Here is a 272,590-nt window from a genome sequence, read left to right on the forward strand (position 1 = left end):
TGTATACTCTTTGTAGGTATAATATAGTACATTTAAAAAAAAAAACCCTAAGCCCTGGCTGGCATAGCTCAGTGGATTGAGTGCAGGCTGCGAACCAAAGTGTCACAGGTTCGATTCCCAGTCAGGCCACATGCCTGGGTTGCAGGCCACGGCCCCCAGCAACCGCACATTGATGTTTCTCTCTCTCTCTCTCTCCCCCTCACTTCCCTCTCTAAAAAAATAAATAAATAAAATCTTAAAAAAAAAAACCCTACTAAATGCAATGTAGTATCTTAGTTGGATCCTAGAACAGAGAAAGACATTAGTGGGAAAACCTTTGAAATCTGAATAAAATCTGAGGTTTAGTTAATATTAATGTACAGATGTTAATCTCTCAGTTTTAACAAATGTACCAAAGATGCTAAGTGAGGAGAAGTTGGGTGATGGATATCTAACTCTGTTTGCAACCTTTTGCTAAATCTAAAATTATTTAAAATACAGGCCTGGCAGGGTAGTTCAGTTGGTTATAGTGTCATCCAATATAGAAAAGTTGCAGGTTTGATCCCCAGTCAGATCACATATAAGCAACCAATGACTGCATAAGTAAGTGGAAAAACAAACTGATGTTCCTCTTTCCCTCATCGATAAATTAAAAAAATAAATACATAGCCCTGACTGGTGTGGCTCAACAGGTTGAGTATCAGCCTGTGAACTGAAGGTCACCAATTTGATTCCCATTCAGGGCACATACCTGTGTTGTGGGCCAGGTGCCCAGCTTGGGGGTGTAAGAGAGGCAACCAATCTATGTATTTCTCACACATCAGTGTTTCTCTCCCTGTCTTTCTCCCTTTCTGTCTCTCTAAAAATAAATAAATAAGCCCTGGTTGGTGTGCCTCAGTGGATTCAGTGCCAGTCTGCGAATCAAAGGGTCACCAGTTTGATTCCCAGTCAGGGCACATGCTTGCGTTGCGGGCCAGGTCTCCAGGGGGGCCACGAGAGAGTCAACCACATATTGATGTTTCTCTCCCTCTCTTTCTCCTTCCCTTCCCCTCTGTCTAAAAACAAATAAAATCTTTAAAAAAATAAAAATAACAAAGTAAAGATAAATAAAATATTTTAAAATAAATAAATACATAAATCAAGTTATTCAAAATTTAAATTTTATTTTAAAAACGTCTATAATTTCATCTCTTTCTCCTATCTATCTGCATTCACCATACTTTAGCTTAGTGGCTTTCAAACTTTTGACCACCACTCACATGAGAAATACATTTCCAACTTGGTACATGCATGCAAATATATAACTAAAATATTTAATATATGTGTGATGTAGTCTAATTTCACTCTCACTTGTATGTATTCTGGTAACTACCCACCTGTGGTTTCAGATCCACAAATGGAAAACTCGACACTGGCTGCACTGGCCTTCTACTGGTTTCTCAAATATGCTGTGCTTTTTCATACCTCAGGCCCTTTGCTTTTGCTGCTGTTTCTCATCCTTCACTCATTCCTAGCTCTATCCATGACTGGAAACCACATTTTTGCTTAACTAACACCTCCTCAGAAAAACTCTCATAGTATCGCCAGCATAGCAGTTTCTCCCCATTATTCCCTTTTACCACTCCAATTCTGTCAAAGCACTCATCACAACCTATAATATCCTTATTTGTTTACTCCTTATTTTCTGTCTTTCCACATGAGGGCAAGGTCCTTTTTGGTCCTGTTCTCCAGTGTCCAGAACAATATCAGGCTCCTGACAGGCACTCAAATAATTGCTGAAAGAAGAGCTATGGAAATCAAATGTAGTAATGGTCTGCTCCACAGTTCCCAACACATATTGAAATTTTCCCTGGGCTTCTCATAAAGTCACAGAGTGAATAGAGGAATGTGATTTTATTTCTTCAATCTGCAAATTAACAAACTTTTAAAAAGAAACAAATTTTTAGAATAATAGGTAGAATTATACAGACAGTTGTCACTCCACTAGGTCAAAAGAAAAGGACACAAGGACAGAAAGACACACTTTGTAAGATCTGTTCAGTCTACAATCAATATGAAGAGGTGTCCTTTGGAGCCACAGAAAAGATTAAATCTAGTTGATTACACTTGTTCCTGAAGGAATCAGTCTTGTTAGTAGCTGTACGCAACAACTCAAGTGTCCATGCATAGCACTGGGGTCCCTGAACAAAGGCCTTCTTTCAGTTCTGGCTCTCCCCACCAAGGATACGGACATGTCCAGCAGCGATAGTGTAACAGATGTCCCTCCTGTTTCAGGGTGAGACATACACTCACATCAGAGCAGAGAAAGACTCCTGAGAAATGGGAGTGTTCCCCACCAAAGAAACTGAGACTCCAGAAAGATAGTATTCCTGTGTTTCTGTCTTGGAGATGAGCTGATGCTGAAGTCAACTGGGTTATATCAATTCTGGTTTGAACATGAAACACCCACTGGTGTAACAAGGTGCTGGGCTGTGCATGGGTTGATGAGGCAGGAGCAGCCAGGCCAGCACATAGTCAGAAGCCCTCTCTTCTAGTGTTGGGTCCACTTGATGCTCTTAAGGTCAATGCCATCCTGCACCATCTCCCAGAGAGGGCTGCCAAAGAGAAGAGGTATTGGATGAGTGATGGCTTAAGAGAAGAAGTTGCCAACATTGGCTCCCAGGCCAAGAATCCTACATTAATGAGAGTTTTCCTATACTTAATCTGCAACTCACTAATTTTGTATTGATATTGCTACAATGACAACGATTAATACTATCAGTAACAATAATGAAAAACATCTAAATGTATGTACTTCTTTAGTTTATAAAAACATTTTTTCAGCCTTGGCTGGTGTGGCTCAGTGGACTGAGAGCTGGCCTGCAAACCACAGGGTTGCCGGTTTGATTCCTGGTCAGGGCACATGCCTGGGTTGTGCCCCGGTCCCTAGTAGTGGGTGTGCAAGAGGCAAACACACATTGATGTTTCTCTCCCTCCCCTCCCTGCTGTAAAAATAAACAAATCTTTAAAAAAAAAACACATTTTTTCATATTCTGAAAACTAGTAGCTGAGGAGATCCAGTTTCCTGCTTTGTGGAACTCAAGAGCATGAGGACAAAAGAGAAGCCAGCACTGCAATCTCTTGCAAAGGGTCCCTGGAGCAACAGTGCAGACCTCATCTCTCGAAGACGCTTCACGTGGTGAATGCACTTTTCAGCTGTGTAGTCCACTTCCTCCTCTGTAGTGAAACGGCCAATGCCAAACCTGAAAAAGGCGCAGGAGAAGAGCGCTGCATCAGAGCTCTGGCACGGAGGTAAATTCATTCAACAAATACTCAGTGAGGCTCTACTCCACAAAGAACATGGAGAGAACATGGCCCTTCCCCTCTAGATCAGAGATCCTCAGCGTTTCTATGGTTTGTGGACCAGCTACACCAGAATCACCTGAGACGTTTCCTACTCCTTCAGACCTAGTGAATCACAATCTCTGAGTGTGGGACTCCGAAATCTTCATCTTACACAAACTTCCCAGGTGATATTCAATGACATCTGAAAATCACTGCTCTAAAAACTTTCATGAAGAATTAAGAATAAGGAGCCCTCGATGGTGTAGCTCAGTGGACTGAGTGTGGGCCTGCAAACCAAAGGGTTGCCGGTTCGATTCCCAGTCAGAGCACATGCCTGGGTTGTGGGCCAGGCCCCCAGTAGGAGACACTCGAGAGGCAACCACACATGGATGTTTTTCTCCCTCTCCCCCTTCCTTTCCCTCTGTCTAAACTAAATAAATAAATTCTTAAAAGAAAGAATAAGGAAAACTAGATTGAGGAACACTATAACAGGAGGTGAAATACACAAAAGAAGATGAACCTCAACAAACTGACCTGATAGAAGAGTGAGCTAAATCCTCATCAGTGCCGATTGCTCGAAGGACGTACGAGGGCTCCAGGGATGCAGAGGTGCAGGCACTGAGGAGAAAGACACAGAGCCCTGCTCAGTTCATCATCAACATCTGCTTTTAGCCCCAAACCTCAGGCTTGCTCCTACCCCTCAGGTCCCTGAAGTTGTGCCATGGAGACAAAAGAGATATTCTCATTTGTTGGAGCTAAAGGGCCTGATGCTACCTGCACCTTCTGGGATATGAATCTAGCTTACCTGGCCCACAGGAAGGGTAAACGCCTTGAGCAAGGATACTGCCGAAGCATGACACTGCACAGGCTGGTCTGACAGCAAGAGGCAGCAGAACACGTGCTCACTCCCCTATGACTGCATATACCAGCCTAAAGGACAGCTAAACCCTTGGTGGCCTTTGAAGCATACTTCAATTCTAGAAGGCCTGTCACAGCACTGCTAATACAATATTAAAACAGGTACATGCAACTTCTGGGTCAACAAAAGGCACAAAATTCTACCCCAGGAAGCCCTCCTAGAGTGACAAATTTTAGCCTGTGCCCAGCAGGCTAAGAAAACCAGACGCTTACAAAATGACCTTTACTCTTAATCAACAGCTCCTGTGCCTGTCATCTCTACACTAGGAAGCTTAACAATTTGCTATGACACTTAGAAGCCAGGCTAATCAGTCCTGCCACAGTCACTGTCTATCTGGTCCAACCTACCTCCCCGAAGATAAGGCAACATCCTTGAGTGCCATCAGCAGACTCTCCCCTTCCACATAGGCGAAGGAGAGGTTGATACAGCCTGGAAGAAAGAACCATTAAGAGAGGAGTCTCAGGCTCTTCCAGAATGGGAATAGAAAGGGCTTGTTCAGACCTGGGTAATGGTGCTCAGGGTCTCCATTCATCACCACATCTGGAAGGCTCTTCATTATCTTCTGTGTCAGCCGCTCTGCTAGCTTGGAAATTCGCTTGTGGTCATACTGAGGAACACGCAAGGGAGAGCTAAGCATAGTGACCATCGACAGCACAGAAACACACAGGATGAGGAGCCCTTCTCCTGTGCCTGAAGTGACCCTGCATTAGACCCACCTCTTGTCCTGTGTTACTCATGGACAACACTGTAACCCCAGCAAAATAACTGGACACATGGTTCTAATGACCCCCCAAATAAATGAGCTGATAACTACTGAAAGGGCCTGGATTTTGGAGTCCATAATATCTCTCCAGAACAAGATGCCAGCAGCACCGGGACGAGGATGGTTTTCTTAACCCTCCTCTTCGGGTGGAGCTCTGACTCAGTCATGCCAAGGAGCCTCTAGCAGGAGACCCAGCACAGGGGAAGAAGCTGTGGGAGGGAAGTGCTCTCTCCATACCTCCATCTCTTGCTGCGCCACTTCACACGCAGCCCCCAGCCCCACCACCAAGGGTGTGGGCACCGTCCCAGACCGCATACCCCGCTCCTGCCCCCCTCCACTCTGCAGGGCCTCTACACGCACACGGGGCCGGCGGCGAATGTAGATGGCACCAACCCCTGAGAAACAAAGTTTGTTACAAAAAAGAGAGAAAGAAAAGTGCAGATGAAATAAAATATCACTTTCCAAAGGGGTCAAAATATTCTTTTAACTTTTATGTAGGCTTGAAATTTTTTATAGAGCCTTTATGAATTTTTATCCACTCCCATTTAAGCTCTTTTTTTAAGATTTTATTGATTTATTTTTAGAGAAAGGGGAAGGGAGGGAGAAAGAGAGAGAGAAACATTAATGTGTGGTTGCCTCTCATGTGGCCCACAATGGGGACCTGGCCCACAACCCAGGCATGTGTCCTGACTGGGAATTGAACTGGTGACCCTTTGGTTCGCAGCCCACACTCAATCCACTGAGCTACACCAGCCAGGGCTTGAAATTTTTTTTAATAAAAAAAGTTGGGGGAAAAAGAAAAAACAGCAGTAAAAGCATACACAATACTTATCAAAATTATTTAACATCAGGAAGGTAACTACCAGAAGGAGTAAAGGCTCATTTTAAATTTAAAGTAACTCCTTGCCCTGGCAGGGTAGCTCAGTTGGCTAGCATTGTCCCATACACCAAAAAGGTTGTGAGTTTGATCCCTGGTCAGGGCACATACAAGAAACAAGCAATGAATGCATAAATAAGTAGAACAACAAATCAATGTTTTTCTCTCTCTCCCCTCCTCCCTTTCTCTCTGTAAAATTAATAAATTTAAAAAATTTTAAAGATAAAAATAAAGTAGCTCCTGCCCTGGCCAGATGCCTCCGTTGGCTGGAGTGTCATCCCATACACCAAAAGGTTGTGGGTTTGATCCTCAGTCAGGGCACGACCTATATTGTGGGTTCGATCTCCAGTTGGGAGCACACACACACACACATATATACATCTTCAATTAAAGACAATAAAGGCAACACTTTAGTTAAAGGTAGAATGGCTGTCGGGCTCTTTAAAATAATAAGTCACAGAAATACTCTTTGCAACCTCTGGGAACCTTTAGAAGAAGTCATCTTACATGCTTCCAGGAGCTATCACACCCTTTTCCACAGGGTGTACACTCAGATGACACACCCTACAGACAGAGTGTGTACTGGCATTATGAACCCCCACAGGATCTCACCCCAGAGACAGAGGAGGAGCTATTTGTTTTTTATGGCTACCTCCATACAATGGCAGGCAATAGCATCTTCACAAACTAGGGGTGAAGAGGCAGAATTCTAATTAGAAAACATCCCTAATCCAAGAACACATGGAATAAACAAATATTCTTGAGAGACGTAACAGGAGCACACAGACCACTAAGTCCAGGAACAAACACCAAGATGCACAACCCACACAATCTTCGTCTAGGCTAAAGCAAGACACAAGGGAATGAAGGACTCAAAGAATATTGCTCTGCAGAGAGGGGAGACAGGTCTTAACAGGGACTTAACCCCTGTTCTTCAAATGGATGCCTACATGCTTTCTAAGGATTTTCTAAAGAGAACATGGAAGAATGGTTTGCTACACTGCAATTATGAAGATCCACAAATAAGCGAGTGTTCCTGGATATTGCTAAATGACACTTGCAGAGTGCTCTCCCTCTTGGCAGCACCCCTCCATGCCTTTCCCACCCCCTCTTCTTCTTGCCCCAGAGCCCGTTACCTTCACCTTTCCCTCTTCTAAGCCTTGTCCAAGGGCCCTTTCTTTTGCCTCTGTATCTTGTTTCTCGAGCCTATGTAGCCTGGCTGGCTCACTTCTACTACTTCTGTTACTTTCTAAGTAAACTTTCTCTTATCATTTTAAATAAATAAATAAATATATGACACTTGCATTCTGCAAGGCACTCTGAATTTACAACTTCTGAGAGCAATGGAAATCCCGAAGGAGTCCAAGGAACACCTGTGAAAGGGCTTACTGGGAAGTGCAGAGCAGAGAGACTGGAGGAGGGGCTGATACCTTTGGGACCATAGATTTTGTGGCCACTGATGCTCATGAGATCAATTTTCATGTCGTTGACATCAAGAGGGATTTTTCCAACAGCCTGGGCTGCATCAGTATGGAAATAGACCTTTCTGGAACTGCAAATCCGCCCTGAGGAAACGACAGGGGGGAAGAACCATAGTGTAATGTTGGGAAGTCACCTGGCAGTGGTCCCACAATGTACCCTGAGTTCTAGGGAAAAACTGCATCAGGCATTAGGCTCTAGCCATAGAAATCATCTTCTCTGTCTCTCTTCAACACTGCTCTTTTAATATATCAGATTAACTTCCATATTCTTTTTGATTTAAAAAGAGGCAGAGATTAGCAGATAGATTTGCTAACATGACTAAGAGGTTACAGGACGAGCCTCTGGCTCTAAGTGAGCATAATAAAGAGATAAAAGTGAAAAAGGTCAAAGAGGAAGAGAAAAAACAATAAAGGGCTATTTTGTTTGTTTTTTGTTTAATGTCCCTTTCCCCAGATTTTCTCACTGCACTCCATGAAGGATTACAGATGCCAGCCCACTCCCACTCCTCAAATGAATCCCAGTGGTGGGCCAGCATCAGGTGAGTATCCGGGATACTCACCTATTTCTACAATGGGCTGCTTCACTCCAATCTCATTGTTCACAGCCATGACTGAGACCAGGCTGGTGTCAGGCTGGATGGCAGCTTCTAGGTCCTAAGAATATCAGGAGTAAGGAGACTGTATACAGTATCGCCACCAAGTAGTCCTCCCCAACTTAGAATGCAGGCAAGCTTAGTCTTGGAAAGGAGCCTTTCGCTACACACCTGTCAGAAAGGTTTACATAAGAATAGTGACAATACAAAAATGCTGGCAAGGATGCAAAGAAACTTGATCACTCATACACTATTTGTGGGAACATAAAATGGTACAGCCACACAGAAAAACACTTTGGCAGTTTTAGTTCTTTATAAAATTTATGAACCAAAAGGGGTGCTGTGATAAATCAATGACCAAAAGTAAGTAACTTCACATGGTGACCTGGTCGAAAATTCCTAATTGGACCCTGGCCGGTAGCTCAGATGACCAGAGTATCATCCTGATATGCTAAGGTGGCGAATTCAATCTCCAGTCAGGGCACGTACAGGAGACAACCAATGAATACACAGATAAGTGGAACAACAAATTGATGTTTCTCTCTCTTCCCAGTTCTCTCTCTAAAAAATCAATTTAAAAATTGTTTTAAGTCAGGGATCTAGAGAAACAAAATGGATTACTGGGTACTTATTTGTAAAAAAAAAAAAAAAAAAAAAAATCCTAACTGCACTGGTGTGGTGGGTACTCATGCCCCAGGCCTATAACTTCTTTAGTAAAGGGTTTATCTTCGCCTTAAGCAAACCTTGTCCATTGTTCTTGGCCATCTAGGTTAATACACCTTTGAAAAGCCAGAGTAATATTCTTTCCCATACCCCTTAGAGGTGTAACCACCCTCAAAGGAGCACACAATCTTGTTAATTATTCTGTAAACCAATCCTAGAGATTTCCTCATCTTGTAGTCTTCTACCTTCATGTAATTGTCCTTATGTTTCCACCTTAATTCCAAATATACAGGACAGGGTCTTGTCTATAAACTACATCTTAGGATTTATCTAGGGATGCTAGTATCCAAAACCTGGTGGACTAGATGCTTGGACTCATTAGCCAAAATGGACACATAAGGACATGGGGCAAAAAGGGAAACACTCGTCTAAAAAACTACCCTTCCTCTTTAGAGTGATGAGAGACATCAGTGTAAGGGAGGAAGAGGCCAGAGCTTTGCCATGGTGTGAGCCCCTGGCACCTGGCACACATATCCAGTGGCTCCCACACCAACTAGGAAGCACCAATAAAGCTGAAAAATACATCCTGCCCTGGCTGGCGTAGCTCAGTGGATTGAGCACGGGCTGCGAACCAAAGCATCGCAGGTTCGATTCGCAGTCAGGTCACATGCCTGGGTTGCAGGCCACAGCCCCCAGCAACCACACATTGATGTTTCTCTATCTCTCTCTTTCTCCCTCCCTTCCCTCTCTAAAAATAAATAAAATCTTAAAAAAAAAAAGAAAAATACATCCTTGGGGAAAAAGGAGATGGTAGAATAGATGAAAGGGGAATATTGAAAGGACAGTCTGCATTATTTGCTATTGTGACGCCATTTGCTGAGCAGGCCGTGCCCTTGTTAAATCTGACTGCCATTTTACTCTCCTGAGCTTATGTCCTCAGGACTGGAAATTACTGGAAAGCAAGAACAGAACATGACTAATGGCCCATCACCCCACCCCCAGAGCCGTAGGCAAAAGATAAGGCTGGAGCAAACTGTAGCTTACTCAAAACCAGTGGAACCTTCCTTGTGTTTCAATGCCACCAAGAGCCCAGAGGCCACACAACAGCAACCCTGCCCACCCTGTGTAATCCAATAAAAACTCAAAGCCCCCACTCCTCAGTGCTGTTGTCTCTCTCTACGCCATGACCCTCTCCTCTCTTGGAGAGTGAGTAAAAACTTTACTCTCTGCCAGGGGAGTCCAACCTGTAGTCCTAGGGCCACACCCAGCCCAGGAGGGCTATGAATGCAGCCAACACAAAATCGTAAATTTACTTAAAACCTTTTTTTGCTCATCAGTTTTTGTATTTAATGTGTGGCCCAAGACAGCTCTTCTTCCAGTGTGGCCCAGAGACACCAAAAGGTTGGATTCCCCTGCCTATGCTCCCTTCTCTTTGTGAAGTCGCTCACAGCCCACGTCACTGACCATCCTACCAAATATACTCTCAGATTCTCTGCCAGGCCTACATCTCCAAGCCCCACCGGCATCATTAGCTCCAGTCCTTCCCTCGAGCTTGAGCTGAGGCAGAAGAGGGAGGTTTATAGGCTGAAGCCATGCTCCTCCAAATTTTCCCTCCAGCCAGGAGCCACTCCTACCTTCAGGTCAATGATCCCACTCTTCTTCACTGGGAGGTAGGTGACCTGAAAGCCCTCAGCTTCCAGTGAGCGGCAAGAGTCCAGGACGCATTTGTGTTCTGTCTGTGTGGTGATCAAGTGCTTTTTCCGTGACCTATAAAACCTGGCCACCCCCTATAAATTGGTGGTGGTGGAAGGAAGGAGAATATACTCAGAGAGACGGCAATGACTTTAATCCCATTTGTAAAGGGAGAGTGGGCAAGGGTGGTGAAAGGATACAGCCAGCCCTGTTTGCTATTGTGGCACCACTTGTCTCACAGACCTATGACCTTGTTAAACATGACTGCCATTTTATTCTTCTGAGTTTATGTCCCCAGGGCTAGAAATTAGTGGAAAGCAAAAACAGAACTAACCACTCCCTACAGCCATAGGAGGAAGAAAACATTGGAATAAACTGCAGCTTCCTGTTATAATGCCCCAACTGCCCAGGGACCACAGGACAGCAACCCCCCCCCCCCCAGCCTTTTTAAATCCAATTATAATCTAATAAAAGCTCAAAGCCCTAACCCCTTGGGGCAGGAGTATCTCTCCACACCATGTCCCTCTTCTTTCTTGCATAGTGAATAAGAACTTTACTCTCTATACTTTCTTCTCTTTGTAAATTCTTTCAGAGCCTGCATCACCGACCATCCTAACAGGTGGTATGCTCCAACATCAATTCCCTGACACTGACTGGGTGCCCTACAAATCAATTTAATCCTGATGCTAACACCCAGAGTTCATGCAAATCCCAAAGGTTAAGGGGCTCAGTCCCAGAAGACTGCTCCCACTTTAAATGCAAGCCACTAGTCCTGTGTGTCACAAGGCATACTTCTGCCCAGCTGGCTCCAAATTCAGGGCTTCCCACAGCCCTCTGAAGTTCAATAATTCACTAGAATGACTCACAGAACCCACTAAAAGTGCTATGCTTATAATTAGGGTTTTATTATAAAGAATACAACTCAGGAAAGCCAAATGGAAAGGTGCACAGGGTGAGGTCTGGAGTGGGGAGGGGCACAGTCTTCTGTGCTTTCTCCTTGTGGAATCTAGGCATGCCGCCTTCTCAGCACACCCATAAGTTCACCAACCTGGGAGCTTCTCCAAGCCTCAAAGTCCAGAGTTTTTTTTTTTAAGATTTTATTTATTTATTTTTTTTAGAGAGGGAAGGGGGAGGAGAGAGAGAGAGAGAGAGAGAGAGAGAGAGGGAGAGAAACATCAATGTGCGGTTGCTGGGGGTTATGGCCTGCAACCCAGGAATGTACCCTGGCTGGGAATTGAACCTGGGACACTTTGGTTCCCAGCCCGCGCTCAATCCACTGAGCTACGCCAGCCAGGGCTGAAGTCCAGAGTTTTTATGGGGGTTTCATCATGTGGGCATGATGATTAAATCTTTGGCCACAGGACTGAACTCAATCTCCAGCCCCACAATTCTCCTCAGAGGCTGAATGTTCCAATCCTCTAATCACATTCTTGATCGTTCTGGAGTGACCAGCCTGTCCCTTGAAACTAGGGCCCATTGCCCTGGCTGGGAGCTCAGTTGTTTAGAGAATTGTCCCCGATACCCCAAGGCTGTGGGTTCGATCCCTTCTCAGGCATATACAAGAATCAACCAATAAGTCCTGGCTGGTGTGGCTCAGTGGATTGAATACTAGACTGGGAAGCAAGGGGGTTGCTGGTTCTATTCTCAGTCAGGGTATATACTTGGGTTGCAGGTCCATCCCCAGTGGGCACATGGGAGGCAACCACACATTGATGTTTCTCTCCCTCTCTTTCTCCCTCCCTTCCCCTCTCTATAGAGATAAATAATATCCCTTCCCCTCTCTATAGAGATAAATAAATAAAATAAAATCTAAAAAATAAATAAAAGAATCAACCAATGAATGCATACATGAATGGAACAGCAAATTGATGTCTCTCCCTTTATATTCCCCCTAATCTCTCTCTTTCTAAAATCAATTTTAAAAAGTAAAAAATAAAAAGAAAGAAACTAAGGGCCCATCATGAATCACCTTATTACCATAAACCCAGATATGGCTCAAAGGGGCTTGTTTTGAATCAGAAATGACAATCTTATCATTCAGGAAACTCCAAAAGTTTTTGAAGCTCTGTACCAGGAACAGAGAAAAAGACCAAATATATTCATAGGTGGAAAATAGGGAACACACCTATCCTTTCTCCCCAAGCAAAAGCCTCTCTTTTTTATTTCTATTTAAATAGCAAAACATGCAAATATGGTGATAGTGATACCCAAAGCTGGCAGTATAGAAGTGAAACTCATACACTTACTGCTTATAGCAGTATTTATGCTATAACTCTTCAGAGAGTTATGTAGAAAGATGTCTTAAAAGCTGTATTCACATTTTTTTTTACTTTCTTTTTTTTAAAGATTTTATTTATTTATTTTTAGAGAGATAAGGGAGGGAGATAGAGAGAAAGAGAGAAATATCCATGTGTGGTTGCTGGGGGTTATGGCCTTCAACCCAGGAATGTACCCTGGCTGGGAATCGGACCTGCGACACTTCAGCCTGCGCTCAATCCACTGAGCTATGCCAGCCAGGGCTTGTATTCACATTCTTTAACTGTGATTCCTCTTTTGGGAGTTTACCTTAAGGAAATATTGCAAAAGATAGATGAAGCTAGAGACAAAATATGCCTGAGGATTTTACAATCCTCGAGAAACATGGAAAGGTTAAACACATCCAACAAGAGAAGTAATAATAAAATAAATACTAAGTTAGAAAAACACAACTCCATGAACAAGAATATAGTTATATTAAAAATAAAGGAGTTGGGAATGGAAGAACATAGGACATGTTATTAATAGCTACAGAAGAATAAATATGACATGCTACAATTTGTGAAAATATTAAAAGCAAATTTATATATATGTAGTTTTTTTCTGAAACAACACTAAACAGAACTAGTTTAGAATTAACATAATAAACTTCACAGACCAGCACTTGTGGTTAGAGAAGGACTTACACTTTATGTGAAACTTTTTTATGGAATTAAAAAATCTTATCACGCCCTGGCTGGCGTAGCTCAGTGGATTGAGCGCGGGCTGGGAACTAAAGTGTCCCAGGTTCGATTCCTAGCCAGGGTACATTCCTGGGTTGCAAGCCATAACCCCCAGCAACCGCACATTGATGTTTCTCTCTCTCTGTTTCTCTCTCTCTCTCCCTCTCTCTCCCTTCTCTCTCTAAAAATAAATAAAATCTTTAAAAAAATCTTATCACAAGTGCATGAATTATTTTCTAAAAATTAAAAAGAAAAAAAATATGAAACCCCATTCTTCCAGACCTTATAATAGAACACTACTTTAAAAGCAGAATATAAAACCAACTAGGCTAAATTTATTTATTATTATTTTTAAAGATTTTATTTCTTTTTAGACAGAAGGGAAGGGTGGGAGGAAGAGAGGGAGAGAAACATCAATGTGTGGTTGCCTCTTGTGCAACTGGGGATCTGGCCGGCAACCTAGGCATGTGCCCTGACTAGGAATTGAACCAGTGACCCTTTGATTCTCAGGCTGTCACTCAATCCACTGGGCCACACCAGCCAGGACCCAATTAGGCTAAATTTACAACATAAAAACTATATGTTTTTAAAGACAAGGAATATAAAAAGGAAAACACTGGAAAGTTCCCCTTCTCCTATCCCACTTACTCATAGTGTAGAATGCTCTAATAGCAGGTATGTATTTACTCTACCCGTCCAGGAGACTAAGGGGAATCCTGTCACAACTATTCTTAGCAATACTTAATCTACTTTTGGGATCTGTGGAATCCTTCAAAAGAAACATTTTCAAAGTTTGGAAACCATCCTCATTTCTTGGAAGGACCTGGCTCTGTGGTCTCTACAGTCCAAAGAAAGGATGATTTCCTGGAGCCTGTCCCAGGCCTCCTATGCTGAGGTCCAAAAAAAAAGAAGAAATACTGGAAGCAAAGTTGAAAGACAACACTAAGAAGGGGTGAAGCTGGAGTTGAACTAACAACAGCCCACAATTTATCAGAACCAGGGCACTTATACAAGTGATCCTAGTAACCAGGTTCAATCAAAGCTGGTTATGTTCTTAGAAATATATGACTACTGAGAGTGGAATTTTACTTTTGTAAGTACCAGATATCTGTATATCCCAGGGACAGAGTGATTTCTCCCAGAATGGGTGACCAAATGAATGCCACAGAAACCAATACCTGAAAATGGGGGCATCTAAAGAAACGGGAGGAGCCCTGGCTGGTGTGGCTCAGTGGATTGAGTGCTGGCCTGAGAACTGAGAAGTTGCCGGTTTCATTCCCAGTCAGGGCATGTGCCTGGGTTATGGGCCAGGTCCCCAGTTGGCGGGGGTGTGAGAGGCAACTGATCGATGTATCTTTCTCCCGCATCGATGATTATCTCCTCTTTCTGCCTCCCTTCTCCCTCTAAAAATAAAGCAATAAACTCTTTTTTAAAAATAAAGAAATGGGAGAAACTTGTTGCAAACAGATCTGATCAGAAAGAAAAGGGAAGGTGGAAAGGAGGGCAGCTCTGAAATCATATATATAGGGGTGAAGCTGAGAAACATGCTCAATTACAAATGCATTCTGGACTTCACTGTGACTAAATCACTTCATCTCTGAGGTAGCTGCTGTCCCCAAAAATCAAGTGGTTAATGGTCCAAAAACCACTTCCTTTCCTATCCAACTACCTTACTAAATTCAGTTCAATGGGAACAAAGGGTTAAAGGAAACAAAAAAATCAGAGTTTGTTTGTGTCCTTTCTTTACAATAGGGTGGGAGTAGCTAGCTGGGAAATACACGCATAAGCCCAGATGATAGAAGGACACCATCTCCCAAGTGAAGAAACCAAATATGCCCTTTGGTTCCCTTTTCTTACCTTAATTGCTATATTATTGGATTCAGTAGCACCACTAGTGAAAATGATCTCACGAGGATCTGCCCCAATGAGAGATGCTACTTGCTGCAAACCAAGAAACAGAGAGAAGTAACATCAGTTCCCCAGGAAAGTAGTTAGTTCTAGGATATGGCTAGGACAGAGCTTTGGATCAAGAAAAGCTCCACTGCATTCTACCAACTGCCCAAGAAGTTCTGCGCCCAGTAGGGTCAGGCAAGGATAAATTCAGTTACATCCTAGATCCCAGGCTCTTTTTCAGCCCAATACAAAATAATAATAATAAAAGTGGTGTTTTTAAGAAATCATTATTGATATATATATTTTTGGGGGGTAGGGTTAATAGACACATCATGGTCAGCATTGTCTCATTTAATTCACCCAATAACCCTAGGAAGTAGGAACTCTTAAAATCTTATCTGCAATGTAAGGAAACTTAGGCTTGGAGACATTAGATAAGAAAATGTGGGAACTAGTTAAATGCCTTCAGAGGGACTCCAAGGCACCTCTCTGAATCTCTTTCTGAAAGAGCCCCAAACCATTTCTACCTCCACCCACACTTACCAAGAAGGAAATGCCTCCCACAGGCCCCTGAATCTTGCCATCAGTTCCTCCTAGACTCATCTGTACTAACCTGGCGAGCACGCTCCATGGCTGCCTCACTCTCCCAGCCATAAGCATGTGTCCGGGAGTGTGGGTTCCCATAGTAGTTGACAAGGTAAGGGAGCATGGCATCAAGCACCCGAGGGTCCTGTGCACAACAGAATAGATCAGTCTTTTTGAGCCCATAGTTAACTCAGGTCCCACTCCATTTCCTCAGATCTCTCCCAGCACACTCCCAAACCTTCAGACACTGTTTAGATCAGGCTGCAAACATTCTTATAGCCCCTCAGATACTAAACAAACATCAACCTAATATGCTCCCACTCCCAATCCATCTTAAATCAGGCTATTCTACCTTCTCCCAGGGTAATCTACAGACGTTGTTTTGTCCTGACAGCCATTTCTGCAGGTGTTTCCATTCCTACCAGAAACTGTGATCTACAAGCAGCCAGGACATGACAGAGTCCCTATGTTGGTGAAACCTTGCGTTAATACTCAAGTGTTTATCATGTGCCCAGCTGCTAAAGGCTGATTCATGTCTTTTCATCCATTTTTTACTTGCCCAAATCCACACTTACTAAGTTGCAGTCCTGATAATTCCAAAGCCCATGCTTTTAACTAGTATTATAGTGCCTGCACTGAAGTAATTTGAACAAGATCAATAGCTTGGAAGTAGCTGAGCCATTTCTAGTGGACGATAACTTAAGCCTCCCAATTCCTGGCTCACTGCTTTTCCCAGCACACACTCATCAATGGCTCTTAATTCTACAAGGATCCAGCCATTTAGGTACATTGTCACGTCTACAATAGAATTCCTAAAAAAAGCATTGGGAAGAGCAGTCCCTCCATCCTTACCAGAGGAGTTGTAGCTTGCACATCCATATACAGAGGTCGCAGCACTGACTCCACCTCCGGAGCAGAGGCTGTATCTGAAGGAACAGCAGACTGGGGAGCATGGTCTAAAACTGACAAAAATATGGAACGGAGGGGCCAAGTGAGAAGGGATGCAACTACGGACACAGAGTATTCAAGACAGCAGAAGGCAAAAGCCGGATGGAGATAAGTTTAAGGAATGTTGGGGTTGAATCTTAATAAAAAAGAAAACAGAGGATTGGAGCAAACTGTGAAAGAAGGTAAGGGACAGAGACAGGGTTCTTAGAAGGGAATGCTGGCACAATATTCAAATTACATTGTTGGGAGTGGAGATGGGTCTGAAAGGACAAGGCCATTTAGAAGGAATGTGGAGACATAGTAGGTAAAATCTCTTTTAACGGTCACTGGCTAAACGACTAGCATCTCTAAAAGTTGGCCAGAAGTCTGAAGGCCAAGCCTAGGGCTCTGAGGGTCTGCGGGATAGGATCTGAGGGGATCGCGGCGAAGTCACTAAGAAGGTAAGACTAAGAAAGTTAGAGGGGTGCAGCCAAGGGGAAAGGTCAGAGCGTCTAAGTAGCCGGCAAAAGAGGGAAGCTACGGAATATTTCGGATGCGTCAAAACGCAAAGGAGCTAGGTCCACTTCTTCTGGGAGGGTGGCAGCAAGAGGGACATGGGGTCGTACCGCGCAGGCGCAGACCCCGAGTGGGCGCCTCGGGCCCCGGGCCCGGAACTGGGGGTACTGCCGCAGCCACCCGCCTCCAAGCTGTTCGCAGCAGCATCTTCCCGATGGCACAGCCCCTGGCCCCAAGCGGTTTGCAGTCCTTGCTGCAGACTCCCGGAAGTACTGTTCAGCGCCCCGGAAGCATTCCTCGGGCCACGAGTACGCCCCGCCTGTCGTTCCGTGTGAGACGTAGACTTGAGCTACCGAGGCTGCGAGCGAGGTGAGGTGTGGGATCGGGGATCCGAAGGCTAAAAGGGTGATAGAGTTGGATACCTCTCTGATTTTCCTTCCCGAACTTCCTCGAACCCTTAAGCACGCTCCCCACGCCCTTTCCTCCGGCCCCCGCCCGGCTCTCAGGATGGCGGCCAGGCCTGCATTTTTCTTATCTTCGAATCCCGCAGATGCCGGTGGCCGTGGGTCCCTATGGACAGTCCCAGCCAAGTTGCTTCGACCGCGTGAAGATGGGCTTTGTGATGGGTTGCGCCGTGGGCATGGCGGCCGGGGCGCTCTTCGGTACCTTTTCCTGTCTCAGGTGAGGGGCGCGGGTGGTGACCTCTGGGCGGGACTACCGGACCTTCCTGCCCCATTCCTACAGCCTGAATAGAGCCTTAACTCGTTCCAATCTCCTCACTGTCCTCTGAGCGAGACTGATTTCCTAGCCGCTTTAAGTGGTCTGGAAGGACCGGTTGGAACCCTCGGTGCCTGAGAGTATGAGCTCTGACTCAACCTCCTTGTGGCGCCTACTCGTTCTGTAACCTTAGGCAAGCTGAGCCTGCGTTTCCTCACGTACGAAATGAGGGCCGTAACTCCTGCCTCACAGAGCTGGAAGGACCAAGTCAGAGCACATATAGCACAGAATCTGGCACATATTAAGTGCTCAGTAAATGGTTTTTACTGCTGTTATTTCCAATTGCAAGTCGCGAAAGATACTTGTTGAGCAGTTTTACTGTACTGTGAACAGGATGGTAGAGATGAAGCAGATAAATCCTACGCCCTAAATGTCACTTGTACATGTAGTAGACTACTATTCCCAATTTTCCAGATTGTAAATTACCATTTACTGAAAATTAGTGTCACTCACTGTGTCACGTGCTGCAATGCTATCGCAACAATTGTGGTGTTTCACATTTTATACCTGACACAGCTTATAAAATGAATCCACAAGAACTTTAAAACATTAGGGAACACTAAGGATCATACATATATAGAGGTAAAACCACAAGAAAATGGTTTCCATGTACTTGACACTGCTTGCTGACTCCCAGAAACTAAAGGCAGTCTCAGATCCCAGGTGGGAGGGGATGTCCTGTCAGACTTCTGGAAAGCTCTGTTCATCACTAAAAAAACACTCTGGAAAAGGGCAGTTAACTCTGTACAGTATTCCATTGGCCCCATCTTGGTTTCCTCCTCTCTCAGGATTGGAATGCGGGGTCGGGAGCTGATGGGCGGCATCGGGAAAACCATGATGCAGAGTGGCGGCACCTTTGGCACATTCATGGCTATCGGGATGGGCATCCGATGCTAATCAAGGCAATGGTTGCCCACTTCCACCCCGTCCCATCAGTCCCATGTACTATAATAAAAAGACTTTGAGTAGTCTTGGTGTGTTGGAGGCATTTTCTTCTCATTGTCAGCCTATTACATAGCTTGGTTTGAGATTTTGTGAGGCAGAGTAAGTGTCCTTTTCACTAGACCTGTATCTGATAAATCCAGTTAGAAAAATTCTCCATGCCTGGAATCTTCCAGATTCTAGTAAACCCCTATTTTCCATCCTTTCAACGTTGATAAGTGATCCTACTATCACTATTTTAAAGGTGGAAAAATGGAAGCTACAAGTATATTCTACTTCTTCAAGGTCACAATGCAGAAGTGGGTTGTTTTTTAATGACATGTTCATCCAAAAATTTGGCCCAACAGCTGATGGCTTGCTCAATTATCCACCATGGAATAAAACCAAGCCATCAGACACTTTCGTAGCTCAACTAAGTCAATCCCAGATTTTTTAAGGATTTTCTTAAAAATGAGAAAGGGAAATTATCAGTTGCCTTTTGCATGTGCCCCAACCTGAAATAAAAAACTGCTACCTTATGCTTTGCATGAGGTGCTTGAATCCACACCCATCAAGGTGATCCCAGATGATTCTGTATAAACTGATTCCCATCCCCCCACAAAGTTCTAATTGACTTGATAGGTAGGGTCTTAATGAGTCAAATGCCCCTTGTCTACTCATGCCAGACCTTCACAGATTTTGTTACAAACTCCATTACCCACTGTTACAAATTCTAAGGAAATAAGAAACTTTAATGAAATGTTTGGGGGACACAGGACACTTCAGATGCAGCCAAAATCAGGAACACTTCCAGAATAGCAATAGCAGCTACAGATTTTTCGAAGTGGATACTATCTCATCCATTACCAGAAGGATTTCACTCAACTACTTTTGTTTCTCTCCCTTTCTCCCTTCTCTAAAAATAATACACAGAACTCAAATTTTATTGTGGTAGTGACCTACATTTTGTCACCTCATATAATACATACCGGTGGCATTCTAGCCAGGAAACAGCTGCAGTTAATTGGATCATTTCCCCAGTACACCAAAAGGTTGCCAGTTCTATCCCTGTGGGGGAGTGGAATGGGAGGCAACCAATTTATTTTTCTGTCTCCCTTAACTCTAAAAGCAGTGAACATACACATGGACACTTTTGCTGACCCTGGAAAGGATGGCAAAACTTGACAGAATAAAGACAAGAAAAAATTTAGCTATGCACAATTTGTTAAGGAAAAACTGATAGTGTCAAGTCACCCCAAGAAACACTGCTGTCCAGTGTTCAAAAATAGTTAAGTTTAATCGTGAACTTCAGGTTAAATAACTGAATCAATTAAAGCCAAGCAATTTTAGATTATCCAGCAAGAATTGATAGAAAACTGTGATGCCTCCATATTCAAACGGATTAAGTATCTTGATATCTGAGTAAGTGTATAAAACTTGTGCCTCAATGATAGATCAATTCCACAGAAAAAGAAATGAGATCGTCGTCATGAGCAACAATGCTCACTCCAAGGTTCGACTTAGACAAAGCTTAATGCAGAGTCCAAGAGTAAATGGTGAAAGATCACTACCCAAGTTGAAGCTTGGTATGGTATTATGGTTATGAAGCTATTATGGTATTATTATATCATAATAAAGTAACAAATGCAATCAAATCAATTTGGGAAATCACTTTGAACTTATACCATTTTTTGTTGTCTTTACTTTTAAATAATAAAGCATATTTTCAAAGATGCCCCCCAAAACCACAGAACACTTAAGGCCATTAAGACACATAATGACTTTGTTTGGTTTCCTTTTTTTGTAAATCCCTGTTTTGATACATCACCCTAAATAAATAAGCAAAGTGCCAAGATAGAGTAACAAACAGGAATGTACAGAGACATGTGAGGGTACGACTTGATCCAGACTCTAAGAATTTTCCCGAAGAGGCAAATACCAAATAACTACAGAAAGTCAAAAACAACTATTTTCATGTTTCTATGACTTTAAAACATTTCAAAAATAAAGATTTCTTGTGGCCTTTTAAAGAGAATTTTATTTGAGTGGTTCTTACAAAGATTGTTGCAATATGAAAGTCATTTGTTTGATAGAAATATCAAGCTGTCTTGTCAAACACACTGAAGTAACCCAAAAATATATTTCAGAGCTCACAGAGCTTAAAAAGAGCAAAGATTATATGCAACCAGACAAAACCTATTTCTGCATTTCCTATTTCTTGCTCAGACTGCTTTGCCTTACCAGACTGTCACTAAACATCTTGAGGAAATGCAGGGATCATTTTGTTTGGAACCTTAGACACAACGGAACACATATTTACAAAGAAACTTTTACAGATACATTAATTGAAAAGATACCATTCAAAAATGGAATTTTGAAACCTTTTCTTGCCAATTGATCAGAATGTGAGATGTTAATCAAACAGCCCTTAAGCTGTCTTGAGTTTCCATACACTAAATAGGTATTTCAGAAACCTCTGCTAAACCATTAGCTAAAAGTAACATTAGCAAAAATGTGAAATGTAACTGCTGTGTAAAAAGTTAGGCTTCTGAAATGAAACATTAAAAACATCATATCCCTGTCTGCCTTTTTACATTAAGCACATTTGTTCCCCTAGAGCTATTCCTATAGATCTTTAATGTAATTTTCTACATGTACATTTAAAAGGCAGAACAAGAGAACAACAGCTTTGTATACAGTGGGATTTGCTAGTTAGGGAGAATGAGCACACTGAATTCCTGTTAACATTTTTATTTTTTCAAGGTAACAGGAATTGTATACAAATGACAGTAGACCCTCGCCTCTTTATTTTTATCTAAATAAAAGATAACTCAAGATGAACTCTCAAGAAAGAAAAAGAGCTATGTACATAAGGGACTATATCTTCCTTCATCGTCTACTTGGAACCAGTAGTTGTGTTGCTGTCATGGAATCAGGAAATAGGTTGTGATAAGTTGGAAGAGGTACATATGCTGCTGTTATCATTTTACCTGTTGGGGAAAAAAAACAGATATAGGTAGTTTAACATCTTCACTTTGATTAATTAAAGCCTTAATTATAGTGACTTAGAAGAAAAAAATCAAACTCACCAGCAAACCACCTGCCATGCAATGCATTGACAGCAGCAATGGCTGCAGCAATTGATGGGCACTTCACATACACATTGCCCTAAAATATACATACACAAAAAAGGTTAAGGGCACTGCCATAAACAGCATGAATTTTAATAAGTTTATGCACATTCCCTGTAGAAAACTCAGTGCTCTATAGTAATTGTATAGCTAATACATAGTACACCTAGAACTTCATTGAAAAATGTTTGTTCTCCCACAAATCTGCTTCTGTACTTTTTTTTTATGATTTGAAAGCTGCCAAAGAAGGAAGATGCCAGGATTTCATGGCAAGATCTCAACACTAAGCAGCAACACTAGTTGTCTAATTCTCTATTATTTTTAAAGTGTCTTTATCTTGGAGGGTGTATATTTAGTCAGTATGTTGAAGTTTCCTTTAAGAAAAAAACTCTATGGAAAAACAATGATAATATGATCCAAGTATCTGTGAAGCTAAAGGCAAAAGAGCAACAACATATTTTAACTTATTAAAAAAGATCAAAATACCTGAGCTGAATTTTTGTCAACATAAATATGAATAACTCCTCCATGTTTATTACATTCTTCAATCACATCATCTTTAATCTCTGTATCCCATCCAACTTCTTCTTCCCTGTAAAAAAGTATTCAGCTTTTTTTAGACACTGTTCAAACTCATAAAGTTACATATATTTTCATTTGTATAAAAACTTGATGTTAGTAGTGCCCAGACTGCTGTGGCTTGGCTGGATGAGCACCACTCTGCAAAGCAAAAGGTTGCCAGTTCAATTCGGAGTCAGGGCACATGTGCCTGGGTTGGGGGTTCAGTCCGAGTCAGGGAGCCTGTAAGAAGCAACCATCTGACACTTCTCTCCCTTTATCCCTCCCTTCTCCTCTCTGTAACAACAATATCTTTTATAAAAATCAAAATAAACATTGTTTCTAACCAAGCTTACACATTTTTAACACCATCATTTAGTTTGACATTTTTCCAATGATACTTACAACTACAGTTTATCTCCATATCACAGACAAACCTAATAGCTTCCAAGGCTTTTTCTATGGTAAACTATGAACGAATATAAATGCAAACAGCATGTTGTAACTCTAGTTATTGTATGAAGTATGTTTCTTGAAATATAACAGTTGACAATATAATTCACTGAGGGGAGGGGGTGAGGGAACCCTTACATTTTTATTAGATTACTAACATGACTTAGAAAAACAAGATGTGCACTGATTAATAAAACGCATTCTAATCACTGGGTAGGAAGTAGAAAAATTTCCTAAATTGACAGATGGCACTAATAAAAACAAGAAAATTGGAAGATACTTGTCTGCTATTAGACTGAAACAAGTTTAAAATTTCAAAGCCCAGAAACAAAAGAGTAAACTGGTGATCAAAATAAATGCTGATACAAAGTTTACAGAAAATGCCCTGGCTGGCATAGCTCAGTGGATTGAGCGCAGGCTGTGAACCAAAGTGTGGCAGGTTCGATTCCCAATCAGGGTACATGCCTGGGTTGCAGGCCATGACCCCCGGCAACAACCGCACATTGATGACTCTGTCTCTGTCTCCCCCTGCACTCCTTTCCCTCTCTAAATAAATAAATAAATAAATAAATAAATAAATAAATAAATATCTTAACAAACAACAAAAAAAAAACAACAACAAAAAACCCCCACACTTTACAGAAAACTACTGAGATATATCAATGGAAAATGTAACATTTACATAGCTTTCAACTGAATTCCAATCTTACAAACATATCCAAAGAAATTAATCAGCAATGGCCCTGGCTGGTGTGGCTCAGTGGATTGAGCACTGGCCTGCAAACTAAAAAGGTCACTGGTTGATTCCCAGTCAGGGCACATGCCTGGGTAGCGGGCAAGGCACCCAGTGTGAGGGTGTGCAAGAGGCAACTGATCAATGGATCTCACACACATCTATGTTTCTTTCCCTACTCTCCCCCAGGATAAAATCTTTTAAAATTTTTTAAAAACAGAACAGTCAGCAATATGCATAAAAATTGTGCGACAAGAATCAAAACTGTTACATTATTTGAACTATAAAATACCCCAAAACATTTTAAGTGTTAATTCAGAAAAGTTAAATATTAAAGGTTTTACAGCATACCCTTTTGAACCTGACCAAAGTATTTTACTTACGTTTGAGGGTTAAACATGTTAGAGAGTTGAAAACACTGTGTTGCAAGAGGTTGAACAGAGGCAGCCGCAGCTAAAGCTGAAGCTATAAAAAAACAAAAAAAGGGAAATTAGTTTCATAGAAAATGTATCAGAATCAAATTAAACCAAAAAACCCCACCAAACCCTGAGTATAAAACTAGGATACTGTCAAGACAGCCACTTCACTAATTTATTTAATAATGATCTCAAAGTATATGAGTCCCCCATTTTAGTTGCTGGAAAACTGAGGCAACACTGAAGTGGCTGATCTTAAGAAAATAAAAATTCAATTATACAAGTATCAGTACAAATCAATCCAGAAAGGCGAAGAATAAAACTGAACACTGATTTTGTAGGACTACTAGAGTTTATACCCTGAGAAGCAGGGAATAATAAAAATGCAGTCTGAAAATGCCAGTAAGGCCATGGCCAGGTAGTTCAGTTGGTTAGAGTGTTGTCTTGGTAAGCTAAGGGTGCTGATTCAACCTCCAGTCAGGGGCACATACAAGAAGCAACCAATCAATGCATAAATAAGTGAAACAATAAATCAATGTTTTCTTTCTTTTTGTTAAAGATGATTTTATTTATTTTTAGAGATAAGGGGAGTGGCAGACAAATAGGGAGAGAATCATGTGCTAGAGAAACATCAATTAGTTGCCTCATGCACATCACCAACTGGGGACCTGGCCCCACAACCCATGGATGAGCCCTGACCAGGAATCTAACTAGAGACAGAAACCTTTTGTTTGCCCAGCGCACTGAGTCACACTAAGTTAGGGCAAAAGTTTTCTTTCTCTCTCTAAAAATCAACCCATTAGAGTAAAGTGCCACAAAGATCTATACACTTTAATTCTTAGATTTCTACCCATGAATATAGTTATATTTAAAAAAAGATGTAAATGGGAAATGGGGGACATTTATAATAGGGTCAACAATAACAAATTTAAAAACAAAGTGGGAATAAATTTAAAAATATGTAAATATAAAAACATTGTTTTAAAAAGACACAAAACCACTCAAGCATTTAAGATTTAATACCCTAATATTATAAATCTTACTAGAAAATCAAATCCGTATTTTAGAAATTATGTCTGTTTTAGCACAAGAAACACTAAAAATAATATAGTAATACTCACTATATTAAAAACTTTAAAGAAACTACTGGACACTAATATTTAGGCTCAACATTTAAAATCTATATTGGTTTAACTTTGAAGTTAAGAGCATTCACCAATATAGCTGCACCCCTGCTTTCATGTGATTGATAAAACATTACCAGTAGCTGTTATACAACTCACCGTAATCATAACATTTGACCAAATTTCATTCCAATACATAACAAACAAAGCTAAGGATAAAATAGTGCATTAGAAATTATAATAATTAAACGTCCACCAGAGGAAGTATCAGAAATAGTCCGCTGAATAAAAATTATACCTGTGCATGAAATACATTTTAAAAAATGTTTTTGATAAAATTACACAATTTTTGCTTATTTTTTTACTTAAAAATAAGCAATTTAAAAAATAAAGTTTTACATTAGAATACAAATGCAACAGAAGTCACATTCTATTAGGTCAAGTTAAGGATGCAACCGTGCTTATTACAAGAAATAAAGCCCGCTGTGTACCTTATCACAAACAAATGGTAATATGCTTGGGAAAAAACCAGAAGGTCATTTACGAGATTAACTGAGGATTTAATTTTTCCACTTTCCCAAACTAGCTGTATTACAAATACTAAAAAATATTTAGAATAAAGTATGATAGAAGTATTACAGCTCAACCTACATGAATGCAGAACACAATAAATTCAGCATAGAAATACTAATAGGAAAACACACTATTTCAACTTTTAAAATCTGTTAGAAAAAAAAGGATTGAGTAAAACTCTCCCATTTGCTGGTTATACACTTAATTTCTGACTATCAAGGAACATGGTAGACCTTTCTCATTGAGAATCATTTCCCTAAATAACTAAATATACCCTATGAAAGTATACTTTATTTTGCTCAATAGCAAAGCGCTCTATCAAACAGCAGATATTTACGTGGTAATTAACAATGAAAAATAGCCTACTTTATAAATCATAACAATCTCCGAAAATCTGCATGTAATTTTGTTCTGGGTCATTTTTTCATTGCTTAGTACTGCATATACAATCACTGGAGTTAGAGCCAGTTTTTCCTGACTTCTATGTAAAGTTACTAACAATTTCTACACAAAAATAAGCACAAAAGAGTGAAAATAATGCTAAGCAAGCTAAAGCCCCCAAAAGAACATTTTCATTTTTCATCCATGCAATTGTAGTAATTTGATTAGGTCTTCTGAAACATACATAACATTAGCAGTAAAGCTTACTGTGTCTATATACAACCATGTCATTATGACAAAATTGGGTCTAAAATACAGAGTATGGTAATAAATACAATATAATATATACAAACAGCTATGTCTTGCTACACATTCACATTTACTTAAAAGACAAATAAAAAGCTCAACTCACCTTCAGTCTGTTGAGAAAGTCTTGTTTGCAAATCTATAACAAAAGAGAATTCTACAGCTCAGTGCAGGAACAATGAAGAGCCTCAACTAACAGGGTAAATGTCAGGAAAGCATTAATAAAAGAGGACTATTGTAGCAGGGTTTATTAAAATGAACTTACAGAAAACCTGGCAGCCAAACCTCCTTCCCCATTCCTCATTGGCAAGGCTTTGGGGCCTCCTTGTTTCCTCCTATCCTACAAAACTTACTTATGCCTCTCTATTCCTATTCCTAGCAAGTAATCTTCCACATCTCAAATGCATTCCACTACACTACTCTGCACACGGGAATAATGGGAAATGGGGAAAGGGAAGCACACCGGTCAGAAAATACATGAAAACCCTGGTCTTGAGAATTCAATTCCAAGTACTTGGGATATTAAACTATTGATTGTCCTGTTAGTGAAAATAAGCATTTTAAACTTTCAAAACGTTATTTTTAAAAAAATAGTAATCCCTGCAATAGTATACATCGAACTATAAATACTTTCACTGATCTACCAATTCAGTAGTAAGAATATCATCAGTGGGAAATACCATTCTAACTGTATCTATTACTTTTTAAAAGTGCTTTTTAAAGCTTAAGTAGTCTAACTCTGAAGGTGAATTTTATTTGGATCTGGTTTCATGACCTAGTCTAGAAATTTAATGACGCAAAAATTAAATCTAATCGGGTTTACCATAATCTAAGAAACACAAGAAATTTTAAGCATCTAGTTAGTATTAAAAATAAAGAAAATGGGGATTTTTACCAATGTATTTCCCCATATAATCAATCATTAACACACTTCTACATGAAAAGGCAGGTTAACAGAAAACTGATAGGATGTGAACACAGAAGCAAGTCTGAATAGTAAAGAAAATGGCCAGTGTTGAAAAGCTATCTTGAAGCTTGAAAGTTACTGAAATAGCCTTGGCTGGTGTGGTTTAGTGGATTTCTGTGAACCAAGGAGTTGCCGGTTCCATTTTCAGTCTATCGTGCAAACCTGGATTGCAGGCCAGGTCCCCAGTAGGGGATGTGCCAAAAGTGGCCACATACTTATCTTTATCTCCCTCTCCTTCCTTCCTCTCTCTAAAAATAAATAAAGAAATAAATAAGATCTTTAAAAAGTTTTTGAAATACACAATACAAAAATTGTTTATATTCAGTACCCAATTTTTGTTAAGGTAATTCAATTGCAATACTTTATTACCATTGGATTTCTTGTTGAGTACATGAAAATAATCACAAAACATGGGCAAAACTGAAAAGGAATCTGCAGCCCAAGTTATATTGGGAAATAAATATACCTGGGTCCTAGGTGCTCAAAATTGGCATCTCAAGGAGTTGAAGAAATATAACTGGTGTATACTGAAGGAACTTGAAGATATGATCATAGGAACATTGTCAATAAACTTTAAATTATAACACAATTTGTCTTTTTTTTTCCTAAAATGGGAAAAAATGTATAGATATCAGAAATCCATGCTATTTCAAGTATATAAATTCCTATCAAAACTGCAAAAATAAAGGTGACTTTTTATATGCCCTTCTGATCCCAAGATTATGGCCAGAGAGATACCAATGTCACCAAGAATAATTTGTAGGATGCCAAAAATTTGTTTTGAAGTGTTTTTAAAGTCTGACCAAGAATTCTGACCCAGAAACAAATAAGATGTGAACACTTAAAATGTTTTATTTTCAGAAAAAATTTTCCAGTGATTTCTCAGGTTATTTGTGACAAGTTGGAAAATAAAGCGCGGGTTTCACGAAGGTAAAGGATCCTGTATTAGAAAGGATCTGTTAAAACTTCCAGAAGAAAAGCATATATATGGATATAGCCCTGGCCAAGTAACTCAAGTTGGATTAAGGCATTGTCCCAATATACCTGGGGGTCTGATCCCTGGTCAGGGCACATACGAGAATCAACCAATGAAATACATTAAATAAGTGGAACAGCAAATCGATGGCTCTATCTCTCCTCCTTCCTCTCTCTAAAATCAATTAAAAAAAAAAAGTATGCAGGTATAATGATGACCCACCCTTGGTTTCAAACAGTTTTAAAGGGTTCACAGGTTAAAAGGTCTCTAAGCACTCAGCAATTTATTTAATTTCAACAAGGAATGTGTAAGTTTTAGTGACTATCTGGAGGAAAACCAGATGTATTATTTACCTATAAATTGAGTTGACTAAGTAGCAATACAATTTATCAAGTGTAAGAAAAACAGAATCAAATTTTAAATCATATCAACAAACACTTAAAAGGAGGAACATAACAAATATATAAGTAACTCAATGGCTATTTCCAGCAACTCACATGGACATTTAGAATTTTATTGTTGATCATAATCAGCCAGCCTTAATATAAGCTTCATAGGAGTGTGGCAATGGAGGTATAATCATATATAATGCATGACAGAAGAATTAACAAAGGGTATTTAATAACAGAGTCTAACATAAAAAAAAATCTTCAACAAGATGAAGATATTGTTTATGAGGAAAAAGACCAAACTAACATTTGACACACACCATCCAGGATACAACCGGAGATTGTTTAGAAATCAATCATATGTCACTGCATTAAATCCCTGAAGGCAGGGGACCAATCTTGTTCACTAGCCTTTAGTGAATTACCTAGAATATGGTAAATAATCAAGCATATTTTCTGAATTATTGAAAGAATGACCTGAACAATGGGAATAAAGAAAGTTTTCAGATTAAATAATTTTCAAACCATAGATAAGGGATTATTACTGAAGTGATGGGTTTCCTTTAGCATCTTCAATTATAGCAAATGATGTCTATGACTACTTGTTCACTGTAAAGAAACCAAACACCTAACATTTATTTTGAAAGTAAAAATAAAATCAATATAGTAATGGTTGTGATTTTTCTTCTCAAACATGTGGCATGGTTTTGTCAGAAATTTCAGAGAATAACTACCTATTAGATTGTAAAATAAATCATCAATTTGACAGAGAGCACAGAAAACCTAAAAGCAGGTTTTTTCTGCAAGTACTCTTATAAACGTTTGGATAGCCATTAAAAAAACAAAAACAAAACAGTGAAAAGCCCCCTCCAAATAACGAAGAACAATATAAAAGTAGAAATGATCCTCTCCATTTCAATTTAAAAGAAAATCATGAAGTAATCACATGAACCTTTTTGTATAGATTCAGTACCATCCTATTTCTTATTTCTTTTTCAAATTTTTCAATTACAGTTGAAATTCAACATTATACTAATGTCTGGTGTAGATGTTTCATATTTTTACATATTGTCAGCCTTACTTTGTAGATAAAATCGAAGGACCAATATATAATAGAAATTGCCACTTTCTTGGGTTAAGTACTTCCTGTCATACAGGTTTACAATATAAATGGTTATTTTATGTACTTTTAAAAAGACTTCAATATTTCAAAATTAAATTAAGCAGTGTTTCATAAACCAAACCCCTTGTTACATAATTGTAACAAAGTGCCGATGATCTCCTCCCTTCCTGATTATCTTCCTGATTAGCTCCACTCAAGAGCTCAAAATATATACTATTTAGAAAAGCACTTTCTTGGGCATTTTTGATATTGCAACCACTTTAAATAAAGCTTGATTGAAAGGCCTTTGGTAGTTTTCTGAACTTTAATATTGCAATATAAACCTATGGTCTTTAATAAATATACTTTAAAAGGTATGGCTTACAACAATTTCAACTGAAACTGGTGTGCAGGGTTTAGTAGCAATACCCTGACAGCTTATTATGATTAGTGGATAATTCTGTCCTATGTCTCCACTTTCTTATGTGATCATTTGAAATTTATAGACTCTAAGTACTTGATGAATTGAATTCTCAGTAAGTCCTTTTGAATGCAAAAATTTGGCAAATTTTCGAATTAGGTGAAAAAAACAATGATTTCAAATTAGAAAAGATTCAATTCCTACCTGCCACAGCACCAAATGCCAAAGAGCCACTCATTTGCAGAGCTTGCTGTGCTGCTGGTGGGATCTGCAAACCTGTACCTGTAAAAGAATAGCCCTTCAAGTCCTTCATATGTTAACACCAGAAAAATCCAGTGTTTTGAGTGCTTACTACTAGGTACCTGTCTAGAAAAAGTTACAAGCAGCATATAGTATAGGAGCTACAACTAAGTTTATTTTGAATAAACTTTAAAATAAATTTTAAAATGAGGATAACATTTTTATACAAAGCAAAAGGAATCATGTAACATTTGCTATGGTACTAAAAAATGCACTACCATAGAGTAGATACCATTAGAACATTAATGCAAGAGGTTTGTCTATGAAATTACATGCACGTGCTGCCCAAGGATAACATCAATCGCAAAATAAATCACTTTCCATTTAGTAGTGTGCATGGTCCCTTTTCTCATTATCATACTCATAGTAAATCATTCACAACACTAAGAAACACTTACCCTCTGCAAGTCTTGCCATTAATTGGAGACGACCAGTTGTTCCCAAGTCAATTCCAGTCCTTTCCAGTTCGTCACTGTCCAAAAATGAGCTAGCGCTGGAAGCATCAGTACGTTCAGTAACATGACCAACTTTCATTGGTCTTCCAGCTAGCTCAAATCCATTAAGTTGTTCCAACGCCTTCTTGGCACATTCTGAATCAGAAAACTGTAATTGAGAAAGGTAAAAAAGTCCAGTACATCAGCTTACATATATAACCAAGGCAAAAAAAAAAAAGGAAAAAAAAAAAAAAGCTTACAAATTAAGTCCAGTTTTTTCAACAGTAACTGGGTAAATGATAAAGTACAGCTCGGGGTGGTGTGCCTCAGTGGACTGAGTGCCGGCTTGTGAACCAAAGGGCTGCTGGTTCAATTCTCAGTCAGGGTACATGTCTGAGCTGTGGGCCAGATCCCCAGTTAGGGGTGTAGAGACAACCACTGATGTTTCTTTCCCTCTCTTCCCCTCTAAAAGTAAATAATAAATAAAATCTAAAAAGATAAAGTAGAAACTTGAAGCTATTATATATAACCAACATGATCAAACCATATTATTGACCTGAAGATTTAAAATGACAAGGCACTCTCCTCTAGGAAGCATGCCTGTGCCTCCTGTCCGAGGCTTATTACCTTTATGCTTTTCTCCTATGCTTCAAGGGCCCCTTCTTTCACCTCTGCAACTTGTTTCCTGAACACATTTCTGCTACAACTTGCTTCTACCTAGGTGAATTTCTAAATAAACTTTCTTATAGTTTGGAAAAAAATAGAATTCAAAATAATAAAAAAATGATAACCAAGCAATGACAACTATTTTAGGAAAGAAAGAATCATGGTAACAAAATGTGAAAATTTTTAACTCAAAGCCCTTCTTGTCCTGACTGGTATGGCTCAATCAGTTGGGTATCATTTCATAGACCCAAAGGTCACAGGTTTGCTTCCTGACCAGGGTACATGCCTGGGTTGCTAGCCAGGTCCCTGACTGGAGGATTAAGAATGGCAACCAGTCGATCTTTCTCTTGTACATCTTTGTTTTTCTCCCTTTCTTCCTCCCTGTCCACCTCTAAAAATAAAATCTTAAATACATGCATACAAAAAGGTTTTTTTAAAAAAGACTTTACTTACTTATTTTTAAAGAGAGGGGCATGGATGGAGAAAGAGATGAAGAGATACATCAATCGGTTACCTCTCCCATGCCTCCAACTGGGGACCTGGCCCACAACCCATGCATGTTCCCTGACTGGGAATAGAACCAATGACCTTTCAGTTTGCAGGCCAGCACTTAGTCCACTAAACCACACCAGCTAGGGCCATACATAAAATCTTTTAAAAAAATCCCTTCTTAATGTGCTGGGACAAGCTGAAATGGTGTTTTTACCCTCATAAAAGTGAACTACTCAAAAAAATTAAAGTTCATTCAGATGTTCTTTTTAATACAAAATTCTGGATCATAATTTCTTGATAATGAAATCATGACAGTTCTTAATTCCAGGATGCTAACAAAGCAAAACTCTAATCCACTCCTTCTAGTTTAAATTAAATGGGAGAAAGGAACCTATTCCCATAAATTCCATAGTTTAACCTTTATCACATTTATCATTTAAAATAATTTTTTTGTTATGGAGATGGAAGTTTACACACACAGCACCATGTAAATTTATGTAATCTAGATTTGTATACAGATCACTGAATCACAGTAAATAGTTAATAGAAGTTACATTTAAAATCCTTTCAAAAAACTCCACATCACTTTCTATTGGGGGAAAAAAAATACCGGTAACCACACTAATGTTATTACGAACAAAATAAAATGTTGGTGAGTTGGCAGTTTCATTAAGTTTTCTCCTTTCCCCAGCACATATTAAATAAAATCCCTGTAACCAATGAAATAGACTCTGTACTATGACTAAATTTTATTTTCATTTGGACATATAACAATTTAATTTGTTGATTAAAACTGGTTCCCATTTGTATTTTAATGTAAAAATGTTTCCATCATCTTTCCAAGGTGACAAGATCATATATTTGAAAAAAATTCCTACCATGTTAACTGGATTACATCATGAACTGTAAGAGATTAAAAAAGCACCTCCACTTACCATTAATTAGTCCAACTGTCACCTCCTATCATAATCAGAGACTGAGTAGCAATAGCCAGCCAGAAATATAAGGTATCTCATTATTGTGGGATGGTGCATATACATAAAAAGGATTTTAAGTAAAATGAAATTTCAAGAGACCTTCATTCACCAGACAATACTGTGTCAAAGATAAGTAAAAAATTAAAGTAGTCATATAAGGGAAATCAGAGACTTCAATCATATGCAGAGTTGCCTGGCTCGTGTGCCTCAGGTGGACTAAGTATCGGCCTGCAAACCAAAGGGTTGTAGGTTCGACTCCCAGTCAGGGCACGTGCCTAGGTTGATGGCCCCAGTTGGGGATGTGTGAAAGGCAACCAACACATTGATGTTTCTCTCCCTCTATTTCTGTCTCCCTTCCCTTCTCTCTAAAAATAAATAAAATCTCAAAACAAAATTTACATAAAGAGTTGGCTAAATAAATTGACCATATACAGGATAATATTAAACTGGCTAAATAAATGTTCACATCTGCTAAAAAGAAATGGCTATTAAATGGCAAACTTATCTAAAACACTTAAAAATATTAACCGTGCCTCCTTCCCCACAGTCAAAAACTAATGAAATTTTACTATGCTTCTTAAATCAAAATCATTGAAGTCATAATGTTAACGGTTTACCGTAATAAATCCATATCCTTTGGATCGACCTGTTTCACTGTCCATCATAAGCTGGATACTTTCAATCTAAAAATAAAAACGTAATTATTACATAAATAGTGAGGGAACAAACTTTTTTCCTTGAAACACGACGGACATTATTTCCCTCTCTCCCCTAAAAAATAATTGGAAGTATACCGCAACCCGTGTATCACCGCCCCCCAATCTTCTGAAGGCCTAGAAATTTCCTAAACAAGAGGTCATACATTGAGGAGTCAACTGCCCCCCCCACACATACACCTTAGTCTTCTGCCTCAAAAACAAATGACAAAAACTTGCCCTGGCTGGCATGGCTCGGTGGACTGAGTGCCAGCCTGATTCCCAGTCAGGGCACATACCTGGGTTATGGGCCAGGTACCCAGTAGGGGGCATGTGAGAGGCAACCACACATTGTTTCTCTCCCTGTCTTTCACCCTCCCCTCCTGTCTAAAAATAAAATCTTAGGTTTCTTTGAAAATGACAAAAACCTGAAGTCCTTTATAAAATATAATCAAAAGTCAGAAATGAAACCACCACTTAGTTTGTATTCCGTTATGCTAATAACACCAAAAATAATTCTCTATCCATACACAGAAAGCATGAAAAATCAAGATACGACACCCACAGCATGTATCTTCATGTTCTGGTGGTTGCCAGAATATACTCATTTTGTAATAATCTGGTCTACCCATACAATTATGATTTACACAGATTATGTGTGAGTTTCCAATAAATAAAGCACAATCTCAAGACCCTAACTTTTACCATTGTTGACTTAAAAGAGTTTAACAAAAGGCTTCAGTGGGCTAGGAAAAGCAATAAAAATATATCCAAGAACAATGAACATTAGTAGTGGGTTAAGATTCAGCAGGAACCACCATTTTTATTCATGGCCACAAAAATGGATCTTTTAAACCAGAGCACAGCCTACTATTAACTTTTATTCTAAAAATGTCCAGTCTAAGCAGTGATTGGTGTGACTTGGTGGAATGAACGAACATCATCTTACAAACCAAAAGGTGGCCAGCACATGCCTGCACTGCAGGCCAAATCCCTGCTTGAGGTTATGCAGGAGGCAGCTGATCAATGCTTCTCTTGCACATGTACGTTTCTCTCCTCCTCTTTCCTTTCTAAATAAATATAGATAAAATGTCTACTCTAATATGAGAACCAACTGGACATAAAAAGTCCAATTATTCTTTAATTTAGTAGAGAAACTTCTTTATATACTCTTAAATTTTCAGTAAGAAATCATCAAAAAAAAAATCTCTTGCTCCATATGCATTTTTATTATTCATGTTGATTTTTAAAAAGTAATTGATTCTAATACTATGCATTTCACGGTAGCTTAAGAAGAAGATATTATGAATCTTTAACTTCAAATTATATGTACTTTCAGGGACTCTTTTTTTAATTGAAGCTGTCATAGAAACCTTACAGAATCACCTTCCCTCATCTTAATGGTAATTTTATAGAGTCATGACAACAAAACAGATATCTAAGAATTATCATACAGTTATGCTCGGACCAAGAGCTCACTAAAGAAACTGATGCGTTCAAGAAATCAGGACTTACCCTTCCAAAAGGCTCAAAGATCCCCCGAAGCATATCTTCAGTTATGTTAAAGTGTAATGAGCCCACATAAAGCCTCATAGGTCCAGCACTTCCTTTTTGTAGATTGTTTGCCATTGCTGCAGCTCTGTTTTTTTCTGCCTACAAATTAGATAAGTCAAAATGCACATTACACAACACTAATACAAATTAGTAAAATAGTAAACCCCACCCACAGATTAGGTTTGCTTAATGACTGATGTCAAAGGTTAGTAAAAAAAATTGCCTTGGCTGGGTAGCTCAATTGATTTGATCATCATCCTGATAGGCCAAGGTCACAGGTTTCATTCCTAGTCAGGGCTCATACCAGAAAGGAACAATCAACAAAGGCATAAGTGGAACAACAAATCGATGGTTTTTTTCCCCTCACTCTAAAAAAAAAAAAAGTAAATTTAAAAAACAAGATAAAATAATGCTAAGTGTTATAGTCATACACGAAAAGGACAAATGTTCTATTATTCCCTTTACATGTCACTGTTTAATGGCACTGAGTCATACACTTAAACAGTTAAAATGCCATTTTTTTTTTTTTTTTGCCCCAGCTGGTGTAGCTCAAAGGATTGAGTGCCGGCCTGCAAACTGTAAGGTCACTGGTATGATTCCTTCCAGGTCAGGGCACACACCTAGGTTGCAGGCCAGGTCCCTAGCTGGGGGCTTGTGAGAGGCATCCAATGAATGTTTATCTCCTTGTTTCTCAAAATAAATAAAATCTTTTAAGAAAAGCTGAAGTTTTAAGTACTGATGCACCCTCTTATCAGACATGTTAAAATGGAAAATCAAGCCCTGGCTGGCGTAGCTCAGTGGATTGAGCGTGGGCTGCGAACCAAAGTGTCGCAGGTTCGATTCCCAGTCAGGGTACATGACTGGGTTGCAGGCTGGGTACCCAGTAGGGAGCACGCAAAAGGCAACCAAATATTGATGTTTCTCTCCCTCCTTTCCCCTCTCTCTAAAAATAAATAAAATCTTAAAACCAAAGGAAAAAAGAAAAAAGAAAAGCAACCAATGTGGACTATTCAGGTACTGATGATGGAACCCTAGTATGTATTTTCGTATTACATAGTAGATACATCTAAATTTTTCCACATCTAAATGAACTAAAATGTTGATGCCAATTCTGTAGAGAATCAGCAAAGAGGAATTATATCAAAATTTGCTTTACCTTAGAATATGTCCTCCAGTTAGTTTATAAAACATCCACTTTTCAAGAAATATTAGAACTGATAGCTGTTCAAATTACTGTTTTTTAAAACTGATTTTTAGAGGGAGGGAGGGAGAGGGGAAAGAGGAGTTAGAGACAGAATTATCAACTTGTCGTTCCACTTATTTATGTATTCAGTGGTTGATTCTTGTATGTGCCCTGACAGGGGATGGAACTTGCAACCTTGGTGTATTGGGACAACACTCTAACCAACTGAGCTATTTGGCCAGGGCCAAACTAGTCTTTGTTGGCTTTATATAAATATAAAATTTTCTGAAAGTAGAAAATTTTTCTGAAGTAGAAAATCAGCGCATTTTTTCTTCCGGGTGCCTTTCTTTTCGTTTTTCTCTTTCCCCACAGACATGCATCTCCTGAACTCTAAGGGACCCCACAAAACTTGAAACCAGGGAAGCAAAAGGCAGCAGCTCCTCACTCCAGGCTACCCCCTGGACCCGTTTCCAAGGCCCCCTTTTCTGACTACTCTGTAAGCCAAAGCATACCCAAGGAGGGTCATTTCTTTCCTATAACATTTCTAGAGAGCCAAAGCAGTCTCTCCTAGGCTGGCTCTTGTTGCTTCTTCAATCCTAAGCCCTTTTTTGTTTCCTGTCTCCAGCTTTAACCAAGGTACTCTCTCCCCGCCAAAAAAGATCAAAATCACTCAACTTGAAAGACTGGAAGGGGAAAGCATGTTCTTGGATGCTTTATCTCCAACAGATTATCACAAATCAATAAAATTCTAGACAAAGTCTGAAATCTTGTTCAAGAAATAGGTAATTACAAAAAAACACTATGCTAAAACTGTCCTAAGAACCTATGGCCTAAAGTAGCATAGTAAGTGGTGATTACATAAGGCACAGAGAACTACAGCACAACACTGAGAAAAGCAGGTTTCCATTAGTATCAATGATGAAATTCTTAAGCAAGAAAAATCACCTGTGATGCCTGTACTATGATTGGCACTCCTAAAACCCGTTGGCCAGTTAATCCTATTGCTAGAGGCACTGAGCTAACATCAACAAATTCCACATAAGCAATTCCTTTGGAACGTCTTGAATTTCTATCGGAAATCATCCTCACATCTCGAACCTGAAAAAAAAAAAAAACACACACACACAAACACAGTTAACAAAAGGTTGTTTGTACAACTATCCCATGCAAACCATTATAGGTAATTTAAAAAACAAAGAGGAAGAATACTGATGCAGAAAAGGTATAGCCATCGTAAAAAATTTTAAGTCTGTCAATTTGTAGGCCTACTGCTATCTTTTGAAGGGCAACATGGTTATATTAATCAACCAACACTTATTAACTTCCAAGTAAGGCAAAATAGGAACATTACCAAAAATAAATTCTGTAAATAAATTCTACTAAATCACAAGATTTGGTGTTCAGATGTGTTATTTTATCTGCCATACCAACAATTATTAAATTGTTTGCAATTGCCACTTAGTTGACTTCCCTAAACAGGCGAAGATTACCTTTCCTACTGTTGAGAAAAACTCTTCCAAATCCCTTGGCCGAATTCTTGCTGCCAACTGCATGCAGAAAACAGTCCTTGCATCTCTTTCCTCAGGAGTTAAATTATCGATAGGTTCCCTAAGAGGATTAAGAAATACAGAATTTTGTAAGTTCCTCTCTTTAATGTACGCTTTCAGTACACAGAATAAACTTTACTGAAACTAGTCTGTCACTATGCCCAAGCCATATATAAAATGTCAATAGAGTAATTCAATGAGACTCAATTCATTCAACAGAATGAGTTTACTAAATGTTTCTTCTAACATGGTATTAGGGCAGCAATTTTTCAACTAGTGTGTGCCACAAGAATTTTTATTTTTTAATCCACACCAAAAGACATTTTTTTTTTATTGCTTTGAGAGAGAAACACTAACTGATTTTCCCATTTGTGCCCCAACTGAGTACTGAACACATAACCTGGATTATGTGTCCTGAGAATCGAATCCAAGACCTTTTGGTTGCAGGACAACAGTCCAACCAACTGAGCCACACTAGTCAGGGCAAGCATTTTTAAAATATGCAACACCTGACTTTATAGTCAGGGAAACCGACCTCTTTTCCCTTAGATTGTTGAATTAAAAAATGACATTTAACACAATAGCCACCTGGTGTGAATAAAATTTATTGTCAGATTGGCAAAAAATGTATTTTTTGGTGGGCACAAATTTTCATCATGTGCCACAAGATAAAAAAGGCTGAAAATCGCTACATTATGACAAAAAAAGTCCACTGACCTCTCAAACTTACAAATGCTGTTTTCTCTTGGATAATGAACAGCCAATTGAAAGTCTGAAAGTATACTAACAACAACAGGATATACCCCCAACTAGCCACAAATCAGACTGGTCCTAAGATAGTAGGATGAGTTCCCACAACAAACCATAAAATCGTAAAGTGAAACCAAGTTTGATAATCACAAAAGGTTATCGTTGAAAGTAAAATCCCAAATGATAAAAACAATTTGATGCTACAAAATTTATTTTATCTAACAAATTGAAATAGATTGTTGTTTATTAGTCTAGAACCATTTTACTAAGACTCTGCAAATCAGTATCCAAAGAAATGTTTCTTGATGGATATACAATACACACAGAGTAACAATTAAGAAAATAAAAAGCAGGAAACTATCTAGACAAGTATCAAATAGCCTTATACTTCTATATTTACAGAAGGAACTAAAGTGCCCAAATAAGGAAGGAAAGTACTACAGTACAATAGTAGAAATCTAATTTTATAAATTTCAAGGAACATAAAAGTATCTATTAACATTACCATTATAAAACACCACTATATGGTTAAGATTCTCAGTGAATACTTTATGACACAACATGCTCTTATCCCCATTTTGAATATTCTCAGGAATACTTCTGAAATACTCCATATAAAATTCTGGTAAATCCTCCATTGAGAAACCACCAACTGATTTTAAACACATTATCATAAAACTCAGGTAAAAAGCTGAACTAGATAGATCTAGACAAAGAGAACTGAAAGCGAATTTTCGGACATATTCAAGAACAAAACCTCAGTATCTGTCACAGAGAGTTTTCAAAATCATTCAAGTTTTTACCTAATCTTGGGATCATTAGAGTATACCAAATAACAGGATAAACTCAAAGTTAAAAGGTGCCCTTAAGGGAAGTCAGAACATCAGTAAAGAACAATGCTACCGTTTAATAAAATGTTGGTTGACCAACATGGTAAATTGGACAGATAAGCCTTGTTTATTAAAGGAAAATAATTCATAGAAACATTAAAAAATGAAATACTACTTAAGAACCAGTCAATTTGGTTAAGACTTTGTAAATAAAATACTTTTTCTCAGGAAAGAACTGATAAAAATTACGATTAACTACTTTCACGGAGGCCATTTCAGTAACTCAAATGTATTAATTCCAAAGATCAGTGAGTGAAGTCATTTCAAGGTTTCTATAGCTATCATTAAAAAAATTTAGTCAATATAGTCCTGGCTGGTGTACCTCAGGGGATTAAGTGCCTGCCTGGGAACCAAAGGGTTGCCAGTTTGACTCCCAGTCAGGGCACATGCTTTGGTTGGGGGCCGGGACCCTGGTGGGGTGTTGGGTGGGAGGAGAGCGTGCAAGAGGTACCCACACACTGATGTTTATCTCCCTCCTTTCCCCCTCTCTAAAAATCAATTTTAAAAATCTTTAATTTTTTTGTTAATTTAGTCAATACAAAAAAGGGAAATAACATTACATCTGCACATTAAAACAGTAATTACTGCTTAATTTAGTTATATGAAGTTAAAATGAAAGTAATGCATTAATAGTAATAGTATTACAAAAGGAAGTAAATTTAATATGGCTGAAGCTTTAAAGAAAGAAAAGAGTGACAACAGCTACCTCACAGGGCTCTTGTCTTTTCTGAATGGACTTTTGCTCCGGGAGCGTCGTCTGCTGCAAAGTTAAAAAGTATCAGAAGTTACCCAAACAAGTACACCACATTAGTTCCTTGAAAAACAATTTAAACAATTCAGAAGTATGTTTAAAAACCTTAATTTGATGCTATGAGGCAACCCAATCTTTCCTCGGATGGCACTGTTAAATTTTGGTCCGGAGCTAAAAAGGAAACACAAAATTACACTAGTTACAGGTTTAGGGTCTTGCTAAGATCACGTTCATGTGCTCTCCAGCAAGTTTAACATTGTTTAGGCTGCTTCTTTTCCACCTCCATTATGAAGAGGAAACAAGACTTTTTCTTTTAACTCTATCCCAGGCAAACTGCTCTTACAGTTATCCATCCTGGACCACTGAGAGGTGCCAAAACCAAAGGTTACAGCCTCAAAATTTCTTAAATTCTGAAAATGCTCTCTTATTTTCAGTCTATTGTTTTTTAAAAATTACACATGAATATATTCCTGAGGTTATAAAAAAGCACACACAAAAGTGAAAGTAAATCACCCTGAACTTCTCTCACACCAGGAATAATTACAGTTACCAGTTTGGTGTGCATCTTTGCACATCCTCTCAGGAACATACATGTATTTAACACTTAAGTACATATAACAATATTCATGTTTTCTTGAGGGACTTCTTTTAAAAAATAAGGAGACTATTTACATTATCACAGAAACTCCAAATTTCCATTTAATAGCAAGTCTCAGGGACTACATAAAAAAGCACATTTAGCACATCACACTTCACTTCTTTGTGGCAAATTATTCCATTGTAAAGATGAAGTTCACTGATTCTTCAAAATCCTTTTTTGAGGACAACATATTGATGTTTTTTAAAAAAGATTAAAAAGGCAACTATTCTAAGAAAAAATAACACAATAAAAAATTGTAATAGCAACTATTTTAAAATATAGTTTTATCCTGTATTCTAAATAACTCTAAAAAGGCTCAGCGGTATTTGAGCCTTTTATTTCGAATGACCAAACTAGAGAGACAGTCAGATGTCCCTTAGTGCTCATCCTGTTGTTCTTTCCCAGAAGGGTAATAAAAATGAAGTAACTAGTGGTCTGTGACCCACCCATTTGGATTCATTTTCATGAAATCTACACATACTCAACATTCAAGCAGTTTCAAGTAAATTAATTTATATTAAATGAGTCCTTTGTAATTCAAATGGATACTTAAGAATATACATTTCCTGGGCAAATTTAAGCCCTAATAAGAATGTATTAAAATATTCTACCCCCATTAATTATTAAAGTCCCAGTTTTTGCCTCCATAGTTAGAAATTACCTGAAACCAAATGTGAAAACTAAATCCATTTTTAAGTCAGACCAGAATCACAGGCTGACTTCAAGTATTCATCACTAAACAGAGAAAACAGTATTCAGAATTTATTAAAGTAATCCTCTTCTCTATTTAGTTCATTCTGATTAAAAAAATGCAGTAAACTTTGATAAATTGGACAAAAAGCAAAGTTATTTTCTAATATAGAGCATTCGGAATCAAAAAACATTATGGTCCCTTTAAGCTCTTGAAAGGTTAACGAATAAGCACCTAGGAAGAACTTAGAAAACAAATAGTTCAATTCTTTCCATTTTCAAGATTTAAGAACAAGAATCAGAACTCAAAGGTGAATAGCTTCAAATACCAAAACATTTCATGAATAGCATTATAGTGAGTGCTTTCTTTATATTCTCTTCTCAATGCTCATTAAGTTTTTCTGATAATTGTTACCTTTCTTAAAAACTAAGAAAACAAAAACTCAGAGGTAACTTGCCCAAGTGTCAGAGACAAGACTCTGATTTAGTTATCTGTGAATTCCACTTTCATCCATTCAATTTTTAAAGTTAGAAGTGTTCATTTAAAGTAAGAAGTGTTCATTAATCCCATAATTTACAACAGTGCGTTGAAGAGAAAAGCTCTAAGGACTGCCATATTCAATCCTTGCTTAAAAGCTGCAGGTAGGCGCTTTCCAGGTATTAATACAATTGAGAGTTTTTAAAATGATTATAATGAAACTTTATAATATACTTAACCACATCCAACTTTCCACAGTAATTTAAGCTTTCAGGCACCGTTAGTGCTTTATTTTAAAACTTTAAATACAATGCATAATGGAGCCCCCCAAATCATTATTATCCAGGAGCATAGACCAAATTCACAAAGGGTCTGTCATTTCAGCTGAAAACAGCCACACAGACAACATTATTAACTAATTGCATATTTGACTTTTAAATAAACTTATGTTCAGTAAATGTTCACAAACCTCCAAGTTTTCAAGTATTCGGTACTACATTTATCAAATCTTAGCACTCTAGTGCTGTAGTCCAGTTTGGACTGGCATACAGTTATATTACTTTTATATGGAATAAAAAATAATCTGTATGCCTAGAATAAAACAAAAGTTACATGTTTGTCCAGTTTTTCACTTTACTAGTCTTTCAATGCAAATATCCTTATTTAATACTTTTTAAAATAACCATATTGAAAAGTAAAATTTCACAGTTCAAATCACTCAGATTAAATTGCTATCTGGACACCTGGCAAATGACTTCAACTATAATCATAATCATAGTTACATACTAAGGACTTCTGTAGCGGCCTCTAAATCTGCGATCTCGACTTCTTGAGCGGCTCCGTCTCCTTTCTTTGCTTCTACTTCGCTTCCTTTCACGGCTTTTGCTCTTTTTCCTTTCTCTATCTCTGCTTCGCTTCCGTTCCTTACTTTTGCTTCTTTTTCGTTCATGACTACGACTTCTGCTCTTGCTTTTTTTCCTCCTAAGGAAAAAAAAACCCCATTATTATCTTACTGGTATAATGATCTGTGAAAATATATTCCTTTTATGGCCAGAATTTATAAAATCTTTTTGTAAATTTACTTTGCCATTTTTATGATCATATAATGATACACAATCTTATTTACGAATAAAGTAACTCCTAGGTAAAGTAAACAATACCCAACCTTTGCCTTCTACTACTGAACATCAGCAGTCAGTTGACAAAAAATATTTGAGAGAGGAGGGACTATAATGATAGCCTGAGTCAGCTACAGGTCTAAAAAGGAAAGGGCTTTAAATAAAGTTTGACCATCTTATAACTGGCCAACAAGTACTACTACAATCCACAGGACACAGTAATAAACCAATTATTATAACAGAATGTTAACATAGAAGTATTAGTGCTAAACCATATGTAAGAATTGTCATTAAACACATTCATTTCCCAAAAGTCAATTTCGATCCAATTTATTCATGTATTCTTTTGTCCTTTCACCGGGCCATATAAACATCAAAATTTTGGTTTCCATGATCAAAAAATTACAAGTAACAAAAGACAGTAAAATTTCAGTAAAATGCATTCTGACACTCATATAGATGCTACTGTAACCATTTCAGGTATTTTCTTTTGAAACTTATGAGTACATGGGAAAATGGAGTATGCCACTGTTATGTCAGTTTATAGCATGTGGGGTGCAATTAAAAACAGCATCATCTATATAAATCTTTGCAAAATTTCAAACTCTGAAAGGTAAAAAAGCCAGTCAATCATATCTTTCTGTTCATTTCTATATTCTTCACAACATATCACTCATTTCATAGTTAAATCTTACAGTCTATACCTGTGCTATCACCCAAGTTTTAGAGGTGCCTTCAGATATTTCAATATAAATTGAAAGCCATTTCAAAATAAACTTATTCCACTAAAATGTCAACTTATAGTAGCTAAAAGATGAAACATTTTGACAACTCTACCATCATTTGGAGATTTCATTTAACTGTTTAGTTTTTATCAAAGTAAAGTTAGCACAAGAGCAACCGGAGTCTGCCTCAGAAAACCTGTAAGTAGGCCATCTTAGAGTGCATTGAAAATAGAAAATGAAGACACCCACCTTCTGGAATCTTGAAACCCACACTCCAATCACAAGGAGATGTAGAGCTTTCCAAGGAGGCAGAAACTTTGTCTAAAATTTCAAGATAATCCACCTGACTGTCAGAAATGTATATGCTAGGTAGCACATGACAGAAAATTAGGCTACACTCATTATTTATATGTCATAAAAGCATGCCCAAAGGGCAACAGATAACATTCCAACTTTGTTACCTGAAAAACCTGACACTCTTAAGGAACTCTGTGCAACAGCTATAATCAAAAGTCCTGAACATAATCAATTAGGGGACAAAGTAAAAAGTAACTCCACAAGTTTTGCTCTGCTTATAGATGGCCCATAGAAGAGAGGCAGCCAACCTCCCTGTTTACCTTTTTTTAGGCCCAAGACTTATTTTAACAAAGGACTTGAAAATTGAAGAGCTAATTTCACTTTAAGGTCTTCCTAGGATTTTTTTAATGAGTCCCCACCCACATCTGAAGGCAACCCCAGACAGGTAAAAAGATAGCAACATACTAAGACATTGAAAATGTACAATCCTCTGCATAAAAGCCCAGACAAAAATTTAAGGGTGTAAGAAATCAGTCTATAGCTTCAAAGAACATTTATTAAGTTATCTAAAAAGAAGTTATATAAATCCATAATAGTCAAATCCTGTTACAACTTAAAAGGGACTTTCCAAAGTCTTTAGTGGCAGTGGAATTTTGTACTGAACATCATTGAAGTAAAAGGTCCACTGGGCTGGGCCTTTGGACTTTTTGGTTATATGGCCTCTGCTGTAAAGGTGTTTTGCTATAACTGGATTTGACCTCTTCCATGTAAGAAGATCTAAATTTTAAATGCAAAGTACTCTGGAAAATAAGAAAAAAATAGAAAAGTCATTTATTCCAAAATTTATAGATAATCCACACCACAGTAGCCAATATATTTCAACTGTGTCATTTTATTATTACTCTTTTTTGAGTAATTCCTAAAAGAATTTAACTGAATAAATGCTGATTTAGATTTTGTTAAACTGGTTACACTAACAAGTAATATTCCCATGAAGGCAAGCTCCAGGACTTTAAAAAGCGCATTTTGATGTCTTGCCAAACTCAGGTGTATAGTTCTTTAATTGATAATCAATTTGTATTATACTAAACTTAGTTCCTTTTGCTATCGGAATACAACTGAGTACATGTATTGAGAATCAAAACTATTTCTTAAAAGAAAACATTTACTGGTCCCTCTCAATTCTCATAATGTATATTTTCTTACCACCTTAAAACTACATCCAACACTCAATGGCTTTTAAGACAATGAAGTTTTAAGATGAAAATTGCAATGTGGCACCTTTCTTTGGTTGACTTAACTTACGCCAAAAACTAAAGCACTGAACATTTTGCTTTACATTCGATCTATCCCTAAATACAACATTTCTCTCCTAGATAACTTTAAAATTAAATTGGAAGATTAATTCCCTTCAGAAAAATGGGAAAAAGTTCCTGATTGAACAAGGGAGCCATTTATTTAATCAGCTATACATAATTGGTGAGATGTCTGAAGAGAAATAATTTGTACATTTAAAAAGACCCTAGATGGTAGTTGGAATGTTTTGGAAAGTTCCTCCCTTAGTCAATGATCCCTATGATCAATTAAAGAAAACTGTCCATTGTATTTAGTCCCATAAGACTATTTACATGATAAAGGCCGCTATGCATCTATCATCGTGACCTTGTAAAAACTTGGTAGCTTTAATGGGCTAAGATGCAGGAAGTATTGTAAAACTGAAAATAACATTAGCAAGAAGGAATGACATCTAACAATTGTACAAGGGCCCTGGCTGGTGTGGCTCAGTGGGTTGAGTGCAGGCCTGCGAACTAAAGCGTCACTGGTTAAATTCCCAGTCAGGCACATGCCTGGGTTGTGGGCTAGCCACACCCCACCCAGTAGGGGGCACACAAGAGGCAACCACACATTGATATAATATCAATATATCAAGTTTCTCTCCCTCCCTTCACCTAAAAATAAAATCTTAAAAAATTAAAAAAAAATAAAAATTGTAAAAGAGTCTGTACCCCACACTGCATGTTCTCATCTTTTCCACACTTACAATGAGAGCTTTACCTCACCCGCTAGTCTGGACTAGATTAGCTTATTTCATGATATATGAATACCCCTTCCTACATCATCTTTGGATTACAGAACTGCCAATTAGAACCATTAACTAGGAAACAGTTACTTTGGTAAAGGTCTAAAACCAGATACATTAAACCATACAATGGTTGATTGTCTCATATGTAACAATTCAAGACTAAACCAAACCTAATACCTATAACCTGTTGTGATTAGTGAGTAACTATAACAAACTTCCACCAGAAAAAAAAAAAAAAGAAAGAAAGAAAAAAAAAAGGTAGGATGTTTTATATCATTTTTAATCCATTACTCCATTATTTTAGGGAAATTATAATGAAAAAAATGTAGCAAAGCCTAAATAATTCCATTCAACAATTTTTCATATTTTTATGAAATTATATCAACCCACCTAACAAAGTAGTTATGAGAATGTTGAGGTAGTGTATTATTATAAAGCACTCTGAGCTCTTAAGAGGAAAAGAGCCACCCAAAACACAAAGAAACAAACAAAATCCAAGCAATGGCTATTTATCTTTGTGCATTAAGTCATGAACATGACAAAATGTTTTAATGACATCACAAATATAGGCTAATAAAACAATTGCTGTGTATATCACCATTTGTTATTAAGAATCACTAATTTTAGAGCTGAAAGGAAACTCCAATAGCATCCAACCTTATAAAATAGATCTAATTTAATCTATACTATTACTTAGAACTTTGTATACTGTATTCTGTTCTAGTCTAAAGCACTGAGTTATTACTGTTTTGGATTACTCATTTAACTCTATTAACTTGTGTCACTCAATTTTTCAAAAACTCCATTCTCACTATTAAGTTTACTAGAGTTTTAAAAGCTTCAAACAAAAGATATGTAAGAGGAACATAAGAAGTACTTAAGTATGCTACATACCATTATGACAAAAATAGTCTTTAAGCAGCATGAAGCTTGGCTAATTCATAGCTGACTCCTTCAATAATTTAGAAGACTTTCCTTGGCCTGATTATCTTGTTACCTTTCCCTCTTCCTAACCCATCTTCAGTGAATGTTAGTTTAATTGATAACATTACTAAACATTAAACCAAAGTTAATAAACTGAAGATAAAGACAAGCTGTAATATAACATTCATACAAATTGTCCTGGATGGACTTGGAGAGGAAGGTGTCCAAAAGGTCCCTAAAACCATATTCTGAAATCTAGGGAAGGAGTCCCCAGTTTTATATCCTCAAATAATTTCTAGTCCCCAAAAAGAACCAGTTTTCTAAAAGAGGCAAACAAAAGCTTCCACAGACAACCTTAGTTTGATGCTTTGGCCACAGAAACACAAAACTAAGTCCTGCCCCCCGCCCCAGCTCCCTTCTTAAAACTTACTTTTTGCTACGTTCTTCATGGCCATTAGCACTGCTCAACTTGTTCTCATCCTAAGCAAGGTTGATAGAAGAACATCATGAGGACGAAGTGGTAACATTTCAAGTTGTCAAAGGGTAAAGGGAACAGGAATAAGAAAATACAAAACAATTTTAAAACTAATTACTTATCCATAGTTTAACATGGAAGGCTATAAAAAAATTTAGATGGGTACGTGTTTAACCACTTTGTTGCTTACAATTAAGTCATCAAGATACAAAAATAAAAAGGCATATTAACATGTTAAATTTTACTTTCTTACATAAATATTAAGTTATCCAGATTTATACAGTGTTGAAGTGGTTAAATAGAGTTTCTTTAAAACATGAATAAAGTCCTGTTTTGAGTTTTATTCCATGTGCTATGGTCCCTTTGGTCAGTACCATGGCTCTATTTCTGCCTAAGCCCCAAGTGGCCATGCTAGCAGCCAGCCACTATGGATTTCCTGTGACCGATGCCATTCCTGAGATCTTCGCCCATTTCCGTTGGAGGGTTGGGACTGTAAGAGCTTGATGCCACCTCTGTCACACATCTCGCCCTGAAGCAAACAGGGATTCACACTGCTTTAGTAATGTTGACTCTCAAGAACCCAAGAAAGTCAATTAATAATCCACCAGTCCAGCCTAAACATTTCCTACTTCCATACCTGTTTACACGGAATTACCTCCATGTTTAACTAAGACACAAGAATCTTAACATTAAAATAGAAAGCTCTTCAAAAGACTTAAGCATTATTAAACTAGGTACACTATTTAAAGCTATAAAGAATTCATCCAAATTGGTACCACATGGTCGTGCTATACACTCCAAAACAAATGTATTATTTTAAAAAGGTTTAGCGCAATGTTTATGTTAAAGCTTGATCACACCAGTTATAGAAGTTTAACTGCTAACTTACAAAGCTTATAGTTTGTGACACCAGTGATAATGCATGCATACTGCTATTTTCACCACCAACTGGTGAAAGAATGAAAAGACACTTTAGTTTCACTGTGATACTGAAATGGGTCAAAGACTATTATTACTACTCAAATTCCTTTGTAGTTTTTTAGTGTGAAATATGGCAGGGACTAGTTAAAAATAAAACAATATGGAGAACAGTGAAACAGTCACCAAGTGACTGTAAGTTGTGATACTGCCTTTTGCTTTTTTTTTTTTCTATTCAGGGATCCAAGAATTTTAGTGTTTTTTAAGCAGATCACCACCTGCCTGTTTTAATATTTTACTATCACCAGTCTTTCACATATATAGAAAAATATTTTAAATCTCACCCATTTCTTCTTGTAAGACATTAAAGATTTGCTTGCCACAGACTGGTTTTACTTTGTTATTCTTGGACCCCTGCTATTTTCCCAAACCACTACATTCACCTTTTTGCTATACCAAACTGGAGCTGGTAATTCTTAGTTGAGTCATTTTACCTAGGGGACCACGGTACAGCGATAAGTCACTCAATTACTACCTTATGATTGACAGTTCACACTGGAATCAAAGGTGAATTCATGGGAGTAGAGGTGAGATATCGTTAGGCAAGTCTACAAAGAGAGATAGATGGGCATTTATTCATCACGCTGAAGTGAAACTACTGCACAATATTATTACATCAATAGCATATATTTACTTTTGCAAGTTATACGTAATGCATCTCTGATAAGATAAATCAAGAGGGCTCCGGGGAGGTTAGTTTACATTTCAGCAGTAGTTTCGTGAATAATGCTAAATCAAGAAATATATAAACCTCACCAACACTTTTTTTCTCACCTTCTTGTAAGGAGCCTCAAGCATTGCTTCAATATCAATATCGTCTGCCATTTTCTCTAAACGCCTATGGAAACAATAAGGTAATTCTATAAGTAAATACTATTTCATTTATGCTCCATTTCTTACTCAAATACTCCGACACTTCACAAAAACATTTTCGAAAGCCCAGGCATGACTGATGTAGCACAACGCACTTTACCAGGCTTGGTAACTAAATGTGAAATTCCTTTAAGATTACATTAAAATAAACTAAACGTTCGACTTTTAAAACCCTGCAACGAACTCCAAAAACATAACCCGGGAGCCTCGAGCGAGCGCGCCTTTCCGCGCAAAACTCGCTCTGCCATTTTAGAAGCCGGGGAAACTCCCTCGGTAGGGACGGGTTGTGTGCCATGGCAGCAGCGTTCGGCTGGCGCCATGTTGCGAGGTCGCGGCCGGCCCAGGCCTCGAAGGAACAGGTCGCCATCTGCCCGAGACCTCCCTGGGGTTCGTAACACCCAAGAACCCTAAAAACTACTCAACCGGAAAAAAAGGGCGCGGTCGCCAAAATGGGGCCGATTTCTACAAAACCTGCCCTCCCCCACCGTCGCTAAAAAAACGCCTAGGGTGTGTTCCTCAACCCAAGAAAAAAAATCAACCTCAAGAAATCTCTTAAAATACTAGAGTTCACAACAACTACTTACCTGTGCGGGCTTCCGGGCCCCTGTGGTGCTCGTGTTCAGAAAGAAGAGAGCTGCTGCAGCTGCCGCCGCTGTAGCTACAGTTAAGCCTCTAGGCCCGGGCCGCGGTACCGCCCAGCCCGAATTTCAGGCTCCAAGGGCGGATAGGCCCGAGCGAATCTAAAAGAAACAATGGGATTAGAGAAGCCCGCTCGGGAGTGCAGCACGGCGGCTTCGGCAGCTCAGAATCCAAGCCTGCGACAACGTCCGCAGCCTCCCTGAAATGGCGGCCGCTGCTTCCCCGTATTCACATTCACTAACACACATATACACACACACAAACACACGGGGCCTCACAGAGCCCTTAGCACGGGCTCTCGCGAGAAACTGCCTGTAGTTTCAGACTGGAGAAGATGAAATATCGCGAGATCTAAGGATGAAGCCCCAGCAACCACGGCCCAATCTCGCGCAATGATTGCGCCACAGATATTCCCTTCCCCCTTTCAGAGAAGCACTTTGACTCCTCCTTCCGGATTGGCGTCCACATCTCGCGAGACCGCGCAAGTTGCTAGAGCAAAGGCAGTTGGTACATTTCATGTCAATCCTTTAGAAGACTCAACGCTGAGTGGAATTCGGTTGTCGCCACCTCCTCGTGGCGCCTCCCTATAGCTCTCTGAAGGTTTCATCCTCAAAGCTAACCGCCCCCGCCTTCCCCGGGGCCTCCCACCCGTATGTCTGTCAAGGTCGCCATAAGGCAATCTAGTCCATATGGCGATAGAATAAAACAAAAAACGGTCTTATGTAGATTATCCGCCACAGGTGAAGACGAAGTAAAAAGCACGTAAGAGAGAATGCAAGAAGAGACTGTACAGGGATAGAGGGTTAAGGGCTGTAGAAAAAAAATATGTCCCGGCCTTTTGGAGCCCTTGGGCTATGCTCTTCCTCTGCTATCCAGCTTCAGAACCCCCTCGGAAGTAGTGGAGAAAGACAAAGAGGAGGGGAAAAAACCCTGCTTCCTTGGGCAGTGGATCAGCTTTGCACCCCCAGAATTACGGTCTGGTCTTGTGTCTGTGTTGCTGTTGTTTCTTCAAAGATGTCCCCCCATTCTCCTGAGTCTTGGCTCCTTGCCCCTGAAGTCTCTCAGATGCCTGGCAGTTAAGAGTAAATTCACCACTTGTTCTTTGGTCAATAATGCGGAGGGAAAAAAGAGAGGCCCGGAGTACAAAGGTTTTTCCTCCAACAGGAAAAGGTTGAAAAACATTAGGTTACATACAAGCAAAAGTCTTATTAGAAGTCTATTTACTAAATGATTGAGGAAAAAGATTTGAAACGACATACTTAGGTTCCTGTAACTGCTCCAAACCTGTGCAACGTTGGAAAAGTAAATTAACCTCATCGAGTCCTATCCTCCATTTTCTCCTATGAAGAAGAAGGTAATATAATTACTGAGCTAAGCTTCTTGACACTGACCTAGGCAGGTAATGTACACTATTGTATTCTCAGCTTTCAGCCAGTGTGCCCAGCCATGTGAACACTTGATAAAGGAAGGAATGAATGAATGCCTAGTGAGAATTAAATGAGATAATGCCTGTAGCATTCCTGAAAAATATTTAATTCTCAAGAAAGTTAACTTCTGTTATTACTAAGCAAATTATTTAGAAGAAATGTAGGTGTAAGGTGGCTTTCTGTTTTGAGTTAACTTTTCAAACAGTGTTTTTCTTAGAGGGTTAATAGATTTTGCATATTAGTAATGTTCTCTTACTCCTTTCCTGAAAATTCAGATCCTCTATTGATTTTTTTTAAAGATTTTATTTATTTTTAGAGAGATGGTAAGGAAGGGAGAAAGAGAGGGAGAGAAACATCCATGTGTGAGAGATACATCAAGAGGTTGCCTCTTGCACACCCCCCAACTGGGGACCTGGCCCACAATTCAGGCATGTGCCCTGACTGGAAGTCAAACCGGGGACCTTTGGATTCACAGGCTCAATCCACTGAGCCACAACAGCCAGGGCCTCTATTGACTTTTAAGTGTTGAAAATCATCAAAGAAAACTAAATTGAAGTATAATATGTCAGAAAAGGCAAGCTAACCTTTGCCTTCTCTTTTTCCCCTTTAATTCCAGTATTGTGACTTGTTGTTGTTGTTCTTTTTTTTTTCTTTTTAATCCTCACTAAGGACTCCTTGTGAGAAACATCAATCTATTGCCTCTTGTACATGCCCTGACTGGGACCAAACCTGCAACCTATGTATATACCCTGACCCTAGGTATGTGCCTGACAGGGAATCTACTACTCAACCTTTCAGTTTATGGGGCAACCTCCAAGCAACTAAGCCACACTAGCCAGGCGTGTGACTTGTAATTGTGCAAATATCACAGCATAAAGATGGTCCTTTCTTAATATTTTGTTTGGGGCATGACAGCACAGAACTTGATCTTAACCTCTAGACTGCCTTTAGCTGGTGTACCTGCCAACTCCATTATGGTGACTCGTAGCCCCAGTGTCATGACTGGTCATGATGAACCAGATTATGACTTAGATTTTTTTCTGTATACCTAAGCATTATGCTAAGGTTTTAGGAAAGGTGTTTATTCCTCAAGGACTAATTATGGTCAGGACTGAATGGCTTGCTTGAGATGTGATGAAGGAGATGGGAGGCCATCACATTTGTAACCCTCTGTGTGCTCAAGGGGGGGCTATAAATTCTTTGCTCGTCTGCTGGATTACATCAAAGCTTGGAACAGAAATAGTGATAGATCCATTCCTATGGCAAAATCTATGAGTGTAGATTTTATCAGACTAAAGAGCTACTGTAATGACCAATAGATAGGGGACATAAAAGTAATTGGTGGAGGCCCTGGCTGGCGTAGCGCAGTGGATTGAGCACAGGCTGTGAACCAAAGGGTCACAGGTTTGATTCCCAGTCAGGGTACATGCCTGGGTTGCAGGCCAGGTCCCCAGTGGGGGCCATATGAGAGGCAACCACATATTGATGTATCTCTCTCTCCCTCCCTCCCTTCCCCTCTCTAAAAATAAATAAATAAAATCTTTTAAAAAAAAAGTAATTGGTGGAGATGATCTCCCAACTTTAACTGGAAAGGATGTCTTGATTGTTGAAGATATAATGGACACTGGCAGGACAATGCAAACCGTGCTTTCCTTGGTCAAGCGGTATAAGTCAAAGGTGGTGAAGGCCACAAGTTTGCTGGTAAAAAGGACCCCTTGAAGTGTTGGATACAGACCAGACTTTGTTGGATTTGAAATTCCAGACAAGTTTGTTGTAGGATATGCCCTTGACTACAATGAATACTTCTGGGGTTTGCATCATGTTTGTGTTTTTAGTGAAACTGAAAGAGCAAAATACAAAGCCTAAAATGAGAGTTCAAGTGGAGTTTGGAAACATCTGGAATCCTACTGAAATCACCAGTAAAGTTATTGAATGTTCTAGGTCTGTGGCTAGCTGCTTAGTGGAGTTTATTGCATGTATCTTCTAAGAATTTTATCTGTTTTGTATTTTAGAAATGTCCGTTGCTACATTCTTGAGCTCTTTATTTGTACTATGAACCTAAAGACTATCAGTTCCCTTTGGGTGGATTGTTATTTGACATGTGAATGAAAAATCTCTTAAGCTACACCACTGTTGAATGAGAACATTGAAATTGTATCTGTAAGAAACATTTAAAAAGAAGATATATTAGTTTTTAATCGGTATTTTAATTTTCATATATTCAGGAAAGTACAGAAGTGATTGAATATTGTTCATTATATCACTGTGTGTTGAGAGCAGTAAAAAGCAGTCAGGTTTTGTATCAATGACAGCATCTAAGAGGTACTGTTACAGCAGATAAACCATATGTCCTGGAATTATTTTAATAGTGTTTCAGTATTATTAACTGTATTTTCCTGCTTGTTCAGTTTATTTTCAGTGATTCTTTGTTAATAGTTCCCTTCAAATACAAATCAATAAATTAAGAAAAAACTTTAGCCCTGGCTGGCGTAGCTCAGTGGATTGAGCTCGGGCTGCGAACCAAAGTGTCGCAACTTCAATTCCCAGTCAGGGTACATGCCTGGGTTGCAGGCCATGATCCCCAGCAACTGCACATTGATGTTTCTCTCTCTCTCTCTCTCTCTTTCTCCCTCCCTTCCCTCTATAAAAATAAATAAATAAAAAATCTTAAAAAAAAAAAAAGAAAAAACAAAAAAACCCCCTTGATCTTAACCTTTAGATTGCTTGTTTGAGAAAAGGAAGGTTTTGTGTTCAGGGACCATCAGGGTGAACAGGACAATTTTTCACACAATCAAGAAACACCAGCTGGAAAACTCAGAGTTTAAAACAAAAATATGTTTTTATATTTCAAAAGGTTAAAACATAATATGCTTTTCATTCACTTTGCAAAACCTCTCTTGGTCTGACTAGCTCATGGACTTTCTGTGTGAATTAATTCCTCTTTCATCATTTTGTTCTCAAGTCATTTGCAGCAAAATGTCATTGAGTTAATTCATCACCACCACCAAGAATATTATTCTAAGGGGGGTTGAGGCAGAGTGGAGGTGGGCGAAGAGAAAAAATGGGGACAATTGTAATAGCGTAAACAATAAAAAAAATAAAGAAAAAGAGAAGAACATTGTTCTATCTTATAGTTTGTAGAGAAGAGGCCACACCAAAAACAAGAGCCTGTAAAAGAGAAAGTAATAGATATTATACTTAGAGAATTTGGCTGAAAATTATATATATTGCCAGTGTAAGATTTTTATGTTTAAGTATGGCTTTTATTAGAAGAAAATGCTCTTTTATTTTATCCTCACCTGAGGACATGCTTATTGATTTTAGAGAGAGTGAAAGGGAAGGGGAGAGAGAGGGAGAGAAACACTGATGTTAGAGAGAAACATTGATAGGTTGCCTCTCTCAGCAGATCTGACGGGGCACTGTATCTGCAACCCAGGCATTTGCCCTGACCAGGAATCGAATCTATGACCTCCTGGTTTACTGGCCAATACCCCAACCAACCGAGCCACCACTGGCCAGAGCAAGAAAATGCTATTTTTGATACTTCCATTTTAATTTAATGTTCTACTTTAAAAGTATGTATTTTAATTGTTTTTCTAAAGACTTTAAGACTGACTTACATTTTTTGTATTATTCACAGATCTAACAAAATTTTAATTGCCTTCAATTTTTCCATTAATACTGAGTTAAATTTAAGTTGAACAAACTAAACTCATTTAAAAAAAGTCAGTCCCACTAATCTTAGAGAAATTTCCTCAAATTTAGTATACTTTTATCAGTTTAACATGTTGTATAATTTTTGAGCACTTTAAAACTTTCCCAAGTATGTAAACAATTCTTCTAAATCCAAGAAATTAAAATCACAAATATAGTGACTTAAAATTTCTTAAAGTATTCTAATGTAGTGTCTTACACCTTTTCAAATAAAATAACAAATCCCAAGCCCTGACTGGTGTGGTTCAGTTGGTTGGGCATCATTCTGCAAAGAAAAATGTTGCTGGTTCAATTCCAGGTGAGGGCACATGCTTGGGTTGCTGGCCCAGTCCCTGGTGGGGGCATGTGCAGGAGGCAAATGATTGGTATTTCTCACTCACATCAATGTTTCTCTCCCTCTTTCTCCCTCCCTTCCCCAATCTCTAAAAATAAATAAATAAAATCTTTTAAAAATACTTAACAAATCTGAAGTATTTAATTAATCACACATTTTTTATTGAGGTATAATTGACATACAACATTATACTAGCTTCAAGGGTACAACACAATGATTTGATCTTTGTATATATGGTGACATGATTACCACAATGAATCTAGTTAACATTCATCACCATACATATGGTATTTTTCTTGTGATGAGAACTTTTGATTTATTCTCTCAGCAACTTTCAAATATGCAACACAGTATTTTTAACTACAGTTACCACACTGTATTTCACATCCTCATGACTTATTTATTTTATAACTTGAAGTTTGTACCTTTGAATCCTTTTACCTATTTTGCCCAATCCAACCCCCGCCTCTGTCAACCACCATCTCTTCTTGGTATCTATAAGCTTAGTTTTTTGGCTTGTTTTAAATATAGTTTTTTAAAAATTGTGTTTATTGATTTGAGAGAGAGAGAAAGAAGAAAACATTGATTTGTTGTTCTACTTATTTGTGCATTCATCTGTTGATTCTTGTGTGTGCCCTGACCTGAGCGTGAACCCACAACCTTTGGATATCAGGCCAACACTCTAACCAACTGAGCTACTCAGCCAGGTGAGCAAGATGCAGTTTTGTTGTTTGTTTGTTTGTTTGTTTTAAGAGAGAGGGGAAGGGAGGAGAGACACATCTATGTGTGGTTGCCTCTTCCATGCCTCTAATTGGGGACCTGGCCCAAAACCAAGGCATGTGCCCTGACTGGGAATCAAACCAGTGACCTCTTGGTCCCCAGGCCAGCACTCAATCCACTGAGCCACACCAGCGAGGGAACAAGATACAATTTCTTAAGAGCCTATGTGAATTAAATGAGAAAGCAACAATTGATTTTTTTTACCGGAGTTTAATTTTTTTTAAGATTTTATTTATTTATTTTTAGAGGGGTAGGTAGGGAGAAAGAGAGGGAGAGAAACATCAATGTGTGGTTGCCTCTCCTACGCCCCCCACTGGGGACCTAGCCTGAAACCCGGGCCTGTGTCCGACTGTGAATTGAACCGGTGACCCTTTGGTTCACAGGCTGGCACTCAATCCACTGAACCACACCAGCCAGGGCCAGAGTTTAATCTTTGGTTGAAAAAAGTAGAATGTTTTGAATTTCTCATAGTTAAGATAATTAAGAAAATTAAGGGGTGCTCATGAATAAAGCGATAATACAGAGCCCACTTGTCCATCCCATGGACAACAATATTGCCCCAAAACACTTTTAGAATGAAAATAAAATGCAAAATTCAATGATTATAACAAAATATAATTTAGAACAGTCTTTTAGGTTTTTATCAGTTGAATGTGCCATTTACTGATTCATTCAATAAGTGTTTATTTAGTACCTTTAGAATTATTAGCTCTCTGCAGGACAAGTTGTTAGTACAAAATAAGTAAAAAGCACAGTCCCTTCCCTCAAGAGTTTTCAGTTTAGCCTGGTGTGGCTCAGTGGATTGAGTGTCAGCCTGAGAACTGGGAGGTTGTGGATTCCATTCCTGGTTGGGGAACAAACCTGGGTTTTGGGCTGGTCCAGGTTGGGGGTGTGTGAGGGGCAACTGATTGATGTTTCTTTTGCACATCGATGTTTTTTCTGCCTTCTTTCCCTTCTCTCTAAAATAAATAAATAAATTAATTAATTAAAAGTCTTTAAAGCCCTGGCTGGAGTAGCTCAGTGGATTGAGCATGGGCTGCGAACCAAAGTGTCTCAGGTTTGATTCCCAGTCAGGGCACATGCCTGGGTTGCAGGCCATGGCCCCCAGCAACCGCACATTGATGTTTCTCTTTCTCCCTCCATTCCCTCTCTAAAAATAAAAAATAAATAAAATCTTTTAAAAAGTCTTTGAAAGAATTTCCAGTGTAATCAGAGAATATCTGAAGGAACAAAAACCATGTTCAAGATAGTGTTTTGTATTGTGTTAGGATTTTGCATGAACTCCTTACCTTGAAAGCATAGTGTTAATAATAGTATATAGCACTTCACAGTTTACAAAACATTTTCTATACATTATCCCTTTTATTCCTCTAAATCTATATTCATTTACTTGAATTGAATGGAATAAATTGATGTGATCAAACTATGAAAGAAGTGATCATAGAATATTCTTTTGAAAGTAGCTGATTGATATAGGTCATCAGAGTAACTGAGTATTTATCCAACATTTTATTATTAAAATTATCAAACAGAAAGTGGAAAGAAAAAGACATATGCCTACCACCTATTACACATTTAACAATTTTGCAATATTTGCCTTATCACATATCTATCCATCTGCCTATCCATTAAGTTCAATCTTTAATGTTTTTCAAAGTAAAATATCAACACCAATATACTTTATCTCCAAACACTTCACTGAATATTCTTTTTTAAAAAAGATCTTATTTATTTATTTTTAAGAGAGACGGGAAGAGAGGAAGAAAGAGATGGAGAGAAACATCAATGTGTGGTTATCTCTCACGAGCCCACTACTGGGGATCTGGCCCGCAACCCAGGCATGTGCCCCTACTGGGAACCAAGACACTTTGGTTCACAGGCCGGAACTCAATCCACTGAGCCACACCAGCCACCGCCTCATTGCATATTCTGAACTAGAGTTTAAACTTTTTAAAAAAATTTTCTTTATTGATTTGAGAGAGAGAGAAAAGGATGGAAGAAGGAGAGAGAAAGAAAGAGAGAGAACATCAATTTTGTTGTTCCATTTATCTACGCACTCACTGGTTGGGTTCTCCCATATTTGTCTTGATGGGAGATTGAACCTGCAACCTTGGTGTATTGGCACAATGCTCTAACCAGCTGAGCTACCTGGCCAGGCCTGAACTGGAGTTTAAATTCCTTTTTTTATAAGTTAGATTTTATGTACAGTGAAATGCACAAATTTTAATTGTACCAATAGATGAGTTTTAACAAATGCATATCAATTGAATAATATTAATTTTATTTAAAATGAAGGAATGACAGAAGCAGGCAGAGAGATATAGAGAAAGCAACATATTTTATCACAAAATACCCTGATTTGATGATAAAACAGCACAAACTAGAAGGCAGGGTATTGTTTAAAAACATCTGCTAACAGAAGCAAAAAGAAATGCAATCAAACATAACATTGTACAAGACTCGGGATTCAAGCAAATTTAGCTATAGAGGGGGAGATCCTGCTGATAAGACATCACAAGATGGAAATATGTGTTGAAAATGATGGATGGAGAACAAAAGAAGCATCAACCCGCAGTGATTTTGAATGAAAAGCTTGTGATTCCATGATATGAGTGAGTGGCCCTATAAAATGAATATCCCAGAAAGACAGTATTTCTGAAAGAATGTAGTTAATAGACTCAGTCTTTCTTGGAGCTGGAGAAAAAAAAATCCTTAATAATCATTTTCTGGAGGAGACCCAAAGATATATGACTTGTCTAGACATCTGTGAATAACCAAGTCCTACACCAATATACAAATGAAGCATCAGAGTTGGAATATGTGCAGCATGAACATGACTTGTATGCAGTGGTTGTAAGAGAAATGAGATGATGGTGAGAATGGGGAGGAAGTGGAAGCCTCAGACATTGCCATTGAATGCAAAAGGGTGCAACTGCTTTGGCAAACAATTTGGTGGGTCCTCAAAAAGTTAAATATAGAATTACCATATGGCTCAGCAATTCCATTTCTAGGTATAGACAAAAGAATTGAAAATATGTTTCAAATAAATACTCGTATATGAATATTCATAGCAGCACTCTTCAAAATGGCCAAAAAATGAACACAAGCTAAATATCCATTAATTTCTGAATGAGTAAACCAAACGTGGTATATTCATAATAAATGTGGTATATCCATAATAAAAAAAGAAGCAATCATGGAATATTCTTTTTTTTTAGATTTTAGTTATTTTTAAAAAGATTTTATTTATTTTTTAGAGAGGGTAGGGAGGGAGAAAGAGAGAGAGAGAAACATCAATGTGCGGTTGCTGGGGGCATGGCCTGCAACCCAAGCATGTGCCCTGACTGGGAATCAAACCTGCGACACTTTGATTCGCAGCCAGATTTTATTTACTTTTTTTAATTAAATTTACTTTTTTAGAGAGAGGGGAAGAGAGGGAAAGAGGGAGAGAAACATCAATGTGCAAGAGAAACATTGATTTGTTGCCTCTTGTACACCCTCAACTAGGGACCTGGCCTACAACTTAGGCATGTGTCCTGACTAGGAATTCAACTGATGACCTTTTGGTCGGCAGTCTGGTGCTCAGCCCACTGAGCCACACCAGCCAAGGCTCCAGGTAATTCTTAATGTCTTTCTGAAGGCCTATAGGTTTTTGTTTTCATAATCATGTGAAATCACACCCATATGCCCACATCACAATGAAATACCTTCACTCCCCTTTGATACTTTATTTCTCTCAATAGCACTTGTCATCTTTTGAAATACCATGCATTGCCCTGGCTGGTGTGGCTCAGTGGACTGAGTGCTGGCCTGTGAACCAAAAGGTCACTGCTTCAATTCCCAATCAGGGCACATTTCTGGGATGCAGGCCAAGCCCCCCAGTAGGGGACACTTGAGAAGCAACCACACATTTCCATTTTTCTCCCTCTCTTTCTTCTTTCCTTCCCCTTTCTCTAAAAATAAATAAAATCTAAAAAAATACCATATATTTTATTTATTTGTTCATTTCATTGTTCATCTTCCACCATTATTATATCAAGACCCGGAATATCTAAGAATACCAATGACATCCTGATAAAATTGCTCTAATAAAAAAGTTTGATATGCAGTGTTTGCCAATATCTACAGTGTAAACATTCCCACACTCCCACTATGTCGTTTTAAGCTACCCACTGGTTGTTTAATAATCAGCTCTTGCAAGCCAGTATAAGCTGGTTCCAGTACCCCACTGTATATCTGTAGCACTGAGTGAATTATTTAACCTCTTAAGTCTCAGTTTTTCCATCTGTGAAATATCTATATGGGATAATAATAGTCCTATCATAAACTGACATAATTTATGAAATTGTAGCAAAAGCTAAATGAGTTAATACAAGTAGAGCACATAAATAGGTGGCTGAAAATCAGTATCAATGTTATTTTTATTATATGGTATTTATATATTTATTATGTGTACTTTTCTTCACATCTCACCAATATTGATTTGTCATTTCTAATGATTTTTGCTACATTTTCTGATGTTTGTACTGATCGAATCAGGCCTATCAAGTTCTGTGGCATTCTTTGAACTATCAAAAAAATGCCTAGTTTATTGGCAATAATTTACTGACAACAAACAGATATAAAATTTTGGCAAACATTTCTCAAGATGTGGACTGAGTGCCCTGGCTGGGTGGCTCAGTTGATTAGAGCATCGTCCAGATACACCAGGGTTGTGGGTTCGACAAATGTGTGCATAAATAAGGGGAAAAACAAATTGATGTCCCCACCCAAAAAAAATCAATAAATAGCCCTGGCTGCAGTAGCTCAGTTGGTTGGAGTGTCGTCATGTAGCTTAAAGTTTGCAGGGTTGATTCCCAGAGGGTGGGGTGGGGTCACATATCTAGTTTCAGGTTCGATCCCCAGTCTGTGTGTGTACAGGAGGTAATTGATGGGTGTTTTTTTCTTACATTGATGTTTCTCTCTCTTCCTTCCTCTCTCTCGAAAGCAATGAAAAAATGTCCTTGATGAGGATAACAAACAAAGATATGTTTGTTATCCTGTGTTGTGATCTACTCATTGATTTTTCACAACTTGCCCATTGGAGATTTTGCTATAATGGAATGCAATAGAGTTTTCTAATGATGGTTTGGGGGGTCAAGGAAGCCTTATTGTTCTTCTTACACCATATTCTTAATCTGTTTCAGAAGTTTCAGGCTTCCTGTTGTGTTCTTGCCTGGAACATGTCTGTCCTTAAAGATATTTCTGTTTTACTACTTCTAGGGAGTAGGCCTTAATCCTACCCACCTTTATTAGTCTCAACCAACCCCTTATTATTGCTCTTGTTCTATTGTACTTCAACTTCATTTCTCAGACATTTGCCTTCACTACCATCAGGTCGTGAGCTACTCTGAGAACATCTGTTGCTTCTTCTTTATCTCTATCCACCAGTTCCTAGCATGCTGCTTGGAATGTGCTGGTTGTTTAACAACTATCTGTTGAATTGGTCGGGGTTGCTTTGGAGATAGATCAGTGCAGAGGCAGACCAAAGAGAGATGAAAGAACTTCTCAGAAACAGAGCACATCGCCCAGTGACCATTGAATATAAACAAGCAGGGGATGTTCTCACACAGACAGGAATTCGATATGGTTTGAAAGAGGACTGTGTGGGTGAGCTGGAGAGTTAGAGGAGATTCCATTGGAAAGATAGGGCTAATTTGTGAAAAGTTTTCTATACTGTGCTAAGAATAGTAGCAGTTGTGTGCTGGAAGTGGGCTCGTATCAGCTCATGAACTGATTATTAAACATCCAGGGACTGTGGGAGCCTGTTGATCTCCTGTTGGTAGTTTGAAATCAGCCACAGAGTGAGTATTAACATCACAGATAATCTGCAAATGCTACTAATCAACCTTTTTTTTTTTTCTCAGAGAGCCAGTTGTTCATAGGTCATTGAAAAGTTTCGGACATCACATTAAAAGAGTTGTTATCCCTGGCTGGTGTGGTTCAGTGGATCGAGCACCAACCTGTGAACCAAAAAGTCACTGGTTGGATTCCCAGTCAGGGCACATGCCTGGGTTGTGAGCCAGGTCCCCTGTCGGGGGTGCACGAGAGGCAACCACACATTGATGTTTCTCTCCCTCCCTTCCCCTCTCTAAAAATAAATAAATAAAATCTTTTTTTTTTAAAGCATAAAGACCTGAAAAATACTTATAAAGTAGAAAGAAAAAAAAAAAAAGAAACAATGATATAGGCAAGGAAGCCAGGAAAAGTAGAATTATATGTGAGAGTACCTGTAACTACCTGTTTCTTCATAACTGTCATTCAATGAATTCCTTTGGTGGTGCTGTTCAGGGCCTGGAATTTGGAATCTAGATTGGACTTCAGATATTGTTTTAGGCCGAAGGGAACTGTGGACTGGGTTGGGAAGGGTGAAGGCAAGGAGGTAAGCTTTCAAAACTACAAGCGTGGGGCAACAGAGAAGAGGGAGGGAGCTTTGGGGTTTTAGTGAGTCAAGAGTCAGTCAAGAAGGAATGCAGTGAGACTGCAGAATATCAATTACCAACGTTCTTCACCATCAGCACCCCCACGTTTTTTATAAAACCTCAAATGCACGTAATTACACTCATACACTCAATCATACATTTGTTTTTTGGTCCACAATTTCATTAAGCCAGACATAGCCCTACTTCTTTTTCCTTTTCCATTTTTTTTTAGTGTACAAGGCTGCTTATTGAAGTGTCGTTTATAACAATTGAATGTGAATGACTATCAGTAAGGGAATGAATCATTGCAACGATGTTTATAAACATTAGGAAGAAGCTCTGTTTGGCATAGCTCAGTGGATTGAGCACGGGCTGTGAACCAGGCATCGCAGGTTTGATTCCCAGATGGGGCACATGCCTAGGTTGCAGGCCATGGCCCCCAGCAACCTCACATTGATGTTTCTCTCCCTCTCTCTCTCTCTCTCTCTCTCTTTCTCTCTCTCCCCCCTCCCTTCCCTCTCTAACAAAAAAATTAGGAAGAAAGTGAATGGCCCCTTTTTGCTTGAATTAACTATTCTTAGCCTCCATTCCCTGTCTCATTTCCCTACATCCCTGAGACCATCATGTATATATGTATATTGGGTGGATAGAATATAATTTTTATGCTGTTGAATTTATAACATTTTCCTTAAATGTTTTGCCCCATCCATGTCTTAAAGATATTTTTCCCTACTGGAAAAATGGCACAACTGTAATTAAAAAAACAATAAAAAAATTTTAAAAAAGGATATTCTCCCCTACAACAAGATGCTCAAGATAATTTCAGATATATCTCTTTTAAAGACACATGGTGATGACATTGACACGTGTGACATACATGATGGTGCAGTGGGTTATACAAATGTCTCACTGGAAAAATGGAACATTACTCATTTCTCTTCCTATCAGAAATACAAGTAAGTGAGAAAGATTTGCATTCTCACTTGTATTGGGAATAATCTTGAAACCACTTCACTTCTTAAACTATAAGTGGCTGGATTTTAATTGTTATCAGTAACAGATGACTTGTGACACATTTTGCAACTATGGAGTTATATCTTTGGGGGATCTATACTTGTTTATCAAAATTGTAAGTGTGTGTATCCCTGTGGCTCAGATCTCCCATTTTTGAGAATTTAAGCTACAGTTCTGTCTGTACATGTGTGCTGTACTGTTTGTGTGTGGAACATTGTATTTAAAATGCAAAAGATTGGAAACAACCCCAATGTCTTTCAGTAGGAAGCTGATTAAGCAAATTACAGTAAATCCGCACAGGGAATACTATGCAGCAGTAAACGAAAACAAATAATGAGGGTTATTTTTATACCATTGTACAAAATGTGTTGTAGGGTGTCCAAAATGTATTGTTTAGTGAGAAACATAAGGTGGTGAACTATGTATATAAATGCTTCCTTTTGTGTAAAGGGATGGAAATATATTTGAACTTGTATTCAAATTTGCTTGTATATGCATACAGATATTCTGAGAGGATTCATAAGCAAGTAGGAGTAGTGGCTGTCAATGGAAACAGGACCAACAAGAGGCAAGAATTTGAGGGAAACTTTGTATTGTATAGCTTTCATATAGTTTCTGATATTTGAACTGTGTAACAGCATTAACTATTTAAAATTAAATTATAAGAAGTGGAGTACCAGCAGCTTTAAAGACTGTTTATTTAATCAGCTTCTTGATAATCTCCATTCCCTTAGTCCTTCAGGCTAAACTCCTCCCCCTTTCTCTTTATCTCTGCGCTGGCAGGAGTTTAGTCCCCTAGAAACATGTATTAAGTATGCTTAAACTATAAGGAACAGTGCTGGGTACTGGGGCTCCCAAGGGGCAAGGGAGAACAGGGCATAGTCTATGCTCTTGAAGTCATCTAGGTGGATTTTATCACTCTTTTTAGTGGTAAGACAAGAATTAAAAAATGTTCTCTTCTCCCCTTATCCCTCCCTCCCTCCCTCTAATCACTCACAATCCTGGGAATATATTAGAGTTCCTATTTAATTCTCCTCCCCCTCACTTGGAGAGTACTAAGACTTGGGGAGCTCAGGAACTTTCAGTCAGGCCCAGACTGGCAGGCCTCAGACCTGGGCCAAGACTTAACCTGCTTCCCTTGGGCCCCTGCTGCCTTGTGGAGGTTCTTGAACCTCTCAGATGCTGCTGTGGCTGTGGTTTCCGGTTTCCTGAGTTCTCATACTCAGCTTGGTGTTTCAGATACCATACCCCAGTTCCTGCTTTGGAGACTGACATGCTCAAGCTTGGTGATACTCTGAGTACACAGGGTCTGTGGGTCACAGCTGAGGGACTGCTTTGCTGTTTTCCTCCTTTCCCTTACCTGGTAAGGGAAATACCTTGGGTTACATAAGGACAGAGTATAAAGGTTTGCTGTGTAGAGGCTGAGAAAGATCACTCTTTGAATTGAATATCCCATCTCACATTAGGTCTTTAGTTCTGCTTCTCTTTACTAGGGACGTTTTGACAACAGATCTAGTAAGAACTATTAGAAAATAATTTATGCAGAACGAAATAGTTTACACACATTTTCTCATGTTATTTAAATTAAATGTGACAATTCTATAGATATCCCATTTTAGAGTTGGAGAAAAGTGATTCCTAGGGAGAGAAAGGACTCTTTTCCTTGCAGATCATGAATATCTCTTGTACTATTGTATAACTTGTGTGCATGCAGGGTTTCACTGTGGGTTGGGACCACAGTTCTGAAATTGTTAGATTCTTAGAAACAGATTCTATTCTCTGGAATTGAGGCTGCTATACAGTCAATCTTTCACTCATTCCTTCAATCACAACTATTAATGCCTGTCCTGTGTAAAGAAAGGTTCTACCTAAGAAGGAATTGGGAGATTGAGACCAACTACTAGTGAGATGCTGGGGAGGATCTTAAGGCAAAAAGGTGGGTACTACTAAGGAGACAGTGGTAAGATCTGGGCTTCAGACTAGAACTTTGCAGACTAGAGTTCTGTGGCTAGCAAGCTGTCAGTGGATGTCCAGTTTAGAAGTTAGCAAGGCAGGTTTCTGAAGTTTTTTTTAATCAAAAAGAGTTTAACTCACAAAGTACTTCATTCATATCTGTATCATTATTTTTATCTGGCCAGCATCATTTTTTCCCCTGTGTTTCCATTTGGGGGGATACTCTTAGGGGTAGATTGTTTCTTTCTTCTTTCCTTGCCATCCTAGACTTTACCATGTGACCTGAGATCGACCAATTAACCACAGCTCCTGACCAAGACTTGGCTAGACTGTTGATGTTCTGGGCCCCAACAATATCTTTCTTTATATTTCTCTTTTGCTTGTACTTGCAACAGTGTCTGTGCTGCTGCTTACAATAGGCAAAAAGGATTTTGACTTACAAGTTGTGACAGTTTCTTTACCAGGCTATAAGCTCCTTGAAAGCAAGGCCTAAATTTTATCCTGCTCTTTGTCTTTGGTGCCCAGCTTAACCCCAGTCTCAGTACATACAGGTCAAATAAATGAAGAAACATGTTATATTTATATGGAGCTTTAGACTTTCAGATTATCTGCATTACTGTGGTTGCGGGGCAAAAAATCAATACCTACTACCACGGTCACTAACAGTTGAGCAACATTATGTTAATGGAAACTAGAGATTACTGGGAAGGTCCTTTCTTCTTGTATTTGAGTACTTGGCAAAGTTCATGTTGGTGGTTCTGGTCCTCAAATTCCCGAAGTTTTTAATTTTTGATTTAAATATGGAATATCGTTAATTTGCATGTTATCCTTGGGCAGGGGCCACACTAATCTTCTCTATAATTTTTGTATATGTGCTGAGGAAGTGAGTACGGCTGAAACTTTTGTCCCTGGTTTCCCAGAACCTATTTCTAAGCACTACCCTCTGCCTTACTTCAGCTGAAGTAGGTCCCTCTTCAGTCTCCAGTCCTGATGTGAAAGGCATCTCTCCTGTGGACTCAGGTCATGGAGACTCTACCAACTTTTCCTGATATTATTCTCTTTCATCCCTTCCACAGATACACATACAACATCTATTATTTGTCAGGTCCCGGCAGTTCAGTAGGTACAAGACAGTCCCTAACTCAAGTTCAGGATATAGACAAATACAACCAAGAGAACACACAAATGAAATAATAACAAACTGTGTTGTGCTCCATTGGAAATTGAAGTGATAAGGTGGGCAGTAATTGCCATGGTGAGACGTGTGATAGAGGGGAGAACTTCTAGATACTGTAGTCAAAGAGGATTTCAGAGATGAACTGAGACCTACATGATGAAGAGTCAAGTTTGCAAAAAGCAACAGCTTATTCAATGGCCCAGCAGCTGGAGAGAGCTTGGAAAGAGTCATGGAAACTGACAGAAAGTCAGTGTGGCTAGATGAGGATGAGCAGGGGTGGAGGATGCAGATGGAGAGATTGACTGGTTATTTTAATCAGGACAGTGCCATGATTAGATTTACATTTTAAGAAGTGAAATCTGGCTGTTCTGTCATCTTTAATGTTAAATAAAGTTACTATTGCCCTCTTAAATTACAAATGTTTAGCATTTCTTCTTGGGACTTTCCAAGTCCCACTGGAAAAACATCCCTGAACCTTCTGGGGTAGGTGCAACTCCACTCTTGGTCCCCAGAAGCAAAAATGCAGCTCCTCCTAACACCAGCAATTGGAACCATATTCCTAGGAGTTAATGAGGCAAAGTGGAGGACGAATTAGTACAAAGGCCCTGACGTGGGAAGGAACCTAGTTTGTTTGAGGATTTGAAAGCAGCTGAGAAGTGGGGAAGCTGGATGTGTGATAATGTGAGAAACGGGTTAGGTACAGGCTTCCAAGAGCCTGATAGATAGGCTTTCAGTGAAGATCCCACTGATCTTAATCTGAAGAACAGTGGGAAACAGGTTTTGGGCAGGGATGCCTGTGATTATATTTGCGTTTTGAAAGCCTCCACTGTCTGTGTGTGAAAATTGGATTGAAAGGGGCAAGGGGCTGAAGGCGACTATCATCTACGAGACGTGATGGTGGTCCACACTGTGCTGTTGTAATGGTACAGAGAGAAGAGGAAGGCTTCAAGATGCATTCAGGAGGCAAAATTAACAGGTGATGGAGTGCCCAATCTCGGGCTTAGTGGTTATGGATGAGTGGGGACTTCGAGCCCTAGATCAAGGGCGTCGGCCCGGTTCCCGCGCCTCAGGGCAGTGGGCGTGGCCCGCCCGAGCCGTCGCCACGGTGATCGGGTTGGGCGGGGCCGAGGGCGGGGCAGCTGGGGCGCTGCGTCACTTGGTGGTGGCCCGGGTGCGTGTGTGTGGGGGGCGGGGGATACGCTAGGCGCGTCCCGAGGGTCACGTGGTGCGCAGCACGCAGAGTCCTTCTGTCGGTTGGTCCTGAAGCGGCGCAGCCGGAGCGGGGCTGTGAGGTGAGCTCGCGGTGAGGCGCGGAGAGGTGAAGCCGGCTGCTGGAAGCCGGGTCCGGACAGGCCCGCGCCGGCGCGTGTCGTGCGGGCGGGGACGGTGACGGACGCCGCCGCGGCTCCGGTCCCTTGCCCGGCCCTGCTCCCCGCCTGGCCCGTCTCGCCCAGCCCGGAGGGAGGCCCGGGGACCGCTGCTGAGAGCGTGGCGGGCGTGCGAGCAGCGCCCAATCCCCAGGGCTCCCGACGGGAGTGACGGCCGTGTAGGCCAATCAGCGCCGACCGAGGGGGCTGGGCCGCGGGGTGCGGGCCCGGGGCGCGGAGCGGGCCGTGTTGGGGGTGGGGGGCGGTAAGCGCCACAGCTAGAGCCAGAGCTTTGTGGCCCGCGAGATCGCCACCACCATCCCTTCCTGTTGCCTTGTTATTTAAGATCGCGTGTTTTTTAAATTACTCTTTTATCCTATTCTGGGGAGCACACCCCTTTTCTCAAGCCCCCGACTATGGGAGTGTCCCTTTTCTCTAGTTTTGAAAATGTGGGTAGGGCACCCTTTTTCTTAAGCTCCAGCCCTGGGGTTTTATCTCCGCTTACAAAGCCCCTTCAAACTGAGGATGTATCCCCTTTCCCAGGCCCCCCAAACTGGGAGGACACTTCCTTTTTCGAGGCTTCAATCTGAGTAAGCACTCCTTAAATTTGAACCTTCGGCCTGTTAACGAATCTGTCAAGTCTGGGTTCCAATAACCAAAGTTTTGGGGCACTTGTTTCCACAAATCCAGGGAAAACTCTTCCAGGCCCCAAATCAGGCAACCTGCTTTCCAGAATTTCTTAAATTTAGGGGCCACTTCCTTTCCCTAACCCTTCAAATCCGAGGTGCACCTCATTTCCAGAGACTACCGACAATGAGATCCAAATCCTGAAGTTTAAGGTTACGTATTTCCAATTACACAAATAAGGGAATTCGCTTATTCCAGTCACTGTTCTTGGGTTTGCACCCTTTTTCATGAGTTCCCCAAATAGAACTATCTTACTTCCTGGGGGAGACTCATTTCCATACCTGAGTGCATTTGTTTCTTGTGTTCCCCAAATATACAGGATGCACCCCTTTTGGTTACACAGTTTTCAGGGTGCAGCCCCTTCCTGATACTTTTTAAATCTGGAAGGGTACATCTTTTTTCCGAGTCCTCTCATTCCCAGGCGATGGTCTATGGTTTTTGAGCTTTTCTGCCATCGAAGACATTTTCCTTCCTCAGTTTCCTTCCGTTTTTGGAACCCCAATTCCCTCTTGGTGCTCTCCCTTTCTGATCAGTGCACCCATTTCCTCTTCCTTGATGAATGAGTGTTTTTAGCATAGCTCTTTCTCTGCTTCTGTGGCCTTTTTTTTTTTTCTTTCTAAGCACGCTCTCTATAGTCCCCACCTTCTGAAATCCCCTTCCCCAAGGGGAGGATTCCCCCTCCAAAAGGGGTGCTGCATGTTTTCTTTCCTGTGTCTACTTTATCTTGCTGTTTTTTGCTAACTGGAACTCTTTCTCTTGGCTTGCCCTGTCGCCAGGGATTTTTCTGGTTTCTGACTCTTTGGATACTGCTCTGCTTAGTGGTGGCTGTACAGATTTTCCCTTTCTTCCCCTAGTGCTGGAGATGGCTTCAAGTCAAGGGCTGCCTGATGCCCCAAGTGCTGGATTTAAACTGGAAAGGAATCTCCTCCCATATCTTTGGTTATTCACAGGACTGTTAATCCTCCTGGTGGTTTGCTTTCTATAACATTCTGGTTAGATGAATATTGTTTTCTACTTTGCTTTATTTTCCTGTATTGGAAAGAGGGAACCCTCAGGAAATTCTTCTAGTCTTGCTTTCAGCGCAAAAGCTTCCTCCCTACATAGACTTTCTTCTTTCCTTTTATCGAGAAAAAGAGGTCATTGGAGGAATCTCCTAGTCATTCTTCTTGTTCTTGTCCTTGGGGGGCAGTTGGGGGGTGGATCCTTATCTCTCCCCATCACCCTCTCATCCGCCAAGCCTTGCTCCCAACCCCCACCTTAAAATCTACAAATATTTGGGATTTCTTACCTCCTAATAATCTCTCAGTAGGTTCGTTCTTTTGTATTTCTCTCTGTCTTTCTAGATTTTACTCAGGGCTTCTCAGCCTAAACCCCTTAACCAGATTAATTTCTCCACAGCTGGAATTCCAAGTGCTTATGGGATAATGACACCTCTGACCTTTCTCCCTTTTGAGAAGTACTTGAGTGTGCAGCTGTATGAGGCCTGAGTGGGGGAGAGAGTTTGGGCCTGAGAAGCTACCCTGGCAGGACAAGGCAGGAAAAGACTGCATTTTTAGGAACATGTCCTTCTGAATCTCATTTAGAGATTGGATGTTTGCCAAGCACCTGCTTCTTAAGGATGCTGGGGGGATTTACTGATTGATGCTCCCAGGAACCTGTAGGAATTAATGGGGCTTGTGGAGAAGTGTTTGAGCTGTGTTGGAACTTGAATAAAATTAATCATTATTGTATTTTTGGAACAACTAAGCTGTTTTATATTATATTTCATGTTCGTGAAAGCCCTAGAGCTAAGATGTGCTATTTTAAGGATGTGAAATAGATCGTATTTGATCATTTGGTCATTAATAAATACCAGATTCATTAAAAAACATTGGAGGTCTGTCTGAGTGAGCAGTGCCTAATAAAATATGGTATATGGAAAGTGAACAGGTACTTTGCCTCTTTATTTGCCTGTTTGGTACTTTATCTGTGTACTGCTAAGTACAGTGCACCCAAAGTATTCTACACCACTGCTTCTCAAACTTGAATGTACTAATAAATCACTTGGGGTTGTGTGGGAGGGTGGGTCTTGCTAAAATGCTGATTCTGATCCAGTAGGTTTAGGGTGTGGGCTGAGTATCTACATTTCTAATTCCCAGCTGATGGTAATGTAATTGAATTACATTTTGAATGGTGAGGTTCTATACACAAAGCCAAAGATATCGCTGTGAAAATAGGAAGGTGGTGGTTAGCCTTATGCTGGGGTATTATGTTCCATTTTCTCTTTATCCAGACACATGTCCCTTAAAGTCTGTACAAGGCATGGCCCCCTTCTGAGGACTATTATACTGAAATACAGTTACTCTAGCTTTTAGCTTTTAAAACCATAGCTAAAACTTCTCCAGCAATTTGATTTTTATGTATTTTGTCATATTTATTTATTATTATTATTATTTTTGCCTACCTTTTCCCAAATCCTGAGCATTCCCCTTCAAGTTCCACGATAGCTCACTTAATGGCTGTAGGCATCGTACTCCCTTTTGTGCATGAATTAATCTTATTCATTCTTCGATTCTGAGATGTCAAGGTAGTTTCTAGTTTTTTACTACTATAAACAATGCTTTCTGCACAGACACGTTTTGCCCAGCCACGATTATCTTCCTAAGATAAATTCGTAGATGTAACTAAGTCAAATCACATGCTTATTTTTAAGGCTTTTTAATGAATACTGCCAAAGTGACCCACACAAAACATGCACTGGTTTATATTCCCACTAACAATGTATGAGGGTGCGCTTTTTAAAACCAAGGTACGAAACGCTGCTGAATTTTGTTTTCTATTTCCCCTGAAAATTTATTGTTTGTTAAATTTAAATTTTTTTATTTTTTAAACATTTTTAAAGATTTTATTTATTTATTTTTAGAGAGGGAAGGGAGGAAGAAAGAGAGAGAGAGAAACATCAAAATGTGGTTGCTGGGGGCCGTGGCCTGCAACCCAGGCATGTGCCCTGACTGGGAATCGAACCTGCGACACTTTGGTTCGCAGCCTGTACTCAATCCACTGAGCTACGCCAGCCAGGAAATTTTAATTTTTTTTGAAGTTATTGGGGTGACATTGGTAACAATATTACGCAGGTTTCAGATGTACAGTTCTGTGATACATCATCTGTGTATTGTGTGTTCACTACCCCAAGTCAAGTCTGTTTCCATCACTATATTTTGTCAAATTTAAATGTTGAAATACAGATTTTTTTGCTTAAATGTGAACATAGTTCTTGACATAGAATCATTATATCATACTTTATACTTGTTATAATAATCAGTCAGCCTGTCTGTCTGGTTCCTCACCTGTCATCCTGCCACGGTGGGGAGTCTGAGATACCCCAAGTAAACAAGGTCACAGGTATTGGAATGTTTAAGGAGTCCTTAGTTTTCTAGGTTCTGGAAATGGGTCTGGGAAAGGCAGTGCCTGGACCTTGAATGGAAGCTGCTGGCTTGTCACTGTTTGGGAGCTTCACAATGGTGAATGCTGGTGGGAAGATGACCTCCTTTGATGGGGATTATGCCTTATGATGTTCTATCTCCTTTTGTACTCACATCTCTAGTCTATTTCTAAGACTTAGTGGGTTTTTCCTTTCTAAATGTCTTAGGTCATCTGTACCTATTTCCCTGGCTGTCACCTGTCATGGCTTTTTCCCAATATGATCCTATTCTGGGCTTTAATCAGGACAAACCTGAATGACTAGACTATTTTGTGTCCTGGTTCTTCCCCCCACCCCCAACACCTCTCACATGAATGTCAGATCCTATTCAGTCACGGGTTTGATCTGGATTTGGCTCTAGTCCCAGCTGTTCACTCACTGTGAGACCCCAGGCAAGTTACTTAATGCTGCTGGGCCTCATTGTCCCCATTTGTAAAGTGAGGGGCTGATTATCTCCAAGGTCTATGGTGCTCTGTGCCTTCCTCAGTACCTCGCTTAGAAACCCCGTGTCTGGGAGCTTGTTATAGCAGATCCGATTTCTTCACGTGCTCTGTTGGGCAGGCTGCCAGTCATTCTCTTGTCCGAGTCACTTCTGCCACCGCCTCTTTTCTAGCCAAGGCAGCCAGCTTGTCCTAACACCCAACTTGAGCATACTTCTGCCTCCATGCCCTCTTCCAGTTCCTGCTTTATTTCATTCAAAACTGCCTAAACTTCTCAAAGAAGTCTTCCTTGAATTCTCTATTCAATGCTTGCTACTTCCCTGAACCACTGAGAGGGAGTCTGTAGTTTACATACAACATGTACATGTTTATTTCTAAGTTCTCTCATCTGATGTATATTTTATTTTTTATTTATTGATTTTATTTTATTGTTTATATTTTATTTAATTTTTTAGAGAGAAGAAGGGAGAGAGAAAGAGAGGGAGAGAACATTGATGTGTGAGAGATACATCCATCAGTTGCCTCTCATACACCCCCAACTGGGGACCTGGCCCACAACCCAGGCATGTGCCCTGACTGGGAATCCAACCAGCAACCTTTTGTTTCACAGGCCGGCACTCAGTCGACTGAGCCGCACCAGCCAGGGCTTTATTGTTGATTTTAGATAGACAGACAGATATTGACTTGTTCTACTTATTTATCAGTTCATTGGTTGCTTCTTGTATGTTCCCTGACCGAGGATCACACCTGCAACCATGGTGCATTGGGATGAGACTCTAACCAACTGAACTACCCTGCCAGGGCCTGATGTATATTTAAAAAACGTTCTCCTCTGCTCCCCACCTCAGTTTTCTTTTTTGCTTTGAATTAACAGTGTAGGTAGAATGAAATTTAAAAGTGAAGCAGGTAGTTTGCCTTTGGTCAGAGTTTGGGGGAAATTACATGTACTGCTTTCAGCCCTCTTCTCCCAAAGTTTCCCTTATTTGTGGGGAATTAGCCACCTGGTATTTCTTCCTGGATTTTATAGGTACTTAGCCCCAGCCAGTGTAGCTCATTTAGTGGGCACATTGTCCTGTAAACTGAAAGGTTGTGGGTTCAATCCATGGTCAGGGCACATGCCTAGCTTGCTGGTTTGGTTCAGGTCAGGGTGCATGTGAGAGGCAACTGATTGATATTTCTCTCTCACATCGTGTTTCTTTCCCTTTCTTCCTCCCTTCCCCTCTCTCTAAAATCAATAAGGCTGCTCTCAGGTGGGGATTTTAAAAAAAGTATTGAAGGAGCTTAAATTCCCTATCTGAAATCTGAAAGTGTACCCTGAGTGCTGACACCTTTTAAAAATTACTTCCAAGTGCACTTCATCCTAGAACACTCAGCCACAAAACTCCAGAAAAGAAATTACTAAGGACAATGATAAGAAATCTAGATTTCAAATAACTTTATCAAGGAGTAAAACTAACAAGTATTTGAGAACACCTCAAAGGCAGTTGCCTACATTGTGTCCGGAAATCAGGGCTCAAAGCTATCTCCGTATAACCTCCTAACCTTCCTTCCTCATCTTTCTAGGAAGTAACTGGGTGTGTGTGGGGGGGAGGGACTACATTTTTCTTAATAAGCATTTTTTTAAAATCCAAACCAAAATGTATCTTTAGAGTCTCCTTGATTAGGTTAGATGGTAAACTTGGGAAGAAAAAGGGAGGATGTTGTTTGTCCCTGTTCATCTCTCTCAGCAACTGCCCTTTCAGATTGTTGACTGACTAACCTTGAGGTAATCTATTGGAAATTGAAACCCTGATTTGTAATGATGCTGTGACAGCTTTGCTAGATCTTGGGCTAGGTATTGAGCTGTCCTTTGCTTTCTTTGGCCAAATAATGAAGCAATGAGTTTGCAGAAATCCCGTAAAATTTTAGGAGCCTGGTATGAGTCACCAAGCATAAACAGTGCAGTTGTATGAAAGGGAGGTGGTGCTTGCCTGAATCAGTGGACTTTGGGGAAGGAGGGAGAGGAGGGGCTGGGGGAAGGACTTAAAATGATGGTTTTATTTGATGAAAGCTTATCCCATGTCAGGAACTTAATCCTAGAATTTAAAAGGCTAACTCCCATGTATCTTAGATGAATATTGGGGTTCTCTGTCCTAGTAGAAACCTGATTTTCAAGAGGTCTCTTTCTTGCATGGAAAAGGTACATGGTTAGGTGGATTGGCATGCCTTCCTTGCTTTTATAGGTGCACAGACAGGTGTTGGGATTTCTAGGTTTTGGAAACCTGATTTGGAAATGTGGGCATTTTGTAATAATAATAACTATAGCAAACATTTTTTGGAGCACTCTGTTGGATTTAACTGAACCTTTACAACTTATCTATTATCCTCATCTAATAGATGAGGAAAATGAGAATAAGTAAGTTGCCCAAGGTTATTTGGCTAGTTAAAGACCAGATTTCTTGGCCTGTAATCCTGGTTCTCTTACATCTTCCTCTCAACAGCTGCATTACTCCCCTGCCACTCCCCACTCCAGGTTTGAATAAGTAACTTTAATCACAGTAGCAAACAAGCAGCATCTTGGAACCCAGGACTGAGGCACTGCTGAGAGAAGGGGTAGCCTTGCCCCCCGCCCCCCACCCCCCCAGACTCCATTCCTGACCATGCAAACATCCCTTACTTATAGAAGCTCAGCTCTCTTAGCTCAGGTTGCCTTTCTCTCTTGAGGCTCCTGGGCACGGAGGGTTTGGGCTGCTTAATTGCCCCATGGAGTGGGACTGCTCTCCAATGTGCTTTCATGAGTAGGAAATTGGTCCTGCTGTGACCTATTTGAGAATTATACGTCTGCAATTCAGAAAGGCGAGATAGGTAGAGGCCACCTTTTATGCCCAGGCTGCATGGTATTTGGTGGTAGGAACCAGGATTTGGAGACAGAATGCCTGAGTTTGAGATCCAGTATCTGTAACTTGCAACTTGGGCATGCAGCTTAAACCTTTTGGGCCTCTCACTGTGGCATGGGTTTCAGAGACAGATGTCTAGCATGGCAAGTTACTTAACCTATCTGGTCCTCTGTTTCCACACTCAAGTATCATCATAATTGCTTTCCATTGATCATTAGAAATGTCAGTAAATGTTACCTTTTTCCCACATTTCCAGATCTGTAAATGGGAATAAGAAAACCTAGTTCATAAAGTTAGCAAAACTTGGTGAACTGTGAAGAGCTGAGTATATGTTACCATTATTTTTGTTTTATTTCTCTCACAAAGTGTTCATAAAAATCCCCTCATGGACCCTGTTTGTAGTTTCTATTTTTTTTTTTAGGATTTTATTTATTTATTTTTAGGGAGGGGAAGGAAGGGAGAAAGAGAGGGAGAGAAACATCAATGTGTGGTTGCCTCTCATGCACCCCCTAGTGGGGACCTGCCCCACAACTCAGGCATGTGCCCTAGACTGGGAATGGAACTGGTGGTGACTGACCCTTTAGTTGACAGGCTGGCACTCAATCTACTGAGCCACACCAGCCAGGGCTGTAGTTTCTACTTTATGCTTACTACATCAGTAGTATCTAGAAGAGAAAGATACTTAAATGTTTTCCCTTATATTCCCGCTTAAGAACATAGCAGTACTCCCTTAATAACATTAGTGTTTAGATATCCCAAGGGCCTTCTTTTTTAAAGCATTGTAAGTGTAGTGGGTTTGGAGGAGGTGCTGCTTTTCAAATTCCAGTTCTTCTAATGATCTGGTGACCAGGGAGAAGATACTTGCTCCGAGCCTCCTCTCCCTCTCTGTAAAGTGGGACAATACTGCCAACTTCTCTGCATTATTGGGAATGAGATGTTTGTCAAGGATTTAGCCTGTGGTGAAGACTCAGTAAATGTTAGCCATTTCCTGGTATTGATAATAAAGGCCAGGAATAAAAGTTAGTATCTAAGAATAAGATAATAAATTCATTGACTATTAAATAACTTATCTTTAAAACTCCATACATAGTAAAAGGGTTGTGATTCAGGAAAATGTCTTTGGAGGCCCCATGAAGTAATGACTCCAACTCCAAATTGTTTCCCTTTGTAATATAGTGATACCTCAAAGAATCCTGTAAGCTTAGTCAGGTTATATTGAAAAAAAAAATAAAAACAAAAAAATAAAACAAAACCAAAAAACACTCCCTTTCCTGAAAGGAACCCACACAAACCCACTCCAGAGCTACTGACATTTATAGACTGGGACCTCCTTGTGAAAGAATACAGCTTTTCTTCAGCCCCATGGGTACAGTTGTGATCTGTCTTTAGGTTGCTCATTTTTTGTGCTTTGCTTTCCTCTCCCTGCCCCCAATTAGTCATAACAGTTCCTACTTTTACCTGCGGATAGCACTTTTCAAAGAGTTTTTAAGTAATTATCTCTTTGAATCTCTACATTGCTATAGGGTGGTGATATTGGTCTGTTTTTATTCCCATTTTGCCAGTAGGGAAGCTGAGGTTTATCTTCAACAAGCATCTGACTACCATGTAAGGGTACTGCTTGTTAGATGCCAGGGGTGCCTATGAGGAGTTAAATGCCTAAGGAGAAGTTGTCTCAAAAGAGGCAATTTCAGTGTAGAGTGCTGAGTGCTCTGGCCCAGAGGATAGGCCAGACTGACATGGGAGAATATTGGAGTGAGCCCCTGGCCTAGTAAGCTCTTCAGGGCAGTGCTGTGGTTGAACCCAGTCCTGAAGGACAAGGCAGAGGAAGCAGCTTGTTTGAGTAAAGGTCTGGAGGTTGGAACTGCGAGGAGTCTAGGTGTGTGGGCCCCAAGAGCAGTAATAACCTTGAGAGCTTATTGTGTGCCAGCCCTGTGCTAAGTAATTTTTTATCTTCCCAATACTTGTATGACGGTGCTGGTACTATCCCCTTCTTTTACAGATGAGGCCAAGCAAGGCTCAGCGAGGAAATGGCCTTGTGCAAGGTTATCTGGAAATGGTGGAGCTGGGATCCATACTAGTCTCACTCCAGCGTTCTGGCTCATAAGCACTATGTGCCACTGCCCCTCTGTTAGGCTTGCCTGCTTCCCTCCTTTTAAGCTCCCATCGAGTTTGGTTTGGTCATAAGGGCTAGCGGCTCACTGACAGCCTTGATGCCACGCACAGAGTAACTTAAACTCAGTTCTGTGGGGAAACTGATGAACTGCTTTTATTTAAATTGAGATACTGTTGAGCCCTGGCTGGTGTAGCTCAGTGGATTGAGTGCGGGCCTGCAAACCAAAGGATCAGGGGTTGGTTCCCAGTCAGGGCACATGCCTGGGTTGCAGACCAGGTCCCCAGTTGGGCGCATATGAGGGGCAACCACACATTGATGTTTCTCTCCCTCTCTTTCTCTTTCCCTTCCCCTCTCTCTAAAAAATAAATAAAATCTTAAAAAAAATAGAGATACTGTTGACATGTAACCTGAACTGTTGTATTTATCTTTTTATTTTTAAATATATACATGGTATTTTACTAGACCATACACAATAAATTTTACTTGAAATTAACCAAAGAAGTAATCTGAACTATTTTTTAAATTATATTTTATTGATTATAGTATTAGAGGCATCCCAGTTTTCCCCTCTTTGCCTCCTTCTACTCAGCACCGCCTACCACCCCCCGCCCCCCCATCCCTCAGGCAATCCCTGCACCATTGTAATCTGAACTATTTTAAACAGAGGTGTCTTATGATCAGATTTGTGCTTTAGAAATATCTCTGTAGTAGCAGCGAGGAGGATTAGCAACAGTGCAGTAGTTGACTAGAGTCAGACTACCTGGTTTAACTCCTTGCCCCAATACTTGCTAGCTTTGTCATTGGAGCAGTTTATTTTCTGAACCTTAGCTTTCTTCATCTATAAAATAGGAATAATAATGACCCTCATTATGAACCTGTGAGGTAAGACTCTAAATAAGATGATATATTTATAAGTATTTAGAATAGTGTTTGTCATAAAATAGGCAGTCAAATGTCAGTTTACAAGAGTATTGATTTGGACCTGGGGAGGGTGTGTCTGAAGGCTTTGAGCTCCATCATAAACTTGCAGTAGTTGGATTAGAACTGATTGAGGGGGTGGGGTCCGAACTGGGCAACCACTCGGAAATGGGAGAGACCTAGAAGTAGGTGTTACAGAATGGTGTTTGAGAGTGGGAAGCAAGGGCTATGCCCATTTTTCTAGCTTGACACATTGGCCAATCTTGGGGCCTTAAACTGTGATGGGGAGAAAAGGAGAAGGAACTAGTGAGGGTAAGATGATTAGTTAAGTGAAATTGAGTAATGTGTCAAAGGTCATTCAGCAAATAAATTCTGGAGCCAAGCCTGGACACTAGGCCCTTTCCACTGCTTCTGGAATTTACACTGATTTAACCGACTCATTCTCAGTACTTTGAAATGGGTAAACTCAATGTGTGTTTGCTGTCTGTCTGATTTTTTTCTTTTTTTGGTCTGTCTGAATTTTAATTGTGGAAGGAAAAGCTAGATTCTTGGAGAAAACATTTCAAGGATCTGGGAAGCGGGTAAGGGAATTTTTTGGCCTATTTCTTCCCTCCCCTCCTCCTTCCCTGACTCTCCCTTCTTCTTGCTTCCTTCCATAGCCCCTCAAGTAAGATAAACCAACTCAGCTCATTTTTTTTTTTTTTAATTTTTAGAGGGAGGGGAAGGGAGGGAGAAAGAGAGGGAGAGAAACATTGGTCAGTTACCTCTCGCTTGCCCCTAAATGGGGGCCTGGCCCTTAACCAAAGGATATGCCCTGACCAGGAATTGACCTGTAGACCTTTCGGTTGGCCCTCAATCCACTGAGCCACAGCAGCCAGGGCTTTTTTTTTTTTTTTAATTGGTTTTAGAGAGAGAGAGAGAAGGGAAGAGAGAAGGAAACTTTTTTTGGTTGTTCCACTTATTTATGCATTCATTGGTTGACTCTTGTATGTGCACTTACTGGAGATTGAACCCACAATGTTGTCGTATCTGGAGGATGCTCTAACCAACTGAGCTACCCATCCAGGGCTAGAGCCCTTTCTAACAGCCTCATCAAAATGGTCCTCCCATGTTACCGACACTGATTTACATTAATTTGGTGGTTTTTTTTCCAACAGTAGTTATCCTGCCAGAGATTATTGTCTTTGTGTATGTATTTATTTTGTACTTTGCCTGACTTCCCCACTAGAGAATAGGGTTGAGGTTGTCTCATCTTTTCTGTCTTGGTCTCCAGCACCTAGCAGGCCTCAATAACTATTGAAGGAAGGAGGACTAAAGATCTAGGAAGGAGGCATGTCTTTAAAAAAAAAATTTTAAGTTATTGTTTGATTTTTAGAGAGCAAGGGAGGAAAGGGGAGAGAGAGACATTGATTTGTTGTTCCACTTACACATTCATTGGTTGCTTCTTGTATGTGCCCTGACCCAGGGATCAAACTTGCATTTGACATATTGGGGCGATGCTCTAACCAACTGAGCTACCTGGCCAGGGCTAAGCATGTCTTTTACTTGAAGTGCCCCTTAATTGAAAGGGGGTGGCATTAAGTAGAAAAGATACTATCACCCTTTAATGGAGGTGAATGCAAGCTTGGTAGTAAGCAGTATTAGGTTATCCCAAAGCCTGTTCTGTCGTTTCTGGTGATTGATAATCTTTCTTGAGTGTCTCAGAGTTTATTTTCCCCTAACCCTGTCTCAGAGCTGACTGGTTGAAATATATTGTTTCATACTTTTGTCACTTTAATTCTTTATTATTTTGAGTCCTCAGTCCCTTCTCCCCAGAGCACAGTGGGGTTGTTGAGGGCAGGAACCATGGCCACAGTACTCTTTTACTTCTCCCCAAATAAAACCTAGAGTCATTATCAGTTCATTATTAACTCTAAATGTATTATGAAATCTGAAGATTCTGATGCCAAATGGGGGCTTTACAGGTTTTTTTTCTCAACTACTCCTTATAATAGGAGCCATTAATCCTCATTTGATGAGTTAGGAGAGAGAACTCAAAGGTGTACCTGAGAAACAAATGTGGTAGTGGTTAAGAATCTGGAGCTACAGGACTTCAATTCAAATCCTGACTCAGCCCCTTGCTATTCAATATATGGGCGTCCTGGGGTGTCCCTAATTTTTCTCTCTCTGTTTATGAGGATTAATAATGATACTTACCTCTGTGGTTGTTTTAAGGATTACATGACTTACTGTATGAAGAGTTAGCTATTATTACCATTATAAATGTTTTTTATGTAGGTCTCATTAGTCTGCATAAGGGTATTTTATATCTGCTCTCCTTTTGTGAGGTCATTTCACATCCTCACCATGTTAGCAGCATTCTTTATTTCATTTATTGGACATCTGTTGAGCATCATTTTTTACCCTGATGTTAGGTTTTGCTGAACTATTTTCTTGTTCTTCAACATGTGAACTATATCTAGCTTCCCCAGAATCATATGTAAAGAGCTATTGCTTTATCCTCATTTTCTGGAATGATTTGTTTTTATCCCGGGCTGTATTCTACAGATTAAAAATTACTGAATCCAAGTGTATAAGCAGTTTAACAGCTCGTTCCTTGTTTCCAGATTGAGGTGTAAAGTGATGGCTATAGTCAGGGCCCCAGGCAGTGGTTCATGGGGTCTGGTTTCTCCATAGCTGGGCCCTCTTAGCCTTTTTAGGTTTTGTCCTTTCTAAAAAATTGAGTATTTCTGCTTGTTACATAATGATAATTGTAACACAACATTTGAGAAGCATTCAATTGCTAAATTTTCTTCAAATTATGTTTGTATCCAACGGCATGAATATAAGCATAGCAACAACTTCTTTGGTAGGGTAAAGAGGGAAGGGCCTTTGAGAAGTGGTTTGTCTACTTCTGGGGAAATCCTGTTAACTATGCTAAGAGAAATGTCTCCTTTCTTGGGGGACCTTGAAAGCTGCCAGCTGCTCTGTATCTCAGTTTCCTTTCTGTACACATCACATTTTGTTTTAATACCTCATTTGGTGGTTGTAAAGATCCAGTAAGATAGTATAGGAATGACAGGGTTTTGTATATTTAAAAATGCTTTTAAAAAATAAGAAGAAATAGCCCTTGCTGGTGTGGCTCAGTGGATTGAGTACAGGCCTGCAAACCAAAAGGTCACTGGTTCCATTCCCAGTCAGGGTACATGCCTGGGTCATGGGCCAGGTCCCCTTTTGGGGGCGTGTGAGGCCCAATCCCTTGAGCCACATCAGCCAGAGCCATGGAAGTACATTCTTAGGTTAGAAAATTATAACACTATATTACATTATTTCTTCCAAGAAATAATGTAATGTTTCTGCTATAATAGATCTTTCTGTATTTACATCTATTTGTTTACATTAAAGGGATAATACCATACACAGGCCTCTACACCATGCCTTTTTTACTTGACTATATTTTGCAGATGACTTCATATTATATCAGCATCTACAGATTGCCATTATTCCTTTTGATAGCTGTACAACATTATATTGATGAACCATAATTCATTTAACTAGGCCTCTTGATGCACATTCTATTTATTTATTTATTTAAAAGATTTTATTTATTTTTAGAGAGAGGGGAAGGGAAGGAGAAAGAGAAGGATAGAAACATCAATGTGTGGTTGCCTCTCATGTGTTCCCCACTGAGGACCTGGCCTGCAACCTAGGCATGTGCCCTAGACTGGGAATTGAACCAGTGACCCTCTGATTTGCAGGCCCGTGCTCAATCCACTGAGATATGCCAGCCAAGGCTTGACACACATTTTAGCTGCAGAGATTGGAAAGCTGTTTTGATCATCCTTACAGGTAATTTGGCAGAATCTGGGGAATGTATCTTTAGGATAAGTTACTGGCAGTGGGACAGCTGCTGGGTTGCAGGTATGTGCATTTTTGTAGACAGCACGAAGGTGCTTTTAAGAAAAGCTTTTCCAGTTTATGCTTCTACCAACAGTATATAAGCAGCCTCTTTTCTCCTCATCCCTGTAAACAGCGGACATCCTCCCTGAGTTTTGCTATCTGAGAAGTAAAAAATTGTTTTTTTGAGTTACATTTTCTTAATTTAGGGTGAGGTTTATGTGGTTATAATATTACATATTTATTAGACCTTTATACTGTTTCCCCCTTATAATTTGCTACTTCTTATCACCCCTATAGTCTGCCAGTTCTTACACTTTTCCCATTTTTAATTATTTTTTTAATCCTCACCTGAGGATATTTATTATTATCATTATTTATTTCAGAGAGAGAGGAAGGGAGAGAGAGAAGATGCGGGGGGCAGGGGGAAGACAGAGAAACATTGATTGGTCACTTCCCATACATGTCCCAACTGGGGATTGAACTTGCAACCTAGGTATGTGCCCTGACTGGGAATCGATCCTGCAGCTTTTTTGGTGTACTGGGTGATGTTCCAACCACTGGGCCACCGGCCAGGCACACTTTGCCCATTTTTCCCCCCTTGAGATTTATTTATTTATTTTTAGAGAGAGCAGAAGGGAGGGAGACAGAGAAGGAGAGAAACATTGATGTGTGCAAGAAACATTGATTGGTTGCCTCTTGCATGCCCTTAACTGGGGACCGAACCTACAACCCAGGCGTGTGCCCTGACTGGGGATCAAACTAGAGACCTTTTGGTTCATAGGCTGGCAGTCATTCTACAGAATCATACCAGCTAGGGCACACTTTGCCCATTTTTAAGTGAGTTTGACCTTTTTGTTCTTGGTTGTATGTACTCTTTGTTAATTAAAGTAAGTTAGCTCTTTGTCATATGTGTTGCAGCTATTCTAGTTTGTCATTTGTGAAAGTGCCCTTTAAACTGTATTTCATAGAATATATGTAAAATTTTCATTATTATTGATACAGGGGCATTATTGACTGTGAATACTGTATTTAAGGAAGTAAACTAGGCTCTGTCTTCTGTGTGGGAGCAGTGAGCTCCTATTCTAGGGAAATATGAATGTGAAGGAGTAATTTGAAATCTTGCCAAGGTCTTTAAAGTGGAATTTTATATAAATACGGATTGCATCATATTTTTTTCTCTTAGTTTTCCTCAGTGTCCTGTTGAACATATTTCCTCTTCCTATTCTGGAAGCTGGAGATTTCTGGAAGAAAAGCTAAGGCCCTGAAGAATGGATAAGTTAAAAGCTATAGAATGAGCCTTCTTATATCTTGAAATATTTGTTTAAAACTAAATTTGAGAAGTAAAAATGTACTTCTTGTGTAATTAAAAAAATTTTTTGTTTCTGTCTTGACCTCTTTCTCGGTAGCAGGTGTTGTCAAATTAAATTGAGACTTTGAGATAATTTTCCAGGTGTCCCATCCCTCGCCCTTTTATAAAGCTTGTCCATCTCTTCTCAATGTTTGTGTTTGTCTTCCTGGATGGACTGAAGTGAGGACTGAGTTGGATTTTTTAAAAAAATATTTATTTATTTTTGGAGAAGGGGTAGGGAGAAAAAGAGGGAGAGAAACATCAATGCGTGAGAGATAACTTTGATCGTTGCCTCTGGCTCTTCCCCAGCTGGGGATCTGGCCAGCAACCCAGGCATGTGCCCCGACTGGCAACTGAATAGGCAACCTTTTGGTCCACAGGCCAGCAGCACTCAGTCCACTGAACCACACCAGGCAGGGCTGAGTTGGATTTCTCATTTCTAATTTCAAGTACAGTGACATTCTAAGAGTACTCACTAATTGTTTGTTCAATGAATTAATATGAAATTTGAAAACAAATTCTGACACCCCCAGAGGAGCGGAGGGAAGATTGAGGATGGGACCTGAAAGCCAGATTAGTCTGTAGTCTTGTTCTCTAAACTGTTGGAGAGTAAAACTTCAAACAAACTGGTCAGTTAAAATCAAGGAGGTTTTAGTTCACTATAAGGAATACCTGACAGTTTAGGCTCCAGAGGAATTGTTTTCCTTGAGCCATTGGGAATAATTTACTTATCTTTGTTCATTCACTGCCTTGCTCCCACACTCTTATATTTTAATTGACAGTCTCCTGGGGTACTTGGGGCAGGGGAGTTGTGTGATAAAAGTATTAATTCAGAAATCAGGCAGACCTGGGCTTTTGTCCTGGGGCCTGACTCTTAGCACGTGAACCTTAGCCAAATAACTTTAAGCCTTATTTTGTGATAATAGAATTATTAATATCTACTAACTATAGAGGCCTTATTTTGTACTATCTCTGTGCTCCTTAAATGGATTATCTCATTAATCCTCTCACATGCACTGCCTGCAGATAGGTACTATTATCATCACCATCCCCATTTCACTAGCAGTTCAGTGCCATTTTTCCTTTTTTCTTGTTTGGCACCACATTTTCGTATAATCTGGGGGCCAAACTGTTCACTGAATATTACTTGGTATGCAAAAGGTCAGAGATGAAAACATAAATTGATGTATTTCAGGCAAGCCAAAATGAGGGCTTCTACTGATTGGTGTACTTATATCAGATTTGCTTTCTTGTTTTTCCAGAGTGTATTAGGTAAAGCCAGTCAGACCTCTGACTCCCTTTCCTAGGGTTCATATGAAACACTTCTGCTTAACAGCTTTTCAGTTCGGTGTTGGGTTTCCGCTTCTTTAATTACGACTGTCTACCATTCTGACTTAGTTTGATTTGCTTTGTGTGCTCCCCAATATCAGACCTGTGGAATGGGTTCGTTAACAGGTAGCTTATACTTTTTCATATTATAAAAGTTCATATTATACTTTTTGCTTCCTTAAAGAAAATTTCTGTTGTGAAAAACTTTATATATTTAAGAAACTGTTTGTGAGGAAAAGGACAGTCACCTACAGCCTGTTTTTTTTCTTCCAGTCTTTTTTTAATGCACATGAGTTTTAATGTGAGCTCAAATTCGTATAATTTTGCATTCTGCCTTTTCACGTAATATATTGCAAGCAAATTCTTTTAACATGTGATGGATGGTATTACACATCAGATATGAGGGCCCACTTCTGTGATTTTTCTGCATTCTTTCATTGCAGAGATTGTCCTCCTGGTATGAGACAGATTAGGCACTGCAGGCTATTGAGATCCAAAGTTTAGTGGGAAAGAATTTAGTTAGGGTAGCTTGCTGTATGGAGGTGGCCTGCTCAAATGCCCTGAGAGCTCAAGAGTGGCTCCATCTCCATCAAAACCATCAGTAGCCCCTAAAGATAGGTTTTAACTCACATAGAAAATAACCACCAATCCCAGTACCCAAAAGCTCGAAAAAGAATTTCTTAGGAAAATATATTGTGAGAATGGACTTAAGAAGAAGTGGAAAGTATAAATAGATCAAAGAAAGTGTAAATCTTTTCATTTTTTTTTCATAGTCAGGTCTTTATTTAGAAATCCGATCTGCTAACTTGGCGTTTTCCATCAACACAGGGAGCAGAAACCTTCACAGGCTTCACAGGCTTCTGCTCAGGTGCTGCCTTTGTGGGAGTCTTAGCAACAGCCACTTCTGTCTTTCTGTCTTTTTAGATACTTGCTTAGCCTTCTTTGCTTCCTTGACAGCCTTGATAGCTTGTTCTTTTGAGCTCTTCTAACTGCAGGTTTCTGATTCTTCTTGGCCATTATATCAGCAGGACATGCACCAGTGATGGCCCTCTGCAATTTGACTACACAGCAGGTTCTCTTCTTTTGAATTTCTTCCAACTGTCCCATTTTGTGCTTTCTTCTGTAGAGGGCAGTCCAGTTTGTCTGTCGAGGATTCCTCCTGGAAAGGGATGTCAACTTGCATTTTGCATTAAGAAACTGGAAAGCCATGCCTTGGCTGCTGTGGCTCAGTTGGTTGGGTGTTGTCCTGCAAAGTGAAAGGTCACTGGTTTGATTCCTGGTGTTTTGATTCCATGGCACATGCCATGGTTGTGGGCCAGGACCCTGGTTGGGGCATGGACAAGAGGCACCCTAGGATCACTGGTTCTTAACCTGGTGTTTCTCTCCCTCTCCTCCCTTCTTTCATAAATAAATAAATAAATAAATAAATGGGAAAACCTTCCTGTCAGTCCTGGTGTAGTGCCTCTGGTGTCCAGGGTAGATCTTGTGCCCACTGAAACTGCACAGCTTGACCTTCATGGCTGCAGCTGCTGGAAAGAAGGAAAGATAGTGAAGAGAAACTCAATAGATCTTTCTTGTCCAGCCTTCTGAAAGTAGGACCAGACATCACTGTCTCAGCTTTTGTTTGCCTCCTTTGTAGCCCTAAACATTCATAGCAGTTACAGCTTGCGGTTACTTCATTTATCTATTCACAGACTACATTTTTGTCCTTGCCCAGTGGAATGGAGGCTTCATGAGGGCAGGCGTTGTGTCTCTTTTGGTACCGTTTTTCCAAATAGTCTGCAGATATTTGGTGACTACTTCAACAAATGAATAAATTTAACCCTGAGAGGAATTACTTGTTTTCTTGGAGTTCTGAGGGGACCCCCTTTAGGTATGTCCTTTTTCTTCATAGTTCCAGAGACTAAGATGTTGCATAATAGAGAAGGAACCAGTGGAGAGAGGACACACCTGTGTTAGGATGAGGGCAGGAGTGAAAGAGGGCCCAGACAGGGTTTGTTTTTCCTTCTTAATTAAAAACATTTTATTACATTTATTAGGGTGACATTGGATAATAGGGTCAAGCAGACAGGGTTTCCTGAAGCTTTGTGTTTTGAATAATGCCTGTTTGTCTGTTATGTGTAGTGAATGATGCTACACTCTGGGCAGACTTTGCCTAAGTTTCATAAATATTTAATTGGCTTTTTCAGGAGAATAAAGGCAGCCCCGTTGATGACTGAAAATGACAAAGCATCCACCTAACAGACGAGGAATCAGCTTTGAAGTGGGAGCCCAGTTGGAAGCCCGGGACCGATTAAAAAACTGGTACTTTTACATTTTTCTGTTAATTAAATCCCTTCAGTAAAGGACTCTTGCCAGCACTAATAAAGAGGGGTAGTCTGGGCTTTTCTGAGGTGTTGTCCTCCCTGACTCTCAGAAGGTGGAAGGAGACTTAAGTCTAGAGCTGTGGTGCAGGGGCCCTTGTGTCAGGGGGACCATTCTGTGACCTCTTGTCTATATATGTTTCCCCTTCATGCCTCTGCATCTGAAGGAGTTAAGAGAAAAAGAAGCATAAGTGGCTACAGGGAAGGGAAGAGTTAATAGTGGCATCTCTTTTGCTTTTGGCTGCCTGTCTGGAAGAGGAGAGGAGAGGAGAGAAAGATCAGGGATGGAAGAATGAAGAAAAGGGGTTGGATCAGAACCCTATTGTGTTGTGAACAACCCCTCTGGTTTTTGGGTATGTTGTATGGTTGAAATTTAATTGTTGTACTGTAGGGGTGATTAGAGTCAGAAGCTGAGGGGTTGTAGTCTTTGTCATTGACTTGTGACCTCTGGCTGGTAATTAGCTGCTTCGAGCATCAGCTTCATCTATAAATGTGGGTAATTGCATTGACCTCGCAGGGTTTTTTCTGAGAATCAAATTATAGGATATGTGGGGAAAGGCCTTATAAACTATAAAACGATGATAGTTGTTGAGGACATTCTAGAATTTGGTTATTTGCTAATTCTCAAGGTGAAAGTGGGGGTTTTAAAACTCAAACCTTTCTGAGTTTTTATAAGGAAGAGTATAGCCTTTTGTGGGATTTATCTCAAAATAGACAGGCTGCCCAGTTTGGGGGGCAGCAGAAGAAAAGACAGGGAAAGAGAAGCAGGGAAATGGCTAGGGCAGAAAATGTCTCTGCTGCCTTTTAGGGTTGAGAGACTTGATAGAAGAATTAGAGACGCTATGAACACCTAGTTGTTTTTGGGCTGCTTGTTTTATCTATAATGATTTCCCCTTTTTGGTTTCTCTCAGTATCTTTTTAAGGCAACTTTAATAAAGGGAAGGAATTCTTTTTTTTTTTTTTTAAACTTTATTTTCTGTAAAGCCAATCAACAAGTGTTGGAGGGGGAAAGTGTAAAGTTATTCTTGCATATTCGGGAACAGTAAGCACTTAGTTCTAGAAAACAAGAACTTAAAATAGTTGAATCAAAGACAGTACCCTGCTACTTCTGTTTTAAAACAACTGTGATGTTCTTTCTTAGCAACATTTCTTCTCTAAAAGCTATGATATGATACAGAATGCAGTAGCATACTTGAAAGTGCTAGAATCAGAAGGTAAAGAATGCCATATGTCATCCCACTTAACATTTCCTACTATACAATGTTTTAATTAATTTATTTATTTTTGGTGCGTGATAAACCAAGCATTCATATCAGTATTACATTCAACAGAAACATTTCTTATACTTTGGGTTTAAGATCCTTGCCCCTCCAGTTCTGATGTTGTGACATCTGAGTCTTTATTATTATAAATATTTCAGTCATTTGCCATAACTGTGTGATGTTATCCTAAGACATTGAGCAAATGACCCATGGCTCATTTGGAGTTCCAGCAAAGTCTGATATCTTGGCTGTGTGTCCTCGATGAATAAACAGGAGTTCAGGAAGTCCCGTCTTCTGCATCTTCTGCTGATTGTTCTCCAGTTTTGCATTATGTATCCTCCTGAGGCTGTTCGTTAGGGGAAAGGCTTGAGGAACAGGCAGCAGTGGTCTCCAGAGATGAATTCAGGAGACCTCACTGTTGCCAGGAGGAACTGGCGTCCTGGGTTTGCAGTGGAGTAGCCCATTTAGATTGCTGTGGCCTTGGACCTTTGGCAGACCTCGGAGTGGGGCCCTGGGGCCCTGCCAGAAGCCAGCAGAGCTGACCCAGGGCCGCCTCCTGCCAGGTGAGAGACTAGCAGCCCTAGGAATTCTTTTTAGATTTAGGAAAAAACCCTAAAACATAGAAAAAGTAAAAAAGTACGGCTAACCATAAAATAATTTGTGTACTTATCACTCAGAATTAATAAATGTTATCATTTTTGTTTTATTTCTATTTTTTAAAAAAAGAAAAAACATTTCTGATAAAATGGAAGTACCTACATACCCTTTCCAATTCAGTTCCCCTCCCCACATTCCATACAGGCAACCAGCATCCTGAAGTTGGTTGTATCCTTTCTGTTCGTGTTTTTACATTTTTACCATATATATGTATCTGTAAATGGTAGAATCTTTTAAGGTGTTTCCAAAAATTTATGTAAGTGGTATCTTATTGTTTGTTTCTTTTCTGTATCTAATTTTTTTATGATTTACTCATATTGGTATATAAGATATCCATCCTAACTTCTGTATAGACTCCACTCTATGGATGTGCCATATTTTGTTTATTTAGTCTCCTGCTGATGGATATTTATTTACTTATTTTTTAAAAATGTACTTATTTATTTTTAGAGAGAGGGGAAGGGAGGGAGAGAGGGAAATATCAATGTGTGGTTGCCTCTCGTGTGCTCCCTACTGGGGACCTGGCCCACAACCCAGGTACATGCCCTGACTAGGAATAAACCTGGCAACCCTTTGGCTCTCAGGCTGGCACTCAATCCACTGAGCTACACTGTCCAGGGCCTATTGATGGATATTTAGATTTAAGTTTTTCACTTTACAAAACATAGTGCTACTCTGAACATCTCTGTAAATGTCTCTTTTGTGCACATGTGCCAAGAATATTTTTTGGATAATGGCTTTCAAATGTTTTTGAACATGACCTATATAGTAAGAAATATATTTTTAAGTCCAGTGTGATACCTGCCTATATATACATATAAATTTTTTTCTTTTCTTTTGTTTTTATATACATATAATTTTTTCCTTTTTAAGTTTTTCCTTTCTTTATATATACATATATATACACACACATATAAATTTAACTGAAGCAAAAATTTTATGAAAGCCTTTAACATTATTGCATACATTGCACTCTGATGTTTTTCTTCTGTGTTTGTGTATTTCCTTAACATACACACAAGTGGTGGTCAAGAAGCATTAATTTGATTTTATAATCTTCTAATGGGTCATGAATTGCAGTTTGATAAGCCTGCTTCCATGAATTTGTTAATATAATGTACATACTTTTGGTTTTCCTGGAAACTACCAGATTGATGTCCAAAGTGCTTTTATTAAACTATATTCCCACCAGTAGTACATAAAATTTCCTGTTTTTCCACATCCTTATCAACCCTTGCCTTTGACAGACTTTCTGGTTTGCTGTTCTTTATTGTTGGTTTTGAAACTTCCACAATTATTGTAGTAACGTATCAGACAGGGATTGTCAGTGGATGCTAAAATCATTATCTAAATGGTATAGGGTGATAACCTGCTTCTGGGTGGGGGGGTCTAAGAATGTCTTCCATTTTTATGATAGTTTTTACTCAAAACACTTTTGTGAGGGTTAATTTTATATTCTGGAGTGTTTCAAAGCATCCTGTTTTGATGCCACTTCTCACTCCTTTCTAGAGGCACCTCACATTTAGATTGTCCTATCTAATTATTTTATTTGTTTAAAATCTTTCTTCCCTCATGTATCCACAGCCACCTTTTCATGTTGTAGAGCTCAGTCAGATAGTTCCTGTATAGGGTCAGATGATGTCTTAGTCATTTTTGGCTGAAACAAAAGACTTGGGGTCTTTTAAACAGAAATTATTTCTCTTCATAGTTACACATTGTCCAGGTCTCCTTGTGCTGTCATGGGGCAGAAAGAGATCCAGATAGCTCTCTGGCCTCTTCTTATAAGGGCACTCTCGTTTGTCACATGCACTTATATTTTGCTTCTTTGGCACGTTCAGATGATAGTAGAATTGATAGGAGCCACAATCAGGGGGACACTCAGTGTTGAAAGTGCCTCATTGCTGCTCCTTCTCACCCTTTTAGAGAAGGCTTTTAGACCTTTTTCTCCTACTGAACAAGTTCTCTTATATCTTTGAAGAGAGAAGGCAGTTCTCTGTGCCTATTGAGCGAGTTCAATTCCAAACAGACACAGTTCAAAGCTATGGTGGCTTGATGCTGATTGTAGTTCCCAGGGGAGGAGCTTGGCAGTGCCACTCTTGCTACTCAGGGTGCCAGTGACTCACTGCAACACCCAAGAAAATATCCCAATCAGTGATTTTGCTGATTTGCAGACGTGGCATGGTCCAGCCAGAGAATGCAGCAAGGTGGAAGGTCTGCCTGACTTGGGTCCTCAAACAAATAGCTTTCCCAGCCTTGGAGCTGGTCTGCTTCTCTGCCCAGGCAAGGCTGCTGAGTGATCATCAGTTACTGGCCACTAGAAAAAGATGTAGTGGGTGTATTTTGAAGGCAGCCTTAGGTGGACTAGCTACAGGGTCCAGCACAAATAATGCCTCTTTGTTATTATAAAACCTTTTATTACAAAATCATAAGCATGTAATTCTGTAACATAACAATATCACACTCAGGCATACCATATGAAATTTTAGGTGATATGTTCAAATTAAAACTATAAATTACTACACCCATATTATTACCCTTCCAACCACATTCAAGCAGGCCTTACTTCTGCCGGACCCTGTATTTTGTTCTCTGATATATCTCCAGTACCTCAAAATTGCACATGGTATATAATAGTTGCTCAATAAAATATTTGTAGACCGAGTTCCAAATGATTGTAGGAAGACATTTTCCTAGGTTGTATTGATTGCTTGCTTACATCTTAAGCCTGAGAGAAATTTTTTCAAAAATTGCAGAATTAGATAACAATTATGTAAAGGACTGACTTTCTGTTCATATGCAGCTTCTCTGATAAATCTTCTCAACAAGCTATCAGGTTATTTATTGTTTCAATTTTATAGATGAGGGAAGAAACCAAGGTTCACAGCTGTGCAAGTCCTTTGTCCCAAATTTTGTAGCTGGTGAGTGGTAGAGCTGGGATTTATACCCCTGTTGATCTGATCCAAAGACCACCATGCCTGCCAAGTGGTTTTTTTCCCAGGTGATTTTTTTCTAGGTGCTTTTCCATATTTTCTTGATTTGCTGTTAGTTGCAAAACCAAAACCAAACAAAAAAACAAGTCATGAAAGGGTTAAAGTATTTTCAAAATCCATGTAACAGTAGAAGTATATGGAAAAACAAATGTGACTTGGAGTGGGTGAATGGGTTTCATGTTTATATCTCTGGTTTATTTTGTTTCTATTGCTTATACAGAAACTTAGTTTTTCTTTCACCTTTGTATACTGCAGTGACAGGATACAGAACAGCCAATATTATACTTTTGTTAAAGTAACAACAATAGCAGTGATAGCTAACATTTAATCAGCATGATGCTGATGGCTTTAATTGCTTCACTTGGGCTGTCTCTTTTTTTTTTTTTTTTTTTTTTTTAAAGATTTTATTTATTTATTTTTAGAGAGGGAAGGAAGGGAGAGAGAGAGAGAGAGAGAGAGAGAGAGAGATAGAGAGAGAGAGAGAGAGAGAGAGAGAGAGAAACGTCAATGTGCGGTTGCTGGGGGTTATGGCCTGCAACCCAGGCATGTACCCTGGCTGGGAATCGAACCTGGGACACTTTGGTTCCCAGCCCGAGCTCAATCCACTGAGCTACGCCAGCCAGGGCTGGGCTGTCTCTTTTAACATCCCCCCATTAGCAAAGCCATTTGGACCTGAAGTGCAGAGGTAAAATGACTTGCTCAAGGCACAAATTAATTACGAATGGATCTAAGACTTACTTAGCTTTCTATGATGCCAGTGTTTTTTGTATCTTACCAGAATTTATTTGTAAATCATCCAAACCAGCTTTTCTTCAATTATAGGATCCCTAAGAAATCATGAAATTAGGATTTTAATTTTTTTTTAAAGATTTTATTTATTTATTCTTAGAGAGGGAAGGGAGGGAGATAGAGAGAGACAGAGAGAGAGAGACATCAATGTGTGGTTGCTAGAGGTTCTGGCCTGCAACCCAGGCATGTACCCTGGCTGGGAATCGAACCTGGGACACTTTGGTTCCCAGCCCGCGCTCAATCCACTGAGCTACGCCAGCCAGGGCTTAGGATTTTAATTTTTTAAAAGATTTTATTTATTTATTTTTAGACAGAAGGGAAGAGAGGGAGAAAGAGATGGAGAGAAACATCATTGTGTGGTTGCCCCTTGTGCTCCCCCAGCTGGGGACCTGGCCCGCAACCCAGGCGTGTACCCTGACTGGGAATCGAACTGGCCACCCTTTGGTTTGCTGACCGGCGCTCAGTCCACTAAGCCACACCAGCCAGGGCAAATTTTAATTTTTTTTAAAGGGAGTTTCTATATAGATTTGGATTTTTTATGGAGATTGTTAGTTCTCAAAGCAGTTTATCTCACCTTATCTCACTAATCAGACTGGAAAAGTGATGAGAATCCATGTTCTAATTTGGGACCTACCACTTTGGGGCGAACTTTCCACATATCCTTTTCCTATTCTGTAAACAGGGTAATCCTGCTTGCCCTTTTACCTCCAGGGTTGTGTATGTGAACTAACATGTGAGAAGCTGCAGTTTCCTTAATGATGCTCGGTGGATAGAATGGAAGCTGCTTGTTCTGCCACCTTCGCCTTCTTCCTGTCATCTGTCAGGAGCATACCATCTGCCCTGAACAGTAGGCCTGGCCTGTCCTGTTCTTACTCAGAACACAGTGAAAAAAAGCTCCTTCTGTCTGTTGCTTTTCTGACTCTTTGGTACATTTCCACTACTTTGTTTTCATTTAAGTTGGTCATGGTATCCTTCTTGTTCTTTTACAAAGGGTTTTAAAATCTGAATTTCATAATGTTCTTAGCTCTCCTACTATTTCTTTTTCATTAGGATTATTTGCACTGATCGAGTCTGAATTCCTGGTTCATACCTCTTCACATCTGGTACCATCTGTTTTTTTCTAATAATCTTTCATTTCTGAGCTTTCCACATACATGAATGTTTCCTGTGAGTCAGGCATAATGCTAGGCACTGTGGAATGAAGAAAAATCACCTTGGTCCTTTAAGAAATATAGAGGCTAGAGGGGTATTTGGCTTTGGCTTTTAGCATTGCCAGCCAAGGACTGTTAATCATCTAGTCTCATGCTTATGTCTTTGCTAATAGCTCACATTTATTGAGTGATTTACTCTGTGCTAAGAACAAATCTAAAAGTTGTACATGTTAAGTCCCACTTAATCCTTACACTATGAAGTGGTACTTTTATGATTACCATTTTATATGTTAGGAATCAGAAACACAGAGCGGTTAAGTAAGTTGCCCAAAGTTGTATATCTAGTAAGTAGTGGGTTTGGGATTTGAATCCAGCTAGTCTGGCTTCTGAACATGACAGGGTATAGCTTTGATCCTCATGCTGTGTTTTATACCTACCTGTAAAGGATATCTAGGAGAATAAAGTCCCAGAAATTAATTACCAGTATATCATGAGGTGATATTTACAGGTGATGTCCATACCCCTGGGGGAGAACAATTAATTTCATGTGTGGGAATTTCAGAGGACTTCAAAAGATGAGTCGATGCCAGGTCATTCATTCAGTGCTAGATGCTGGAGGTAGAGTAGTGATTAAGACAGACATAGACCCCAATTTTTAGGAGCTGACATTCCAGTGGAGGTCGATAGACATAACATAAACAAACATACATAAACAGATCTATACCTGTAAAGTTAGGTGATAATAAATGCTAGGAAGAGGAGTAAGTACCGATATGTAGAAGAGTGCCTTTCTGTGTATGAGGGGTGCTTTTTATAGAGGGTGCTTAGGGAAGGTCTGTCTGGCAAGGATACATCTGAGTAGAGATCCAAAGTGAGGGAGTGATCCAGGTCGGTGTCCAGAGGAGGAGAAATCCAAGTAGAGGCAGCCAAGACACAGAATGCTGGGTATGTGCAAGCAATAGAAGGAGGGTAAAGAGTGAGGGGGGTCAGAGGTAGGAGAGGAGTCCACAAATGTCAGCAGAAGCCAGACTGGCCACAAAAGGAGGTTTGGACTTTATTCTAACTATAATAGGAAGTCACTGAAAGATTTTAAACAGGGAAGTGACATGATTTGATTTCAGTTATTAACAGTAGCATGTCATGCTTTTTTTTTAAAGCATGTCATTGTTGTTTTTTTTTTTAAGATTTTGTTTATTTATTTTTAGAGAGGGAAGGGGGAGAGAAAGAGAGAGAGAGAGAGAAACAGAGAAACATCAATGTGTGGTTGCTGGGGGTTATGGCCTGCAACCCAGGCATGTACCCTGGCTGGGAATCAAACCTGGGACACTTTGGTTCCCAGCCCGCGCTCAATCCACTGAGCTACGCCAGCCAGGGCTGATAGCTCATTTCTTTATTTTATTTTCTTTCTTTATTTTTAGAGAGAGGGGAAGGGAGGGAGAAAGGAGAGAGGCTTTGATTTGTAGATTATCAGCAGTGTCATATGGTTCACCCTAATAGTTGTAAGGCTTAATTGGTTCGTGTGTCTTGTTTTCCACAAGGGCAGGGGCCAGAACATGTATGTCTTATAATTCCCTCCAAGACCTGGAATTGACTGGCTGAACCAAAATCACTTAATAAAGTTCTGCTGACTGATGAAGTTGAACCGTTCTCAGGGCAGCTAGCGCTTGTGATCCACCGAGTCTTACTGGGTTGATCTCTAAGATCAGCTGTCTCTTTGTTCTCTGAAGTGCAGTTGGGTTTTTCCATCCTCTGTGAGTGACTTGCATCATTGCCATCTTTAGAGAAATAGGGAGAACCACCTTCTTAGGAAACCTTGCTGACTCTTTGGTTACTGTTGGTTCTCCTAGAGAGTTTTGTGTAGTCTGCAGATAGTGGGGTGCCTGTGTCCTGTGAAGGTTTTTGAGCAAGGAAAAATAGGCTAGCCAAGGGCCCAGAGGTCCTTCAGACTCTTAAGTGTGTGCAGCAGAAGTTGCTAGCCTAGAAATTTGGAGTTGATTCTGTGGATCCAGACTTCTAAAATTTATTTTTAGAGAGAAGGGAAGGGAGGGAGAAAGAAAGGGAGAGAAACATAGATGTGTCAGAGAAACATCGATTGGTTGCCTCTCACATGCTCCCAGCTGGCGATGTGGCCCTCAACCCAGGCATGTGCCCTGACCAGGAATTGAACTGGCAACCTTTCAGTTCTCAAGCCAGTGCTCAGCCTACTGAGATATACCAGCCAGGGCCAAACTTCCCAGACTTTTGAAAGACACTGACCAGTGCAAGAGAATTTGAGGTTTGTCCTGAAGTTACCAACTTTTTATTTTGCCTAATAAGAATATTAAAGTAAGTGTATAATTATATACTTTTTATAGATAATACATGCTCATGGTACAATATTCGAAACATACGAAAGGATATACATTGAATAAATTAACTCTCATACTTCCTCTCCAGTTTCTTAACTATCCAGTTCCCCTCCCAAGAGGCAAACTGGGTTGCTTGATCATCCTTCCAGAGATAGCCCACGCATTTAAAAACAGGTAGGAATGAATTAGCTCTCTCCTTTCCTCCAAAGAAATAGTAGTATAGGGCCTGGCTGGGTAGCTCAGTTAGTTAGAGAGTTGTCCCAATATGCCAGGGTTGTGGGTTCAATCCCCCTGGTTGGGGCACATGCAAGAACCAAGCAATGAATACATCAGTAAGTGGAATAACGAATCAATATCTCTCTCTCCTCTTTCTCTCTCTTCCCCTTCCTCTCTCTATAAGTCAATAAAAACAAAATAGTAGTGTGTTCCAATTGCATTTTGTATCTTGAGTTGATTTTTTCCCCACTTAAGAATCTTTTAAAATCAGTGCATAGAGGGCTGCCTCATTCTTTTTAATGGCTGCATAATATTAGTAAGGGTATTAAAAACAGTTACCACTGTTTTAATTAAAAATATATTTAAGCACCAAGAAGTTAGATAGAGTATGATTTTTGTATAAAGAAAAGTTCTGTAAATTCAATAAATTTTAATTTGTGAAAAATCAATTTTACGAATTGGTCCAAAGGCCTGTGTTTGAAAATTATTGCTAGAGATAGTAAACTATTACAAAAGGTCTTTTAATGGGAATATGTTAGGGCAGGTTGTATTATTTTAGGAAGGCTCAGTAGTCTCTGGTAGGCTGAATGACTGATAGGGCAAGAGGAATAAAATTGAGATATCCATGTCCTCCACATTTTACAGAGAGGAAACCTCTTTTGTCTCCCACATTGTACTACTCAGCTCATCAGATCTTACAATTAGCTGTTCTGCTGTCAAGACATCTTGTATTTATAGTAGCTTTATGCCAGTTGGATTGGAGTAGGGAGACTAGTTTCAGGGCTGTTTAATTTCTTCAGTTAATATTTTTTCAGCAATTAATGTCTGCATAGTACCATAAAGAATTTTGAAAAGCATACCCTATCAGTCCTCTGTGCGACAGACCCACATGAAGTGATGTGGGCCTAAACTTGGAGAGTGATGGAAATTTGAATGGGTAGCTGGAGTTTCAGAGCCTTAGGATTGGAGAATTGACAGGACATGTGACCTTTGGGGAAGAACAGTAAGAGTGGAATTCATATGGTGAACATTGTGCCCAGTATCTGTAGCCTACTGTAATAGATTAACACCAAGCAAATTGCCTTAAAGGATACTAGTGTAGGATTGAGGAAGACACATTATATAAACAGAAGCAGTGGGTCTGTTTATTTCGGGTAGCACAGTTTATTAGCACAGCGGGGTACTAGGTGCTGGATACAAGAAAAGAAAATGGTGCAGATCCAAGTTTCAAGGAGAAACTATTGGTAGAATCTAAACTTTCTTAATCTAGAATAGCAATCTGATTAAGGGAAGAGTTGCATGCAATAATTATTTTTCTTTGTTTTTAACCATTTATTTATTTTTGGAGTGAGCAATACACTTATATGGTTGAAAACTGAAAAGATTATTAAAAGATAACACTGCAAAAAGTGTCCCTCCCACTTTTGCCTCTTCCCATCCCTATACCCAGTTCCTCTCGTATCAGTCAGGTTTAAATGCTAGAAACAGAAACCACTCTGGGTACTTTAACCATGAAATGATTTAACACAAGAAAGTGGGTACTTATAAATTGTTGGAACGGTGGGACGAGTAAGGCTTGAGGGGTTGCCCTTAGAGAATCAGTTTGAAGGACTACCATTGAGGCTGTCATCTGGAGATCAGGAAGTCACTACTGCAAGTGCTACCACCACCATGAAGCTAGTGACTAGACATTAGCCCCTTGCTACTGCAAACTAGCACATCAGTATCACCTGGGAGCTGGTTTAAGTATCTTAGTCCCTAGCCCCATCTACTGAATCATAAACTGCTTTTTAACAAGCTCTCCTGACGATTTGCATTATTGTACATGAAAGTTTAAGAGGCTTTGCCCTGGAGCTTTGGGCCTGGCCACTGTAGTTGCCTTCATTGTCTGTTGTAAGGGGGGCAGGGAAATGGTAGTTGTTAGTTTTCTCAACTGTCAGTCTAGAAGGAGGGTGGAATTGAAAGAGCCCATTTACTGAACTGACCACATTTCTACAAGTAACCATTGTTAGTTTCTTGTGTATCTCTCCACATATTTTATGCATATTTAAGCATGTATGAATATATTCTTTTTAATTAAAAAAAAAACCCATAACTTATCACACACCGTGTTCTATGCCTTGCTCTTTTCATTTAATAGTTCACCTTGGAGAGCTTTTCATAGCATGACATAGAACCATCTTGTTCTTTTTAACAACCACATGGTATTCCACTCTGGACTGCAACATTCTTGAAATTGAGACTGCCTAATACAGTCTAGGTTGCATGGTCATTCTAATTTATTGGCACATGTTAAATATAATCTAGTTGTTAAATGTTTATTTCCTGTTTCTTTTGTGCTCAGGACTTGTGTGTGTGTCATCTTGTTTAACTTGCATTACAACCCAGTGTGTTGGGTATCCTTCCTCTACTTCACATGAGGGAATTTTGTAAGGTTAATTTAATAGTTCATAAACTAAGGAGTATCAAGGTTGGGATTTGAACCCCATGTCTGTTAGCCTCCATAATTTGTGGTTGGATACAGTTATACAGAGCCTTTAAGTGGTGGGTTTTATTTAGTACTTTGGTAATCTGCTCTTTTGGAAAGAGGTTCGGAAGGGTACTGTTGTAGATATTTTGGGTGGGTGTTTAAAGGCATTTCAATTTTTTTTCCTGACTCAGGTATCCAGCTCACATAGAAGATATTGACTACGAAGAAGGGAAAGTGCTCATCCATTTCAAGCGTTGGAACCATCGTTATGACGAGTGGTTCTGCTGGGACAGTCCTTATTTACGTCCGTTAGAGAAAATACAGCTGAGAAAAGAAGGCTTACATGAAGAGGAAGGATCTTCTGTGAGTAACGCATCTTGGAAGTTCAGTAATGAGCTGTATCAGCCATTGGGCACTTTATGTTCCAGCCTTTGATTTCCAGGTGAAAGTCAGTAGCAACTGGGGACCAATCTTTTAGTTAGGCCTGTAGTTGCACGCCTGAGATCCCAGGGCTCCCCAGGGCTCTTAAAGAATTCCAGTTGTAAAAAAAAGAAAGAAAGAAAGAATTCCAGTTGTCATCTACTTGAATGATATTACTGATGTGATAACTCATAAACTGACTTGGTTGAAACCTCACTGATGATTCCTGGGGACTTTATTATCTCTTTTTCACCACTGTATACCTTTAGGTCATTTATTAAGTTGATCTGCTTTTTTAGCATTTAGTAAGCAATCATTCCATGTGAAGTACTGTGCTAGCTTCATATCAAGGTCTTTTGTAAAAAAAAATTTATCGATTTTAGAGAGGAAGGGGAGGGGGAGAAAGAGAGAGAAAGGAAAAGGGAAACATTAATTTGTCATTCTACTTGTTTATGCATTTATTGGCTGATTCTTGTATGTGTCCTGACTGGGGATCTAACCCACAACCTTGGTGTATAACAGTGATGCTCTAACCAACTGAGCTGCCTGGGAAGGGCCTCAAGGTCTTTCTTTTATAAGCCCTCGAAAAATTTGGAATTGATTGTACTCTATTTCTGTTTTTAAATTTCATCACTGTGCTTGGAGCTTTCATTGACTTCAGAATTAAGGATGTGTAATTAGTTTTGAGGGGTTTTTTTTTTAAGATTTTATTTATTTTTAGAGAGAGGGAAAGGGAGGGAGAAAAAGAGGCAGAGAAACATCAGTGTGTGGTTGCCTCTCACATGGCCCCTACTGGGGACCTGACTTGCACCCCAGGCATGCTCCCTGACTAGGAATCGAACCAGCGACTCTTTGATTTGCAGTCTGTGGTCAGTCTACTGAGCTACACCGGCCAGGGCAGTTTTGAGTTTTTTTAAATGTACATTGAGACAACTGAAGAGATCTTGATGCCTTTGGATCTGTCAGCCCTGGGTTTTTTTCTGTTTTAACTCTGACCAGGGAACTTGAACTCTTGTTAGTCTTACCCCCCCATCCTCCCACCCCCTGCCCCTCATGCCAATTTAGGATTGTGTACTATTGTCCAATTTAATTGCTCAATATTTATTCTACAAAATGTGTCAATGCAAACTGTGTACTGGGAAAACAGTATGAAGTATTAAAAGTGAGTGGGTGTTCTTTGGCAAAAGACCGTTTTAAAGTGTGGCTAGGACTCACTTTGAAAGACAGGTAGGATTGTCATCAGTGCTGTGCTGCACTGCCCACACCTCCTAGGAGGGGAAGAGTCTTGGGTCCAGCCCTTTTGTTTTGACTTCTAGTGCTGAATAGCATCAATGACTTCCTCCATTCCAGTAGCTGTCTCATGTTCCTGCTCTTGTGAATTCTAGCATTTTATGAATTCTGGTACTGTGTGTGTCCTGTGAAATCGAATTGGTAACGGGATTTCTTTTTATGTCTTTTAGGAATTTCAAATAAACGAGCAGGTCCTTGCTTGCTGGTCTGATTGTCGTTTTTACCCAGCCAAAGTTACTGCTGTTAACAAGGATGGTAAGGCATTTGAGTTGTAATTATTTTTACTCATGACTTAGGGAGGGAGTTTGATATATTAGAGTTTGATAGTATATTTTCAGTATGTATGTATTGCCTAGGAATTCTCTCTCCAAGGTAATCACTAGGTCAGGAGTTAGGAAGAAATTACAAATGGAGAGAAAGCTGGGTTAAATAGGGGAGTTTGATTATTTGCTTTCCAAATTTTGGTCATTGTTTTCTAAAATAGCCATGGCTTGTCTGTCACTCTGCTGAGAAGTGTGTAGATTCTTGTTCTCTAGGAGTTCCTAATACAATTGATGAAATAAGTCCCTAATATTCCTTTTACTTACTTGTGAATAGCCTAGAAGTGAAGTGAACACCAACAAACATTTCTTAAAAATGTGCTTTGTGCATGTACGGTGATTGAGGGTGGTTTGTGACATCACAGTTGCTGGTTGATTGGGGTGCTGGGATTTAGAGCACAGGTTTGGGATGCCTTTGCCAGAGTTTAGAACATGTGAGGAATCAGGACAAGGACTGCAACCCATAGAGGCTCATTCTGCTATTACAAAGGCAAGAGGAGGGAGATAAGATGTATGGTCAGCATCCTGACACTCAGACAACAGACTCTGGGTTCAAGTGATACCTTTTAAAAATATTTTTAAAATAGCATTTTCTACCAGGATGTTTATGGTTCGTGCATGATTTCTCTAATGAATATTTAGGGTAATCAAGCCCATTAGTACTATTGTTAGGGGTGACTGCAAGGCCAGATTGACTATTCATTCCATGAAGTTATTTAAGTATTTATTCAGCACTCTGCTAAATGCTGGGCCTTGGGCTGACTGAGAAGTTTTGAGGGAGGATGGGTTGAAATGATCAAAAATGAACATTCATTTGCATGTAGCAGAAATTTTAGTTTCTCTCTTGCTACATTCACCCCCCTCCTCCCTTGCAGCTTGTTCGGCAAGTGTGGGTTTAGTAGATGGAGGTTCACTCCTGGGCCAGATGTAGGTGATCCTTCAAGCACAGTCCTTGTGCCTCAGGCCTCCAAAGCAAGGTTGTGTCTTCTAGTTGTCTAAGCAGTTACTGATCCTCCAGTTTATGGTTGATTAAATATTTTTAGATAGTTTCTTTTTTTAATAAAGATTTTATTTATTTATTTTTAGAGGGAAAGGGAGAGAAATATTGATGTGAGAGAGAAACATCAATCATTTGCTTTTCATATGGTCCCAGACTGGGAACTGAACCTGCAACCGAGACATGTGTCCTGACTGGTAATAGAACCTGCGGTCTTTCTGTTTGCAGGACGATGCCCAACCAGTGGAGCCACATCAGTCAGGGCCATTTTTGAATAGTTCTTTGTTTCCTTAAATTACTTTTGTAAGCTTGTGTTCAAAATAAAGTACTGTTACTACTTTTCATATATTGACATTAACCTAAAAACGTATCATAAAGGAAAGCTTATATGTTATTAAAGTGCCTCAAATCCTTTTCGTAAAAGACATACTTTTTCAGACTCATTTTCAAGATTAATAATTGTTCTGCTTTTACTGTATTTAAATCATGATGTGAAGTACAGATGTTCTTCATGTACATAGATATATATTTCTGGGTCTATTAGGTTGCTTTATGCTGATCAAGTCATATTTTCCTCCAGAATAATATAAATTAGCATTTTTTTCCTCTTGGGTAAGTGGCTGCCTCTTAGAGTAAATGAAAATTGTGGGTGATTACATGGGTGACTTTGTAGGTAAGGGAGGTAGCAGAAAGGAAGCGGCATTTTTTATTTTGTTCCTGTGGTGTCTCAGGGTCACATGGAGGACAGAAATGAGGTGGAGGAGATTGGGTGAGGGAGTGGCAAAGGAAGGGTGGTTTGAGGAAGAGGAGTTGGAGAGCCCTGGGTGCTGTCTAACAGAGGGGTGGGGATGGATGTCTTGGGGGAGGCACTAAAGACATCTGATATCTGAAGGGCTGAATGAGGTGTTGAGATAGAGCTGCCAGGAGGAGGCAGGGCAGGAGCAGATGGTGCAGATAAATCATAAGGGGAGTGAGCACGGACACCTGCCTACAGTTAACGGTTGTGTGTATGTGTGTCTGAAATCTTGAAATAATCACTTAAGGGATAAAAGTCACTGGCCACAGTGTTGCCCATAGTTAATTAAGTTTAAACAAATATTTTATGTATTTTTAGAGAGAGGAGAAGGGAGGGAGAGGGAGAGAAACATCAAGGTGTGGTTGCCTCCCACACACCCCCTACTGGGAACCTGGCCTGCAACCAGGCATGTGCCCTGGCCGGGAATCGAACCAGTGACCTTTTGGTTTGCAGGCCAGCACTCAGTCCACTGAAGCACACCAACCTGGGTGTTAATTAAGGTTTTCAAATGTATTTTAAACTGGAGCAGCCAGAGCTTTAGAAGGTTTTTTTAAAAAATCTTTTCAGTTTATTTCCTCCATGAACTAAAATTATAGGAGGAAGAGTCTGGAAGTAATGGTTGTTTGGAAAACAGTTATTTGCTGCCCTAATATATAGGTTCTATCAGCTTTGACTTCTGTCCAGTGAATTTTAATTAATTGAAGGACGTTGAAAATGAGTGAAGATTTTTGCCGTAACCTGTTTTCTCTAGTTCTTGACTCTGAAGTCCTGTATTATGCTGGTACCCTTACTGGTTCTTGAGAGTAATTGGAAGGGGGAGAAGAGGAAGAACATGGGGAAGGGGAAGTCCTGAAAGTTAGTGGAACTGGTTGGGTGGTATTATTACCAAACCGTGGATTGCGAGAGAAAGCTAGCCTTTCTGGGAGCTCAGATATTTTGAGAGGAAATAATGACCCTTAGGTGCTGCCTTTGGGTTAGATTTCATCTATGGGAGCTGGTATGCAGTTCGTAGTTCATCATGATTCATCCTAGCAATTGTAGGATTGGAAGGAACAATCCTGGGCTCTCATTCTTTCCCTATTATTTTCTGCCCTGCCTCAGTTTCATGTGTAGCAGGGGTCACCACAGCTTAATGGCGCTGTGAGTAGAAGCTCTGCTGGCAAGGTGCCCTTTTTTTTTCCTGTAAAAGTCGTTCTGTCTTGTTGGTGCTGCCAAGAGGACTCTGGTGATATGGCAGAGTCATACTCTGTAGATTCATCTTTGGAAGGCTTGGTCTGGTTTTCTTGTTACTCTTAACCTATGTTGTTTGTGCTCAGGCTGATTATTGACTGAGCAGGCTGGTGGGTGGGGGCTCTAGCCAGAGTGGAGAGCAAACAGCTGTTGGCTTTTGGAGTCTGGTATGATTGCATTACAACTAAATAACCAACTTGAGAGTTTTTTGAGGGAGTTAGTTAGCACTTGGAAACTGGGGAGGGCAGTGCCATGTTAGTTAGCTCTCTTCACCTGGAATGGTTCTCTGGTAATGATAACTAATCATCATTTAGTGTGAAGGTAGTCACACCTGGTAGCCTTGTAAACCCTGGGTCTGTGTTGTACTAAAACACGGGATTCTGGTTCCAGGGAATCTTTGTTCAGAAGCCATCTCTGGTGAGTTGATCTCAGCTCTTTGCTGGGGCTGCTCAGCTCCCCTTTTTGACTCCAGTGGTGGCAGAGGCACTTGTCTGTCAGTGCTTTGTGCTCCCAGTCGGGAGGAAACTGAAAGTAGGTTTGCGTTTACAACAAAATGAGGAATTGTTCCTTCCTGTTGATCTGTGGTTCTTTAACTTGAGTGAGCAGGCTAATCAGGCCCCTCTTCCTTAAAGTTAAATGCATATTTTTGGGTCACATTCCTGCCCTACACTTTCCTCTCAGTTCAGTCTTTTTGGTTCATTGACTGAAGTCTTTGTTTACAGCAGGAGATCTTATGGAAATGGCCTTATTTCTAGAGTCTCTTGTTGAAGCAGTTACTATTTTTGGTTTTCTTTATGCTGTAACTGATCCTACATTTAAAATGCAGGGATATTTTGCCTGTGTGAACAGCTTTGCGCAGAGATAAAAAGGAAGGTTTAGGCCCACATGTCTGAGTTCTAGCTTGGTTTTTATTAATATCTTCTGTGGGGGGAAGGGTTGGTGCTTTTCTGTTTTAAAGTGACTTGGATGATGATAATTAGAACCACTATTAATCCCTTGCTCTATGACAGTCCCTTTGCTAAGCAGTTTCCTTCTCTGATCACACATGGAAAAAAGGTTGTTGCCATCAACTTGATCCTCATTTAACATATGAGGAACTGAGCTCATAGGAGAGATTGCTTGCGGTTACAGAGCACATACATAAATGGTAGAGCTCAGGTCTGCATGGAGGTCTGTGGGATGGCAGAGTTCCTGAACTGCAGTTCCCACAGTACCAGGCTGTCTCTCTGGAGCAGGGTTTTCTGGAGCAGGAGTTGCCACTCGGGGCAGGAGTTGCCACTGGGGGCAGGTGTTCATGGGGGAATGTGTGTGTGCATGCATGTGTGGGCCTAATATGATGGTAGGATGGGTGTGGATGGTTTGTACTTTCTGGAGCCTGGAGGTGTCTTGATAGCAATGATTGGGAGAGAAGTCTCTGGTCCCAGTACCTGCTTGGTGATATAGACAATTCATTGCCCTTGCTCTAGAGCATTTGAGCAATTAAAAATTGAAGAAGAACTTGAAATAGATGAACACTTTGGAAATTGTTGGCCACAGGACCCAAGTCTATTATATAAAAATTGTGAAAAGGAAAAGACTGAGAGGGAAGGGAACGTGTGTCTGCAAACATGTATATTTCCCTCTGTCCACCCACTGAGGCACATCTGTGGAAACTTGAGGATTTTGAGAAACCATGTTTGAAAACTTTGAGTCTCCTATGCATGGCATTTTGGAATTTTTTTGACTCCTGGAGAACGAGTAGGATAGAGAAAAGACCCTGGAGCCACAGTTATGGTAGATTTCAAGAGCACCAGAAGTCTGTCCTATTCATAGTGTATCCCTGTTTCCTTGGTCCTAGAGAAGATGAGCTTGCTATGCATCTCCAGTTTTGTTCTTACATCCTTTCTGTTATTAACTGACTACCATAAGGTCGTCTGGCATGCTAAGTTCTTAACTCCCAGAGGGGTAAGGCCAGGAAGCTTTGTTTTACCTGGCAGTGTAAGGACAGGCTTCTTAAGGGAGTCTGAGCCAGGAGGTCTTTGTGATAAGGATGCACTTATTTTGTTGAATTCTGTCATTTACATGTTGTTAGATGTTGTTTGTGGCCATGGGAGAGCTTTATTGTCAGCCATCCATGGGAAGACTCCACGGGAAGACAGTCTTTCAGTTATACATGAAACCATTAAAATATTGTAGATTTGGGGCCTCTCTGTTATCCATGGGATGTGTTGTTTTGTTCCCACTGATTTTTTGAAGCCCAGGTTAGGCTGTGTGCATGATCAAAGGAGACAGTTTCAAGACAATCCATTGTAGTCCTTTGGAAGTAAAAAGGGCCAGGGTCGGGATATTGCTATTTAAGCACAGTGGCCTCTGAGCACCTTTGGCTACAGTTTGGGTCATTTCAGAGTGGCTAGTTGTGAACTTGAGGCTGAGAGACTTGTGGGGTGGTGGGAGAAGAATTGGTCAGAGGTCAGCAGCAGGCTTAGATTCTAATTGTAGCTCTGTTTTAGGCTTATGGACTTCAGGGCACAACCCTTTGTCTAAGCCATCCTTTTTGCGTCTGCCATAAGGAGTAGTAAGCTTCAAAACTGACCTCATGTAGTGGGAAATAAACTGTTGGATAGCATTACTTAATGTTATCCTTGTGGATGTTTGAAATGTCTGTAAAAATGGACAGTTTTCATTTTGCTGCAACTGACACTGAACTTTCTTTGTAGATAAAGTAGGTTAAAGTGCAGGCTTGGGTGGTTTGTTGGTATTCTTAATATTTGAGATTTCATGAGAACTGGGTGTGTAGAGCCCCAGTCCCCATCTCCCATGCTGACCAGAGCTCCCCTTAGTTGCCTGCAAAGGGTCTGTTGAGAGTTCTGTAGCATTGCTTGTCATTGCTCTGCTGCTTGCCAACACCCTCACAGCAGAAGCAGGAAGACAGGAACCCAGACCTTTGTTGTAAGTACTTATCAGTCATTGCCGAGCTGCCCTATGTAGAATTCTTTACCATAGCCTGTCATCTAAATTGCTTGTTTTAACCACCCAGACATAAATACATATATATCATTATATCTAGCTTGTATGCTAGCCCTTTTCTTTCTGTGTTGGTGATACTTGTGACAAATACCTTTATTTTGTAATTACCACGAGTAAAGATCAGTTGGTAATTGCTAATTGTCTAGCCAGTGGTTCTCAGACTTTAGTGTGCACTAGGACACTGAAGGATTTGTTAAAACATACATTTTTTAAAAAAGATTTTATTTATTTTTAGAGAGGAGGAGGGAGGAAGAGAGGGGGAGAAACATCAGTGTGTAGTTGCCTCTCGTGCACCCCCTGCTGGGGACCTGGCCCCCAACCCAGGCCTGTGTCCTGACTGAACTGAACCGTTGACTCTGGTTTATAGGCTGGCACTCAGTCCACTTAGCCATACCAGCCAGGGCTAAGACATACATTTCTGTGTGGCACTCCTACAATGTTTGATTCAGTATATTGCGGGTGGGGCTGGTAACTTGCATTTCTAACAAAGTCCAGGAGTTGCAGTTGCTGCTGATCTGGGGACTACGCTTTGAGGAGCAATAGTCTACAGTGAGCCAGGCTGTGTGTGAGAGAGAATCTGGTGTGAGATGTGATCTGTGGCCGTGGAGAGCCTGCTTTCATTTGGGATCTGCCTTCTGTATTAAAGTAGATCTACATATGTGTGAGGCAAGGTGCCAGATGAGTCTTCTGGAACCTCAGAACAGGAAGAAATCTCTATTAGCTAAGTCAGGAAGCTTTTACAGAACTCTTGTGGTCTTTTGAGCAGGTAGGCTTAAGGATCAATGAGTGACACGTTCCAGGCAGGAAAACATTAAAGATGTGGAGGCACTTTCAGTGGGTGGCATGTAGGTAGTCACTTTGGGTGGGTGTTGTATGCTGGTAATGAAAAATAAGGTTGGGTGACTAACTGGGCTCGGATTGCTGACGTTTCAGCACTAGAGAGGGAAGCTTTCAATAGTGGTGGCTAGCCACTGGCAGGACCCTTTTTAGGACTGGAGGAGAGGTGGTGTACCGTGGGGGGACAATGTTCAAGAAGGAGTTAACTAGCCAGGTCTTAAGTTCCTTGTAGCATTCTTTTGCTCCTAGCCCTTGGGATTTCTCTTTTCATTCCATGTTGGGTGGGAAGTTGGTCCTGAAAACTGACCATGTTTATCAGCGTTAAACTATTAATGATTACCATTGGTTCATTGGTAGTCTTGACAAGATTAACTCTGATTCTTTTTAAATCTCTGTGACAAAAAAACAGCGAGGGCATAGGTGGGTTCTAAGATGCAGAAGTTTGAAAGTGTTGGTTTGGGCACAATTAATGAGAGCTTGTTGAATTGGTTGCTTTATTTTGGAAGAAAGATTATTTGTGGATTTCCAGCTTCGTTTTAAAAAAAATTTTACTTTATTTTGATTTAACTTAGTTTTATTTGTAGCAGAGTATGATTTTCGTTGGACTTTTTTTTTTTCTAATGGAATAAAACTGACAATGTAGCTGGCACCATTTAGTGTTTTGGCTAGGTTTCTATTTTTACATATTATGACATGAAGGTAATTCAAATGGATTTTGAGATTAATGTGATTTCTGAAAACATGATACTTTTATCAGACAGTCTTTTAAAGTTTGAAAGCTATTAGTATCTTTAAATTCAGAAAATAAAGGTTAAATAATAAAAATTAATTCACCAATAAATAAATCTGCATTTTCCTCAGATTCTTAATTGTTTTACTGCTCTTTCTTAGTCTAAATTCAGTGCAAGTTTTTTTTTTTATTTTAATGAAGCATCATAAAAAGGAATTGTTTTCTGATGGATTTTGAGCTGTATATATAAAAAATAAAAAGAAAGGCATGCATACTATTAAGTAAGATGTGATTCTTAAAGAAGTTTTCATAAGTTTATTATTATCATTGGAGCTGCCTTGTGCTTCATGAAACTGCAAGTTAAAATCACGATGTCTTTTTGAATTCTAGGTACTTACACTGTGAAATTTTATGATGGAGTAGTTCAGACCGTCAAACATATTCATGTCAAAGCTTTTTCCAAAGACCAGGTGAGAAATGTAGTTTTGTGCTTTGTGGTATGAATAATGCTAACATTGTAGTTTTATTTCCTAAATAATTACATTTGTTTGTGATGGCAAAGTCTTTATTTCCTCCATCTGACACAAATTCACCAGAAAGCAGTATGCATATTTTCAGAAATTGTAAATATTTGTCTCTGTCTATCGTTTCCTTGTAACACAGATTCTTTTTAAATGTACCAGATACTTGGATACCATCACCTGTTATGTTTTCCTCATCTTTTCTTGAAAGTGTCTAGGTATTCTTTTTTCTTTCTCCATGTGCCCTGCCCCCAGAGCTATTACCCATCACAGGAAACTTGCTGAACTGCTTGTAAAGATCTAGAGTATGTTTTCTCCTCATCTACTTTGGTCTTCAAGCACAGGACCATGCCCTGGTGGTTACAGAGCTATAGTTTGGCATGGATTTGGCAGTCACTTGTGTTAGAAGTGCCTGGGTTGACAATTTTGTTTACTGTCCCAGGCGTGGATTTGGCTGAGCATGGGACCTGAGTTTTGATATTGGAAATACAGTGCTCATAGATACAGGTCATCTAAAAGTGTTTCCTATTTCATGATCCTCCCCTCCTTTCTAGTCTTTTTAATATTTATGTTTTCATGAAGTAGTTGAGGGAGAAGAGATCAGAATTTAGATATTGATGCTTTAAAAACTGATTTTTACGGTTACTCACCTCTTTGGTGTTTGCTGATGGGACAATATTTGGTGATACTGGGACCTGTTGTATTTTTTTCTTATGATGATCAAATGCTTCTCCTTATCACATATTTTTGTAAATTCTTCTGTATATATGTTTAGCAGTTTCAGTGGATCATAATATATGATAATGTTTAAAGGTAGCCCCCAGACATTTTGGCCTTTTACTGATTTTCTGCTTCAGAAAATTGTCAAAACTATAAAGCTTTAGCTCTGAAGATGTTTTCTCTTTGATCATTTGCCCCTCAGACATCTACAGAGCTATACAGTACTGTAATACACTATTTTGGTGTTTGATTTGATGATTTTTGTGTGCAGTTTCATGAAATGTGTTAATATAGATAGAGGACCATATTAAGAACTTGTCTGGAATTGTCAGATTGTATCCAGAACCTTCCCAAACGGAAAAGCTCAGGGCTCCAGAAAACAAATGTTCAACAATTCATTCTGCTGTACTCCATAAACTGATTGCTGGCACTCATGGTGCTTTGGCTTGGCGCTGGGCACCTTACCTAGGGTGGATTTGTGGGTGTTTCAGTTCTCAATTTCCTGATACCTCTGAGTGTCTTCACCTCATCCCAGACCTGGCAGGTGGTCAGGCACAGTCCCACGGCACCCGTTTGTTTCACCCCAACCCCCCACCCTAAGAGGACATAGTAGTTTGGGTAAGCGACTCCTCAGGTCTTTTTAACCCTAAAATCTAAGGCACTTACAAAGTAAAACTTCTTAAAAATATCTATCTGACAATTTTTAAAGCTTGTCTCATATAGTATTAGAATAGATTGGGGTTTCTTTTGTAGGACCACACTATCTTAAATGTTTTGATTAACTGTATTTTAAGAACATTTATCTTTTATTTTTTAAGTTAAAAAAACCCCATGCATTTGCTATAGAAAATTAAGAAAGTATAGAAAAGCACAGAGAAAGTAAAAACTATCATTCTGGCATCTAGATACAATTGCTGTTAACTGTTCACATTGTGATGTATATCCTTCTGTGTTTTTTGTTAAATGTGTATATATTTCTATTCAAAGTTGGAATCATGTAGTATATTACTGTACTATAACTTGCTCTTTTAACAAAATAACATTTCCCCAAGTTTCTTTTTTAATTTTTTTAAAAGAGATTTTACTTATTTATTTTTAGAGAGGTTGAAGGGAGGGAGAAAGAGATGGAGAGGGACATCCATGTGGGAGAGAAACATTGATCAGTTGCCTCTTGCACGTCCCCAACTGTGGGCCTGGCCTGCAACCCAGGCATGTGCCTTGACTGGGAATCAAACCTGTGAACTTTTCAGTTTGTGGGATGACACCCAACTCACTGAGCCACACCAGCCAGGGCTCCCCAAGTTTCTCAGTACTATGTGAATATGGCTTTTAATGGCTAGGTGGTGTTCTATAATATGTATGTAATCTTACTTTGTGTTACCAATTCCCTCATGGTCACTTAAGGGTATTTGTAAACCTGGGTGCCCAAGTCTAGTTTTTTTAAAGATTTTATTTATTTGTTTTTAGAGATAGTAGAAAGGAGAAAGAAAGAGGTAGAGAATCACCAATGTGATGAGTTGCCTCCCAGCCTGCAACCCTGGCTTGTACCCTGACCAGGAATCAAAGCGGCAACCTCCCGGTTCATAGGCTGGTAGTCAATTCACCTAGCCACACCAGCCAGGGCCAAGTCTGATTATCTTATAAGCAGGTTTTATTTCTAGGAATTTGTTCTAGTTCAAAAGTATAAATTTAAGTCTTTTGACCCAAATTGCTGTCCCCCCTTTGCGGCCCTACCCCACAAATAGTTGCAATTTATATTTCTGCCAGCAGTTACTGAGGAATGCTTGTTCTCAAGCATGGCTGTTTTCAGAAAATTTTGGGGAGTTGAAAAAAATATTTCTAGGCTCTAACCACAGGGATTCTCCTTTATTATTTTTCCTGTGGGACAGATTGAACTTTTACTCAGTGAGTGTTTAGACACTCCTTCCTGCATCTGGCAAGATCTGTGTGCCTAGCGCATGCTAGGTGCTGGGGATCTCATATGAACATGATATGCTGAAGATTGAGGTCTGGAAAGACAGGTATACATACAAATAAACTTAACTGTAGTTTTGGAAACTCCAGAGCTTTCCAAGTTAGCTTTATTATGAGACAGTCATACTAGGACACAAGATTTTTAGGATGAATTTTAAAGAAAGTAATTTAGGAGGAAAGTAACCAAGAAACAGTACTTCCTTTTGGTAGATAAAACTCAGTAAGTAACTGGAGGAGCATAGTAGGTAGCTTATTGGACTGAGCACAGCCTTAACCCAGTAGAGGGAGCAAAGACCCTGTTTTGGGTTGGAAAATCTTTGCAGTTTTCCTGTTCAGCCTCTAGTTATCATGTTGGGTTCTACTCTTCACGGGGAATCAGTATCCACTGGCACACTGAGTCACACAGGGCCACACAGGGCCTCTGAAAGACCCTGGGTCAGTGTGGTCATGTTTGGGATAAGAAGAATGGTACATGAAGACATTTTCTTAGAAAGATTGCTTTCCAAAAGAGGTCCCTGGGGTAGTTGTCTGTCCCTTTAATTATTTTTTAGTGACTTATTAATCATAAGGGAGATAGCTCTGTGTCAGAAGGAATTGCACATGATTGCTGTTTTCTTAGGATTATTTCTCAAGCTCTCAGGGTATGGGCAGATATTTTCAGTGGTGACCATTAAGTGACTTGCATATGTCCTTTTATTTCTTTGTTTTCATAAGTTTGTAAAAAACTATCTGATTTTATATTTGCAAGTAATCACAAGTGTGTTTCATCGCTATTTTGCTTATTTTAGAATATTGTGGGTAACGGTAGGCCTAAAGAAACAGATCACAAAAGTCTTTCATCATCTCCTGATAAACGAGAGAAGTTTAAAGAGCAGAGAAAAGTCACAGTCAACCTGAAGAAAGACAAAGAGGACAAAGCTTTAAAGACGGAAAAGCGACCCAAGCAGTCTGATAAAGAAGGGAAATTAATCTGTTCTGAAAAGGGGAAAGTGTCAGAGAAAAGCATTCCCAAGAACGAGAAGGAAGATAAGGAGAACATTTCAGAAAATGACAGAGAGTACTCTGGAGATGCTCAAGTGGATAAGAAACCTGAAAATGACATTGTGAAGAGTCCACAAGAAAACTTGAGGGAGCCAAAAAGAAAACGAGGCAGACCCCCTTCTATAGCTCCTACTGGTGAGTTTCCCAAGTGGGCTCTGCAGTGGGCAATGCCAGTGTTTTTCTGTGGCCCCTTGTGGTTCTGTGCATCAGTCCTTCATTTTTGTGGCGGATTTTGAATTGCTCTATGATATGAAAGTCATCTGAATTTTAAGGGAGGCATGTATCTAGATCAGCTATTTTCAATCTTTTTCATCTCATGGAACACAGACTAATTACTAAAATTCTGCAGCACCAAAAAGTATATTATTTGCTGATCTGACAAAAATAAAATAGGTATAGTTTTGATTCATTCACACTGGATGGCTATTGTTGTGTTGGCTCTTGTCACTTTTAATTTGACAATCTAAGGGGAAAGAGGTCAGTGTCCCTGACTAAATAGTCAGTTGTTGCCTGTTTTAAACATTCTTGTGGCACACTTGTTGAAAATTGCTGGTGTAGATGAACATAAGTTGGGAAACATGTCTGAAACTGAGCTTTTGGCGGGGGGCAGATAATTGTTCACTAGATACTTCAGCTTGTATGATAAAACCTAATAAGCTAAGGCTTTTTGCTTGTGCCTGTTTAAATGATCTCCGTTTAAGCAAGCTTAATAGAGCCTGGGTTCAGGAAATACAATTTTCATGGAGACATGAAAGAGGAAAAAAGTAAAATAGGTGTGGGTGTCTGAAGGAGGCTTACTGAAGGAGAATGGGCCCAGAGACCTAGAAAGGCATGGGTGCATTGGAAATTGTGCTCTCTAGAGAGTGATTATTGATTGAAAATTTTCACAATCTGAATAAAAAGCTGAGGTGGCTAATTGGTAAGAGTCAAGGTTAGAGTACAGACTTAGGGAAGAATGCACAATTGTGAAATAAGGTTGACATTTAGAATTTTTCTAGAATAACCTAGAATGAAACACACCCTGAACTTCTTCCTTTTTAAAAATAGATTGTTTTTGTTTATTTTTAGAGAGAGGGGAAGGGAGGGAGAAAGAGAGGGAGAGAAACATCAATGTGTGGCCGCCTCTTGCGTGCCCTACGCTGGAAACCTGGCCTGCAGCCCAGGCATGTGCCTTGAATGGGAATTGAACTGGCGATCCTTTGGTTCGCCAAAGGCCGGCACTCAGTCCACTGAGCCACGCCAACTGGGGACACACCTTGAATTTCTTCCTAAACCAAATACTTCTTCTCTATATTAGTTCAGTGGGATGAAGTGTTCTGAGGATCTCTAGATGGAATGCCTGTGATTATCCAGCAGTGTTCGTCAGACATTTCGACTTGTGTATTCTCTACATGAATATTGTAAAACTGTGAATCTTTTAGCACATTTTAAAGTGACATCTATTTTTTTCTCACAAGTTTAAATAGCTGGCAAAAGATATATTTAAAATATAAAATTTATTTTCATCAAAACTGTGGAATTACAGAATTGGTTCTTTCATTGTTTTCAAAGCTAGTCCTATCAATCCAGACAGTTTTACATCAGGCTTAATTTCTGTGGCATAAAGTCTACCTTAATATACTCCAAATACATGTATTAAAGTCATTCACAATAGACCAGCTTCTTGCATCTGAGTTCTAATTTTAAAACAGGAAATTGGATAGATTGATTTCTTACCAGATGAAATAAGGCACCTCCCCCTTTAGTGGTTGTGACTGGGTTTGCCCTCAAAAGCTTAGCATGCCGGAATTGTCCCTAGACAAATTAGGGCCTAGACCTGTGCTGTCCAATACAGTATCCACTAGACACCTGTGGCTACTGAGCTCTTGAAATGTGGCTAATCTGAATTGAGATGTGCTGTAACTTTCAGATACTTAATGTAAAACTCCCCCACGAGGATGTATAATATCTCAATAATTTTTATATTCATTGCATGGTGAAATATTTTTGGATGTATTGGGTTAAATAAAATACATTCTTAAAAATCAGTTTTACTTTTTTCTTTAACTTCTTAATGTGATGGCTAAAATTTTTAAGTTTACATATATGGCTTGCATTTGTGGCTCCTATTATATTTCTGTTGGACAGTACTGGCCTCATCACTGGCTTTCTCAACAGCGTTCTGGTAAAGGATTCAACTCTAATGCCCAAGGTATCCATGTAATGAATTGACTTATTTCCTGTGCATTCTGAATGATACTAGTTATAAACTACCCTTGGGAGAACTGAGAAAATAACCTGGGTGTTTTGTGTTCAAATGAGGAATCCTAGTTAAGAAAGTCTAGAAGTTTTAAACCTCTGGACAGTGTACCATGTTAAGATGTGAGATGAGTGAGAGGTGGCCTTTTTATGTAAGTGGGAGAGGTGGGAAAGGTGAACTGGCAGAAATCGAATGTGTCCTCTTCTCCGTTTAGGAAATTGTACATGTGGGAATTGAGTGTTGAGAAACTGATACTTCTTCAGCTATTCATGCTGTATCGTGTACCCTCTGGAAAGTGATGACTAGGGTAGTGGCACTTCAGCTTTCAGACTGCTCCTATGAAGCCATATGGCTTCATTCAGATAAAATGTCTTTCAGTTTAATGCTTTTATTTTGTAAGTGTAGGATTTCATTACCAGATAGGATCAATCTAAGAGAGAAATGGCGTTTTCCAAACTTACTGTTAACCCTTGTCTTTCCTTCCTGGTCAGAATCTCTGGAGCAGGGTCTGGAATATGAGTAAACAACCTTTCTAGATGATTCTTACTGTAAGAAGAGTTGGGGGAACACTGAAGCTCTATATAGTTAGCCCCAGTTTGTATATGGTATTGAAGTGAAGAAGATTTGCCAAATAGCTGATAAGATAGTTCACATTCCCTTTAAAAATTGCTTAGAATAAGTTCATTGACTCAGGGGAGCTTTGAGCCCCCTAGATTATATACAGACTTGATTGGAGAGGGATCTGAGCTGTTTAAGAAGGGTCGTTTGTGTTTAATTTGGAATGTTTGTGATCTCCAAGTTCCCACCACTTGGAACAAAATAGTGGTAGCACACTGGGAAAATCGAGTGCAGGATGAGCCGAGGAGTTCAGCTCTCTCTCATCAGGCACGCTTCCTCGGAACTGAGCCCTGTCTCATGTTTGGCCATTCCACGTGGCAGGTCTGAAGCTTTTGGTGTAAGATGGGTCTTCTCTCCTCTTCCTGTCCCTGCTTTTCCTTTCCCCTTTCCCTTCCCTTTGCGTTTTCTTCCCTTCCTCCTTTTTCTTCTACTGCTTGCCTTTGGGATTCTTATCTTTCCTGATTGTGGAAGAGCTTCTTAAGTGTTAGATTTAAAAATAAAGAGTACTGTCTGAGGGTTTAGTGTCTGCACGGCTAAGTTATTTCAGAGCAGGATTTGCTGCTGGTCAGCAGCCTTGCCTGGAACACTGACTGTTAAATGGAAGAGTCTCCTGAGGTTTTTCTGGAATTGTTTTTAGAGGTTGTAAATTTTGACATTCTTTTTGGTTCCTCAAAACTAGGATCAATGCCAAGCTGACTAATTTAGTAAGTAGAGATTGAAAACAGTCAAGCTGTAGTTCTAAGATTCATGTTTTAAGAATTAGCCTACATGGTAGATTTTTCTGAGTATTGCGTAAGTGAAGGTTTTGTTTTATTTTGTTTTTGTAAAAATAACATGAACTATTTAATTAAAAGTTATACAGGTTCAGAAAAAATGGTGGAATGTTGCCGTTAAATCCTGAAGTCCTTTTAAAACACCCAGAAACACACTCCTGCCTCCTTTTGTCAAACCAGGCCAGTCGGGAGTACCAAATCTCAGGAAAAGAAATAGAAGTCTGTAGCTCGGCCAGACTCCCGTTCTTAATCCAAAACCTCATCCCCATGGTGGGCCAGTGGGAGTCCTGCATTCTCTAGAACCACTAAGACAGCTCTCATGGCAGCTGCATCTTGCTTTCTTGCTTCCTAAGCTACGTGTTCAAGAAGGCCCCCTCTCAGCTCCCAAAACCATGTGGTTATGCTGGATAAGTCAAGTTTTGATGAAAAAGATTTGATGCTGATAAAAATGACTTTCCTATTATTCTTACACCTTCATATTTTAAAGCAGTCATGTTGGTGTGGAGTGTTTTAAAGAAAGGGTTTCAGGAGAGAAGCATATGACTAGAGCTGGGTCACAGATGTTAACATCTCCCGTAAGGAGGTCATTTCTCACCCATTTCACTTTTTTGTTTTCTTTCAGCTTAAGTAAGAATGCTCCTTGGTCTGTTTCTCCCACAAGAGTGTTTTTGTGTGTGTGTGTATTTATAGATAATGATGAGGATTGGACACTAAGAGATTCCATTCCATTTTTGTGTGGTTTTATTTTCATTGTAGCTGTGGATTCAAACTCTCAAACATTGCAGCCAATAACACTGGAATTGAGAAGACGAAAAATATCAAAAGGAAGTGAAATCCCATTAAAACGTCCTCGGCTTGACAAAAATTCATGTGAGTCTTCAGTTTGTGTATGTGTGCCTAGAACTGACTTCATTTGAGTGAGCTTGCCTGTATCCATGTTTTCCCCTATTTCCTGTAGGCTCTAAGACTTGTGCTTGCTCATAGGAGCTAATGTGGATGGGATGTGGTTAGATCAAAAAGAGTTTTGCTAGGAGAAAAATAAACCTTAGAGTATAAACCCCATTAATACTGGGTTCAGTGGTATCACCTTCATACCCATAACCTTTTGGTTTGATTTGATTTGAATTCCACTGGAAATTTAATGGCTTAGGAGGGCATGGATTTCATATGCTGAGTGAAACTTTGAAAATGCTATTTATTGACTTTTAAAAAGTATCTTGCCCCCAAAAGGGATTTTTGATGATTGTTCTAAGGCTCTATAAACCTTATTGACTTTGAAAGACAGTATGTAGATTTTTATGTTGGAAAGTTCCAACATAGAACTGAGTTGTCAAGATTGGGACATGACCTTGGCAAATATTTGCAGACCATAATCCTTAAGTAAGGAAAATTCTGTCCTGGCAGCGAGACTGTGCTTTTACTTAAAACTATAAACTAGGAAAAGATATTTCCTTTTATCATGGCTCTAGTATTCCATAAGTCTCTATAAAGTCCTTATAGAGGGCAGCCAGTCTAGAAATCTGTAGTAGCAGAGTTTTCTCTTCTGGTTTCTTGACTACAACTCTCTTAATGGTTTATAGCGCAGGGAAAGTCAAAAAACTACCCAGAAAACACAGACAAAGACTTATCGAGGAGACGGTCCTCCAGGCTGTCCACAAATGGGACTCACGAGATCTTAGATCCTGACTTGGTTGTATCAGATATGGTTGATACAGTTAATACTGATTCTTTGCAAAACGCATCATCCAGTACCAAGGAATCCGAAGAAGGTGAGTCAAAGTCTGTTCTGGAACTGTGTTGCCAACCTGATGCCTCTCTAGTGAAAACCAATCTAAATCTCTGTGTATTGACTTTCATGAGTTTTAGATAGTCTTGAAATTAAGTTATTGAATGGGCTGCAGTGTTTTTATAACATTATTCTTCATTGATAATTCAGTAGGCAAACTTTATGAGATTGGTTTTGCTTTTATACGTTTGAATATTGGGTTGTAGGGAGGTACAATGCTTGAAGAGTCCTGCCCTTCTCTCTGTCTTTCTGGTGCCATCTTATTCCAGTGCCTGTGCTTTTTTGTTAATGCTTCTGGCAAATCCTCCCTCACTGGCAGCCTCTTTCTTTGAGGTGCTCACAGCCGTGGCTATATGTGCTAGAACCTCTGAATATATTCTTTAAAAAAGGTATTTTTTAAAGATTTTATTTATTTTTAGAAGAGGTGGGGGAGAAAGAGATGGAGAGAAATATCTATGTGTGAGAGAGACATCAATTGGTTGCCTCTTGCACGATCTCCAACTGGGGACCTGGCCAGCAACCCAGGCATATGCCCTGACTGGGAATTGAACAGGCAACTTTTGGGTTCATAGACTGGCAGTCAGTCCACTGAGCCATACCAGCCAGGGCAATTTTTTAAAATTTATTTTTGATTTTAGAGGGAGAGAGAGAGAGGGGAGGGGTTGGGGAGGTAGAGAGAGAGAGAGAGAGAGAGCGAGCACGCGCGAGAGGGAGAGAGAACAAGAGAGAGAATCATTGATTTGTTGTTCCACTTACTGATACATTATTGGTTGATTCTTGTAGGTGCCCTGACCAGGGATCAAACTTGAAACGTTGCCGTATTAGAATGACACTCTAACAACTTAGCTACCTTGCCAGGGCTGTGAATATATTTTATGCTGTGAGATGAAGGGCTCTCTCTAAAAAGTTCCTGGCTTTCTTAGTCTGTTGAGGTACTTTTGGTTCTCAGACTATATACATGTATAATATATGTTTCCTGAGATTTCTTTTTTTCTTCTAGGTCAGTTGAAATCTCCTTTGGAAGCTGGCCAGATCCCATCTGCATTAACTTGCCATTCCTTGGGGGATGGATTGGGGGCTACAGGAGTGGAGTTGAACTGCAAGTCAATGGGAGAAAACGCTATGAAAACGGAACCTTCTTCTCCCCTTACTGAGTTACAAGAGATTTCTACTGTGGCAGGTTCATATTTAGAGTTAACATAATTCTCTCCTACTATACACTTTTGATTGTGAGCTATAAATAATGGATTCTTCAAATTATGTTTCTTTACCTTTTATTAATAATATTCCCTTATTTTAATGTTATACCCTTTTCATTTCTCATATTGCTAGTTTGTGTTTTTTTTTTCTTGATTAGTATGAGTAGGGATTTATCAATTTTGTTTCAAAGAACCAACCTATTATTTTTTTCTCTGTCTTTTTAAAATGTCATTGATTTCTGTTTTGGCCTTAATAGTGTTTTCTTCCTATAAAATTTTCTGGAAATGTAGGTCCTTTTAGATTTTCTTCTTTTTTCAGTATGAGCATTTAAAGTTGTGAATTTTCGCCTTGGTTGATGTAGCTCAGTGGGTTGAATGCTGAGTGGCAGGTTTGATTCCCTGTCAGGGCACATACTTGGGTTGCAGGCCAGGTCCCCAGCTAGGGGCCTATGAGAGGCAACAGATCGATGTTTCTCTTGCACATGATGTTTCTCTCCCTCTTGTTCCCTCCCCTCCCCCTCTCTAAAAATAAATAAACAAAACCTTAAAAAAATAAAGTTACAAATTTTCCACTAGCACTGCTTTAGCTACATCCTACAAATGTTGATGTTCCTTCTTCATTTTCATTCAATTTAAATATCTTGTGACTTATTTGTTGACCATGGGTTACTTAGGATGTGTGTTTCATACCTTGCTGTTATTGATGTTTAATGAAATTCCATTTTGGTCAGCGAATGTACTCAGTAGGATTTTAAGCTTTTAAAATTTGTTGAGACTTGTGGCCTGGCATATGATCCTGGCATATGATCTATGATCTTGGTGAATGTTTCATATGCACTTGAAAAAAATGTCTGTTCTGCCATTCTTGTTTATCTGTTCTATGTCTGTTAATTAGATCAAGGTGATTGATGGTATTTTTCCAATACAAATCTTCATTGATTTTGTTTTTTCGTTTAGTTCTATCAATTACCAAGAGAAGAATGTTAAAAATCTTTTAACTGTGATTGTGTATTGTCTGTTCCTCCTTTTAATACTGTTAGTTTTGCTTAGTGTATTTTGAAGTTCTGTTATTAGGTGCATACACATTTATGATTGTTATGTCCTCCTGGTGAATTATCCCCTTTGTAATATGAAATACCACTTTGTCTTTGATAATGGTATTTCACTCGAAGTCTACTTTATGTGTTACTAGTACAAGTACTCCAGCTTTCTTTTACTTACTGTATGCATGGCATATCAGACACTTTCTGTCAATATAAGTGTGTCTTTAAATTTTAAGTGTTGTCTTTTTTTAAAGATTTTATTATTTATTAGAGAGAGGGAAGGGAGGAGAAGGAGAGGAAGAGAAACATCGATGTGTGAGACAAACTTCAGTTGGTTGCCTCTTGTACACACCCTCTAAATAGTTTCGTTTTTACTGTGACCATATGTAAGACTTTTATACCATAATGTCTGCAGGTCTACAGAATTGCATACTTGTATTTGTATAATTTCAGTTCTGAGGAGGGGGTAGATCCTCTTCTGCTCCTCTTCCTCTTCTCCCCGTCTTCTCCTCCTTATACTTTCTTTACTGGATGCCATCTAGTTAACATAAATGCTGTAGCAGAACAGCTCTTTGAAAATAGCGAACCAAAAGTACTTAAGTATTTTACTCCTGGATTATCTGTTTCCATCAGGTTGGTCTTTGGTACCCCTGGGTCAGAGTGTTGTACCTCAGTCTTGTGGTGCAGGTGGTCTCCCTTTCCTGTTGAGCCTCCTCTCAGTGGCAGGGATCCTCTCCTTTCAGCCTGCTTTCTGTCACGTGGGGAAAATCATTAGAGTTGATGTACAAATAAGGTAGAGTTTCATTCTCAGAACTTAGTTGTCTGTTTTGGCAGGGAGAGCTCTAGATGACAGCTACATCCCGTGTAACTGAGCAGACTAAGCTCTAAATTATGTTGTCTTAAAGGTGGTATTATTTTAGGCATCACTTGAGGTTGGCAATGAATTATTCTTATACCACTAGAAAGTATGCTATGCAGATGAGATGAATGAGGAGACTAGGTTAGAGGCTAAATCCAGTCCCTGTTTCGAAGTTTACATATTTTGTGGAGGTCTTGGGCTGACCTCTTTCTAAACAACACACACAGTATCTGTCTTGTGTCTTGGTTTCTATAGAGGATGGAAAAAAGGTAAAATGAGGGTGGGACAAGTGAGTCTTGGGAAAGGAAGATGGTAAGCTTTTATGTATTTTGCTTTTTAAGGTTGCACAGAGGATTTTCTAGGGAATGATACTGAAACCACTACAACTAACTGAAGCACTGCCCATTTTCCAAGATAGTTTATAGTAATGGCACAGGTCAGATTTCCTTGGGCTTGTGCTGGGAGAAATAAATGCATCATGGAACCTATTACTGTACTCTGGAAGTAGGCTCTAAGCTATTTGCTTTGATGACTTTTAAAAGCCAGAGGAGAATACAGTTGAAATTGTTTTTCTTGCGTAGGCATTTGTTTATGCTGTAACACAGAAATTAAGAGTAGGTGCCATTAGAAGTTCAGAGATCTCAGATTATTCTTTAAATCTGGGCCCAGCCTACTGGCCATTCACAGAAAACCAGGATCATTTGAAAATAGGCTGTAGTCCATTCATTCATTTTAGTCAACAGATATTTAGCAAGTGCCTACTAAGTGCTATACGCTATTCTAAGCTGTCTCATTTGTGAGAATATTCTACATGAAACACAGAATAAACAAGAGAAGAGCTAACAGAAGTATGGTCTCAGTCAGCAATTTTTTTTAACTAATATTTGTTAGAACAGGACACTGCCATGTGGTCTAGATCAGTGATTTTCAACCTTTTTCATCTCATGTCACATATAAACTAATTACTAAAATTCTGTGACACACCAAGATATGTTATAATTTTGATTCATTCACACTGGATGGCTATTGTTGTGTTGGCTGTTGTCATTTTTTATTTGGCAGTCTAAGGGAAAAGAGATCAGTGCCCCTGACTAAAGTCAGGTATCGCATGTTTTAAAAATTCTTGTGCCCCCACACACCAGTTGAAAATTGCTAGTCTAGATCAATGATTCTAACATATGGAGTCTTAATGTGTTGTCAGTTATAAAACGAATAGGAAGTTGTCAGTAAAGTATCAAAAGCTTACAAATGATTTACTTTTAAATTATCCAGGTTAGTTTCAGAGTCATGTCTATAATAGTTTTTGCAAATGATTTATTTTGAAATTAACCAGGTCAGATTTAGTGTAATACAATAATGGTTTAGCTTTGATGCACTTGCGAAGGAGGGTCATAAGGTTACAGCCATTGTAGCTTGGGAAATTGTGGTGTCTGTGGTTTGCCATTGGGCATATGCTGTAATGGAAAATTGGTTGGGAATTCATTGTCCCAGGGGTTAGAGAGATGAATGAAACATCCGATCCATGCCCTTCTAGGTCTTTCTGTCCAGATGAATGAATAAAACTGCAGGTATCATAACACAAGACAGAAAGGCGATGTTATGCATAACACTTAGAATAAAACTATGGAAGAGAAGACTTGACAGCGATAATATTTGCTTGCCCCATGAAAGTTGAATTCAGGACTCACTTGTTGAACCCTTGGTGTCATGAGTAATACTTAAAACTATGGAAGAGAAGACTTGACAGCGATAGTATTTGCCTGCCACATGAAACTTGAACTCAGGACTCACTTGTTGAACCCTGCCTATATGCCCAGGAGCTCTGCTAACTGTTGAGCATACAAAGACAAGTGGGCATTCTTGGTCTTAGTGTCCATTAAATGTTATTTGGATGTGACTTTGGGAGAGGGGTGGTATTTAGGTTGATGGTTTGGAGGCAGGGTGGAAGAAGATGGCACTTGCACATGTTCTTGAAGGATAAGTAGGAGTTAGGCATTTGGAGGTGGACATAGACCAGTGTCAACAAACATAATCAGAGGGTCTTTTTTTGTAAGACTGTCATGTGTGCTTTCTGACTTAATTACCACGCTTCTTTCCTGAAGTGGGTCAAGACTGAGCTGGTAAGATGCTGCCAAACTGAGGTCAGTTGCTTTGAGGAATTTATGGAGCTACTGAAAATGCAGGAGGCGGGGATAGCCCTGAAACTTTCATTTGTCTGTCTGTGTTAGTAAGGTTGCTTTCCTCCTGTTTAGCTATTCTTTGGCCTTAAGGTATTTTAAAGTACTTTTTCTGAATTGTTGGAAAATAAGTTGCCGGCTTTTATGCTTAAATGCTTTAAACAAGGACATTCTCTTACATGACCACAATATAATTTACTGAAATCAGGGCATTACTTAAACTTGACCAGGGATTTTGTTGTTAACCTTTTACCTCATTTATGGAAGTGGTCTTGGGTTCATTCAGTTACTCTTTTGGTAACTTGCTTTTGTATATCCATAAATTTGAAAAGTAGTCCAGAAAAGTACAAGAATAATAAAATTAACATTCATGTCTCCCACCGCCCAGAACTGTTGGTATTTGGTCATGAAAGCCTCACTTAGGTTCTTATGCTGGCCTGCAGTGGGCCTGCTCTTTCTGGCTACCTGCTACCTCTCCAGCTTCTTCTTCCTCACTCTCTCTCCTTACTCATTTTGTTCTAGCCACATGGCCTCCTTGCTGTTCTTCAAGCACAGCAGTTACACTGTCACCTTTCACTCAGCACACTTCTACTGAATACCGCTTATTCCCAACCAGAGCAAATAGATCCATTGGAAAAGTTACTTCATTAGCTGAGTAGCTGGTAATATTTAATTCTTTGGCTTATTCATTCAACAATTACTTGAACAATGTTTCTTATATACCAAAACTTTGAGGGAGAGAGAGGAACCTGGAGGGGGTTAGGAAAACACACAAAAATGAATAACTTGTCACCTTGACCTCAGGGAGGCACTTACGAGAATGGATTGTCCTGGATACTTCCAGTTGGTAAAATTAATGGTAAATAGCATTAGTGATTGTTCATCACCTACCTTAAATATTTCTGATTTACCATAATGTTGACAACCCCTTTCTTCCCCAAAATTTGAAGTAACTCCTATTTTTTTGATGCAGTGATTTTTTTCTCCAAGATTCCTGCTTGGTATGGGGATTTTGAAAACTCAATATGTATGACAAGATAAAGAATGTTTTGAAAATTAATGTGAGAAGGTGTTTTAATACATTTTCTAAAGTATTAAAAGTTAAAATCACACAATTTGCTCATTGATTTTCTTCATTGAAAAACATAACATGGCAGGAATATAAGGTCATCCCAGACTTTGTGGGATGACTCAAAAATGATGTCGTAAGGAGACAAGGAAAGGTTTTGTTTAATGTTGATTTTTAAATGAAATTTATTTTTAATAAGTATTAGTTCTTTTGATGAATTGTCAGAACTACTTTCTGAATTAAGGCATCTGGGACCCCTATTTTAAAAAGAGTTTTATAAAGGAAAAAAATAGTCATTTTGCTGTTCGTTTTTTTCTGTAAATTTCAAAGCCAATATATGTTAGGAAAAATTAAAACAGCTAAAAGAAAGAGCAAGTCTTCCCTTTACAATTTTCTCATTCTAGAAAGACCTGTGGTACAATTTGGTGTGTGGCTTTCCATCCTGCTAGACATGGTTCTGTGCATATGTATATACAAACACACATATATACATATAGCTTTAAAAAACATAATAATAGCACCATATTCTTTTATTATTCAGTGGCTTGCTATTTTTATTTATGGTATCCTTCCATGTTCTTTATCTCCTTTCACAATTGTATATGATTTATTTTGTTGTATGAATATTCTATAATTGATTTAACTATCCCCTGCTGAAAGATATTTATTTCTAAATTTTCTTCCTGTTTTATAGGCAAAGAGGCCAATACTTGCCAAGGAATGACTTAGGTAGAGCTGTACACTTCCTAGATGGCTGGCGTGGTGACGCGTGGTCTGTGGCTCCCATCTTCCAAATGAGTGCCTAATGCCATCTGATGAGATGCTAGGTGCTATGTGACTCAATCCCTGCCTTAGGAAAGTTGTACCGTGTGTGATGCAAAACTCCCACTGCTCTTGAGGGGACTCCTTAAAGCAATGTGTACACTCTGAGTTAAGAGGCTTATTAGTAAGGTGGCAGGCTTGAAGAGCAGTGTATGGTACAAATGATGTCAGCTCCAGACACAGTGGTGCCTTTGGAATTCTTTAATTTGATCTGGAATGTGAGTGGTGTTCCTGGTGTTCCTTTTGGAACAGGGCTTAGTGGTGTGTACAGGACATCCAGGAAGATTGCTGGGAGACGGGGGTTGTTGTTGAGAACTCATTTACCAGGAATGTGTTATGTAAGCAAGCAGGAAGGAGGGCGGTATCATCAGAAACATCTAGGAAGGCCCCTTGAGGCCAGATGCTGCTGTGTTAGTCATTGTTTAGTGACTGCTGTCGCAAGCTGGTGCCAGTTGTGGAATTTCTAACATGGCCTGGAGTCATGATCTGATATGTGTGAAGGGGGCCCCTGGGCAGCAGCAGGAGAAGCTGGGGATGGCGACAACAAGTCTAGTCTGGAGCAGAAGAGAGGATTAGCTTCTTCTGTGGCAGCTGAGGCATTTGGGGCAACTCTGCCATCTTGTGGAACAAATGCTCAGTGATTTTTGTGAGTGCAGAGGTTGCAGTCCAGGCAATAGGCTTGGCAAGGTTGCTTTCCTCCTATTTAGAAACTCTGTGGCTTCAAAGTATTTTTTCCTGCATATATTTTAAAGAAATTTTTATTTTGAAATCATTTCAGACTTATAAAAAAGTTGCAAGCATGGTACAAAGAATTCCTATATAGGCATACCTCAGAGATAATGAGGTTTGGTTACAGGCTGCTGTGATAAAGGGAGTATAGCAATAAAGTGAGTCAGAATCTTTTTGCTTGTGGAGGGTGTTGCCTTCAGTTTATAAAACACAGAACATCTGCAAAGTGTGATAAAGTGAAACTCAGTAAAATGAGGTATGTGTGTATGTCATCAACCAGTTCCCCACTTGTTATCAATTTACCATGTGAGCCTTATTACTTTTTAAAAAAAAATTGTTTACAAGCGTTTCTTTGAGCCAAACTGGTGACATATGCCAGGGAAGCAAGATCTCAAATGTTCCTATTCTGTTTTGTTTGTTTGTTTGTTTGTTTGTTTTTAAAGTTTTCCTTATTTATTTTTAGAGGGGAAGGGAAGGAGAGAGAGGGAGAGAAACATCAGTGTGTGATTGCTTCTTGCATGCCCCCGACGGGGGACCTGGCCTGCAACCCAGGCATGTGCCTTGACTAGGAGTCGAACCAGTGACCCTTTGGTTTGCAGGCTGGCACTCAATCCACTGAAAACAGGGCTCTATTCTGTTTTTTAAAGTATTTTTTCTGAATTGTTTGCAAACAAGTTGCAGACCTTTGCCCTCGAATACCTCAGTACATATTTCTTAAAAACAAGGACATTTTCTTATGTTATCACAATATAATGATCAAAATCAGGACTTTTATCAGTTGTAGCAAAAGGGTGAAAAACTTTTTTGTTTTTTTCTGGTCAGGATCTAATCCTGGATGACATATGGATTTAATTGTCTTTTTTTTTTTTTAGTTTTTTTATCTGAAACAATTATTCAGTCTTTATTTTTCATGACTTTGATATTTCTGAAGAATATGGTGGTTCTCAATATGGAGTTTTCTGATGTAGCCTCATGATCAGATTTAAGTTATTCACTTTTAGCAGAAATACCATCTAAATAATGTCTTTTTCAATTGTATTGTATCAGGAGGCTCATGATATCTGTCCCGTTTACTGGTGCTGCTAACTTTGATCATTTGGTTAAGGTACTAACTACCAGGTTTCTTTACTGTAAAGCTATTATTTTTTCCCTTTATAATTAAAACATTTCTTGTGAGAGGATACTTTGAGATTATGTAAATACCTTCTTTATTAAATATTTGCCTACTATTTTAACATTTATTGATATTTCTTGCTTGAAACAACTTTAACAAATGGCTTCCTAATGGTGATTTCTAACTCTCATCATTCCTTCTACATTTATTAGTTTGTGTTTTATTTTAAGGAAGAGCTTTCCCTTTTTTATTTATTATTTTTATTTATAGACACATGGACTTACAGATTCTTACTTTGTTATATGGGTTATAATGTTTCTATTATTATTTATTTTAATACCTATTGTGGTCCCAAATTTGTTTGGCCAGTGGGAGCCCTTCAAACTTGTTACTGTATCTTCTCTTCTTTGAGCACTTTTTAACTTTCTGGCATAACAAGATGTCAGCCCATATTTACCCAACCCTGGATTCAGCTGTTTCTCCAAGAAATTCTGTTTCTTTTAAGTGGAGAAATTAGAAACCGAGATCTGGATGCTAAGTGTGCTCATTGTTCCTAGGTACACAGAGAAAATGTGGAAGTTTCTCTTTACCACTTGCCTTCCTAGCCCAAGCCCCTCTCTGGACGAATCCATTATCAACAGTTTACTTTCTGTCCGTCTGGTTTCCTTTCTGTGCATTTTTTTAATACCCCCCCCCCCCCCCCCATAACCATACATGGAATTGAATAGTAGGTACTGGGCAATTTCCTGCTTTCACTTAATAATATGTCTTGAGATTATCCATATCAGTAAGTACAGAGCTACTTCACTCTTTTAAGTGGCTGTTTAGAATTACATAATTCAGATTTCCTGTAATTTTTAAAACTGTTTCTCTGTGGACATTTTGGTTGTTTATTATTATTTTTTTTATTCTAAGCATTTGACTGAACTTGCTGTGAATGTTTAAATCTGTTCATGTTTTTCTTTTATTGATTTTTTTACTTCAAAGCTGAGAAAGTTATTCCCTCACAGACTAAAAAATGTTTTATTTATTATAGTATTTGAAGTACATGTCAAAAAAAGTATTTTAACTACTGGGTTCATGTGGTATCATTGCTGATTAGATTACCAACTGTATTAGAGGTTGGTGCTGAGGGAACATAAGACAGTGAGATGTGGCTCTTATCCTCTGGCTGGAAAAGTGACAACAGGATCCAAGAGCAGATCCAGAGTGCTAAAGACGGTCTGTAGCAGATGGTCACTTGTCCCAGGAGTTGATGGCATGTGGTCCCTGATTGCCAGGGCCATTTGGACGCCTTTCTGCGTGTGGAGTGAGCCGGGTCTGGATGGAAGTGAAGACTTGGCTGAGGCAGGGAAGGATGGCTGGGAGCATGAAGCCGTTGCTGGGGCCAGCAGTGGGCTGGGGCAGATGCTGAGGCCTCATCGTGGGTTAATGGGAGATGCGTTTCAAAAGCAGGATGCTACTTAGAATGCTAGACTGAATATAGCCAATCAGACTGAATATCACCATCACAGTCATCTAACTGTGAGGTTTTGAGGTACTAGTAATAAATATACAAAAGAAGGGGGTTAAATAGGACATTTATTTCTAATCCAAGTTTCAAGACACATAATATAAACACCCTTTTTAGTATAAAAGTAATGTGCTTATTGTAAAAGGGAATGTATTAAGTGTTACTAGAAAATGTCAGGGCTTCCAATCCTACCCTGTATTATCTATTTCTATGTTAACAATATTATTGCAAACATAATGACTCAAAACACACATGTACTATCTCACAGTTTGTGAGATCAGTCACAGCTTAACTGGGTCTTTTGCGTGGCTGCAATCAAGGGGTTGGCCAGGGCTGTGTTCTCCTCTGAAACCTGTACTGGGGAAGGATCTGCTTCCAGGCTCACATGGTTGTTGGCCACATTCAGTTCCTTGTAGGAAGTCAGACTGAGGGCCACAGTTTTTTGCTGGCACTCTCAGTTCTTTGCCACATGGACCTCTCCATAGACTAGCTCACAACATAGCAGCTTGTTTCATTCAGCACGGAAGTGTAAGATGGCTGTTACAATGTTACGTAACATAATCATGCAAGTGACATACTGTCACCGTTGCAGTATTGTGTTAGAGGCAAGTTACCGGTCCTTCCCACACACAGGGTCAGGGGATTTATATGCAGTTGTGACTACCAGAAGGCAGGGATTATTAGGAGACATTTTATAGTCTATTCCCCCCTCCCACCACCACCACCAAAAAAACACACACACACACACACAGTGAGGAAAACATTCCTTAGAGTTACTATTCTTACAAGGAAATTCAAATTCTGTGGACTGTTTTTCTCTGTATACTAGTGACATGGGAGAGGCTGGAAATCACATGAGGAAGAGCACAGCATTTACATGAGAATACCCGTAACTCTTTGCATATACTGATTTCCATCCATACTTCTTTATAAAACAGGAATAAATTGGTTTCTACCCCAAGGGTAACTTGATTACCCTTAGCTTTCGAACCAGGCTTCTGCGAGGATTTAATGTACATATTTCCTGCCTTCTGTGTCCTAGTAACTGCTCCCCCGAGTGGATGATGTCACTTAACAGGTACCACTGGTGACAGATGTTCCAAATGAACTGTCCTCCCCTCGGGAAATACACATCCATGTGTGAGACTTGGGATTTACATAGACAGTGGCCCATGGGCCCTTTGGGCAGCCAGTGGCTCTCTCATGTCTTGACGGTGCTTCAACACCGTGTTTCTTTTGTCACAGGAACAGCTTTTTGGAGAGGAGCATAATGTGAAAGTATAAAAGAATTTTGTTGCCTGTTCTGTGAAAATAATATGACTATTAGAAACATGTATGTTAGAAAACACAGAAAAGCAGAGCAAACTAATTTTGTTTACTTGAAAACTCATAATCAAAGATTGCCATTGTTTACTTTCTTACAATTCTAAAAAATAATATATACTATTACATTTTATATATTAGTCTTATACATGATTTTATGTTTTGCTCATTATGTTTCTTTTGTGGGTTTTCTTGAGCATAGTTATGCTGTTTTTTTTACATTAAACTATGTAAAACACTTGCTGGCTGCATCACTTTACTGTTCCTATTGTGCTTTTATTAATTATTAATACATCAGCCTTTGATTAATTAGATGTTAAAATTTTGCGGGTCATGCCACTGATATATGAACCCCTGGCTTGGACTATGCATAATACTGTTTTAAGAAAGTCACTGTGAGATCAGTGACAACTATGATGACACCTAATGTTCAAGTAACTCGTTACAGTTGATAGGAGTTTTCTCTTCTCTTACCTCATGGAGACTCGTGGGAGGCTGACTCTCTTGTTTGATGTAGTAGTACAGTAAGTACTGTAAGAGAAGAAAATGAACACACTCTGTATTTCACATTTTAGAATAAGGAGTGAACAGAACCAACTGTAATACAAATAGAAAGGGACAGATACATGATTTATTTTCCATGAAGTACTTACAGAGATGCAGAGAAGGCAGAACAAAATCTTTTCTGCTGAGAAGCCAAGGAGGAAGTATTGTGCAAAGAGGTGGCATTGGAAGGATGAGCAGGGCTTGGTTTGCATATGGGAGAAGCGTGCCAGACAGAGGGGACCACGTGGACTACACTGGCCGGACTGGCAGCTTTCATTGTGCCTACAGAGAGCTCCTTGTGGCTTTGGTAAGGGAAAAGTAGGATAAAATGATAAAGTCTGGGAAATTTTCTATGCCTCTAAAAATTTATGGAGTTCAAAATTAGTACAATTTGTAAGACCTTCATGAAAAAGGAACAAATACTCAAGTCTTGGGGTATATGTATTTTATGTATATACACACACACGTATGTATTTTTTTGCTGCTGTTTCATTTTGACACATAATTCTCATTAAAAAGCAAACATACACATTAATACTATGTAATATTTTTTATCACTTTTCAGTTTGGGGGTCTGAGATTATAGTTAATTATGTCATCTATCAGATTTTCCCACAGGCTATTATCCATAACTGGTTTATACCATATTTGCTGCTTGTCTCATCCTGATGCTTGTGTTGATTGTTCTTTCCCAATAGTGCAAGGTGTATTACTAATAGGCTTGTAATTAGAAGGACATGCATATCAATGAGTTATACTGTTATTAAATTGAATTTACAGGGGAATCTTCCTGAACTTCCATTGTTGAAGATTCATAATTCTCAAATCTTTCTTTTAATGTTTACTCCTTCAGACAACTACCAGCAACTCATTTTTTGTTTAATCAATGCTTATCTTGAAGGGGGCTCTTGGCTTGGCCAGGGGCTTCATGACAGTGACACCTGGCAGTGCCGTCTCTCCTAGGGAGTTTCTCTGTTCACCTGAGCCTCTGTGATCCTAGTATGGCCTCTCGGAGGCAGGTGGCCCACCTGCATGCCAGGCTTGCTCTCCTTTGGAGGTCCAGCTGTTCCTACCTTTTGCTAATTAAGGATTTTGCTTTTGGAGTTTTTATCCTGATAAACTAAAATTTATTTCCTTTTGAGAGGCTTACTAGGTTCAGGCTGCTATGACAGAATGCCATGGACTGGGTGGCTTATAAACAACAGGACTTTATTTCTCATAGTCAAGGAGGCTGAGAAGTTCAAGATCAAAGCTAGAGCAGATTCAGATTCTGGTTAGGGCTTACTTCCTAGTTCCTACAGTTCTCACTGTAACCTCACCTGGCAGAAGGGACAAGAGAGCTCTCTGGGGTCTCTTTGATAAGGACACTAGTCCCTTTATCACGTAATCACCTTTCAAAAGCCCCTCCTCTAAATACCACATTGGGGATTAGGTTTCAGCGTATGAATTTAGGGGATCCCTAGCACTATCATACCCAGTATATCTGTATTTCAGCAAATAATTTGACCACATCTCTCTTGAAATCTATCTGTGGACAAGGAGGAAATAGATATATGAGCGTATTGGTGATCTGCATGGACGAAATTGAATTGACTCGGGCAGTTCTATCCAGAGTGTAGATTAATTGGTTGGTGTAAGCCTAATCAATTCCATAGACCATCCTCAGCCGTGTCCTTCTGGATCTTTATCAACAGCTGGAAAAAGACCTAAGAATATATGGGACTACAGAATGGAGTTATAAAATTACTGGACTAAAATAATAAGATAGAGTTTACTAGGGCTAAATGTAACTTATTTTATATAGATTAACCAAATTATTTTGGTAAAACAGAAATGCACTTTAATTAATGTTTTAAAAAGACAACACAAAGTTCAGGGTTTTGGCGGACTAAGCTCGATCCTCTCTGGCATTGTATAATGTGACTGTTTAAAAAAAAGTCTTTGCATTTTGTACAAGTAAGATGTCCTAAAATGTGGGGATAACAGTCCAACTGAATAGCCATACTAGAAATCCTGTGGTTGGTTTTGGATTTCACATTTTTAGGATGTAGACAAAACAGTGCTGACAGAGTGAAGTGTCTCCCAGCTTGTCTTTTGAGGGCTGGTTGAAGGAATGTTTCACTTGGTTGATAATTATAATAGCTCTTTCTAGCTATGTTCCATAAGTGACAAGCCTGTTTTCTAAGATGTATTTTATGTTTGAAATGGCCTGCTTTGTGCCAAGTACATGGGTAACTATGGCGCTCTGTCCAGCTCTTTGAAATAGGTGTTATTACCCCCTTTTATAGATGAGAAACTGAGTAATCAGAATGTTTTAAAAATGTGCACAGCTTACCTGTACAATTAATGAAGGGTAGAGCTGGGGTTTAAAGTTGGCCATTTCCATTATAGCATACTGCCCCTGGCATGAGTGTGCAGTGAGGCTGGGAGCGGCAGTGACTTCTGCCCTTCTGCTTATGAGCAGGTTAATTCCTGAAAGGCTGTTCATAAGTCCCATTTGTTCATCATCCCAAAATGATACTGGGTAGTAATAAGACACTTAAATACCACACACTTTTCTGGACTTGTTGCCTGCAGTTTATTTAATTCTCACACCTCAGTGAAGAAGTTAAGGTTACTGTTATTATTTCCAGTTGCACATGAAGAAACTGAGGCAGGAGGAATAAGTAAAGGACCCAGGACTGGAACCAGGTCGTCTAGCTGCAGAGTACACTCCTTTGACCACTGTCCTGTCTTAGCCTTATGCAGATGACAGGTGTACAAGAGTACAAAGTTTTCGAATAGAGAGAATGGTAATTCTTTATAAAATTGGTTCAAAGTTCTCACTTTCAACTCTTTTCATATATAGGCTTTTAAATTTTTATTCACAAATTATTTTATATATAATTGGTATATAACGTTTCAGGTGGTGAATATAGTGATTTGACATTTTTATGCCTTACAATGTGATCGACGCCATTAATTCTAACAATCATCTGTCACTGTGCAAACCTATCATAATTTTATAAACTATATTCCCATTTTCCTTTTCTGCTCATCCCTATCCCCCTCCCCTCTAGCAACCATCCCTCTGCTCTCTGTTTGTATGGGTCTGTTTTTGGTTGTTTTTTCTTTTTTTTATATTCATATTAAGTGAAACAACAGTATTGATCTTTGACTTATTTCACTTAGCACAATACCCTCTAGATCCATCCCTGTTGGAAATTACAAGATTTTGTTGTTTATTGCTTCATATTGCATTATTTATATGTACCACATCTACTTTATCCATTCATTATAATGGTGGACACAGATTGCTTCCATATCGTGGCTGTTGTTACTAATGCTGCAATGAAAATAGGGGTGCATATGTCTTTTAGAAATAGTGTTTTGATTTTTCTTTAGGTAAATACCCAGAAGTGGAATTGCTGGATTGTATGGTAGGTCTATTTTAGCTTTTTAAGACATCGCCAAACTGTTTTTATAGTGGCTTCACCAATTTACAGTCCCACCAACACTACAAAAGGGTTCCCTTTCCTCCCTATCCTCTGACCAGTGTGAGGTGTTATCTCATTATGGTTTGATTTGCATTTCTCTGATGATTAGTGATGTGGAGCATCTTATGTCTGTTGGCCATCTCGGTGTCTTTGGAGAAATGTCGTTTCATGTCCTTGTCCCATTTTTGTATATTTTGGATATCAACCCTTTGTTGGATATATCATTTGCAAGTATATATTTTCATTTGTAGGTTGTCTTTTGTCTTTTGATGGTTTCCTTTCTGTGGAGAAGCTTTTTAGTTTGATGAAGTCCTGTCTATCTTTGCTTTTGTTTTCCTTGCTTAAGGGGACATACCCAAAAACATATTTAACTCAGACTGATATCAAATAGTTCACCACCTATGTTTTCCTCTAGGAGTTCTGTGGTTTCAGGCCTTATATTTAAGTCTAATTCATTTTGAGTTTATTTTTGTATATTGTGTAAGCGAGTGGTCCAGTTTCATTTTTTTCATGTGTCCAGTTTTCCCAGCACCACTTGCTGAAGATGAATTTCAATTCGTAAATTTTTTTAAAAATTCAAAGACATTTGCATTTCAGCATTCTTCTTTTGCATTGTAAATAATTTTATCACAGATCTGGGCTTCAAATACAATTCAAAGAATGGTTGAGTTTACTTGAACTTTAGTCCTCAGGTTGTGGCAGTCAGTAATGCTCCCTGATCTCATTCCTTAGATTGGTTGACACAGTGGTAAGTGGAGTTGTCTGGAATGAGTTTTGAAATGCTGTCCTGTGGAAAAGGAATTATTGTGAAATGGTCAATATTTAACCTTCTTAATCCTACAAAAATGACAAATTTATATGGTTTACCCTAATAGGCCCAAGAGGAGGAAGTTTGAGAGAAACTACTTGTTACTTGGCTTTAAGAAAGAATTTTAGAATGAATCAGAAGTTCGAGTTTTAAGTTTCTCTCCTGATATGCTTGTCCTATACCATTAGTCTGAGAAGCATGTATTCCATTTTACTTTATGTTACTACTTTTTCTTCTCTTAACTGCATCTAACTGATATGAGCCTTTTATATCTCGTCAGGGGTGGAAAGTGGTTTTAAGGAGTTCTGCTTGGAGGGGTGGTGTGTGTATGTACAAGTTTTGTACTTGTTTAAATTGCCGATATAGCAGTATCCATCAGTCGTCAAGCCTAGCAGTTCCGCAGTCATACCCTAGTGCTGCAGCAGAGTATGATTTAGGTTGAGTTTAAGAATTTTAAAATTTGTTTTGATTATGGAATGTTCTTCAAAAAGTAATCATAATATTTACTAAAGTTTCAGCACACGATCTGCTCCTAATGGAACTTGTATCATTGCATTTAGGAAAAATTTGATTCACTCAAGAAAGCATATTTTGGGGTGACCTGTTCTGTCACCCAAAAGGAGTAACTTGAATTGAAGGTGATTGCTCTCATTTGAAGGAGGGCTCTGTGAAGGAAGTCTTCAATAAACTGATTTTCTGACACACGAAAACCTTGTGACAGCTTTACTTTTTGCTGTTGATACATGAGACCAGTGCCTTCTGTTTGATTTGGGAGGGTGGTTTCAAACTTTGTCTCTTGAATTTAATCATTGAGCTGTCCAAGTTCTCCTCATGCCTTCCAGCTTCATTCACTTGGTGGTTTTTTATAGTCTTGAGTCCTTTTGATGAACAAAGTACATGGCAGTGAAATCTCAAAACCGTTCAATACCAAAAACCTTTATAACAGTTACTCTCTCCTTGTGAAAAACTGTTGTAAGATCCCTTCGGTGTATAAAGAGATTCCCCAAAATAATCTCTAGTTCTCTCCACGCAGAGAGCCACTGGAATGGTGGTGAGTCTGAACCTACTCCAGCATGCATCAGTAACAAGTGATGGATTGGGGTCATGATTGTTGTTCTTAGGATTTTCTCTTGTTCTTTCCTCAAAGTCTGAAACCCGGAGACCTTCTAGGGCAGCTTCAGAAAAAACAAACAAACATGTTGATCTCTTTTTTCAAAGGGTGAATCACAGTTGAGTCTCTGTTATTTACCCTAAGGTTGAATTCCTTCTCTCCAAACAGTAATCTTTGGGAGGTAAGAGTCCCAGTGATGTCTTCAACTACACATGCATGGTGCTCTTTCACTTTCTGTCGCCATGTGTTTAAAGTGTGTATTGTAATAACTAAGATAAACACAAGGGATCTTTGTGTGTGTATTTTTTTTCTTTCAGTAACAAATGCCTTTAAGAAAACAGATGATTTGGTGACATCTAAAGCACCAGCTGTCGACTTTGACCACAAATTTAGGTGCAAGGTTGTGGATTGTTTAAAATTTTTCCGCAAAGCCAAACTGTTGCACTATCACATGAAGTATTTCCATGGAATGGAGAAGTCCCCAGAGCCAGAGGAGAGCCCAGGAAAGAGGCATGTTCAAACGAGGGGCTCTTCAGCCTCAGACAAGGCCAGCCAGGAGAACCTGACCAGGAAGCGAGTCTCTGCCAGTTCCCCAAGTAAGTGTTTTCATTCTGTGTTGTGTCTGTTCCTTAGAGGGCTCTGCTGCTCAGGTCACAGTGCTTGCATTTCTGACACAGAAAGCAGGTGTTGGTCTGGTCCAGAAGGTTGTAAATGACAAGTGATCCTCGGGGTTTACATTCTGGAGCTGTGGCCCCCTAGAAGAAGCAGAAATACCTAACTCTCTTTCTTATCTCAGCCTTTTGCTATTCAAATTACCTTGATAAAGTCACTTAGCCTCTGAAGGCCTCTGCCCTCCCAGTGTGAGGTGGGGACAGTCAAGGAAAGGGAACTCCTTCCAGAGCCAGCGGGAGAACTTGTGCTCAGAACAGCATGGGTGTGGTCATTCTGCGAGGGGTAGGGGGCACCTTCCTGCCTGTAGGACAAAAGAACTAAAAGGTGCTACCTGACCCTGGCTGGGTAGCTCACTTGGTTAAAGGATAATCCAGATTGGTCAAGGTTGCAGGTTCGATCCCAAATCAGAGCACATACAAGAAACAACCAGTGAATGCATAAATAAGTGGAACAACAAAATCAATGTTTCTCTGTTTCTCTCCACCTGCCCCTACTTCTTTCTCTCTCAAATCAATAAATTAATGAAAAATGTAAAGGTGATATGTGATTTTCCTGTGTGTCCAAATTTGAGTCTGATTTCATCATAATTGCAACTGAAAATGTTTCCCTATAGCATTGTTTATTTTGCATAGAAACTACAATGGTGGTAGTGAGGGTTACTGTAAAATCTCATGTTCAAGTTATATTACAGAGAACCTTTTCGGAGAGTTCTTCTGAAACTTGCAAAAATTGAAAAATTACATGTTCCTGGGGAATTGCAGGAAAATTAACGAGTTTCCAGTAAATTCTGCAAGCTTCCCAGCTTCTTTTTACATAAAACTGTAACATTATGATATATTTTTTGCTTATAGTTTCTCTATTAAAATACCTACATATTAGATGGCAAGTGAAACTCCTGAGACAACTGACAGCATTTCTAAAATCGGGTGTCAGGACAGTAGGGCAGGGCCAGGCAGACTAAGGTGATCTCTGACCCTGTGAGTGAAACCAGTAGACAGGTTGTTGCCATTTGGTATAATTAAGAAGCCTGGGTGATTGGGTTTCTACTTTTATGTACTGCCCTCGGATCTCATACTAATGTAGAGTAAGTATTCACTTAATGTCATTAATAGGTTCTATGACTTTAGGTGAAATAATGTTTCATCTAAGCCAGCTTCAAACAAAGCCAGTTTTTTACCACAGGCTTATTGATCTAAATAAGAGTTAAGTCCTGCCGCTGCCACTAGCCAGCAGGACCTCAGTTGTAATCAGCTGTGAACCGGGGGCAGCAGACATGTTCACGCTGCTGGCTGTCAGTGAGAGCAAACGTAGCAGGGTGGTCAGGAGGTTGCACAGGCCCCAGGGCTACAGAAGGCCCCCAACCTCCCCGTCCCAGGCTTCTCCTTTCACATTTTCTCCCATCAAAGCCTCTGTCCATTTCCTCATGGTTTTGTTCATATTTGACTACACTGATAGCTGAATTTCTTAGGATTTGAAAGAATAAAACCAACTTAGTAGCTCATCTGTTGTCTCAGCATATCTAGGTTTCACCTCAGACTTCTGAGAAAGCCCTTATCTTTAGGAGTAGAATTTCAGACATTTGAGGGGAGTTCAGTTGGGGAGATGTTTCAAGGTGAGATCTGACACCAGGTAGCCTATGTCCTGGTTCATAGGCAGTGTGAACTTGACATTATGCTTAAATGGAAAATAGAATATTAAAGGATTTGTGCTGCTTGGGGATAATTATTACTGTAAAAAAAGTACCCTTGTTATGCTGTGTGTGCTGATTATATGAAATGGAAACTTGGGTTCTAATGGATTTCTCAGATGGAGGTTTCTGGGACTTCTAGTCTGTCAGGACCAGAACACTCTGCAGAAATCTTTTTTTCTTTTCTTTTTTTTTTTTTTTTTTGTGGTGAGGAGGACCTCAATTTTCCTGCTGGTAATGTTGAGCAGGAGATCCAATTCTTCCCTAAGAGTACAGAGACTGAATCGTGGCTACTTGTCTACTTATGTTCTGAGCTCTTCACAGATCTGATTTTCTCATTTTTTTACTTTTGTAAAAGATTTTATTTATTTTTAAGGGAGGGAGAAAGAAGAAGAGAAACATCAATGTGTAGTTGCCTTTTATATGCCCCTTACTGGGGGCCTGGTCTGCAACCCAGGCCTGTGCCCTGACTGGGAATTGAACTGGTGACCTTTTGGTTTGCAGGCCCGAGTTCAGTCCACTGAGCCACACTAGCAGGGGCTGATTTCCTCATGTTTGAAATGATGATACAGGACCTTTAATGTGGGGGGGGGGGGGGGGGAGCACATAAACAGGTACTGTAAAAAGGACTAAGTCCTATAGTGGGAACACAGATTCAGACTTTGCCTACAGAGCAGGGTGGGATGTTGAGAAGAGAAGGTTACGTTAGAGTTAGGCCTTGAAGGGTGAGGTAGGTAAGGGTTGGACCAGAGGGCAGGAGAATAGGACTGGTATCCCTGTGCTGAGAACAAGCAGAGCAAAGGTTTAAAGGCATCGAGGCCAGTGAACTGTCACGATAATCTGTTCCCGAAGTGGCCTTTTGACGCTCGCCTTCAGACGTTTCCTCTTCCCTCAGTCAGGCCTTTAGTCTCGTGAGTGAATTTGGATGGTCAATTTAGATTTGCTTTTCCAAGTGAGATTTCTCATAATACCAGAATTCATTTAATAAATTCTCTTCAGGGGCAAGTTCAGGCTTCCTTGGTATTTGGGTTTGTTTCTGCATAGGTGAGTTCAGTCCTGAGTAGAGGTTTGGCTCACAAAGAATATTAGAGGATCAAGAGGAAGCTTTGGTTTAAGTTCTCACTCTGGATAAACCTTAGTTTGGGCCGAAATGAGCCTTGGGGCACCGGGCACTTCTTTGTCGCAGTCTGTACCTTTTCTTATGGTACTAGACTGGCCTCACAGGGACATGTGCTTTTTTCTTTAAAGGAAGAGAGCAATATGAACTAATTAGGGTATTGATTACTATGTCAAAATAGTTGGCTTCAACAAGACAGGTTTATTTTCTTCTCTGGTCAGACTGCAAGTTCCCACATGAAACTCCATGAAATGGTCCAGGACCAACCTTCTCCTGGGTGTTCCCCAGGCCTGAGGTTCAGGTGTTGCTCTCCTCTGCATGGTCCATAATCGCTTACCACCATGCCTGTCTTTCAGCTGCTGGGAAGGGAGAGGGAGGGAGGGCATGTCTCTTTTCTTTTAAGGGTACAATCCAGAAGTAGCACACTTCTGTTCATATCTCACGCATCAGTACCTGGCTTCACCTCTGTCAGGGGAAGCAGGAAAATGTATTCTTTTCATATAGAACAAGTGGAGAAAAGTGTATTGGAGAATGCATAGCAGTCTCTATCATATGAACTAAGGCAGAAAAATACAGGGTTTGAGAGAGGGAGTTATTCGGGGGCCCTTTTGGGCCAATGTTGGGTTGTATCCATAGTGAGGGATTGATGGGAGATGAGGCTGGGGAAGTAGACATGGTGTGCCTTGACCAGCTGGCTCAGTTGGTTGGAGCATCATCTCATACACCAAAAGGTGGTGGGTTCAATTTCCAGTCAGCACACATACCTAGGTTGCAGTTTTGATCCCTGGTCAGGGCACATCCGGGAGGCAACCGATTGATGTTTCTCTCTCACATTGCTGTTTCTCTTTCTCCTTTGTTGTCTCTCTAAAATCAATAAACGTATCCTCAGGTGAGGATTTTAAAAAATTGTTGACATGGGGAAGTGATATTGTAGGGCCATGAGCATCACTTCCTCTGATAGGCAGTGGAAATCTCTCCAAGAACAAACCCAATTCTAATCTGCCCATGAGCTGCCATTCCCTCTCTGGTCACTGCTTGTGTCAGCTGCTCTGTGGTGGGCAAGCAGTTCTTCCCTAGGTGAGGGTGACGTAATTCTTTCCTCTTCCCTTGTGGAAGCAGCAGTTTGATGCCCGTTTTCTGTCATGACTCAGTGATGATCTGATGGAGAAATAGGGAGCAGGCGTATGTGCAGAGGGAGCAGGAAGGCTCTGGTGTTTCTCCTGAGGGGTGCCTGCAGCCTGAGGAGAGGACAGGTGTCCGTCCTGGAAAAGCTTGGCCTGCTCAGGAGGCAGGCTGCTCTCTGATGCACAGCCCTGGCAGGAAGTCACTCTGTCCAGGTTACATGTCCTGGGAATCTTGAAACAATTATTCAGGCTGTCTGGAGATGGCTGACGGCTGATCAGCACCACTTTCTGGGCAGAGAGTATTGCTGGCAAGATAATAACTGCTGACATTTTGAGTACTTGCCATGTGCTGGGTGCCATTTCAGATTCTTCACTTGTATTATCTTATTTAATCTTCACAACAAGCCCTATGAGGCAGGTACTGTTGTTTCCACCTCATAGAATAGAAACTGAGGTGCAGGTGAGAGGGGTTAACTTGAACCAGTATCTATATATCTAGCAGGTTGTGGAACCATGATTTGAAGCCAGCGGCAGAGCCGATACTCCTGTCGCCAGGCTCTGGTGTCTGTTATGACTCAAGGGAGGGATGTTCTGCCCCTGGGCCCTGGAGTAGGGAATAGGAGTGCCTACCTGAAGGAGACCTCCTGTGCACTTGTAGTCCCAAATGAGCTCTGCCTGTTGTCACCTTGGCTGCCCCTGCTCCTCAAGGACCTGTGTTAGCTTCATCCCTGCTAGACAACTGTCCCTGTGACCTCTGCCACCTCAGGCCACACGACTTCACAGTCTTCAGCCAGAGGCCAGAGCGTGCCTCTGAAGGCTTCTCTCTTCCCTTCATGTTCAGAGGATGAGGATAAAAAGAAGAGATTCTAGTTGTTCCACAGAAGGTGATGGGGAAGGGGCTCCAGAGTCCTGAGGGCAGACCCAGGCAGAACCAGGCCCAAAATTCTGCCATCCATATTCTTCACATTGGACATGCTTGCTAACTTAAGAGTAAACACCCCAGCCCTGGCTGGTATAGCTCAGTGGATTGAACATGGGCCTGCAAATCAAAGGGTTGCTGGTTCAATTCCCTGTCAGGGCACACGCCTAGGTTGCGGGCCATGTCCCCAGTAGGGGGCACTGGAGAGGCAACCACACATTGATGTTTCTCTCCCTCTCTTCTTCCCTTCCCCTCTCTCTAAAAATGATAAATAAAATCTTTAAAAAAAATAAACACTCCAGAGCTGACAACAAAATATTAGAATGCCAGTACTTAACACTTGTATTTAATTCTAGCTGCAAAAGACAAGGAAAAGAATAAAGAGAAGAAATTCAAAGAGTTTGTGAGAGTGAAGCCAAAGAAGAAAAAGAAAAAGAAAAGGAAAACCAAACCTGGTAATTTTTCCTGTGGGGTTCACTGGGGGTTTCCTTACCCCATGGGTGGGCCAGGGGTTTGCTTTCTCCCGAGTCCTGGCCTCTGAGCCTGTGTGGTGGAGAGGAAGGGCCAGCAGGCCTTTACTGGAGCCGGTGGGCTCAGCCCTGGCAGGGGAGGAGCACACTCATCCTGGGAGTTACAAGGACACATTGGCATTTTGGAAAGCTATCCCTTCTTGCTTCATTGGCCAGTATGCCTTGCCGTAGGGCAATGCATAGGGAAGCATCAAAGTAGCAGAAGGTATACAGTTAGTGGACTGTTCATATCTCTGAACCCCCTCAGGAAAGGATTCACTTCATGAAAAGTGTGTGTCTAGCCCTCACAGAGATGTTGGTTTTTAAAGAGAAATCAGTGTTTCAATCTTGGGAGTTAAAGGGATGACACATTTTATGAAAAGCAGAGATGTTGGTTGGATGGGGTTGGTTCTGAGATGCCCCGATGATGTCTGGGGTTGCTAATGCCATTCCGATCTTGTTCTTGCAGAATGTCCGTGCAGTGAGGAGATCAGTGACACCTCCCAGGAGCCTTCTCCACCCAAGGCATTTGCTGTCACTAGGTGTGGGTCCTCACACAAGCCCGGGGTCCATATGAGCCCGCAGCTCCATGGCTCAGAATCTGGAAACCACAAAGGGAAAGTGAAAGCATCGGGTAAGGAGGCTCTCTTCTGGCTTGATCAATTGTACAGCACTTAGCCTGACAAGACTGGATTTATGTTGATAGTGTGATGTACTCCCCAGGCCCTCTGCAAGTATAATCTGTTATATTTTTAAAGTAAGTACATCAAATGAAATGAAGGCCATTAATTGTGCCTTCCTTGAATTTCTTTCTAACTTCAGTCTTCATGTCTCTCAGGTATTTCCAAGCCAGTGTGTCTACAACTATATCCATTATCCCCCATCCCTTGCTCACCAGCCCCCAGTTCCTCCATTTCTTATTTGATGGCCTCTGCATCTAATCTGGTTGCTCATGCAAATCTGAGTCAGATTTGAGGAGTCCCCTTGTAGGGCGATTGTGAGTTTGAAAGGAGTTAATAACTATGTGTAAAGTACTTAGAACAGTGTCTGCTGAATAGGTGATCAGTAAGGGTTAGCTATAATTGTAACTAATTAGGCTCCAAGACCTTGTGATTTTTAGTTCTGATTATCTGTGGAATCTGCCCCTACCTCATTCCCCATGTCTACAAGAGTTTTAAAGATGGCTCCGGATACAGACTTGGCTATAATCCTGGTTCTGGCTGGATGGGGCGAGGTTGAAGAACATATGTGAATCATTAGGGATGATGATCTGTGTGGTTCATGAGAAGCTGCAGCTTCTCTGCCAGTGAGTTTTGTGACCTTGGGCTTCTCTCCAGTAAAATGAGGAAATAGTTGTTTAGGTTGCTGCTAGGCAGCGTACATTGTTCCGGCTGTTACTACATGACAGGCTGTTACTCTTGACAATCTAGGATTTCTCAAATATCATAGCATAATTTAAAATGGTGACTATTGTTTTCCCTTCCCTCTCAGAGGAGGATAATGTGAGTGAATCCTCTTCCGAGAGCTTTCTTTGGAGCGATGAGGAATATGGCCAAGACGTCGATGTGACCACCAACCCGGATGAGGAACTCGAAGGGGATGACCGCTATGATTTTGAAGTGGTCCGCTGCATCTGTGAGATTCAGGAGGAAAATGACTTTATGATTCAGGTAGGTAGAGCTTTCAGGAGACAGGTATAGAGAGGTACAAGCTGGTCCTTGGAGGGAATTTTGAAGGACTACAGTTAGAGACCAGTAAAAATAAGTCACATCAGCAGCCCCCTGATAGTATTTTCAGCAACAGATTGAGCTTTGCTTTTTGGGTTAGCTTCCTCTGAATCTCAGGCTGGTGTAAATAGCCTATTAATAGAAGAAGCGAGGCCTCAAGGGATCATTGAGTCTAAACCTCTTGTGCTCTGCTTGGGGCAACTGGGACCCACAGATGGGAAGGGCCTTGCCTGTGGTCACACAGTGAGGATTTGAACAGCAGGGCCCCAGATTTCTGGAATGGCAGTGCATCTTCCTGTGGACCCATACCTTCTCTCTGAGATAAAATTCCTTTCTGGCCTAAAGAAATGGAGGCCAGTTTTACAACTTGTTGTTTCTTGTTCTTTTTGCCCCTGACATTTTGTATCTGTCGTTTCCTTCTCTGGGATGTGCCTGTGGGGTGGGCCCCCCTGTCTGCTTGGGGAAACTATCACTGGCCAGCGCCTCCTTGCCTCTGGTCCTTCTCTTCTCTTAATCTCAGTTCTGGCAGAGGTAGCTCCTGTCTGGCTGCCTCCAAGGGCTGTCATAAATGTCTTGGCAGCTGCCTGGCTGTCCAGGAAACCTGAGTTTTTAAAGTAAGTCGTGGTTACATTGGTCAGGATTCTTTGGGAGTTTCTTTCCTTTGGAATAGCCTTTATCAGAGGTAATCTCTGGGAATTCTGGGTACATGAATGGTCTCAAGTATTGTCCGATGTTTATGACCTCAAGTATGCCTTAGGTCAGTGGTTTTCAAACTTGGTAAGCATAGAACCCCCCTTCCTAATGGACTCTTTTCAGAGTCCAAAATGTATAAAGGTAAAAAAATAGTGTAGAAAGTTCTAAATGGATAATTCTCACTTCTAAGTTCAGAAATGTGAATGGTGGGCCTATTTCTGTGAATTCTGATATGCAGTCAGGGTTGTGAGTGACAGTTGCCAGCTTAGAGCATTTCAATGGCTCAATCATTTTTCTCTTTTTGTGAGATAAGCCTAATGCTTGTGGCCTTTGTTTGGGTGAGTTTTTCTAAACAATATACTGTGTAGTCACTTTGATTAATCAGAAGTGGGAGGAAAAGCTTTGTTCAAAGGACAGCATACTGCTGACCTAACCCAGAAATACAGAATTATGTGTACTGGTGGGCTCTGTTGTCTTAACATTAAGCTCAGAACATGTTTGAGTATGCGTTTTTTTAAGTTTGGTTTTTAAGAGGATGTTGGAGATTGTTAGTTTTTATACTGTATGTCTGCATGTATGTGCTCAGTTCTGGGCCTTGGAAGCTGATCTGGTCCTCATTTGTCCGTAGGAGCCTTTAGTGGGTGAGTGATGAAGGCCACTCTGGCAAAGCTATTCTGGCCTATCAGTATGGGACACAGTGCTAATCCACTGTGTTTCTTTCTCCATTTTTCTATAAGTAGTAAGGATCAAGGGTGTTTGGGAGGTAGAGCTTGGTGTGCCATTCTGTACTATAGGAAGAAACTAAGTTTGTAGGTATTGAGGCATACCAGCTGTTACATGGCAGAGCCCAGAACTGACTTCCATCTGCTTCCCAGGCTCTGCATGACCTCCTCCCAGCTCAACTCAACACTGTGGCTTCCTGTCTGGCACTGTGGTGATGATGAGCTCACTTCAGAACCCCTCCAGTTTTGCTGTAGACTTTTCCTGCTATCCACTTGCTGTCCAGCTGGCTTTGTGTTGTGGAGGGACAGTTTCTGACTTTCCCTGTCATTATGAGCAGTGTACATTTTCCACTCAGGACTTTTAGAAAAAGGCATTCATAAATTTAGAGGGAGCTAACTGGATCAAATACATTTTAAACTTTTAAAATTAATTCATCATCTAGGAAGGTTCAAATAATTTTTTCTTAAAAGAAAATTTTAATTTACATTGATAATTTATACAACCCTAGAATACATTTAGTTGATTTCCTATAATACGTATATTACTTTAGAGAAATAATTTTCTTTGATCATTTTCATTATTTGATTGATACCAACATTACTCAAATATATTATTATTTGAATTTATTTACTACTACTAATTCAAATCACTTGGGAGGTTAAAGTCCTACATAGTAATTTTGAATGTTTGAGAAATCTGGATACCACATTGAAAATGAACATCAGAAAACCCATTTGATACTTAAATTATTTTAATTATTATAGGCTAGGTTTTGGCAAACATTTTCTAATAGGATCAGATAACATTTTAGGCCTCGAGGACCATATGGTCTCTTGCAACTACTCAGCCCTGCCCTAAGCAGCTGTAGGCAAGTATATATGTGAAATGAATGAACATGTTCATAAAATACTTTATTTATAAAAGCAGGATTCCAGTTGGATTTGGCCTGTGGGCTGTAGTTTGTTGACCTTTGCCCTAGAGCAACACATATATGCTAGGTGCCAAACCACAGTATAAATTGCATAGCAGTTTTAACAAGAAGCCCATGTTAAAAGTTTTGTTCTAAAATTTATATTATTTATCTGATGCTAGCTAAGGCATTCGCATAGTTCAAAGTCTGAAAAGTATGCTTAGGTATACAGAGAAAAGTCTTACTGCCACCCGTCAGTGTCAGCTGCCCTACCCTAGAGGCAGCCCTCGTCTTGTGTGTCATTCCACAGTCTGTAGCTAAACAAGCAATAACAAATATATTCTCTTCATTCTTCTGTCTTTGGTGGTAAATTATACAAACAAAATTTACCATTTTAACCATTTTTAAGTGTATGAGGCATTAAATGAATAGGCATTGAATATATTCACATGTCTGCAACCAGCATTTTTTAAAAAGTAGTGTCTTAGATGTAGTATTTTCAAGATCTTTTTTTATATAACAATATATATAAGTTGACGACCATTTCATTTTCAAATATAAAAAGCTCCCTATTCTTTTTTTATGATTACAGAATGCATGGATGGTAATTTATTTAACCTTTCCCTTATTAATGGACATTTAGATTGTTTCTAGTCATTACAGTGATGTAATAAATAATTTTGTATAAATATACCTGTGGATCCTAATTTGGGAAGTGGAATTCCTGGGCTAAAGAGTATTGCATTTGTAATTTTAATAAATATTGCTATTTGTCATAGCAATATTATATAAACCCTCTCTAGAGGCACTACCAAAGAATTCACGCCAGGCATCCTTGTTAGTATACACTATGCTATTAAACCTTTTTACCTTTGCTCTCTAAGTGAAAAAATAGTCTATAGCCATTTTGTTATTTATTTATTTATTTATTTAAGATGTATTTATTTATTTATTTTTAGAGAGGGAAGGGAGAGAGAGAGAGAGAGAAACATCAGTGTGCGGTTGCTGGGGGCTATGGCCTGCAACCCAGGCATGTACCCTGGCTGGGAATCGAACCTGGGACACTTTGGTTCGCAGCCCGCGCTCAATCCACTGAGCTATGCCAGTCAGGGCCATTTTGCTATTTATTTTAAAATAAGTTTTAAACATTTCATAATTGTAGCATTTGGGAAATGCAGAAAATCACAAATTACAAAACAAGAATCACCCAGAACCCTGACCTGTGGGGCTCAGTTGGTTGGGTGTCATACCACAACATCAAAGGTCAGCAGTTCGATTCCTGGTCAGCACACATGCCTGGATTGTGGACCCAGTCTCTGGTTGAGGCATGTGCTAGAAGCAGCTGATCGATGTTTCTCACATTGGTGTTTTTTTTCCTTTCTTTCTCGCTCTCCATCTCTCAAAAAATAAATAAATAAAATCATAAGAAAAAAAAAGCAATCACCCAGATTATTTTTACCCATGGATGACCACTGTTAATATTTTGGAATACACACATACACATGCACATATAAATGAGAATTATGCTCTATAAACAGTTTTTCATAAGAATAACACTTTTATGATGATGGTAGTAAATGTTATAAAAACTTCAGACAGTACATAAAAGTATAAAAAGTTGATTGATGTTTACATGTAATCCCCAAACCTAGAAATACTGTGTTATGCATATTATTAGTCCACTTTTATTTCACAGTAATTTATATTAACTCAAGTTACTTTACATTTATTCTTCTAAGGGTTGATTTGAACATCTTTTTACTTAAGAATTAGGTTTTTTTCTTTGTTGATGTTCTTCATTTTTCTGTTGAATGCTTGGTCTTTTTGCTGCTCTTTTGTATAGGCTTTTTTGTAGATGTGTTTTTGTATTGGTTGTTACAAATGAACAGTTACAAATGTTTGTATTCATATTCTTACTCTGCCATCTGTTTTCTGGCTTGTCTTACAGATTTTTTTTTAAGATTTTATTTATTCATTTTTAGAGAGGGAAGGGAGGGAGAGAGAGAGAGAGAGAGAGAGAGAGAGAAACGTCAATGTGCGGTTGCTGGGGGTTATGGCCTGCAACCCAGGCATGTACCCTGGCTGGGAATCAAACCTGGGACACTAGATTTTTTGTTTTTCTGAGGTCAAATATATTAAACTTTTCTTTATGGCTTCTGAGATTTGAATAATAGTTGCTTTCTATTTGAAGGTTTATAAAAGTTTATAGAAATGTTAATAAAAGAATTCTCATGGCTTCTTATGGTACTTTTGGGGTTTCATTTTTTTTTTTTTAAACCATGTAAATATTTGATCTACCTGGAATTTATCCAGATAGGATAAAAAGATGAGGACTGTGGCTACGCATTTGCCCCAATGCCATACCCCACTCTTGCTATCCAGGAATAAGGTGCACCTTACCATTGGCTTAAGGCTCTGCATCTCTCAAATAGTATTTTAAATTTTTCTTCATAGAGATCTTGCACGTTTTATTCTTAGATAGTCTTAGGTATTTTTATTCTTAAATTGGTTTAGATTTATTCTTAGATATTTTATCTTTTATGTTATTCTTGTTCATTTCTAAATTCAAACTTTTTACAAAATGAATAATGGCTCTGGCTAGTGGGTTGAGTGCCAACCTATGAACTGAAAGGTTGCTGGTTTGATTCCCAGTCAGGGCACATGCCTGGGTTGTGGGCCAGGTCCTAGCTGGGGGCATGCGAGAGGCAACCTCTTGATGTTTCTCCTGCACATTGATGCTTCTCTCGCTTTCTTTCTCCCTCCCTTCCCCTCTCTCTAAAAATCAATAAAATGTATTTTTTAAAAATGAATAATGCATGTTAGCCAGACTCATGTGAAGAAAGCTATTTTGAGATTTTCATTTTGGCTGTATTTGATTCAATTGTGGTGAATCTTAGTTTCAAGACACTTACAAACTCATTGGTGAGAGAGACTTTCATTCTAATTGCTAGACTTTTTTGTGCTAACTACCTTTGTTGCTATACACTCTTTATTTTCTCTCTGAGCTTTAGTTTTCTCATTGGAAATGGAAAAATCTGGATCAGGTCTTAATCTGAAGTTTCTCTTCTAGCTCTGATTGATTCCAAAATGATCAGCTTCCTAGAGGGTTTCTATCTGCCCACAAAAGCCCTCTTCATGCAGAGACTGCCTGACTCCAAGTGGCTGAAGATTGTCTGAACTTCAGACTTTTAGTCCCTTGTGGCCAGGCTGGTGACCCATCCTCAAGGCCATGTCAGGAAGCTCACTCTCTGCCTTCCAGAGCTATTCATTTAGTTGGGTACTTAAAGGTTTGGGGCCCTGGTTTGGAATTGCTTGAACTATCTTAGTATTTCTTTTGACATCTGCTTTTCCTCCTTCAATTCCTCCTCTGGGCCCTTAGTCCTCAGGCTTACTTTCCACAGGTCTCCCATTGCTGCCCTCGTTGTCTGCTCCTTTCTTTTCCCTTTGTACCTCCTGTGCCTCCTTCACCTCCCTCTCCCCACCTCCCCTTTTACCCAAGGAAAGCAGTGAGGCTTAGGGGTTAAAAGAGCTAGCTTTGCAGTTTGCCTGGCTTGTGTTCTGAGCCACCTGTGCCTCTCTTCAGCTGTGTGACCTTTGGTAAGGTTTAGAGAAAATAAATGCAAAGTTCTAGCACATGGTTACTTCAGGAGATACCAAAATGGAATTAGATTGCCCATTAGTAGTAGTTCTGGGCTCTTAATAGTTAAAGTTGTGAGATAGGAATTTTTATACATAACTCATTGGTTTTTCATAAATAGCCCACTTGGTTGGTTAGGATAGTATCCCATTTTGCAGATGGGGAACTAAAGCTCAGGGTGCAGAAGTGACCCCTGCAAGGTCACAGAGCTAATGAATATCTGAGCCAGAATGCAAACTCAGGTTTTTGTCATTGCAAGTTAGCCTTACTCTAAGTACTTCAGCAATTTTTCCTCTGTCCAAAAGGTCAGGAAAGTTTAAGCCTCTAGAAATGAGAGTGAAAACCATGTTTAGAGACCAACATTGTTAATGGATCTAAATGTTCTTCATCTGTGTTGTTCAGTACAGTTGCCACTAGCCTTGTGCCGCTATTAAGCACTTAAGATATGGTGAGTGGGACTAAATAACAGAATTTTTAACTTAATTTGTTAACGCAAATGTAAGGAGCCACAGGTGGCTCATAGCTGTCATACTGGCTAGCAGAGGTCTAGGTGAATGGTTGCAGCTCCACACCTGTATAAGTCGGTTGTGGGTGCTCTCTCCCCACTCTTCTTCCACCTCCCGCTGTCCCCTCCCCTCACGGGTGGGTCTTATTTTTGGACAGAGGATATTTTCTGAGTTTAATTTTTATTGCTTCTTTAATTCTAACAGTGTGAAGAGTGCCAGTGCTGGCAGCATGGGGTCTGCATGGGATTACTGGAAGAAAATGTGCCTGAGAAATACACCTGTTATGTTTGCCAAGACCCTCCAGGTAGAGATTTCTGGAGTCAGGGATATTAACAGTATGTAGCCTTTTCCCTGGCACAGCTGGTTGTGAAGCAGCCCAAGTGTCCATGGTCTTGAGACTCATTCTTCAGCATCAGCTGGACTCTGACTCCTCTCACTCTGTCGCTCACTCACCTGGTGGCCAGCTTCCCTGAGCTTAGCAGTAAGAGACGTTGTGTGAAAAGGTTCGCCCAGTGGAAGAGCTGGCCTTGAGCTAGATTTATTTATTTTTTATTGTAAATGTTATGTAATGTGAGATATACCTTCTTTACATTTTAAGTGTACAGTACAGTATTGTGTATGAATGAAGCAGTGTTGTACAACCGATCTCTAGAACTAACTCACCTTGCGTGACTCTATAAAAACTATGAAGTGCTCTACAGATTTGCAAGTCATCCTTGTGTAAAGGCCATGCTAATCTTCTCTGTGTCGTTCCAGTTTCAGAACTCTCCTTTTCCTGAGAGTTCATGAGGATGTGGGCTCTGTCCTTGGCTTTTACGGGCTGGTCGGGGGTTGGAAACCTGACTCTGCTCCCTCTGGTGGCATCTGCCCTCCATTGCTTCATTGGCACCAGGGAGGGAGATGTGCCCTTGAGGGGAAAGGGAAAGGTGTGGTTTTGAAGAGCCCATCTGCCACCCAAAGCAGTGGGTTAATTCCTTAGCAGGGTCAGTTAATTTCATTGTTCCACGGCTACCAGGCTGGCCTGTGGCTCTTGGGTGCCCCTTTTCAGAGAAGTCTTAGGGGTGGATTATAAATCTGTTGTTCTTGTCTTGCTGTCAGTAGGGTGGTAACATCTTCTCCCTTCACCACCTGTAACGTCTCCCCTCAGCTCCAGTCCCTTGATCTCCTTCGCCTAGGCAATGCTTGAGAACCTCTGCTTCTGTTACTCCTTTTAGTCCTGTGAGGGCCTGGTAGGAACACCTACTCCCATTTTAGCTAATGAAAAAGAAATCGATGTAATAGATGTGAATGACTTTTTAAAATAATCTCATGAAGCAAATTGGAATTAGGACTGGTTTTCGGGGCCAAATCTCTTAATTTTGCTGGTTGTGTAGGGCGGAGCTGGCCACCACAGTTCATTTTCCGGCAGGTAGGTCCCCTCAGGGTCTGATAACCTCTGTCTGTGACACTGTGTCTCCTTGTGTTAGATTAGACCATAGACAGAGAGGAATCTGCTTCTGTTTTTCCCTTTATCTCAAGGAAAGAATATGGTCAGAAGGTTCATCTATGAGTCATAGAGTATTTTTGATGTGCAGAATCTCAGAGACCACTTAGTTTAGCCCCAGCATTTGACAGGCAAGAAAATACAGGCCCAGAGTGGACATGACAGAAGATGAAAACCAGTGTCTCTAACTTTTGTCTTGGAAAAACAACGCTGCTCTGAATCCTGTTCAGGTGGCTTCTTGTAGCAGCTGCCTCTGAGATTTCAGAGGGGCTCCTTAAGGCGCTGTTTAAAAATCTCTTTTATGTACTTCATTGTCTCCCATTCTTTCCCTCTACTTTTCTCTTTTTAGAAATCATACACATGTTCTTCATCAATTCCTGTACACTTTCTGAACTTATTTTTTAATAGTTTATTTTTATTGTATTTTTTCCATTACCATTTACCTCCTTTATACTCTCTTTAATAACTGTAATTGCCAAGACTGTGAATAGATTTCTCATTGAATTGAGAACTCGGTGTCTGTTGTGTTTGTAGACTCAGTTGCACTCTGCAATATCTTGTGCCAGAAGTTTAACCTAACAGAGTTAAAGGTTATTTACAGATGCTTTTAACAGAATCATGGTGCGTTACTATCACGAGTCTTGGTAAAGCCAGGAAGAGCCCAGGGACCTTGATAGGGATTATTTAGGTTATTCCTGGATATTGGGAGGGAAACAACAGTCTGAAAGTTGTTCCCTGGGCTTTTGGAGCTAGAAACGCTGCCAAGTCACATGGTGTCATGTTTTTAGTCCTTCTTAAGAGTCCCTGTGATGGATGAGACCACTGAAGCCATCCAGGTCATCTCCACCAGGTGGGTGGAGGTCTAGAGAAGGGAGGGAGCCTGGTCGTTACTTAGTTCAGTGGTGGTTGGCAGTTGGAGGGGCACCTGGGGATTCTAGCCATTTTATGAATCCATTCAGGGTGTATTTTTCCAGGCACTGGGAATACAACCTTGAACAAGATGGTTACTATCCTTTTGGCTTAGTGGAGCTGGGACCAGAAACAGATGTCAAAATAAGTCAGATGAACTAGAACTTGTTAGATAGGGATGACTGCTATGGGGTGGGGGTGGAAGGTGAAACTGATCAGAGAACAGCTAAGGGACATTGAAGAGGCTGTCTTACTTTGGGAGATGACAAAAGGCCTCTCTGAGGAGCAGTGGTGAGGAGCTGGTCTTGCAAAGGCCTTGGGAATAGTGCGCCAGAGTGTGTGCTAAAGCAGAGACCCTAGACCAGAAAGAACTTGGTATGTTCCATAAACTGAAAGGAGGCCACTGTAAAGGTGGGGCCAAGAGGGCAGAAAGTAGCCTGTCCTACAAGCCTCAGTAGGCCAGAGTTAGGGCTTTGGGTTTCTACTGTGTGCAGTGGAATGTCTTTTCAGGTTTAAATAGGAGAGGGGATGGTATGACTTAAATTTAAAGACATATTCCAGTTCCCACTGCACCTTTGGACATTTCGTGGAGATCAGGAAACTTCTTACATTTCTTACACTTCTTACAGGAAACTACATTTCTTACTATCTTGTCCCTAACACTTACTAGACAGCCTAGAATATAGGAGGTGCCAAGTAAATGTATATTGGATGAATAAATGAATATAACGGACACACCTACCCATCCTTCCAATCCTTTGTGTGATAATTGTACAACGGTGAAATAATACGGTTTCCTCCAGGCCAAGCATTAACTCTCTTTGTCATTCACTATTTTAGGTCAGAGGCCTGGCTTAAAGTACTGGTATGACAAGGAGTGGTTGACTAGGGGACATATGCATGGCCTGGCATTTTTAGAAGAGAACTACTCCCACCAGAATGCCAAGAAGATTGTGGCCACGCACCAGCTTCTCGGGGATGTGCAGAGAGTGATCGAGGTTCTGCACGGCCTGCAGCTCAAGATGAGCATCTTGCAGTAAGTGTGGCACCTATAGCTTTGGGGACATGTCTGATTTGGCATGGCCTGGCATGGGGATAGATTTGAGAAATTGGAAAGCTACAAAATCAAGACAGATGACCTTACTAAAAATGTTCAGTTATGAAACATTTTTTTAAAAGATTTTTATTTATTTATTTTTATAGAGAGGGGAAGGGAGGGAGAAAGAGAGGGAGAGAAACATCAATGTGTGGTTGCCTTTCATACACCCCCAACCAGGGACTTGGCCTGCAATCGAGGCATGTGCCCTGACTGGGAATTGAACCAACAACCCTTTGGTTCGCAGGCCCACGCTCAATCCACTGAGCTACACCAGCCAGGGTGAAACATTTTTTTAAAAAAATCAACTTTATTGAAGTATATTTACATAAATTAAGTTCATCTATTTTTTAAGTGTTCGTTGAGTTTTGACAAATGTATACATTCTTTCAGTCTCCATCACAGTCAAGATACAGCATGTGTATTTATAGTTTAGATTGTTTTTTGTTTTGGTGTCGATTCTAAAGTTTTTGTTTTTATTTTTTTTTAAGATTTTATTTATTTATTTTTTAGAGAGGGAAGGGAGGGAGAAAGAGAGAGAGAGAGAGAAACATCAATGTGCGGTTGCTGGGGGCCATGGCCTGCAACCCAGGCATCATGTGCCCTGACTGATCGAACCTGCGACACTTTGGTTCGCAGCCCTGTTTTCATTTTTTAAACTGGTAAGATAGCTCTGACTAGAGTGTCTCAGTTAATTGTCCCATAAGGCGAATGGTCACCAATTTGATTCCTGGTCCAGACACATGCATGGGTTTATGGGTTCGGTCCGCAGTTGGGGCACATCCCAGTCGGGGCGTATACAAGGGCAACCAGTCAGTGTTTCCTTCTCACATCAATGTTTCTCCCTGTCTGTCTCCCTCACTTCCCTACTCTGTAAAAATAAATATTTAAGATATACATAATTAAAAAAAATTACTCTCTTAACCGTTTTTTCAGTGTACAGTTCAGCAGTGGTAAGTACAAACAATATCCAGAACTCTTTTCATCTTGTAACATGGAAACTTTTTTTTTTTAAATATTTTATTTATTTATTTTTTAGAGAGGGAAGGGAGGGAGATAGAGAGAGAGAGAAACATCAATGTGCAGTTGCTGGGGATTATGGCCTGCAACCCAGGCATGTACCCTGGCTGGGAACTGAACCTGGGACACTTTGGTTCCCAGCCCGCGCTCAATCCACTGAGCTACGCCAGCCAGGGCTAAATGGAAACTTTTTACCCGTTAAATAACTCCACTTCATTTCCGTTCTGCCCAACCCCTGGCAGCCACCACTCTACTTCCCGTCCTTATGAATTTGACTGCTTTGGGTACCTCATGTCAGTGGGGTCCTGTCTTTTTATGACTGGTTCATTTCATCTAGTGTAATGTCCTCAAGGTTCATCTATTTGGTAGCGTGTGTTGAATTTCCTATCTCTGTAAGGTTGAATAATATTTCATTGTGTATAGTACCACATTTTGTTTATCATTCTAAACCTTGACTGGTAAGCAGGGTAAAATTGAAAGCTGTTGGAAGAGGCGTTGTTGGCAAGCCTGCTCTCTAGCATAGAGGTTGCTCAGTAAATATATCCCTTGACGGTTTGTTCATACAGAAAAGTTTTAAGCCTTTCAGAGCTGGACTTCTGGCTTTTAGTTGCCAGAGTCTGTAGTTAAATTGGGTGTGAATTCCCTTCTGTGGCTGCATTCTGTATGTCAGGTGACCCAAGTTTATGTAAACTCTGAGAAAGACAAGCAGCTCTTGTTGGAGTCTGTTGGCTTTTATAACCTCCCCCTCTTTACCAAATAGGGCAACTGAGCCTTGAGTGGGGCAGCCTCCCTCCACAGTTTCCAGGGCCAAGACTAGAACTCAGGTCCTGGCTCCTGCCAAGTACTTGTTCTAACCTTTCTAACCGCCTTTCCTCAGCAGTTCCATAAATTTTCTTATGGTGTTAGCACAATCTGTGCAGGGACAGCTTCTCTTCTGTAAAAATCTCTCCTTAAGTTCTCCCATAGGGTACCATTTTAGTGACATCAACAATGACAAACTAGCGCCACGAGTGAGTTAGCCATGACAGGCCACTCTCTGACAAGGTTTCCTTTGTGCTGACTAGTCCTGGAGGCCTCTTGGCGTCAGGCAGGGCAGAGTGTCAGAACCCTGAGATGGCAGAATTAGGGTCTGTTTTCTCTTGCATTTTGGTGGGCAGAGGCCTGGCTTCAAGTATTGGCATGACAAGGACTGGTTGAGCAGGGCACATCAGCGAGAATATATATTGGTTTGGGTGAAAGCTAAGCTGCTGTAACAGAGACCCCCAAAAGAGACTAAAACAAAATGGAATTTTCTTTCTCACACAATGCATGTTTCAGGGTAGGTAGGAGTCCTGGCCAGGTAGGTGACTTTCTCAAGGATTCTGTCTGGGGACTTAGGGACTTGGGATCCTTCTATCTTATTCCTTTGGCATTGCATTGGGATTATTCTCATCTGTGTGGTTGAAGCAGTCTCATCTGTACCTCAACTCTGCTCCAAGCCCCATAAGGGGAAAGTAGAAAAAGGAACAAGCAGTTTCATGGACACACCTAACTGCCGGGGAGCCTAGGCAGGGGGCTATGTGCCCCGCTGAAACTCAGGAGTGAGGGTAGAGTGTGTGTAAGAGAAGGGGAGGATGGTTGTGAGGTATGCTAGCTATTGTGACAGTATTTGTTGAGGTGAGCTGAATCAGTTGACAGCCCTGGATAGGAGTAACTATTCCTTCACTTTTTGTAAACTTGGAAAACTTGACTACATTTAAACCAAAGGAATTTCTTCTTAATGAGATGCCAGAAATGGACTGAGGTAGGTAAGAAGGTGGTCCCTGTAAAGGCCTAAAAAATCCTCAAGTGATGCTCCCCAGATGATGACCGTGGCTAGATTTCTTTTCATCTGCAGAATCAGTCAGAGGGTGTTCTCTTTCCTCGCTGAAATGCTAGTGCTCCTGGCCCTGTTCCATAGTTGGGCACTTTGTCCCTTGCATTTCCCTGTTTAGATCTTTCATCTTTATAGTGGTGACTTTGTACTGGAATTAAACCTGACTTCCCCAAGCAGTTCAGAAGAGGGTGTAGGGAGGTCTTTTTAGTCGTTATATGTGGAGAAAAGATTTGGGAGAAGGGGAGGTGGCCCCAACCTGTCTGTGCACATGGATAGTCTCTTGCCACAGGCTCTGGATCTTCATCCTCAGAAACACTGTTCCTTAAATGGCCTGGCCAATTTAATTTCAGGGGCAAACAATAAAAGGGAGTATCTTCAGAGCATCTTTTGTTATTTAAAAAGTAGCATACATGGCTGTGCATACCTTCTTTATGATTGACAGGGCTTACAAGGAAAGGCCAGGGTCATCTTTGTGTGAAGTGTAGGAGTTGGGGCTTCAGATCTTAGCTGTGAGGGTGAAAATTATAAGAGGGAGAAGGCAAAGACTTTCACAATTTTCATGCAATAGGAGGTCTGTACTGGGACTTCTGTGTTCCATGTTAACAGATTTCAAAGTTAACAATGACTCACATTTCCCTTGATGCAAGTAAGATTTTAGGGGCACTTTTGGGTGTGGACGTCCTGGGATAGGCTGTGATGTACCCTGTTGGAGGTGACCCAGGGGCCCATGCTGCCACAATGCTGGTGGTTTTCTCTCCTTCCCCAGTGGACAAGAGTGGTGTTGATACTGGGGATTGCTGGAGTGGGAGAGCTGAGAAAGGACAGTTGCATCCTCTTGGGAGCAGAATTTTAGGATCTTTTTTTTATAAGACTTTATTTATTTATTTTTAGAGAAAGGGGAAGGGAGGGAGAAGGAGAGAGAGAGGGAATCATCAATGTGTGGTTGCCTCTGGCATGCTCCTAACTGGAAACCTGGCCCTGGAACCCAGGCATGTGCCTTGATTGGGAATTGAACTGGTGACCCTTTGGTTCATAGACCAGCGCTTAATCCACTGAGTCACACTGGCTGGGGCAGAATTTTGGGTTCTGTAAGATCATTGGACACTTTTGTATTTATGACCTATTCCATTTCTGTAGGAAGGCGTCAGTAAAGTGGGGGAGGGGGCAATACCCATGTGTGGTAGATGCTGGGAAGTTCAGTTTGTGCTTTCCTGCTGATCAGTGTTTCTCAGCTGGGGCTGGAAAGGTGCTGTTGACAGTTATACCATGGGGTAATTCCTTGTGTGGCATCATCCCAAGCATTACAAGATGTTTAGTGCCCTTAGATTTTGTGAACTAAATGCCATTAGTACCCTTTGTCATCGTGACACTCAGAAGGCCCCACGTGTTTCTACATGTCTGTGGACCAAATGTGGGTAGCACCGCTCTGTCCTCCCACTCATTGCGAGTGTACACAGGGGAGTTTGCCTGGAGGTGAGGAGACCAGGGATTTCCATTCCTCTTTGCTTGGCAAAGGGTGGTTTGTTACCAGACGGCCCAGGTAGGAGCTCGTCTTCCTGCTGGGAGTGTTTGGGAACTGAGAAGCCCCTGCCGTGGTTCCACTTACTCCAAGGCCCTTTCCGTGTTTGCCCTCCCCACAGAAGCAGGGAGCATCCTGATCTGCAGCTGTGGTGTCAGCCTTGGAAACAGCACTCAGGGGACGGGAGATCTCATTCCAGACACATCCAAGTTGCTGAAGCCAAGAGCAAGGAGGAAGCCCCAAGCTATAGAACTTTAAACGGGGCGGTGGAGAAGCCCCTGCCCCTGCCCCAGTCTGTGGAGGAGTCATATATCACCAGTGAGCACTGCTACCAGAAGCCCCGCGCCTATTACCCTGCTGTGGAGCAGAAGCTGGTGGTGGAGACCCGTGGTTCTGCCCTTGATGATGCAGTCAACCCCCTCCATGAAAATGGTGATGATTCCCTCTCCCCACGTCTGGGCTGGCCTCTAGACCAAGACAGGAGCCGGGGGGACAGTGACCCCAAATCCAGCTCCCCAAAGGTAGGTAGCTTGCTTATAGTTGTTCTTAACTCAGTTGTCTGAGTGCTTCTGATTTCTCCATCTAGGGATAATTGTTCTGTAGAAGAAGATATTTATTATAATACTGTGTTTGTTGTAAATTTGTATTTAAATTTCTTATCACAGGGTTTTTTTTCTTTTCCTGTTAAAATGGGTGTAAAGTCGGGAGAGCCCAACAAAGATCATTGGTTCTGGGAAATGCCCACAAAATAGTATAGTCAGTGGGGGTGGAGAGGTGGGAAGTAGCGAGGAGAAAAGGGTACACTGGGACTTGATAAATGGAACTAAGTTAGGAAAATGAAATTTTTCTGTGATGCAATTAATAGTTGCACCTAGGTCTAATTCTTAGCATGAGCAAAGAATGAGTCAAGTGTGGTGTTAGGTATAAGTGTTTCAGTTGAACTTTTAACTTTGCAGCCCTGACATAAAAATAGTCTGTTTTGTGAAGATGTTTGCAAGTTTTATCAGTTTTCCCAAGAGCCATGTGTCATTTTTCTTTTTTTAAGTTATTCTCTTCTGGAACTCCCTGTGTCATCCTCTGGCTAGAGTTGTCCTTAACTGTTCACTGGTCTCATTCTACCCTGTTCTCAGTGTGATCTGAGAGTTTCTCTACCCTTGTTATACTTATTTTCACAGAATTGTGGGTATCACTAGCGTTAAATATGTTGCTGCTTATTGCGGAGAGGGAGCATCCAAATTTATAAGCCCCTCGGGGTGGGCATTGGATCTCATTCAGCCTGTGCCCTTGTTAGTGTCAAAACAATGCTGGGCAAGGCTGGTCTTAGAGACACCGGACACTTGGAGTCAAAGCACAAGAGTCTTTGGAGACAGACCCAGTTCCTAGTCTGAACGAGGCCCCATTTACGGTGTGGTATGATAGGTCACTTGACTTCCTCTGGCATCATGGCTTTGCACATAATAAGCTCTAAATAAATATCAGCTAGAATCTATTTTATTTCAAATGAATGAATGAAAAGTTGAGCTCACAAACCCCAGAACAAGTTTCTGCTCTTGCAGACTAGGCGGATTTCCTAGAGGCATCTGGTATACAACAACAGATCAGAAAATACTGGATCTAAACAAAACAGAGTTAAAAATCTCTTTCATGGGTGGCAGGCTGACTCTAGGCTAGCAATGTATTTTATAAATCTGATCCTATTTCATCTGCATGAACATTTAAAGTTTATTTTGCCACTTCCATAAGGGAACACAGAGGCTTGGAGAGGTGAAATAACTTACCCAGGTTCCCCTATTCAGAAAGACATGGAACTAGGACTTAAAGCCTATTTGTCTGATTGCCACAGACTAATTCTTGTCTGTACTTGCCCTGCTATACTCTGATCTCAGGGCTCTGGAAGGCATTCTCTTAGGCCCACGTCAGGCCTAGGGCATTGGGTCAGCAACTGAGAAGCAGCTGTGGGGCCTTCTGAGCCAGAGGTCTGTGCTGCCCTGAGGCAGTTGCAGTTGGTACAGTAGCATCCAAGAGAGAGGGAGGAAAGGGAGACAGATTTGAAATATTCAAACTGCAACTGGTTTTTCAGATGGTTTCAAACACTGCCTTGTTGGAGAAGGGGTTGGGAGCTCTCTCTACTTAATGATTTGAATGTAAGTCATTTCATTCTCAGGTGAGGGAATATGTCTCCAAAAAGGTCCTACCAGAGGAAGCCCCTGTGCGGAAGCTGCTGGACAGAGGCGGAGAGGGGCTGCTGAGCTCCCAGCACCAGTGGCAGTTTAACCTGCTGACCCACGTGGAATCTCTTCAGGACGAAGTCACACATAGGATGGACTCCATTGAGAAGGAACTGGATGGTAGGGCTCCTCCCTGGCTCTCTGCCCGTTCGCAGGCGCTGTGAGCTTATCAGGATGAGCTGCTATCTACACTGCCCTATCTGGCTTTCCAGGCACAACTCTATTCTTGCCTCCTCTTCTTTTCAGTCTCACTCACCTTCATTCCTCAAGATGGACCAGCCTTACTTGAAGTACTTATCGGGCACTTCTAAGGACTGCGTGGTGTCAGGAGTCCTGCCTCACTTGCCCAGTCTCTTCTGCAAAAGAGCAGCTGAGCTCTACTGCAGGCAGTGTTCGACTTGAGCAAATATTTACTAGCCAAGTTTGTTCTTTCTTTTTTAATTGATTGGTATTTTTAGAAAAAGAGAGAGACATCAATTTGCTATTCCACTTATTTATGCATTCATTGGGTGATTTTTGTATGTGCCCTGACCGGGATCAAACCTGCAACTTCAGCATATTGAGACAATGCTTTAACCAACTGAGCTACCTGGCCAGGGCTAACCAAGTTCTTAATTGAATTTTTAAGATATCCGAGGATTAATCTTGGGGGTGGGGGGGCTTTTATTTCACTCCTTGATGAAATCTAAAATGAAGCCTATTCCTCTTTATCAGTAGAGATTTAAGAACTTGGCTGAGTCATTTGTGTAGTCCTTGGGGTTTCTCCCAGATGTTACTGGTAACGGGTAGGCTTGGAGGACAGAACCTGTGGTGACCAACATGACCAAATTCAGTCTCTTTCGATCCCCAGGAAGTTGCTTGTTTGAGTTTTGAAGACAAAATTCCTTCTCGCTTGTTCATTTATCTCTCAATTATTTGTTTTCATCCTTAAAATGGAGCCCAATTAAGAAATAAATGTTCTGCCCTGGCTGGTGTGGCTCAGTGGATTGAGAGCTGGACCACAAAGTAGGGGGTCACTGGTTTTGAGTCCCAGTCAGGGCACATGCCTCAGTTGTGGGCTGGGTCCCCCGGTGGGGGGCATGTGAGGGGCAACTACACATTGATGTTTCTCTCCCTCTCTATCTCCCTCTCTTCCTCTCTCTCTAATAATAAAGAAATAAAATCTAAAAAAAATTTCAAAAAAAGTCTGAGAATTCTGGGTACAGTCAAGCCACTGTACTACTTTAACTGGGGATATAAAATATATGTGACAACAGCTCAGAAAAATACTGTATATTATACAATCTAGGGTCATGAGGTATGGCCAGAACATGTGTACCGCTGAGGCCATGCCAGGGGAGAACTGCTGTGAGGGGAAGCAATAACATGAAGGCTTCCTGGAACTCCTGGTACTGAAGTGGAGCCTTGGAGAGCATGATGTCTTCTGCTGGAGAGAAGGTGGCTCAGAGTGGATGTTAAGAGGACTGGTTCTACTGGAAAATAGATTGCTGTATTGGAGGGTAGTGAGAAGAGAGGGGGTGGGCAGAGAGACCTACATACCCTCATGCTTATGTCTTGCCCCTGAGGCAAACCTGAGGAACTGGAAATAGGAGGCTAACCAGAGTCCAATTGTGAGGGCATTTCTGGAAGGGGGAGTATTTTTTACCTTTTTTACTCCTAAACGGTTTGCTTGGGCACCTTAGAATTGTAATTGATGCCACTATCTGAAAACCCTACTAGGTTGCTGAAATAGTATTGAATATCAGACTGAAAATTATAGATGTTGAAAGTAGGAGTGGCGCTGGGTCCCTGAAAAGGCGAGTCTTAGCGTCGTGGAAACAGGGTGAACAGCATTCTGTTCTTGCCAAAGGAACCTGCCATTAGAGGAGAAGTCTGGGCCTACCTACTTCTTACTCACCGACTGACACCCCTGTCCCCTCCCATCCCATTCCATGCAGCTTGGGCAGTATAGTAAGGATGACAAGCCTGGGCTCCCTTCTCTGGCCTTCCAGAGAACTTTTTGTGTTGTGCCCTGCTGATTTGGGGCCATATACTCTGTTCATGTGCTGATACTCCAGGTCCTGAGAGGTACTGAGGAAGCATGAAAATCACTTACAAAATTTAAAGATTTTATGCCGATAAATAGACTTACATTTTATTTAATTGATTAATCAGAATCCTGTTTTATTTTTACTGCAGTAGGGAGTGAACTCTTCAGTTCATTTAAATACTATTGAGATAAAAGCTTCCATAGCAATTTGGATATAATACTATTCTTAAAACTGCCTAGTAAGCTGTTATGTGGACTGATACGTGTTTTAATTGTCATTGTGTTGATATTAATTATTTAATTATGTAATTGTGAGAATATTGTAAAACTAAAAGACAAAAGATATTTAATAACCATGAAAATTTTGAATCATTTAGCATTTGAATATATTATTTTAAGAAAATATGTTACTTTAGAGAGCATTGCCTCAACTGAGAGCAAATATGCTCAGTTGGTCTAAGTATATTTGAAATGAAGCCTTCTGCCTTGCTTATAGTCAGTATACTGACTTTGAGCTTTTTAAAAGAAAAACTTGCCCTGGCTGGCGTAGCTCAGTGGATTGAGCGCGGGCTGGGAACCAAAGTGTCCCAGGTTCGATTCCCAGCCAGGGTACATGCCTGGGTTGCAGGCCATAACCCCCAGCAACTGCACATTGATGTTTCTCTCTCTCTCTATCTTCCCCCCTTTCCTCTCTAAAAATAAATAAGTAAACTCTTACTTATTTAAACAAAATGAAAAAGAAAAACTTAGGGTGATGGTCCAGCACATGGTGTGGAGAAAAGGCAGGCTTGCTGGATGCTGGGGTTCAGAGGAGATGCTGTTGGCTGTACAGATCTAGAGAGGGCTTCCATCTTAGAGGCCCTAAACAGACATGTTCAGATTCTCAGATTCTTCTGGTCTGTGCACTAGTGCTTTCTCCCTATGTATGCTTCCTGGGTCACCACAGTATTGGGGGATATTTCTGGTGAACCTGGAATTATATCTAAAGTAGTTACAGTGACCATAACAGAGGGGCCTCTCAGCAATTGTAGGATCATCTTTTTTTTTTTAAGATTTTATTTATTTATTTATTTATTTTTAAGATTTTATTTCTTTATTTTTAGAGAGGGAAGGGGGAGAGAGAGAGAGAAACATCAATACATCAATGTACGGTTGCTGGGGGTCATGGCCTGCAACCCAGGCATGTACCCTGACTGGGAATCGAACATGCGACACTGTGGTTCACAGTCCGCGCTCAAACCACTGAGCTACGCCAGCCAGGGTCTATTTATTTATTTTTAGAGAGAGGGGAAGGAAGGTAGAAAGAGAGGGAGAGAAATATCAGTGTGTGGTTGCCTCTCACACGCCCTCTACTGGGGCCCTGGCCGGGTTTGTAGACTGGTGTTCAGTCCACTGAGCCACACCAGCCAGTGCTGTAGGATCATCTTGCCAGGGACCATTTGTCTGTCTGTCTTTCTTTCTGTCTCTTGGAATCAATCAGTCTAGCCAGCTCTGACTCCCTCTTTAGACTCACCCAGATGACCTCTCCCAGCATTGATTTGGAGTCATTTTTCCCTTTTGCTGAATAGTGCTCTGTCTCCTTCTAGGTTTTTTTTGCTTGTTTTTTGTTTTTTCTTTTTTAAAGACTTACAGATGTATTGAAAGTGGTCACTGTGGAGTTTTTCTTGCTCAGGAGGTTGGTAGTCACTCTCATGTGACTTTGATCCTTTACTCTTGGTTTTCAAGTTCAGGTCTGAGAAGGCAGTCTTATTTTTGTTACTTTCATGTCGTACATGTTGGGATTGGAAGGAAGGAAGGTTCCTCCTCCTTGGAACGCATAAGTACCAATACGAAATCTGATGAGGGGGTAAGGTGAGGTCTGTGGAGGTTGAGCAGTCAGTGGGGCATTTCACCAGGCCATTCCCACATTCTTTTCACTGCCTTTGTTGAGTTCCACACATAATTGAATGTTAGGGGTATAATGGTGAACAAGGCAGAATTGGCCTCTACCTTCATAGAGAAAGATTAAGTCATCACCATTATATATGATTACAAACTATGGTAGGTGCTCCGAAGGAGGAGAACATGAGAGAGCATACATAGCACAAGGACCAGACTCAGGGTGTAGAGTTGGGAAAAGTTTCCCTAAGAAGTGACTTGCAGGAAACAAAGCATTTAGAAAGGTGGGATGGAAGGCAGAGGGCTGGTTTTGAGGAGGGGAAAGGATTATGTGTGAGGCTATATGTTGCTTCAGAAAGCCTTCTAGACTCTAGCATTGCACTGCTGCAGTAATAGACTTGCTATGTGTGGCTATTTAATTAAAATTGAATAAAACTTAAATTAGTTCCTCATTTGCACTAGCCACATTTTTAAGTGCTCAGCAGCTACATATGGCCGGTGGCTACTCTGAAACAACACAAACATACACCATTTCCATCATCGCAGAAAGTTTGGCTGGACTCTACTGCTCTAAACCATTTGAGTTTTGTCCCAGGAGTAATTTGTAGAGAGGATGATGAACTGGCCTTGTTTCCTGAACTGGTCTTCCCTTCCCAGCTCCTCATGAGCAGTCAGATGGGATATGGTCCTAAAATTTTTGTTGAGTCTTGCACATCAAGTGTTGGGAACTCACTGGGTCTTCTTTCTCTCTTCTGCCTATAGTGTTGGAGAGCTGGCTGGACTACACCGGGGAACTGGAGCCCCCGCAGCCGCTGGCCAGGCTTCCTCAGCTCAAGCATTGCATTAAGCAGCTGCTGACGGACCTGGGCAAGGTACAGCAGATTGCGCTCTGCTGCTCAACATGAACCTGGGCACCCAGAACTAATCCAGGCACAATCCTGGGGTGCCTGCAGGAAGAACTTTGCATTTTAAATAAATAAACCTAGCATGCCGAATGCACGTGACACCGACTGACTTCAGGGATCTGAGCAGAGGGGATGTGGTGGACGTTGGACAAAGAGGCCATTTTGGCTGCCAGAGGGCCAGGCACTCTGATCTCAGAGCCTACCGAGAAGGTAGCAAATAAGACTCTTGGGATTCCCTTCTTCTGTGCACATTGTTGGATGGAGAGTGAGTCTTTTTGCACAAACTTCACTTGAAATCGTGCCACTGATGATAAATGGAATGAGAGCCAAAAAAGTTTCGTCGGAAACAGTTGTAAATTCAACTTGCAGCTTATTTAATTGACCTGTCAGGTTGGGGTACATGCCAAGCCTTCTGGTTTCTGCCTGGCATGGATTTAGGCAGCAGATATCATTTTCATTTTTCCAGCTTCATGGGAATGTCGTGACTTCATCCTTCTGTGGAGATTGGGAAGGAACAGAGGCCTTGGCTGCCCTGCCTTCTTTGTAGGACTCTTCACTTTCCTCACCACATCTCTTGCATGACTTCATGGTACCGGGGACAAGTTTCGTATGCTTTCACCCCAGAGTTGGCTGGGTAGTGTCTTTTATAGCAGAGCCCATCAGCCTGTGGAGGAACCAGAATCTCACTGTACTATGAATCTAGGAGGAATTCCAAACTGAAGCAGGCAGGGTCTGGAACCCAAAGGACAGCATTTTCTACCCACTTATTAATATCAACAGCTTCCCAGTTCTTCTCAATGTCCAAAAAAGTTTCCCAAAATTTTGAACTTTTTCACTGTAAAGATTTGTTACAAAGATGTGATTTGGGGAATTACCTTATTTTATATTGTTGTAAACAAACTTCAGATTCTAAGTGTTGCTTTCCTCCTTCCCTGAAGGGTGTATATTCAGTAGTGGCATTTTCAGGTTTGTTTTAATATCCTTTAACACTTTAAATTTCCTGTTTGTATTATTTTGTGAGATCAAGGTGATGATGCTGCTTAAGGTCCAGGTACAATCTGTACCTTTTGACACAATATCTGTTACTCTCACAGGTTACGGTTCCACATGTAATTGCTGTATTGTTGTTTTTCCTTAGTAGGCAAAGTTAAAGAAAATGTTCCATGTTTTGAGGAGTGACTCATTTTAGTTTTCTTATCACTAAAGGCGAAAAACAAAGCACAGTTGTCCATTAACACTCACAAGTTAATTATGGGTTTATGAATCTGTAATGTTATATGCTGCAAATATTTACTATGTAAACGTGAAGTAGCCAATATCTCAGAAGCAATGACAGTTATCTCCTGTGATCTGTGGAATGGTTAGGCTTTAAGGCACAGGTCATTATGGTCATGAAGGCCTCTGTACCAAGATCTGTTTCAAGGTGTGCTGTCCAGTGATTTATTCACCATGTGATATAAAACGAATTTAGGACAAGTTGACCTGCTGTAGCTTATCCATCAGGAGCACATGTAGTAGCTATGACATTTGTAATAAAAGCTGACACAATTCCTCTCTACAAAAGGCTGTTTCCCATTGCTAAAGTTGGCGTTTCTGGTATGGGAAGAAACGCTCAAGGAGTGTGCATGGCATCTGCTTTGCATAACTTAATCAGACAGCCACATTATGAGAACCATGTGATGCTTGTCTGAAAAGGAAACAGGATGGTTTTCTGTAGCCACAACTGTGAGGTATGACGACTTGTATTATTACTGATTTTTTTCTTCCTGAAAATAAGTTTGAGCGTCACACCCTGGGAAGCTGTAATTTAAGGTTGTCAATCTCATGTCTTTTTCAAAGATGGAATCAGAAACTGAACTACCCAAGTTTTGTCTGTTAATTGAAGAAATAATTCCATTTCACTCATTGTGACTTTTGTCCTTAGGGAAGCAGGGATGACTCCAAGTTCTGATAACCTCAGTGTACTTCCCTAATTTAAAGCCATGTTGAGGGGCTCCATCCTCATTCCTGGGTCAAGTTGAGTAAACCCCAATTTGGAGCACTGGAAACTGTTATTTGCAAATATTACTGTTACCATTTAGAACTATGTACACTACCTAAGTTTTGAGTAAAACTATCCACCTTTAAAAAATTGCCTTGACAAAAACAGTTCTGGTTTGACTGATCATTTTGTTTCTTTAAAAAGTGATAGAGTATGTGTAAGGTGGACCCTTGATGAGCCAACATTGCACTGTGGATACATATCTATGTTTACGCGCTATTAGAACAGAAGGCGCTGTATATAGAAATGTTGCTTTGAAGCAATATTTGCAAAACATGCAAACTTCTGTATCTGTATTTGGAAAAAATAAAACAGGTTTTTGTTGCTATATTTTGTCGTTATTGAATTATGAAATTCTCTATTAATATACATTATTTAATTTGCTGTAAACATTGTCTTTTAAAGCAGCAGTCCCCAACCTTTTTGGCACCAGGGATTGGTTTTGTGGAAGACAGCGGGGGCAGGAGCAGGGTGGGGACAGGAGCGGGGAGCTCAGGTGAGCTTCCCTAGGGGCCCAGGGGTTGGGATCCCATTTTAAAGGACATCTACTTTTTACATTCTAAACAGGTTTATCTTCTGGAGGGAGGCAGATGGATGCAAGCTCAAGATCCTAAGTCCTAAGAAAGTATGTAAAACACTTTTGAATTCATTTAAGTCTAATATTCGAAAATAAAATGCCCCACATAAGCCTCTAGCCCAGTCTTGGCTCATGTTTTGTGGTGTGAACGAATTGCAGGCTTACTAGATTTTGATTATTGAAAGTGCAGGGAAGACAGGTTTGGACTTCCTGGTAAGAGATGGCACCCACTACTTAGGGCCCTTCTCAGACCAATCCCAACTACCAGTGGATTCCAATTAGCTCCTCTTGGTTGGGCTGAAGATTCAAGGAACAGAGTGAGCTTTATTTTTAATTTCAGAGAAGGGAACATTGATTTGTTGTTCCACTTATATATGCATGTTTGATTTTTTTAAATAAAAAAATATTTATTGGCCCTGGCTGGTATGGCTTAGCACATTGAGCACCAGCCTGCAATCTAAAAGGTCACTGGTTCAGTTCCCTGTTGGGGCACATGTCTGGGAGCAGGCCGGGTCCCCTTTTGTGGGCAAACATGAGGCAACCAGTCAATGTTTCTCTCCCTTTCTCCCTCCCTCCTCCTCTCTCTGAAAATAAAATCTTTTAAAAAAAATTAATTTTAGAGCGAGGGAGAGAGAATCATCTGTCAGTTGCCTCCTGTACTTGTCTAGACCTGGGATCAAACCAGCACACCTATGTGTGTGCCCTTACTGGGAGTCGAATCCCCAACCTTTTGGTATAGGGGACATTTTTCCAACTAACTGATTCTTGTAGGTGTCCCTAGGGATGGAATCTACAACCTTGGCTATCAGGGAGACACTGTAACTGTGCTACCTGGCATGGCAAGGCTTTTTAAACTTACACATCACAGTGGAGCTTCCCTGTTCCCAAATTCCCTCTTCCCTTTATAAACAATTATGCTTAAAAAAAATAAAAATAAATGGAGGCAGTTGGTGATCAAAAAATGCATAGCTCAAAAAAACCTCTGCACAGCTCCCTCAATATGAATAACCCTTTAGTTGCCCTGACTAGTGTAGCTTAGTGAGTGGATTGGGGATCATCCTGCAAAACAAAAAGGTTGTAGGTTCAGGGCACAGGCCTGGGTTGCAAGCTGTCCCTCGTTGCGGATGTGTGTGCAAGAGGCAGCCAATCTGGTTACACCCTCACATCAATGTTTCCCCTCTTTCTCTCTCCCTTGGCCTCTCTAAAACAATAAATTCCATTAATTCACACCAGCTCTGCTTAAATCCTTCTAGAGACCTCAAATTTGGCAAGGAAGGTGAGCCTGGAGCTTAAACCACAGCTAGAAAATGACTAGCCTATATAAGTAACTGCACTGAAACTTATTAAAATAGTCCTATGGTTTGGGCCTTTGGGGACTCTGCCCAAAAGGCAGACTAGTGGCACAAATTGGTGGCAGTGATAGTACAGAGGTAGCCAGTTAAACGATCATTTAACAGAGCCGGCTGTTTGCCTGCAAGCGGCTACAACTACCTATCTATAACCCAAGGCGCCACTATTTTTTTCATGTAGGAAAACAAGTTCAGATTCTAGCTAGTGAGAGGTAGGGGGAAATGCGGAAACCTTGTTAAATCCTCCCAACAAACGGGGTCCTAGAAAACGTGCAGAAGAAAAATTCCCCAGATGTGGCGAATACCAAGACCGAGCCAACAAGGTAAATGATCCCACAAAAGCCAACGAAGGCGAAGTGAATAGCAAACAAAGGCTTTATTCTCATGGGCTCCCAACTTGAGGTCGACACAAGCCAGAAAGAAGACTGGAAATACGCTCGGGAAAATAAACCCAGTAAAGAACGAAAAGTGATACAACAGACTACACATGCTGCCAAAAAGCTCGTCTTTCATTAACGCGGATTGAGGAGCCAGGCTCAGGCCCCCGAGCCGGATCATGGCTCCCTCCAGTCCAGAGAGCGCCCCGGACCAGGCCTCCCGCAGCTCAGCCGGTGATACGAACATCCGTGCGGCGGCGCAATCGGCGGGCCCGCAACGCCTCGGGCATGATCGCTTGAAGCTGCTCTTGCACCAGCATTTCCACAATCTGCTCCTTCGTGCGGATGTCGGGTCGCAGCCACTGGCGAGAGAGCTCCCGCAGCTGCCGGAACGCCTCTCTTGGGCCTGCCGCGTCCTGATAGCGGAACTGTCGGAAACGCTGGCGGAACGTCTCCGGGCCAGGCCGGGAGCCGCCAGGGCCTGGAGGGGAGCGCGGAGCGGCTTCACCAAGCGGCGCAGACCCCAAGGATGGGCGCTCGAGGGGCAGCTCCTGAGCCGCGGAGGCAGCCGCGGAGGCAGCCGCGGGATCTGGGGGAATGGCTTCGGGGACAGAGGCATTGTGGCTGGAGGGTTCGGCGGCAGGCTTTGGCGCCTCAGGAGTGGACGAGGAACCCGCAGGGTTACGCTGAGGGTCTGACCTCCCGCCAGCTCCCTCCTCTTTCTCCCACGGCATCGTGGTACGCCCAAGGGTCGCTAAGCCGGGCTCGGTCGCCGCCATGACTCGGGCTCTGGAGTCGCTCTTTGTTCTGCGGTTGTGGGTTCAGCACTGCGTCTGCGCTGGGGCGGAGTGAGAAGGAAAACGTTTTTCGCTAAAGGGGAGGGCCTGCGAAACCGGGAGGGAGGTGGCCGCGGAGGGGAAGGAGAGCGCGCTAAACTTACCGACAACAGCGAACCGCTGGAGCCTGACTAAAACGGAAGGGTCCGGGGCGGTCTCCAAGAAGAGCTTGGGGCGCATGCGCAGAGAAGACAAATCCCGGTTACAGGAAGCGGCGCCCCCTGGCGTTCTCGAGTCGCGTCAGGAGGCTACAGCGACCGCTCTGTCGTGGGCCAACCCAAGTGCGCAATGGCTTCCTTGGGTTCCTTCAGTGGCTTCCTCCAAACATGAGTTCCGGAGTCAGAGCTGGTGGATGGGGAGGGGTCGGGGAGGGGCCCCAAGTCCAGAGACGTTCTTATCCGCGATGATCACGTCAGCTCGAAGGTGACAGGTGCTAGCCCACTCCAGCTTGTGCGTCTGCTCTCTAGATATTGATGAGGATGTTGGCGAGTCAGGGGGTCACGAGGGTTGGCGCCCGACCCCTGCCCTCTGCGGGACAGCTGAATGGCTGGCGGACATGGAGGCAGGGCTCGACTAGAGAAAGTTCTTACAGAATATAACGTGTGTTAAGATCCTCAGGAAACAGTGAAATTAGCCCTTCCCATGTCACAAAGTAATTCTTTACCATTATTATTTCTTGTGTGTCCTCTGAAACGGAGGGACAGGTGGCTCTGTGGGTTGGGCTTTTCACATTAGGATTAGTAGATACACTAAATGAATTGCTTCGTATGGTGGTCACTAGCATATGTGCTTACCAAGCCCTTGAAAGTGGCTAATTAGAACTCAGCGGTTTTGTAATCTAAAATACACAAGAACTTAGTGTGAAAAAATAATGGAAAGTATCTCAATATTTTTTTAAATTATTTCTTGGAATGATAATAGTTTGCATGTATTGGGTCAAATAAAACATAAGATTAGACTTAATTTTGGAACCAGAAAAGTTTGTTCATGCTTCCTGACACTACCAGAATCAATAAGGAGAGACAAGGATTGAATTTTCGTAGGTGCTTTATGCAGATGCTGGCAATAGATCTTAACATTTCATCTCAAGCCAACCTTTTTATAAGGAGAAGAAAGAGCAGGTAAAGGGGTTTGGGGAAAAAGGTTAATGGGTTTCAGTCTGAGTATTTATTTGTTGATTTACAATTCTTTATCTGCCTCAGGACATTCCCTCCCTCTAGAGCACAGTGACTCAGATACCATCTACCTCTCTTGCAGATCCCCTGGGCACAAAAGTTGAATTGCCGGTCCACCGGTATTTGTGTAGGTCATGCATTCCAGTTCCTGGAGTAACAGCTTTAGGCCTATCGACTGGAGCTAAAATCTTTAACTCCAGATTTTCCCTATCAATTTCACTTGTGTCATTTCATGGCACTTTTTAAATGTGGCTGCTAGAAAGTTTTAAAATACATATATGGTTGACATTATTTTTTTAATTCAATAGCACTGTGCTAGGGTAGGCTGCCTTGGTGGAATGAATCCCCAGTGCAGGGTTTATTTGCCTTAGGCCAGAGTTGTTGAGAGGGTTAAGCTAGTAAAGGCCTCGGAAAGAAAGGGCTTTTAAAATGTTTGCAGTTGTCTTCTTCAGATGACTTGTTTGCTATTTCTGAGCTAGTTTTCTTATCTGTAAATGTGGATATAATAGAATTTACCTCATAGAAGTTATGAGAATTCAGTGAGACGATGCAGGTAAAAGCACGTAGCTCTGAGAGCCCTTCAGTAAGCGATGTGTTCCATTTGACAGTTGACTTGAAACTGGAAAAGTGTTCAGTCTGCCTGTCACGTCAGCCTATCGAGTAAGGCTAAAATCTTTAACTCCTGAATTCTCCTATCATTCCCTGCTGTTAGTTTTTAATTATCTTATTTCTATATGATTTGTTGGGAACCGCCCTGGCTGGTATCAGAAGCTGAAACCCCCACCTAGGCTAAGGGAACGCCCTTGGAACCGTAAGCCAGCAAGGAGACAAAAGCTTATCTCCCTGGTAGGAATGTTGCTTCTACTGCTTTATTCATAACTGAGCTCCAAAAAGCTTGGTCGGTTAGCCAAAGACGGGTAAGATTCCCCAAGGGGGGAACGACCTAAGACAGGCACAATCACTTTGGGAGGCCCCCCAAAAGAAGGACTTGGGGGGCTGCAGCAAAAGGGGGTGATGGACTCTCGCTCCTTGGCTTTGACATAGCCTAAGTTCTCATGGTCTGGGAGAAAATCTCCTTATCTCTTGGTTGCCTTAGTTCCCTTGCTCCACCTAAGCCTGAAACAATGACTGGGTGGTGCAGCTCTGTGCTGAAAAGGGCGGATTCCCCAGGTGATCAGGCCTAAGAAAGAATATGTAAATTACTTTGAAACCTTCTTTGTTTAGAACGCTCTCAGTTGAAGGAGAGGGGTCCAAGGAGGAAGTTAGTTTGTTCCTCAAAGTCTTACAGCTCTTTGACCCCGACTCAAAATAGACCCTCAGATTTCCTTGTTTTCTATGGTTCCTTACTTCCCCCTAATGAGTACTGTACTTTACCTGAATTATTATGCAAAATGAGCCCAATAAAAGCAGGTATGGATGGTAAATCGGCACGCTCCTCACCAGAGGGGGTGGCCATTTCGTCCCTACTTCTCCACAGAAACTAGTTTGTCTCTGTGCATGTTTTTTTTTTTTTCCCCGAGCCATCTGCAGCATTCCGTGATCACTGCTGGCCGGTGACCCACGCAACAACAATTATTTTACAAACTAAAACAATGTAAGATACCTTAGTTGGGTGTTGCAATTCTTCAAACAGTGCAGTTGACAACATCTGCACATTTTCCAGCTAGGACCACATTCCCATATTTAAATAAAACTTTTCCCTGTCCTTTAGAATTACCATAGGTCCCCAATTATCTTTCCAGGGGATTACAAACACCTATAAGACAAAATAAAAGTTTGCTTGGAGTAGGTTCCAGTCCACTTTTCTTCTAGCTGGCTTCTGGGGACCCTGTCTTCCAAGTCTTGAGTAGCATCTTACATCCAGGCTCAAAAGAGTGTGAGGGAGAGGTCTCTAATACAGCTAAGGTCATTAATCACAGCTAAGGTCTGATTTAAATGTTGTATGTAATTATTTACCTTCACTTTTTGATCTACATACATATCTCCCATCCCAATCATAACCTGAAATGGTCACCTGTACAGAATTTCATATGGACTCCCTTGAATTCCGTTTCAAGGAGCCGCCCTTATCCTGAGCAGGGCAATAGGGAATACTTGCTCCCAATGGAGACTGAGTTTCTTGATGTAGTTGACTACATTTTTCTTCCGGGTGTGATTCATCTCTAACTTCCCAGAAGCCTGAGGTCTCCATGCCAGGTGGAGTCTCCACTTGATTCCTAAAAATATACTAATCATCCATGTAACTTCCGGAACAAAAGTATGTCCATTACCACTTTGGATGCTGCTGGGTAGGCCAAATCGAGGAATTATTTTCTTCAGTGGGGCTTCCATCACCTCCAAGGATTTCTCAGTTCTAGTAGGCTAACCCATCCTGAAAAGGTGTCAATAGAGACTAACAAATATTTCCATCCTTGGACACTTGGTGTCTGGTAGAGTCTATTTGCCAGTTCTCAAACAGGCACTGCCCTTGGTATTGTTTCCTTTTTTTCTAATGGGGACCTGTCTTAGGATTGTTCTGACACATGTGGCTTTAGAAAGTCTAGGACCTGTGTGCCATGGTTTAATATAAGTGATTTGAAACCTCAGCTCTTAGTTTCCTCCAAGTCTGCAGTCAAATATTCAGGGGTCAAATTGTGACAAGTTGAGACCAGGTACCAAAGGCAGTATAAATGTTCCTTTAGCGGCTTCTTCTGCTGCTCGGTCAGCCAGATGGTTTCCTCTAGCCACCTCAGTGTTTCCTTTCTGATTCCTGAGGCCGTGCATAACTGCCACCAGTAAAGGTACTGGGCAGCTTCTAATAATTATAAAATTTCTGCTACATGCTTACTTTCTTTTTTATTGGAAGTAAATAGTCCTCTTTCCTTCCAGAGAGAACTGTGTGCATGCAAAATGAGGAAAAGCATAACTTGAGTCGATACACATACTCACTTTCATTTTGTGCGACAATTCCAGTGCCTTTGTTAATGCAGTCAGTTCAGCTTTTTGAGCAGAGGCTCCTAGAAGTAAGGACTTGGTCTCTACTATTCCTTCAGAAGTCACAGCTGCATATCCAGCCTTTCTGTTTCCTTTGTCTATGTAACTGCTTCCATCTGCATATAGAGTCCAGTCTGCCTCTTCTAGAAGATGGTCCTGTAAGTCAATTCTGCTAGAATAAATTTCACTAATTATTTCAGCACAGCCATGCGGTAGCACAGCTGAGTCAGGCTCTGGGAGAAGGGAGGCAAGATTGAACTTAGAGTTTTGAATTGCTTCATACCTGCCCCTTCTTCCAGCAGTGAGCCACAAATTTCCTTTTTGCTCTAGCAGGCTCAATACTTGGTGGGGTGTGTAAATGGTGATAAGCTGTCCCAAAGAAAACTTTTTCAGCTTCTTTTAAAAGCTCACAGTTGGCTGCCACAGCTCTGCAGACCTCAAGCAGGCTGGCCAATCCTGGACAGTGTGATCTAGTTTCTTTGACAAACCTAGTAACACTCTTTCTACCAGGCTCAACAGGAACCCAAGAAACCTTACTGCTTTTTGGCAAATCTGGGCCTTCTGTGCTGATACTTTATAGCCACAAGATGCCATATGGTTCAAGGTAGTCATAATATCAGTTAAATAATGCATTTATACATTGTAGCAGAATTCTTCCTTATATTATTAGAACCTGTTTTAAGTCCTGGCTCAGGGTCTCCCCAAAACTCATGGAGGAGTTCTTGAACCCTTGTGGTACGATTGTCCAGCAGGACTGAGTCTTGACCTGAGATTCCAGGTCCTGCCATTCAATAGCAAACAATGGTTGAGAGTCTTGGTCAACCAGAATGCAAAAGAAAGCATCTTTTTCTTTAAAGATTTTATTTATTTACTTTTAGAGAGAGGGGAGGGGAAAAGAGGGAGAAAGAGAGGGAGAGAAACATCAATGTGTGAGAGATACATTGATCAGTTGCCTCTCGTATGTCCCTAACTGGGGACCCGGCCCACAACCCAGGCTTGTGCCCTGAGTGGGAATCAAACCAGCAACCTTTCAGTTCGCAGACCAGTGCTTAATCCACTGAGCCACACCAGCCAGGGCAAGAAAAGCATCCTTTAAGTTCAATACTGAATACCAGAGGCTGTCCCCAGGTATACTGTTCTGTACAACATCATTTATGGCCCTTAAATCTTGTACAGGGAGTGGCAGGGCTGAAAGAGTCCATATTCTTAAAACTTATGAATTATTGAGCATATTTCTATGAGGGCCTTCTTTTGCAAGGGATACTGACTCTTATTGGGAGTCCCTGCCTTCCTTGGCCTTCCAGCAGCCCACACAATGGGGTTTACCTGAATTTCAATTTCCTCAGGCCAGAATTGATTTCCTCCTTCCCACAGTTTCATAAGAAACTGCTGGGTGTGCTCTGGAAGGACCTGTAGGTGGAGCTGTTGTTCTTCTGGATAGAAAGTGATTGGAGCATGGAACTTTGACAACAAATCCCTTTGCAGAAGAGAAAAAACCGTATCTCCCACAGCACATCTAATGGCTTCAAGAAAAATTGGCTTTCAGGGCTTCCAGAAATTCCAGTTACAGTTCAGCTAGACGTCTATTGACCGTGTAATATGTCACTCGTATCAGAGTGTCTGGTATCTGTCCCCCACACTGATAGTTTTACCTGAGTTCTCAGACTCTGAGCTCCTTTTCCCTCACTTGGGGCACTCATTTTTCCAGTGCCCTTTTCCCTTGCAACATAGTTGCCCTGCCCCAGAAGGGGCTTGGCCTCCACTTAATTTGGTTCCCCAGCGGGTTTGGGATGGAGAGACCAGTTCAAGCTCCTCCTCCTTCTGCTCCCTCAGCCAAGTAAGGAGGAGGATCCCCCAGGGCAGGAGGGGCAGTGGGAGCCCTGGCCATGCTTGCAGCAGCCATCCTGATCTTCTTGGTCCCTCTCTTCTGAGCCTCTGCTCTCTGCCACAAGCAGATTCTTTTTCTCCCAGACTGTTCCCATTTCCCTGGTCTTTGACAAAACAACTCGAATTGCAGTGTAGTATAGTAGTTTAAAGACCCATTTAGCAACCAGCATTCTCCTATGTCCAGATTACACATAAGCCAAGCAGTAGTACAATTAAAAAAATCATTTTCTTAGATTATTAAGCATAGGTTGACCAATCAACCAGAATTTGCCCCAAGTGGCTGTTTCCTGGAATGGAGTCTCCCCCTCTCCACCATTCTACCAGACAGAGCCCTATAATATCACACAAATCACAGGGCACCTTAATTAAACCAGAAGATACCTTTTTATCAGACAGATCTCTATAATATGCCAGACAGACTCTGTAAACCAGAGGCACCTTAATTAATCCAGGACTACAATTCTGAACCAGAAAGCGCAGTGATTCAGTCGAAAGTGCAGGCACTGTGGGGTGGTCAGGACTCTCCTTGAGCTCCCAAGGGAAGTCACTTGGCATCTTCTAGGGAGTCTCCAAATCTGCACCTGGGGCCTCTAGTCCAGGCAGCCAACAGGGCTCCCTGCCAAATACCCAAACTTACCAAGGGTCGTGAAGTCTATCCCACCAGTCACTGGAAGACTCACAAATATGTTTCATCATCTCTGATTTATGGCTAGGGAGAATGAGGCCCAGAGAGAAACAGGTCCCCCATATGAAAGGTTTGTATGACACTTGCAGCAGCCCCTTTGAGCCGTATGCAGAATGAGTGGGCCTGTTTAACAACCCTCAACACGCCAGTGGCCCTGATATGGAACTGGCCCCCCGCATAGGATGTTCTCTCTTAAATGGGTAGAAGTGGATCTTTACAGAACAGATTCCAGAGAATCTGGAATGGGTCTGTAATGTTTTTTAGTTACTGCCATGTAAAAATTGGGAGATTTCATGTGCAATCTGGATTTCCAGGTGTTTAGAAAAAAAGTGAATGAGCTGTCCACACTGGACCCACCACATTCCTGCTAGTCAACAGTCAGCTCCGGTCTTTTTCCTCTAGACAAGATACTCTGTCCCAGTTGGCCTCAGTCCCCACCACTCCCTATTATCTCTGAAATACTGTAGAATGTTGGTTGCCTTTACAATACTACTGCTCTCAGTTTGTTTTCCTCCAAGCTGGTATTTTTCTCTATTTTCTTTTCAGAGGTGGGAAAGCAGGGGCCCAGAATTTGTTGTAACTACTAGCTTCAAACCTTTATTTCCTCTCCCTGGCCTCTTGGCAGTTGGGTTTGCTGCCCTGAGTGAACCAACAGTACTATTCCCTGTGTGGTAACAGGCAGTCGGCGTCCAGGGCTAAGGGAGCATGCCAAACCCTGCTGCAAGGGTGAGGGGTCATTGAAGGCCTCAGCAGGGAAGGAACCTTTAAACTGAGACTCAAGAAGAAAAAGGGTGGAGTTGGGCATTCCAGGTAGAAGGCACTGTCTATACCAAGCTACAGGGTGAATGGGGGCAAAACATTGTGGAAACTGCAGGAAAGACAGGGGAGTGGTTGAGGTGTGGGGAGGGAATGGGAGCTGAGGGTGAAAGGTCAGTTGGAGGTTAAATCATACAGAGCTTAGAATTCCATGTTGAAAAATTGAATCCTTTCCTCTCAGGAAAGGGAATGAACTCTGTGATATTTGGAATCATGAAATGTTAGATCTCCAGTTCATTTTTTCATCTGTATTAGAATCATAGAGTATCAGAGATGGAAGATCTTAAAGAGCTATTCGAATGGTGGACTGTTAGAATGGGAGGGGCCTTAAGGATTAAATTAAAAAATTGCATTCAGTTATTCTAAACTCTTTATGGGTCAGTAAGCCCCCATAACCTTAAAAAATACTACTTCCTAGAAGAGTGATGAACTTAAGTACTTTTGCATGCTGTTTTAGGTAATTTCAAGGTATCCTCAAAACCACCCAGAGTGTGATCAATATTTCATTGTACGTAACACCACATTTTGTTTATCCATTCATTTATTGATGAGCGTTCGTGCTGTTTGCACCTTTTAGCTATCAAGAATAATGCTGCTGTGAACATTGGTGTACAGATTTCTCTCAAGTCCCTGCAGTCAGTTTTTATGGATGTATACCCAGAAGTGGAACTGCTGGATCATGGCCTAATTCTGTATTTATTTTTTGAGGAACCATGTACTGTTTTCCACAGCAGACCCACCATTTTGAATTCCCATCCACAAGGCACAAGGCTTCCAATGTCTCCACGTCCTCTTCAACCCTGGTTCTTTTGTGTTGTTTAAGTGTGAGATATTAAGTAGAAAATTTTAAGATGTTACCAGTGGACAAGAAATTTAGATTTTCAACAGATTTAGTGATCCTGTGATTTCCTTTACACACACCATACATCACGGACATCAGTCCAGGGGGCCAGCTGTGCTCATGGTAAAGAGGAAGTGGGTTCAGCTAATGAGATGCTTGGATAAAAAGCCTCCAGGATGTTCCATTTTCTGTATTTTTATATTTAATACAAAGTCTAAGAAGCTTGCTCTGGTCTCTCTGCTGACCTGACTTCTTTTGGGAACCTATTTTATCAAATGTGTTTGATCTTAGAGTGAGGATCTGGTTTTTTTGATGTTTTGATGAGCCGCAGATAATTGGACTAGTGTGCTCAGTGTAGCTGGATTGTGTTTGTGATTAACCCAGTGATGAGTAATTCTCATTCCTGATAGACCAATGTGCAGTCCAGAAGCCTACATACACTGTATCCTTTTGCCTTCCTCTCTTTTCACTGATTTCTATTCAGATGCCATTCTGCTAGCTCCCGTTTAATTTTCAATGAACCTGGTTTTATGTAGCGCTCTACCAGTAGCTCTGCGTTCCTTATTGCATCACACTGATTTTATTTTATTACTTAAAAGTTGATTCATTCATTCCTGAATAGGTTATATATATACATATATATATATATGTATATATATAAATTATATCTTCATATATATGAACAGGTTATATATATATAATTCAAGAGTCAAAAAAGAGTAATTGTTATACATTTTCATCTTCTTTCCAGCCTTGATTATTATTATTATTCGTTCCCTTTCTGTCTTTAAGTTTGCTTACACATCTATTTCTTTATCAGGTTTAAAAGGTGTCTTAAGATTTACAGTTCTTAAAAATTCTCACCACAAGAAAAAATTTTTTAACTAAGTAAAGTGATGACTATTAACCAAATTTATTGTGGCAGTCACTTCACAGTATATACATATATCAAATCATTATGGTGCATACCTTAAACTAATACAATTATATTTCAATAAAACCAGAAAAAAAAAGATTTATAGCTATGAAAGTCGAAGAAAGCCATGTACTTATGTTACCTCACATCCCTGTACTATCTCCATACTTGTTAGCTATATTATTTTCTGGTTCCTTTTTAATTGTTCATTTTCAACTCCCTCACTTGCTTTTTGCAACCCTGTTCTCTGTATTCAGCAAGGCTAGCTTCCTTTTTGATGTTTCGGAAATGATCTTCACTTCTGAGATTTTTTTTTTAAACACTTCTTTCCTGAGCTCTGCCAATGCCATTTCCTCCAGTTGTCTCCTCGTCTCTTCTTTGAACTTGGGCATCTTTGCTTTGATGTTCTGTTTTAAAATTCACTCAGCCCTCTGAGTTCTTTGTTGTTCATAATTATCATCTGTTTCATGTTAATTTTTTTTCTGGCAAGTGTCTTTCATCTGCCATTTGTTTTTCCTGTTCCCTGCCGCTCCCACTTTTGGAGTAACATATTTATATAGGTCTGGTGCTATTTATTTTTTACTAAAACTCCTCTTTAAGTGAAGAAAGCACATTCCCCAATTATAGGTAAGCAAGTTAAATTTTAATAATATTTTAACCAAAACATCATGCAGGTCAGTAAAGCAACCTCAAGTTCAGTTTGGCCCCTGGGTGGCTAGTTTGTGGCCTCCGCCAGCCCAATCGCACTTCCGGCCACACCTCCCGGCCCCCTTACAGTCTAGCCACATTTCATGCTCCCTACACAGGCCCCGCCCTTTCTTCATATATGTTTATAACTTTATCATAGTGAGACTTTGCCCTATGGCTGCAGTTACATTTTTCTTTCCCATCATATTGTGAACTCTTTATGAGCAGAGACTGTGTCTTATTCATCTTTTCTGCCTTTATATGTAGTTAGAGCTCAGTGAATGTTTGTTACATAACTCTTATAATTAACAAAACAGTAATGATCTTATCTTTAAAAGAAATTACCGTATTTTTCAGACTATAAGATGTACCCCCCAAATTTGGGTGGGAAATGGGGGTGCATCTTATAGTCTGAATGTAGCTTACCTGGCTCACTGTGGGGGTGGGCGGTGGCCTATGTTATTTGTGTTCTTAAATATTTTACCACATTTTTTGCTTCACAATTCTTTTTCCTATTTTCCTCTAAAACCGAGGTGCATCTTATGGTCTGGTGCATCTTCCAGTCTGAAAAATTAGGTATTTGTGGAATTGACTCTAACTCCATTTTATAAGTAGGAAAATGAGGCCCCATGTGGTTAAGTGATTTACCCAAGATCACATAGGAATCGGACCAGTACTCTTTCTGACATTCTACTCTGTAACAATTCAGAGTAGATTAGGAACTGGGAGAGAAATGGCACTTCCTTAATTTTTAGAACTGACTTTAATGTCTGATTGTGTCCCCAGCCTGCTTCCTAGCAGAAAACTTAATCACTTACTTGTATGCATTCACTGGTTGATTCTTGTATGTGCCTTGACGGGGAATCAAACCTGCAACCTTGGCGTATAGGGACAATGCTCTAACCAACTGAGTTACGAGGCCAGAGCCAGACGACTTAATTTAGATGTGTTTAGGTAAGTGGAAATCCAATCCAGTAATTCTGAGGGAATGTAATTTCAGGTTTATTGACTCATTTTAAGTCAGTTCAGAGCTCTCTAAGCTTCCTGCCTCTTCTTTCCCAACACTGACCTAATTCCTGAGGAAATCACACAATCTCAGCTGGCAATAGGTGAGGCCAGCACTGTCTACTTTTGGAGTCTTGTCATGTTCTTGGGCTTACTTATTGGCATCCTCTGATGACCCTTGTTAGTCTGTCCTATCCACGTCACTCGGATCCGTCGGTAACTCAGAAAGCTGATGGGACCACCCCCCCCCCCCTCCCTGTGTCTGTAGCCACCTCCCACCATTTCTCTTGCTTTCCCCTTGCCCAGGAGTTTCTCTCAGAACCCCCCTAAACTTTTATAGGGGGTCTTCTTGTATTTTCTTTAATACCAGGTCTGTGGCAGGGGAGGCAAAAACCCCATATTGTTCTTTCTCTCTTTTTATTAAAATATATTTTATTACAGTTGTCCCATTTTTTCCCCTTTTTGCTGCCTTCCACCCAGTACCACCCATTCCTTTTGGCAGTCCCTGGCACCTCAGTTCATGTCCATGAGTCATGCATGTAAGTTCTTTGGCTGCTCTGTTTCACATACTGTTCTTAACATCCCCCTGCCTATTCTGTACTTACCAATTCATACTTCTTAATCCCTGCACTTTTCCCGCATTCCCCCACTTGCCACTCCCAACTGGTAACCACCCAAATGAGCTCCATATCTACGATTCTGTTTCTGTTCTACTTGTTTGCTTAGTTTGTTTTTTTTAGGTTCAGTTGTTGATAGTTGTGAATTTATTGCCATTTTTATGTTCATTGTTTTGATCATCTTCTTTTTCTTAAATAAGTTTCTTGATATTTCATATGGTAATGGCTTGATGAGCAGGAACTCCTTTAGCTTTACCTTGTCTGGGAAGCACTTTATCTGCCCTTCCATTCTAAATAATAGATTTGCTGGATAGAGTAATCTAGGCTGTAGGTCCTTGCTTTTCATCACTTTGAATACTTCTTGCCAGTTTCTTCTAGCCTGCAAAATTTCTTTTGAGAAATCAGCTGGTAGTTTTATGGAAACTCCTTTGTAGGTAACTACCTGTTCTTCTCTTGCTGCTTTTGAGATTTTCTCTTTATACTTAACCTTCAGCATTTTAGTTATGATGTGTCTTGGTGTGGTCCTCTTCGCATCCATCTTATTTGGAACTCTCTGTGCTTCCTGCACTTGTATGTCTATTTCCTTCATCAAATTAGGGAAGTTTTCTTTCATTATTTTTTCAAATAAGTTTTCAATTTCTTGCCCTTTCCCCTCTCCTTCTGGCATCCCCTGTGATTTGGGTGTTGGTACATTTGAAGTTGTGTCAGAGGCTCCTTACCCTATCCTTGTTTTTTGGATTATTTTTTGTTCCGACTGAAGGTTTTTTCTTCCTTGTGTTCCAAATCATTGATTTGATTCTCAGCTTCATCCACCCTATTGTTGATTCCCTATAAACTTTTCTTTATTTCACTTAGTATAATCTTTATTTCTGCCTGGGATTTTTTTATGCTGTTGAAGTACCCAGTGAATTCCTTGAACATCCTAATAATCAGTGTTTGGAACTCTGAATCTGATAGATTGCTCATCTCCATGTTGTTTAGTTCTTTTTCTGGAGTTTTGTTCTGTGCTTTTATTTGGGCCATATTTCTTTGTCTCCTGATTTTGGTAGCCATCCTGTGTTTGTTTCTGTGTATTAGATAGAGCTGCTTCGATCCCCTGTCTTAGTAGTGTGGCCTAATGTGGAAAAGCACACCCATAAGCTGGATGGGGCAGAGCCTTAGGTAATTGCCAGGGTGAAGCAACCCTGTGAACTAGGTTGATAGAATGTCAGATATGGTGCAGTCGCTCTGTGGCTCTGTGTGGGGGAAGGCTCAGAAAAGGGATGCTGGCTGCTGCCTGGCCTCTGGAGTTTTGTCTGGGAGGAAGCTGTCCACTGGAATTAGCCCTGATGCCAGACACGTCAGTTTCTCCCTGTATGCCACTGGTGGTCTTCATTCTGCTGCTCTGGTGCTTAAGCCCAGGGGGAGTGAGTCTGCATAAGTCCTAAGTCCATTGTGGGCCCTTTAAGAGGACATGCCTGAGAATACTGCAGTTTCTTCCTCTGCTCCAGCCCCCACTGGTTTTTACAGCCAGAAGTTATGGGGACTTATCTTCCTGGCACTGGAACCCTGGGCTGGGTGGTCTGGTGTGGGGCTGGGATCTCACTCGTTCCCAAGATATCCCTCCCAATTTTTATCCATCACATATGGGTGTGGAATCATCCATTCCGTGTCTCTGCGTCTCCGCATCTCCATGTCTCTTCCCCTCCTACCTGTCTGAATAAATGTGACTTCTTTAATTCCTTGATGGTCAGACTTCCTACAGCTAGATTTTCTGATGATTCTCAGTGATAGTTATTTAGTTTAGTTGTAATTTTTGCTGTGGTTGTGCGAGTAGGTGAACTGTGTTTACCTACATCTCCATCTTGACCGGAAGTGCTCCCCTCTCTCTTTCTTTCAGAAACATTTTCTTTCTTCTTTTGTCTCTGAGTCTTTTGCACCTTTTCTCCAGATAAGGGGGAAAAAGCCAGTTCTCTTTTTGCCTCTGTAAGCAGTTTGTGTCTCACATCAGGAATGGTGACCTATGAATTTAGTAATTCAGAGCCTGGGTCTTTGTTCTGAGCTGTCCTGCTGTTTTCACTGTGCTCAGTGCCCTTACATTTATTTGGCTGTCAGTTTTGGGGAGAGTTCGCATTTAGGTATAGGTAAATAGGAATGGCAAATCAGGCTATACTTGAAATCACAGTTACTCATTGTAGTTTTATTTTTTCTAAATTAAAAAAAGCATTGATTTTAGAGAGAGTAAGGGAGAGAAAAAAACATTGATTTTGTTGTTCCACCCATTCATGCATTCATTGGTTGCTTCTTTTATGTGCCCTTACTGGGGAGTGAACCCACAACCTTGGTGTGTCAGGACAATGCTCTAACCAAGTGAGCTCCCCAGCCAGGGCTCACTGAGGACTCTTAAAAAAAAATTTTTTTTATTGTTGTTCAAGTACAGTTGTCTCCATTTTCCCACCACCAGCTCACTGAGGATTCTTATATAAGAGCAAATTGGGATTATCAACTGCCATCTTTAATCTATTAGAAAAACAGTACTTTAGACCCCATAATCTCTACTTTTGAAAGGACCCCAGAACTTAGTCACTAAGTTCCTTTCAACAATCATCACCCCATTTGGTGGAGGACTTCCAATTTTCTGGGTGTTCCTGATTTACTGATTTAACAAGACGTGTAGGACAGCGGCATCTACCTACATTTCAGGGTGTCCTAGTTCTAAGCCTCAGGGTAGTCCCCAGGGTGAGGTGTCGGATGCCCCAGGCCCCAGCCCAGGAGCCTTCTACTTTGTTTTTTTTGGCCCCATGGCTCTGGCTGTCATTTAGCCACTGAGCCTCCGTCTTCTCATGTGGCGTGGGCATGAGGTCTCTCACCTTGTGGTAGTTACGGAGATTAAATAAGACAGTGCATGTGAGTGTTCAATAAATGTTAGACCATCAGATTTTGGTTCCTCTCTTCCTTCTAGAATCCTTCATTGTGACATAAGGAGATTCCAAGGATGAGTCAGAACAAGGCTTATAGCAGCTGAGGAATGGAGAGGAGCACTTTCCTTGCCACTAAGGGAAACTATTCATTTCTAATATAGTTGGATTCTTGGGGAAGGATCCGTAGTTCTACACTTGAAAGGAGAAGGGGCTTGTGCCATCTGCCAAATCAAGAACCATGAGGAGATTTAGGATGTCTTGTTCCTGGAAGGTCCTGAAGAATGAACGGGTAAGGAGCGTGAGGGGCCCTGGGAGGGAAGAGTGGAAGATTGAACAGAGAGGTATTTTGAGGAAGCAGGAGGCAGGTGTGTAGGAGGCGGCCTTGGATTGAACGTGGCTACCTTGTACCTTTTGGAGTGACAGCATGCACACAAAAGAAAGAGTTCCAGATTAGGCTTTAGAAAGACTGAATTCTGAGCCCGGCACTGTAGCTTACTACCCCATTGACACTGGGAAACTCACAGACTACCCTCTGAGCCCGAGTCCTGCTCTGTGCCCACTCTTTCTACTGTTATGAGATCAGAGGAAATAAGGCCCAGCAGTGGAGTAAAGTAATAGGTTAAACTTATGGATTCTGGACCCAGACTGCCTGGGTTCAATTCCCTATCACCCATTAGTCACATGACTAATATTAGTATTAGGCAAGTTACTTGATTTACTGTGCCTGTTTTTCCCTCTGCTAAAAGTTGTTGAGGATTAAATGAGTCAGTGCATACAAAGGGCTTAGAATAGTGCCCAACAATGGCAAATTGTTCTCAATAAGTACTAATTTGTATTCATAGAGGGATTCCCTATATTTTCTTTAGATATATAATTTTTAAAGAAAATATTACAGTTACAGGTGAAGCTCCTCGCCATCCCACTCCCTTTTTCCTCACTGGTAACTACTTTCCTGAGGTTGATGCGTACCCTTCCTACCTAGACATTTAAATTTTATTACATACGTATGTAAACATAGCAGTGATAAGCATCCATAAGCAACTATATAGTATGCAGCACATTTTTAAAAACGGTATTCTAAATGGCATCATATTTCACCTTTTTTCCACTCAAAATTATGTGTGAGCTTTACCAACATTGACATACACAGCTAGGGCCATGTTCAATTCTGTGACTATACCGTAATGAGCCGATGCATTCCCCTACTGATGGAAACTCCGATTGTTTTCAGCCTTTCACCCTCAATATGTGCCGTGGTCATTCTCATGGCTCTCTCCTTGTGCGCATGAGTAAGTTTCTCTAAAGTGTATACAAGGTGCATACAGTTCCTCGATCGTAAAGGACACACATCCTCAACTTTTAAAAATATTGCTAAATTGCTCTCCAAAATAGTTGTACCATGTTTTTCATCTCCCCAGTCTGATAAGTATAAAATGGTATCTTATGGTTACTTTAATTTGTATTTCCATTATTTTGAGTGGTATTCAGAATCTTTTCATTATGTATAGATGATTGAATTTTCCCTTCAGAATTACCTGTTTATATTCTTTGCTCATTTTTCTATTGGGTTATTTGTATTTTTTTGGTTTGTATAACTCTTTAAATTAAAATTCTGGGTATTAATCCTTTGTAATAGTCATCCTTTATAATTCTGGGTAGCAGTCCTTTGTCAGTAATATGCACGGCAAGCATATTCTTCCAATCTTCAGTTTGTCTTTTCATTGTGTTTATGATGTCTTTATTATCAGAAGTTAATGGACAATAGTTTTTAGCTTTTGAAATTTTTTAATTCTGAAAATGTTCAAACATAAAAGCTGAAATATGTATAATGCTCATCCTTAGGTCTGACAGTCAACATTCTGCCCCACTGGCTTTGTGTTTGTGTGTGTGCAGGAACATGGGTGTGTGTTTGCTGAATCACGTATAAGTTGCATACTTTATCACTTCTTGGCCTTTTGGTCAAGCCCAAAAGGAAAAGTTGCATACTTTATGACGTTTACTTAAAAATAACACAACCACAATATCACCATACCACTAAGAAAATTAAAACATTCTTTCCTCAGCTCCATTGGATTCCCAAGTTTAGGCTCCCCGCATCAGCCCTCAGTTCCTGCCAAGACCCTTGCTCTTCATTTTCTGGACCAAAGTGAGGGCCTGGACATTTACCTAGAGTTGTACTGGTGAATGTTTTAACCACTGGTCCCTGGGGAGGGGGATGCCTCCATTTGTGGTAGTTGCCAGTACTTCTGTGGCATAAATATTCCCGCTGTGGGCAATTTCAAGCTACCAACATAATTTCAACAGTCTCGAAGACTTCCTGAAAATGTAGCCACCACTCCAGCACACCACAGCGTCGAATCCTATTACATTTCCCCTCCTTCAGCATTATTCCAGTCTGCTGCTGATGGTGGGAAACAGATAGTCGCCAATGCTCTTGTTTGTTTTGTTTCCACAGGGGATGCGCCAGTTCATCCTGGATATCATCATGATGATGCGAGTGTGTAAAATATTCATCCAAGGGCTCAAAGGATTCCTGGGGTATCAGGTCACTGAGACTGCTCGCAGAAGGCACCCGATCTTCTCCTTCTGGGATGTAAGCTGCTGGGCTCAGCAAGATTAGCAGAGCTTAAGGGGGGGCCTATAAGTAGCACCCCGCTTCCCAGCCCCAGTTCTGTATCAACTGAGAGAGAAGACAAAGGTTAAAGCAGAAGGAGACCCCAACTGTCGCTTTTGTTAATGTTGAGATTTATATTGGGGATGACTTGGATCATCAAGTGAGAGGGTTTCCTACTGCCGAACCCCAGAATTAGACAGCCTTGCACACCCAGTCACTGGCAGTGCCGGGACCTCCTGCCTTAAACTCCCGGTAGAGGGGGGCAGAGCAGAATGTGGGCCCAGAGGGAAGGAGAAGGGGGTGATCATGCTCAGTGTCTCCTTCCAAGTCTACCAAGAAGTTTGTCCCTCCTTTTCAGTGTGGAAGGGGGTGGGGGGCTAGTAGTGTTTAAGGAGTACAACCCCCCCCCCCACCACGTGGAAACACACATCAGGAGCAGGAGAGAAGCCACCTCCATTCCAACAGTGATCAGAAGAGCCAGGAGAAATCCAGACTGGGTTTCAGAAGATGAACAGAACCCAGCTGTGCCTCTTCTCTACCTTCCTTCCTGTCTCTTAAACAAGAAGGGGACATTTGCAAGACCCTGTTCACTCTGGTGACCATGCTTTCTATATTTTCTAGAATCCCTGTTTCAAATAGTGTATCCCAGTGGTAGATCACAAGCCCCCTTTTGGTTCAGAAGAGTTGACGACCACAATTCTGTTAAGTTGTTATGCTTCCCCAAAGTTGCCTTCATTACCATCCGGGGCTCCAGAGTTTCCCCTGCCCATTTTCTTGTTATGCCAAGAGTGACTAGATGTGGTTTCTGCCTCCTTCCTACATGCAGAGATTCACTCTGAGAATTTTCCCAAAATGGTTTTTGAAGGCAAGTAGCCAAGGCAGGGGAAGGGGTGGTATTCTGCTGATGATAGAGCAACAGAAGGTGGTTTCTAAGGGGCCAGTAGGTAATGTAACTGTGTGTGTGTGGCTGAGTTTAAGATGTAGCAGGGAGAAGGGGCCTGTGGCCAGCTGGAGAAGAAGGGCATGCTCCATCTAAAAATGTTCAGGTTCATATTTTTTGGAGACACTATGCTGGCCAAATCAATCAAGTCTGAAGCCAGATTCTGCAGCCAGATTCTGCCTTGTAGTTGGGGCATGAGATAGGAAGGGATGGAGTAGAAGAATTGTCGCCTAAGAGACTGAGATTAACTCTCCAGGAAGGACATTCTGACTGAGGGTATCATGCGGTGGTGAAGCGAAGGGCCCAGGAGACCAGGAGTCTGGTTACCCGCAGACCTGGGCTGATGCCTGGGCAGTTGGAAGTTGAAGATCAGAGTCAGGTTTGGCATCAGGGTAGTCTTGAGCAGAAGCCTCTCAAGGACAGTGTATGGGTCGTACGGCTGCTGGACAGAGAACTGTAGCGCTGGGGCAAAGGGTCAGGCAGAGAGAGTTGAAGACTGGCTTTTGGTGGAGTATATGAACCCCACCTCTTTCCTTCATTGGCCTCCCTGAGAAGCACCCCATGGATACGCAAACTACAAATGAGGGAAGAGGACAGGGATCTGAGTGAGTTCTGGGGAAGAACATGCAGAATAGCTAGAGGGGTGTGTGGGGGTCCCTGTTTGGCCCAGTGTGGTGGTCAGGGCCTTGTCTGTCCTTTTCTCTCACCCCTGTCTTCCCCTACATATTTTTTCCCCGCTGTCTCTGCCCATTTCTCTCCTCTCCCCACATCCTCTCTGCATCTGTTAGGAGTTAGAGTTGGATTAATTTATCCCCAAGACCTCTTACACCACCTCCTTTTAGCGATCTTCTATATGAGAACCATTTACTTGCTGCGTAAGCCTTCGCTCTGCTGAAGACAACACGGAGTAAGATAAGGAAGATGTGCCATGCCTGGCTCATTATAGGTACTCAGCAAAAGTTGGCTTCATTTATCCCTTCGTTTTTATCCCTCCTTTCTGTTCTTTTTCCCTCTGTACTTTCCTACTTATTTGCTTCTTTTCCCTCATACTTTTCTTTCTCCATGCTTCCTCTCTTTACTCTCTATTTCCTCTCCACACCCCCATCTTTCTTTCTCTTTACAATAGTATGTTGTCATTGCTCAGCCCAAGTCTTGTGCTGAGTTGGGGCTTTTGAGTGGAGGTGGACATGCGAAGTCCAGCTGGTAGGTTTCCCATGGCTTCTTGTCTGCTACGGTCGTCCAGGTACGCAGACAGGTTTCCATGCAAAATTCTAGAAGCAATCTTGTTAATTCTCCTTCCTCTTTCCTCTTCCTTTTTTCCCCCCAGAAAAAGAAGCAAGGCCGAATCACATTTGATACTATGGACTTCGTTGCAGAGTCGGTATGCATAGATTTGACCTTGATGTTGAGAATTTCCTTTCTGTGTTATGGCCTAGAAGAAGCAATGGGCTGGGCATCAGGACAGCTGGGTTTAGTCCAGGTTCTGCCACCAGTCCAGTGTGTCACCCTGAGTTTCCTCATCTATAAAACAGGTGATCTCAGTGACCCCTTCTAGTCCTGGCATTTCAAGACTGTGAGCCCCTCCCCACCCCCAACTCTTCGTTGCTTTATAGCTGAGCAGAGTCACGAGCATGGAAGAGCACCTGCATTTGCACCAATGGGACCACAGCAGAGGAAGTGAGAGCCCTAGACAGAGGAGAAATAATCAGGGTGGTGGGAAAAGCACTGGCCTGTGTGGATTCTGGCTCTGCCCCAAACTCTCCAAGAGATGCTGGGCACACCTGTCCCCAACCTGGGTGTAGGATGGCCATTCAAATGAGAAAGTACCATGTGTCTGGGTGAGGCTTTGGACTTGTGACTTGTTTTCTGAATTTCAGGAATCATGGTTACCTTCCCAGCTGGCTTCTCCCTGTCCAATCCTGGACATTAATTAAAATTTAAAATTAAATTTAAAATTTAAAGGGACCTGCCTATTTATAGGGCAGATCTAAAGTTCTCACCAGTGAAGACCTGATTTGACCCTGGAGTACCGTGCTGGTTTTTCTCTCAGCGAAGGGAGGCCAGACAGAGCTTTATAACTATTACCAAGATGACCTGTGCCCCTCCTGGGCATAATCTGATTTCTCATGCCCTATTATGTATGAAGCACAATTAAGCCATCCAAAATTTTTTTTTTCCTCAACTTTCCAGACTGGCCAGTGTCTGACACTGTACCCTGAAGTTTACCCAAGTTTTTCCCTTTACACAAGAGAAACTAGGGGCCTCCCTGAGAGTCACAGGACTCTAGAGATGAAGGCATTTCTGCGTGTAACACTGGAGGGAGAGAAGAGGGCGAGGAGGAAAACCCCATAGCACAGGCAAGGCCTCTCACTGCCTTGAATGACTGTGGCTCCAACACAGAGACAAAGAGTAGAGACCCATTTAAAAACCTGCCCTTTGAGTAACTGCTGATGGGTACTGGTTTCTTTTCAGGGTGATGAACAGGCTTAAAATCCATTGTGATGATAGTTGCACAACTCTGTGAATACACTGAAAATCACTGAAGTACACTTTAAATGGTGAATCATATGGTGTACGAGTTATATCTCAATGAAGCAGGTCCACGCACACATATGTATGTATATGTGTTTATACATACATAACCCGCCCCCCAGGACAGCACTTGGATTGTGACCAAAAAGGAAACCTCAGTACAGTCCATATTGAGACTCTGTGAACACTGGACTTCTCAAAGAGAATCCTTAGAGTTAGAGACTTAGACTCTAGACTCATTTGTTATAGCACTTGTGAGACATTGAAAGCAAGGGGTACATTTCAAAAACATAATCTAAAAAAGAACACTGAGTGACAAAAGCAGGTTGCACAAATGATGTCTGCAGTCTGGCATTTATGTAAATAAAAGCAAACCAATTCTGCACATACTCTATGGGCACATGTATAAGTATATAATAATGTATAAAAATGGTCACCTCTGCTGATAGAGAGCTGATTCATATTAGGGATGACATGGTAAAAGGGTTTTAACCATTTATATTGTTCTGATTCTTAATGGAAAATATGGTCATCTAGTACTTGTGTTATTTCCAAAGAGTTTATTTATACATAAGAACAAGACAGGAAACTAGTATGTCACATGCCAATGGCTAGCTCTGGGTGGTGGGGTCAAGGGCAGTCCCTCTTTTGTTCCTTTATCCTTCCCGTGTGCTAGAGAGCGCAGTGAGGGGCTGCTGGCCTGCAGGGAATGAGGGTGAGAGCCCTGAGAAATGGTGTTTGAGAAGCAGGCAGGGGCCAGGCCCTGTTTGAATTATATTTCCTCTTCCTTGCTCCAGACATTCATTTGATCTCCTCAGGGAGCCTAGAAGTGTTTCTGATTATGGGGAATACTAGGTCGTGTAACATTCCCACCTGCACTTAAGGAGTTAATTGGAATGAAGTTAAGGTCATAAAACTTACTGGGAAAGTTAAATAAGAATCAGTTCTGGAGGAACCCAAGAAAGGGGTTCCTAAGGGTTGGGGGAGGGGGTAGTGAGAAAGATTTCCTGAAAGAATTAGGGCCCTAAGTGGGCCTGAAAAATCATTTTGATTCATGGATGCTAGGAGCATCTGTGTTTTGTCATAAATGGACCCTGTGATAGAAATCCCAATGGGTTATTGATAGCAAAGGAGTTAGAAAGGAGAAAGATCAGATTCAGACATAAAAATGGCCAACACTTCCATAGCCTTTGCTGTGCTGGGCATGTTGTAAGTCCTTCACACATATTAACTCTGCTGTGTGTGTGTGTATATACACACACATATATATACACACTATACATACTATATATATGCATACTATATATACTATACATGTATATAAGTATACATATATACTATAGATACAATACATATATGCACATTTTTATATATACATATACACATTTATATACATATACATACATACATACATATAGTTTCTGCTATTATCAATAAGGAAATTGAAGCTCAGGGAGAAGTGGCTTAGGACAGCGAGGAAGTAGCAGGCTAAGGTTCAAGCCCAGACACCTGACACCAGAGCTCAGGAGCTTCTAATCCCTGAGCTACATTGCCTTTCTGTTTCTTATTTTTTCTCTCTTTTTAACTTTTTTTCATTACACTGCCTTTCTGAATGAATATGCAAGGCTGTGGATCTGTTGTTCTAATGTCCAGAATTCTGCATCATGCCCCACTTTCATTTTTGCTCCTATGACAATTACTGTTCTGTAAGACTGCTGGCACCCATCCATCATTTCCATAAATATTTTGTTGAGTGCCCGCTACACGTGAGACACTGTTCTAGAGTGGTAAACAAGATAGACGAAGTCACTGTCATGTTTACATTGGGCTTACGTTCTAGAGCACCTAGAACTTTCTGTGGAAATGGAAATGTTCATTAGTCTGTGTTGTCCGCTGTGGTGGTCAGCACACCCATGTAGCTATTGAGCACATGTGTGACTGAGGAACTTATTTTTTATCTAATTTAAATTTAGCCACGTGTAAGTATTGGCTGCCACATCGGGCAGTACAACTGTAGATTGTGTGTGTATTTGTGTTGGGGGGGCAGTGGGGAAATGACAGATAATATACAAAAAAAGATAATATACAAAAGGGAATAAGGTAATTTCAGAAAATATTAAATGCTTGGAAGGAAAGGATTCAGAGCTTACAGGGTGCTGGGAAGGGGACCATGTTATTTTAGCTCAGTTGATCTACTAGGGTTTTTTGAGTACAAAGGAATTGAGGTTAGAATGAGGAGGAGGGGCAGCCATATCTATGGGGAAATCCAGGGGAAGAACATTCCAGGCAGGGGAAGCAGCCCAAGCAAAGACCATAAGACAGAAGCAAGCCTGGCACCTCCAAGAGGTGGGTAGGAGGCTAGCGACTACTGAATAAGGGCAGAGACAGGAGGTAAGGTTGGAGGGGTTAGGGAGATAGGGAGTCAGACCATGTGGGCTCCTAGGCTGTGGTACAGAGTTAAGATTTTATCCCAATGCGGTGGGTGGCCAGTGGGGGTGTTAACAACTTAAGTATTATTTTCCCAGCAGGTGGGAATGGTGGGTGAATGGGTAGATCTGCTAACCTACCAGTCTATGAGTCCTGGTTCATGAGGGCCAGCAGCTAATAGTCTCTGTAGGCTCCCTGTTTCTTAGTCTCCTGTAGCATGCCATGGTATAGGCTGGGGCAAGGGGGTCTCCCCTGACTGCAGTGTGCATGTGCTGAGGCACTCTGGAGCCCAGGGAGCCCATATTGTCTGGGATGGGGGTGGTCAGGGAACAGCAGTGGCAGTATGGTCAGAGGTTGAGGATATAGGCCTTGACAAGCATCAGATCTATGTTCTAGTCCTACCCAAGCGCCTTCGCCTGTCAGATGGGAATAATTGTGCCTCGATTCTTGGGCTGGGCAAAGGTGCAGTGAGATGGTGTGTGTAAGATGCATATCCTGGTATGTGGCACACAGCACCCACTAACTACATGTCAGCCACTGTTGGGGGAGGTGGGGGAAGTGTAAAAGCAGGAGTTTGAGGAGCTGTCTGCTGGCCCATGGGGGAAACTGCGGGGTCCTGTGTATCACTCTAGTTCTCTCTCCCCAGGATTACTTCCCTCCAAAGGCCATTGAGATAACACGGAAGAAGCCTTCCTGGAGGACAGAAGAGGAGATCCAGACCCTCTGTAACATCTTGCAGGTTCTGAGTTCCTACCGGAATTACTCGGAGCCCCTGCAGCTGCTTCTGGCCAAAGTCGTTCGCTTTGAACGGTCAGTGCGAGGCACACCCCTTGGCCCCTGGGCTGGAGCTGGGCTGGAGCTGTGCTGAGCAGGAGGAGGCCACCTGAGAAGGCCATGGCAGGTGTGCTAGTCTCTTTGTGGGGTGTCAGCCATGGAAAGCCACCTGTTAGTTCACCTTGCTCACTCTTGTGGTTGCAGTACAATTCATCTCAATCATTTATGGAGAGTCTACCCAGAATTAAGGAGCCACTGAATCTGGAAAGATCTAGTAGGAACCTCAGGAAGGATCTGGTCCAGTTCCTTCATTTTGAAGATGAGAAAATGGAGGCTCAGAAGGGGAAAATGACTCATTCTAGGTCACCCAGATAATAAGTAGCAGAACGGAGGCTCAAATTCAGGCCCAAAAAGCCAGAATGGATCACAAGTGATTATACTACATCCAGATAGGAACCAGGACAAGGCTCTTGAACTTGCATGAGAAAAAAATTATATCCATATTTTCATTCATCTCTAACTGAAATTTATCTTTTTTAAAAAAAAATATTTTATTTACTTATTTTTAGACAGAGGGGAAGGGAGGGAGAAAGAAAGGGAGAGGAATATCAGTGTTTGGTTTCCTCTCACACACCCCACATGGGGAACTTGGCCTGAGACCAGGCACATGCCCCAACTGGGAACTGAACCTGTGACCCTTTGTTTCCTAGGTCAGTGCTCAATCCACTGAGCTATACCAGCTGGGCTGAAATCTTTTTTTTTTTAATTTAAAAATCATTGATGTAGGTAACAAACCACTGTAGTACTAAACATTATTGTCTTTTTCACCAAAAGAAATCACAGATGTTTTCAAATCATATTTAAGTTGTTGCAGATTTCTGGAAAAATAGTTTATCACATCTTCAAAAATATGGTAGTTATTAGATATTAGATATGCTGCCCTTATCTGGTGCCTTAATAAAGAGGCACACATATTGTTATATAAAAAATTTGGGGTTTTGTTAACTGTAATTCTGCTGTACTTTATTTTATACATTTAAAATGTTATTCTGTGAAGGCTTCACCAAATTGTCACAGGGCCCTTGGCACAAAAGATTCCATGTAAATACCTTGTACTAGAGAAGTTTAAGACGTGCGTATGGAAACATTGCCATTTCTAGGACATTTCCATGGCTTCTAGGGGACAGCCTAGCCGAATATTTGAGGTAAGGCCCTCTTGAAAATCCAGGATGTAATGTCGTTTTAGGTTTGTGCTCTGATATCTTCCTTCATGGAGCTCACAGTCTAGGACATAATCATGATAGATTATGACATTTATGAGCCATGCAGGATCCTTTCTACAGGTAATAAGCCAGGGGGAGGAGATTATTCTCCAGCTGGCTTGACCAAGGGAGTTTCCCACCAAGGTGGCATTTAAACAGGTAGATCTGACAGGGGAAGTGTGGACAAGTTCATTCAAGGCAGAAGGAACCATCTGCTTTGTTGTAGCCCAGTGAAGAAGAGTGAGTCACTGCTTTTTTTTTTTAATTTTTAAAAAAGGTTTTATTTATTTTAGAGAGAGGGGAAGGGAGAGAGAAAGCGAGGGAGAGAAATACTGATGTGTGAGAGATACATCAATCAGTTGCCTTTTGCGCACCCCCAGCTCAGGGCCTGGCCTGCAACCCAGGCACGTTCCCTGACCAGGAATCCAACCAGTGACCTTTTGGTTCACAGGCCAGCATTCAATCCACTGAGTCACGTCAGCCAGGGCCAAGTCACTGCTATCTTAAAGTAAGATTCCAGAGCAGGCAGAATGGTGTCACGAAAAGAAAAGGAATCATGGAGCAAGACACTCTGGATTTTTTTAAAAAAGATTTTATTTCTTTTTAGAGAGAAGGAAAGGAGAAAGGGAGGAAGAGAGACATCAATGTGTGGTTGCTTCTTGCATGCCCCCTATTGGGGATCTCAGCCGCAATGCAGGCATGTGCCCTTACCAGGAATTGAACCAGCAACCCTTTAGTTTGTAGGCCAGCACTCAATCCACTGAACCACACCAGCCAGGGCTGGAACTTAATGCCATGTTTGTCCCACTGTGACTTTTGACCTTTCTGGGCCTAGTATCCTCATCAGGGAAATGAAGATAATATGGATTTTATATAGATCAAGAGATGGTGATTGTTGAAGGCAGTCGTAGATTATGGCCATGACTGGGAGTTAGCAGATTAGACAGGGTCTTTCCAGTTGCAAGTGACAGAAAACACAGCCCAAGTGTATGCATTAGTGGCTCATGTATCTGCAAATTCCTGTGATAGTTCTCCAGCTTCAGACTGAGCTGGAATCAGAGCCTTAACGTCACCAGGACACAGTGTCTCTCTCTACCTCTTGGTACTTCATAGCATAAACTACCTTCCCAGCCAGACTCTCTTCTTATGGTGGCAAAATGGCTGCTCCTTACTTCCATCCTCTTGGTTTCAGTCCCTTGGAAAAGAGAGAATAACTCCTCCTAGTCCCTCAAGTGAGAGCCTTGGGATTATTTTTTTCTGAGCCAGACTGGCTTCATTCGAATCATCTGTGGGTAGTGATGCTCTGATTTTCTGAGAGTCAAGAAAGGGTGTTGCCCCCAAAGCAAAGTCAGGTGCAGTTCATAGAAAAATGTGACCAGATGCATGGCAGCAAAAACATAGATGTCTGTCTACTGGAGGAGATTTAGGTGCTGATGCTGCTTCAGGTGTGACTCGCTGTGTGATTTTCAACAAGTTGTGGGCTCCTTGGGGCCCCACTTTCCTTATCCTACAAATGCAGATTGAGCTAGTTGGCCTCTGAGGGTCTTTCTGGCTCCAGCTGTAGGAGTCTGCCCTTTAATGAGCAGTGGCTGTGCTCTTTTGTCCCCAGTGTCTTATTTTCTGGCTGAATATGCCTGCCTTTGCCCATCCAGTCATTGTCACCTGGGTCATCACCTCCTTCCTAAGTTGACATTGCCTCTGGTTTGTATCCAAACAGGCCCACAGCCAGAGGGGAACCTGCAGCTAACTGATTCCAGACTAATGCTGTCCTCAGTCCCCCTGTTCTCTGATCCCTGCCCCCAAGAGTTTGCCACAGGGTCATGAGGCCAGTGGATGCTCTGGAAGCTCCTAAGCGGGGAGATGGCTGTGGGCTGAGTCAGGGAGGTCTTACTGGAGGAGATAGGATCTGAGCTGGACCTTGAGCTCTTGAAAGAATTTGAATAGGTGGATAAGAGAGGAAAGGCCATTCCAGGCAGGGGGAGCAGTGTGGACAATTAATGAAACAAAGGAAGTAATGCACTCGGCCGGCCGTGCAGGGGGTTGGCTCTCCTGCTGCTGGTAGCTCAGTGAGGAAAGGAAGGGGGAAGAGGAAGACCTGTTGAGGGCAGGGCAGACGGGTTGGAGTTGAGGGAGGTGGCAGCAGTCTGGACAACATTGGGGCACTTCTACAAAGGCCACTGTTTCATCAGACCTTGGAAGAGACTTTGGGCTCCCCATTTCTGCCCCAAATCCAAATTTAGCCCAGCTTTTGAAGTCCTCATGATTGGACCGAACCAGATTTTTCTTCCACTACTCCTCTGACCTCCTCCTCATCTCCCATTTCCCCCTCTGATGGAGTTTATGGTGTCCCTTTGAATGTGTCATGCTTCCAGTCTCTGCTGTGCTTTTGTATATGATGGTCCCTCTGCCTGGGACATTCTTCTGTCTCTCTGTCCACCTGGGTGACTCCAGCCACTATCTCAGAACTTTCTTTGGCTTTCCTAAGTTGCATTAAACATTCCTTCTCTGTGCTTCTGAATTAGCCTGCGCTTCCCTCTCCTTAAGCATTTTTAAATCTTACTTGGCTATAATTTTGAGAATAAAATCTCTGTCCTTTATCACTGTGCCTGATAGACACAGTTGGCATTTATTTAACTATTGAGCGAATGAAGAAAATTAATGAATATTGAAAGAAGTGAGACTTGAGCTTGCATTTGAAATACAGAAACTTTCCTCTGAGCTTAAGAACTTCCAGTTTTCTCTGGACCTGGGCACTTCTACTCTTAAGTGTTCCCAGTTGGGTAGTGAGTTCTTGAGGATCATAAGACCATTTATCTATCTCTTTCTAGACATACTCCTTTGTATTTTTACAGATAAGATTGAGAGAAGCTCAGAAAGCGGATATGTTTTGCCCACTGGCACAGGGGCAGAACCAGGATTGGGATCCTAATGTGACTCTAAAGCCAGTGCTCTTAATTACGTAGCTACTTATCCATTGCTTTTAGCATTTGTTCATTTATTTATTTCACAACAGTTCATTGAGCATTTACTATGTGCCTAAGCAGACTGACAGAGGCTCTGCTCTCAGAAAGCTTCAATCTAACAGAGGTAGGCAACTTGGTAAGTGTTAATGAAGAAGTGAAGCTTCATGGAACTGGGCCTGGGCTCTTCTGAGGTCCTTTCTAGTCCCAGTCTGTGCTTTCCTGCTCCAGAGCAAACAGCACTGCCAGTCCAGCTCTCCTCCAGCCCAGGACTGGGCTCTGCGTTGCTACCAGATCAAATCGCCATGATCTTTTCCCAGGTTTGGTCGCAAGCGTGTGATCATAAAGAAGGTGCAGAAGAGCAACAGCTTTTATTTCATCTACCTGGGCAGAGTCGCAGTGACCGAGGATGAAGATGGCAGCAGTGCCTTCCTGGACCCCCATCCCATGCTTCTGTGCAAGGGCGACTGTTTTGGGGTAACAGGGGAAGGGCCTGGCTTCCTGGGGTGGGGGTGGGGTGTGAGGATTGCTGTTAGAACCTCTCAGCCAGAGCCAGTCCCACCTTACTCTCTGTGCAAGCCATAGCCCTGTTGTGGCATAGCCCTGATTAAGGGTGGGTCCCAGCACCCTTAACTGTCAAATGCCAATGCAGTTGGACCAAGTGCTATCCAAGGCCAGCCTCTTTTTTTAAAGACTTTATTTTTTAGAGAGACAGGAAGGGAGGGAAAGAAAAAGGGAGAGAAACACTGATCTGTGAGAAACACATTGATTGCATGCCTCCTGCACGCACCCCACCTGGGGACTGGGCCTGCAACCCATGCATGTGCCCTGACAGGGAATCAAACCAGTGACCTTTCGTTTTGCAGGATGATGCCCAACCAACTGAGCCACACATTAGTCAGCCAAGGCCAACCTCTCCTTCTGTGATATTTAAGGAGTATGTTCCCTATATAACCCCTTAGAGATACAGCAACTCCTCACTGCGGCCTCTCCAGCCTCCTGTCTCTGGCCTGGTCAAATGTGTTGCCTCTTTTACCACAGGCAATATATTAAGAGGGAGGAGTGGTCCCATTGAAGAGGGGGATGAGCAGGAGCACAGGGCTGGCCCAGGAACCTGCAGTCTGGGGAAGATATTTCCAGGAAGTGGGGGGCGATAAAAGCAGGAAACTGGTGTGCAAGGCTGCAAGCAGGAAGCCAGAAGTAGCCTCTCACTTGCCTTTGCTCTGTCTACCCAACAGGAAATGGGTCTCCTGAGTTCTTCAGTAAGGAGGGCCACTGTGGTCTGTATGGAAGAAACAGAGTTCTTGGTTGTTGACAAAGAGGATTTCATTGCTAATAACCTGGACCAGGAAGTTAAAAAGGATGCTCAGTGTCGGTTTGAATTTTTTAGGTAACTCCATCATCAGCCATCATCTTCCTTCTGGGTGTTTATTAGGTGCCAAAATTTGTCCCAGGCCTGGTGGGAAAATCTGGCTGCTTTTCTCCCTGCCCGAAATGTTCTTCAGTGCCCACCTCCCCCCCAACTTCCCTATCAGACTCCTACTATACCTTCAGGTGTCAGCTCAAATATCCCTTCCTTGGGGGACAGTAATACTAGAACAGCTAACATGTACTGAGTGCTTACTGGGCCAGGCAGGGAGCTAAGACCTTTGTACTACCTGCCTTATTTAATTTCACATTCAGTCCTGTGAGGATGTTTCTCTCATTCTCCCCATTTTACAGGTGAGGGAAGTAAGACTCAGGATGAGGATATCCCAGAATGTCTGATTCAGACATCTCCAGGCCTCACCACTCCACTTCACTAACCAACCCCATCTACCCTCACACCAGAATAGAGAGGGTGCCCCTCAGTGCTTTTATCACACTGTATTTCCATAAAACCCCATGCAAACTAATTCTTGATTACACAGTGCTTTCTTTACAGCGTATTTGCCCCATCAGACAGTAAGCAGTATGATGACAAGACCATATCTGCCCTTTTCACCACTGTAATCCCTGTGCTGTCATAGTGCTGGGCACAGGCAGGTACTCACGTAGTTACCTTTAGTTACCTACCCCTGGGGAAAGAGTGAAAGTCCATGAAGTATATGCACTGGCACTGAAAATACAGGTTGTAGGTTGCAGGCAATGGAGAATCATGACAGACAGAGAGTCCCTGTGGACTAGAGCTGAGAGAGAGCTTCACAAAGGAGCTGGAGCCTGACAAGGGGGAAGTTAGCCCAAGGGTGGAGCAGTTCATTTGTTCATACAGTGGAAAAACAGGGCTGGGTTCCTTCAGTCTCAGCTCTTATGCGTATCGGCCATGTGACCCTAGGTAGGTCACTTCACTTCTCCAGCGTTAGTCTCCTATTCTGTGAAATGGAGATAATGATCCCTCTCTTCCGAGGTCACTGTAAGGATCAAATAAAAGGATCATGGGAAATGCGCGGCCCTATACTTGGCACACAGTAGGTGCTCCTTCTATGGTGGCCCTGCTTTCCTTCAGTGTCTCCAGATCCTTCTCCTCATCTATACATGGCACCAACCCTGTTATCCTTTGGTGCTCTGGATGGAACTCAGTGCCCCCACTAAGGCCTGAGTCACCAAGTTCTGAGCTGAGAAAATCTAAGCTCAGTCACCAATTGGTAGTAGCCCCTTGGGGCCACACATGAGGGAAGACAAACACGTGTATGTGGTGTATGAGGTCAGGCGAAGGGGTGGTCACTGTGGTGGGCCTTCAACCACGGAACAATCTGGCAGAAAGAGGTGAGTCCAGACACTTCCCCAGGGCCGAGTATTTGAAGCCCATAGGCCATAGGAGATGACTAGGAATGAGCTTCCCAAACCAAAGTAGGGCCAGGACTTCTGGGTTCGGGGGGCAGAACAGCTGGTGAGCTGAAGCGAGGCCCTCTCAGGGTGTTCCTTAGAATGGGAATAGGTTAGTGAGCCACAAGGGCGTGGGCAGTGGAGCTGGGGGAAGTCTCCTGGAGGGAGAACAGAAGTGAGAGAATCACAGTTGGTGGGTTACACAGGTGTGTTTGAGAAGCAGCAGAGGGGAGTGGCTAGAGGAGAAGGCCTCAAGAAGAGGGCAGAGGGAGCCAAGGCAATATGTGATAGGAGACGCCACAGGCTAGGTGACTGGCGGGTGTGTGAAATCTTCCAACCATAGAACATGCTCCCTTTCTGGAAATTGTGAAGAGCTGTGCACCTTCTGTGATGGAGGGCGATGAATTGTAACAGGCTTTTCCTTTTAGGAAGATGGATCTGTTACTGTCATTGTCTGATGAGAAGCTCTGGAAACTGGTTACCCTGGGGAAGGTGGAGAAGTACCCGTATGGACAGCTGATCTCAGAAGACATTGTCAAGTCGTCCTCCATCATGTTTGTCTGTGGGGTAAGAAGTCCAGGCTGGGGTTGGCTGGGGAGAGCATGCCTGATATAACATCCTGTGGCCAGATAGGTGGGGTTTACAGCACCCGCAACTGGCAATCGCTGCCTCATCGAGGATTTAATTTATATATTTTTTGACTACTAGTAAGATTAATCATGTTTGTTTACTATCTAAATTTTGTCTTTTGCGAATTGCTTGATGCCTTTGCCAACTTCTCTGTTGGCTGATAATGAAAAGAAAATCTAACATATTGAGTGCTTACCGTGTAGCAGGCTGCACGCTTCACATGCTGCATTTCATTTCAGCCTCAGAGCAGCAAAAGGGGTTGGTATTGTTATTATTTTAATTTCACAGAGGAGGAAACCTGATGCACAGGAAGGTTAAGTGATTTGTCCAAGGTCACACAGAGGCAGGGTTCAACCCAGGTCTGACTCCAAAGCCCTCCTCCTTGGGAGCTGGGATTTGGAATTTGAGTTGAACTTCCTGTCAATTGTTGATTCTGCTCAGACCCTAAGGAGTTAATCATTATTATCATTTTAAGAGTCACCAATTTTTGAGGTTCTTTGGCTTGTGCCAGAGGTTCTACTACCATCATTAAGTTGTGTGTGTGTGTTTTGGAATAGGCAATATGTTCACATGGTTCAAAATTCAAAAGGTTCAAAAGAGTGGTAAGTCTCCCTTCCGTCTCTTTCCCCTGCCGCCACCCAGCATTCTTCCCTAGAGGCAACTGCCGTCACCAGGCTCCTGCATGTCTGTCCTGTGTGTATTCTCTGCAGGTACAGGCAAATGCATGTGTATATGTTTAGCACTTTTTTCATAAATGTGTCAAATTACACAAGCTGTTCTGCACTTTGCTCTTTCATTTAAGACCATTCTGTAGATTGTTTCATATTAGTACATATAGAACACACTCATTCTTTTTTTCTACCTGTGTAGTATTTTACTGTATGATTGTACTATAATTTGCTTAATCAGATTCCTATAGATGGATATTTAGGTTGCCTCAATCTTTTGTTATTTCAAACAGTGTTTTTTTTTTAAAGATTTTATTTATTTTTAGAGAGGGAAGGGAGGGAGGGGGGAGAGAGAGAGAGAGAGAGAGAGAGAGGGAGAGAGAGTGAGAAACATCAATGTGCGGTTGCTGGGGGTTATGGCCTGCAACCCAGGCATGTACCCTGGCTGGGAATCGAACCTGGGACACTTTGGTTCCCAGCCCACGCTCAATCCACTGAGCTACGCCAGCCAGGTCAAACAGTGTTTTGATGAATAACCTTGTACATAGTATTTCACCACAAATATACCAAAGCTCTATAAGGAAGATATTATTATCCTAAGTTTATAGAAGGCTGTTGTAGATAAGATACCTTAAGAGAGGCCACCCAGCTACTAAGTTGCAGAGCCAGAGTCCTGCCCCCAAACTTTTGGTACTTCCCATATATCTATTATCTAAATGTTAAGCCACCATAGACATTTGTCAAGTTTTTGCCAAGGTCCATGATACATTGGTCCAGGCTCAGGAGGGATACAAAGATGAGAAAGACTGGTTCTCTCTCCTTATATGTCTCCTCCACTAGATTCCAAGCATAGACAAAGGAGTCAATGCCAACTACCAAGTGATGAGTGCAAACTCTGTGAGTTATAAGAATTCAGGAGAGAGCCCTAGCCAGGTGGCTCAGGAGATTGGACGGTCATCCTGATGTGCCAGGGTTTGGGTTCCATCCCCAGTCATGGCACATTCAGGAACCAACTGAATGCATAAATAAGTGAAAGAGCAGGTTAATCTCTCTCTCTCTCTCTCTCTCTCTCTCTCTCTCTCTCTCTCTCTCCCCCTCCTCCCTCCCTCTCTATCTCCTGTTTCCTTTCTCTCTCTCCCTTCTCTCTAAAATCAATGAATAAAAATTAAAAAAAATTAGGAGAGATAGCCCTCTAAAGACTGGAGGCTTTAAGGAAGGTGTGCTAGAAGAGGTGAGGTAGCAGGTGAGCCTTGAAGTACTGGACCATTTGAGAAAAGGAGGGGGCAAAATTGGTTGTGTGCTGGATCTGGCTCATACTGGCCTTGGAGAGCTGACTAAGTTTTCAGGAATTCTGTGTGTCCATAAACACTTTAATTATTAAAGATTAAATTATATAAACCTATAATTAAGTATGTTATATATTATATTGAAAACAAGAGTAATAAATGCTGAAAACTCACCATTTTCTAATGATGTCACTGCATTTTACTATTATGGATGCTTTTGAGGTTACTTATGTCTATTGCATCTATATGGTGGAAATACCATACAGTCGTGTACATTTCTTCTCAACTCCACATTCAGTGACTTCACTCTCATTGGTGGCTTAAAATCGGCCACCATGGGAGTTTACACAAGGGGGATGGGCAGATACTCTTAAGTCAGGTCTTGATTTACTGTTTTGCTGATTGTCTTAAGAAAGCTATAGAAGCCCTGGCTGGCGTAGCTCAGTGGATTGAGCGCGGACTGCGAACCAAAGTGTCCCAGGTTCGATTCCCAGCCAGGGTACATGCCTGGGTTGCAGGCCATAACCCCTAGCAACCACACATTGATGTTTCTCTCTCTCTCTGTCTATCTCCCTCCCTTCCCCTCTAAAAATAAACAAATAAAATCTTAAAAAAAAATAAAAAAAATAATAAATCACAGACATCTTTAAAAAAAAAGAAAGCTATAGAGAGAGTGTTTATAATGCAGGTTATATTTAATAGTGGATAGGGTCTGCAGCCATCACACTATGAAGAGAAGAAAATTGAGAAAATATTCTTCTAGTATTTAAAAGGTATTATCTGATTTATCATAGAAATTAGTCATATCATTGATGAACAGTGAAATTCTGATATACATAGTGATAAAGCTAAAAGAGGTTTCAATTTAATGAATGTGGTTTATATGAGAACGAGAAATAGTTTACCAGTAAATTACGAATCAGATTTAATAAGATGAAATTTATTGGGAAAACAGTGGATTGGGATACAAATTCATTTGTCAAATCATGGTTAAGTTGTGACTATAAATTGACCATGGACATAAGAGTTCAGCCAAAGTCAACAGAAGCATTCTATGAGAATCAATTGGCTATATGGAATTTCCAATAAAAGTATGATATGTTTCATTATTTATAAGTTGAATATAACATACTCTTTACAACAGTAAAATTTATAGATTTGTGTACATTTTCCTAGAGAGCCAATTGTTAAACCTAACAGCACCACCAGGGATGTGGCTTGTGTTGTTATTCTGGGTTCAGTCCTAAAGAACAGAGTCGACTATAACTAACCTAAGCAGAAAGGTATTTACTGACTAACAGACTTATTCAATGGCTAAAAGATTTATTGGGGGTTGGGGAAGCCTGAAGAAACAGACCTGGACTGAAAATGACTCCCAGACAACTCCAGATCAGAGTCCAGATCGTGAGCGCCACAGGTGCTGCTGCTCCTGCCACATCCAGGAAACCACTTCTATAGCCACCACCTCCACTGACAAAGTGGATGTCTGGCAGTTCCAAAACTAAGCCTACCCGAGTGCATCGGACTGGTGGAACCCAAATCACGTCCAGAGCCTTAGCTGCAGGGGAGCTTAGGAAATGTTAGTGTTTGGCTTCCAGCCTCAACACTAAACAAAAGGGGATTGGATGCACAGGGTCTGACCTAGTCGAGGGTGGAGATGAGGATGAGGTCCTTGCCAGCTGAGGGGAACAGTGGGAAGCCAGCTTGCAGTAGGGATGTGCCTGGGGTTTATACAAGTTTGGAGAATCCTGATGGTCATGTGAGAAGAGAGGGAGAGAGCCTAGAAGAAGAGGTAGAGTCCCAAAGGTCAACCTGAATAATTTGCAGTTCCTTCTCTTCCCTGATATCTGCTTTGTCATTCTTAAAAGTTGTTTTTCCTAAAATTATTGAGGGGGAGGGGTTATGAGTTCAAGACTCCTTTAATCAGCAGATGACTACATCCTGACCAGCAGAAAGTGGGGGACTGTTCTTCATTTCTTTGCCCCTACTTCTTCATCTGTAAAATGGGACCAATTTACCTCCTAAAGTCTGTAAGGAGGAGAATTTAGCATATATACTCACTCAATTGACATTTATCCTCTAATCCAGTAAGTAGCTCTCAGAACGTTGTGGCTAGACCAGCAGCATCAGAACCACCTGGGAACTCATTAAAATAGCAAAGTCTCGAGCCCACCCAAGAACTATTAAATCCAAAACTCTGGGAGGCGGGGGGCTCAGTAACGTGTTCGCTCAGCCTTTCAGGTGATTCTAATGCACACTAAAGTTGGAGAACCTGTGATTTAAGGGAGGAGTTTTCAACTTTCAGTAAACATAAAGAATACCTAGGGTGCTTCTTAAAAAGGCAGATTCCTGCCTCACCAAAGAGATCCTGATTCACTAACTCTGGAAAACTACATTTGGGATAAGTGTCACAGGTGATTCTAATGCAGGTGTGCTTGAACTTCATTCTGAGAACAATAATAGAGACATCATAAACTCATCCTAACCAGCAGATAAGTTTGGTTTGTCCCTTCCAGCGTTTTATTAAAAGCTGAATTAGCCCCGGCCAGTGTGGCTCAGTTGGTTGGAGTGTCCACCTGTAACTGAAAGGTTGCAGGTTTGATTCCCAGTCAGGCACATACCTGGGTTGTGGGTTCGGTCCCGGGTCTGGGCATATATGGTCCCCAGTCCATGTGCATGCAGGAGGCAACCAATCAATACTTTTCTCTCTCATTGATGTTCCTCTCTCCCCCTTCATATCTCTCTATAAGCAATGAAAAAAAAGTCCTTGGGTGAGGATTTTTTTAAAAAGGTGATTTAATAATCATCAAGGTGAAGATTGTACAGAAAAATTCTGATTTCTGCCTTTTTTTTTTGCATAGTTAGATGATCAGGAAACAGCAGGTGTGGCCCCCTCTAGCTGGAGTTGAAGAGCATCTGTCCCCTGTAAAGGAACTGTTCTTTCTTTCTTTTTTATTTTTTTTTCTTTCCTATTTATTTCCTATCTATCTAGCTCCTTGAGTGATCGTGTGCTAAGGAGACTGGATGTCTTAATTCCTGTAGTTTACTCATATTACCACTAGAGGGCAAAATCAGCAGCTGGTGGCTGGAAGTCCTTGAGACCCTGGAAAAGTAGAACCTGATTTCCTGCTGGCATCACAAACATAATTAATGCCCATAATCAACTCATTTTGAACAGTTTATCATTTGGGGACACATGGTGAAATTGTTTTCTCCACAGATACAGATGTGGTTAAATACCCATGAGAGGCTTTCTAAGAAGAAACTGTTGGGAGGTTTTTTTCTAGCACCTGCAGTTCCTGGTTGATAAATGTTTGCTGGATCAATGTTGAATAAAGCTCCAGGCACAATGCCTGGCATATAATAAGGGCTTATTAAATGTTTTTATCCCTTCTTCTCCTCTTCAACAGTAATCTGTCTTGAACCGTAACCCTTCATAATGTATCCCTTAGAGTTTCTACTAAAAAATGGTAAGATTTTATAAAAACATGAATTTTAAAATGACATTTTTCTTGCCTATCAGATTAGAGAAGATTAAAAGGATTGTGCAAACCCAGCTGTCATGGTAACACAAAGATGTATTACAAGGGGCTATGTTATGCACTGTCAGAGAGGGTCAGAACTGATCTGACATTTCTGGGGGGCAGTTTGGCAATGTGTATCGAAAACATGCAAAGCCCTGACTGGTGTGGCTCAGTGGGCTGGGCATCATCCTGCAAACCGAAAGGTCGCTGGTTCAATTCCCAGTCAGGTTACATGCCTGGGTTGCGGGCTAGGTCCCCGTTGGGGCATGCAATAGGCAACTGATGATGTTTCTCTCACACATCAAGGCTTCTCTCCCTTTCTTCCTCCCTCCCTTCTCCTTGCTCTAAAAATAAAGAAATAAAACCTTTAAAAATGAAATATGCATATCTTTATGAATTAATCCCAAGGAGATAATCAAACATGGGTATTCTATTAAGTAAACTAGATTCTGCTGTAATTATAAGCAATCCTCAAATCTCAGTGGATTAACTAACAAAGATTTATTTCTTCAGCCTACTACTTGATCATTGCAGGCCAGCTGGTCTGGCTCCTTATGGTCACTCAGGGACCCATGCTCCCATGATCAATAGGGCAGGGGAAGGGAATGTTCAGAATCGAGCACTGCCTTTTAAACTTTCCACTGAGAGTACCACACATCACTGTGCTAACGGAAATTGGCCAAAGCAAGTAAGAAGGCCATATCTAATTCAAAAATATTTTCTTGAGGTGTAACATATATAGTAAATAACTCTAAATTTTACAGCTTGGTGAATTTTTCTGTATGTGCTCGCCAGTGTAAGCACCACCCAGATCAAGATAGAGCGCATTCTCAGCACCTCAGGGGCTCCCTTGTGCCCTTTCCCAGGCACATTCCCCCAACCACTCTTCTGACTTCCGTCACCCTGGAGTACTGTTACATGTTCTTGAACTTCATATAAGTGGAATCATATGATATGTGCTCTTGTGTCTGACTTCTTTTGGACATCTGAATATTTGTTGTTTTTGATTTTTTCTAAATACTGACATACATAGAATAATACGCAATCATTAAAAGCAATAATGTAGAACCATATTGCTTGGTGTGAAAAGATGTCCTTGATATGTTGAGTTTTAAAAAAGGTTACAAAAGTCTGTCTACATAAATGGGCTCATTTATGAAAAAAATTGTATATGCTTATAGAGAAAAGTTTGAAATAACATGCACCAAAATGTTATTATTTGTTTCTGGGTGTTAAGATTGAGATAGTTTTAACTCTGTTTGGTTTAAATATTTTTAAAGTTTTAATTTAGAATAATTTAATAAATAATAATTAATTTAATTAATAAATGATTAATTTAATAAATTAATAGTAAATTAATAATTAATTTAATAAATAATTTTAATTTTAGATTTATAGAAACTTAACCTGGATTCATTGATTGTTAACATTTGTGGTATTTGCTTTAATATATATATGTTTTACCCCTTGAATCACCTGAGAGTTAAGTGTCATTCATCATACTTATTTATCCCATACACTTACATGAGTACTTTCTCTAAAATCTGAAATTAACCATAGAATAATGATCAAAATCTGGGAATTTAACATTTGTATATAATCTATAGTCCTTGCCAGTGTGGCTCAGTTGGTTGCAGCATCATCCAATACATCAAAAAGTTGGGGGTTTGATTCCCGATCAGGGCACATACCTAGGTTGTGGGTTCAATCCAAGGTCAGGGTAGAGGAGACAGCCAGTCAATGTCTCCCTCTCCCTCTCTTTTTTTTCCTTCCTCTCTCTCTAAAATCAATAAACATATTTTTTTAAAACTTAAAAAAAGTATAATCTATAGTCCATAATCAGTTTCACCAAGTGTCCCAATAACACCCTCAAATGATTATTTCCAGTGCCAGCATTGTATTTGGTTCTCATGCCTCTTTAGCTATTTGAATTTCTATAAATATGTAACATTTTAATTTTTTTATAAAGAGGACCTGGAACTACTTGTATTGAGCTAGTAAAACACAATTGAATGAGTTGTAGTACAGAGAGCTTATTTTCAAAGCTCGACCTTCTTGGAGCCCTTGAGATTAAACCTTTGGTTTGTGTCCCTTGATGTGTCCAGGGCAGCTGTGAAGTCCTGCGGCTACTAGACCTTGGTGCCTCGCCTTCCTACTACAAGTGGATCTGGCAGCATCTGGAGCTGATAGATGACAGAGCTCTGAAGACCAACCTCAAAGGTAAGCCGCTGTGGGGTACCTGGTCCCATCCTGTTCTCAGTCCCCAGCCCGTAGAGTCTCAGAAATCTATAGCTAAGAAGGCCTGGCAGGATGTCTGGTTGGACGCCTTCTTCTGTAAGCTGTGGAAACCTGGTCCACACAACCTGGCCAGGTTAGGCTCCAGCCCACCTCTACCACTCCTTTGCACCCTTCCCTCTTCACTTCAGGTTCCTCTAGGTAGAGGGCAGGGGCAAAAGAGATCTTGGAGCTAGACAGAGCCTGGTTTGCATCCCACTGATTAACTGGGTGACTTTAGTGGGTACTTAAGCATCTGGGCCAGGTTTAGAGCATAGGCCCAGCAGCTGAACTGTGTCTGAATCCAGGGTCTGTCTCTCACCAGCTGTGTGTAATTCTAAACAAGTCACTCCCTGTCCCTGTGTATCCATGCCATCAGTCTGTAAAATGTGAATTGTGGTCCCTACTTCATAGACTAGTTATGAAATTAAGCAGATGACTATATAAAGCTCTCAGAATACTACCTGGATAGATAAGAATGTGTAGTTATTCATCTATGAGTCTGCCCCAATTTTCCTTGTTAGATCCGTTTGTTCATTAGATTCCACATATGAGTGAAATCATATGGTACTTGTCTTTCTCTGATTGGCTTATTTCACTCAGCATAGATGGAAAGAGAGAGCAGGATGACTGCTAAGGGGGGCTAGGTAGCGGGTAGAGGTATTGAGCAAAAAGGAAAAAGGACTCATGGACATGGACAACACTGTGGTGATTACGGGGCAGGGAGGAGGCATAAGGGGACTAAATGGTAATGAAAAAATACAATAAAGATTAAATAAAAAATAAAGAATACAGTAGATGTTCAGTGTCATTATTACACAGGTTACTAAGGAAGGCTGGGTGAGATCATGTATGCACAGGGCCTGGTAGGTGCTCAATAAATAGTTCTTTTTTAAAACATATGTTTTATTGATTTTGTTATTACAGTTGTCCAGTTTTTTTCTCCCCTTATTCCTCTCCACTCTGTACCCCTCCTCCCACCATCATTCTCCCACCTTAGTTCATGTCCATGGGTCACACATATAAGTAAGTTCTTTGGCTTCTCAACTTCCCATAATATTCTTAACCTCCTCCTGCCTATTTTGTACCTACCAATTATGCTTCTTATTCCCTGTACCTTTCCCCCATTCCCCCCTTTCCTCCTCCCTACTGACAACCCTGTAGGTGATCTTTATTTCTGTGAATCTGTTCCTGTTCTGGTTGTTTGCTTAGTTCATTTTTATTTTATTTATTTATTTATTTATTTTTGGTTAGGTTGTTGATAGTTGTTTGTTGTCATTTTACTATTCATAGTTTTCATCTTCTTTTTCTTAGATAAGTCCTTTTAACATTTCATATATCAAGGGTTTTGTGATGATGAACTCCTTTAACTTGACCTTATCTGAGAAGCACTTTATCTGCCCTTCCATTCTAAATGAAAGTTTTGCTGGATAGAGTAATCTTGGATGTAGGTCCTTGCCTTTCAGGACTTGGAATACTTCTTTCCAGTCCCTTTTTGCCTGCAAGGTCTCTTTTGAGAAATCAGCTGACAGTCTTATGGGAACTCCTTTGTAGGTAACTGTCCCCTTTTCTCTTGCTGCTTTTAGGATTTTCTCCTTAAATTTAACCTTGGGTAATGTAATTATGATGTGTCTTGGTGTGTTCCTCCTTGGGTCCAACTTCTCTGGGACTCTCTGAACTTCCTGGACTTCCTGAAAGTCTATTTCTTTGGCCAGATTGGGGAAGTTCTTCTTTATTATTTGTTCAAATAGCTTTTCCACTAACAATAAGTTTTCCTCTTCCTCTTCTCCTTCTGGTATCCCTATAATTCAGATGTTGAAACATTTGAAGATATCCTGGAGGTTCCTAAGCCTCTCCTCATTTTTTTGAATTCTTGTTTCTTCATTCTTTTCTGGTTGGATGTTTCTTTTTTTGATTCTGGTTCATACCGTTGATTTAAGTCCCAGTTTTCTTCCCATCACTATTGGTTCCCTGTGTGTTTTCCTTCATTTCACTTAGCATAGCCTTCATTTTTTCATCTAGTTTGTGACCAAATTCAACCAATTCTGTGAGCATCCTGATCACCAGTGCTTTGAACTGTGTATCTGATAGGCTGGCTACCTCTTCATTGCTTAAAAGTATTTGCTTTGGGGCTTTTATCTGTTCTTTCGTTTAGGCCATTTTTTTTTTTTTTGTCTTGTTGTGCCTGTTACGTATGAGAGGCAGAGCCTTAGGTGTTCACCAGAGTGAGGCAACCCACCTCTCTGTGTTGTGATGCTGTCTGTAGGGGAGGGATCAGAGAGGGAACAAAGGTGCTTGCTCCACTCTCTGCCGGATTTCAGTCACTTCCTCCTCTTCCTGCAAGCAAATTGGGCTCTTCTGGTGCTGATTCCCAGGTGGGTGGGTCTGTGTAGATTCTAGGACCCTGTGGGTCTCTCCAGCACACTCTCCTGTGAGGCTGGGAGTTTCTCCCACTGCCGCCTCAACCCCCACAACTGTTTTCATTTGCTGTTTTGAGGCTTTATTTCCTTGAGCTGGGATTCTGGGTTGTGTGGTCTGTCTCACTCCCCAGTTTCGTCTGGTTTATCTGTGCACAAATGTGGGACCACTGGGTCCACCAGCCACCTTGTACACTGAACCCCTCCACAATCTGCCACCTTGCTGGGTCCGCCAGCTGCCACTTTGCCAGGAGCCCTCCCTGCCCAACTACCAGACTCCACCGCTCCTACTGGTCTGGGTGAATGTTTCTTTAACTCCTTGGTTGTCAGACTTTCATACAGTTCAATTTTCTGTCAGTTCTGGTTGTTTTTTTGTTTTTAAATTTTCCTTTTGGTTGTGCGAGGAGGCATGGTGTGCCTACCTACACCTCCATCTTGGCCAGAAGCCCTATTTTTTAACAGAGTTTATTTATTTATTTTTAGAGAGAGGGGAAGGGAAGGAGAAAGAGTGAGAAACACCAATGTGCAGCTGTGTCTAGTGTGTACCCCCACTGGGGACCTGGCCTGCAACCCAGGCATGTGCCCTGACTGGGAATTGAACCAGCAACCCTTTGGTTTGCAGGCCAGCACTCAATCCATGCACACCACCAGGGCCCAGTTTTTTTTAGTTGTGGCAAAATGCATGTAACCAAATTTACTATCTTAACCCTTTTTAATCATATAGTTCAGTGGTATTAAATACATTCATATTGTGCAACCATCACCACCATCCATTTTCATAACTATCCTGTAAAACTAAAACCCTGTACCCATTAAACAGTAACTCCCATTTCCTCCTCTCTCTAGCCCCTGGCAACCATCTTTCTACCTTCTGTCTCTATGATTTTGACTACTTTAAGTACCTCATGGAAGTGGAATAATACAATATTTGCCTTTTTATGACTGGCTTATTTTACTTCGTTTAATGTCCTCAAGTTTCATCTATGTTGTAGCATATGTCAGAATTTCCTTCCTTTTTAGGCTGAATAATATTCCATTGTACGGATAAACTACATTTTGCTTATTCATTCATCAGTCAGTGGACACTTGAGGTGCTTCCACATTTTAGCTTTAGTGAATAATGCTGCTGTGAACATGGGTTTACAACTATCTTTTTGAGACCCTTTTTTCTTTTGAATGTATACCTAGAAGTGGAATTGTTGGACCACATGGTAAGTCTGTTTTTATTCTGAGGACTTGCCATACTGTTTTCACAGCAGCTATACCATTTTATATTAATGCTAACAGTACACAAGGGTTCCAGGTTTTCCATATCCTCACCAACATTTGTTTATTTATGTTTTAATGGTATTCATCCTAAAGGGTGTGAGGTGGTATCTCATTGTAGTTTTGATTTGTATTTTCCTCATAATTAGTGCTGTGTAGAACATCTTTTCACATGCTTGTTGGCCATTTTTATATATTCTTTGGGGAAAAGTCTATTCCAATTCTTTGCCCATTTTTAAATCTGTTTTTTTTTTTTAAGTTTTAGGGTTCTCTATATAGTCTGGACATTAATTGCTTATCAAATATAAGATTTGCAAATATTTTATCCCATTTTTAGTTTGCTTTTTACTCTTAATTTTGTCTTTTGATGCATAAAATTTAAAATTTTTCATGAAGTTCATTTTGCCTATTTTTTCGTTGTTGCTTGTGCATTTGGTTTATATCCAGGAGATCATTATCAAATCCAATGTCATGAAGATTTTGCCTTATGTTTTCTTCTAAGACCTGTATAGTTTTAGATCATACATTTAGATTTCTTATCCACTTTGAGTTAATTTTTGTGTGTAGTGTTAGGTAAGAGTCCAACTTGATTCTTTTGCTTGTGGATGTCCTGTTACTCCAGCACCATTCGCTGAAAAAGACTATCCTTTCTCCATTGAATGGCCTTGGCACCCATGGCAAAAATCTTTTGACCATAAAAGTGAGAATTTATTTCTGGGCTCTCCATTCTGTTCCATTGATCTGCATGTCTATCTTTATGCTAGTACCACACTGCTTTGATTATTGTAGTTTTGTAGTAAACTGGAAATCAGGAAAGGTGAGTTTTCCAGCTTTATTTATCTTTTTCAAGATTGTTTTTGGCTATTTGAGGATCCCTTGAAATTCCTTATGAATTTTATGATGGATTTTTCTATTTCTCAAAAAAAGGTCACTGGGATTTTTAATTAAATCTGTAGATTGTTTTGGGCAGTATTAACATCTTAACAATATTGGCTTCAAACCCATGAACTGGGATGTGTTTCCATTTATTATATCTTCTTTAATTTCTTTCAGCAGTGTTTTGTAATTTTTATTGTACAAGTCTTTCAAGTCCTTGGTTAAGTTAGTTCCTAAGAATTTTATTCTTTGATGTTATTGTAAATGGAACTGTTTTCGGAATTTCCTTTTCAGATTGTTCATTGTTAGTGTATAGAAATGCAACTGATTTTTGTGTTGACTTTGTATCCCGCTGTTTTGCTGAATTTATTTATTATCTCTAACAGTTTTATCATGGAATCTTTGGAGTTTCTAAACAAAGTTTATGTTGTGTTTTTGTAGACTTCAGTTCAAAATACTTGTAAATTTCCCTTTTGATTTCTTGAAAGAAAAGAGATCATTGATCAATTGAATGTTTACAATGGTGTTATTTAGTTTAGAAATATTTGGGGATTATCCGGCTATCTTTTCATCGCTGGTTTCTAAGGGAACAAACTTTGTATGATTTGAATTCTCTTAAATGTATTGAAACTTGTTTTATGGATCAGAATATAGTCTTTCTTGGTAAATGTTCCATTTGCAGTTGGAAATGGGTGCAGTGTTGTTCTGTGAATGTCAATTAGGTCAAGTTGATTGGTAGTGTTCAAGATAACTATACCCTTACTTATATCTGTCTACTTTATCAATTATTAATGTAGAGAGTTGTTAAAATCTCTAATATTTTCCTCCTTGCATTTCTACCAATTTTGCTTCATGTATTTTAAAGCTCTCTTATTAGGTGCTAAGACTTTAGTACTGAATTCTTCCTCATTATAAAATGAACTTCTATCCCTGGCCTGGTATATTCTTTACTTTAAAACCCACTTTTTCTGATATTAATTTAGCCACACCTTTGATTAATATTAGTTTGGTATATCTCTTTCCATCCTTTTACATTTCAACTATTTGTGTCTTTGTATTTAAAGTGGGTTTCTGGAAGACAGCATATAGTTGGGTCTTTGTTTTAAAATCAAATCTCGACAATCTGCATTTTTATTGACATGTCTAAATTTACCTGTAAGGTTATTATTGATTGTGGTTGTGTTTAAATCTACAATCTTGCTATTTGTTTCCTATTAGTCCTATTTGTTCTTTATTCCCCTTGTCTTTTTGTTTTTTCTTCCTTCTTTTAGATTAATTATTTTGTATAATTCAATTTTACTTTCTTTGTTGGTTCATTAGCTATAACCCCTTATTGTATTATTTTAGTGGTTGCTTTCTGATTTATTGTATATACCTTTAAGTCACCACAATCTATCTTCAAGAAATATTACACCACTTCACATATAGAATCAGAGCCTTCCAATGATAATCTTCCACTTTCCATATTTGGTGTTGTTGTATATTCTACTTTCACATATGTTAAAAATCTTACAATACATGTTTATCACTTTTGTTTTGAACAATCAATTATCTTTTAAATAGACTTCACTAATAAGAACAAAAGTCTTTTATATTTACCTGTGTAGTTACCATTTCTGATGCTCTTCATTTCTTTGTATAGATACAATTTTCCATAGTACCATTTCCTTCCGCCTGAACTATTTAACATTTCTTATAGCTCAGGCCAGCTGGTGATGAAATTTTCAGCTTTTCTGAAATGATTTTGAAGTGAAAATGAAAATTATTTTGTTTTTATTTTTGAAAGAATTTTGGGTATAGAATTCTAGGTTAACAGGTGGGTGCTCCCTGCCCCTGGGCTAGTGCTGGGCAGGTAGGACAGGTGCTCTGACCCGTCTGTCCAGCCAGAGACACTCAGATTGAACATGTCCCGTGAAACTGTTCTTCCTGTTGTTGATAAAAAAATTCTAGATGAACAGATTGTTTTGTTTAGTAATTTAAAGATGTTGCATTAAAGCCTGTCTTCTGGCTTGTGTTGTTTTCCAAAAGAAGTCTAACAACACTTTTATCTTCATGTAAACTCTTTGCAGAACTTTGTTTATTCTCTGTACATAATGTGCCCTTTTGTTCTGTTGGTTTTTAAAATTTTTTTTATCAGTAGTTTTAAGACATTTGATTATGTTGAGCCTTAGCATAATTTTCATCATGTTTCTGTGCTCGGGGCTGATTTAGGTTCTTGGATTTGGGGGTTTACATTATTTCATCAGATTTGGAAATTTTTGCCATTAATTTTTCCTGTTTTTCCCACTCTCTCCTACACTTTGGGGACTCCAACTACATGTATATTGAGTTGCTTGAAGTTGTTTCATTGATTCTCTGTTAATGTTTCTCTCTTTTTTTTTTAGTCCTTTTTTCTCACTGTCATTTTGTATAGTTTTTATTTCTATGTGTTCAAATTTACGAGTCTCTGCATTGTCCAAGCTGCTATTAATTCAATCCAGTGTACTTTTCATTTCAGATCTTGTTGTTTTCATATTTAGAAGCTTGATTTTGGTATTTAAAAAAATAACTGCCATGTTTTTGCTTCATATACACAAAATGTCCCCTTTGTGTATATGATAATAGCTGTTAATAAGTGATAATGTTTTAATGTCCTTTTATATTAATTCTATCATTTTGGAGCCAGTTTCAATTCATTGGTTTTTTTCTTCTTGTATGGCTCATACTTCCCTACTTCTTTGCATGGTTTGTAATTTTTCATCGGATGCTAGAAACTGTGAATTTTGGGTGCTACATATTTTTTATTCCTATAAATATTCATGAGCTTTGTTCTGGGATATAGTTAAGTTTCTTGGGAATATTTTTATCTTTTGGAGACTAGCTTTTAAGCTTTGTTAGGTGGGATCAGAGCAATGTTCAGTCTAGAGCTAATTTTGCCCCATTCATAATGAAAAACCATTTTGAATATTTCATGGTGCCCCATGACTCATGAAGTTTTCTATTCTAGCTATTGGGAATAGGAACTACTTCTGGTCCTGCGCGAACTCTGATGATTTATTCTCTAATTATTTTGGATGATTCTTTCCCAGTCTTGGGTACTAGTGTAACAAATTATTGCAAAACCTACTGAATTAAGACAACAAACACTTGCTCTCAGTTTCTGTGGGTCAGAAATTTGAGCATGGCTTAGCTGAGTGTCTTTAGCTCAAGTTGTCGCAGGAGGTTGTAGCTGTCTGCCAGGGTCGTGGTCTCATCTGAAACCTCAGCTGGGAGGGAGTCATTTCCAAGCTCACTTACATGGCTATTAGCCCCTCACCTCATGAATGTCTCTGAGGAGTTGTTTTATGACATGGCAGCTTGCTTCCCTAGAAGTAAGAGAGAGCAACACAAAGTGTGCCTGAGGCAGAAGCTACGATCTTTTCAACCTAATCCAAAGCTACATCCCATCACTTTTGTTGTATTCTGTTTGTTAGAATCAAGTCCAACCACCCTTAATGGGAAGTATTACACCATGTGTGAATACCAGGAAGTGTGGGGATCGTTGGGGTCCATCTTAGAGGCTGCCTACCACTGTTGGTTTGCTGACATGATACACATGTTCAGTACTCAGCTGAGACTGAAGGGGAGCCCTGGAAGATCTTCAGAGTTCCTTCTTGCAGCTCTCTGGCACTCTGCTCTGTGAACTGTAGCTACTTTGTTCTCCCCAGGGTCTCAGCTGTATTTCATGAATTCAGAGAAGGCACTTGAGTTTCCCTTCCCTGCACCATGTCCTGGGAAATCTCTAGGCAGAAATTTGGGGCAATAGTAGGGCTCACCCCCTTTGTTTTCTCTCTTTCAAGACTGAGGCCAGATGGCCAATGCTTAGAAAACCATTTTTTTTCATACATTTATTCTGATACTTGAGTAGTTTCAAGTGGGGGAGTAAATCTAGTCCGTGTTAGTCCATTTGGCTTGAACCACAAGTCTAGATCTATGTTTCTTTTATTTTAAAGTATATTTCATTGATTATGCTATTATAGTTGTCCCATTTTTTCTCCCCTTTACCCCCTCTGCCCTGTACACCCCTGCCTCCTCCAGCATTCTCCCCACTTAGTTCATGTCTATGGGTTATACATATAAGTTCTTTGGCTTCTCCATTTCCCATACTATTCTTAACCTCCTCCTGCCTATTTTGTACCTACCAATTATGCTTCTTATTCCGTGTACCTTTCCCCCCATTCTTTCTCCTCCCCCATCCCCACTGATAAACCTCCCTGTGATCTCCATTTCTGTAATTAACTTCCTGTTCTAGTTGTTTGCTTAGTTTGTTTTCATTTTAGGTTCAGTTGTTGATAATTGTGAGTTTATTGTCATTTTACTGTTCATAGTTCTCATCTTTTTTCTTAGATAAATCCTCTTTAACATTTCATATAGTAGGGGCTTGGTGTTGATGAACTCCTTTAACTTGATCTTATCTGAGAAGCACTTTATCTGCCTTCCATTCTAAATGAAAGCTTGGCTGGATAGAGCAATCTTGGATGTAGGTCCTTGCCTTTCAGGACTTGGAATACTTCTTTCCAGTCCCTTCTTGCCTGCAAGGTCTCTTTTGAGAAATCAGCTGACAGTCTTATGGGAACTCCTTTGTAGGTAACTGTCTCCTTTTCTCTTGCTGCTTCTAGGATTCTCTCCTTCATTTTAATCTTGGGTAATGGAATTATGATGTGTCTTGGTGTGTTCCTCCTTGGGTCCAACTTCTCTGGGACTCTCTGAACTTCCTGGACTTCCTGGAAGTCTATTTCCTTTGCTAGATTGGGGAAGTTCTTTATTATTTGTTCAAATACATTTTCAATCTGTTGCTCTTCCTCTTCCCCTTCTGGTACCCCTATAATTCAGATGTTGAAACATTTGAAGATATCCTGGAGGTTCCTAAGCCTCTCCTCATTTTTTTTAATTCTTGTTTCTTCATTCTTTTCTGGTTGATGTTTCTTTTTTTCTTCTGGTCCACACCATTGATTTGGGTCTCAGTTTCCTTCCTAGCACTATTGGTTGTACATTTTCCTTCATTTCATTTAGTGTAGCCTTCATTTTTTCATCTAGTTTGTGACCAAATTCAACCAATTCTGTGAGCATCCTGATTACCAGTGTTTTGAAATGTGCATCTGATATGTTGGCTATCTCTTCGTTGCTTAATTGTATTTTTTCTGGATCTTTGATCTGTTCTTTCGTTTGGGCCATTTTTTTAAATCTTGATATGCCTGTTACATAGTGAGGGCTGGAGCCTTAGGAGTCCACCAGGGCAGGGCAACCCACATCACTGTGTTGTGATGCTGTATGTGGAGAAGGGGTCTGAGAGGGAACAATGGCACTTGCTCCACTCTCTGCCAGATTTCAGTCACTTCCCCCACTTCCTACAAGCAAATTGGGCCCTTCTGGTGCTGATTCCTGAGTGGATGGGTTTGTGTACATTCTAGGACCCTACGGGTCTCTCCAATGAACTCTCCTGTGATGCTGGGAGTTTCTCTTACTGCCTCAATCCCCGTAGGTATTTGCAATCAGTGGTTTGAGGGTTTATTTCCCTTCACTGGAACCCTTGGTTGTGTGGTCTGTCTTGCTCCCTAATTGTTCCTCTTGGTTTATCTGCATGGGAATATGGGACCGCCTGCTTTGCCAGCTGCCGCCTTGCCTGCCTGGTGCTCCAGCCACCACCTTGCTGTGAGTCCTCTCCTTGTGCCCAACTCCGCCCCTCCTACCAGTCTGGACGAGTGTGTCTTCTTTAATTCCTTGGTTGTTGGACTTCCATACAGTTTGATTTTCTGTTGGTCCTGGTTGGTTTTTGTTTTTAAATTGTTGTCCTTTTTGTTGTGCAAGGAGGCACAGTGTGTCTACCTATGTCTCCATCTTGGCTAGAAGTCTGAATGTTTCTTCTTTAACTCCTTGGTTGTCAGACTTCCATACAGTTCAATTTTCTGGCAATTCTGGTTATTTTTTATTTTTAAATTGGTTATTGTCCTTCTTTTGGTTGTGCGAGGAAGTGAAGTGTATCTACCTACACCTCCATCTTGGCCAGAAGTCTAGATCTATGTTTCTTAACAGCTGAGTTTCATTCTATTGTGCATACACGCCATGACGGATTAAACTAATTACCTTTTACAAATATATTGGGTTATTTCCAATTTTTCACTTTTACCCTACTGTGGTGAATTTCCTGGTGTGTTTATCTTTGCATATTTGTGCAAAAAAATATTGAATAAATTCTTAGAAGACTGAATCAAGTCATTGATCTAGCATGTACTGGCTATGCACATTTAAAATGTCGACAGATATTGCCAAAATGCCTTCTAAGGAGTTTATACTCAGGCCTTTTTATATGTGCTCCATTAAACCAGGACCTTCTCCTTGTGAAGTTTGGACTTATTTCTGTTAATATTAACTTTAGTAGTTGATTCTGAGAGATGGGAGATCTGTTTTTAAAATCATCATTATTGAGCCCTGGCCAGATACCTCTGTTGCTTAGAGCAGAGTCCTGATACACCAAAGTTGTGGGTTTGATCCCCAGTCAGGGCACATACAAGAGTCAACCAATGAGTGCAGAAATAAATGGAATAACAAATCAATATTTCTCTCTCTCTCCCTCTTTTCTCTCTCTAAAATAAATAAATAAAAATTTTAAAGTATTATTAAGATTTGATTTTCATACAATAAATGCACACATTTAGAATGTGTAGTTCAGTGAATTTTGAGAAACTTGTATCTGTTACAACCACCAGAATCTAGATATAAGATTCATCACCCCAAAAAGTTTCCTTCTGCCCCTTCCCAGACAATCCCTACTCTTCATCCATGGTCCTAGTTAACCTACAATCTACTTTCTATCTATATAGAAAGTCCTCCCTGTACATTTGTCTTTCCTAGGGTTTTATGTAAATAGAATCATGCTGTATGTACTGTTTTATGTCTGGCTACTTTCACTCAGCACACTGTTTTTGAGTACTTGGTTATTCCTTTTTATTTCTGAGGAGTATTCTCTTGGAGAACTTGTTAATAACTCTTATGGAGGGCCTCTTATGTGCTGGCACTGTGCTAGGTACATAGCACCTGCTTTTATCTGTCATTCTTACAGTTATCCTGTAAGGGTTCAAAGAGATTGTTTGACTTGTTCACGGTTCTATGGCTGGTTATCTATTTGTCTTTTATTGCTGCCCCCACCCCCAACCCCAATTTAAAAGCCCAGATAAATGTGATTTGCTAAAAGGCATGAGCTTTGAATTAGATAGACCTGAGTTCAGATCCAGCCTTTAGCCTTTTCCTGAGTGACTTAACCTCTCTGTTGCTCCTTTTATCTCTTAAATGAGGCCAGTGACAATTTTCTGGATGCAATGGATATAAAGACTCTAGCTCAGGGCCTAACACAGAGGGATAATACATGGACACCACAGTGTTGGGTTTTTTTTTTTCCTTCTATTTTTCTTAATCTCCCCATGCACCAGACTAGCCAGGCAGGTCACTATGATATACCTCTAACTGCCACCACCACAACCCTCATATATGCAAAGATCTGCTAATGTGTTTCCTTGTGCTTTCTCTAACAGAATCTTCTCCTATGCAGAGATTTAAGGAATTCCAGATCAAATCATATCCTGTACAGGATTTTAGTTCTCTGAAACTTCTGCATCTCCAGAAAGCCTGGGAGCAACAGGGGACCAACTTTGATAGGAAGATTAATACCCAAGAAAGCAGTCTTCCAAAGCTCTTGGGCCCAAAGATCAAGTAAGCTTAGCTCTTGGCAGATCAAAGGGTCCAGATTCTGGTTGAAAAGGTTGATATAACTAACAGGGCAGGAATGTCAGGGATGCTGGGGAGGGGTGGAGGTAGCAGGTGCAGCTTGACCCCAAAGGTTGGCTTATGTGGGTTAGGCGGCTTGAGAGTTGCCAGATTTGATATCCAGGAGCTGCATTCTTTGCCTCTAACTCTCGGGGCCACTCTAGGTGGCCAGCTACTTCCTTTGTCAGGGAACCCATTTGAAGAAGAAGGGGTAGGACTGATCTTATAGCTCTGACACTCTATCTGTGTGTTGGTGGGCCTTGAGCTTCTTCAGAAAATTCTAATCATCCAAGGGTAGCAGTAGATAAGAGGCTTTGGAGTTATTTCAACCCAGGTTCACATCCTGGCTTGGCCACTTAGTTTAACTCTGTCTCCCTGGGCAAGGAACTTTACCTCTGTAAGCCTTAGTTTCCTTGTCTGTAGCCAATAGTGTCTAAGTCTTGGGGGTGTTGCAAGTCAGCAGTTAAATGAGATAATGATAACTATATCTAACACTTACAAAATATTCTGCCTGCTACTGGATTATCCGATTTAATTCTCCTCACCAAAAACCCTATGAGGTAAGTGTAAGTACTGCTGTTATCACTCCCATTTTTCAGGTGAGAAAACCAAGGTACAGAGAGAGATTAAGTTACTTGTTTGAGGTCACACATGTAGGAAGTGGCAGAGCCAGGATTCAAACCCAGATAGCTTGTTAGCACTCAGCCTTGTCTGGTACAGGTCTCACGATGGGGAAAGGCGGATGCACTTTTGCCTCAGCCCACAGAGGCTGAGGAACAGGAAAGGACTCAGTGGGCACCAGCCTAGACGCAGCTCAACGCTGGACCCAGAGAAACATAAAAGTCCTCCCTCCCACATTAAATATGGAATAAAAATATTGCAGTGCTACTGACAATAGAATCAGCATCACCTTTTCCGAACCGTTGTAGTGCCACTTTCCCAGAGTCTTTTGCCTGTGACCATTTCTAGCCTGCTTGCCTTCATGATGAGCATCCCGTGGCTTCTGAGGTTTTTCTGTGATGGATATTCTTTCTAAGGGATCCAGTGCTTGAAATCCTAGCCCAGTTCTTCTGAAGGTAGAGGTGGAACAGACCCCGTTTCTCTGCTATAAACCAGTAAGGGAAAAGGGACAGGTTGACCCAGAAGTGAAAAATAAAGGACATGCTGGCATGTGCCACTCACGTGCAAGTCCTGAGGGTGAGGGTGAGAATAGGAGCCAATCTTAGGTGTGTGTTGGGTGAGTTCAGCTATATTTTCTGCTGACAAATAATCTTTTTCCTGCCTCTAATCCAAACAGCATAGCCTGTCTCTTCCTTCTACCTAGCCTGAGACCAAAGAAAGCACAAGATTGCCTGGTAAAATTAACCCTAGCATGAACGAAGTAGAGTCTCCAAGTCACCCATGGAAGTCTGTCTTTGTAAACAAACAAACAAAAACCATCTCTTCCCTGCCTTCCTCTCAAGAAGAGGCCCCGAGTTAGTTGTGTCCCTAAAGGCACAGACCTTACTCTTTGTCAAACAGTCTGTTCCATTTTCAGATAGCTCTCAGAAATTCCTTCCTCATGTTGAGTGTGTCAGCCAGCCTGGACTTCTCACCCAGCAGGCCTGGTTCAGCTGTGTGAGTTTGTTAGCCCCTTCTTGCACATGACAGCCTTCAGGGGCTTAAAGGGGTCCTACCATCTTCTCTTCCAGGTATTCCCCTATTAAACTTCTCCAATTCCTGAAGCAATCAGTCCAAGGCTGGCTTTTGGGTTTTCTCACTTCCAAGAGAGGGGAGGAAGATATCATGTTCAGTAGAGTTGGAGCTGGTTATCCATGGCCTCATAAACTGCCTGTGTTACAAATGAGTTCTTTTTAACAAGTTGTCTAATTTCAGATCCAGGCAACCTCATCTGATCAAGTGTCCCATGGTCAATACCAAGCATGGTGATCTCCCAAAGGAGGCGTTAGTGGGGGCCTACGTCAAGATCCACACAGTGGACGAAGGAGAAGTCATTGTAAGAGTATAGAGAGCCCTGGTTATGATACAGTATGTAACATGATGGGGCAGGAGTGTTAAATAATGACCATAAAGGTTGAAAAACACCCTGCTCTATATGTGGTGATCTTAAGGAGCATTGTTGATTTTTTTTAGATATGACAATTTAAGAATTACCATATTACACTTATGTTTTTAAAAGAGTTCTTCTATTTAGGAGACACATGTCAAAATATTTACAGATAAAATATGACATCTGGAACTTGCTTTAAAATAATTTAGAAATAAGGCAAGGGTATCCTCACCCACTACTCCTATTCAGCATTGTATTGGAAGTCCTAGCTAGTGCATTAAGACAAGAAGAGGAAATAAAATATATACATATTGGGAAAGAAGAAGTAAAGCTGCATTTATTTGCAGATGACATGATTGTTTATGTAGATAGTTTAAAGAATAAAAACAAAAATCATTTTTTTTGTTTTTATAGCTAATAAATGATTATTGCAAAGTTGCAGGGATAAGGCAATGAACAATTGGGATTTGAAATTACAAACACAATACCATTTGCAACAGCACTAAAAAGGGAAATACTTAGATGTAAATCTAACAAAATATGTTCAAGGAAATATGTTCAAAATATATAAGGAAAACTATGAACTATAATGAAAGAATTCAGAGAAGATTTAAATGAAAGTATTCTATGTTCATGGATTGTATGAATCCAATTCTGTGACATTCTGGAAAAGGCAAAATCATAGAGATAATAAGATGATCAGAGGTCACCCAAGATTTGGAGTTCAGGGGCAGGGATGAATAGGTAATGCATACGGGACTTTTAGGAGAGTAAGATTATTCTGTTTGTTAGTAATGGTGGATTAAAAACTCTAAGAATTTGTGAAAACCCATGGAACTGTATGTAGCACAAAGGGTAAACCTTAATGTATGCACTTTGTAAAAACAAAAGATGTCATCTGGGAGGTCAGGGGAACTCAGAAAGGAATAGACTATGACAGGAAAATCTAACCATATTACAAATGAATGAAACCACTTCATTGAAGGGGGTAGAGAAAAAAGTGCCAAAGACCTAAGTATTTGGAGATGCCTGGAGTCTATAAGGCTAAAAGCAAAGGGAACTGCACACGAGCATTGTACTCTAGTTGATAAAGTTGTTTTCCATCAGTGTATGGATTAACAATTGATACTTCTGTACATGTATACTGAAATAGATCAGTTAAATAAATGAATGGATCAGTTAAATAAATGAGTGGTAGGAGCCAGGTATCTCACCACTGGAATGGAAATTTACAGATAAGCAAGGGCAAGAGGTTAGAATGATCCATGTAATAATGGATCAGAGTTGAATCAGAGACATTATCCAGAGTGACATCAGTATGCACTCATGTTTAACTTAATATTGATATAGATAATTACATATAGAAATATTTATCAATATATGTGTAAACATATACCTTTTGCCCTGTCAGCTGACAGGACCTAAAAGAAGTGACACCCCTATAACAACGAGCACACTTAGCACCTAGATCTTGGTGTCTACTGCCATTCTTCAACAAGAAGAAAAGGGCTCCTTGGGAAATGACTGATTTTAGAACTAGGGCAAGAAATATTCAAGATGAACCTGGAGTATTTTGTAGTGCCAGGAAGTACTCAAAGTATAAAATAAACATCCATGAGGACATACCAATGCAATGCAATAAATAACGAATAAATTAACAAAAAAGAGACAAACTTCTATGCAGAAGAATTCCAAATCCTTTCTGTAGATACTCTGCCCTAAAGGAGAGCATGCTTATAACCCCCTGCTCCTCAGGTGTGGGCTACACATAATGATTTCCTTCTGAAGAGCACTGTATGGAAAGGGAAAAAATAACTTTACAGAAGTAAAACCTGAGAAACACTACCACAGGCAGCTGATTAAGGCTAACATCTAAAGGAATAAGTCAGGTCGATAGTATGTCCCCTTGATACGACATGACAAAAATGGGGTATGTGACGAGAATGGCCCTCCGTCTCTGCAGTCCTCTTCTTGAGCCCTGCGTGGAGTTACCTTAGTCTAGAAAGCTGCTCCCTCATGTGTGCTCCTCGGTTACAGTGTCACCAGAGTCCTCGTCACGCCCTTCTCACCTGTGTGGTGGCAGCTCTTCAGCGCTTCTGCCCTGCTGGACTGTGTGTCTTTGTACAGTCTGGGAGCCCCAGGCACTCCCTCAGCCCATGGTGAATGCCAGTTGAAAAGTTTTGAGCTCTTAGGAATCTTTTCCTTTTATTCAATAAAATTCTGCCTCCTGTAACTTTAACTAGTTCCCCGCACCTCCCCCCACCATAGCCCGTTTCCAAGAACAAAAGAGAAGAAATCAGCTTCCTTGCCATGTGATGGCCCCTAAGTATTTAGAGAATGCTGTTTTGTTTTCCATTCGGCACGTATGGAACCGGGCACAGTGCCAATGCGCTGTTACTTATTTTCTTATTCAGGCAAAACATCCTCCATTCCTTCAGTTAGTCTTCAAGTGGTGTAATTTCCAGCCTTCTTACTGTCCACTTCACTGCAGTTTGTCAGTATTTCTGAGTGAGGTGCTCTGGACTGAACACAGGCACCTGAGGCCTGGTGCCTGGCCCATGAATGCCACCTGGCACGTTGCAAGGTGGAGGAGCTGGGGATGCTTGGCATCTGGACAGAAGGAGGCACCACAGGACAGGGAGGGCATTGTCCCATTTGGTAGATGGCAAGAGGAATGTGAGGCTATGTAAGATGGCAGAAGAACAGGATGCATCCTGTAGAGGTCCTGTAATGCCGGAATAGGGGCCTGGGACGTGCTTCTCTAGGGAGACCTGACGGGCTTTGGGTGGGGCTCAGAGCAAGGGCCTGATTGCTTCATTCACCACACAGAGTCCAGTGCATAGGAAGGCCCCCACAAATATTTGTTAACAGGACCCTTTTAATGAAGATGCTTGTGGATATGCCTTTGCTAAGACCCTTTCCCTGCTTTCAAGGCTTTGGCTTTATTTGTAGGATAATGAATGGTGATAGCTGTTACTATTACACTGACCAGAAGAGAGAAGACCACATTTTCTTCATTTTCAGGAGCAGGAGGTGGAGCTGGGTTGGACCTGGGAAAAGCAGAGCTTGGGTCACAGAACTTGGGTCCCAGAGCAGAGACCTGGGTGTTGAGACAGGAGGCATCAGGGAATGAGCTTCTCCAGAGAGCAGGCAGCCTGAGGCCTCAGAGATGGTCAGGACTGGGCAGGTCAGGGCATGCATAGCGCAGAAAGAAGATGACATTGCAAAGGGGTGGTGTCTTATTCTCATTTTGCTTCCAATTAGCCAGCTGTGCCTGGGGACATCACTGTATTTCACTGAATCTGTGTTCTCATCAAAAAATTAGGAAATTCACCTGAGGGAGTTTCCAGCTGTAATGTTCTGTGATTCCATCTGAGCATCATTTAGTGGTATTTCTCGAGCATCTACCGTGCTCCAAGCATTCTACAAGGTACCAGTGTCAGAGAGAAAATGGACATCATTCCTGACTTCATGGGGCTTACGATCTAGCCTGGGAATAGAAAATATACAGATAAATTAGCAAACACATAGAAAATTGCAAATTGCTGTTAGGAACAGAGTAGAAAGCTGGGTTGTGGGAACAGGCTTCTTAAATACGGTGGTCAAGGAAGGCTGCTCTGAGGAGGTGACATGTAAGCTGAGACTGGAATGATGGCAAGAACAAACTATGGATAACCTGAAGCAAGAATGTTCCAGATAAAGGAACAGCAAGTTCAAAGCCTGAGGTGGGAAAGAGCTTGGCGTGTTGAGGGGATTGGAAGGGCGAGCAGCGTGGCTAGATCAGAGTAAACAAGGCAGGGCAATATGAAATCGGGCTAGAGAGCCTGGCAAGGGCCAGATAGCCCTGGCCTTAAGCTATTTGAAGGTCTTGCAGAGGAGGGTCCTGCTCCCCAGCTAGAGTGTTGGGGGTGGATTGGAGGTAGGTGTGAGTGCCAGAAGGCAATGCTGTCCTTAGTGAGGCCCTGAACAAGTCACGGGGTTCGAATACTGGCTTCACCACTTTCTGTTCTTAGGCAGGTTACTTAACCTCTTTGTGCCTTAGTTTCCTCATGGTGTAGTGGTTGAAAGCATGGACTCTGAAGACAGACAACCTGGGTTCAAATCCTAGCTTTGTTGCTTCCTTGCTGTTATGTTGGATACATTTCTGAACCTCAGCAGAATCCTCTATAAAATGAGGACGCGCCTCATGGTGCTGCAGTGAGGGCTACATGAGTAATATACACAAAAGCTACAGGAGGGGCTGAAATTTAGTGAGTGCTCAGTAAACTTAGCTAGTGCCATTGTCATTATATCATCATTATTAGCATTGTTAATTACAAGGTGTATGACCTTTGACAAGTAAGTTTCCTTTCCTGAGTCTCATTTTCTACATTTAAGGATGATAATCCCTATTTTGTAGGATGGTTGTGAGGAATATGTATACACACACACATACACATGCATACACACACACACACACACACATACATATATGTATATATTTCTACCATACAGTAGAAGCTAAAGGGCAGCCATTATTATTTCTTTGCAAGGTCTGGCCCTACAGAAGAGGTTTCAGGCTCGCTGTACTAAGCATAACTGACATGTGAGGTGCTTCGTGTCTTCCAGAACGTCCTTACACACACCATCTTATTTGGACCTTCAACAGCTGTCTAGAACCCAAACGGTGGGGGCGGAAGGAGATGCTGTTCCAAATCCCACTTCAGATCTTTCAACTTCAGAATCCTGCAGAGAGGGTTCACAGATGGCTCAGGGAGGTGGAACTTGCCCAAAGTCACATACAAGTAAACCATTGGCTCTTCTTTCTGAAGCCAGGATTTTTCCTGAACCCAGTGGCCTTCTTAGAGCATCTCTCTTGGTTTCTGGACCCTTTTCTGCTTAAGCCCTAAAGAGCAGGGCACTGGAGACTCTGGGGTCACTGACCTCCTCTTCGCTCGCTACCTGAGTCTTAATAGCTGCGAATGCTGAGGAGCGAGCGTTGGACTGGGAGTTCAGCAACAAGGGCTTGGCCCCGTCTCAGGGTGTCTCCTCAGAAGGGGGTTATACTCTCTGTAAGACGACCAGGTATGCCTGTGGATTTCCACCTTCCTTCCAGATATAACCAAATAGGAATCCATACCGGGGAGACAAAGGAGCGTCATGAGCTGCAGAGAGGAGGCCAGTGGCCTCCAAAGTCTATGCAGGATGCAGAGAGAACTGAGGCTCTGTGGGAACATGCATTTGTGAGCCAAGACCTGCAGAAAAGGAAGGGGGAGGGTGGCAGCTCCAAAGGGAAGCTCTAGAAGAGGAAGACTAGCTGTGTGATTTTTGTCACAGTCCTAAGGAAGAGAAAACAGACTCCCTTGGCACAAGGAAGTGTTGAGACTGGATATTAGGGAAAACTCGTAAAACGCCATCCCCTGGGGAGTGACTCTGAGTACGTGCTGGGAAAGAGCCAGCTGCCTGCAGGCAGGACCAGGACAAACGCCTTAAGGGCTGTTCTAATTTGAGGAGTGGGAGGGCTGGTGTCGTGGAGCAAAAGGAGCCAGGGACTCCTCCCTGTTATTTGCTGAATGACCCTGGATGGATTCACTTCCCCTTCGCAGCCTTGTTTTTCCCATCCAGAATATCTGCTAGTAGAAGCAGACGGAGTCTGAGGTCAAACGTTCTGGGACTTTTTTTCTCTAGGGCCTTCATCAGATCCTCCTCCCAAACAGCCAACTAGACACTCGGCCCTTGATCCTCGTGAGCCTGGGAGTTGAGCTGTTAACTGTGAGGAAAGAAAAATTTTGTGACCTGATCGACAGCAAGGTAACAGAAAAGTTGTCCGGGTTCGAGATCAAGTACCCCAGGTCAGTGCTGGATGTGTGTGTACACCCCACCGGTCAAATGAGCACAGTTCCACCTGTTATTTTAGTAAAAGAAAGACTAAAATGCTAATACCTAAAGCTGACAAGGGTGGGATGAAACTGGTAGTTGTTGCTAGACTCCCAATGGGCTCAATCCTTTGGACAATATAATTTTATTATGTTTCAAGGGCCATGAAACTGTTCCTACCCTTGAAAGCAATGGTCCCCCCCATAAGTTTATCTTTATATAACTAACTTATGGGGAAAACTGCGTGCATTAGGGTGTTCAGAGCAGTCTGTTCATAGCAGAGAGAAAACAACCTCCACCACCCACACGTGTTATAAGGGGATAGTTAAAAAATTGTGGTCCATTCACTTGATGGAATGTAACTGTTCCATTAATATTATAAAGTTTAAAGGCTCTAATAGCAGAAGGGTAAAATAGGTAATTTAACGATAATGAAAAGGGCAGGACACAAAGTTGTGTTTATACTATGACTGTGCCTTTGTAAAATACAGGCAAAACATCTAGAAGGAGATAGGCAAAAATAATAATTGCAGTGGTATTGCCAAATTGGTAATTGTCATTCTCTCTGGAAGGTGGGGCTGAAAGGGGACTTTCTGGTTGCAGTTACGCATTCCTCTCATTTTGTTTTTGCAGTGAGCATGCATTGCTTTTAGAATGAGGGGGCAAGATATACTTGGTAAAGGTGGTGTCAGGGTAGTGCCATTCTAAGTGGAATTTTTTCCTTTATTCTCCAAATTTTCTGTAATGATGACATATTACTTTCATAGTTAAAAAAGATAAACATCTATCTTGAAAGATTCAGTAGAAGATTTTTGTTTTACTTTTACCTAGTTTTCAAATTTTCCTGAGTGAACACTTATAATGTAAAAAAAAAACACTTTATTTTTTTATGTGAAAATGAATCTATTGCCCACACCAGGTCACAAAACTGTTTTGATCTTACACTCTGTTACTAAAAAGTATTTGAGTGTATTTTCTCTAAGAATATATATGTAATATAAATAACATGTGCTAATTAATTTTATGTATTATTTCCATATATTGTTGTACTATATATTATATACATTGTAAACATAAAAATAGATCTTTAAAAACAATAAGACAAAGATAAATATAAATGAAGTCCTACTGTTTTTTTTTTTATCTTCACTCTAAGATGTGTTTATTGATTTTAAAGAGAAAGAGAGAGAGAGAGAGAAAGAAAGGTCTCTCAAACCTCCCATATATGTCCCAACCAGGGATCAAACCACAACCCTTTTGGTGTACAGGACAATGCTCCAACCAGCTGAGCCACCCAGCCAGGGCTGAGTCTTACTATTTTCTCTATATACTCCTACTACTTTCTTCATCTTATTCATCTCCCTGGGTGACATGCTCCCACAACCACTTTGGGACCTCCAGCCTCGACTCCTACAAGTCTTACCACTGGTAACCCTGCCTCAATCTCCTCCTCATCAGATCCTTTCTGCTCTTGCTAAAAGTCAAATCTGGCTGTGTTACACTCCTGCTTAAAACTTTCCAGTGATAGCCTGACACATGTAGCTCAGTTGGTTATGTGTCGTGGGCAAAGTGAAGGGTCACCATTTGGATATCCTTAGGGCACATGCCTGGATTGTGGGTTCTGTCCCCTGTCAAGGCACATAGGACAGCGATGTTTCTGTCTCACACACTAACATTTCTCTTCCTCTCTTTCTCTGCCCCACTTTCACTCTCTATAAAAATAAATGAATAAATTCTTTAAAAAAACACAAAAAACTTTCAGTGGTATCTCACTGCCTATAGGATACAGTGCCGGCTCAATGCCACATAAATTGCTTTTCAGAGTCTGACCCCTCAACTTCCTTGCAGCTTCTCCTGCCCCGCCTCTAACCCACTTCAGCAACCCAGGCAGCCGGCCTCATGGACCCTACACGTATCTTCCTTTGCCATTGTAGGCCTTTCTGCCCAAAATACCATCCTCCAATCCTATCCCTCTTTTTCTAACAAATCCCTGCTCATTATTTAAGATTCATCTCCTCCAGAACACCTTTCCTGACTGACCCCGGGGGGGGTTAGTGCACCTTTCTGTACACTCACATGCTCCCTCCACAGCTCTACCGTGGACCATACATGTTGTAGTACAGCTGTTGAGAGCTGTGTAGTTTGTACAGTTCTTTCCTCACCGCCTGACTAATTGCTTCACAGGGGGCAGGGATTGTGTTTTACCTGTCTTTCATCTTGAGCACTTGTACGGTACCTGGCAGGTGCTCAGTAATTGTTGAATGAGTGAGACATACTCATTGCAGAAAACTAGAGAATGCTGAACACTTAAAAAGGTGAGAACCAAAATAATTTGTATCACTTCGGCCATCCCAATTAACATTGCGTGTATTTCTTTTTAGTATTTTTTAACTACATGGATATGTGCCAAGTCTATCACTTATTATTCATACGCACAAAGTTTTTTGATGGGAATCAATCATGTGGATTATACAATTTTGCATCCTCCCCCTTTTTCTTTTCTTGTGGTGATATTGTGAGCAGACTTGGTTTTGCTGGCAAGTGTTGGAAGCGAGTGATTCCAGTGTTAGAGAGAGGTGGTGTGAAGGCAGGCAGATCTGTAGCTATGTCCCACAAGCCCCTGAAAAGATTCGATATGGGATCTGTATGACCTTGGATAAATCATTTCCCTTCTCTAGGCTGATTCAGTCTCTGATCTGCAAAACCAGAAAATTAGACTAGAACAGTGTTCTCTAAAGTATGGAACACATTCACAGAAGGTTTACAAGATGATTGATTGGCATTGTTAGTTTTAACAGCTATGTATTTATTCTAGCGTGAATTAGAAAAATAACATGACTCACTCACCAAACCCATGATCTGACAGATTTTGTTGCTTAGAACAAAGCCAAAGTAAGTATTTAATTGAAAGAAACTAAGTAGATTTAAGAAAAGTCATTAATAAATTAAAAAAAAAACAGATAGTAAATAGATATGGCCCAAATTGGGGCAGTTTTGTAAGAAAAACAAATTGGGAAACAGTGGTGGTCTCTTACAGTTCAAAAATGCCAATTCTCTGCGTACTACCCGTATAGAAAATGGCTGTTTAGAGCCATCTACCCAAGGAACCATTTAAAGAGCCTTAGCTCCTCACATAATGCCTGGCACATGATGGATTTCAGTTAATGTCTGTTGAATTGAGAGTCAGAGAAGGTTTCTATAGGTTTGAGGGTAGCAGATGTTGGGGCTGCCCAGTCAGCACTTTGCTGCAATCGTCTGTAATGCTGACAGACTGAGTTCTGGCTTATTCATTAATTGTTGAACTCCTGGTTTTCTAAACTGCTAAAGCAGGCAGAAATCATATCCATTATCTAGCTCAAATCCTCATGTTTTAACTGACAACCATGAGGCCCAGGAAAGGGGCTGTGACATCCTGTATGTCACGTAGTCACTGGCCAGGACACCTATCCTGTAAATGCTTTGGGCTAGATAACCTGAAACCTCTCTCCCTACAAACACAGGGAGTGCCATGTAGAAAATAATCGTAAGAAAGAAGGGAAATCTCCAAAGGCAAAATGAAGAGGAACCTAAAAACTAAAGCACAGAGGGGGATACAGTGTTGGGATTGCCCAGCGAGGATGGGAGTTAGAGGGATCCTGGGTTGAAGCTGTACATCCTGCAAGGGTAGACGACACCTTCAGTTCACGTGAATCAGGGCTTGGAACTAAAACACCTGCCTGCAGCAGAGGCCTCCAGAAGAGCTACCCTGTTTAGTGAAAAACTAGACCAGAACTGGGTATGACCATAAGCACCTGGAAGTAACATGGAATTTTGTTTGTCTTGGAAAAAGAAGATCCCCTAAGAATTTGTAATCATCTGTTTGTCCCCCTCAGGGTTTGGTGAGTCTCTTAGCCTCTTTGGCCACAGTTCCCATGTTTGTGAATTGAGGTGGTTAGGAGGATTAAATTAATTAACAAATGTAAAGCGTTTGGCACATGGTAAGTGCTAAGTCAGAGTTAGTGTTGTTATTTATGATGTAAGAAATTGGAAGGTTAATGGAAATTTTTAAATGAAGGCTTCCCAGTGGTATGCGGGTGAATGTTTAACAACAAACTCTCTGGGAGGTGGGAGGTAAACCTGATTTGAAGTGTTTGCAAGTTTCCATGGTGTACACCCTCCCACCGTGCCCGGTTTCGAGCTATCGACATGGTGTCACTGAACATGGAGTTGAGAAGAGATGCACACAGTTGGCTCCCGTGAGCTGGTGGGAGTTGACTTTGGTGCACCACTGAGACCAATAGGACTAGTTTGTAGCCTACTTCAATTTCTGGGATTTTTATTAAATTGATCTCTATGAATCAAAGTGGACTCTGTTCTGGTCAAATAATGTAGCCAGAAGAATGTTCTAATCTGTTTGTGATGCATTAGGCTTGCCTCCTCAGGTGAGAGTGCAGGTGAGACAGTGGAAATTGAACATGCCCTACCCTTGCTGTGGTCTCAGAAGGAAATAAGCCAATGAGTGCTGAGCTCATACCACCCTCCCCTGCTTTCCCCAATCTTACCTGCTGTGAGGGCAAGGGGCAGAGCGGAACAAGGACACCAAGGCCAGTCCAAGGCAGCTGTCATTCTGCTTTCTGTCTTTATAGATATGTCTCTTACTAGATATGAGTGGCATCCTACAAGATGTGGTCTTTTGTAACTTGCTTCTTTGCATATTTTCAAGGTTCATTCACATTGCAGCATGTATCAATACTTTATTCCTTGTTATTGTCAAATAATATTCCATTGCTTGTATGTACCATACTTTATTTATCTATTCATCAGATGGTAGACATTAGGGTTGTTTCTACTTTTTGGCTATTATGAACAATGCTGCTATGAACATTCTTATACAGATATTTTTAAAAATATATTTTATTGATTATGCTATTACAGTTGTCCCAGTTTTTCCCCTTTGTCCCCTTCTACCCGGTACCCCCATTCCTGCCAGAAATCCCTTCCTTTATCTTGTCCGTGGGTCATGCATTTAAATTCTTTCGCTGCTACATTACCTATACTGTTCTTAACATACCTGTCTATTTTGTACCTACCAATTTGTGCTTCTTAATCCCTGCACCTTTCCCTCCATTCTCCCCCTTTCCCCTCCCAACTGAAATCCCACCAAATAATCTCCTTATCTATGATTCTGTCTCTGTTCTGCTTGTTTGCTTAGTTTGTTATTTGGATACAATTATAGATAGTTGTGAATTTATTGCCATTTTAATGTTCATCATTTTGATCTTCTTTTTCTTATATAATCCCCTTTAGCATTTCATATAATAATAGCTTGATGATAACAAACTCCTTTAGCTTTACCTAGTCCGGGAAGCACTTTATCTGTTCTTCAATTCTAATGATACCTTTGCTGGATAGAGTAATCTAGGTTGTAGGTCCTTGTTTTTCATCACTTTGAATTCTTCTTGCCTACAGAGTTTCTTCTGAGAAATCAACTAGCTGATAGTCTTATGGGAACTCCTTTGTAGGTAAGTCTCTGCTTTTCTCTTTCTGCTTTTAAGATCCTCTATCTTTAACCATTGGCATTTTAATTATGATGTGTCTTGGTATGGTCCTCTTTGGGTCCAACTGGTTTGGGACTCTTTCTGCTTCCTGGATTTATATGTCTATTTCCTTCACCAGATTAGGGAAGTTTTCTTTCATTATTTTTTCACATAGTTTTTTAATTTCTTACTCTTCTTATTCTCTTTCTAGCACCCCTATGATTCAGATGTTGGTACATTTAAAGATGTCCCCCAAGCCCTGGCCAGGTGGCTCAGCTGGTTGAGTCGCTGTCCTGTACACCTGAAGATGTCCCAGAGGTTCCTAAGCCTATCCTCATTTCTCCAGTTTTTTCTTTCTGCTGTTCTGATTGAATGCTTTTTTATACCTTGTGTTCCAAATCATTGATCTAAGTCTCGGCTTCATCCTCTCCGCTGTTGGTTCCCTATGGATTTTTCTTTATTTCATTTAATGCAACTTTCATTTCTGCCTGGGACTTTCTTATGGTGTTGAAGTACCCACTGAGTTGCTGGAGCATCCTGATAACCAGTGTTTTGAACTCTGCATCTGATAGATTGCTTATCTCCATCTTATTTGGCTCTTTTTCTGGAGTTTTGTTCTGGTCTTTCATTTGGGCCATATTTCTTTGTCTCCTCATTTTGGCAGCCTTCCTGTGTTTTTTTCTGTGTATTGTATAAAGCTGCTTTGACTCCCTGTCTTAGTAGCATGGCTTATTGCAGAAAGATGTACTTGTTAAGCTATATGGGGTGGAGCCTTCGGTAACTGCTAGGTCAGGGCAACCTGTGTCACGGCTCTATTGCTCTGTGTGGGGGAAAGTTTGAAGAGAGGACAATGCCACTGCCTGGCCTCTGGAGTTTTGCCTGGAAGCAAGCTGTCTCCCAGAACTCATACTTCACTTTCTCCCCATGTGCCATTGGTGCCCTTCCAGCTGTTGCCCTGGTGCTGAATCCCAGAGGGGGTGGGTCTGTGTGAGTCCTAAGTCTGTTGGGGGCCCTTTAAGAGGAGTCTTTTGAGAGTCCTGCAGTTTCTTCTGCCATCCCATCCCTCACTGGTTTTCATAGCTAGAAGTTACGGAGATTTATTTTCCTGGTACTGGAACCCGGGGCTGGGTGGTCTGGACTGGAGCTGGGATCCGGCTCCTGAGGCATCCCTCCCGTTTTTTATCTATTACACATGGATGTGGGACTTCCCATTCCTGTCTCTGCACCTCTCCACCCCTCCTACCCAACTGGCTGAATGTGGCTTCTTTAGATCAGTTGTTTTTGGTTGTCAGACTTGACACAAAGCTTGATTTTCTGACAATTCTGGATGATGTCTCTTTTGTTGTCTAGTTGTATTTTTTGCTATAGTTGTGAGCAGTGCGAGGCATGTTTATGCCTCTGTCATGACTGGAAGTGAACCTCTTGTGCAAATTTTTCTGTGAACATTCGTTTCCATTTCTCCTGTGTCTACACCTAGGAGTAGACATTAATGCTGAGTCATTAAGTTAAGTCTGTTTAACCTTTGGAGGAACTAACTGCTAGACTCTTTCCCAAAGTGGCTGCACCAGTTTACATTCCCATTATTAATGTATGGGAACCCCTGTCCCAGTATTTTCACATCCTTGTCAACACTCATTATCTGTCTTTTTAATTATAGCCATTCTAACGGGTGTAAGTGGTATCTCACTCTGGCTTTGATTTACATTTCCCTGATGGCTACTAGCCACGTATGTAATTTAAAAATTTCAGCAATCACATTAAAGAAGTAAAATGGGTGAAATTAATTGTAATAATATATTTTATTGAATTCAGTATACCTAAAATGTTATCATTTCAACATGTAATCAACATAAAAATTATTAATTAGGTACTCCACATTCTTTTTTTGTTCTAAGTCTTTGAAATCGGGGGTATGTTTTATACTCCCGGCACATCTCTACTTCAGAATGGCCACACGTCAGGTACTCAGAAGCCACCTGTGCCTCATAAGCACTGTGGAACAGCACAGGTCTAGGGGAAGAAAGTGTAGAAAGGCAAAGGAGGCAGAGAGAAGAATCTGGAAGAAGGCACCAAGGTGGAGGGCAGCACATTGTGTTTAGGGATTGCAAAGAGTGGTGGGAGGTGAGGCTGGAGGCGAGGCTGGAGGGGCAGTGGGGCGGAGGGGCAGGGCGGAGCAGGGGTGGGACCCTCAGCATCTGTGCTTACCTTCAGTGATGATGATGTGTGCCAGAACTTCCTCATGGAGAACAGCTGGAATGTCTTTCGGAAGGACCTGGTGAGGCTGCTGGTAAAGCCTCGCCAACGTCCACCACTCACCCAAGTCCAGCGCAAGAAGAAAGAAATCTACAACCCCAAGTCTCTGATGCTGGATTTGCACAGCCTCGACAAGAAGACTAAACGTCGTTATCCCATTTTCATGGCACAACAGAAAAACCTCCCCCCACTGAGGATTGTCCACGCTATCACACCACCCCGGTACAAAATCCAAGAACTCCTGCCTCAGTACAAGAATGCTGGCGTCCTGTCTTAAACCCAATAAAGGATGTAGGTCTGTCCACTGTGTTTCCACCATGGGAGTTGTGGGGCTTGGGGTGGGGGGCCAATGGGGGCTGAGCTGTGGGTCTGGAGAGGTGTCCGAGGGCAGCAACTGAGGCACTGTCTCCCTTGGCACGTGCGGAGCTGAGTGAGTAGATGGTCAGGAGGCTGGGTGTGGGCATGTTAATCACTGGGGATGGTCTTAGGGTGGGAGGAGCTTATCTACCAAGATGGATGGGAGACACAGAGGGGCTCAGATCAAAGTGAGCAAGACAGATTGAGAACCTAAATGCCTTCCAAGGCCAGACAAGTGATCTAAAGGGGCACAGCAGAAGGACTGGGGAGGCAACAGCGGGTGGTTGGGACTGGCGTGCACAATCCCATCCTGATGCAGCAGCTGCTTCTTGGACCCAGTTGATCGATGCCATGCCAGGAAGTAAGTGCAAGGAAGTCGGGCCCGTTGCTGCTGGCCTATTTTTCAAGAGAACCAGGAAACCCAGTATTTAAGAAGATTCCCACTGTTTTTTAAATGTGAGCAACTAATTCAAATTGTTTTTGAAATACCATGTTAGGCAAACAAAACACATATGTGGGCTGTGTTGGACCTGCAAACTGTTATTCTGCCAATGCTCACCAAGTACCTCTTTCAGACTGCCAGGGACCGGCGGTCTGTGAGAGGCAGGACTGTGGAGGGAGGGGTAAGAGGCCAGAGAGAGAGGTGGGAAGCGTGACAGGAGCAGCGTCCTGGGTCAAGAATGAAGAGCAAGCAGCCTGAGAGAGAGGAGGCAGTGACAAGGAGGTGGCTGGTTGGACTTAAAGAAGGCTCCTCAGTTCTTCTGGGGAGGGGTGCTGAGTCTGAAGCCACCTGTCGCTGACCTGAGCTGGCTCTCCTCTGGGTAGCCTGGACCTAGGACTTAGAGTTCCTGCCTCCTTTTAGCCTCAGGAACACACACCCAGTGCTCAATCACGTCTCTGCCTTAGGAAACCCCATAGTTTAGCTTAGACAGCGCCAAGGGGCCTGGCGGAGGCCGTGACAGCACAAGAGCCTGGCCTGGCCACCAGCAGCGAGATGAGCTCTCTCCCACCCCACACACGCAAACACTCACCCTTCCCTACCCCTATCAAGGAGTGGGGTCTGAGGGATTTAGTGCCGAGCTGGATGTCAGGAGCTCTGGAGAACCTGGCTCTGTTTCCATCTCACTGGACCCCCCTTGAGCACCTTGAGTCCTTTACCTGCACCCCAGGTTCTCCAGGGGCAAGGTGAGCAAGTTGGGCAAGATCAATGGTTTTCATGAGTGAGGGGTGAGTATAGTTTGAAAAGCATATTCAACAGCCTTTTGTATGTTGAATTAAAAAGAAAAAAGCTATGCTGCACAGCAAAGGAGAGGGAGCATGGCATTCTTCTGTCAGAAGGGATATGGGTGTAAACGGGTAGAGGAGCAGTGTGGATTAATCATCTCGACTTCCCTGATAGCTCCAGAAGGTTGGGGAGTCTGAGACTTCTGCGATAGTCCCGGAAGGGCTCTCGGTGACCTACAAGGATGGGGTGGCTCTGTTATGGAACCGGGTAAGTGGGAGTGTCTGACTTTATTTGGGATCTCTTTACAAGTAGGGGTATGGCTGTAAACTGATGGTACGTACATCTAGTTCATGCGTTTGAAATTTATTGGTTAAGCAGTTGCTCCATAGCAGATTCAAAGGAGGAAAAGAGGCAGCCTCTGTTCCCTCTTATTCTCTAGTCCAGGGGCCAGCAAACCCTTTCCATAAAGAGTCAAAGAATAAATAGTTTAGGTTTTGCCAGCCATACAGTCTCTGTTGTAACTACTCATCTTTGTATGGTGAAAGCAGCTTTCGTGTTCTAATAAAACTTTACTTACAAAAACAGGTGGCAGGCCGGATTTGGCCTGTTGGCCATAATTTGTTTACCCGACTGTAGGCAATAGGAAGCCCTTAAAGGTTCCTGAGCAGATACGATGTAGGGAGAGCAGCTTATTACTGAGCACTTACTCTATGACAGCCACCTGGCTAAGCGTCTCACTGTGGAATCTGATGACCTCTGGGCTAAGATCCCAGTTTCACCATTTAACGGCTGTTGAGGATTAAAAGAGTTGGTATGTGTACCGCAAAGTGGAGGACTGTATTCACCAAGACCCCTGGATCCTGAATTTTGGAAAGTGAGAGAAAAAGTTTCCAGAACGGGAAGAGGATCCTGTTTCCTAGGACAGTGGTGGGTGACAAAACACACTAACTAGAAGGACAACCTGAGGGCGAAGGTGCTGTGTGGGGAGACAGATGCAGGGGGGCGGGGGGCAGCGGCTGGCCTTCGGGAAGTCTTGAGGGCAGCAGAGAAAGAGCAAAGCTTTTTCTGAAGCCACTGGGTGACAGAAGAACCCGAGAGTGAGAAATGTCTAAAGAGAACTTCAAAGGGCTTTTCTGTGCATTGAGAATGTGTTTCTCTTTTGACACTTTCTTGAGAAACCAAATAACACATTCTAATAGCTCTTAATTAGGTTTAGGCAGTACTGCTGTTTGACTTCAGTAACCAAATGGACAGTGGGCAGCAGGAGGCCCCAGTTATATTTGGGTCGCACATGTGCAGTCCCTGGTGCAGAGTAAGCTCTCCATACACACTAGATATTATTAGCACCTTTTTGACTGAGACCAGTTTGGTCAACCAGGGACACTCTTCCCCTTTCAGTGGAATGGGAAACCAAGGCTTTGGAGGGCTAAGCCTTTGTCATCAGTGATAAAGGCCCCTTCCAAGAGATTTGGGGAGGGGTGGTCCTAGCTGGCATCTTGCCCAAATCCCACACTCTTCACTAAGTGACATGACTACTATCAACATTAAGGGGCAGCCCTGGGGGCAGAGAGCACAGGCAGGTCACCAAAGCATCAGCATGCATTGTGGGTGAGGGTGATGTTGCAGGAAAGATGGGAGGGACAGTGTGGGGAGGGCTTGCGATTGCTTGTAAGAGTGCGAGAGCCTCCTAGCTTCCAAGCTGTGAGCTTCAGAATGAGTGGTGGTTCTCAAGGCTCCCTCTCCCTCCCCCACATACACTCATGGAGCAACATGGAGCAGGGATCAGGATCAGGCAGGGGAGGACAAATCGGGATTTATTTGCTCATTCAGAGAAGCAAATATGATGCCCTCGGCACAAGTGTTGGCAACAAACTCTGTCTTGAGTGCTACAGAGGTCCTCACTGCCCACCTGGGTACAGGCCCAGGGGTCAGGAAGCCCACAGTGATCTGACACAAGGGAGAAGGACCCAGGCTCAGGTATCAGGTGCCCAGTATGTGCCAGGCATTATGTCAGGCACTCAACGGAAGCCATCACTTACCCTGAAAATATGTCCTGGCAACTCTCTAGGTGGCATTATCTATAGGAGACTGTTCTGCATGGTGTGGCCCAGACAGGACCCATGCCCACAGATAGGTTCTCCCATGGGGAATCAGGCCTGCATTGTACCTAGACTGCTATGAGCCTTGCTTTTGCTAAAACTCCCTCACCCTGAATTGAGGCAGCAAACATTTACTGCATATCTTTAAAGTAACTTCCTAAAATCTATGCGAAACCTTCCAAGGATGAGTGTAACCAGTTCAACCACTTTTCCCTTTGCATTTGCAGATATCCTTCTTCTGTGTTGTGATTAGCAATATCCTCTCCTTTGTTTTCTGTAAAAGGTAACCACCTAATGCGAACCTGTGCATAGTAAATGAGGACCATCATGTACTGTGCCCAGAAAAGCAATAAAAGCTCATCAAGGCAAGGGCCGAGGCTTTTTCTCCTCTTGAGAGAGAAGCTGTGCCGTCCCTTTTCCTCTACGGGACTCGGTAGTCCATGTGAATTTGTTGTGTCTCATCCACAATGTCGCAGACCCCATGAGCTGGGGTCTGCATCAATTATCCCCATTTGACAGATGAAGAGCCTGAGGCCCAGAGAGGCAAAAGCCTGTCTAAGCTCACTGGACAGCCAGGTGGCTGTTCCCGGGAATCCCGGTGCTCTCTCTGCACCCCAGTGCCCTGCTAGGCAGCAGCATTACAGTGTGTGCACTGTCACACCACCTTATTCATCCGTCCCACGTGCGCCACCTGTTTTCCAAGCAGCAATTCTGTGCACACAACCCAGGAACTGAGCTGGAGAGAATATAATCACCCTCTGGAGTGATTTTCCATATGTAAATAAGCACAGTCATACTTGGAGAGGCACACCCAGGCCACTGGAGCCAAAAATATAGCCCCCAGCACTAACAGCTTCCACTGTTTGAGGAAAATGAAAAAACCCACTTGAAAAATAAACATGGGAGGCGTTGCCAGTATTTGTTATGGGAAGTGTTTAAGATCTCATCTTGGGACTGGAAGCAAAAGCATTCTTTAAATCCTCTATTCCTTTTATATAACTCATGGAAAAATCTTCCCTTCCAGTTACGGGAAGCCTAAGGGGTGGGATGGGTCACTCTGCCACCCCCAGGGTACCCCCAGAGGCCGTTTTGCTGTGGCGCTTTTCTGCTCTTGAGGGATTTGGGGGTTTAACCACAAGAGTGCTGAGTAACAATCGCTGGTTCAGAGCTGACAAAGAGGTTGAGTAGTTTCTAGGTGCAGAAAGCTGAAATGAGGGTTTTTCATGGCTGCGGAAGGCTCTGGGCTTCAGCCCTGGGAGAGAGCCGGGCGCAGGGGGAGGTGGTGCTTCGGATGTGTGCTGAGTGACTTCCAGCCGGGCTCCTTCCCTTCTGGAGCTTCACTGCTATCATCTGTGAGTCTGAGGGGTCCAGGAGGTGTTCTTCAAGCCTCCCTCCAAACCCACGGCTCTGCGGGGCCCCTGACCCTCGCTCTTCTTTTGCACCCACCTATTCTCCTACTTCCAAAGCCTCCCCACCCTCAACAGAAAATCAGAATCAACAAGAAAATGGATTACTGAGACCCTTGGTGAAGTGTGAAAATGAACTGTGGTTGAGATCACGGTATTATATTAATGTCAAATGTCCTGATGTTGGTAATTATATGGTGTTTATGTAGGAGGATCTCCTTGTTTTTAAGAAGTACACACTTAAATACTTGGCCATTAAGGGAGATGATTTCTTCAACTTTCAAATGATTTAGAAATATGTTTGTATATTTAGAATGGCAAAGCAAATACAGCAAAGTGATAACAATTGGAGAATCTGGGTGAAGGGTATTTAGGAGTTCTTTAAACCATTTTTGCAATTAAAAATTATTTAAAAACATAAAATATACCTTCTCAACTATTTTTAAGTGCAGATTTAGTTCAATGACATTAAGTGCATTCACACTGTTGGGCAACCTTCACCACCATCCATCTCCAAAAACTTTTTCATCTTGCAGAACTGACACCTTGTACCCATTAAATAATAACTCCCCTCCCCCCGTCTCCCAGCCCCTGGCAACCACCATTCTACTTTCTGTCACTATGAATTTGATTGCTTTAGATACCTTATATAAGTGGAATTACAATGCTTGTCTTTACAAATAAGACATTTGCAAATGTCTTATTTCGCTTAGCATAATGCTCTCAAGGATTATCCATGTTGTAGCAGAAGTTCCTTGCTTTTTAAGGCTAAATGATATTCCATTATACATATACACCATATTTTGTTTATCCATTCATCTGTCTGTGGACACTTGGGTTGCTTCTACTTTTTGGCTGTTGTGAATAATGTTGCTGTGAACATGGGTGTGCAAGTATCTTCAAGACCCTGCTCTTAATTCTTTTGGTATATACTCAGAAATGGAATCGCCGTATCATGTGATAATTCCATTTTTAATATTTTGAGGGACCGTTATACTATTTTCTGTAGTGGTTTATATCATTCTTGCAATTATAGTGTGACATTATTTCAAAATAAAAAGTATAGCTGAAAAAAGAAAATACAGAGGGAGCTAATACAGATATGAATAAATATTAGTTTTGACTTTGCAATTAGGTGATAATAGATTTTAAAATCTGATGATAAGCTCCCTGATAGCCAAGGGTGGAGAGAAACATGTTCTTTCACTAGCAATTATATAGTTAAGACCAAGAAGCAAAGGGAAGTAGTCGACATGGATTTTTGTATAAGCATTACCCATGATTATAAAATATGGCTTTGAGCTACCTGATGGTCAAGGCAAAAAGAGAAACATTTTATTATTTGAAAGGAAGAACCTGCTCATTCCCTCAGGAGAGTAACAAAGTTTTTCTTACCCTAGAAGGTTGGGGAAGTTTGTCCTCACTCCTTTTTTCATATGTGCCTTCTACTCAGTTTACTGTATGTTCCCTCTTTGGGTGGCACCTTAAATTAGGGGTCTGCCTATTCTACTTCATTCTGTACTTCTCAACCTCAGGCCCATGCTGATACCACAAAGTTGGTATGTAGAGTGGTTGGCTGCACATGAGGGCTGTTCCCTCCTCATCCCTGATTGGAGGCTTATCACAGGGAAGAAGGCAGTGGACTCTCAGCCTTTAAGCACTAACAACACTGATCATCTATCATTTTGATGGATAGAAACTGACACCATATCTTTTCCTGAGAGCGTTTTTATCTTGAAAGATAACTATCAGGAAGTCCTTCTTCTTGTCATAACTTAAAACTCACACCACCTTTAAAGACTTTCTCTTGTTTTGTGTAAGGTGGAGATGGAGAGGAATTTCTCATTGCTTTTCTGGAAGTCTCCTCCTAATTAAGCCAGTCCTTTTCCTGTCTGTCTGTCTGATTTTACTGATGTCACAGAGCAGGATTATGAGCAGGAGTTATGGATTTAGGTCACTTTGCTGCAGATCAACTGCATGACATTAGGTAAGTGACTTCTCTTTGCCTTAGTTTCCCCCAGTAATAATAAAAACATCTATTTCATAAAGTCATGAAAATTAAGTAGTCCACATAAAATACTAAATTCAGAATTCGACTCTCAGAAAGCAGATGCCTGAGGTGGGGGGAAAAGGGGCAGACGGGGACAAAATGGTACGGATACTAGGCACGCGAGCCCTGTAGACCAACAGGGCGGCCAGGCCAGGCCAGCCCTGCCCACAGAGTGAAGTTGAAAGGTCCTCCATGTGGGCATTTCTGTTTAACAGATCACAGCCGCTGGGGGATTTGCACATGTAAAGAGCTCTCACCAACAAACCATTCTGCATTCACACATTGTTCTGGTATCATACAATAACTACCTGCTCATGGGGCCCTCTGCCTCTTTCAGAGGAGATCCTGGAGCTTCTCTGTTGGCTGCCTACTTCTTCCTCTTCCTCCTCCTCCTCCCTTTATGCCAGTGCGTGTCCTCTGACCCTCAGCCTCTAGGCTCCTGGGCATCTCCATTAGGATAGGGGGGCATATGGGAGCTGACAGGACCGGACTAAAACCCAAATGAATTTAATCAGCATATCTCCAATCAGCAGATATGCTTTGGGGAGAGGGAGTTTGGTCAGGGTTTGGATATACAGCACCAAACCAAACAAAGCCTTTGGCACCAAGTTTGTATTCTGGATTGATAGTCAAAGAAAACAAAAAAGGCGCAAGAAAAATCAGGGTAAGTGGGGGATGCAGATGGGTTAGAGGTTACTACTTTGTAAAAGGTAGTTGGAGAAGGCTACTGCAAGGTTATGGTATTGGTGAGTACGGGAAGTGAGGAAATGGGCCGTGCACGGGGGAAGAACCTCCCAGGCAGAGAGGTAGGGTGCACAGCCTGGCTGAATAGCGGCTGTAAGGTTGGTGTGGCTCGAATGGAGTCAAAGGAGAGAGAAATGAAAGGAGACTAGGGCAGAGGGGCCTGGGGCCAGCTCATGATCATGTGACGGGAGCATCTGGGAGGTTCTTAGCAGAGGAGTAGTATGATCTGTACAGACTTGGGGTTTAAGCACAAGGTTCGAAGGGGGAGGCAGGGTGAGGGTAGTGACATAATCCAAGTAGGAGGTCATGGTGGCTCGGTTCAGAGTGGCTGTGGTGATGGGGCTGATCCTGGACATATTTTGATGGTAGAACTGATGAGAGTTTGCTGATGGACTCAACACGAGGAATGGGAGGGAGGAGTCAAGGGTGACTCCAGAGATTTTAGTTTGAGCAAGCGGAGGGTGGAGTAGCCATTTCCTGAGTCAGAGAAGGCTGTGGTGTAGGAGACGTACATATAGGGGTAGGGGTTATTTTTTAAAAGATTTTATTTATTTTTTGAAAGAGAGGGAGGGAGAGAGGGAGATAAACATCAATGTGTGGTTGCCTCTTGTGTGCTCCCTTACTTGGGACCTGGCCTGCAACCCAGGCATGTGCCCTGATTGGGAATCAAACCAGCAACCCTTTGGTTCGCAGGCTGTTGCTCGATCCACTGAGCCACACCAGCCAGGGCAGTCTTCTATTTTATTTAACATGTTATACTCTTGTTATTATCATTCTGTATTTTGATGCAAAAGTTATCATATTTGGCCAGTGGAAGCCACTTCAAGGTGGCTTCTGTTGTCCTTTTCACATGTTCCTATCATTTTCTAAGCACTTCCCTTGTTCTCTGCCACATGCTATTCTAGGATCACCTTGTACTTTCCCTGCTGCAGGCCTGGAACTAGCCATTTCTCTAAGGACCCTTTTTCCTTTTAGTAGAGAATGGTATTTAGAAGCTTTTGGCCCTCGCTCTGCTGCTCATGAAATTTGTGGCTTTGAAAGGCCCAGCATCTGGAGGGACAAACCTCATCAACCAAACCCCTCATTTACAGACGAGGGGACTGAGGCCCAGACAGGATCATCTGGCCATCCCCCAGGGAGCTGCAGAGTTTAGATGAGAGCTGAGGCCTCTGACTCCCTACCTATCTAGTGTTCTTCCCTGGCAATAGGTACTGCTAGCTATGAGGTGTGATCCCAGTGGGGCTGTCTCCTCTCTGAACCTCTTTCCTCTTCTGTCCAGAGGACTAACTTTGCCTTGGGGGTCCAGGACATCTGTTCTGAGTTCTAACCTTGACTCTTAGCTCTTTATGAGCCTTACTCTCCCCCTGCCCTGCTCCACCCTGGAGACCTTTATGTGCGATTTCATCTTAAACTGCAGAGCAGATAATCAGTTTTTATCTCCAGCTCTAGCAGATTTGGGATTTGTAGACTGGTCTCAGCCTGGGATGAGTTGTCCAAGTGCACCTGGTTCTCCCCTTTTGGAACAGGGACTCAAGACATATGTGCCCCCCTGAAGCCCATCTCGGTCAGCTGACACCTGTCTCATACGGGCATCCACAAGAGAGATGGGGTGGAGACCTTGTCCTGGATTGAGGTCATGGGATGGGCCTGCTCTACCTGCTGTCACTGGCTCCCAAGCCACCCAGGTTATACCGACAGCACCCGAGGAAACATTATAATCGCTACCTCCCCACATTTGAAGGCGTGTCCTGAGCCTCACCTCAAAGTTGGGGGTAAGAACCCCTCTGGTATACTGTAGAGGTTTTCTGTGCCTGACTCGGGGGTGGATGGTGCTGCATCTGACTTGTACCCTCCGGTTTGGCCAGCTGTGAAATGAACTTCCAGCCTGGGAAGCCAGCCATCTAACCAGTGCCTGTAACAATGCCGGAAAAGCTGAGCATGTGTCCTTTGCATTCCAGACATTTCCTAGGCTTGGGCTATTTGTCGGACATTGTGATGCAGAGTGGATTTAAGCCTGAACTCAATCACGGAGACTCTCAAGCAACAATGATGGTACAAGTGGGGTCCACGTGTAAAAGGCACAATAGGGGCTGCAAGGGAAAGAGCCTTCTTGTGACATTTGATTCTGGCACTTTAATTCTCAGGTGTCAGGTTCTCGTAGATAAGACTGTATATAAATTAAAATTTGAGTTGGGCAATTTGAATTGCTAAGTGAAAAATGTAGAAAGGGGACTACAGGCCAAAGGAATAGCTTGAGCAAAGTTGGAATCACCAAAGTGCAAGGTTACCTTGAAAAACGGCAGAGCCCCCAGGGGTGGTAAAATCTATGTGATGGAGGAAGGTGTCTCAAGAGGTGAAACTTCAGATACCGCAGGGCCCAGGCACGAAGGGTGTGAACTCCGTGCTTCTATGGAGTGTGGTAACTTTACAAGTAATGAAGACTTCACGTAGGTTTTTTAATTAACATTTATTTTTTAAAAGCTAACAAGTGCATATAGTAGGAAACTGAAAAACACAAGAAGCAAAGAACAAAGTCATCCATAACCACAAGCAGTTTACAGTTTGACATGTCCTCAGTCCCCTGTGTAATCTATCTACACAACTAAGCTTCCATTTAGTGTATAGATCATAAAGTTATGAATCATGCTTTTTCACACATCATGAATATTTACCATTTCAAAGTCTCAAAACTATGAGTATTCTGATAACCAAGAATACACTACACCAACTCAGTGTGGAAGACAAAAAAGTGTAATCCTGCCTTTCTTGGCGACAAAAATTTTATAAAGGACAAAAACAGCAACAAAGATATTGGCAAGTTACAATTAGATAAAGATATTGGCAAAGTTACAATTAAAATAATGCATTCCTTTAATGTTCAATTAAAAATGAGACACAAAGCAACGGAGTACATAAAATACAATGCTTCTAAGAGAATTCATTATGATCTGTACTTTTAAAATATTAGCAAGGAGGCAAGTTTTGACCGAAGTACTTTACAGTATATTCCTACAGGACAACCAAGGGATGCACACACACGAGTGGTTACCATCACAACGCAGCGACGAACACATCCACATCCCTCCCTCCCTCGGCCTTCCTCCTGCCCCTCTGCTACCAGCCCATTGAGCAAGTCCTTATGTCCGTTTCTGAGATGGTTTAACAATTCCATGGCCAAGATGCTTCTTTTCTATCAATTGTAACAAAAAGCTATTTGCAAACTGGTTAATTCACTAGCTCTACTTTTTATCATATACTGTCACCTCAGGACATCTAAAAAGCTCAAGATGTTGCAAAATAATGAATCTTGTCCATAATAAACACAGGTAGTTTACAAAAAATGCACATACAGACCTATGGTTATAAGCTAACACTTTCTTCTAGATATAGAGACACTAGCAAAGAGCCCTTCCCTTCACCCTTCCTCTTTTCCCCTCCACCATTTCAATGACTAAATACAGGACACACCTGCCTAAAACTAACAAAAGGGCATTTATAAAGGGATTACTTTACTACCTCTACTTTTAATATATTTCGAGCATTAAGACTTGTTTATCCTTGGATATATAGCAGTATTAACTAAAATCGCATACGTAACAATGTTAGACAATCTGAATTTGTCTAGACTCAGGGGCACAGAGCCTGTCTCTGCATTTTCTTCCCTCCCCCGTGAACAGTCGGCACACTCTCCAAGACATCCACGTCTGACAATTCCATTCCCAAATACAATCATTCCTATGAATTAACAAGAAAAAAATACTTACAGGGTGTTACTTTAACTCTTTTAACATATGCTGTGCACTTCCAAACATCTAGAAGGACCAGATGTTTCAAATAGGGATCTAAATTTGTTCACTACACACAGAGTCGCAGTGAATAAATCGTACTCAGAGGCTGTAATCTGAGTATCTTCTAAACGGGAAGGAACTAGGACTCCGGCCTAGAACACTTCCTCTGCTCCTCTCAATCAACCCTGTGGACAAGTGTAAAAAACATCCGTAATGCTCGGAGGGTATTTTAACAATTCCACTTCCTCAAGTTCTCAGAAGTCTTTCCTAGGAATTTAACACAAACTGTACACAATGTATTTGTCTACTAACTACTTCTGTCATACACTGGCAACCTCTGTAACATCTAGAAGGACTAGATGTTGTAATTAGGACAGTTGTCCTTCATATACACTATATACACAGCTAAGTAAACAAAATGCACAGGCACACGGGAAGATGGTTAATCTGGCCTAACTATAAACATACTGGTATAAAGCCCTTTGCACTTTCCTCTCCCTCCCTGCTGAACCAGCACAAGTATAATGACGTGTACTGCTCAGAGGTGGCTTGATCGTTTTGATCATCTCATTTCCAAAACACAGTATTTAAAATGAATTTTAACAAAAGGGTATCTACAAAATGTGTTATTTTACTACCTCTACTTTTAACATACTTTGTGCACTTCTAAACATCTAGAAAGACTAGATGTTTCAAAAATGGACTTAAGTTTGTCCACTATATACACAGTAGTGTTGAATAAACTACACACATGTAACAATGGTTATATCTGAAAGTGCCTTCTGCACAGGAACATTCTAGTCTGGAACCCTTCATTTCTCCTATCTCTTCCTTCTTTTCAGAAGACGGCCTTTCAATGAATTTTAACACAAAGTGTACAAAATGTGTTAGTTTACTAACTCTACTTTTGTCATACATTGGCAACCTCTTTAATATCTAGAGACTAGATATTCTAAAATTAGGACCCATTTGTCCAGTATATTCACAATATATACATTAAAGTTAAATGAAATGTGCATAACATATGGGGCAAAGGATAAGCTAAAATATTCTATTACGCACTAGCAAAGCATCTTTTTGCAATTTCTTCCCTCCCACCTCCCTCAACCCAGTGAACATGCATGGAGTACACTGTTCGGAGAGGTGGCTTAACAATTCCATTGCCAAAGACAGTATTTCCTATCAGGTTTTAAAAACTATTTACAAGTGTTATTCTATAATTTCTACTTTGAAATGCATTAAGCACTTCTATATGTCTAGAAAAGCTACATATTTCATATAAGAACTTACTTGCCCACTATTACACAGCACTGTTAAAATTGCACACCCATAACAATGGTTATGATCTGAGGTATCTTCTAAATATGACCATGTTGGCCTGAGCCATTCCCTCTCTCGCTCCTCTCCCCCACCAACCCCGTGGACAAGCATAAGCATGTGTAATTCTTAGAGGTGGTTGAACAAACTCATACCTAAAAATCATTTACACAAGACAAGCTTCCCTGTGAATTTCAACGCAAAGCATACAAAATGTGCTAATTTTACTACTTTGTCATACTGGCAACCTCTAACATCTAGAAACTAGATACTACAATTTTAGGACTTATTTGTCCATTATATACATTATATACAGCAAAACAAAATGCACATAACATACAAAAATGACTTTATCTGAAAATGTCCAAATATGAACACACTATCACACTACCTTTTGCAATTCTTTCCCTCCCACCTCCTCCAAACCACTGAACAAATATACTGCTCACAGAGGTGGTTTAACAATTCCATTCCCTCAAGAGAGTTATTTCCTATGAATTTTAGTAAAAAGATATTTACAAAAGTAATGTTTTACTACCTCTACATTTAACATACGTTGGGCACTTCTAAACATCTAGATGGACTAGATGTTTCAAATTAAGGACTTAATTTGTCCACTATATACACAGCAGTTTTGAATAAACTGCACACACGTAACAGTTATAATCTGAAAGTGTCTTTGAAATATGAACACTATAGCCTAAAACCACCCTTCCCTTCTCCTGCTCCTCTACCAACCACATGGGCTATAATGCTCAAATTTGCAGAAGACAAATCTTTCCAAGAAATTTTCACACACATATACAAAATGTATTAGTTTACTAACTCTATTTTTGTCATACACTGGCAACCTCTTTTAACATCTAGAAAGACCAGATGTTGTAAATCAGGACTCATTTGTCCATTATATACACTATATACACAGCTAAGTAAAACAAAATGCAGGAACATAAAGGACAATGGTCGATCGCGCCTCACTTAGAAACACACGACACAGAGCTCCTAGCACTTCCTTCTCCCCTGAACCAGGCACAGATACAAGGTGCGCTGTTCAAGGAGGTGGTTTGGTCATTCCCAAAGTAACAACATTTGATATGAATCGTAACAAGATCTTTACTAAAATGTCTTTTTACTACCTCTACTTTTATCAGGCACTTCAGAACATGTAGGAAGATATTTTAAAAATGTACTTAGCATTGTCAACTATTATACAGCAGTGAGGAATAAAATGCACATATTAAAACAATGGTTACAATATGAAATGTCTTCTAAATATGACCAGTCTGGCACAGAACCTTCTTTTCTTCCTCCTCAAGGTCTTCCACTCCAGTCCTCTACCCCACTGAACAAACATGGCCGTGCGTTGCTCCCGATGTTTCATGTCACTTCTGGAGGTATCACACAATTCCATTTCAAAGTCATTTCCAGAAGACATTTCTTTTTGAAAATTTTCTTAAAAAAATGGGCATTTGCAAGATGTGTGATTTTCTAACTCTAGTTTATCATACGTTGGCAACCTTTTCACATCTAGATGGCCTAGATGTAGCAAAGTTTTCTTGTGAAAGGTTAGGGGGAAAGTTGAGAGCAGCTTTTTCATATTATATACACAGGCCTTCTATAAATGGCCAGTAAATCTTCCCAAAGGGTGGTGGGCACTTCCCATTTGCCAAATGTGGTATGTTATTCTGCCGTTTCTTTCTTCCAAAATCAAGGTCTACAGCGGAACGAAGCCCAACCGCCCGAAGGCCCGCTAACCGTTCCACCCGTCGCCGACTGGGGCTCCGCTCACCTTCTGGGCCCGTTAAGGCCTTTGTCCATCGTTGTCAGGACGAGGTGAGGTTTCGTCCAATTGGGGCAGAAGAGTCGCCCCAGGCGCCGCATCCACGCAGCTCCAAGGCCCAAGTAAGGGTGGGCGAGCTTGTGTCCACGTAGACCCGCCTTCTCGGGCCCCTGAAGGCCTAAGGGCCCTCCGCTGCATTCCAGTGGCCGCCATTCTTCTAGCCCCGCCACGCCCAAAGGCTGCGCGTCCTCTGTGCCTTGGCGGGGGCTTCGCTTAGGCCCCACGTAGGCCCCGCAGGCGTGGGCCCGGAGAGCCGACAGTCCACAGAGCAGGATGCGGGCTCCGAGGCCACCGTCATCAGGCCGCGGAGATGGGGGTGGGGGGAGTGGTTCGCCGCTGCTTCAAAGCCTGGCCCCGGCCAGTGGGCAACTGCAGGGAGGGCTTTGGGTCTCTGCAGGATAGAGTCTGTTGTCCTGTCCCCGGGCCCCCCAGCTCACCCACCGGCCCGAGGCCGGAGGGCCTGGAGGGCCCAGAGGAGCTCAGAGGACAAGGCCCCTCTCTGCTTCTCACTGCGATCTCTGCCGGAACTGACTTGGCAGTTCTCTACGCAGGCTAGAAAAAGGGAGCACCGGAAGTGCTCTGCGCCTGAACCCATGAGCCAAGGTTCCGGGACTGAAACGTTCCGGATGGGAGGGAATGGGAGAGGGCGGGGGAGGGACGGGTCACGTGGGGTAAGGACGCCTTACTGGCTTGTCCTTTGCAATGGTAATTGTTACTGACCTCAGAATACCCGAATGTGCATGTTTCTCAGTTCCTTCACTCTCGCTGTTGGGCTGGGAGGCTCTTTCCAATCTTTCATTCACTTATTCACCACCTTTTTAATTGAGCGCTATGTGCCACGTAAGCACTGGGGAATGCAGCAGTGAAGGAAAAAAACCCGAAAATGTCTGCCCTCCTGAAATGTTTATTCTATACTAGAGGAAAGAGACAATCCTTAAAAATGCATAAAAGGCCAGATACAAAACGAAAGTGCTATGGAAAAATAAATAGTAGAGAAGGGGAGTATAGGAAGTGTAAGTGTAGAATGTTTTGGATGGGGGCCAGGTAGCTTTTGAGCAGATATCTGAAGGAGGTGATGTTGGGTGGAAGAGCCTTCTTGGCAGAAGGGAACAGCCAGTGCACCGGCTCTAAAGCTGAAGCATATGAGCCTGGCCTGTTCCAGGATCAGCAGGGAGGCTGGAGCAGAGTGAGCAGGCAGGAGGGTAGAGGTTAGAACAGGCCATGAGTGTAGTGTGAAGTCACCCAGGTGAAATAGGGTCACAGCTTGTATTGGGATGACGGCAGTAAAGGTGGCAAAAGTGGTTGAACTCAAGATAAATATCAGATACGGTTTGCAGGGTTTGCTGATAGACCAGATGTGGAGTGTGAGATAGAGAAACTGAGGATAACTTCAAGGCTTTTGGTCTGAGCAGATGAAGGAGAGGAATTGCCATTAACTGAGATGAGAGAGCCCATGGAGTTAGGAAATTTGGGGGAGAATATCGGGAGTTCAGTTCTGGACATACTAAATTTGAGATACCTGTTTGACATTCAAGTGGAGATGTGAAGTGGACATTTGGATTTATTACTGGCATTCAGGGGAGAGTCTGAGTCGGACATAAACACTGGGGCATCAGCAGCTATGAGGCTGCATGAGAGAACCAAGAAGTACATAGAGAAAGAGTGGTCTGAGGCCTGAGTCCTGGGGCATGGATAGAGGTCAGGGCAATGAGAAAGAACCAGCAAAGAAGACTGAGGAATAACCAGAGTGGTAGGAGAACAACCACAAGAGTATGGTGTCTTGGAAGTAAATGAAGAAAGTGTTTCAGAGGAGAGTTATCAATAGTATCAAAATGTACTGATAGGTCACCTAAAATACAGTTGAGAATCACTATACTTCAAACTTTTATAACTCATGCTGTGGTGAACCCTCTTGTGAATTTTCAAACTTTATGGAGTCTTCTGGCTTCCTTTGGATACTTGAGAAATATAAAGATCAAAGGGTTGGTTCAGGCTTAAGTCTCTCAATGCAGACTCAGATAGGATTTCCAGGAGGGAAATCCTGTAATTAAAAGACCCCTCTGCTGGGAGGCAGAAAGGGAGAGTGATGAGAAGGCCAGGGACTGTGGGCACTGGGGCTTTAGTACACAGTGAGGTGACAGAGCCCTGAGCTGCAGGGGGAGGTACAGGAGTAGAAAACAGGTGAAGTGAGGGTTTCTTTGCAGAGGAGGGGGCCACTGCATTCAGTACTTAGAGAGAAGAAGGAGAGGGGAAGGAGAAGCCACGGATCACACAAGATTTCAAACAGTAGGGCTGGCTGGCTAGTTGTGTGGTTGATACATTAACCAAGAAAAGGAGAAGGAAAGTCTCAGTGTGGAGTTCTCGGTTCCCTTTCTGAGCTCCCTACCTGCTAAGCAGCCAAAGGGCTGGTATCTCTGGGACCGAAAGATGACGATGATGACAAACATGTATACATCCTCTTTCCTACTTGATATCTCTACTTGAATGTTCCACCAGCATCTTAAACTCCTCTTGTATAAAACAGAAACTCTTGATATCTTCCCAGAGCCTGCTCTTCCCCGAATCAGTAAATGGTAGTATCATTCACCCAGTTTCCAAACGAAAAAATGAGGCATCTTCCTTGATTCCACTCTCTCTCATTCCCCATCCTCCAACCATCATAAGTCCTATTTTCCTCCTCATTATATTTAAAATACTACCAGTTTCCTGTGCTGTCCAATATACTAGCCATTAGCTACAAGAAGCTATTTAAATTTTAATGACAATGACATGAAATTAAAAATTTCAATCCCTCATCTGCACTAGCCACACATTCCAAGTGTATGGCTGCCTTATGAGCTCGGGTATAGAACATTTCCATCATCCGGTTAAGCCACAGGGCAGTGCTGATCTATAGTCTGATCCAAACCTGCAACATCTCTAGTCCGGATGACTCTAATAGCCTCTTCACCGTTGTTCTTACTGTTTCTACTATTCTTCCCTTCTAATCCATTCTCCTACTTTTAATCAGAAATCAGATCTTGCTCCGGCTTTTCATCGCACTTTGAGGAAAATCCAAACTTCTTACCATAACCTACTGCCCTGTGTCATTACATTCCAGCCACACTGGCTTTTTTGCTATTCCTTCTACTCTCTAAGTGTTTCTCAACCTCAAGGCCTTTACATATGCTGTTCCCTCTACCTGGATAGCTCTTTACCTGGCTATTAGCAAGGCTGTTTCTTCTCATCTTCTCCATTCCAATATTATATCTTTAGACGGCCTCTCCTGACCTCTCTGTCTCAAGGAGGTTTCTTCCAGTTATTATCACATCACCCTGCTTATTTCCTTCTTCATTAATCACAATATTTCATTATTTGATTAATAATAATGAAGCTTTCTGTGTATTTCTTATGTGTGAGGCACCGTGCAAAGAACTTACTTTATATACTTTATCTTATTTATTAATTTACTAGTTTATTTTCTTTTTGTTTCTCCCTATGTCTCTGACCCCCAGTACAGTGTCTGACTTACAGTAGACAATAATTGTTAAGCAAATGAACAAATGTATTGAGCACTAACTATGGGCCAGGAACCGTGCTAAGCACTTTACATATAAAAGTAAACAAGGCATATATTGCATATATTGCCTCGTTTAATTTGCACAGTGACTCTGTGATGTAGATGCTATCATTATCCTCCTTTCTATGGTTGAAAGTCTGTGTAACTCATCTGGTTCACAAGAAGAACTAGGATTCTAACCCAGGCCGCCTGACTCAAGAGTTCCCTGGGAAGGTACTGTCCAGGGTTTAGAGGCCTGAGAACACACCGGCCTGCAGCCACCCCCAGCTCACACTAGAAGTGGAAAAACTAGAAGTCGTCTCTTTTGAAGGGCTTTCCATTTCAGATCATGCCAGAAATTCTGGGGTGTCACTGTTCAACAGTGGGGCAGACCTGGGTCAGGGGTCAGGATAAATATTCCAGTTCAATTCTGAGCATCCTCAGTGAGATAAGAGGGCCGGCTTGGAGACCCCAGATGAAACTCTGAGTGAAGGGTGTGCCTAGTCTGACCACTGATGCCACCGCATCTTGCTGCCTGTCTCAGATCAAGGATGAGACAAGGGACAAAAGTAAAAATAATGAGTCTTCCTGGCACTTCTCCTCGGGGAACATCACATGTCAGGCCTGTGACAAGGTGTTAGGCCAAGCTCATTAGCAGGAATGGTGCTGAACTGTAAGCCACCCACGCAGCTTGCTTGGGAAACAAACACAGTGCGGCATCCATCCCTCCCAGGCCTGGGCCTGCATGGTTCCACTGTTATCAGGATCAGCATGCACCTGCACAAAGGCAGGTCTAGTTGGCAGCAGGGCCCTAGAAATGGATTGTGTATGGGTGTGTCCCAGAGAGGCTGCTCATAATCCTCCTCCTCATTGTTTAAATTCAGGACTGGTTCTGCCCTAGTACAGCTTCTCCAACTTGAATTGTTCTCAGTTCAGCCTAATAATCTCCTTCATGCTTTTACGTGCCACCAATAGCAGGTTTTACTTAATTGCGAATTGACACAGAGATATTAAGTAAAACAATCACTACATTAGCCTTGTCCTTAGTAGTATTGATGAAATCACCAATTTGACATGCTGGTTAGATGTTTTCTTAATGTCTATTAAAGTAAACATACAACTCTTAAAAAAATGTTCATCTGAGTTCTACTTAAAATTATCTTGGTGCAACCAAGATGCAAAACAATTGGTGTCAAAGGGATAGAAGAGACAACCTGTAAGAGTTCCCACTGACCAAAGCTGGAACAATTTGAGCAACAAAATAAGTAACATAGTATTAGATTACAGTCCTAAGTATAAACTAAATATCTGTGAGTCCAAATTTATATAAATAAATGACTGAATAAATAAATAAATAAAGGAGAAGAGATTAATTTTCCTTATAGAATTCCAAATAATTTATACCCTCCAGGGTATAGAACTTAATTCCCTACTTGAGTGTGGGCTGCACTTAGCAACTTGCTCCCAAATAGTACGACAGGAGGAGAAACGCATAACTTCACAGGGGAGAAACTTGGCAAACACTGCCGGGGCCAGGGACTCCAGGTGGTCGAGTCATGTTGATAGTATGTACTTCTGATCTAATGTCATGAGAAGGGCATTACCTCTGTGGTTTCTTTCACCAAAACTTGTAACTCCAGTCTAAGCATACAAACAAATCAGAGAACCCCAAATTGAGAGATATTTTATGAAATACTTGACCAGTACTCCTCAAAACTGGAAAGGTCAGGAAAAACCAGGAAAAGTCTGAGAAACTGTCCTGCATACTGCAGGGCCCATCATAGACCAGGTGTCCTGAAGTGGACCAGGGAGGCCTGTTGAAGGGGGTTCACGTTCTGCCTTCAGACGTCACAAGGAGACAAGGAAAGCGAATGTTAAGGGCCCACATGCCAACGCTGGGCGATAAACCTGGGTTCCCTCGGATCCTGGCTCCTCTGCCTCACAGACCCTGACCCTAGGCAAGCCACCAAACACCTTTGTGCTTCCGTTTCCTCACCTGTAAAAAAGATAATTATAGAACCTCAAAGGAAAATTGTGAGGCTCAAGTGAATGACTGTATATGAAACTTTGATTATAGTGCTTGGTATGAAGTGAGTGCTTGCCCTAGTCATTACTAAGCCCTGAGAAACCTATACACATCCTTGCCTGGCCTGTTTCTTTTCGATACACTGTCTAGAGAAATTTGATTCCTTCTTAGGCAAGGAGCACGGCATCCGGGGGTTCTGGGTCTCTGTCACTGTCTTGCTGTGTGGCCTGACGTGAGTCATTTCCAGTCTCCCAATCATCCCAGGATGTACCAGGAGATGACCAAAGTGCGGAGCCGCAGCGGGGACTCTGCTGCGGGGCTGAGCTCGCGCGGCAGGAGGGGGGCAGGGAAGGGAGCTAGCTGCCTGGAAGCTGCCGCGGCGATGCCCAAGGGCTGCTGGGAGCGAAGAGGCGGGGCCGGCCCTCAATAAGTCCCCTCCCCTAGCCAAGGCTCCGCCCAGAACGAGGCCGGGAGCCTCAGTCTGGGGATTCCAAGGCAACTGCATTGTTCTGACTAATTTCATGAGTGGCTGATAGGCTGTGTCTGACTGACGACCATGTCTGACTGACCACATACGCCATCACTGCCTGATAATCCAAGCCTGTCTGGCTGTGTCTGATGAACACAGATTTCATGGGTGCCTGACAGACCAAGACCAGTGATCTGTCTGCATGACCACAGCTGACTGACTGACTGCCCATACCTGGCTGATGGCATCTGAGCCTGACAGGGTGTGTCTGGCTGAGTGACTGTAACCGCATCTGACTGACCAGACTCCATATGTGCTCAACAAGCTTCATCTGAGTGACGGAGATTCTCTGTGTCTGACTGACCATTTTAATGATTGATTCCTCTGTGCCGGTCACTAGACCACATCTCTGCTGCAGGGGTGAAGCAGACAGAGTCTGACTGGCAAGCTTCTTCTGGCTACACCTGAGCACGTCTGTCTGAGTCCTCTGACCAGCTGGCTGACTGAATCTGCCTGGCTTCCTGAGACTTGCTGGCCACCCTGGCTGAACCGGCCTCACTACAGCCTATCTGGCCAATGGGGTCCACCTGACCAGGCATCTGAAAGGTGGACCAGCCCACCTGATGTGTGGACTGACTACACCTCCAGACTGTATGGCTGATTCTCGGCGACCATTTGGGTTAAGCTGTCTCAGGGACTGGGTTTCTGAATGACCGAGTCAGCCTGACGGTCCCTCCATGACCACCTTTGTCTGCCTCAGCTTGACTGCCAGCATCTGTGTCTGACTAGGCCTGCCTGACTGCATGACGGCCGACCACCTCTGCATTCCATAGCGGTTGGTTGAATCAGATTGCCTGCCCGAACGGCAGCTGAGCCTGACTGAGTTGGTCCCTGAAATTCTCTCCCTGACTAATGGCCTCTTTCAGCTGCTCAACAAATGGTTTCTGAGGTGTTGCTTATCTAGAGGTCTGGGTCCTGGGCATCTTCAGTTACAAGTCTGGGCCTGAGGTGGGGGTGAGGGTCCAAAAAACAGGATACCAGCAGGGAAAGAAGGTCTGTGAGTGAGGCAGGCGGGAGGAGAGGACTTGAGGCCCGGAGGGGAGCAGCTGGAAGAAGCTGCGGAGAGAGGAGGTCCTCAAGACTCCTGAGCTCAGGAAGCTAAGTCTGTAACCAAGTCAGCACCTTGAGGAATTAGGCTGGTATGTAGGTGCCTCAGGACAAGAATGCATGACCTGAAAACTTTGTTCCTCCATGTTTGTGGGAAATCTCTGTCGGTGCCTTGCTGCTTTGCAGAAGGGGCATTCCACAGACATTACATCTCCTCCCAAATTTAAATCTTTCCCATAGTTTGTGTGTGTGTGTGTGTGTGTGTGTGTGTTTGCACTGGCCACATCAACAACGTTGAAAAAAAAAGAGAGTCTGTGTACAGAATAAGGGGAAGGAAATATTGATTAGAGGGAATTTTTTAAAAAAGTAAGCACATCAATTGAATAGGTATGCAATGAATTATAGCTATTGCTATTAATAATAATAAATGAGAGCATGGAAGTAACTTATCTCGATTGAGCTCTAGCATTCTGATATGCTGTCTGTCCATTAATAACAGAGGCCTGGCTGCCTTATTGATTTCATTAAAAGCCAAGGGAGGGATAGGAGGAAATAAAAAGCTCCACTCCCAAGGGCCCTTAGTCAGTGTGGAATGCTATAACCTTAGACTGGGGGATTTAGACAACAGATATTTATTTCTCAGAGTTTTGGAGGCTAGAAATTCCTTGATCAAAGTGCAGGCTAATTTGGTTTCTGGTGAGGCCTTCTTCCTGTCCTATAGACAATTGCAATCCCAGTGTCCTCACAAGGTGGAGAGAGAAAGCTCTGGTCTCTTCTTCTTCTTATAAGGACACTAATCCCATCATGGAGGCCTCACCCTCATAACCTCTTCTAAACTTAATTACTTCCCAAAGGCCCTACTTCATCGCATTGGGGGTTAGGGCTTCACCATGTAAATTTTTGGGGAACCCATTTAGTCTATAACAGCCTCTTCACAACATGAGGTTGAATCTCAGTCAATGTGGCTTCTTCCCCAGGGCAGGGGCTCCCAGGGGTCTGGACAAAGAGGCAGCACCAAGTTGCATGGAGCACTTATACCTCATCTATTCATTCATTCATTCAATGAGTATTTGTTGAGTACTTGATGTCAGCGCTGCCCTCACGGAGCTGACACTTCATTCAGACTTACGGGCTCTGGAAAGCCTTTCCTGTGATCTTCAACTCTAGTCCTGAGTACCCACTGCTTTCTTTTTGGACAAACTGAACAGTTGAAGGTGGGAGAACCAGTATAGAATAGTGGTTCTCAAAGAGTAATCACCTGGGAACGCGTTAGAGATGGAAATTCTTGGATCCTACTACAGATGAGCTGAATCAGAAACTTTTATGGTAGGGCACAGTAATCTATGTATAAATTAGCCCTCCAGCACCATTAGCCCTGATGGTGCTAAAGTTTAAGAACCACTAGTGGAATGATTGAGTATATTAGCTGTGGTTTCAGATTTTCCATACTGGAATGTCAGCTCTACTGTATAAGAGCAGTGTGACTTTGAGAAAGTCAATGAATTTTTCTGCGCTTCAATTTTTTCATTTATATAATTAGTATAATTACCATTGCTTTCAACTATTGTGAGTATTAACTCATATAAAGAACTTAGCACATAATTTCATTCTGCAATGTATCCTGTGGATCTATTCCAGCATATGCTAAATGGTGTATGTTCAGGATATTCACTAATGCATTATTTGTAATAGAAAGGAAGCACCTTAAATATCTATCTGTAGGGGAATAGTCTCCAATAAGTCTTGCTGCAAAAAGAATGGGGCAGCTCTTTATATACTCATATGAAAAGGTCCCCAGAATTTCCAAGTTAAAAAAACAAGGTGCAGAACAGTATGTCTAGTATGCTCCCATCTGTGTAAAGAAAAAAACTCTTTATATATGCATAGATTATCTCTGAAAGGATACTCAGGAAACTGGTCATAGTGGGAGAAGAAATAGGTAGCTGGAGATAGGGGAAGGAGGGAAGCTTATTTTTACCATACGTATATCTTTTTATGACTTAAAGTTTGCAATATGTATATGTATTTCCCATTCACAAAACTGAAGTCTTAAAAAAAGGGGGGAGTACTTAGCATAGTGCCTAATGGCAGCAATAGTGGCGATGGCCATTCCAAGGCTCTAAGCAGATGGTTCATTGCAGAAATGCAGCCCAGAGATATTTGGGGTGTGTTCACAGCCTCTTCATTCTATAGGGTCCATGTTGCCCATCAGAAAATCCTTGCATTTTAGTTTAGAGATGAAAAGGGGATTTCAAGATTCTCTAGTGTGACCCTATTATTTTAAAGATGAAGAAACCAAGCCCCTGAGATGGGCCATAACCAGCCCAAGCTTATCTAGAGGTTTGAGGCTCAATCTATAGCCTCGTTCACAACATCCTAATGCTAAGCTTTCACCCCACCACTACTCTGCTCAGAAACTGTAATGACTCCTCAGTCTGGCTGTTAAGATTTCCAACCAAAATGTCCAGCCTTATTTTCCACCTTCTCTATGTGAATTCTCTACCCTAGCCAGAAAATTCTCTTTATTGACACCAAATGCCCTTGCTTTCCAGATGCTACAACTTGTCAGTGCTGTGTTCTCTGCCCAAAATGCCTTTTGCCTTCCTGTCCATTTGTGGAGATTCTACCTAAACATGGAGGGAGAGCATACTTAAATCATGCTTCCTCCAGGAAGTCCTCCCTGATTACACAGAGCTCTCTTCTTCCTCTGAATTGATTAAAATTTTCTTGTAAAACTTTTGCTCTGGAGAGGGGAATAGGATTGTTCTCTGCTCCTTGAGCAATGGGAAGTGGACTAGGACAGAGCCAGTTCCCTATCCCGACTCTCCATTTCTGGAGTAAGTTGGGCAAATGAACTTGGCCCTCCTTATTGTCTCAGGGAAGCCCTGGGTGAGGATGCCACTGAGCTTGCCTGGAGCCAGGAGCCTGTCTGCAAAACTGCTTGACCTGTTCCTCCCCTGATGTTTACTTGGCCTGGAGGCCCAGTGTGATGAAACCTGGCCCTGTTGCTGAGCACCTTGGGAGGCCTCCCTCTAGGGTCCCTCTGTGTGCAGACAGTGGCTCTTTGTGGAACAGAGGAGCAGGACTGAAAGTGGAGCCACTGGAAACCCCTCCCATCCCCCCTGCCTCCAGCCGCCTTCACCAGCAGCCACGGACCATCCTGCGCCTGGGTGGCCTCTGTTTTAAGTCCATGGCGGAAGGCTGGCGGCTGGCGGAGAGAGGGAAAGATGCCAGGCAGCCAGCTAGGCTAGGCGGGTGAGGAGGGGTCCTGCCAAGCTGGCCTGCTGAAACAAAGCATCTCAACTCAATAGAGGCTGCCTCTGATGGAGCTCTCTGGAGTGAAGACTGGTCCCCCTACAGGCCAGGTGGACACTTTCACCATCCCACCACCACCAAATATGCCTGTAGGATTTAGGGCTCCACCTTCTGATGTGGTTGGACACTTTTGCCTCTATTTCACTGGATCCTACACATTTGGAGTGGGACATAGAGGGTACTGGGAATCCTCAGATATAATCCCAAGCCTGAAATGGTGCAGTAGAATCAGGCGGAGGGACTAGTGACTAAAGGAAGGAAAGTAGGAAGGAAAGCACTGTGGTATAGGGGAAAGGACACTCACTGGTCTGGGGGTCGGGAGGCCTAGGACTCCAGTTACTGCTGAGCCACTGACTTGCTGGGTGACATTAGCTAGTTGCTTCCCTTTTCTGTGCCTCTTTTTCTCTAGCTATGTCTCACTTCCCCAGGTGCAAAATTATGCAGGCAGAGTTGATGAATGCGAAGGATTTTTGCAGTTCTGATTTTTCATAATTCTGCAATCACAGGGAGAAAAGAGAAGAGCTGGGGTGGATTGGAGGTAGATAACTGACACGATGTGCCGTTGATTCGCCAGCCTCTAGGCAGTCGCTAGGCAGCCTCTTCTCTGCCTCCAGGATCCCCTCCCACCTTCGTTTCTCCCCCTCTCCTTCCCGCCCTACTTTGAGGGCTTCTTGTGATGAGATGTAGAAGCTGTTTCATTTGGGTTGTCTTATTACATATTTTGTCCCCAGTGTGGGGGGACTGTGTACAGAGTAGGAAGGGGGTCGGGAAATAGAAGAGGAAAATCGGGAGGTGGGTGGGATAGAGTGAACTGTAGAAAATAGCTCAGGGAGAGCGAAGAGGAAGGGAAGGGAAGGGAGAGATGGTGAAAGAGGGGGTGTAGAAGGGAGAGGAGGGAAAAGGGAGGGTAAAATGAGATGGGGAAAGAAGAAGATATGAATGAGAGAAAAATAGGAATAGAGACTGTGAGAAAAGACCACAGCCCGGGCAGACACACACAGATGGGGACATCTCAGGATATTCTAGGACAACAGACAGTTCAGTTTGGCTGGAGGTAAGAGTGTGTGGAGGAGAGACAAAATTAGAACCCGATTGTAGAAGTTCTCGAATGCTAGGCTAACAACTTTGGACTTTACATCTGCTATTTTTTGCTACTCAAATCCCTTGTGATAAGCAGGGTGAGGCCCGGAGGAGCATTTTCATTCATCCATCCTTTCAGCAAGGGACTGTGTCTTACCAATTCTGTATCAGCAGAGCATAACACAATGTCTCCACATAAGAGGTAGTCAGGAAATGCCTATTAAAATCAAGTGCTTGCAAAAAAGCAGAGCACTTGGAAAAAGCAGGAGCCAAGATAATTGCTAGAGAAGATAAGAATAAATGTAATACAAGCTAGAAAACCCTCGACACCCTACAAGAAGTCCAGATCAGAGTTAGGTGAGACTAAAGGAAAGGAAGAAGCCTTCCCTGCTACCTAGAGTAGGAAAGTCCCAGAGAAGATTGCGATGGCATCACCTTAGGTCACACACCCAACCTTGAAATAATCCACATGGCCAGGAAGACAGATCCCATTGGATGACACAGGGTTCTGTGTATTACTGAAGCGCAGAGTTCTTCAAAGAAAAGGGGAGGGGGTACCAAAGAAGGGAAATTAGAAACAGGTGTGCCTGTCATAGTCCACCGCAGCAGGAAAAGGTGAGGCATGTACAGGGAGTGGTGAGTAGGAAGAGAATCTGTACAACATTGGTAGGACTTGGAAATAGATACAGAGATGCCCCACAGAGGCCTCAAATACCAAGCCAAGGACTTTGGACTTGCCTCTTGAGCTCGAGAGGGCCCTTGCTGGAGATGTGCTTTAGGAGAATAAATCAGGCCACCTGGAATGCAGGCTAGAAGACTAGACTCTGATGGGAAATTATTCTGGTGTGTTGTCTGATAAAACCCATGCACAATATTCTTTACCCACATCGGTGTGCTTTACATCATAATTGGTTTGTTTTTTGTTTTGTCCATTTGAGGTCAGAGAAGAACACATACAGTCAGATAGATCTCTTCTGCTGAAAGGGGCTGCCTTTCCCTCTCCCAGGGCTGCAACCACTTCACCTGGGAAACGGGTGCTCTGCTTATAAGGGCAGGTGAACACTTGCAAAGTGTTCAATATTTGAAGCTCATTGGGCAGTTTCTAGCTTAACTTCTGGATAATGGCAGTATCGATAGCCCCCTAATATAACAAAAAGAAGAACAGCTCCAAGGGATTTTAAGAGGTGCCTCCAGGCTCCTGCTTTTGAGCAGGGGTGGCCCAGGCCTGCAGCCGAGTCAGCCCTCTCCTTGTCCCAAACATCTCTACAAAGGTAGACCCATAGCACGGCTTAGTTGGGGGCATGAGACCTTGGAGACAGACATCCACGGCTTTGGTTCTCAGCCGTGCAATCCTAGCTCTGGGACTTTGAGTAAGTTATGTAAGTTATCTGTGCCCTTATTTCTTTGTCTGAAAATAAGGGTCGTAAGACAAACCACACGGACTTATTGTGAAGGTTGAATAAACTAATGCTAAAAAGCACTTGGCACAGTGCCACACAAGCCGCAGGCACTGGGCAAATGTGAATTACTATTCATTTTTTTTTAATAACAGAGTTATGCACTGTTAGAGCTGGAGGGGTCTTAGAAATTACTGGTCCAATCTCCTCATTCTACAGTGATGAGAAGGCTCTCACTATCTATTCCATGTCTCTCCTGTTGTGCTCTCTGCTGATTCGGAAGTCCCTCCTCTGCTCTTAGAACACAAATCCTATGAGTTCTAAACCTATCCATAAAAGGATATCTCAACTCTTCCATTCCCCCCACCCTGAGAATATTTGCCTATCATTTGCTCTTTGCTCCTCCAAAGGTGTGATCAATTAATGTACCATACCCGAAGTGATCAGAAATATGTGGGAGGACTATAGGTGAATCCTAAACAAATCCAGCAAATCCTGGAGTGTCTAAAGGAAATTGGTCATCATTATTCTTAGATAAATGAAGAAATAAATAGAGTTATGCATATTTCTTTTTACTCTGCTTAATTCTTTTTAGTAATACAAGTTGTTATTTTTATTGGGGCAAAATATACATAACATAAAATCTACTGTTTTAACCATTTTCAGCTGTTCATCAAGTAACCATCATGGTCAGTGTTGTGTAGCCATCCGCACTATTTCCATTTTCATCATCCCACTACACAATAACTACCTCCCTCCCAGCCCCTGGTAACCTTTTCTACTTCTTGTCTATTAATTTACCTATTCTAGCGATCTCATGTAAGTGGAATCATACGATATCATCCTTTTGTACCGGGCTTTGTTTGGTTAGTATAAAGTTTTCAATGTCCATCATGTAGCATGTATCAGAATTTCATTCCCTCTTATGGCTCAATAATATCTCATGGTATGGACATACCACACTTTGTTTAACCAGTATCTGTTGCTGTACACTTGGGTAGTTTTCATCCTCTGCCTATTGTGAGTCATGCTGCTAAGAACAGAGTATAAATAACTACAAGTATTTTCTCCCATCTATAAGGCCCCTTACCCAAGATCTCTGGAGCCTGATCATTATATGGTGAAGATTTTGCAGATGTGATTAAGGATCTTGAGATGCAGAGATTATCCTGGATTATGAGGGTGGGCCTAAAATGCGATCCTTATAAAAGGGAACTGGGGAGATTTGGCTATCTCAGAATAAGAAGAGAGTGTGACCCTGGAGGCAGAGATGAGAGATGCAGTCACAAGAGGCAAGGGACAGGTTCTTTCCTGCGTGTCTGGAAGAACACGGCCCGTGGACACCGACTTAGGGTTTCAGGCCTGCAGGGAGGTGAGAGCTTCAAGCCACCAAGTATGTGAGAAATTGTTACAACAGCCACAGGCCTCTCTAAAACATATCCCAACTTTCGGTTCCACTATCAGGGCACGAGAGAGTCCAGTTTTCTACATTTTTCTCCAGTACTTGGTATTGTGAGACATTTTCTTTGTCAAATTGAATTGGTCTTTCACTGCAGTTTTAATTGGTGTTTCCTTGATTACCAGTGAGGTGGAGCCCTTTTCATATGTTTATTGGCCATTTATGTCTTCTGTGAATTTCTTATCTGTAGTCTGCCCATTTTTCTAATGTAGATTGTTATGCATTCTTTATATATTTTGGATTCTCATGCTTTGTTAGTTGAAAGCCTTGCAGAGATTCCCCCCAGGGAATGGCTCCTCTTTTTCCCTTTATTTATGGCCTCTTTTGATGTCCAGAAGCTTTGCACTTAATGTAATTGATGATATTAGTTCTTTTCATGTTTTAATTTGTGTGATGGTAGTTAATTTTATGCATCGATTTGGTTTTTCTTTTTCTTTTCAGGATTCAAAAAGCTCTGTTTTCTTGTCAAAGCTCAAAGGACAGGGATAAAAACGTAGTGACCAATTTTATATAGATTTACAGGTTGCCTCACTGGTCGTGCATCAACTTGACTGGCCTGTGGAGTGCTCAGGTATTTGGTTAAACATTATGCTAGGTGTGTCTGTGAGAATGTTCCTGGATGAGGTGAATATTTGAATTGGTAAACTAAATAAAGCAAATGGCCCACCCCAAGGTGAGAGGACCTCATTTAATCCTTTGAAGGCCCGAGTGACACAGAAAGGTGGAGTAAGAGAGAATGTGCTCTCGGCCCGACTTCCTGTCCTCCGACTCAGACTTGGAGTAGAGCTCACACCATCCACTCTCTTGAGTCTCCAGCTTGCAGCCTGCAGATCTGGGGACTTCTCAGCCTCCATAACCACATGAGCAAATTCCTTATAATAAATCTACTTATTTATATAGATTTCCTATTGGTTCTGTTTCTCTGGAGAACCCAGACTAATACAATTTCTGATTTTGTGAACCTGTTTAAGGAACCCCTTCCCTACCCGGGGGTCCTAAAGCCGACCTTTTGTGGTTTCTTCGAAAGATCTCAAAGTTTTGCTTTATGAATTTAGGTATTTAATCCAACTGAAGGTTATTTTTGTGTGTGCTATGAGGTAGGAATCTAGTTTTATTTTTTCCAAATGAATAGCCAATTGTTCAGAATCGTTTCTAAAGTAATTTATCTGTATTAGTTTCCTAGAGCTGTCATAGCAAATTACCGCAAACCAGGCGGCTTAAAACAACAGAAATGTATTCTCTCACAGTTCAGGAGGCCAGAAGTTCAAAATCAAGGTGTTGGCTGAATTGGTTCCTTCTGGATACTCAGGGGGAGAAAACACCCCACGCCTCCCCCTTAGCTTTTGGAGGTTGCCAGCAATCCTTGGAGTTCCTTGATTTGTAGACACATCACTCTAGTCTCTGCCTCCATCTTCCCGTCACCGTCTCTGTGTCTATATGTCTTTTTCCTATAAGGATGCCAGTCATTGGATGCAGAGCCCACTCTAAATTCAGGATGTGTTAATTTGAGATCCCTGACTATATCTGCAAAGACCTATGTCCAAATAAGGGCATAATCTGAGGTTCTAGATAGACATGAATTTTTGGGAGGACGCTTATTCAACTCACTACACCATCCTTTGCTACTCTTTTGCAAATGTCATTTCTGTCATCTATCAAATTTTCATATGAGTATATATGTGGGCAGAATAACCATTTTATAATGCAAATCCCTGACGAAATGCTTATCCATATTTCATGAGGCAGTCATCCTTAATCCTTACAACAGTTCTATGAGGTAGGTGCTACTATAATCACTAAGTCGTGCTAAATTATGATACGATAACAAACAACCCCCCATTCTCAGTGGTTTACCACACAGTTCCCTCCCTCGCATTACACATCAAGGGCTGTGGGGCAGCTGTGGGTTGGCTGCAGCTCCGTTCTGTGTCTTTCCACTCCAGGATCCAGGCTGCAGGCACAGCACCTGTCCAGGACATGCCATTCCAGGGGCAGAGATAAAAGAATATGATTCTAGACTGAAACCTTCAGTGGTTCCTCAAGTTCCTGCTTAGACCTGGTATATATCTCTCTGGCCCAAATTTCATTGGCCAAAGTAAACCATGTTGTTAAGCCTGACACTGGGCTGGGGAAGCGAACTCCTTCCTCTGGAGGGTACTGAGGTTGCAGGCAACTGACTAGAATGTTTACTCTTAATGGGAAGGGCGGGGGGACAAATAATGGGGAATAGTAATATCTCTACCATAGGGATTAAGTAACTTGCCCAAGGTCAAACAGCTGGGGAGGGACAGAGCCAGGATTTAAACTCAGAAGGTATTTTTCCAAAGCCATAGAGCATTCCGTGGCTCCCTGTTGCCTGCTAAATTGAGTCCAAATATATTTAAGCTTTAGGGCTTCTGCATGTACATTCCTGCAGCCTGGAGTGCCCTTCTTTTGCCTCTTCATGCTCAACTTACTCTTTAAGACTGCACTCTGATCTCAACTCCTTAGAGAGTGTTTCTCCCTGAAATTACTCCCCATGTACTTCCATCATTCTTTATAAATATATATCGCATCGTACTTACTGTCTTATTCCCTCCAAAGGGTGAGGATGCACTCTTACACGCCATGTGTCCTCTCTGCCCCCAAGGCCTTGCACAGGGTTCCCTAAACATTTGCAGAATTTGGGGATGAGAGGGGTAAGGGAGCATGAGGTGCAAATGGGCTGTGCTCCTGGGGACGAGAACACTTGGCCTACTCTTCCACCCCTCTAAACTAAGCTTAGCACCTGTGTTCCGGTTTCTGGCAGGTCAGCTCCCTGTGACTCACTCTGTAAGCTTTCAGCCCTGTCACCTCTAGGACTGGGGTGCATGTGCTGGTCAGGGGCAGGGAGAAGGTAGGGATTAACTTTTGCCTTTCAGAAATCCTTTCCTTATTCTGTTCCAGGAAAAGGACAAGTAAAAGTCCTTCTCTTAAGTGGGCTGGACTAGGAGGACTGGGGAGGCCCTAGAGGGTCGGGGGAGGACAAAAGCATTCCTGAGGCACAGAACAGCAGCAGAGGACTGGGAAAAAGTGCTGAGCTGCACACTGAAGACTCAACTAACTTGCCCAAGTTTAACCTCTCTGAGCTTTAGTTTCCCCACCTGTAAATTGGATACTATACCAATCTTGTTCTCCTCCCCAAGTTGTTGGAAAAATTCAGAGTAAAATGCTGGAAGCCTTTGGGAATGCAGCCTTGAAAGCCCATAGGCTTGTATGGGAACCCCCTCGTAAGCTTTGTGACTGTGGGAAAATCGTACATCTCCGTGAGCCACAGCATCCCAGTCTGGAAAATGGGGATGATAGTTATAGCTACCTCCCAGGGTGAGAAAATTCTGTAACTAAAGTGCTTAGCATATAGTGCTCAATAATATTGGCGGTTTTCAAATGAGATGATGATATTGTTATTTAAGGAAAGACAACACCAGGTGTCATTTGTAAACAGTGAAGGGGGGGGCGGGGGGGGAAGGAGTCTAACTTTCCTAGAACTGGTAGCTCTCCCTAGCCAAGTACGGGGTGTGGCTCAGAGGAATGAGGAAGCAGTTCGTGAGGTGACAGCACACAGAACACTGCTTGTCCTCACGGAGCTTGGGGGAGGCCTGGCGTGGCAAGCTGACCCTCCCAAAAGGTCAGAGGTCCCTGACCCCTAGCCCTCCCCTACGGATGCACTGACTCCTTCTTGTCCCTTCCTACCAATCTAGTTGCCAAGTCCTAGGGAGGTGGCCTTGATAATAATAATAATAGTAATGAGGCCAATGATATTGTTACTTTGAAGCTATTTAAGTCAGTCTAGTACATTATCCCAGTTACCCTTCATAAACAGAATCCAGAGTTAGAAGAGGCTTGGAGATTGCTGTGCACTTCACAGATGGGGAAACTGAAAGCCACCGAAGAGAAGGGATTTATCTGAGACCATACAATAAGCTCATGGCAGAAGCAGGACTAGAACCTGTGGCTCCTGACTCCCACCCAGCCTGGGCGCAGTGCTCCTGTTGCCACATACCAGTCCTTGGTTTTCCATCCCCACGGCCCCCAGCCATTCTCTTATTTGCTGGACCACTGCAGTGGTTCCTCATTGGTCCACCCTGCCTCTGCCCCCTCCACATCAGTTTGTTCTATACACAGAGCCAGTTAACTGTCTGGAAGCATGGCCTTGATTTTGTGTTTTCCTTCCTAATAGAACTTGCCCATTTTTCTTTTTTCTTTCCTTGTTTTTTCAAATTCTCACCCAAGGACATGGTTTTTTAATTTAATTGATTTTAGAGAGGAAGGAAGGGGGGCAGAGAGAGAGACAGACAGACAGACATTGATGTGAGAGAGAAACATCCGTAGGTTGCCTCCCATATGTTCCCTGACTGGGGATTGAACCCGCAACCTTTTGGTGCACCAGGTGATACTCCAACCAACTGAACCACCCAGCCAGGGCAGAACTTGCCCATTTTCCAACTTGAAAGGTCATCTGGTTCCTGGTTCAGCCTCCAAATGAAGACTGTCTTTCTTTAAATACATCTGTTGGCAGGAAGCTCACCACCCCCAAGGTGGCCCATTCCATTCCTAGACAGCTTCGACTGTTAGAGAGTTCTTTATTGTAGGCTGACATTGTCCTCCCGGATGTCTATCTACTGGAGCCA

The 272,590-nt window shown here is 41.4% G+C and overlaps 6 protein-coding genes, 2 long non-coding RNA genes, 1 other non-coding gene and 2 pseudogenes across 21 annotated transcripts; 4 read left to right on the forward strand and 7 right to left on the reverse strand.

The window, feature by feature from the left end:
• Positions 1-1,160: 1,160 nt before the first annotated feature.
• On the reverse strand, positions 1,161-17,458 carry NFS1 (NFS1 cysteine desulfurase). Its single transcript, XM_028524173.2, has 13 exons — positions 17,301-17,458; positions 16,600-16,709; positions 15,776-15,892; positions 15,127-15,210; positions 10,234-10,386; positions 7,904-7,997; positions 7,293-7,427; positions 5,223-5,380; positions 4,724-4,829; positions 4,570-4,651; positions 3,838-3,921; positions 3,132-3,221; positions 1,161-2,573 (listed from the first exon to the last, which is right to left on the reverse strand). Exons 1-13 carry the CDS (start codon positions 17,395-17,397, stop codon positions 2,510-2,512), a joined length of 1,374 nt encoding a protein of 457 aa, XP_028379974.1. The 5' UTR covers positions 17,398-17,458; the 3' UTR covers positions 1,161-2,509.
• ROMO1 (reactive oxygen species modulator 1) lies at positions 17,425-18,938 on the forward strand. Of its 2 annotated transcripts, none has more exons than XM_028524175.2 (3): positions 17,425-17,559; positions 17,741-17,871; positions 18,756-18,938. In XM_028524175.2, exons 2-3 carry the CDS (start codon positions 17,741-17,743, stop codon positions 18,862-18,864), a joined length of 240 nt encoding a protein of 79 aa, XP_028379976.1. In that variant the 5' UTR covers positions 17,425-17,559; the 3' UTR covers positions 18,865-18,938. The 2 variants fall into 2 exon arrangements, with proteins under 2 accessions (XP_028379976.1, XP_035865664.1); XM_036009771.1 differs by having other exon boundaries at positions 17,482-17,564.
• Positions 18,939-20,906: 1,968 nt separating this feature from the next.
• Positions 20,907-50,853, reverse strand: RBM39 (RNA binding motif protein 39). Of its 8 annotated transcripts, XM_028524004.2 has the most exons (19): positions 50,523-50,827; positions 49,840-49,903; positions 49,541-49,613; positions 48,043-48,092; positions 44,558-44,629; positions 43,252-43,446; positions 40,763-40,828; positions 40,613-40,666; positions 38,210-38,327; positions 37,665-37,817; positions 35,498-35,635; positions 33,905-33,970; positions 31,117-31,321; positions 30,623-30,700; positions 26,670-26,720; positions 24,147-24,228; positions 22,506-22,611; positions 21,978-22,056; positions 20,907-21,878 (listed from the first exon to the last, which is right to left on the reverse strand). In XM_028524004.2, the coding sequence occupies exons 9-19, from the start codon at positions 38,270-38,272 to the stop codon at positions 21,778-21,780; spliced, it is 1,122 nt and encodes a 373-aa protein (XP_028379805.1). In that variant the 5' UTR covers positions 38,273-38,327; positions 40,613-40,666; positions 40,763-40,828; positions 43,252-43,446; positions 44,558-44,629; positions 48,043-48,092; positions 49,541-49,613; positions 49,840-49,903; positions 50,523-50,827; the 3' UTR covers positions 20,907-21,777. The 8 variants fall into 8 exon arrangements, with proteins under 8 accessions (XP_028379805.1, XP_028379803.1, XP_028379807.1 ...); XM_028524002.2 differs by lacking the exon at positions 49,541-49,613; XM_028524006.2 differs by lacking the exon at positions 44,558-44,629.
• Positions 24,950-26,663, reverse strand: LOC118496826. The gene is made up of 2 exons (XR_004899384.1): positions 26,324-26,663; positions 24,950-26,287 (listed from the first exon to the last, which is right to left on the reverse strand). It is a non-coding gene; the product is annotated as an uncharacterized LOC118496826 (long non-coding RNA).
• Positions 50,854-52,807: 1,954 nt separating the features above from the next.
• LOC114506888 lies at positions 52,808-54,479 on the forward strand (annotated as a pseudogene).
• Positions 54,480-67,052: 12,573 nt separating this feature from the next.
• On the reverse strand, positions 67,053-67,151 carry LOC114507136 (annotated as a pseudogene).
• A 1,423-nt stretch (positions 67,152-68,574) lies between these two features.
• PHF20 (PHD finger protein 20) lies at positions 68,575-168,702 on the forward strand. Of its 4 annotated transcripts, XM_028524815.1 has the most exons (18): positions 68,575-68,729; positions 88,044-88,158; positions 100,292-100,463; positions 101,981-102,065; positions 110,117-110,196; positions 113,730-114,117; positions 118,369-118,482; positions 119,193-119,381; positions 120,399-120,578; positions 137,505-137,783; positions 143,063-143,161; positions 143,685-143,849; positions 144,707-144,885; positions 151,616-151,715; positions 154,644-154,839; positions 159,415-159,814; positions 161,458-161,641; positions 166,191-168,702. In XM_028524815.1, the coding sequence occupies exons 2-18, from the start codon at positions 88,076-88,078 to the stop codon at positions 166,331-166,333; spliced, it is 3,036 nt and encodes a 1,011-aa protein (XP_028380616.1). In that variant the 5' UTR covers positions 68,575-68,729; positions 88,044-88,075; the 3' UTR covers positions 166,334-168,702. The 4 variants fall into 4 exon arrangements, with proteins under 4 accessions (XP_028380616.1, XP_035865665.1, XP_035865666.1 ...); XM_036009772.1 differs by lacking the exon at positions 120,399-120,578 and having other exon boundaries at positions 68,620-68,729; XM_036009773.1 differs by lacking the exon at positions 119,193-119,381 and having other exon boundaries at positions 68,620-68,729.
• Positions 152,090-152,193, reverse strand: LOC114507125. Its single transcript, XR_003685402.1, has one exon. It is a non-coding gene; the product is annotated as a U6 spliceosomal RNA (small nuclear RNA).
• A 1,955-nt stretch (positions 168,703-170,657) lies between the features above and the next one.
• On the reverse strand, positions 170,658-171,682 carry SCAND1 (SCAN domain containing 1). Its single transcript, XM_036009774.1, has 2 exons — positions 171,618-171,682; positions 170,658-171,510 (listed from the first exon to the last, which is right to left on the reverse strand). Exon 2 carries the CDS (start codon positions 171,454-171,456, stop codon positions 170,905-170,907), a length of 552 nt encoding a protein of 183 aa, XP_035865667.1. The 5' UTR covers positions 171,457-171,510; positions 171,618-171,682; the 3' UTR covers positions 170,658-170,904.
• A 13,829-nt stretch (positions 171,683-185,511) lies between these two features.
• Positions 185,512-239,025, forward strand: CNBD2 (cyclic nucleotide binding domain containing 2). The gene is made up of 11 exons (XM_036009775.1): positions 185,512-188,608; positions 190,897-190,950; positions 195,175-195,338; positions 199,845-200,001; positions 200,763-200,914; positions 202,758-202,896; positions 210,543-210,657; positions 222,818-222,995; positions 224,925-225,045; positions 230,767-230,930; positions 238,683-239,025. The coding sequence occupies exons 1-11, from the start codon at positions 188,444-188,446 to the stop codon at positions 238,999-239,001; spliced, it is 1,728 nt and encodes a 575-aa protein (XP_035865668.1). The 5' UTR covers positions 185,512-188,443; the 3' UTR covers positions 239,002-239,025.
• Positions 239,026-249,057: 10,032 nt separating this feature from the next.
• Positions 249,058-259,336, reverse strand: LOC118496827. Of its 2 annotated transcripts, none has more exons than XR_004899386.1 (2): positions 259,326-259,336; positions 249,058-251,227 (listed from the first exon to the last, which is right to left on the reverse strand). It is a non-coding gene; the product is annotated as an uncharacterized LOC118496827 (long non-coding RNA). The 2 variants fall into 2 exon arrangements; XR_004899385.1 differs by lacking the exon at positions 259,326-259,336 and adding an exon at positions 255,070-255,080.
• Positions 259,337-272,590: the final 13,254 nt, after the last annotated feature.

The sequence above is a fragment of the Phyllostomus discolor genome, chromosome 9 (assembly GCF_004126475.2).
Source record: "Phyllostomus discolor isolate MPI-MPIP mPhyDis1 chromosome 9, mPhyDis1.pri.v3, whole genome shotgun sequence".
Lineage (NCBI taxonomy): Eukaryota > Metazoa > Chordata > Mammalia > Chiroptera > Phyllostomidae > Phyllostomus > Phyllostomus discolor.

Excerpts from the sequence above, each read along its gene's own strand:
- NFS1 (XM_028524173.2), bottom strand. The coding sequence starts at position 17,397 with ATGCTGCTGCGAACAGCTTGGAGGCGGGTGGCTGCGGCAGTACCCCCA. Across the intron at positions 15,211-15,775 it reads CCATGGAGCGTGCTCGCCAG|CAAGTAGCATCTCTCATTGG; the intron begins GTTAGTACAGAT and ends CTTGGTTTGCAG. Across the intron at positions 3,222-3,837 it reads TTAGCTCACTCTTCTATCAG|GTTTGGCATTGGCCGTTTCA; the intron begins GTCAGTTTGTTG and ends CGCCTTTTTCAG.
- ROMO1 (XM_028524175.2), top strand. The coding sequence starts at position 17,741 with ATGCCGGTGGCCGTGGGTCCCTATGGACAGTCCCAGCCAAGTTGCTTC. Across the intron at positions 17,872-18,755 it reads GGTACCTTTTCCTGTCTCAG|GATTGGAATGCGGGGTCGGG; the intron begins GTGAGGGGCGCG and ends CTCCTCTCTCAG.
- RBM39 (XM_028523998.1), bottom strand. The coding sequence starts at position 49,890 with ATGGCAGACGATATTGATATTGAAGCAATGCTTGAGGCTCCTTACAAG. Across the intron at positions 40,667-40,762 it reads CCTCATAGCATCAAATTAAG|CAGACGACGCTCCCGGAGCA; the intron begins GTTTTTAAACAT and ends TTAACTTTGCAG. Across the intron at positions 33,971-35,497 it reads TCTTTGAGCCTTTTGGAAGG|ATTGAAAGTATCCAGCTTAT; the intron begins GTAAGTCCTGAT and ends TTTTATTTTTAG.
- PHF20 (XM_028524814.1), top strand. The coding sequence starts at position 97,428 with ATGCTCATGGTACAATATTCGAAACATACGAAAGGATATACATTGAAT. Across the intron at positions 120,579-137,504 it reads AGAGATTTCTACTGTGGCAG|TAACAAATGCCTTTAAGAAA; the intron begins GTTCATATTTAG and ends TTTTTCTTTCAG. Across the intron at positions 137,784-143,062 it reads AGTCTCTGCCAGTTCCCCAA|CTGCAAAAGACAAGGAAAAG; the intron begins GTAAGTGTTTTC and ends ATTTAATTCTAG.
- SCAND1 (XM_036009774.1), bottom strand. The coding sequence starts at position 171,456 with ATGGCGGCGACCGAGCCCGGCTTAGCGACCCTTGGGCGTACCACGATG.
- CNBD2 (XM_036009775.1), top strand. The coding sequence starts at position 188,444 with ATGCTCTTGTTTGTTTTGTTTCCACAGGGGATGCGCCAGTTCATCCTG. Across the intron at positions 195,339-199,844 it reads AAAGTCGTTCGCTTTGAACG|GTTTGGTCGCAAGCGTGTGA; the intron begins GTCAGTGCGAGG and ends ATCTTTTCCCAG. Across the intron at positions 210,658-222,817 it reads TCTGAAGACCAACCTCAAAG|AATCTTCTCCTATGCAGAGA; the intron begins GTAAGCCGCTGT and ends TTTCTCTAACAG.